The following is a 288358-nucleotide window of genomic DNA, read 5'->3' as shown; positions in this document are numbered from 1 at the left end:
TAATTCCCACACTTATAGTCCCTCCCAGTGCTTAGTACAATGCTCTGCACACAGTAAGTGCTTTATAAATACTACTACTAAGGATTCAGAATCAAAATTATAATTCTAAATATTATGCAGTTGAATTCTTAATCTTGGACCATGCCCACTGTGTCATCATGTACAGGTTGGCATTTAATGATTTTTCAAAATATTCATCATAAAGCTCCTGGATATCTGAGATTAGCATCATAACCTTTACTTCCTTTATGGGTAAATGTAAATTTATTTTCTTGGCAGGGTTAATGCTGTTACATTATTTAGTTTTCACTGAGTTCTTTTAGCTTCTTAATTGGCCTTTAACACACTTCCTGAAAGGGGCCATAGCAATATTTGACCTAAGTTCTTGGGAAGTGATTATGTATAAGCTGAATGTTCCCACCTCTCCCTTAGAAATAATAGCTCCCGCTGTTAGAGACCTCTCAAAATATATCCTTAGGCTAAGAGTTTCTAAAAGCCAATAGCTAAATTTGATTTTTCATTTTGTTTGTGGTTAAAGAGAACCAGGTAAGAGGAAGCAATTCTAGTGCTGGGGAGGTAAATAGTGAAATGTATATTTTTTGTGGGACACTCGAGTCAGAATGCAAATACTCTACTCCAAATTAAATTAAATATCTAAGAACAGTGAAAACAGTTTAAAGATATCTTCAAGCCTAATTTTAGAAAAATGCACTATAAGTACAATTTCTTGGGAGTTTCTTAACCTAGAATCACTCCTCGGAGAAGAGTCCCGGAAAACCAAGAGTCCAGTTTTTGAAGACTTATGCCATCAGGTAGAGGAAAGGTAGAGAAATAATGAACTGAAAACCTTGAACAGCTCTGGCCCACAAAAATGCCCCATCCAAGTTGCCCCTCCTCGGATTCCTGTGGGAGTTATATCAAGAATTCCAAACATCCAGGGGTGCTGGTGGCAGTGATGACCGTGGCTACTCCCAAGATCATTTCATTAGCCTTCTGCTGCTGCCACACAGCTCTGCGCCAAGGACGTCTGTGTTAGTAAGTGTCTCACTGTGTGTGTGTCTGTGGTGTACTTGTATGAGTTTGGAGGTACATGGGTGTGTGACTGCATTCATTCATTCATTCAATCATATTTATTGAGCACTTACTGTGTGCAGAGCACTGTACTAAGCACTTGGGAAGTACAAGTTGGCAACATATAGAGACGGTCCCTACCCAACAACGGGCTCACAGTCTAGAAGGGGGAGACAGACAACAAAACAAAATATATAAACAAAATAAAATAAATAGAACAGTAAATATGTACAAGTAAAATAGAGTAATAAATATGTACAAACAATATGTACAATATGTACAAAAAATATGTACAAACAAACTGCATCTGGGACAGCATCCTGATGGATGAGTGTGAGCCCACTGTTGGGTAGGGACTGTCTCTATATGTTGCCAACTTGTACTTCCCAAGCGCTTAGTACAGTGCTCTGCACACAGTAAGAGCTCAATAAATGCGATTGAGTGATTGATTGATTGAGTGTGAAGAGCAGAGCCGATGTTGTATCTCATCTCCAGTTTAGCCCATCGCCCATCCTAAGGGAGTCAGAACTCTAGGCAGCCTGTAGGTAGGAGGGACAGGGAAGGTGGGTAATTGACTCCCCTTCAACACTACTTTCATTCATTCATTCAATCGTATTTATTGAGCACTTACTGTGTGCAGAGCACTGTACTAAGCGCTTGGGAAGTACAAGTTGGCCATCCACCTCCGCATCAAACAAAAACTCCTCACCATTGGCTTCAAAGCTGTCCATCCCTTTGCCCCTTCCCACCTCACTTCCCTCCTCTCCTTCTACATCTCATCCCGCACACTCCGCTCCTCTGGAGCCAAACTTCTCCCTGGGCCTCCGTCTCTCCTGTCCCAACGTCGACCCCTGGCCCAAGTCCTCCCTCCCTCCTCAAATCCACCAAACAATCACTCTTCCCCCCTTATCAATCGTATTTATTGAGCGCTTACTGTGTGCAGAGCACTGTACTAAGCACTTGGGAAGTACAAGTTGGCAACATATAGAGACGGTCCCTACCCAACAGCGGGCTCACAGTCTCACTAATTCCACTGCAGCCCTTCATTCAATCATAATTATTTAAACGCTTACTGTGTGCACAGCACTGTACAAAGTGCTTGGGAGAGTACAATAGAACAATAAACAGACACATTTTCTGCCCATTTGAGCCATCTCTTCTGGGAGGCAGGACTGAGGCAGTGTAGTAACATAGAGGTGTGAAGGCCATGTGCTCCAGTCCCATTCTGCTCTCCCTGCCCTCCCTGCCGTCTTTGTCCTCCCAAACTGGATCACCTCTGAGCCCATCAGAAAGCTCGGAAGCCCGGGCTATCATCATCATCATCATCAATCGTATTTCTTAAGCGCTTACTATGTGTAGAGCACTGTACTAAGCGCTTGGGAAGTACAAATTGGCAACATATAGAGACAGTCCCTACCCAACATTGGGCTCACCCTCTAAAAGGGGGAGACAGAGAACAAAACCAAACATGCTAACAAAATAAAATAAATAGAATAGATATGTACAAGTAAAATAAATAAATAGATAGAGTAATAAATATGTACAAACACATATACATATATACAGGTGCTGTGGGGAAGGGAAGGAGGTAAGATGGGGGGATGGAGAGGGGTACGAGGGGGAGAGGAAGGAAGGGGGGCTCAGTCTGGGCTATCGTAAGTTGCGATCTTCTTCATATAACCCCATTGCCTAGTCCTGTGCTATGCACAGTATATGTGATGTCCATGCAGATTAATGATGTGTATATAGGTATAATTCTATTTATTCTGATGGTGTCGACACCTGTCTAATTGTTTGGTTTTGTTGTCTGTCTCCCCCTTCTTCTAGACTGTGAGCCCATTGTTGGGTGGGGACCGTCTCTATATGATGCCGACTTGTACTCCCCAAGCACTTAGTACAGTGCTCTGCACACAGTAAGTGCTCAATAAATTCGATTGAATGAATGAATCAATGAATGACTGAATCATAGCAAATACCATGGAGCAGGGGGGAAAAGAGGGAGGACAAGAGACATATCCTCAGAAAGAATGAGGCCAAAGTGCTATCGGATAATAATAATAATAATAATAATAATAATGGCATTTATTAAGCACTTACGGATGGAGTTCATATCTGTTTTGCTTAAGGTGATATATGTTATCATCAGCAGCTAAATTAGCACTTGTTCCCAGGTGTGTCGTACTGAACTAGGAGCTTTACAATACTTAAAGCAAAGGTGGTACCCTCAAGGGGAGTGTATTTACTTCTAACACTGAAAAAAGAAAGAAACCAGGATAAATATAAACCTCTCATTGTGGTACCAAAAGCCTGTGACATTTCATGTCTCAGCACAGAGTTGCATCAAGACAGGATGCACGATTATCACAACTGTCACAATAATTATCACAATTATTCAGTGCAACAAATATCGCCCTTGCTCACCAGGCAGGATATAACTTTGTGGTTCTCTCCATCTCGTCTACTGGCTAATTGTGCCTGCAAAAATTGATGTACACTGCTCTTTAATGACAGTGGATTCCTCTGCTCCAACAAAACAGTAATCTATAGTAGTCGAATGTAAAGAGCCCATTGTAATGTTCACAGCACAAGTCTCCTAAAAATGGCGCAAATATTTCCCATTTTACAGGCATTTCCTCCTGCCTCCCGGACATCTCTACTGGGAGGTCCCATTGATACCCCAAGCTCAGTATGTCCAAAACTGAAGTTCTCATCTTCCCTCCCTAGGTCACGGAGACTAAATTCTGGGAATTTTTCTGTTTTTGACCTCCATTGTCAAATAGAATGTCTGGGGATTGCTCTCTCACGGAAAAACCTAGCACTGGGTCCACACATTGCCTCCAATACTGCCTCAGAGCCTGCCCCAAGAAGCCTGACTTCAGAACATCTATCTGAAAAACAGACATTGGAGTGTAAGCTTCTTGTGGGCAGAGACTGTGCTTGGGCTTTGTTGCACTTCCCAAGTGCTTGTAGAGTGCATTGCCCTGAGCAACTGTTCAATAAATGTCAGTATGCCATTACTTCTCTCATGCAGGCAGGTATTTAATTCCTATTTTATAATTGAGAAACTAGCCCAAAGCCACACAGCAGGCAATTGACAGGACCGGGTTTAGAACCCAGGTCTTTTGATGCCCAGTTCAGTGCTCACTAGAGATGAGATCTACTTATTTCCATCCCGCAGAGGTTTACGATATCTGAAGAAAGTGATAGTGATGGTGATTTTAAGGTCCAAGTTTTTTCATGTAAAATCACGGTAGACACTGAATAACTTAATTTGATTGATTCAATTGCTTTTTTGAAAATATTATTTTTGAAACACATTAGCGCATCCTTGAACTCTCATAAGAATCCCCTAAAATTTCCCAAGACTTTTGAGACCCAGTGAAAACACACTGAATGGTTGTTAGAACTGATGTTATTTCATTTAAATCAGTTGAAATGGGAGACTTTAAAAATTGCTGAAGTCTCGTTAAAGGGATTAAAATGCCCAATGACTCTCCATCCCATTTCCGTCACCTGTGTCAGGCTGTGTCCTGTGGGAAAGACCATATGTTGCCAACTTGTACTTCCCAAGCGCTTAGTACAGTGCTCTGCACATAGTAAGCGCTCAATAAATGCGATTGAATGAATGAATGAATGACCACTCCTCAGCTATGCTGTAAATTAATCAATTGATTAATGTATTGAGTGCCTCCAGTGACAACACATCACAACCTGGACCTTAATATGGCCTCCGCCATCATCATCATCATCAACTATTTACTGTACATCTGTTGTGTGCAGCTCACTGAGCGTGGGGAGTCTATCAACTCTCTTGTATTCTACTCTCCCAAGTGCTTAGTACAGTGCTCTGTCCACAGTAAACAATAATGATGAAGCACTGCACTTGGGTGACATTTGTTCAGCAGTACAGAACAGTCCCTACCCTCAAGGAGCTTGCAATCTAATAGAAAATGTAAATTAATGAAAAGTTGAAAGGGTGGAAGTAAGTAAATGAGGATAGGTGGATGAAACAATAACAAATAGGGGAGAAACGGGAGAAGAGAGAGAGCGATAGCGAGAGAGTGAGGTGTCCTAAGGGTCCAAAGAAGATGCCACTGAAATTGAGATTTTTACTGGTTTGTGCCCGTGTATCTGGTAAGGCCGATGTGTGACTGGCTGAATAGGCAGACTCTCTCTCTCTCTACTGCTCTGCCACATCATTTGTCGTTTTCCTTCCCTGTATGTTAGTACAGTGCTCCGCACAGATTATCATCATCATCATCATCAATCGTATTTATTGAGCGCTTACTATGTGCAGAGCACTGTACTAAGCGCTTGGGAAGTACAAATTGGCAACATATAGAGACAGTCCCTACCCAGCAGTGGGCTCACAGTCTAAAAGGGGGAGACAGAGAACAAAACCAAACATACCAACAAAACAAAATAAATAGAATAGATATGTACAAGTAGAACAAATAAATAGAGTAATAAATATGTACAAACATATATACATATATACAGGTGGTATCTACTAAGCTCTTACTATGTGCCAAGCACTCTTCTAAGCGCTGGGGTGGGGGGGGACACAAGGTAATCAGGTGGTTCCACAGTCTGAACAGTGCTTCGCACATAGTAAGAGTTTAATAAATGCCATTATTATTATTATTATTCATCCCCATTTTACAGATGAGAGGTAACTGAGGCACAGAGAAGTTAAGTCACCCAGGCCAAGGTCACACAGCAGACGGGTGGAGGAGCCGGGATCAGAACCCAGGACCTTCCGGCTCCCATTGATCGACCGATCTCTTGTGGGCCCAAGTTTGGCCCAAGTTCCCTCTGGTGTGAGGGGGCAGCTAGCCCAGTTGGCCGGGCTCTCTCCGGCCTTCTTTCCTTGCGGACTAAGGAAGCCCGTGCATTAATCCCGTCAAGTCCTTCCCAGAAATTAGGCACTCAATAAATGCCACTGATTGTCTGATACTTAGGGGCTGGCCCTGGGACAGCCCTAGAACCAGAGGGTGAGAAATGACCAGCTTAGCGGCCGATTGCTTCTCTCTTCCTGTGACGCAACCCACCTCTGTCTGCCACAGGTTTCCCTGTCAGATTTCCTACTTTCTCAATCTTAAATTTGCAATAACAACACATGGCTGTGAATATATGAGAGAAATATCCTCTGTTGTAATTGGGTTTTTTTTTTTTGAATTTCCTAAAACATTTAGGATAGTTGCCTCTCCAGAACGGTTGAAAGCGAGCAAGTTTAAAAGTAAAATTTTCAGTGTTCCCATTTCTGGGAATTGCATTAAAGAGCAATATAATAACGGTTAGTGTGTCGTGCACTGGAAGATCGGTTTTAAATGTCTGAAATGTGTTGTTAGCCCAACCCCTGCTCTACTGTTGCAAAACTGTACAAAAAGGGGAGCAATTATGCGAGTTACTGAAGAAGAATATATTGGTAATTGCAACTTGTAATGATCCCAGCCTCCTTTCAATTGTATAACCTTTCAATTGTATGTTACCAACTTGGACTTCCCAAGCGCGTAGTACAGTGCTCTGCACACAGTAAGCGCTCAGTAAATATGATTGAATGAATGAATGAATAACCACATGAAGCAGTTCACCCTCAGGAAGTAGTTTACTGACCTATCTACTTGAAGGCATGGTAAACTTTGCTGAAAGCTGCTTCAAAATAATAAGATGAATTGTTAAGCACTTATTATCTTCCAGGCACTGTACAAAAGTGCTGGGGTGGTAGGAGTAATAGTATTTATGAAATGCTTACTATGTGCAGAGCACTGTACTAAGCTCTGGGAGAGAATATATAGGTGGGCAGTAGACATGGTCCCTGTCCCTGGGGGGGCTCCCAATCTAAATATTCATTCATTCAATTGTATTTATTGTATAAATACAATTGAATGAATGAATAAATAAATAGATTCCGGAATATGACATGGTAGGGCTAGGAAAGAATTCTCCTGTAACGTTGCAGGAAACGAGTTAGATTTCTAGAACTGTGCCCAGTTCAGGGCACCAGATTTTAAGAACAGCATGGAAAAACTGAAGAGGATTCAGAGAATGACCAAAAATGATTAAAGGAATGGAAAATAGTTCCTATTTTCATAACCCAGTTTGGAGGAGGATGAATAACTGTGATATTTGCTAAGCCCTTAGTATGTGCCAAGCACTCTATTAAACACAAGATGATCAAATTAGACACTGTCCCTCTCTGACACAGAGCTCACAGTCGAAGGGAGAGAGAGAACAGGCAGGTAAATATTATTTTACAGATGAGGAAACTGAGGCACGGAGCGGTTAAGCACCATTTGTCAGCTGGGTGACTTTGGGCAAGTCACTTAACTTCTCTGTGCCTCAGTTCCCTCATCTGTGCAATGGGGATGAAGACTTTGAGCCCCCTGTGGGACAACCTGATTGCCTTGTAACCTCCCCAGCGCTTAGAACAGTGCTTTGCACATAGTAAGCGCTTAATAAATGCCATTATTATTATTATTATTATTATTGCACAAGGTCACACAGCAGGCAAGCAGCAGAACTGAGATTAGAACAGAAGAACATAGAAGCGCTTAGTACAGTGCTCTGCACAAAGTAAGCGCTCAATAAATACGATTGAATGATTGAATGAATGAACATAGGTCCCCTGACACCCAGGCCTGTACTCTTTCCACTGGGCCAGGCTGCTGTTCCCAGGTTAAATACTGTAGACATTCCAGTCAAAGAAAACTGTGGCCCAGGATTTTGCCAGTCACCTGAGAAAGTGAACAAGGTGGGACTTATTTCCTGACCATGTTATGTTATGTTGCCAACTTGTACTTCCCAAGCGCTTAGTACAGTGCTCTGCACACAGTAAGCACTCAATAAATACGATTGATTGATTGATTGATTGACCAGACAATAAATTCCTTGAGGGCAGTCAACCAACCTTATCATACTGGTCCCTCCGGAGTGCTAAATCTGACACTCTGAACACACTAAGTGCTCAGTAAATACAATTAATTGATTAACACACAGTTAAGTTGCTTGCTGGTGTGCGGAGCACTGTACTAAAGGCTTGGGAGAGTACAATATAATAAACACATTCCCTACCCAAAACAGCTTACAGTCTAGAGGGAGGCATTTTCTTTTACCTTATTTCTTCCCTCACACTCATCCATAATGTCTAACGGTATTTTCCCCCACAAAAGGCGATTGAGTTTGAAAAGTGAACTGAGTGGCGGAGTCAGAGGAGGGAAGAGAAAAGGGAAGAAGAGGAAAAGGGAAGTAAGGCAGGAAGGGAGTGGCCAGCATCGGGACAGGGGCATCAGGGATAATACGGTGGAGCAGCGTGGCTCAGTGGAGAAGAGCACGGGCTTTGGAGTCAGACGTCATGGGTTCGAATCCCAGCTCCGCCACAAGTCTGCTGTGTGACCTTGGGCAAGTCACTTAACTTCTCTGAGCCTCAGTTCCCTCATCTGTAAAAATGGGGATTAAGACTGTGAGCCCCACGTGGGACAACTTGATCACATTGTATCCCCCCCAGCGCTTAGAACAGTGCTTTGCACGTAGTAAGCGCTTAACAAATGCCATCATTATATTATTTGTTAAGCACTTACTATGTGCCAAGAACATTGCTTTGCACATAGTAAGAGCTTAATAAATGCCATCATTATTCTTACTAAGTGTTGGGTTAGATACAAGATAATCAGGCTGGACACAGTCCCTGTCATTCATTCAATCATTCAGTCGTATTTATTGAGTTCTTACAGTGTGCAGGAGACTGTACTAAGCGCTTGGAAAGTACAATTCAGCAATAAAGAGACAATCCCTGCCTACAAGGGGCTTACAGACTAGAAGGGAGGAGACAAACATCAAAACAAATAAACAGACGTCAATATAAATAGAATTATAGATATATGCATATATACAAAAGTGCTGTGGGGCGGGGAGAGGGGGGTAGAGCAAAGGGAGCGAGTTGGGGCGATGGGGATGGGAGGGGAGCTAAGGAAAAGGGGGGCTTAAGCTGGGAAGGCCTCCTGGAGGGGGTGAGTGGTTCCGTAGTGTTTCCGTAGTGTAGTGGTTATCACATTTGCTTCACACGCGAAAGGTCCCCAGTTCGTAACCGGACGGAAACACTCGATTGCAGGCCTTCCCAGACTGAGCCCCTTCCTTCCTCTCCCCCTCATCCCCCTCTCCATCCCCCCCATCTTACCTCCTTCCCTTCCCCACAGCACCTGTATATATGTATATATGTTTGTTATTACTCTATTTATTTTACTTGTACATATCTATTCTATTTATTTTATTTTGTTAGTATGTTTGGTTTTGTTCTCCGTCTCCCCCTTTTAGACTGTGAGCCCACTGTTGGGTAGGGACTGCCTCTCTATGTTGCCAACTTGTACTTCCCAAGCGCTTAGTACAGTGCTCTGCACAAAGTAAGCGCTCAATAAATACGATTGATTGATAAGGGGGGAAGAGTGGTTGTTTGGTGGATTTGAGGAGGGAGGGAGGACTTGGGCCAGGGGTCGACGTTGGGACAGGAGAGACGGAGGCCCAGGGAGAAGGTTGGCTGCAGAGGAGCGGAGTGTGCGGGATGAGATGTAGAAGGAGAGGAGGGAAGTGAGGTGGGAAGGGGCAAAGGGATGAACAGCTTTGAAGCCAATGGTGAGGAGTTTTTGTTCGATGTGGAGGTGGATGGCCAACTTGTACTTCCCAAGCGCTTAGTACAGTGCTCTGCACACAGTAAGTGCTCAATAAATACGATTGATTGATTGATTGGAGGTTTTTTGATGAAGTATGGACTGAAGTGGGGCGAGACAGGAGGATGGGAGATCAGAGAGGAGGCTGATGCAGTCATCCAGTTAGGATAGGATGAGGGATGGTACTAACGTGGTAGCGTCACCCCACTTTTGGACCAGAAGTAGCTGTGCAAGAAGCAGATCTCTTTTCATCATCAAGTATTATTATGATTATGCGTGTTTACTTGCTTTGATGCCTGTCTCCCCCTTAGACTGGAAGCCCGACGTGAGCCGGGATTGTGTCTCTTTCTTGCCGTATTGTACTTTCCAAGCGCTTAGTACAGTTCTCTGCACACAGTAAGCGCTCAATAAATACGATTGAATGAATGAATGAACAAATACCATCATCATCATTTATTATTATTATTATTATTATTATGTGTGTTCACTTGCTTTGATGCCTGTCTCCCCTCCTTAGACTGTAAGTCCGTCTTGGGCAGGGATTGTCTCTCTTTATTGCCATATTGTACTTTCCAAGCGCTTAGTACAGTGCCCTACACACAGTAAGCGCTCAATATTCATTCATTTAATTCATTCAATCGTACTTATTGAGCGCTTACTGTATGCTGAGCACTGTACTAAGCATTTGGGAAGTACAAGTTGGCAACATATAGAGACAGTCCCTACCCAACAATGGGCTCACAGCCGAGAAATACAATAAAGAAATAAATACGATTAATATGATTGAATGAATGAACAAATACCATCATCATCAAGTATTATTATTATTATGCGTGTTTACTCGCTTTGATGCCTGTCTCCCCCTCTTAGACTGTAAGCCCGACGTGGGCAGGGATTGTGTCTCTTTCTTGCCGTATTGTACTTTCCAAGCGCTTAGTACAGTTCTCTGCACACAGTAAGTGCTCAGTAAATGCGACTGAATGAATGAACAAATACCATCATCATCATTTATTATTATTATTATTATGCGTGTTTACTTGCTTTGATGCCTGTCTCCCCTCCTTAGACTGTAAGCCCGTCTTGGGCAGGGATTGTCTCTCTTTATTGCCGTATTGTACTTTCCAAGCGCTTAGTACAGTTCTCTGCACACAGTAAGCGCTCAATAAATACGACTGAATGAATGAATGTACAAATACCATCATCATCATTTATTATTATTATTATTATTATGCGTGTTTACTTGCTTTGATTCCTGTCTCCCCTCCTTAGACTGTAAGCCCGTCTTGGGCAGGGATTGTCTCTCTTTATTGCCGTATTGTACTTTCCAAGCGCTTAGTACAGTGCTCTGCAGACAGTGAGCGCTCAATAAATACGACTGAATGAATGAATGAACAAATACCATCATCATCATTTATTATTATTATTATGCGTGTTTACTTGCTTTGATGCCTGTCTCCCCTCCTTAGACTGTAAGCCCATCTTGGGCAGGGATTGTCTCTCTTTATTGCCGTATTGTACTTTCCAAGCGCTTAGTACAGTGCTCTGCAGACAGTGAGCGCTCAATAAATACGACTGAATGAATGAATGAAAGATGAACCTCCCGTCCCCCCCCCCCCCCCCCCCCCCCCCCGGGTGGAGTGGTCGCGTCCCAGCTCCGAAACCTCCCCTCCCCTCCGGGGAATGGTCCTGCCCGAGGCCCTCACAACCTGCGTGGGCGATTAAACCATAGTATTTATTTATTGAGCGCTTACTGGGCGCTGACCACTGTGGTAAGCGTTTGGGAGAGAAAGATCAATCAATCAATCGTATTTATTGAGCGCTTACTGTGTGCACAGCACTGTACTAAGCGCTTGGGAAGTACAAGTTGGCAACCTAGAGAGACAGTCCCTACCCAACAGTGGGCTCACAGTCGAAAAGGGGAAGATAGAGAACAAAACCAAACATACTAACAAAATACAATAAATAGAATAGATATGTACAAGTAAAATAAATAAATAATAAATAGAGTAATAAATATGTACAAACATATATACAGGTGCTGTGGGGAAGGGAAGGAGGTAAGATGGGGGGGATGGAGAGGGGGAAGAGGGGGAGAAAAGAGAGTTAGGAGAGACGGTCCCTAAGGAGAAACCAGCGTGGTTCAGTGGAAAGAGCCCGGGTTTGGGCGGCAGTCATGGGCCCTAATTCCTACTCAGCCACTTAATAATAATTTTGGTATTTGTTAAGGGCTTACTTATTATTATATTGGTAATTTTGGTAATAATAATAATGATGGCATTTATTAAGCGCTTACTATTTGCAAAGCACTGTTCTAAGCGCTGGGGAGGTGACAAGGTGATCAGGTTGATCCCCCGGGGGGCAGCTGTGTGACTTTGGGCAAGTCATTTCACTTCTCTGGGCCTCAGTTCCCTCATCTGGAAAATGGGGATTAAGACTGTGAGCCCCCCGTGGGACAACTTGATCACCTTGTCACCTCCCTAGCGCTTAGTCCAGTGCTTTGCACATAGAAAGCGCTTAATAAATACCATCATTATTATTATTATTAATAGGAAGCAGCGTGGCTCAGTGGAAAGAGCCCGGGCTTTGGAGTCAGAGGCCGTGGGTTCATATCCCGGCTCCGCCACTTGTCAGCTGGGTGACTTTGGGCAAGTCGCTTCACTTCTCTGGGCCTCAGTTCCCTCATCTGGAAAATAGGGATGAAGACTGTGAGCCCCTCGTGGGACAACCTGATTACCTTGTATCTACCCCAGCGCTTATAACAGTGCTTGGCACATAGTAAGCGCTTAACAAATACTATTATTATTATTATTATTATTATTATAATGCTTAAATCTGTATATATGTATATATGGTTGTACATATTTATTACTCTATTTATTTATTTATTTATTTATTTTACTTGTACATTTCTATCCTACTTATTTTATTTTGTTGGTATGTTTGGTTCTGTTCTCTGTCTCCCCCTTTTAGACTGTGAGCCCACTGTTGGGTAGGGACTGTCTCTATGTGATGCCAATTTGTACTTCCCAAGCGCTTAGTACAGTGCTCTGCACATAGTAAGCGCTCAATAAATACGATTGATTGATTGATTGATAAATCAACCCTAGCCAGTTTGCACCTGCCAGAGGTTCTGCCGCCACCTAGTGTCGAATGAGGCTAATGTCTCCTTTTTTTTCCGGAACAAAATCCAGGTTGGTTTGTAACGTGATTATTATGACCCTTTATAGGGGAATCTAACCCCAAGCTTGAAACTTAATCCACTCATCCCTTATAATCCTGGAGTCAGGAATCATCTTATTTCAGAGAAGTCACTGATGGAGCCTACTGGGCTCTGATCAGTCAGTGGCATTTGTTGAGCTCTACCTGTGTGCAGAGCATCTTAAGGCCTCTGAAGGACAGGAACTGTGTCTGATTCCCACTTGTGCATTCTTTAATTAATTAATTAATGATGGCATTTATTAAGCGCTTACTTTGTGCAAAGCACTGTTCTAAGCGCCGGGGAGGTTACAAGGCGATCAGGTTGTCCTACATCATCATCATCATCATCAGTCGTATTTATTGAGCGCTTACTGTGTGCAGGGCACTGTACTAAGCGCTTGGGAAGTACAAGTTGGTAACATATAGAGACAGTCCCTACCCAGCAGTGGGCTCACAGTCTAAAAGGGGGAGACAGAGAACAAAACCAAACATACTAACAAAATAAAATAAATAGAATAGATATGTACAAGTAAAATAAATAAATAAATGGAGTAATAAATATGTACAAACATATATACAGGTGCTGTGGGGAAGGGAAGGAGGTAAGATGGGGGGATGGAGAGAGGGACGAGGGGGAGAGGAAGGAAGGGGCTCAGTCTGGGAAGGCCTCCTGGAGGAGGTGAGCTCTCAGTAGGGCCTTGAAGGGAAACATGAGGCTAACAGTCTTCATCCCCATTTTACAGATGAGGCCCAGAGAAGTGAAGTGACTTGCCCAAAGTCACACAGCTGACAATTGGCGGAGCCGGGATTTGAACCCCTGACCTTTTACTCCAAAGCCCGTGCTCTTTCCACTGAGCCACGCTGCTTCTCTGCTTCTCTGCTTCTTCTTTCCCAGTGCTTAGTACGGTGCTCTGCACACATTAAGTGTTTAATAAATAGTATTACTACCATTGTGTGCTTTTTTATGCTATTTGTTGTCATGTAATAAGCCAGGCAATGTATCAGTGCTTAGAACAGTGCTTTGCGCATAGTAAGTGCTTAATAAATGCCATCATTATTAAGTACTGGGGTAGATGCAAGCTATTTAGGTTGGACACAGTCTCTGTCCCACATGGGGCTCATAGTATTAATCCCTATTTTACAGATGAGGAAACAGACACAGAGAAGCTATGTTACTTGCCCAAGGTCACACAGCATACAAGTTGGGGCTCTGCCAATTGCCTGCTGGGAGACTTTGGGCAAGTCACTTAACTTCTCTGTGCCTCAGTTTCATCATCTGTCAAGTGGGGATTCAGTACCTGTCCTCCCTCCTACTTAGACTATGAGTCCCATGTGGGACGGGGATTGATTGCTCCGAGCTCAGTAGGTTCTATCAGTAACTTTTCTGTAATAGGGTGATTTCTGACTCAGTGCTCATAAGGGTGCTGTGAGGATGAATGGATTATTTAAGCTTCAAGCTTGAGGTTAGATTCCCGTATAAAGAAGAGTGCTTGACCCATAATAAGTACTTAACAGGAATATCATCATTAGTAAAGGCCTTCTGGCAGTTGTGGGGTCCTGGAAGGATCTCGGGGTTGTATTCTTCACAGAGTGGGTGTCAGCAGCTGTGGCTGTTGGAGAGAGGATGAACCATCCAGAGGTCAAGGCCCAGGATGTTTTCATTTTTCAGCCATCCCTGGCGACTGTGCGAACCAGTTCCCAGGGAGACCATAGCTTACTCTTCACTAATGTCAAGATTTGAAGAGAAAAGCAGGAAACTTCCGCCACTAACAACACTAAAGTCACTGTCATCATGTGGCCAGTGGTTGCTATTGGTGTCACCATCTCCCCTCCCTTCCCCCCGCCCCCAGTTGGCCCTATCAGTTGATCTCCTTCTCCTCCTTACCTCCTTCCCTTCCCCACATCACCTGTATATATGTATATATGTTTGTACAAATTTATTACTCTATTCATTTATTTATTTATTTTACTTGTACATATCTATTCTATTTATTTTATTTTGTTAGTATGTTTGGTTTTGTTCTCTGTCTCCCCCTTTTAGGCTGTGAACCCACTGTTGGGTAGGGACTGTCTCTATATGTTGCCAATTTGTACTTCCCAAGTGCTTAGTACATCGCTCTGCACATAGTAAGCGCTCAATAAATACGATTGATAATGATGATGATCTCACCTGGCCTTCACTGAATTCTGATTTGGAAAAATACGTTTGGCCAACAGGCCCAACTCTGGTCCTCGGTGGCCTAATCTTGGCACTGGCGGCTACAATCCCAAGGGCACTTTTATTTAAAAAAAAAAAAAAAGAGGGGCTCAAAGAGGATTTGGGAATAGAGTGATTGCCAAAATACCATAGGCACTGTCTCCTTTTTTGCTCTGTGAATATTTTGAGTCTGATTCAGGCCTCTTTACCTGTGACAGCTGCTAGCAATGAGCGTGTGTGTGCGTGACGCTCACATGCCTGGCAGTGGGAGGGGGGCGGCTCACATTCAGTCCCCTGGAGTGGGCTTGTGTTTTAATTGACAAAATTGCAGAAACTAGGTCTCACCCTCCCTTTCCCAGGTCAGGGTGTGTGACTGGCAGACCTGATCAGGGATTTATCTTTTTTTTTTTTTCTTTTAATTTTCACAGCCTCCTCTTCTGGCTTTAGCAGTCCACCATGGCTTCAAGTCAGCTGAGCAACTTTGCTGCCTCTGGGAAGCACAGTGTAAACTGCCCTGTGACTGCCAGCTGTCCCCCAGGTAAGGGCTTTTAAAACTCTTTACTTGCCCAGTCCCCCATCCTCCTTTAGACTTCTGTCCCCATGGCTCCCCTGCACCTTCTCCCTCACACCCTGCTCCAGGCTGATTCTGCAACCTGTTTATAAGGGAACCGCGAATGTGGGAAATGACAAAGAGGTGGGTGTCCGGTGCAGGGTGGGGGAAATACAGTGGAGTTACAAGGGTGGAAGTTTGAAAGAGGGTTATCTTCTGCCTCTTGAATCTACAAGTCTCCTCTCTTCTTCTTGTGGCAAGAATGGGGCACCCCTCATCTGTTGGAAAGGTCTGCCTTGGAGGTGCAAGGCGGCAGCATCACATAGAACTTTCCTGGTTTGCGTGAACAAGCCCTTGAAGGGTCACCCAGATATTTGGGGTTTGGAGATTTGTAAAGAAAGTTGCACCAGAATGACTCTTCTCTGTTAGAGAGAGAGAGTGTGTGTTTAAAAAATGAAGGTTGGAGAGCAGTATTTATTAACAATAGGGGCTACTGTCTGTAGAGCTCTTCCCTGAGCACTTGGTAGAATCCAGTAGAATGACGAATGACAGTCTTTCCCCTCAAGGAATTTGCAATCTAGTGAGGAAGATAGGAAAGTAATTTACAGGTAGGAGAAAGAGGGGAAAATTGGATAGGCAGGTGATTGACTGCTTAAGTAGGTAGGTAAGTTGACTTAGTCTATTACTCTATTTTACTTGTACATATCTATTCTATTTATTTTATTTTGTTAGTATGTTTGGTTTTGTTCTCTGTCTCCCCCTTATAGACTGTGAGCCCACTGTTGGGTAGGGACTGTCTCTATACATTGCCAACTTGTACTTCCCAAGCGCTTAGTACACTGCTCTGCACACAGTAAGTGCTCGATAAATACGATTGATGATGATGATGATGATAAAGTAATTTACAGGTAGGAGAAAGAGGGGAAAATTGGATAGGCAGGTGATTGACTGCTTAAGTAGGTAGGTATGTTGACTTACTCTATTACTCTATTTATTTTACTTGTACATATCTATTCTATTTATTTTATTTTGTTAATATGTTTTGTTTTGTTGTCTGTCTCCCCCTTCTAGACTGTGAGCCCACTGTTGGGTAGGGACCGTCTCTCTATGTTGCCAACTTGTACTTCCCAAGTGCTTAGTACAGTGCTCTGCACACGGTAAGCACTCAATAAATACGATTGATTGATTGATTGACTTATGCAGAAGCTCTAAAGGTGAATGGGAGTACCTGATTATGTTGTCTACCCCAGCACTTCATTCAGTGCTTTGTACATAGTAAGCCCTTAACAAGTAAAATAATAATAATATAATTATTACTATTATTACACAAATGTGAAGTTGGCATAGAAGTGCTGAGTTGGCGGTCGAGGGATGTAACCCGAAGAGAAGAAAAATCAACTGGGGAAGATCTTCTGCAGATGTGATTACAGAAGAGCAAATAATAATAATAATGATGGCATTTATTAAGCGCTTACTATGTGCAAAGCACTGTTCTAAGCACTGGGGAGGTTACAAGGTGATCAGGTTGTCCCACGTGGGGCTCACAGTCTTAATCCCCATTTTACAGATGAGGTAACTGAGGCACAGAGAAGTTAAGTGACTTGCCCAAAGTCACACAGCTGACAATTGGCGGAGCCAGGGTTTGAACCCATGACCTCTGACTCCAAAGCCCGTGCTCTTTTCCACTGAGCCACGCTGCTTCTCACGAGGAGTCATCTTTAGTAAAGGGGTTAGATTGTAGGTTCCTCATTCATTCATTCATTCAATCATATTTATTGAGCACTTACTGTGAGCAGAGCACTGTATAAGCGCTTGGGAAGTACAAGTTGGCAGCATATAGAGACGGTCCCTATCCTACATTGGGCTCACAGCCTAGAAGACAGACTTTGATCCCTCAAAGACAGGGATCACATTTTTACTTCTGTCTGTTCCCAACACACACAGTACAGTGCTTTACTTACACAGTAAGTGATCAATCAGTGCTCTCGATGAGGATAATCAATCAATCAATCGTATTTATTGAGTGCTTACTGTATGCAGAGCACTGGACCAAGCGCTTGGGAAGTACAAGTTGGCAACATATAGAGACAGTCCCTACCCAACAGTGGGTGTTGGATAAATGGATAAAGGCCCTGGGTGCCTTATAAAAAATGTGTTAACCTGCAAAGTGTAGTAGTAGTAGTAATATAATAGTATTTGAGTGCCCTCTGGTTGCAGTGCACTGTATTTGGAAAATGCAAAACAAAGAAGTGACTCATTCCCTGCACACACACAGGGTTTACTTTGTAATGGAGACAATAGTAATATATTTATAGAGTAAAATACATGATGGAGTGGACAATTGAGTAAATGTAAATACAGGCATCATTCAGGTTACAACCCCATCTTGCCCACAATGATGCCTTTAACCCTTAGCGACTGCTTGGAGACTTCGGGAGGGAGTTAAAAGTTTATAAGAGTTGATGGGGTGTTGTGGGCGTGGGATTTGATGGAGGAGGAATAGAAGACTTGTCGAGTGGGAGGGAGCTGAGTTATAACAGGAAACAAACAAATTGGCAGCAGGAAAAGTCAGCTCAGTGTCTGGATAGTCGCTTCATCACCTCCCCTGCTAGTCTGTAATCTCCTTGAGGACAGAGATCTTCTCTACTAACTCTGTTGTACTCTTCCAGAGGTTTATAGCAGTGCTCTGCACAGAGTAACCACTCAGTAAATATTGACTGATTTCTTCCAGCTGCATTAAATTGCTCAGGGGAAAGTGGGCTGGGGGTTGGCAGTCCAGGAGTGACAAAGGGAGGGGGCCGGTGGAGGCGGCAGTTGAGGGAATGGGTGTTTGCATCAAGGAAGGGAGGATGGGCAGAGAGACGAGGCGGGGTATGTGATAGTCATTCATCCATTCATTCAATTGTATTTATTGAGCGCTTACTGTGGGCAGAGCACTGGGAAGTACAAGTTGGCAACATATAGAGACGGTCCCTACCCACCAACGGGCTCACGGTCTAGAAGGGGGAGACAGACAACATAACAAAACGTGTGGACAGGTGTCAAGTCCTCAGAATAAATAGAAATAAAGCTAGATGCACATCATTAACAAAATAAATAGAATAGTAAATATGTACAAGTAAAATAGAGTAATAAATCTGTACAGACATATATATAGGGCTGTGGGGAGGGGAAGGAGGTAGGGCGGGGGGATGGGGAGGAGGAGAGGAAAAAGGGGGCTCAGTCTGGGCAGGCCTCCTGGAGGAGGTGAGCTCTCAGTAGGGCTTGGAAGGGAGGAAGAGAGCTAGCTTGATGGATGTGCGGAGGGAGGGCATTCCGGGCCAGGGGGAGGACATGGGCCGGGGTCGTCTGGGTTAGGAGGAGTGGGACTGGAATATGGAAGTGGTGGGAGGCAGTGAGGTCTGAGTCTTTGCGGGCGTGAGAGAGAAGGCTGTGGTCAGACAGTGTTGTCACAATTGACGAGGTTAGAGCCCACACGGTATTTTGAGATGACTTGATCTCTAGTATGTGTGTCCTCTCTGCTGCATGGCCGAGGTGGGTTGAAGCAGGTGGTCAGCAGGATTGTGAAGCGAAAGGAAATGGGGGTCAGAGGGAACACCCACATGGAGGTTGCAAATGCCAAGGATCAGAGCAGGAGAAGGGGACGAGAGTTGGAAGGTGAGGAAGGCATCAGAATCAGACAGATACAGAGATGGGATTAGCGGGCAGTAGATTACAGCGACTAGTAGTCTTAGTGGGTGGTGAAGGTGGGTAATCTGGGATTCAGAGGCGGGGCAGAGATGGACCAAAAATAACATGGAAGGGCGAGGAGGAGGTCGAATGGGGAGAGTGGGAGAAGGTGAGGGCTGAGAAGGAGAAGAAGGAGCATCAGACACGGCCTAAGTGTCGGCGACCATGAGGAAACTGGCCAGAAACAGGTCACAGCCCCAGATGACAGTGGAATGGATCTCTCAGAGAACACAAAGTGCCCACTTCACTGAGAGAAAATATTTCCTGTGCGAAATTCCATGTTGTTAACCCATGGGGTGGTTTTGTTCCCTCTGGTCATTTCTGGTGGGTTCTAAGAGGAAAACCTTGTCCCAGAATCCAGCAGCTCAGTGCGGTCACGGGGCCAGCTGGCATCTTTCAGGTGGGTCGGGGGCTCCGGCAGGGGTGGGGTCGAGGAGACAGTCACACATCGAGTTCCTGGATTCTGCGGGGAAAAATATTTTTCCACCTCATCATCTCGTCGGTTTCATAATGAATGTTTAAGATCTAAAATGATCCTGATGTGGGTGTCAAATCACACTTGAAATGTCGTGGGTGGGAGGCGGTGGTATAAAACTAAGCCTGACTCACAGGATCGGCCTCTGACCTCTTTAACCCTCCACCCTGTGGGAGGACCAGCACAGCGATGCGGGAAGGCAGTTTATAGGTGGTTCTCGCTCTGGGGATAGGGGAAGAGAGGGGAACTAGGGAAGCAAAAAGATTGGAGTCAGAAACAATCAGGACAGCCCAGGGCCCTGAGTTTCATCTGGCTTCCAGTGGCGGGGGGAGCAGAAGCAGAGGCTGAGAGCGTCAGGGATCAGGGACTACGGTAGGGGCAGGAGCCCTGACACAAACCCTTGTGTGGTGGTGGTGTAGTTGTGGGGGTGATGGAGACTCAGGAACCACCTGTGAATTTATTCCCCTTAAGGCCCGCTTCCTCTTTCAATTAAAGAAACGTCTTTAAAAACTTCTCCATCTAAATTACCTACTTCCCACTGATTAAAGGACTCCAGTCTTAGTTCATTTTTTCCATTTTTGTTATGACGGAAATTCATTTTAGTGTCACGAAGGGGTCTAGGTCACATGTGAGCCCGTTGCTGGGTAGGGACCATCTCTATAAGTTGCCGACTTGTACTTCCCAAGCGCTTAGTACACAGTAAGCACTCAATAAATACGATTGAATGAATGAACAAATACCATCATCATCATCATTTATTATTATTACTATTATTATTATGCGTGTTTACTCGCTGTGATGCCTGTCTCCCCCCCACCCCTTAGACTGTAAGCCTGTCGTGGGCAGGGATTGTCTCTCCTTATTGCCGTATTGTACTTATTGAAAATATACTTGGGGAAGTTCAATACAAAGATAGAAAAATTATCCAGATGTTCAGAAATCTTGTTGCTTTCCATTCCTGCCCCTGGCCTTGTTGACCATGTCTCTCCTGCCAGAATAAAACAGATGACTGAGGGAATTATTTAGAGGGAAAAAGTCACTTTTGCCTGAAACTCCAGATAACTTCACTGAAGAGTCCTCAGTGGGGTGGTGGTTCGAGAGAAACTGTGGTTAGTTTGTTGATGGAGTCTCCCGTTGGGAAATTCAGATGGGCTTGAGAGTTCAGGACTGTGAATCTGGGAGGTTGGATTGATGATGTGTTAGAGAGGTTTGGCACACCCGGCCATCCTTGCCAGTTGTTCCTGCTCAGTCAGGGAGTACATTGAGTAAGTAGGCAAGCCTATTGTCTCACAGCCTCGTTCTTGTCTCTCCTGCTGCCGACTTCTTGTTCTCACCCTCCTTCTGCCTGAAACTCCCTCCCAGTCAACATCAAGTATCCCACAGCTAATAAATAATGATTAATCACTGGTATTTTTCATGCACCGTATTAAGCATTGAGGCAGATTCAAGATAATCAAGGTGGACCCAGTCTCTGAACCACATTGGGCTCCCAGGCAAAGCAGGAGGGAGAACAGGAATCAAGTCCCCATTTTACAGATGAGGAAACGGAGGCACTGAGAAGTACAGTGACTTACTTGCCCTAGGTCATACAGCAGGCAAGTGATGGAGCTGGATTCGAACACAGATCTTGACTCCCAAGCCCCTGTGCTTTCCACTAGACCGCACTGCTTCTCTGATCTCTTCATTTTAAAATCCCTCCTAAAGCTCCCTGGAGCTTCTGCCCAGCTCACGACAATGATGGTGCCTGGTCCTGGGTTGTGGTGCCTAGGGTCAGGCTGCATTGGCTTTCCCAGGAATGGCGCCAGCACCTTCACAGCTGGATTAGCCTGGACTGGCTCCAGGGTGGTATTTGTACTTCCCAAGCGCTTAGTACAGTGCTCTGCTCATAGTAAGCGCTCAATAAATACGATTGATGATGATGATGACTCCTCAACTGGCCGCATATCCCTATGGGCCCGGCTAGGCAGGTGGTTCCTAGCTGGGACAGCACTTCATTTAGTTCCCCTTCACCGAGCCACTGAGAGCCACAGGGTGGAAGAAAAGAAACTTCCTCTCTTTAAACCCCCCACCTGTCTTTAAGTATCTTTCCAGCTGACCCCAAGGGGCCCCCAGCTCCTGCCCACTGGGACCTTAATTCCAGCCCCAGGAAGCCCCCCAGGTTTGGCTGCCTCTGTGAGGCCGGTCCTGGGCTGCTGCAGCCAAAAACTGAACTTGAGGCCGGGAGCTACTTCCCTGCTCCAACTGGAAGGCGGTTGGGGAAGCGAGCCTTAACCCGGAGGAAAGAGGAACCGAGTCCCGAGGGGCCCGTGGGACATTTGTGAAAAGCATCCCCCGTTGCCGAGATTCCGCTCCTCCTGCAACAAAACTTATCTTAAAAAGTGTCATCACTACTGTGGCCAACAGGACCCTTTCCCCATCCCCGCCATCGACCCCCGGCCCACGTCATCCCCCGGGCCTGGAATGCCCTCCCTCTGCCCACCCGCCAAGCTCGCTCTCTTCCTCCCTTCAAGGCTCTACTGAGAGCTCACCTCCTCCAGGAGGCCTTCCCAGACTGAGCCCCTTCCTTCCTCTCCCCCTCATCCCCCTCTCCATCCCCCCCATCTTACCTCCTTCCCTTCCCCACAGCACCTGTATATATGTATTTATGTTTGTACATATTTATTACTCTATTTATTTTACTTGTACATATCTATTCTATTTATTTTATTTTGTTAGTATGTTTGGTTTTGTTCTCTGTCTCCCCCTTTTAGACTGTGAGCCCACTGTTGGGTAGGGACTGTCTCTATATGTTGCCAATTTGTACTTCCCAAGCGCTTAGTACAGTGCTCTGCACATAGTAAGCGCTCAATAAATACGATTGATGATGATGATGATGATTTTCTGGCCGGCAGGAAAAGCCACAATTTCAGAAAAAGCCATTTGCAGAATCAAGCACTGTCTTTGACTTTCTTTAAATAATGACAAGGATTCAAGTCAGTTTCACATCTCAAGATTTTTATCCGTTCACTTGAGGCTTAAAACACATGTTCCGGAACACTTAACTGTATTGCATAAATAGAGAAACTGGAAAGTGAAAACATTCCATCTTAGGTATCACAATCATTTTTTTTAAAAAACAAAACCCTGTAGCAGCTAAAAATGTTTAACAGCATTTGTATCTTCGGGACTGTTTAAAAAAAAAAAAACAAACTGCTCTCGTAAGCCACGCAAGGATTGAGCATCCTTTAAAAAAAAAATAAGTATGTACAATAAACCTCACCCCCGCCACCCAACTCGCAACACACAATGTCTAAAACAACATCGGCTGTGCTGGGGCACCAAGAGGGCGGCAGGGTCTTTCTCATTCATTGTCGGTGGGCTCACACCTCCTCAGGTGGCGAACTTGTCTTCCGTGCCATGATCCTCTGACACCTGGGGCAGGCTCCAGCCTGGAAGCACTGTCTGTGAAAGCAAGCTCTGCAAGCTGCCCAGGAGACAGAAAGCCAGTCACCAGGGAATAATAATAATAATAATAATAATAATAATAATAATAATAATAGCATTTATTGAGCGCTTACTATGTGCAAAGCACTGTTCTAAGCGCTGGGGAGGTTACAAGCTGATCCCCCCTTCTTACCTCCTTCCCTTCCCCACAGCACCTGTATATATGTATATATGTTTATACAGATTTATTACTCTATTTATTTTACTTGTACATAGCTATTCTATTTATTTTATTTTGTTGGTATGTTCGGTTTTGTTCTCTGTCTCCCCCCTTTTAGACTGTGAGCCCACTGCTGGGTAGGGACTGTCTCTATGTGTTGCCAATTTGTACTTCCCAAGCGCTTAGTACAGTGTTCTGCACACAGTAAGCGCTCTATAAATACAAGTGGTGATGATGATGATGATCCCCCCCTTCTTACCTCCTTCCCTTCCCCACAGCACCTGTATATATGTATATATGTTTGTACAGATTTATTACTCTATTCATTTTACTTGTACATAGCTATTCTATTTATTTTATTTTGTTAATACGTTTGGTTTTGTTCTCTGTCTCCCCCTTTTAGACTGTGAGCCCACTGTTGGGTAGGGACTGTCTCTACATGTTGCCAATTTGTACTTCCCAAGCGCTTAGTACAGTGCTCTGCACATAGTAAGCGCTCAATAAATACGATTGATGATGATGATGATGATGATGATGAGGGAAGGTCCGACTCCCCAGCAGGGTTGGGTTAAGGTTAGTCACAGCATCCATGCATGGCACAGTAGCCCAGTGCCAGTCCCGGCCCACAGATGCCTGACCAGGGGCCCAGCTTTCTCGTTGTCTGCACTGGGATGCCCAGTAGTTGGGGAGAAGACTTCCCACGGACCTAGAAGCAGCTGGGACAGGATTTTGGGAGAATCCAGCAGCCGGGATTACCCCAGGACAGATGAAGTCACGTGGACACATGCCTTCCTACCTTGGGGACTTTAGGATGGACAGCAGGTGATGGACAGGGGCCGTGCATCGGGTCTGGAGGGGCCTCAAAGGCAGCCAGCGAGACCCCAGAGGAGCCCAGGTAGAAAGCAGCCGTAACCCCTTCCCCCTACTCCCCTTTCCTTGGCAGCACAGTTGGGCAGCTTATGGCTGGGGTCTCCCATTTCTTGCAGTGTCTTGGTGCTGAGCTCAGAGGGGCCAAGACCCCGGCCTCCGCCCTGACTCATAAGAGCATCCAATCCCGGAAGCCCTATTGCTACTCATTGAACCTTCCCCTTGTAAGTTTGGGTTCCCCCTCCTGAAGCAACCACTGTGTACCCCCCACCCCCACCCACAATTTTGCTTTCAGTTATAAGAAATAGCCGCAAGCTCAGATACCTGAGCATCTTTTACATGCCGCAGTCTGGAATGGGAAGATGACCACCGGGTTCCGGCAGAACTCGCAAATAAATCCCTTTCCTTGACACAGCTGGGGAGAGAAGAAGAATTCGGTGAGTTATCCTCTGGACCACTTTTAGGATCCTTCTCGTGCTCCAGCATCTCTGCCATCACTTGTAACCAATCTCTTGAGCAGCAGGAGAATTTTCAATGACCCTGGAGGGAAGTCAGTTTTCCAATCCTTCCAGGCTAGTCGGGGAGCAAGTAAGGAAGACTCGGGGGGCTGTGTGTTCAGCTCTCCCAAAAGCTATGGAGAGGTGGAGGCAGCAAGCCCTGTTAGTACCCTCCTCTCCAGAAAGGAGCAGCACTGTTCCCCTCTTTACTTGACCACCAGATCTGCTCCCCAATCAATCAATCAATCGTATTTATTGAGCGCTTACTGTGTGCAGAGCACTCTACTAAGCACTTGGGAGGTACACATTGGCAACATATAGAGACAGTCCCTACCCAACAGTGGGCTCACATATTCATTCATTCATTCACCCAAACCACCCTTCCCTCAGCACCTCTTCCTCCCTTGATCTCAATCTGTCAGCAAACAAAAGATGCAAAGCTCACTCTTTTTTCAGCAGCCTATAAAACTACCCCATTTTGGGGACTGATGATGTTGCTTTTTATTTATTAAGCACCAGGCTAAGTGCTGGGATAAAGCAGATAGGACACAGGCCCTTGCCCCACATGAGGCTCACAGTCTGAGGGGATGGGAGAAGAGATAGTGAATCCCCATTTTACTGATGAGGAAACCGGGACACAGAAGAGTTAGGGGAATGGCCAAGATCATTCTATATGTTGCTAACTTGTACTTCCCAAGCGCTTAGTACAGTGCTCTGCACACAGTAAGCGCTCAATAAATACGATTGAATGAATGAATTCGGCAGACGAGAGGTGGAGCTTGGATTAGAACCCAGGTCTCCTCACTCCTAGTCACGTCTGATGGGCACCACGAATCAAAGGAGACTTTACAGGAACATTTTATAACTCCTCAGAACAGAAATTAGCCCTCAATTTGCCCATCCAAAGGAAATGCCATATAAACCTGGCTCAGGTTCTTACCCAGGCACGTTAGTTTATGGCATTCAGTCAAGATTAACTTTTTGTCTTTACGTAATTTCAGTCTTTTCTGTTCATCCCCCCACAGAGATATCTCCTATAGCCACATTTATGACGCTCCTGGCATTTTGGGTATTCACTTAGTGTAAAGTTCCATGAGAAGCCGGGCTCCGAGTTGCCTCAGTCTCCCTTACCTCACAGCTGTCCACGTGTGCGAGGCTGGCCCTCAGAATACCTCTGAGGACGGGTGCCAGGAGCCCCCGCTTGGTCTTGACGAGGTCGTCCAGAGAGAATAGGTGGAGTGCATTGGTCAAGTGCTCAGGCACCTTCTCAAACTCTTTTAAAACACTGCAGAGGTGGGGTCAAAAGTTAGAACATAGTCTAGTTCATTCAACTTGTTGCCGTAGCAGAAGTAAGGACATGTTTAAACCAGGGGGAACCAGCTGTCCATTTTGAGTGTCAGGGTGGAGAAGTTAGGAAAATTGAGAGACACACACACTCTCTCTCTCTCTCTCTCTCTCTCTCTCTCTCTCAGACTTGGGTTCTAATCTCAGATCTGCCATTTGTATGCTGTGTGACCTTAGGTGAGTCATTTCACTTCTCTGGGCCTCACTTTCCTCATCTGTAAAACGGGGATAAAATTTCTGTTCTCCCTGTCTCCCCCTTTTAGACTGTGAGCCCACTGTTGGGTAGGGACTGTCTCTATGTGTTGCCAACTTGTACTTCCCAAGCGCTTAGTACAGTGCTCTGTACACAGTAAGCGCTCAATAAATATGATTGATGATGATGATGATGATGATGATGAGGTCCATGTGGGATAGGGACAATGTCCGACCTGATTATCTTGAATCTACCCCAATGCTCAGTACAGTGCTTGGCACATTAAGTGGGTTGTCTGACCTGATTATCTTGACTCTACCCCAATGCTTAGTATAGTTCTTGGCACATTAGGTGGTGCTTAACAAATATCACAATTATTGTTTCCATTAGGAAAGGGGGTCTCTTTAAGAAAATCAACACTGATTCTTAGGGCCCTGAAGTAGCTCTTTCACTCCATGGAGACTGGCTTATCCAGTTATTTATTAATAGCGCCGCCAGAAGCAAACGAAGTATGCAGAACCAAAGTAATCTGGGTTTTTTAGAGAAGCATCATTGGTTTTAGTAGAATGCAGATTTGCATGATTTCTCCAGTAAAGGCCTAGAAGAGGTTTGAGTTTCTTGAGATCCTCTTTATGAAAGAGAGATTCTGCCAGCCTGCCTCACAGTGAGGAGAAGGAAGGGATCTTCCTGGGATCTCAGCCGCATTACACCATCTGGGGCAGAGGAGATTTGGGTAGGAAGGGACAGACAAAAAAGGTTTAAGGTGTCAAGTCTCCTCCACCCTCTCCCCAGACAAGCACACTGCATTCGGTACCTTTCAGCAAATCGGCAGGTCAGCAACAATTTCTTGATATGAATAAGCTGCTCTTGAAGTTCCTGGTGGTCAAAACCATAAACGGTGGGTGTTATTCCCAGTTACAATGTAAGAGTCATCCTTAACTCTCCCCTCCCCACCTAATTACGTCTTCCAACTCCAAAAAGACAGTAGAGCTGTGGCTCTCACGAGCAACTCAAGCTCACAATCCTCCCTCGTTTCAAAAGACAGAATATTATTGGCTCCAGGCGTTTCCTTTCTCTTATTCAGGGGGATACAATGCTTACTCTGACTCTGTCCAGTTCTTTGGCCTTGCTGTAGAGGTTGTTGCTGATGTCCGACAGATTGAACACTGGATGCTGCCATATGCTGTCCAGGAGGTGTTTGGAGAAGTTGCTGACGTAGTACTTTTTGAAGTCCCACTTCATTAAAATCCGGGCAGGGATGCAGGATTCGGAGTAGCAGTGGCAAGAGTTACAGAAATACTTGCCCAAGTAATCGCAGTAGCGCAATCTCTTCACGTACTCTGTGGAGAGCAGAGGAGAAGGCAGTTAAAACATGAAGAAGCTCTCCCGTCTCCACTGTAACATGAAAAGATTCACATTTCAGAGAGTTTGACTTCTTCTCCGCTTCCTAAAAGGACACCCAGCCATGGGCTGTCATTTGGGGTTAATGTGAGGCACCCATTGTTTTTTAGGTAATCAGGGACTCAAAAATCAGAGCCCTGGCTCTGGGGCCCAGATGTGGACAGGGAAGCAGAGGTTGGGGACAATCCTGGACTTTGGTTTGCTTCTTACCAAATCCTCCAGTGGGAGCCCCCAAAAAACCCCCTATTTTGGACAGTGGGTACTCCAAAAGTAGGAATCAGTAAATAGAGGCCAAGAGAAAACTAGTGCCTGACAGGATGGTGGGCAGAAGGCAAAGAAGCTTTTTCCCCAATAATACTGATTCATTTAGCACCCATACATTTTAGTCTGGGTTTAAGGCCCTGGAGAGACCATGCAACATCAATTCTCTTTTGTATCAAGAAGCACAGCCCAGATCAGATACTCTAAAAAGGCAGGTTAAGAAGAACCAACTGACTGACTATATTAAAGCCCATGGAAGACTTGGAAGACTTTACTGTATTTATCAGTGTCCAGAAGTGGGCAACTCTCTCTCTGTCCCTGAGCTTAAGATTCCCAGTAATCCCATTGATTGGAACACACAAACCACTCTCGATGTGGCAGAATTTTACTGCACGACTGAAAAGACACATCCTCTGTGCGTGGTTTACTAAGCTCCACAGGTTCACCTCTTTCAGAGTACTGTAATAATGATGGTATTTATTAAGCACTTATTCTCCTTCCTCTCACTCACCATACTCTCCCCAGTGCTTAGTACGGTGCTTTGCACACAGTAAATGCTCAGTAAATACGATTGAAAGTCTTGTGAGAAGCAGCATGGCCTAGTAGAAAGATCATGGACTTGGGATTCAAAGAACCTGGGTTCTGATCCTGGCTCTGCCACATATCTGTTGTGGGACCTTGGGCAAGTCACTTGACTTCTCTGTGCCTCAGTTATCTCATCTGCAAATTGGGGATTAAGACTGTGATCCCCATGTGAGAGATGGACTGTGTCCAACCTGATTAGCTTGTATCTCCCCAGTGTGTAGTTCAGTGCTTAACAAATACCAAAAAAGCGGTCTCCCGTTTGGCCTCCTCTGCCTCTGTTGCGCTGTTGTGAACCTCATGGGCAATTTGGATGAGTTTGTTCGGTTAAAAGCAAACTACAGTAAATCCAATCAAAAATGTAGAAGGGGAAGAACCAGTACAATAAGCACTTAAATACTATAAAAAAAAAACAGTCTCCAGTTTGGCCTCCTCTGCCTTTGTGCTGTGACAGACCTCATAAGCAGTTTGGATGGGTTTGTCCGGTTAAAAGCAAACTACTATAAATGCAGTCGAAAAAGTAGAATGGGAAGACCTGGTATAATTGAATGACCTCTGGAGTCCAAACCCTTCCGGGCAGTTTTCAGTTCCAGTCTGAAAACCAGAGGGGTCTGGGTCTGTGCTTATGGGCAGAGCCCATAAGCAACGTGTTCAGTGCTGGGAAAGAGGGTGGGAAGAGCAGCAGGGGGCTACGGAGGCAAATGGAGCCTTTTGTTAGAGTCCCACCCCACTGGGGTGGCCTGGCTAAATCCAGTGGGATTCGGATAGGTTTCCACCGCTAAACTAGGTCCCTGGCCCTAGCAGGTCTCCCCATCACCGTAATCGGGGGACTTTGGGCCTCAATTATGGTATTTAAGGCCTTACTATGTGCCAAGCACTATGCTAAGGGCTAGAGCAGACACAGGATAATCCAATTGGACACAGTCCCTGCTCCATTGAGCTCACAGTCTAGGGGGAGGGAGAACAGATATTTCATCCCCACTTTTTACAGACAAGGAAACGGACACAGAGAAGTTACCTGACTTGCCTAAGGTCATACAGAAGGCAGGTGGTGATAGGTCTCCCAGTCCTGTACACTTCCCACCTAAACCACGCTGCTTCTGTAAAGCTTACCATTCGGTATGAAAATTTGACAGATGGTTCTTCCTTCTCTCCAACTAACCTAGCGACTAGGATAGAACATATCCTAAACCCTAATCACCCCGATTCTTACAACATTTCAAGTTTTATCACCATTATGATGAATAATGTCTTTACAACTATTCTTTCCCACTCGGGATCCCACCAGTACTTACTGGGTTCAATTGGTGTTCCACAGCCTGCACAGAAGAAGTTTTGGGCCGCTATAATGCAATTCCGCCTACAAAAGGGAAACAGAAAGTTCCATTTTTGAAAAAGGGTTAGCAGTGTATTTTCTCCAAATGGGGAAGGACACATATAATGGCTATTATCTAAAAGTTTTGTTATTCTTCTTGGGGCAAGAGAGGAAGTAAAGGGAAGAGGACTAACATCAGTAGTGGAAGTTTTTGTGTTTGCTTCTTTTTTAGGGTGCTTGCTAAGCAAATACATATTACGTGTCAGACACTGTACTAAGCGCAGGGGTAGATACAAGGTGGTCAGGTTGGACACCGTCCCTGCCCCACATGGAGCTCACAGTCTTCAGTCCCATTTTACATATGAGGGAACTGAGGCACAGAGGAGTGAAGTGACTTGCCCAAGGTCACACAGGAGGCAAATGGCGGAGACAGGATTAGAACCTAGGTCCTTCTGACCCCTAGATCCGTGCTCTATCCATTAGGTCCCGCTGCTTCTCTATTATTACAACTACCAAGTCCTTCCCAACCCACTGGCAGAAGTCAGAGTAACTGGATGTGATTCGACTACAGTTTTATTTGAAGAAATTTCAGAGTGATGACAGTCTGGTGGGATGCGGATTCTGGGAGAGAAAGAAAAAAAGCTGCCAAAGATTCCTCCAGGGCATTTGAAAGATCATTCTTTTATTTTCTATCAGATTTCACCACCACCAGTTCACACTGAATGCACTCTATGGCTCTTGTGAGCCCGCTGTTGGGTAGGGACTGTCTCTATGTGTTGCTGACTTGTACTTCCCAAGCGCTTAGTACAGTGCTGTGCACACAGTAAGCACTCAATAAATACGAATGATTGATTGATTGATTTCACAGTTTTCCTAGAATCCCACAAAGTAGGGTGCCCAGCTAGTGGGGAAAGTTATCAAATCTTAAGGCTAATGGGACAAATGCTGGATTGCTCAAGACTGCCACCGTGACGTGCCCCATGATTTATTTTCAGCCTATTACTTCCACTATTTGACCAAAGAAGGAGTTGTTTCTATTCCTAGGGTGACAGCAGAGCCTTAGATATACCAGTGGTTTTAGTTTTTCAGAGTCTTGGGCTCTCCTCCTCATCCCCTTCTTCCCATCCCACTACCCAGACTCCAAAAAATGGGAGAGAGGAGCGGGATGTTGGAGGCTGGCTGACCTTCCTGGTGTATGTCCTGCTGGTTTGTCTTGCTGTCCTATCATCATCATCATCAATCGTATTTATTGAGCGCTTACTGTGTGCAAAGCACTGTACTAAGTGCTTGGGAAGTACAAATTGGCAACATATAGAACTATTAGAACTACACCCTTCAGGTCGCAGGCTGTGCTCAATATCTAGCACACAGCGGGCAGAGTGCTGCCAACTCTGTCTTTTTATCTTACACCATTAAGGCAATCCATCACCTTCTCCTCATTCCCTCCAGTTTGAATATTCTTCCAAGGGCACCCAGAACTCTTCTCTTATCATTCTAAGTGCGGATCAGGAATCAGGAAGGAAAGACCATTATCTTCTTATTCAAAAGCAAATCATCTTGGTTTCAAAAAGATCCCACGGGGACAGGATAGCAAAAGACTTTTTCCAGCAGGGTGACCGGTGCCACTAGTTTTCCACCAGCGGACCGGAGAGGGTCAGTCAGCCCACACCCCACCCTGTCCTCAGCCAGTAAAGGGGGGCCCCACTGCTTAAAATAGCAACTGCATCACATCCACGCCTACTCTCAAGCAGCTTCCCTTCTGCTCCTGTTCTCCCATGCCTTGCGGTTCTTCCCTGACTGTGACTGCTAAAATAAGATCCCAGAATGCAGCCAGGGGTGAAGGGGGCAGAAGCTCCATGGGTTGGTAAAACTGGATAACTTTTCAGCACACCGGGCCACCCTACCAAAACTGGAGTTGTCCAAGCAAAACCAAAATATCTAGTCACCCTCCTTCTAACTCTTCCTAGAGTCCTGTTCACAGTACTATGTCTGTAGCTATCCTATGTTCTCCAAGAAGCCAACAAAATAAGGCCAGCGTCAAGGATAACAACATCAACTTACTTGCGTGGAGGGTGAAGATTAACTAGGACTTGAAATCGAGGTGGGGCCCAGTCTTCAGTTCCTCTAAGTTGGCACTTGAACTTTATTTCTTCTACTACATCCAAACTGGATTCAAAGTCTTTTCTAAGCTTATCTTCGTTCACAATCTACAGGACACAGATTTCGGCGTTAATTTCATGTTCCCCTCCCAGTGCCATGGATTTTTAGAAGCTCGGAAATACACTGCATAAGTTACATGGAGAAATTTCTGCCTTCCTTGCTGAAGGCAAAGGGTTCCGGTTTTACGCCAAAGACACAGTCTCGGCTGTTCCCACAACCACCCCCAGAGATACAGGTAAAGGTGAGATCCCTCCTTTCTTGGATACTTTTAGGTATACGTTTTGAGAGATCTACGGCCTGGATCATTTTTCTAAAACTTATTTCTGCACATGACTTTCTTCATAAAACTCCAGTGGTTGCCCATTCCTCTCCACATCAGAGACTCCTGACTACTGGCGTTAAAGTGCTCCATCAGCTCTCCCTCCCCTTGCTTATCGTATCTCCTCTCCCACGTTAGCTCAAACTCTTCTTTCCCCTGAAGCCAACCTATTCACTGTTCCTCATTCTCGCTTCTGACGCTGAAATCTTGCTCACTCCTTCCCGCCTGCCGGGAACTTCCTCCGCTTTCATATCTGGGAAACGACAGCTCTCTCCATCTACAGAACTCTTTGAAATCACATCTCCTCCTGGAACACTTTCCTGATTCATCTCTCATCTTCTCACCCTACATCTCTCCAACCAATTACTGTGTCTGTGATTTGTGTGACACCTGAGCACGTGGGTACTCACTCCTCACCCACCCTCCAACCATACTGCACACACACACACACACACACACACACACACAACAAAGCACTTGCATGTGTATCTTTATACTCTTCTGCTTCCTATTTATTTTAGTATTTGTCTGCCTGGCTAAATAGTAAGCTCCTTGAGGGTAGGAATCAGTTTGACTAATTCTAACGTACTCTCCCAAGGGCATAGCAGTAAGCTGTACATCAACATGACATTATATATACAGACTATTGATTGATTGTGACAGAACAATGTAGTTAGATGTTTAAAAAAGGGCTGCAATTTCTGTGGGGTCTTATCCATTTCGGTAGGTGATGGTAAGGATTTTAGGAGAAGCAGCGTGGCTTAATGGAAAGAGCACGGGCTTGGGAGTCAGAGGCCGTGGGTTCTAATCCTGACTCTGCCACTTGGCAGCTGTGTGACCTTGGGCAAGTCACTTCACTTCTCTGTGCCTCAGTTACCACATCTGTAAAATGGGGATGAAGCCTGTGAGCCCCATGTGGGACAACCTGATTATCTTGTATCTACCCTAGTGCTTAGAACAGTGCTTGGCACGCAGTAAGCGCTTAACAAATACCAACATTATTATTATTATTAGGAGCACAAACTGGCCCTCCGGTTATTTTGATAATTTTACAGATTCCTCAAAATTCTTAGATGGTGTCTACTTTGGGCCCCTAAAGATTAAAAAATTATGGGTGTAAATGGGTGAGGATGCTCCCTTTGCTTCCCTTACCCTGTCCAGTGCACTTTCTTAGGGCTTCTCCTCCCACTGCCCAGCCCAGAACTACTCTGGAGCTTTTCCACAGCTTCCAGAGTCCCGTGTGACCCCTTCTTTCTGCAAGCATGTAGATGAGTGGATGTAGGGTTATGGATCTGGGGGAGGCAAATCTGAATAGGAAAAAAACACTAAAGCCGGAGGTAGCCTTCATTCAGGTTTTTGGCACAGGACGCAATCGATGCCACCCCAAATACTTACTATTGGCCCAGCAGCGTTCAGGGAGCCGGCAAGCTGAAAGTCAACTTCAATCAGCCTCCAGCGGCTCCTGAAAGATCTGTAGAGCTCCTTGGCTGTTAACTCAGCAGAACTGTAGTCAGGCTCAAGCGATCTGGAAATTACACAAATCAAAAGGGGGCAGCTCTGTGTGACTTTGGGCAAGCCACTTCACTGCTCTGTGCCTCAGTTACGTCATCTGTAAAATGGGGATTAAGACTGTGAGCCCCCCATGGGACAACCTGATCACCTTGTAACCTCCCCAGCACTTAGAACAGTGCTTTACTCATAATAAGCGCTTAATAAATGCCATAATTATTATTATTATTATTATTATCATTATGGCCAAGGTGTACCAGGTCTACCGTCCTCTTGCTCCCTTCCCCATCAAGAAAACAAAGTCAGAACTCTCACCCTGCTAAACAACCAGCAGAGATCCCAGGGAAGCTGGCTAGCACCCTGCCTCCCCCAACCAAGGTCAAGTCGGGTGTCTTAGCCATTGGTTTTTTATGATAGCATTTATTAAGCGCTTACTATGTGCAAAGCACTGTTCTAAGCGCTGGGGAGGTTACAAGGTGATCAGGTTGGCCCACGGGGGGCTCACAGTCTTTACCCCCATTTTACAGATGAGGGAACTGAGGCACAGAGAAGTTAAGTGACTTGCCCAAGGTCACACAGCTGGCAATTGGCAGAGCCGGGATTTGAACCCACGACCTCTGACTCCAAAGCCCGGGCTCTTTCCACTGAGCCACGCTGATTCTTCTACCTACGTTTGGCGAGTTCACCCAATGGTCCATCTCTAGGGTCTTTACCTTTTGCTGGAGACCTGGAAACATCTATAAGTGTCGGCGACGGTGTCAAACTGCCCAGGTTCTGCGGGAAAGGAAAACAAGTCAGAACAAGAATCTCATCTTCAGTTTGTCACTCATTTCTGGGCATTCTGAAGAAGCGGCAGCAACGTGGCTTGTGATATTCATTCATTTATTCATTCAATCGTATTTATTGAGCGCTTACTGTGTGCAGAGCACTGTACTAAGCGCTTGGGAAGTCCAAGTTGGCAACATATAGAGACGGTCCCTACCCGACAGCGGGCTCACAGTCTAGAAGGGGGAGACAGGGAACAAAACAAAACATATTATAAAGTCTCATCTCTAATCCCAAATCTTAGATTCTCCCCATTTTACCCCCAGTTCTTCCATAAAAGCACTGCCCTACCTCCCAAACTTTTGTGGGGGGGATCCAAGGAAATAATTTTTCTAAAAGATATGCTATCACCAGAAACAAAAAGGAAATATTACTGGAGACAGGAAGATGTCAGCCCCTTAACCATCATTACTACAAGCATCTGCTTTCCCCTTCTATTAATGCCGAATACCTCTGGGCAGAAGCTGTCATGCATTAAACCTAGGAAAAACTAGTCTTATATCCTTTAAGCACTTGATATTCACCCCACCCTCAGCCCCGCAGCACTTTTGTACATATCCGTAATTTATTTTCATGTTGTCTCCTCTCTCAACTGTAACCTCCAGGTGGGCAGGGAATGTGTCTACCAATTCTGTTTTACTAAACTCTTCCAAGTGCTTGGTACAGCGCTCGGCACACATTAAGTGCTCAATAAATACCTATTGGTTGGTGATTGTCCTTTCCATTCTGAAATCAGATGAAGCACTGTGAAGACAATTATATACGGACCTATTTCATTCCCAGTGTGGGAGGTTTATTTAATAAGCAGCCTGCATAGATGCCCAAATCTTACCCAAAATGACAAACTCCTCCATGTCACCGTCTTCTTTCACCCTGACAGGAGAAGATCTTTCTATTTGGGCGCTGGCAGAGCCTAGAAACAAAAGAGATTTTAGGGTGATTGTTGGCTCTCCGCATGCTTAAAAACAGCAAGTAAGTCACCAATTTACAGGTCATCAGTTCGGTATCCAGCCCATCGCCACAATAGCAGGTCTTCATCGAGGCCTGGAGTCCAGGGTAGTTCTTGGAGTGGCCAAAGACTTCAGGTTTAGGAATTTTAATTGCTCTTTGTCCCCTCTGCCAAATCAACAGGCTGCTGAAATGTTCTTTATGCTGGTTTTCTCCATGAGGGTATTTTTATGGGCAACTGTTAAAGTCTGAATTTAGGGCAGGAAACATACACATATGCACCCACCTCTGACCCTTTTGCTCAGGGTATTCCTCCAGCCGGGAACTCCCTTCCTCACCAAATCCTCAGCACCTCAGCTCTCCCCTCCTTCCAAGCCTTCCAAAAATTCCACTAACTCCTGTTTCCTGATTAATTCATACACCTAATATGGTTTTCTAACACCACTAGCCACCTCCAGCCCTTACGTATTTATTTATATCCACTCTCTCGGCACTTGTAGATACATCTGTTTTCACCCGCACATCCGTTTATTTGTTCGGCTTCTACTATTTGTAAATATTTTTTATATCTGGTTCCCTGATTAGATTTACAAGTGCCCTGTGGGCAGGGCGTGTGTCTTGTGCTTCTGTTGTATTTTCCCCAAGAATTTAGTACAGTGCAGTGCACTTAGAGAAGGTTCAATAATCAATTGCGTTTATTGAGTGCTTTCTGTGTGCAGAACTCTGTATTAAGTGCTTGGGAGACCACAGTATAACAGAGTTGGTAGACATGTTCCCTACTCAATATAAGCTACCAGTCTAATCAATACTGGACCGTCTCTATATGTTGCCAACTTGTACTTCCCAAGCACTTAGTACAGTGCTCTGCACACAGTAAGCGCCCAATAAATATGATTGAATGAATGAATGAATACTGGGCAGGGAATGTGTCTGCTAATTCTGTTGTATTGTACTTTCCCAAGTGCTTAGTACAGTGCTCTGCACATAGTAAGGGTTCAATAAATACCACTGATTGATTTCTATATAATTCCAGTTTTCACAGTGCCCTGTCCTGAGAAGCCAAGACCAGTGAACTAGCTTACCATATTATTCTGGACAAGTCATTACCTATTCCTCTTCCTCTGATAAACTAAGAAGATGGAATAGTTCCTATAGGAACAAAAATACCTGAATACAGCAGTGCTGAATGTTTATAAATTCTTAGGGAGGCCTGTCCTTTTAATCAAAATCCAAAAGCAAATAAGACTCAGATGCTATTTTTAAAAACAAGCACGGAACGACTAAGACTGGAGGACAGTCTTAGTGAATTAAGGAGGAAGATTTGGTCGAAAAACTCAACCTGGAAATAATTTCTCTTGCCTAACATGTAATACGTAATAAATCCAGAAATCTCTCTCCACTTGCCTTCATAGCCACTGTCTGAAGACGTGGATGATGTGACCACTTGCTTGAGTGCAGTATGGGAGGATATCTGAGAGTCAACTTGATAGCTTTCTCCTTCGCTCCACATCTCTGCTTGGTGCTCATTTAGGATATTGTACTTCATTCTTTCCATAGCAGATATAATCATATCGGCCACGTAAAAGTGGACATTCTCCTGCCAAAGACAGTTCAAAAATACCCACAACCTCAGTATATTAATCACTGAATTAGAAACCAGGATCATTGGCACTCTGCAAGTACCAAGAGTTTCACCCATATGATGTAAGCAGGACAGCGACAGAAAGAGCATGGGGTTGGGAGTCAGGGGTCGTGGGTTCTAATCCTGGCTCCACCACCTGTCAGCTGGGTGACCTTGGGCAAGTCACTTAATTTCTCTGTGCCTTAATTACCTCATCCGTAAAATGGGGATTAAGACTGTGAGCCCCACGTGGGACAACCTGCTTACCTTGTATCTACCCCAGCACTTGGAACAGTGCTTGGCACATAGTCAGTGCTTAACACATAGTAAGTGCTTAACAAGTACCATCATTATTATCATTGTTCCCCACCCCAGATTCGGAGGCTGCAGTAGCCACTCCTCTCTGCTCCCCTCCGCTCTCAGGACTGGAGACTCCACCACACTGTAGGTGGCTGTGAGGAGGTTTTGTTTCAAATGGGAAAGTCTAAGAGAAATGGCATGGCCTAGGGGAAAGAGTGTGGGCCTGGGACTCAGGAGACCCCCCCGTCTTACCTCCTTCCCTTCCCCACAGCACCTGTATATATGTATATATGTTTGTACATATTTATTACTCTATTTATTTATTTATTTTGTACATATCTATTCTATTTATTTTATTTTGTTAGTATGTTCGGTTTTGTTCTCTGTCTCCCTCTTTTAGACTGTGAGCCCACTGTTGGGTAGGGACTGTCTCTATATGTTGCAAACTTGTACTTCCCAAGCGCTTAGTACAGTGCTCTGCACACAGTAAGCGCTCAATAAATACGATTGGTGATGATGATGATGATGAAACCTGGATTCTAATGCTGGCTCAACTACTTGTTTGCTGTGTGACCTTGGTAAGTCACTTAACTTCTCTGGGCCTCAGTTTCCTCATCTGCAAAATGAGGATTAAATATATGTTCTCCCTCTCCCCTTTAGACTGGGGACCGTATGTGGGACAGGGACTGTATCTGCCCTGATTATCTTGGCACATAGTAAGAGCAACAGTATTTACTGCTTAGAACAGTGCTCGGCACATAGTCAGCGCTTAACAAATACCATCATTATTATTAGCAAATACCACTAGGATTACTGTTATTAACATGCTTCTCCTTTAAATCAGGGTATTTGCCATCATCAGTCATACTGATCATACTGATCATCTTTTAGACTGTGAGCCCAATGTTGGGTAGGGACTGTCTCTATATGTTGCCAACTTGTACTTCCCAAGCGCTTAGTACAGTGCTCTGCACATAGTAAGCGCTCAATAAATACGATTGATGATGATGATACTGTTACAAGGTCTCTGAGTATTTCATTAGGTTGAAAATTAGTATATTTCAGTGGCGACATGACAAACTAAGGGCCTTACTTCTCGGGATTACGCGCCACTTGTCTTGTGTGACCTCAGATGAGTCACTTAACTTCTCTGTGCCTCAGTTCCCTCATCTGTGAAAAGGGGATTAAGACCGTGAGCCCTGTGTGGGACAGGGACTGTGTTCAATCTTGTTTCTACCCCAGCGCTTAGAACAGTGCCTGGCACATTATAAGCACTTCAATACCATAATTCTTCTTCTTATTATTTATCAAGTACACATCGCAGCCTAGTGAACATGATCCAAACCCCCTCAGTAGCCTTCCGGGATTCCCAAAAGTTACGGCTGTAACGCGTTGCGCTTACCTTCTCTACGTCTACAGGAAGCATTGACTTCTCTTGTGAGGAGCAACTCAGGGAAATGGCTCTTCTGCTCACGGGAATGGCACCTGCCAAGGGAAGTTATTATTATTATTATTATTATTATTGTTATTATTGTTATATAATTATAATTATATATAATTATAATAATAATATTATTATTATTAGACGGGAAGGCCCGATTCAGTATCTTTCCCGGAACGATTTGAAAGGAGAGAAAAACCGAGTGTCAGAAGGGAAGTGAGTGTTTCAAATGGTCCCCTCAAGGAGCTTACGTGGAATGTGAGAATTTCAGAGAGGGTGAGGTGACAGAGCTAAAGATGCAGAAACAAAAAAGGGAGTCTTGTGAAGGAGGCACCCAACAGAGCCTGCAGGCTTCACTCTCAGGGAGGCCTCCAAGTCGACAGCATGCTCAAACCGACTAGTATTTCTACCCCGCGTGCCCTTCAGAAAGTACTTGAGCGGTCACATGCCGTGCAGGTGTCCTGAAGACTGGATCCCAATGAGTCCAGGCACCCTGACATTCACACTAGGTAAGCCACTGTGTTACAGCCGTAACTTTTGGGAATCCCCAAAGGCTACTGAGGGGGTTTGGATCATGTTCACTAGGCTGCAATGTGTACTTGATAAATAATAATTAATAATAAGAATTATGGTATTTAAGTGCTTATAATGTGCCAGGCACATTGTAGCTCCCTGTCGTATGCTGCTTCTCAAAGCTCCCTAGTTCCTCCCCCAGAGCTCCGTCAGGTGTTAATGCTGGGCTTTTCTGGGTCATTCTGTTGGATTTAAGAGTCTTCATCTAGGAAGGGTAAAACTCAGTGGTCATTGTTGTTATTTTGGTATTTGATAAGTACTTATTTTGTGTCAATCAATCAGTCGTATTTATTGAGCGCTTACTGTGTGCAGAGAACTGTACTAAATAATAATGGCATTTGTTAAGTGCTTACTATGTGCGGAGCACTGTTCTAAGCACTGGGGGGGATACAAGATGATCAAGTTGTCCCGTGGGGCTCACAGTTTTAATCCCCAATTTACAGACGAGGTAACTGAGGCTCAGAGAAGTTAAGTGACTTGCCCAAGGTCACACAGCAGACGTGGCAGAGTTGGGATACGAACCCATGACCTCTGACTCCAAAGCCCGGGCTCTTTCCACTGAGCCACGTAAATGCTTGGGAAGTACAAGTTGGCAACATATAGAGACAGTCCCTACCCAACAGTGGGCTCACAGTCTAAACGGGGGAGACAGAGAACAAAACCAAACATACTAACAAAATAAAATAAACAGAATAGATAAGCACAAGTAAAATAAATAAATAAATAAGTAGAGTAATAAATATGTACAAACATATATACATATATACAGGTGCTGTGGGGAAGGGAAGGAGGTAAGATGGGGGGATGGAGAGGGGACGAGGGGGAGAGGAAGGAAGGGGCTCAGTCTGGGAAGACCTCCTGGAGGAGGTAGATACATGATCTCCTGGACATAACAACAGTCTACTTATCCTAAACACACATGAACCTGTGCACGCGAGCGTACACACACACACACACCTTTCCCCCGCCCCCCCCCCACCTCTACCTTTCCCTACACCCTTCCTCATCTTAGATAAAGCTACTAATGAGAAAAATCCCATCCCTGCTTGAGGGAAGGACTGAAATGACCGTCTCCTCACCGTACCTCGTTCTCACCTGTCCCGCCATCGACCCCCGGCCCACATCATCCCCCGGGCCTGGAATGCCCTCCCTCTGCCCCTCCGCCAAGCTAGCTCTCTTCCTCCCTTCAAGGCCCTACTGAGAGCTCACCTCCTCCAGGAGGCCTTCCCAAACTGAGCCCCTTCCTTCCTCTCCCCCTCGTCCCCCTCTCCACCCCCGCATCTTACCTCCTTCCCTTCCCCACAGCACCTGTATATATGTATAAATGTTTGTACATATTTATTACTCTATTTATTTATTTATTTATTTTACTTGTACATATCTATTCTATTTATTTTATTTTGTTAGTATGTTTGGTTTTGTCTCCCCCTTTTAGACTGTGAGCCCACTGTTGGGTAGGGACTGTCTCCATATGTTGCCAATTTGTACTTCCCAAGCGCTTAGTACAGTGCTCTGCACACAGTAAGCTCTCAATAAATACAATTGATGATGATGATGATGACCTATGAGTGACAAAGTGATCGCGGTTTACCATTTGCGGGGACTGTTTTCTAATCTTCTGGATCAGGAAGTCTCCGCTCCCGACTGCTGCCCACTAAGCTGCTTGCTCAGCCACTGTTGTCTACCACTAGTTTGCTCCTCTAGCCTGGTTGTTTATGACTAAATTTCCCCACAATACACATCCTATTTCAGTTACTCATGCAGCAACTGCTCGACTGACATTTTAAAAGCTTTCACTTGACAAAACGTCTTTCCCTGGGTAACTCTGCTCTGATACACATCCCCAGTGACTGCCTCACAAATAGGAACTTTTCTAATTAATAGTCATAGTAGCGATACTTGATAGGCACTGTACGAAGCACTGGAGTAGAAGCAGTACAATCGGATCGGTTACAGTCCCTGTCTGACATGGGATTCCCAGTCTAAGGGGGAGGGAAAACAGGGATTGAAACCCCATTTTCCAAGTAAGGAAAACTGAGGCACAGAGAAGGGAAGTGACTTGCACAAAGTTACACAATAGGCAAGGACTCTCGGAGTCAAGGAGAGATGTTAAAATACCGTTTTAACGGTAAGGTAACGCTTTAAGGGAGTACCATTTCTGTTGTACTGTACTCTCCCATGCACTTAGTTACAGTGCTCTGCCCACAGCAAACACACAATAAATACCACTGATCATTGCTTGACAAAATCTTCCCGAACGAGGAAGAGCCAGCCGTGCCTTTCCAAGTCGTCGGGTATCCAGAAAGGCATTCAGAGGCCAATCTACCCAGGGTTTCCTGGGGAAACCAAGGAGTCACGTGCGGATCTTGACACAGATCTGCAGCCGACCTTTCCCTGATGCCATTTCCAGCAGCACAACTGAAAACGGGTTCTGACGGACGGAGTTCCCGCGTCCTGCCAAACTCAGGCAGGGAGCAGTGGTGGGGACATTTACACTTAGAAATACAGGAGAGAGGAGGAGGAGGACTTTGATTTTTTTTTTTTCCGGCTGGCCATTTGTGACCTTCTGGGAGTAAAATAAACCACAGTGCTGAACAACAGGCTCTATTTGCTCAAGACCCGGCGGGCATCCAATGCCGGCAGATATAGGCACTGGGAGAAGCCAGGATGGACAGTCTGGAGACTGTGAGCCCACTGTTGGGTAGGGACTGTCTCTATATGTTGCCAACTTGTACTTCCCAAGCGCTTAGTACAGTGCTCTGCACACAGTAAGCGCCCAATAAATACGATTGATTGATTGATTGATTGCCTAGAGTAAGCCAGTCAGGCGCCAAACAACAATCAGTAGTATTTATTAGGTGCTTACTAGGTCCTGAGCACTGTACTAAGTCCTTGGGAGAGTAGGATACGACAGAATTAGCAGACACTGCCCATATGGCAACAAAGGAGACTAAAAACAGATCAGCTGTATTTATGCAGTGCTTACTGTGTGCAGAGCTCTTGGGAGAGTATAATACAGCAGAATTGATGAACACAATCCTGCCCATAACGGACAAATCAGCTGCTAAAGGTACCTTTGTCAGTGGCTGTCCCCAGATGGGAAGTCTGCTGGAGATCCTTGCTGTGCACAGGTTGTGGGGTGGAACCTGGAATCGCAGAGCTGCTGAAAACAACTAACTCCGTGGATGACCCCAGTGAGCTTCTTGGGAACACGTCAGCGCGCGCCGCCGGGGTCAGAAGAAAGTCTCCATGCTCTTTTTCTGAGCTCTTAGGGAGGGGACTGGCCACCGAAGCGGCAGTACTGCCCCGTGGGACTGCATCCATCAGGAGGGATGGGGAGGTTCGGATTGGCAGCACGCGGTCCATCGCGGAGGGCACCTTGCCACTTTCCAGCGGTGGTGTCGGACTCTGCTCTTCTGTGGCACCCTGTGGAGTAAGCCACGCTGCCCTGTGTCTCGTGAGCCTAACGTCCGGCTGGCTAGGAGGACGAGCACTCTGGGGCTGTTGGGGGGGGCAGCTGGTGTTCCCATCAGAGTCACCCAGGTCTCCACCGCTGCTCCCATCCCAGCGATCGGCAGGGGATTCCTGCTGACCCGTGGCTGGAAGCACCATCTCCCCGGACGCCAAAGACGGTTTCCACCCCGACAGGTTCAGGACAGACAGGACCATCTGTCTGGTGGCTACTGATGAACCTTTGGGGAGGAATCTGGAGCGCCCTGCAGGCCTGGAGAACTCGCCTGTTTAAAGAGAGAAAGCAGGAGGTGAAATCTTTAGAAAGGTATTCCGATCAATGTCTGAGCCCTTTAAAATGGTCACGCAAGAGCGAAAGGCCAAGCTCCTGATTCTGGCAAGCAGCGAACAACTCTCCACTTGCCAAGGTTTCTCCCTGACTTCTCTCTCCCTCCCATTTAGACTGCAAGCCCCGTATGGGACTGTGTCTCTCTTGAAGATCTTGTAGCCACCCTAGTATTTTGTACAGTGCTTGGCACGTAAGTCATAACGGACAGGGAAACGTGACTGCTTATTCTCTTGTATTGTAATAATAATGATGGTGTTTGTTAAGTGCTTACTATGTTCTAAGCGCTGGGGAGGTTACAAGGTGATCAGGTTATCCCACGTGGGGCTCACAGTTTTACAGATGAGGTAACTGAGGCACAGAGAAGTTAAGTGACTTGCCCAAAGTCACACAGCTGACAGTTGGCGGAGCCAGGATTTGAACCCATGACTTCTGACTCCAAAGCCCGCGCTCTTTCCACTGAGCTACACTGTTTCTCTTACTCTCCCAGGGGCTTAGAACAGTGCTCTGCACATAGTAAGCACTCAATAAATACCCTAATTGATTTTTTAATGGCATTTATTAAGCGCTTACTATGTGCAGAGCACTGTTCTAAGCGCTGGGAGGTTACAGGGTGATCAGGTTGTCCCATGGGGGGCTCACAGTCTTCATCCCCATTTTCCAGATGAGGTAACTGAGGCAGAGAAGTTAAGTGATTTGCCCAAAGTCACACAGCTGACAATTGGCAGAGCTGGGATTTGAACGAGGATTTGAACCCCTGACCTCTGATTCCAAAGCCTGTGCTCTTTCCACTGAGCCACGCTGCTTCTCTAATTGATTGATAGTAAGTGTTTAAAAACACCCCACCATTAGTAACTAAGAGAAGCTCTGCTGACTGAACTTGGTGCTGACTGATTTCGTAAGCACAAAAAACCATCCTCTAGTTCAGGTTCTGGTTTCTAATCCAGTTTAGCTACAAATTAATTTCAGACCCAAGTAAATCACTGCCCAACCATCTTCAAACCTGCCAATCTCCTGCTCCTCCCTCCTTTCTACTCAGGCCACTCCCACCAGCCTTCTTCTGCACCAATTCATTCATTCAATCGTATTTATTGAGTGCTTACTGTGTGCAGAGCATTGTACTAAGCGCTTGGGAAGTACAAGTCGGCAACATATAAGAGACGGTCCCTACTCAACAACGGGCTCACAGTCTAGAAGGGGGAGACAGACAACAAAACGAAAGATGTGGACAGGTGTCAAGTCGTCAGAACAAACAGAATTAAAGCTAAATCATCATCATCATCATCATCAATCGTATTTATTGAGCGCTTACTATGTGCAGAGCACTGTACTAAGCGCTTGGGAAGTACAAATTAAAGCTAAATGCACATCATTAACAAAATAAATAGAATAGTAAGTATGCACAAGTAAAATAAATAGAGTAATAAATATGTACAAACATATATACGGGTGCTGTGGGGAGGGGAAGTAGGTAGGGCTGGAGGGATGGGGAGGAGGAGAGGAAAAAGGGGGCTCAGTCTGGGAAGGCCTCTTGGAGGAGGTGAGCTCTCAGTAGGGCTTTGAAGGTAGGAAGAGAGCTAGCTTGTATTTATCTGTTCATTTACTTGCTCTTTTCTATTCACTGACATTTACAGCTACTTTATTGCTCTTGTCTCTATAATAATGATGGTGTTTGTTAAGCGCTTATTCATTCATTCATTCAATCGTATTTATTGAGTGCTTACTGTGTGCAGAGCACTGTACTAAGCACTTGGGAAGTACAAGTTGGCAAGATATAGAGACGGTCCCTACCCAACAACGGGCTCACAGTCTAGAGGGGGGAGACAGACAACAAAACAAAACATGTGGACGGGTGTCAAGCCTGTGACACCACTTTTCTAAGTGCTGGGGGGGATACCAGGTGATCAGGTGGTCCCACATGGGGCTCACAGTCTTAATCTCAATTTTACAGATGAGGTAACTGAGGCACAGAGAAGTGAAGTGACTTGCCCGAAGTCATACAGCTGACAAGTGGCGGAGACGGGATTAGAACCCACGACCTCTGACTCCCAAGCCCGTGCTCTTTTCACTGAGCCACGCTGCTTCTCTGTTATCACTATCAGAGTAAAAACTCCTAAAAATCAGGGAGCACATCTTTGTTACTTCTCCTGTTTGATTGTCAAGTACTTAGTAGAGTAGAAGCAGCGTGGCTCAATGGAACGAGCGCGGGCTTTGGAGTCAGAGGTCATGGGTTCAAATCCTGCCTCCGCCAATTGTCAGCTGTGGGACTTTGGGCAAGTCACTTCACTTCTCATCACTTCACATCTGGAAAATGGGGATTAAGACTGTGAGCCCCCTGTGGGACAAGCTGATCACTCTGTAACCTCCCCAGCGCTTAGAACAGTGCTTTGCACATAGTAAGCGCTTAATAAATGCCATTATTATTATTATTATTATTATTACAGTGCTCTGCACAAATCAGTTCCTCAAGAATGTTAGCACTGGTGTGAAGTTGACTTACGCTTGCATTTCCAGCTGTTTGCCCGATCTCCAACCATTGGGGCTGATGGTGGGGTACGCTCTCCTTTTGGCTCTCTAGCTCCCAGGGCACTAGCTCCCTTGATACTCGTTACTTTTGTGAGCACAAATTGATTGACTCTCACCAGGACAAATGCCATCAATCTGGTTCTCCTCCCCACCCCCCTTAATTGACTCTACAAGTTAAGGAGAAGCATGAACTAGCCATTTATGTGCACAGCATCCTAGACCCCATCCAGCAGGAATGGCTGGAGATAAAGAGATTGCTGGTAAAAAAATCTAAAAGTGAAATTTTACAAAACCCACCACAGATTCATACATTTTTGGAAGCTAGAGACACTCGGGAGGTTCTCAACTGCCTTGATAAGATTTTGCTCTAAGGGTTTTCCTTTTCTTTGACTGTTGTCCACCCAGGAAACCACCTCAGTCAGGCACAACTGCTCCTTGGGAAATGGGCATCCCCAAGCCCCACTAGTGATAATTTCTCAATAACGTTCGTAACCATTGTTTTTTTGCTAAGATCCTCAATCCTGTGTCTTAACAGTAAAAGTACATACGTTGTAATGCTCCGTTTAGACTTATCAGCTGCTTGTGGGCAGGGAACATTTCTACCAACTCTTGTATATATGTATATATGTTTGTACGTATTTATTACTCTATTTATTTTACTTGTACGTATCTATTCTATTTATTTTATTTTGTTAATATGTTTTGTTTTGTTCTCTGTCTCCCCCTTCTAGACTGTGAGCCCACTGTTGGGTAGGGACCGTCTCTATATGTTGCCAACTTGTACTTCCCAAGCACTTAGTACAGTGCTCTGCACACAGTAAGCGCTCAATAAATACAATTGATTGATTGTACTGTTCCCAGTGCTTAGTTCGGTGCTCTGCACGCACTAAGTGCTCAATAAATACCATTGACTGATTGACTGCTTTGGGAACAGGCTGAAACCCTGCTCCTCCAGGCTTGGTTTTACTATTTAATCCTGACATATTCCTAGCATCATCAGTTAATACTTCTAGTAATGCTTGGCACAAAGCATGTACCTTTGGGGGCTTGGACAGCTGCCCGATTCCACCAGTTTGGGTGGGGATCTAGTTGTTTTGGGATACTTTGGTTTCCACCCCGTTCCCATGCAGAGGTGGCAGGAGAGAAACCAAAGTATCCAAAAAACAACTAGATCCCCACCCAAACTGGTGGAATCGAGCAGCTGTACAAGCCCCAAAAGGCACATACTTTGTGCCAAGCATTGTACTAAGTGCTAGGTGTGATACAAGATAAGCACTGCCTATCAACCCATCAGCCACCCTTCAAATGAATATGTACATTCAATTGTAAAAACACTCTGAAGTCTTTTCCCTGGCATATTTGATCTTTGTTCTTCCTCTTTATTTTGTCTATCTGCCTACCTATTCAAATATAAAATCCTTGTGGACAGTGGTCGGGTATTTTGTTTCTGTTGTTCTTTCCCAAGTGTTTTGTATTCAGTGGGTGCTCAATAAATACCACTGGTGGACTAACAGCCAAGGAAACTGGCTACACATAGGAAAGGGCAGCCTGTCCAGCAGGGCAGACTCTGGAGCAGAGCTTAAGTTTCATGCCTCTAGACACGTCTATCAAATCAATGATATTTTTTGAGCACTTACTGTATGCAGAGCACTACCATGGGAGAATGCAATAGGGTTGGTAGGCACACTCCCTGCCTTCAAGAAGCTTACAGACATTAAAATAAATTATAACTAGGATTTGGACATAAGTGCTGTGGGGATGGGGTGTGTATCAAAGTGCTTAAGGGGTACACAGCCAAGTGCGTAGGCAACACTCAAGGGGGTGGGGTGAATAGGGTGGGGAAATGAGAGATTTGTACAGGAAGGTTCTTGGAAACTTGACTTTAGATGGGCTTTGAGTATGGGGAGGGTGATGGTCTGACGGATATGACGGGGGAGGGAGTTTCAGGCCAGAGGGAAGATTTGAGCAAGGGGTCTGTGGAGAGAGAGAGAGATGAGATCAAGGTACAGTGAGTAGTTTGGCATTAGAGGAGCAAAGCTCGTGGGCTGGGCGATAATAGGAGATTAGCAGGGTTAGGTAGGAGTGGGGAAAGCTGATTGAATGTCTTAAAGCTGGTGGTAAAGAGTTCAATGCAAGAGTCGTTTTCCACCAGAAAAAAAAATCTACAAAAAAGCTAGCAAAGCCCATTTGCCCCATGCAGATGTAGTCACGAAGATATGATATCCTCGAAACAGTCCGGAAAGGCAGAGGAGGCAAAGCTGCTGAAAATAAAGGTGCCCCCAAAACACAAATCCTATGCCTGTCCTAGTAAAGAAAGAGCTAATTAATGCAGCCTCATTGTCCTGCTTTCAGGAGAACTGAAAGGAATGAAAAAATAAAGCTAAATGGGACACTGCTTGGGTAGGGAGGGGTGGGGGGTCAGTCTGCCATTAGGGAAGGGCCTGGATTTCTCCCTCAGGTTCCCGGGCCGGAGGTCACATCCTGCCAGCGAAGGGCGAACAGTGGACCTTGGCTCGTCCCCCAGTCCCTGTCATTTCCAGCTCCCGGCTTCTGGTGATCAGAATTCAGCAGGAGCTGGGGTAGGGATGCCCTGTGCTACGACCCCTCCCTCTGAAGGGCCCCACAAGGGTGTGGGTACAAGCCCTCACAGGCCAAAAGGGCCTGCTGTCATAGCAGCAAAAAAAAATAAAAAAATGTTCATACCTGAACAGCCTTTTCCAAACTTTTTATTTTACTGGAGCTGAGTTCCTGTCTATTCTGGCTTACTTCTAGCACTACTTAAGGAGAATGAGAGACAGACAGAGAGACAAAGATGGACTAGTGGATAGAGCATTGGCCCGGGAGTCAGGAGGTCATGGGTTCTAATCCTGGCTCCACCACTTGTCTGCTGCGTGACCTTGGGCAAGTCACTTCACTTCTCTGGGCCTCAATTTCCTGTAAAATGGAGATTAAGACTGTGAGCTCTATGTGGGACAGGGACTGTGTCCAACCCGATTATCTTTAATCTATCTCAGCGCTTAGTAATAATAATAATAATAATTTTGGCATTTGTTAAGCGCTTACTATGTGCCAAGCACTGTCCTAAGCGCTGGGGTAGATACAAGGTCATCAGGTTGTCCTGCCCTTTGTCCCTGAGGAGGGCATCTCTAGCTGTGTACTTCAGCTTGTATAGACGTAGTTCTTATGATGGTGAAGCTGAGGATGGTGCAGAGAAAATGCAATGATGAACAGAAGGCAAGGGAGCTCTTTTCTAGCTACTATTTCACCAGTCTCTGTTAATATGTCCCCCGGGGACTCCCTACGTGGTGTAAAAGGGAGCTGAGAGGTTGGAGTAGGAAAAAATTAGGAGTTTGTGGCAAAATGTGTAGATTTTGCACACACACAAAAATGGATCCCAAAGGGATTTTCCTAATCCAAATATGGAAATTTAAGATCTGAGGGCAGATACCCTAAGTGCCTGGGAAGTCGTCGTCTCGTTCACACTTTTGGCTCAACAGGAACCAACTTGTTCAAGTTTTACTTCTAACGAGGTTTATGCTGGCATAACAAGCTTTTCCAGCAGAGTTCTGAGCAGTGAAACACCAGGCAGCTTGTGTGGGTGCCCAGTAAATTCTTGATAGGTGAGAATGAAGAATCAGAGTTCCTGGCTTCCACTATTCAATTTTTTTTTTAAAGCCCAGCAATTTCAAGTCACATTTCTAATTGTGAAATCAGTGAGCTTTTTGATCTGTCATCTTCCATTCCTTTTCAGTAGACACAGTCTCACTTATCCCCTTCACCTCTTGGAGGTAAGTAGATAGGAGGAGTAGTATTTATTAAGAACTTACTCTATGTAGAGCACTGGGAAAGAATACACAAGTGAGAATTAGGCATATTCCCCGCCCCTCAGGAGGCTCCTAATCTGAAAGAACATGCTTTCCCCACTTTCAGAGGGGAAACAAACTCGTGACCCCACCAGACAAACAGCTGGGGGTCTCTGAACACTCTAGAACCGGGTTTGTTTGTCCTTTCAAACAAACCTGGCTTTCGGGATGGCTGAAACCACTGGCAATTCTAGGATCCAGTTAAATACAGACGCCTGGAGGCATTTGATGAATATTACCTGATGGTGGTTTCCTACCCCATGTTGTCATTTCATTGCACTGAAGTGGCTGTTTTGAGGGTCTCATTGCTTCGCGACTGAGTCTGCATGGGGCATGAGGAGAAGATCTCCCAGCTCCCTTAGTAGCTCTGATGCTCTTCCCACATTTGGGGCTGCCAGACTACGAGCTGGCTAACTAGAAAGGGCAGCACTAGTCCAACCTGAGCTGTCCAAATGTGGCACGGACATAGGCACGCTTAACAAAATCAGATGTCCTGGGCCTGGAATGCCCTCCCTCTGCCCATCCGCCAAGCTAGCTCTCTTCCTCCCTTCAAGGCCCTGCTGAGAGCTCACCTCCTCCAGGAGGCCTTCCCAGACTGAGCCCCTTCCTTCCTCTCCCCCTCGTCCCCCTCTCCATCCCCCCATCTTACCTCCTTTCCTTCCCCACAGCACCTGTATATATGTATATGTTTGTACATATTTTTTACTCTATTTATTTATTTATTTATTTTATTTGTACATATCTATTCTATTTATTTTATTTTGTTAGTATGTTTGGTTTTGTTCTCTGTCTCCCCCTTTTAGACTGTGAGCCCACTGTCGGGTAGGGACTGTCTCTATTTGTTGCCAATTAGTACTTCCCAAGCGCTTAGTACAGTGCTGTGCGCATAGTAAGCGCTCAATAAATACGATTGATGATGATGTCCTGCAGATTAAGTTTTACTTTACTTTATTTTACTTGTACATATCTATTCTATTTATTTTATTTTGTTAGTATGTTTGGTTTTGTTCTCAGTCTCCCCCTTTTAGACTGTGAGCCCACTGTTGGGTAGGGACTGTCTCTATATGTTGCCAACTTGGACTTCCCAATCGCTTAGTACAGTGCCCTGCACACAGTAAGCGCTCAATAAATACGATTGATGATGATGATGATGATGACGTTTTTGAGGGAACAGCATGTGCATCGAGCAAGGAGTCGAGATGCTCCATGGGACCTTTTGCGTTCCCGAAAACGTTCCGTACACATTTTGAATCACAGCTGCGAGACCTGAGGCTTGTAGACCGTAAACTCATTGTGGGCAGGGAACGTGTCTACCAACCCTGTTATAGTGTACTCTCCCAAGCACTTTAGTGCAATGCTCTGCACACAGTAAACTCTCAGTAAGTTTGATTGATAGATTGAGATGAGCATGGAATAAAAACACGTCATACCTGCCTGGGCTGAGATTTGAGCTGTTTGAGCAAGGCAGCTAATCCTTGGTGAGGAATGAAAAGCAGCTCTCGATGAAGGCATTGACTCTCCCAGAGCTTGTTTCTTGCTTCCGCTGCTGGCCAGCTGGAGAGAAAGAAAGACAACCCCAGCCGTGGACCCAGTTACTGGCTTGCTGGAGGACATTAGTAGAACAAAATACAGAGACTATGGAGAACTGCACAAAGCCCTCGGTTCTGCAATAAAATACCACCAAGCTACTTTTCTTAGTCCACAGCTGGTGAACCAAACCTGAACTCAGCCTCTTCCTTCATTCCTTCACTCACTCCTTCAATGTACATATTTATCACCCTATTTATTTGATTAATGATGTATGTATAGCTATAATTCTATTATGGTACTGACACCTGTCTACGTGTTTTGTTGCCTGTCTCCCCCCATTCTAGACTGTGGACCCGGTTGTTGGGTAGGGACTGTCTCTATCTGTGCCCATTTGTACTTCCCAAGCGCTTAGTCCAGTGCTCTGCACACAGTAAGCGCTCAATAAATACAATTGAATGAATGAATGAAAGGTTTCAAAACCCAGGTCCTAATTCAACTGACACTTTGCTGCCTCAGTAAATTGGGCTTGGTCCACATCAGCATTTTGGGGTGAATATGCAAGATTGCATTGACTCATTCGGTGGGTTGAAAATAACATATTTTTCCACAAGTAAAACTCACATGGAGGGATGGGGTAAAAGGGAGGTGGAGAATAGATACCGATAGACTTTCTTAAATACATGAAGGAGGAAAAGATATTATTTTAAACTCTTTGGCGTTAAACATGGCATTACTTAGGTTCAGCTAATACAGATGACATTCAGTATGCAGTTGAGATTTTGGATCACAGTGGCTGTCCGTCTCCTAAGCGTGAGTGGTTGTTGAAACTTTATTATTTAATTTCCATTGTTTTAGATAAAGAAGTTACGGTTCTCTTTTTATACCGTCTCTAAATACGTACAACGTACATTAAAGAGACTTGGTCCCTGGCCTCCGGGAATTTACAATTTAATGGGGGCCGACAGGCAGCCACCAATTGGAGGAAGAACCGTCATGTAAAAAGTATAGCTACCTATATAATTATCTAACAGTAAAAATAAGCAAAGAAATAATTTAGGACTTTTTCCAACAGCAGTTACCAAGAAAGAGAGCAATCAAACCTCAGCTAATGAACCTTTTTAAAAATAATGTTCCTCAAATGATTATATCGTAGAAAAGCCTCAAAACTTTGAAAATATCAATTCCCCAATATCGTCAAGGCAACCCCATCTATTTAACTCCCTTTTCCTCCTCTGGTTCGTAATGCCAGGGGCCAACTACTACAACATTTTCAACAGAGAAAACTTCACGGAGAGAAAAAAGAGAAAGCTTGTGGTCAGTTCTAATCGAAGTTATAGACATCCTAAAACTGAATTTACTATATGAGAAAACATTATGTAGAAATGCTTGAGGATTTTACTCTAGTATTTTTTTTCCGACTGCCTTTTCGCCTTTAGAACTGACAAAACCTAAGAACTTAGCTGATTAATACAGCACACAGAAGGTGCTCAATAAATACCTTGATTGATGTTTCGCTAGGAATAGGATCAAGGGTCTCAGTAACAAGTTCTTAGACACCCACGACCAACCCTTATTTCTTCAACATGAGCAAAGTGGAGGGGGGAAAAAAAGACTTTGAGCACATTTAAGCACTTGGCACACTGCATTGCCCTCGCTAGGTACTCCATAAATGCTATTACTACTACTACTAAGGAGCAGGTGTCAGGAGACCTGGGTTCTAATTGTACTTGTCTGCTGCGTGACCTTGGGCAAGTCACAACTTCTCTGTTTCAATTTCCTCATCCATTCTGATTTTGTTGCATCCAGCTGAGCTCTTAGCACATAATACGTACTCAACACCACACATTAGCAGTTACGTAAACCAATTATTACTAACTGAAACCAATACTTGAAAGTCAAGTTAACCAAAATCATAACAGTCCTTAAACATCAAACATGGAGCAGTAGTTCATATAGACTGACACCTGGGCTATGCATTTTCCTGAAATTATATGAACTTAAAAAAAAAAATCAAATTTCAGCTTCCCCAGCCATCAGTCAGATTCAAAAGACATGTGAGTGTCTGGTCTGGCTGCCAGCGGCAGAAACTCTTAGAGAACTTGTAGTTCAAGTGTTTGTGGCCGGGGAATGTGTCTGTTTATTGTTATATTTTACTCCCCCCAGTGCTTATTACAGTGTTCTGTACACAGTAAGCGCTCAATCAATACAGTTGAATGATTTCCTGAAGGAGGAAGAGAATGCCTTCCATACCTGTTGGGATCTTGGTTGCTTTCTCCCTCTGCGGCAGCTTTTTAACGATAGTGATTGGAGAGAAGACAAGTTAGGAAAAACCTTCATATTTCTGAAAACCTAAGAGAATTCAAAGGCAAGGGGTTAGCGACGGAATAATTTTCTTGACATTATTTTGAAAGTTTCATTTCTGGCTGCTTTTAGGAAGATTAGAATAAGGATCACATAGCAGGTACGCAGCCACAAAGTTTAGACCCATGGCCATCTGGTGGGTTCTTCGGAACCCACCTTGATCAGGTTGATAAGTGGATAGGATCCCCCACCACCACCTATAATACTATTATTATTTCCATTGATTAGGATGAAACCATACCATTAAAGAGAGTTCATCCTAACTCCTGTAGATTGACCAATTTTCCTTCACTAGGAAATTTATCCCCGAAACAAGCTTCCTTTTCACAATTTGAGGTGGTTCTGAATTGACACCAGGCATAAGATTTATAAATCAGCCCTTATATATTGATTTAAATGCACTACTTGTTTTTTCATCCATGTCTCTATTCACCATTCCAAACTCTTCCTCCCTGTCTCTTTTATTAGATTGCAAACTCCTGGAGGGGAGGGATGATGTCTCCTGCTTTTATTGTACAGGCATACCCCATGATACAGCCATAATGTGGTCCTTGAAAGTACAGCTGTATTGTGGGCTGAGTTTTCGTCTAGGCTTAGGATATAGATTGGGACCTATACCAAAACCTCTGCAAAAATATGAAATTACTATATACTGTTACATTAAGCATCACTAACTGATTAATCTTTGTTAAAGAGTAACATCACATTAGCTCAATGAGGAACTGTGGTACAATTAGGAGTCTTTTCAAGTAGAGGCTTGTTTTAGGGACTGTGGTAGTGGTTTTTCAACTTTGTGAAGAAATTGTCCAGCTTAGCTTGAATAAAAAGCTTTCTTTTCATCTTGAAGAAATTGTCCAGCTTAGCTTGAATAAAAAGCTTTCTTTTCATCTTGAAGAAATTGTCCAGCTTAGCTTGAATGAAAGCTTTCTTTTCATCTTCATTAAGTGCCCTGTAGCAGGCCAACTTCTTTTGAACACCTCTTTATGCCTTTGAACTCTTCTCTCCGTCAGGATCTTCAATCATTTTTGTAAATGTCATTGGCCTTCTTTAAAATTGATACAAGACTTCTTGGGAAACCAAAAATTCTTCCCTCCAGAAATTCTTGGGCAAGTCACATAACTTCTCTGTGCCTCGGTTTCCTCATCTACAAAATGGGGATTTAGTGCCTGTTCTCCCTCCTACTTAGACTGTGAGCCCATGTGGTGCAGAGACTGTGCTGACCTGATTAACTTGACACATGGTAAGTGCTTAAATTGCATAATTCGTTTTTTGAGTTTTAATTTTTTTAATCATAAACGGTGATAATCCAGGGTTACCCATCAAATAACTGCCTAATCATTGGGTTGTACATATCCGGGGTGGCTGTAACTTGGGGGTATGTCTGGTCTTTCTCCAGCGCTCAGTCCAGCGGCCTGCACTCAAATACTACTGATGAAGCAAATGCCATGTTCTCTGGAGAACAAGTTAGAGGCAGTTAGCTTATTCAGTTAATAAAAGGTATTTGAGGAACATTAACTCGGTAGAACATCACAAATTTTTGGACATTTTTGATGTAATGCAGCATGGATCCAAGAAATCTGAAACTTTTAAGAGGTCAAGGACCAATAGTTTAAAGAAGAGGAATCGCTGCCCTAGTGGGTAGGTCAGTGCCCCCCACCCCATCCAGGAGGGAAGGCTGAGAAAATAATGTTGATAAAATCCTTTGAGATCCTTGGCTGGAAAGCCAGCAGATCCCCCAATATCATAGGAAACTGTACTTTAACCCTTCCAAAAATGTGAAAAAAATACAATTATATTTTGATAAATAGGGGTTGTTTGGGAAGGAGATGACGCGGGATCCGAGAGCGGGCACAAACATCACACGTGACGAAACTAACTGACCTTTCCTCCTTTGGAACTAAAAAAACCCCAAAACCCGCCACCACTCCCCAGCAGGCTATTTTTAATTTGTATGAGCCCACTCAAGTTTTTCACCGTCGGTTTTACGGAGCATAAAGCCTTCAGCTTGGTGGGAAAACGTGATTTCATCACTCTGAATTTCTTTTCTTTTTTTAAAGATTTCTCAACTTTTCTTTCTTGTAAGGGGTATCTGCCCGAAACCTTTGTTCCGGGAGGGTGTAATTTCCCCCTCCTCAAGCATCTGTAGGCGGAGCCCAAACCGTTTACGTTTGTGTGTGTGTGTGTGTGTGTGTGTGTGTGTGTGTGTGTGTGTGTGTGTTTTTAATAATAATGACAACAATGATGGCCTTTGTTAATAATAATAATAATAATAATAATAATAATGATGGCATTTGTTAAGCAATTGCTATGTGCAATGTTCTAAGCACTGGGGAGGATACAAGGTGATCAGATTGATCATGATCAATCATGATTGATACAATCAATACAACATGATCACCTTGTAACCTCCCCAGCGCTTAGTACAGTGCTCTGCACACAGTAAGCGCTCAATAAATACGATTGAATGAATGAATTGTCCCACGTGGGGCTCACATCCCCATTTTCCAGATGAGGGAACTGAGGCCCAGAGAAGTGAAGTGGCTTGCCCAAAGTCCCACAGCCGACAGTTGGTGGAGCCGGGATTTGAACCCATGACCTCTGACTCCAAAGCCCGGGCTCTTTCCATTGAGCCACGCTGCTTTGTTAAGCGCTTACTATGTGCAAAGCACTGTTCTAAGCGCTGGGGAGGTAACAAGGTGATCATGTTGTCCCACGGGGGGCTCACAGTCTTAAATCCCCATTTTCCAGATGAGGGAACCGAGGCCCAGAGAAGTGAAGTGGCTTGCCCGAAGTCCCACAGCCGACAGTTGGCGGAGGCGGGATTTGAACCCATGGCCTCTGACTCCAAAGCCCGGGCTCTTTCCACTGAACCACACTGCTTTGTTAAGCGCTTACTATGTGCATAACACTGTTCTAAGCGCTGGGGAGGTTACAAGGTGATCAGGTTGCCCCGCGGGGGGCTCACAGTCTTAAATCCCCATTTTCCAGATGAGGGAACCGAGGCCCAGAGTAGTGAAGTGGCTTGCCCGAAGTCCCACAGCCGACAGTTGATGGAGCCGGGATTTGAACCCATGGCCTCCGACTCCAAAGCCCGGGCTCTTTCCACTGAACCACACTGCTTTGTTAAGCGCTTGCTATGTGCAAAGCACTGTTCTAAGCGCTGGGGAGGTTACAAGGTGATCAGGTTGCCCCGCGGGGGGCTCACAGTCTTAAATCCCCATTTTCCAGATGAGGGAACCGAGGCCCAGAGTAGTGAAGTGGCTTGCCCGAAGTCCCACAGCTGACAGTTGGCGGAACCGGGATTTGAACCCGCCATCGACCCCCGGCCCACGTCCTCCCCCGGGCCTGGAATGCCCTCCCTCTGCCCATCCGCCGCGCTAGCTCTCTTCCTCCCTTCAAGGCCCTGCTGAGAGCTCACCTCCTCCAGGAGGCCTTCCCAGACTGAGCCCCTTCTTTCCTCTCCCTCTCGTCCCCCTCTCCATCCCCCCGTCTTACCTCCTTCCCTTCCCCACAGCACCTGTATATATGTATATATGGTTGTACATATTTATTACTCTATTTATCTATTTATTTATTTATTTTACTTGTCCATTTCTATCCTACTTATTTTATTTTGTTGGTATGTTTGGTTCTGTTCTCTGTCTCCCCCTTTTAGACTGTGAGCCCACTGTTGGGTAGGGACTGTCTCTATGTGATGCCAATTTGTACTTCCCAAGCGCTTAGTACAGTGCTCTGCACATAGTAAGCGCTCAATAAATACGATTGATTGATTGATTGATTGATTGATGACCTCCGACTCCAAAGCCCGGGCTCTTGCCACTGAGCCCCGCGGCTTCTCTTTTTTTTTGTTCGTTTGTGTGTGTGTGTGTGTGTGTGTGTGTGTGTGTGTGTGTGTGTGTGTGTGTGTGTGTGTGTGTGTGTGTGTGTGTGTGTTGCGGGCTTTGGTCGGGGGCCGCTCCTTCCCTCCCCAGCGGTTCGGGCAAGGTGACAACCCGGCCGGGCCGGCGGGGCGGAGGAGGGCTGTGTCCCCCGGCGACAAACCCCCGTGCCCCCCGCGCCGCTCCGCACCGCTCCGCCTGCCCCCGTGCCCACCGCACTGCGGAACACTGCTCCGCGCCCCCCGCACTGCCCCGTGCCCCCCGCGCCGCTCCGCACTGTTCCGCACTGCTCCGTGCCCACCGCGCCGCTCCGCGCCGCTCCGCGTGCCCCCGTGCCCACCGCACTGCGGAACACTGCTCCGCGCCCCCCGCACTGCCCCGTGCCCACCATGCCGCTCCGCTTGCCCACCACACTGCTCCGCGCCCCCCGCACTGCCCCGTGCCCACCGCGCCGCTCCGCACTGCTCCGCGTGCCCCCCGCGCCGCTCCGCACTGCCCCGTGCCCACCGCGCCGTTCCGCGTGCCCACCACACTGCTCCGCGCCCCCCCGCACTGCCCCGTGCCCCCCGCGCCGCTCCGCACCGCTCCGCGTGCCCCCGTGCCCACCGCACTGCCCCGTGCCCACCGCGCCGCTCCGCTTGCCCACCACACTGCTCCGCGCCCCCCCGCACTGCCCCGTGCCCCCCCGCGCCGCTCCGCACTGCCCAGTGCCCCCCCGCGCCGCTCCGCACCGCTCCGCGTGCCCCCGTGCCCACCGCACTGCCCCGTGCCCACCCAGCCGCTCCGCGTGCCCACCACACTGCTCCGCGCCCCCCGCACTGCCCCGCGCCCCCCCGCGCCGCTCCGCACTGCCCCTCCTGCCCACCGCACTGCCCTGTGCCCACCGCGCTGCTCCGCGTGCCCCCCGCACGGCTCCGTGCCCACCGCGCCGCTCCGCACTGCCCCGTGCCCACCGCGCCGCTCCGCGTGCCCACCGCACTGCCCCGAGCCGCCCCGCGCTACTCCGCGTATTCCCCCCACAGCCCCGTGCCCACCGCGCCATTCCGCACTGCTCCGCGTGCCCACCGCGCCTCTCCGCACTGCCCCGTGCCCACCGCGCCGCTCCGCACTGCCCCGTGCCCACCGCACTGCTCCGCACCGCTCCGCGTGCCCACCAAACTGCTCCGTGCCCACCGCGCCGCTCCGCACTGCTCCGCGCCCACAGCACTGCCCCCCGCACTGGCCCGTGCCCCTCCGCACTTCCCCGTGCCCACCGCGCTACTCCGCGACACCCCCCGCACTGCCCTCTGCCCACCGCGCCGCCCCGCCCCGCACTGCCCCGCGCAGCGCTCCGCGCCCATCCGCACTGCCCCGTCCCTCGGGTCACCTGTGCGGAGGAGGGGAGCTCGGTCCGCGGGCGCGGCCGGAGCCCCACGGGGGAAGCCAAGCTGGCCCCACCGGCCCGGAGGAGGAGGAGGAGGAGGAGGAGGAGGAGCGCGGAGCGGCGGCGGCGGCGGCCCACCCACAGCCCTCTCCCCCCTCAACGCTCTGACCTCCCGCCCCCGGGCATCGGCCCTCCGCGGGAAACTGAGGCCGGGCTGTCCGGGGGCCGGGCCTTCCGAGGGCCGAGCCCGGGGTGGGAAAGATGAGGCTGCTGACAGACCCTCGGCCTGGAGGGGACCCAATCAATCAATCAGTCAATCAATCGGATTTACTGCGCGCTTATTGGGTGCAGAGCACTGTACTAAGCGCTCGGGAAGTCCAAGTTGGCAACATGTAGAGACGATCCCTACCCAACGGTGGGCTCACAGTCGAAAAGACCCAAAACTTCCTTCTTCCCCCCCGGCCAGGAGCCCCAAATGTCCATCATCCGACACAGCTCGAGGCCCCCGCTGCCTGCTTCTCAGGCTATTCATAATGGCGTTTATTAAGCACTTACTACGTGCAAAGCACTGTTCTAAGTGCTGGAAAGGTTACAAGGTGATCAGGTTGTCCCACGGGGGGCTCACAGACTTAATCCCCATTTTACAGATGAGGTAACTGAGGCCCAGAGAAGTGAAGTGACTTTGCCCAAAGTCCCACAGCAGACAGTTGGCAGAGCTGGGATTTGAACCCATGATATCTGACTCCAAAGCCCATGCTCTTTCCACTGAGCCACGCTCTTCTCTATTTTATAACAGACCTCAAAACGCTCCCTCCCTCTCACTTAAAAAAGCCTTCCGGGGCTCAGTGAAAAGAGCGGGCTTGGGAGTCAGAGGTCGTGGGTTCTAATCCCCCCCCTCTCTGCCACTTATCAGCTGGGCGACTTTGGGCAAATCACGTAACTTCCCTGTGCCTCAGTTACCTCATCTGGAAAATGGGGATTAAGGCTGTGAGCCCCCCCCCCCCCGTGGGACAACCTGATCACCTTGTAACCTCACAGCCTTAATCCCCATTTTCCAGATGAGGTAACTGAGGCACAGGGAAGTTATGTGATTTGCCCAAAGTCGCCCAGCTGATCACAACGTGATCACGCTTAGAACAGTGCTTTGCACATAGTAAGCGCTTAACAAATACCAACATTATTATTATTATTTCCTCTTCTCCCACTCCTTTACGCGTAGCCCTGGCGCCTGGATTCGTACCCTTTAGTCACCTCTCCCTCCGCACTTTTATCCGTCATTTATATTCACATCGTAACCTCCCCAGCACTTAGAATGGTGCTTTGCACATAGTAGGCGCTTAATAAATGCTATTATTATTATTCTCTGTGCCCCGGTTACCTCATCTGCAAAATGGGGATTAAAACTGTGAGCCCCCCGACTGTGTAACCTCCCCAGCGCTTAGAACGGTGCTTTGCACATAGTAGGCGCTTAATAAATGCTATTATTGTTATTCTCTGTGCCCCGGTTACCTCATCTGCAAAATGGGGATTAAAACTGTGAGCCCCCCGACTGTGTAACCTCCCCAGCGCTTAGAACGGTGCTTTGCACATAGTAGGCGCTTAATAAATGCTATTATTATTATTCTCTGTGCCCCGGTTACCTCATCTGCAAAATGGGGATTAAAACTGTGAGCCCCCCGACTGTGTAACCTCCCCAGCGCTTAGAACGGTGCTTTGCACATAGTAGGCGCTTGATAAATGCTATTATTATTATTCTCTGTGCCCCGCTTACCTCATCTGCAAAATGGGGATTAAAACTGTGAGCCCCCCGACTGTGTAACCTCCCCGGCGCTTAGAACGGTGCTTTGCACATAGTAAGCGCTTAATAAATGCTATTATTATTATCGTCCGTCTCCCCCTCGAGTCTTTGGGTAGGTGGGTAGGGAACATGTTCATTCATTCATTCAATTGTATTTATTGAGCACTTACTATGTGCACTGTACTAAGCGCTTGGGAAGTACAAGTCGGCAGCATACAGAGACAGTCCCTACTCTGTTATATCATACTCTCTCAAGCGCTTAGTGCAGTGCCCTGCACGCCGTAAGTGCTCAATACGTACTTTTCAGTAAATCGACAAGAGAACTGGATCTTGGGGATTCCTCCCTGGAATCGGAACTATTTATTGAGTATTTATGGGGTGCAGGGTGCTTAAGCACTTAACAGTAGGGTTAATAAACTCCATCCCCTGACCTCAAGGAGCTTCAGATCTAGTGGGGGAAACAGACATTAAATAGACTGAGGGAGAAGGAAGTGGTCAACAGGGTTCAAAGGTGACCAAGAGGTCAGGTACGATTAGGATAGAGTAATAATAATAATAATAATAATAATAATGGCATTTATTAAGCGCTTACTATGTGCAAAGCAGGTCTCCTGACTCCCAGCCTTGGACTGTTGGTGACTTGGAGTAAAGAAAGAGAAAACCTGATTAAAGTACTCCAAAAGAGAGCTGGTGAAGAGAAAGAAAAAGCAGCAGGAGTTTGGACAAGAATGGGAGGAGGCTGCTGGGGCATGCAGAGAAGGCTTTTTAGTCGGGCAGGGTACGTGTCTACCGAGTCTATTGTATTGTACTTTCCCAAGCGCTTTGTACACTGCCCTGCACCCAGTAAGTGTTCAATAAATACCACTGATTGATTTTTTGGCAGAGGGGAAGGAGCCCTCTGAGACTGAGAGGTCGAAAACAGCAGTGAGGAAATTGGGAGCAAATGTTCATCATCAATCGTATTTATTGAGCGCAGAGCACTGTACTAAGTGCTTGGGAAGTACAAATTGGCAACATATAGAGACAGTCCCTACCCGACAGTGGGCTCACAGTCTAAATTAAATTTTATCTCAGCACTCTTAGGTGATCTATTCTAGACCCTCCTATGTATTTACAATCTTTTTTTAAACTCTCATACCAGAGAGGGGATTAGAACCCAGGCCTCCGGCCTTTCAAGGCTGTTTTACTTTCCCTCTGAGCCACCACAGGCCTCACAATGTTCCTAAGCAATGAAAGGGGACAAGAGAACAGGTGGAAGCTCTCCCCCCTGGGACCCATCTGTGAAGGAGGAAAAAGCAGCAGTATGGCCTAATGGCAAGAGCTTGGGCTTGGGAGTCAGAAGAGTGGGCTCTAATACGGACTCCGCCACTTGTCTGCTGTGTGACCTGGGGCAAATCGCTTAACTTCTCTGTGCCTCAGTGACCTCATCTGTAAAGTGGGGATTCAGACTGTGAGCCCCACAAAGCACAGGGACTGGGTCCAACCTGATTACCTTGTATCTACCGCAGCACTCAGTGCTTGGCACATCATCATCATCATCATCATCATCATCATCATCATCAATCGTATTTATTGAGCGCTTATTGAGCGCACATAGTAAGCACATAGTAAGCACTTAACAGATACCATTATTATTAGTTATTATTAATAAAAAGGAGGGGTGGGAGTGGAGCCGTGAGAAGAGTGGAGGGACCTGGTGAAAGTTGATCTCTGATGCTTTTTACTTTGCCAACAAAGTAGTTGGTGAAGTCAGTAAGGGTTAGGGAGGGAAGCAGTTGTGGGGCTGGGGGTTACCGAATATCAATCAATCAATCGTATTTATTGAGCGCTTACTGTGTGCAGAGCACTGTACTAAGCGCTTGGGAAGTACAAGCTGGCAACATATAGAGACAGTCCCTACCCAACAGTGGGCTCACAGTCTAGAACGGGGAGACAGAGAACAAAACCAAACATACTAACAAAATAAAATAAATAGAATAGATAGGTACACGTAAAATAAATAAATAAATAAATAGAGTAATAAATATGTACAAACATATATACAGGTGCTGTGGGGAAGGGAAGGAGGTAAGATGGGGGGATGGAGAGGGGGACGAGGGGGAGAGGAAGGAAGGGGCTCAGTCTGGGAAGGCCTCCTGGAGGAGATGAGCTCTCAGTAGGGCCTTGAAGGGAGGAAGAGAGCTTGCTTGGCGGATGGGCAGAGGGATTGGGGGCATTCCAGGCCCGGGGGAAAAGAGTTAAGAGTCCGGAATGGTTGGTGGGAGTGAATGAGGGATGAATAGAAGAGTTGTGGAACAGAAGAGGGCTGAATTACAGTGGGGCCAGAGTAAAATTGAAGAGGCAGAAGTTAGCTCAGTCCTTGGATTTTCTCCAGGACCCAAGTGCAGGAGTGGAGAAAGAAGACGGTGGGACCTACTTGATTTCCCCCTTCTCTTTGGCGTTCTCTTCCTCCCGACCTGATCCCCTCTCTTCCCCCTAGCAGTCAGCTGAAGCCTATGGATTGGGGGTCCTCCTGACCTTTCAGTGATCATGAATCAGAGGTAGCCCTTTGAAGAGTCTTCCGATTTACCCAGTGTCACTCCCTCTTCCCCACCCCATTGGAGAGGAGTTGTCTGACCAGCTGAGCTTATAAATTGCACCGCTCAGCTCTAGGGAATCACATCTCCAAAGGGGCCTAGCCCAAATAACAGTGAAGCAGAGACAGACAAGCCCTCCCTTCCTAAAAAATGGGGTCTGGTCTCCTCCCTGAGGAGGAAATAGCACCTGCTTACGTGGATCAGTGGGGCAGGCAAGCAGGGAAACGTCCCTCGGGGGGCTCTGTGGCTTGTAGGGCAGGGAGTGGTCCTAGAAACGGTTCTGAGTCTTGAGTCCTGCCTCACTTGCCCCTGAAACCAGTTCTGTGCCCTGGGTGGCCCCCGGGAAAGGTGGATGAAACTCAGCCCTCAGGTTTGTCACAAAGCCAAGCAAGCTTCCTGGGGATTGGCTCCAAACTGGATACCCCAGGGTTGGGCTGACCTAGGGGTGGGAGAGGGTGGGCAGGATAGTTTGATCCAGGGCATTCAATCTGGGCAGGATCGCGGGCAGCGAATAGCTGCCCTTGGGGTGGACAGAGCCCAGGATTCGGGAGTAAAACCCCAGGCAGTGGAGTCTTTGGGAGGAGTAGAAAGAGAGAATGGTATCTGGGCAGTGGCAGGGGGAGAAAGAAGCAGAAGTGCGGAAAAAGCCTCTGCTTTGAGGTCGGAACGGATTAAAGACTAAGGAAAATAAAGTAGAAGAAAGATGATCATTTCCAAAGGATTTAGTGTCAAGTCCCAGCCTCTCCTCCGCTCGTAAGAGGCAGTACTGCATCTCCCATCATCATCAATCGTATTTATTGAGCGCTTACTGTATGCAGAGCACTGTACAGTGGTTAAAAGTCTGTGATGTGGGTGCCGTTACCTCTTACCACCCAGTACCCTACCCAGAGAGAGCCGTCTAACTTCTTTCCCTCAGTTTGCCAGTCATCATCATCAATCGTATTTATTGAGCGCTTACTATGTGTAGAGCACTGTACTAAGCGCTTAGTTAAGTGGGGATAAAAGACCCCCGCCCCACACACCAAGTTTGTCGAAAGGCCAGAGTAATGGAGACCCCTCCAGTCTGTTGAGCCCCTGAGACGACAGCAACGGAGGAATAATAGTTTTTATCAAACCACTCACCACTTTAGTTCTGCCCGGCTGGAATCCAGACCCTTATTAACACACAGGGACTCATTGTTGGAAGAATCAAACCAAGGCAGCCACCAGCTGAGAGCCCCAACCAGACTTCCCTTGGGGGAATCTGGAGGGTGAGAATGACTAAACTGCAAGCAAAGCTGTGACCCTACTTTCAAACTCAACCGACAGTGTCAGCAGAGTGGAAATGAATGTACACACAGGAAGGAAGTGACTACCGAAGCAAGGAGGCTCAAGAGGACAACTCTGGGGTTAGAAATCAACAAAATAGCCCAGATGGCAGAGGGAGGGCAGAAGGGTAGAAATGCCAACACTGATGGAAAGAGACAAAGCAGTCTTCGGCTCTCTGGCCCCTCACTACCTGCCCGAAGACCCCACCAACACCTTCGGCTCTGGGAGTGGACAGAGCTTCCAAGAATAGGTTGTGTTTTGACAGATTCATTCATTCATTCAATCGTATTTATTGAGCGCTTACTGTGTGCAGAGCACTGTACTAAGTGCTTGGGAAGTACAAGTTGGCAACGTATAGAGACGGTTCCTACCAAATAACGGGCTCACAGTCTAAAAGAGGCTCACAGATCCACTTGATATTTAAGATTTAATCTTCGCTATCCATCTTAAGCATACACCTCACCCTCAGTATTTCTGGATACATCTGTAGTTTATTTTAATGCCTGTCCCCGCCTCTAGACTTTAAGGTCCTGGTGGCCAGGGAATGTGTCTACCAACTCTGTTATATTGTACTTTCCCAGATGTTTGGTACAGTGCTCTGCACACGCTAAGCATTCAAATTCCATTGGTGGCCTGATTGATCTAGCCTCAAGCCCACCGCTGACCTGCCGAACTCTCCAAAGCCGTGGATCCTTCTGGTAGGGCAGCATCAGAGCCTGGTTACCAACGAGGGTCCGGTCACTTCAAAGACTCTGGAAAAGCCACTCAGAGAACACGTTCTGCAAAGCCGAAGGCTGCTTTTTCTCTTTCCATCAATGCTGGCATTTCTACCCTCCTGCCCTCCCTCTGCCATCGGGGCTATTTTGTTGATTTCTAACCCCGAGGTCGTCCTGTTGAGCCTCCTTGCTTTGGTAGTCACTTCCTTCCTGTGTGTACATAAAAACCACTGAGGTTTTTATTTGCTACCTGCTTTCCAGAGGACCTGGCGTGGCCGGCTCAGAGGGAAACCCAGGCATGAACACCTGAGGGGAGATTTGAGGGGTGGGAGCTTCTCGATTTCCATCCATTCTTCTCCCTGCTGGCTCCACGTGATTCCCTGCTAACTCTGAGCTCCGACCGGTCAGGATCTTCCCAGAGGTGCGCCCAACCCCACTGGAACACTGGCCCAGTGGGGTTTCCCCAGGCTCACAGTGGGCCGGTTAAAGCCCAGAGACCCGGTGACAGCTGCTTAATTCAGTCTTACCTGGTCATGTGCGAAAATCCTCGTAGGCCTAACATTTTGCTGCTTCTTGCTTGGAATATCCTCCGGCGTCTCACTTTAGTTCACGATCTTGCGTCCGTTGGGCACGTCCGGCCGTGGGCCGGGCACCAATTCCTTGAGTGGAAGAAATGAGGAAGGAGAAGAGACTGCAGAGGCAGGGGAAAGTGGTCCTGGCATCACACCAGCCGAAGACCTTAGGAATCCCAGTACTGCACCTTTGTCACAGTGTGTAGGCCCATTGCCTGCCTGCCTCCAGAGTCAACCCGCTCAGTGCAGAAAGAAGATGGGATGCAGGAACATGTGCTATTTGTCCGGCAGATAAGAAAAAGTAAACCTTGATCTTTAGTCTTCCTCTTTGCTGTTTACACTAATCAGTCACCGTCTTTTCCGGGTCTCCGGTGAACCTGCTGAAAACGGCACGTGGTGTTCTTTCATTCAGTCGTATTTACTGAGCTCTTACTTCGTGCAGAGCACTTTAATAAGTGCTCATAACTAAAAGCATCCTCAGCAGCCACACTGGTGTGATAAAGCTGTTATCACCCTACTGAGGTCAAGATATTTCATGTTCAGGTAGTCTGCAGGATTTCAGAATTTCAGAGTTTGATTTTCTAAGATGGGAAAGCTTTCCTCTTACCTTTGTGTCTCTAGGAACCCCTGGATAGAGAGAATCTATAGGACTGTGAAGATTCAATACTTTTTCTTCTTCCTATTTAAGACTGTAAGCCCCATGCGCGACAAGGACTGGGTTCTGTCTGCATATACTGCATCTACAGTGCTTGACACATGGTAAGCAGTAACAAATACTGCTACTAAAGGAAAGTAAGAGGAAACACAGCCATCAGTTTGTTCAAGCAGGGCAGGGAACGAGTCTACCAACTCCATTTTATTGTACCCTTCCAAGTTCTTAGTACATTCTCCGCACATAGTAAGCATTCAGCAAATATCAGTGATTTAAGAGCAGAGGACTGTGAGGGGGCATGAGCTTGCAAATCAGAACTGCATGCATCCATGTCACCTTAATCAAATCACTTTCCTTGGACACAGCGAAGACTACTGAATTATTTTCTATTAAGGACACAAGTACCTCACTCAGTTATGTACCCAGAGTGTAATCAATAACTACTTACTAACTGACTCAATTGCTCAGATAAAAAATTCCAATACATTTGCTTATAATAGTCATGTCAAAAAGAACCTAAAATGATAGAATTCATCTCCCAGTAAGCACACACCTTGAATTAAATGAGATTTTTAGATGCATAGCTATAGAAAGACAAGAGTTTTGTTTGCACAGTTGCCGAGAATTGGAGCAGAGAACACAGCTGGAAGGTTGTGGGAGACGAGGGCGGTTAGGATAAAGGGAACGGACAGGTATTTTCATTTGTGTCCAGGGACAATCAGGAGTCATTGTGGACTCCTGAGAAGGAGAGAAAATTTAAATGTAAAAGTTTTAGAGAGAAAATTCCCTCACAATTAGGAGTCATTGTGGACTTCTGAGAAGGAGAGAAAATGTAAATTTAAGAGTTTTAGAGGGAAAATTCCCTCTTAAATATTTTCCTTCCCTATTCCTTGCCACTGACATTGCAATCACAAGAGTCCAAAGGGGCCTACTGATAATAATAATAATAATGGATTTTGTTAAGTACTTAGTCTATGCCAAGCACTGCACTGAGCCCTGAGGTAAATACAATACAATCATATTGGACACAATAATAATAATAATAATAATGGATTTTGTTAAGTACTTAGTCTATACCAAGCACTGCACTGAGCCCTGAGGTAAATACAATACAATCAGATTGGACACAATCCCTGTCCCTCACAGGGTTCGCGGACTAAGAGGAAGGAAGAACAGGTATTGGGGTATTGACAGATCTTTTTACGGAGGAGGAAACTGAGGCTCAGAGAAGTTGACCTGCCCAAGGTGACCCAGCAGACAAGTGGTGGAACCGGGATTTGAACCCAGGTCCTCCTGTCTCCACATACTGAAGTCTTGCTTTTGCCACTCCCTTCTCAAACAAGCCCCGGCAAGACAGCAAAGAGCCCCACGCCTGAGCCCTTGGGTGCTTAGTACAGTGCTCTGCACATAGTAAGCGCTCAACAAGTACGATTGATGATGATGATGCCCCTGACTCTGGTGGCAGCTTGAGGAAGCAGCGTGGCTCAGTGGAAAGAGCCCAGGCTTTGGAGTCAGAGGTCAGGGGTTCAAATCCCCAGCTCCGCCAATTGTCAGCTGTGTGACTTTGGCCAAGTCACTTCACTTCTCTGGGCCTCAGTTACCTCATCTGGAAAATGGGGATTAAGACTGTGAACCCCCCGTGGGACAACCTGATCACCTTGTAACCTCCCCAGCGCTTAGAACAGTGCTTTGCACATAGTAAGCACTCAATAAATGCCATCGTTATTGTGATCATTATTTCCGGGCACTAGTTTCCTTCCACCTTCTTCCAGCTGGGACCTCAGCCAACCCTGAGCCTTGCTCCTTTGGAGATCAATCAATCAATCATATTTATTGAGCGCTTACTGTGTGCAGAGCACTGTACTAAGCGCTTGGGAAGTACAAGTTGGCAACATATAGGGACAGTCCCTACCCAACAGTGGGTTCACAGTCTGGAGCACTGTAGACTGTGCTCACTGTGCTCACAGACTGGAGCACTGTACTTCCCAAGCGCTTAGTACAGCGCTCTGCACACAGTAAGTGCTCAATAAATACGATTGATTGATTGATTGATTGGAGATGTGGCCCCCCCACCCCCTCCCCACGCCTGCTGGACCCTGGAACCTCCTGCAAGATGGGACAGTGCGGGGAGAAGGGAACAGAGACTGCCAGAGACAGGCACACTTCTCTCACCCCCTGCCCTTCCCCTATTTGCTACAACCCTGCCTTAGCGTAAGATCCTTGAGGACAGGGAGCATACCTACAAACTATTCATTTTTTATAAGTAGAACTTTTCATGGAAATGAACAACCTCAAAAACCCCAATATGAGTTCTTCAATTAGAAGTCAAGCACCCTTTTCTTATTGTCCTGTTGTTCTCCCCCTCTAGAATGTAAGCTTATTGTGGGAAGGGAAGTGTCTTCTGACTCAGTTGTATTCTTCCAAGTGCTTAGCACAGTCCTCCGCACACGGTAAGCAGTAAATAAATACAATTGATTAATTACTCTCCCAAGCTCTGCGCACAGAAGGTGCTCAGTAAGTACTATTGATTGACAGGTGTGGAATACAGTCCTCCGTACACGGTAAGCAGTAAATAAATACAATTGATTAATTACTCTCCCAAGCTCTGCGCACAGAAGGTGCTCAGTAAGTACTATTGATTGACAGGTGTGGAATACAGTCCTCCGTACACGGTAAGCAGTAAATAAATGCAATTGATTAATTACTCTCCCAAGCTCTGTGCACAGAAGGTGCTCAGTAAGTACTATTGATTGACAGGTGTGGAGTACAGTCCTCCGTACACGGTAAGCAGTAAATAAATGCAATTGATTAATTACTCTCCCAAGCTCTGCGCACAGAAGGTGCTCAGTAAGTACTATTGATTGACAGGTGTGGAGTACAGTCCTCCGTACACGGTCAGCAGTAAATAAATGCAACTGATTAATTACTCTCCCAAGCTCTGTGCACAGAAGGTGCTCAGTAAGTACTATTGATTGACAGGTGTGGAGTACAGTCCTCCGTACACGGTAAGCAGTAAATAAATGCAATTGATTAATTACTCTCCCAAGCTCTGCGCACAGAAGGTGCTCAGTAAGTACTATTGATTGACAGGTGTGGAGTACAGTCCTCCGTACACGGTCAGCAGTAAATAAATGCAACTGATTAATTACTCTCCCAAGCTCTGTGCACAGAAGGTGCTCAGTAAGTACTACTGATTGATAGGTGTGGAGTACAGTCCTCCGTACACGGTAAGCAGTTAGTAAATGCAATTGATTAATTACTCTCCCAAGCTCTGTGCACAGAAGGTGCTCAGTAAGTACTACATACACGGTAAGCAGTTAATAAATGCAATTGATTAATTACTCTCCCAAGCTCTGCACACAGAAGGTGCTCAGTAAGTACTGTTGATTGACAGGTGCGGAGTGCAGTCCTCCATACACGGTAAGCAGTAAATAAATATAATTGATTAATTACTCTCCCAAGCTGTGCGCACAGAAGGTGCTCAGTAAGTACTATTGATTGACAGGTGTGGAGTACAGTCCTCCGTACACGGTCAGCAGTAAATAAATGCAACTGATTAATTACTCTCCCAAGCTCTGTGCACAGAAGGTGCTCAGTAAGTACTACTGATTGATAGGTGTGGAGTACAGTCCTCCGTACACGGTAAGCAGTTAGTAAATGCAATTGATTAATTACTCTCCCAAGCTCTGTGCACAGAAGGTGCTCAGTAAGTACTACATACACGGTAAGCAGTTAATAAATGCAATTGATTAATTACTCTCCCAAGCTCTGCACACAGAAGGTGCTCAGTAAGTACTGTTGATTGACAGGTGCGGAGTGCAGTCCTCCATACACGGTAAGCAGTAAATAAATATAATTGATTAATTACTCTCCCAAGCTGTGCGCACAGAAGGTGCTCAGTAAGTACTACTGATTGATAGGTGTGGAGTACAGTCCTCCGTACACGGTAAGCAGTTAGTAAATGCAATTGATTAATTACTCTCCCAAGCTCTGTGCACAGAAGGTGCTCAGTAAGTACTACATACACGGTAAGCAGTTAATAAATGCAATTGATTAATTACTCTCCCAAGCTCTGCACACAGAAGGTGCTCAGTAAGTACTGTTGATTGACAGGTGCAGAGTGCAGTCCTCCATACACGGTAAGCAGTAAATAAATATAATTGATTAATTACTCTCCCAAGCTCTGCGCACAGAAGGTGCTCAGTAAGTACTATTGATTGACAGGTGTGGAGTACAGTCCTCCATACATGGTAAGCAGTAAATAAATGCAATTGATTAATTACTCTCCCAAGCTCTGCGCACAGAAGGTGCTCAGTAAGTACTATTGATTGACAGGTGTGGAGTGCAGTCTTCCATACATGGTAAGCAGTAAATAAATGCAATTGATTAATTACTCTCCCAAGCTCTGCGCACAGAAGGTGCTCAGTAAGTACTATTGATTGACAGGTGTGGAGTACCCAGGCTCTACATCATTTGTTCAGTTGGCTCTACCCTAAATGCCTCAGAGAGAATGTTTAAGTGGCCACGTTGGAGCAGTCAGTAAAAGTCGGTCTGATTGACAGAAAGGAATCCTGAGAGGTTTATATTAAATCTCCCTTCAGAAATCGGGAGATTTCAGCAAGCACCAGAAAGGACATGGCAATTGAGAAAGTGAAGAAGCAGCAGTTTACCATTTACCTCTGCCTCCTAGCATCCTTGCCAATTTTCCATGATTCACTTCTCTCCCTTTGTTCTTTCATCACTTTTGAGATCAGCCCAAGCTGAACCCCTGGGAGCTTGGGAGCCTGGAGGTTTTCCAAGGAATGTGCCCCTTTCCCACAGCTCTTCTCCTCCCTGGGAACTTCGGTTCCTAGAAGAGTCCAAGATGGATGGTAGTTAAACCTTGTGAGCAAACATATTTTCTTTGCAAACTATCTTTGCTTTAAGAAGATTATCAGTTTGCTGATCAGCTCTAGAAATTCAACTGCTTATCTGAAAAACTATCCATTTTTTATAATTAGAACCTTTCATGGAAATGAACAACCTCAAAAACCCCAATATGAGCTCTTAAATTAAAAGACAAGCGCCCTTTTCTTATCTCCGAACCACAGAACTGCAAGGTACTGATGATATCTGAACATCAGGAAAAAACAAACAGGACCTTGTAAGGCAACAAGAAAGGGGAATCTGGTTCATACTGTCAAATTAGAGTTTAGGGAAGAGAAAATTTTTATTTTGAGAAGATTTTGAATCCTCAAGAGCATGTTAATGAAGGCTTTATGGAAGAATGACAACATAGTTATTTAATTCAAACAACTGTGACTAGGGTCAGGTCACAAAAGTCCCATAATACAAGGCCAACCGAATTTAAAAAATGAGGCACCATGCAATAAGATACCTAAGTATTTTATTATGATGTTCCTCTACTCTACTGACTTGCTTTGGGCCCAGACAGTGCAAGTGCATCATCTAATCTCATCCTGCCTCTGCCACTTACCTGCTGTGTGACCTTGGGCAAGTCGTTTAACTTCTCTGTACCTCAGTGACCCTCATATGAAAAGTGGGGAGAAAATACTTATTCCTCCTTCCCTCTTAGACTGAGTCCCATGTGGAACATGGGCTGTGGTGGTGGTGATGGTGATAAGTATTTATTGAGCGCTTACTGTGTGCAGAGCACTGTACTAAGCGCTTGGGAAGTCCAAGTTGGCAACATATAGAGACAGTCCCTACCCAACAGCGGGCTCACAGTCTAGAAGGGGGAGACAGACGACAAAACACAGTAACAAAATAAAATAAATAGAATAAATATGTACAAGTAAAATAAATAGAGTAATAAATACATCCAAACATACATACATATATACAGGTGCTGTGGGGATGGGAAGGAGGTAAGGCGGGGGGATGGACAGGGGGAGGAGGGGGAGAGGAAGGATTATATGTTTGTACATATTTATTACTCTATTTATTTATTTATTTTACTTGTACATATTCTATTTATTTTATTTTGTTAATATGTTTGGTTCTGTTCGATCCGGCTGTGTTCGATCTGCTATGTGACCTTGGGGAGGTCACTTCACTTCTCTGTGCCCCAGCTTCTTCATTTGTAAAATGGGTTAGAGCAGTGCTTTGCACATAGTAAGCGCTTAATAAATGCCATTATTATTTTTAAGTGTGGGAGCCCCACGTGGGGCAGGGACTGTGTCCAACTTGATTAACTTGTATCACATGGGGCTTACAGTGAGGTAACTGAGGCCCAGACAAAGGAAGTGACTTGCCCAAGACACATGGCAGAGTCAGGATTAGAGCCCAGGTCCTTCCGGCTCCCTGGCACGTGCTTTATCCACTAAGCCATGCTGCTTTCAACAAGGAGTTAAAGCAGGGCACTAATAATAATAATGATGGTATTTCTTAAGGGCTTACTCTGTGCGAAGCACTATTCATTCATTCGTTCATTCGATCGTATTTATTGAGCGCTTACTGTGTGCAGAGCACTGTACCAAGCGCTTGGGAAGTACAAGTTGGCAACATATAGAGGCGGTCCCTACCCAACAACGGGCTCACAGTCTAGAAGGGGAAGACAGACAACAAAACAAGTAGACAGGTGTCAAAATCATCAGAACAAATAGAATTAAAGCTATATGTACAACAGTAACAAAATAAATAGAATAGTAAACATATTTGTAAATGACTTTGTGCCTGTTTTTCCCTCTAGATTGGAAGCTCCTTGTTGACCTATAACACGTGTTCTGCTTCCGCTGTACTTTCCAAAGTGCTTAGTATGTAATGCTTCACTCTTAGCAAATTTCACTATTATTATTATTATTATCGTCACCATCATTCACACTCAAGTAGGCACTCAGTAAGTACTATTGATTGAAAGTCCACAATCGTGGATGTCTAATAGGAGGGGTAGTAGTAGTTGTAGTGTTTATTAAGTGACTGCTATGTGCAAAACTCTTCTAAGGACTGGGAAAAAATACACGGGTGAGATTGAGAATTCTATTCTATTTATTTTGTTAATGATGTGCATCTAGCTTTACTTCTATTTTTTCTGATGACTTGACGCTTGTCCACATGTTTTGTTTTGTTGTCTGTCTCCCCCCCTCTAGACTGTGAGCCCGTTGTTGGGTAGGGACCGTCTCTATATGTTGCCAACTTGTACTTCCCAAGCGCTTAGTCCAGTGCTCTGCACACAGTAAGCGCTCAATAAATACGATCGAATGAATGAATGAATGAATGAATGAGGACTGTCAGAGCTGTGGGTCTGGTTGGGGGGGATTCACAGGCCTCACCTGCCTTTGGATTTAGTTCAGTGGCCAGTCTTGCAGTACCTGGTTGGATAGGGGAACATTTCATCTCCATTTCTTTTTCTTTGGACCACTTAGGGCCATGGTGGGCAGAGAGAGGAGACTCGATCCATCACCCCGTCAGTAGTGAACCTCCTCACTGTGCCTCATTCTCGCCCGTCCCGCCGTCGACCCCCGGCCCACATCCACCCCCTGGCCCGGAATGCCCTCCCTCCGCACATCCGCCAAGCTAGCTCTCTTCCTCCCTTCAGAGCCCTACTGAGAGCTCACCTCCTCCAAGAGGCCTTCCCAGACTGAGCCCCCCATTCCTCTCCCCCTCCCCATCCCCCCCGCCCTACCTCCTTCCCCTCCCCACAGCACCTGTGTATATGTTTGCACATATTTATTACTCTATTTTACTTGTACATATTTACTATTCTATTCATTTTGTTAATGATGTGCATCTAGCCTTACTTCTATTTATTCTGATGACTTGACACCTGTCCACATGTTTTCATCATCATCATCAATCGTATTTATTGAGCGCTTACTATGTGCAGAGCACTGTACTAAGTGCTTGGAAAGTACAAATTGGCAACATATAGAGACAGTCCCTACCCAACAGTGGGCTCACAGTCTAAAACGGGGAGACAGAGAACAAAACCAAACATACTAACAAATTAAAATAGAATAGAATAGACATGTACAAGTAAAATAAATAAATAAATAAATAGAGTAATAAATATGTATCATCATCATCATCAATCGTATTTATTGAGCGCTTACTATGTGCAGAGCACTGTACTAAGCGCTTGGGAAGTACAAATTGGCAACATATAGAGACAGTCCCTACCCAACAGTGGGCTCACAGTCGAAAACGGGGAGACAGAGAACAAAACCAAACATACTAACAAATTAAAATAGAATAGAATAGACATGTACAAGTAAAATAAATAAATAAATAAATAGAGTAATAAATATGTATCATCATCATCATCAATCGTATTTATTGAGCGCTTACTATGTGCAGAGCACTGTACTAAGCGCTTGGGAAGTACAAATTGGCAACATATAGAGACAGTCCCTACCCAACAGTGGGCTCACAGTCTAAAAGGGGGAGAAACATATATACATATATACAGGTTTTGTTGTCTGTCTCCCCCTTCTAGACTGTGAGCCCGTTGTTGGGTTGGGACCGTCTCTGTATGTTGCCCACTTGTACTTCCCAAGCGCTTAGTACAGTGTTCTGCACACAGTAAGCGCTCAATAAATACGATTGAATGCATAGTGGGAGAGAAGGGACGTGTGGCAGTGTGGGCAAGAGAGAGGGACTGAAAATGTGGTCAGGGGAAGTGTGAAGCCCTCAGGGAAGAGAATTTGTCCATAAAGCATTGTGGGGGGACAATAGGAAAAGGAAACAAAGCTCTCTAAGGAAGCAGCATGGCTCAATGGAAAGAGCCTGGGCTTTGGAGTCAGAGGTCATGGGTTCAAATCCCGGCTCTGCCAACTGTCTGCTGTGTGACTTTGGGCAAGTCACTTCACTTCTCCGGGCCTCAGTTACCTCATCTGGAAAATGGGGATTAAAACTGTGAGCCCCCCATGGGACAACCTGATCACCTTGTAACCTCCCCAGCGCTTAGAACAGTGTTTTGCACATAGTAAGTGCTTAATAAATGCCATTATTATTATTAGAGGTGAGTAGTTTTTCAAATATAAAAGCACCTTGCCTCCTGCTCAAAGCTTAATGTGTGCTGTAATTCCCTGGCTCAACAGGTGATTATTTACAGGAGCTTTCGCTGTAGAGCCTCAGAGTGACAGAATGTTTTGTTTTGAAAGCAGAAGAAAACAACGCATTTTGCAACATTTCCTTTATCAAAGGGGAAGAAGGCACACCAGGACAGCAACTGTCAATCAGGAGAAGCAGCCTGGCCTAGTGGAAAGAGCCCAGGCCTGAGAGTCAGGAGATCTGGGTTCTAACCCCACTTGCCTGCTGTGTGACCTCAGGCAATCACATAATTTCTCTGTGCCTTAATTTCCTCAACTGAAACAGGGATAAAAATACCCGTTCTTGCTCCCACTTAGGCGGTGAGCTCCGTCATCATCATCAATCGTATTTATTGAGCGCTTACTGTGTGCAGAGCACTGGACTAGGCGCTTGGGAAGTACAAGTTGGCAACATATAGAGACAGTCCCTACCCAACGGTGGGCTCACAGTCTAAAAGCTCCACATGGATTGGAACTGTGTTCTGTCTAATTGTATTGAATCAACCAATGTTCAGTACATAGTAAACACTTAACAAATATCACAATTAAAATAATAATAACAGTACTTGTTAAATGCTTACTGTGTGTCACGCACTATACTAGGGTACAGTGCTAGGTTAGATACAAGGTAATCAGGTTGGACGCAGTCCCTGAGCCACATGGGGTTCATAATAATAATAATAATAATGGCATTTATTAAGTACTTACTATGTGCAAAGCACTGTTCTATGTGCTGGGGGGATACAAGGTGATCAGGTTGTCCCACGGGGGGCTCACAGGCTTTATCCCCATTTTACAGATGAGGGAACTGAGGCCCGGAGAAGTGAAGTGACTTGCCCAAAGTCACACAGCTGACAACTGGCGGAGCTGGGATTTGAACCCATGACCTCTGAATCCAAAGCCCGGGCTCTTTCCACTGAGCCATGCTGCTTCTCCTGCTTCATAGTCTAAATTAGCTGGAGGAGGATTTAATCCCCATTTTCCATACAGGGAAACTGAGGCATTATTACTACTGTTACTGGTATTATTATGATAGCATGATAACATTATTATGTTATTATGATAACATGATAACATTATGATACATTATAACAAATGTCGTCATTATTATTATTATTATTATTATTATTATTGGCAGGCAGATTCTAACTTTGGCAAATGTTCAGGGGCTGCTGTTACTGCATCACTAAAGCAACCAGGGGGGCCATCGGCTTGGTTTTGTTCCATCATCATCATCATCAATCGTATTTATTGAGCGCTTACTATGTGCAGAGCTCTGTACTAAGCGCTTGGGAAGTACAAATTGGCAACATATAGAGACAGTCCCTACAGTCAGATTTTTCCTTGTGGGCAGGGATCATGTCCACCAAGGTTTAGTACTCTGCTAAGCACCTAGTACAGCGCTCTGCACACAGCAAACACTCAGAAAATACCATGTTGATGTTGCTGGTCTGCTCTCTGTCCAATACAGCAGTGACACGAGATGACTTTTTTTCCGGGATTTCGATTTTCAGCCTCAGCCTCCCCCTGCCTCAGTTTCCGCAACCAAGTCCCAAGAATTGGAAGTGGTACCTTGGTTCCCGGGAGCCTGGGAGGGGAATGCAGTGGCTTTGAAGCGAGGGAAAGGATCGGGGGGGTGTACATATCTATTCCCTATATGTTGCCAACTTGTACTTCCCAAGCGCTTAGTACAGTGCTCTGCACGCAGTAAACACTCAATAAATATGATTGATTGATTTTATTTTTTTAGTACGTTTGGTTTTGTTCTCTGTCTCCCCCTTCCCTGTCTCCCCACAGCACCTGTATATATGGATATATGTTTGTACATATTTATTACTCTATTTATTTATTTTACTTGTACATATCTATTCTCTATATGTTGCCAACTTGTACTTCCCAAGCACTTAGTACAGTGCTCTGCACGCAGTAAGCGCTCAATAAATAAATACGATTGATTGATTTAATTTTGTTAGTACGTTTGGTTTTGTTCTCTGTCTCCCCCTTCCCTGTCTCCCCACAGCACCTGTCTATATGGATATATGTTTGTACATATTTATTACTCTATTTATTTATTTTACTTGTACATATCTGTTCTCTATATGTTGCCAACTTGTACTTCCCAAGCGCTTAGTACAGTGCTCTGCACGCAGTAAGTGCTCCATAAATACAATTGATTGATTGATTTGATTTTGTTAGTACGTTTGGTTTTGTTCTCTGTCTCCCCCTTCCCTGTCTCCCCACAGCACCTGTCTATATGGATATGTGTTTGTACGTATTTATTACTCTATTTATTTATTTATTTATTTATTTATTTTACTTGTACATATCTATTCTCTAGATGTTGCCAACTTGTACTTCCCAAGCGCTTAGTACAGTGCTCTGCACGCAGTAAGCGCTTCATAAATACGATTGATTGATTGATTGATTGATTGATTGATTTCCCGAGAATGGTGTTCAGCAGTCACAGAGGCTGTGGGTCTTTATGTTGCCCTTACATTTTGGTGTACGACGAGTTGCTTGCATAAGGACATGGGCTGGCAAAGGATGCTGCAATCAGTGGCCCCTGAAAACTGATAATCAATCAATCAATCAATCAATCGTATTTATTTATTGAACATTTACCGAGTGCAGAGTGCTATGCTAAGCACATGGGAGAGTTCAACAACCAATCATTGGCATTTCTTCAGCACCCACTGTGTGAAGAGCACTATTCCTTCATTCAATCATATTTATTTAGTGCTTGGGAGAGAAGCAGCGTGGCTCAGCGGAAAGAGCCCGGGCTTTGGAGTCAGAGGTCATGGGTTCAAATCCCAGCTCCGCCAATTGTCAGCTGGGTGACTTTGGGCAAGTCGCTTCACTTCTCTGGGCCTCCGTTACCTCATCTGGAAAATGGGCATGAAGACTGCGAGCCCCCCGAGGGACAACCTGAGCACCTTGTAACCTCCCCAGCGCTTAGAACAGTGCTTTGCACATAGTAAGCGCTTAATAAATGCTATTATTATTATTATTCCCCCCAAAAAAGAACCGCCCCCCAAAAACCACCCCAAAAACCCCCTTCAGTTACATGAGAAAGAAACACTCACAAGAGGGAGCCAGACTCCATTCATAGCATGATTAAGAATGGGGATTAAGGCTGTGAGTCCCCCGTGGGACAACCTGATCACCTTGTAATCTCCCCAGCGCTTAGAACAGTGCTTTGCACATAGTAAGCGCTTAATAAATGCCATTATCATTGTTATCATTATTATTATTATTATTATTATAAATGTCACCCAACTATGGGATCATCATAGAGAAGCAGCGCGGCTCAGTGGTAAAGAGCCCGGGCTTTGGAGTCAGAGGTCATGGGTTCAAATCCCGGCTCTGCCAACTGCCAGCTGTGTGACTTTGGGCAAGTCACTTCACTTCTCTGGGCCTCAGTTACCTCATCTGTAAAATGGGGATTAAGGCTGTGAGCCCCACGTGGGACAAGCTGATCACCTTGTAACCTCCCCAGCACTTAGAACAGTGCTTTGCACATAGGAAGTGCTTAATAAATGCCATCCTCCTTATCATCAATCGTATTTATTGAGCGCTTACTGTGTGCAGAGCACTGTACTAAGCGCTTGGGAAGTACAAGTTTGCAACATACTCATCATTCAAGAGTGGGGCTGGGGGAGGGATTTTTAAATTTTTTTTCTGCTTTTCCACTGTTCGCATCGCGGCCCTCGCTCCGCGCCGTCCCTCAAACCCCTCAGGGCACATTTTGAACCCTACTTTCCAAATCCACAGCCCGTGCAGGTCAGACCTCTAAAATGGGGGCAAGGATCCGGGCATGCTGGGGTAGCAGGGTGTCCAACATCTAAGATTTCCTGACTCCAAAAATTGGATAGGAACTTCCCCTCCTCAAGGTGGAGGCTCTTGGTACCTGATGGTGGTGTTGTAGTAATAGTAGCGTGGCTACTACTAGCGTGAGAAGCAGCGTGGCTCAGAGGAAAGAGCCCGGGCTTGGGAGTCAGAGGTCATGGGTTCGAATTCCGGCTCTGCCACTTGTCTGCTGTGGGAACTTGGGCAAGTCATTTCACCTCTCTGAGTCTCAGTTACCTCATCTGTAAAATGGGGATTAAGACTGTAAGCCCCACGTGGGACAACCTGATCACCTTGTAACCCCCCCAGTGCTTAGAAGTAAAGGGCCCGGGGTACACCCAGACACCTAGACCCCCCATCCCACCACCACCGCCTTCTTCCTCCCCAGCCCCTTTTCACACCCCACTCTCCTCTCCCCCAGCCCCTTTTCACACCCCTATTCCCCTCTCCCCCAGCCCCTTTTCACACCCCTAGTCCCCTCCTTCCCCAACCCGTTTTCACCCCCCCCAGTCCCTTTTCACTCTGCAGGCCCCTTTTCACCCCCCCAGTCCCCTCTTTCCCCAGCCCCTTTTCACCCCCCCAGTCCCCTCTTTCCCCAGCCCCTTTTCACACCCCCAGTCCCCTCTTTCCCCAGCCCCTTTTCACACCCCCATTCCTCTCTCCCCAGCTCCCTTCCACACCCGTATTCCCCTCTCCTCAGCCCCTTTTCACACCCCCATTCCCCTCTCCCCCAGCTCCTTTTCGCACCCCCAGTCCCCTCTTTCCCCAGCCCCTTTTCACCCCCCCAGTCCCCTCTTTCCCCAGCCCCTTTTCACCCCCCCGGTCCCCTCTTTCCCCAGCCCCTTTTCACCCTCCCGGTCCCCTCTTTCCCCAGCCCCTTTTCACCCCCCCGGTCCCCTCTTTCCCCAGCCCCTTTTCACCCCCCCAGTCCCCTCTTTCCCCAGCCCCTTTTCACACCCCCAGTCCCCTCTTTCCCCAGCCCCTTTTCACACCCCAAGTCCCCTCTTTCCCCAGCCCCTTTTCACCCCCCCAGTCCCCTCTTTCCCCAGCCCCTTTTCACACCCCTGTTCCCCAGCCCCTTTTCACACCCCCGTTCCCCAGCCCCTTTTCACACCCCCATTCCTCTCTCCCCAGCTCCTTTCCACACCCGTATTCCCCTCTCCTCAGCCCCTTTTCACACCCCCATTCCCCTCTCCCCCAGCTCCTTTTCACACCCTCTTCTGCTCAGTTTTTTTACACCCCATTATTCTTTCACACATCCCTTTCTCCTCTGAGACCTTCTTTACCACCTTCCTCCCGCCCCCATTCTCCTCCCCTCATCCCTCTAGACTGTGAGCCCGTTGTTGGTTAGGGACCGTCTCTATATGTCGTCAACTTGTAGTTCCCAAGCGCTTAGTACAGTGCTCTGCACACAGTAAGCGCTCAATAAATACGATTGAATGAATGAATGCTTTGCACATAGTAAGTGCTTAACAAAATGCCATCATTTATTTTTTATTTTAGTAGTAGTAGTAGTAATAGTGGAAGTAGAAGTAGACTGTAAGCTCTTTGTCAGAAGCCGGTGTGTCTATCAACTCTGTTGTACTCTCCCAAACATTTAGTACCATAATCTGCACACAGTAAGGGCTCAGTAAATAGCACTGATTGATAGGAGTAGTTTTTTTAAATGGTATCTGTTAAATGCTTACTATATGCCAGACACTGTACTAAGTGCTGGGGCAAATACAAGCGAATCCATTTGACTGTGAGCCCCATGTGAAACGGGGATTGTGTCCGACCTGACCGTCGTGTATCTACTCCAGCACTCGGTACAATGCCTGATGCCTAATAAGCACTGAACAAATTCCACAATTATGAATGTCGTTGTTAAGAATAACTTATACTTCTGTGCGTCCCCACACAGAGTATAGATTGTTCAACCAATCTATAATACTTTTTGAACTCTGAAGTTCACAACAATAATAATAATAATTATTATTATTGTTATTATTATTATTATTATTATGAAGACTGTGTTTTCGAAGGGGAAAGGAAGAAGCCTTGGTGACCCAGAGGAGCTGACTGCACTGTAAGCCACAGTCTTTTTTGGCAAATGGTAGCCCTGAACTTGCCGCATCTGCAGACCTGGGCCACACCTCTGTTGGGGGACTGTGACCATGTCCATGCCTTTATATACTGGGGACATTGACTTTCCCACCCCTTTCCTGACTCTTCTGTTTGGCCCCTGCCAGAACATAAACACAAATAGAAACAATAACAACTCCCTGGGCCACAGTGAGTGTGTTGCACAACCTGTCAGGTTCTTAAGGATTTTGAGCAAATAGTTATTTTTTTCCCCCCATCATATCCTGAGGGGCTTTCCAAGTTTCACTTTCTAAGGAGTCCTGGTGTCATTAAGGAAATATAAGTCTCAAGTGGGGGTAGAGTCGACCTCCGCAAAAAGGAAGGGGCTCCCCTTTCCCCAGGTGCCCTGAAAACCTAATGAAGGGAAATAGCCTGGGAGAAAACTTAAGGAATTTTTTAGTGTCTATTTCAAGTTCCCTCCCTTAGGCAGTGAAACTGTTGATGCTTCATTGAGCTTGCTTTCCAGGACAAAGGACTGGATTGACCGTTTGGCTCCAGAAACTCTATGTGAGCCCAATCGTGGACTTAGACCACTAAAGCTATCCCATGGCCTTTTTCCTTCCCAGTTCTGGAGCCACCCAGTAGTTTCTTTAGATTTTAGAGAAAACAGGCCTTAATTTTTCTTCCATGCAAGGAACTCATCTGAAGTTCCCTCCCTTAGGCAGTGAAACTGTTGATGCTTCATTGAGCTTGCTTTCCAGGACAAAGGACTGGATTGACTTTTTGGCTCCAGAAACTCTATGTGAGCCCAGTCGTAGACTTAGACCACTGAAGCTATCCCATGGCCTTTTTCCTTCCCAGTTCTGGAGCCACCCAGTAGTTTCTTTAGATTTTGGAGAAAACAGGCTTCAATTTTTCTTCCACGCAAGGAACTCATCTGAAATGCAATTAGGGTTTGGGTGATTTCTTCCTGAGAGGAGCGGGGCACAATTCCTTCTGCTGCATGGAAACACTGAAATGCCCTGAGAGAGATAAACTGGGAAGTGCATTTTCAAAAGCAGGAAAATGGCAGAGGTTGTTGCCCAGACTAAAGTGGGAGTAATTAATAGAAAAGGTCATAAATCCTTGTGGGCAGGGAATGTGTCTTCCAGCTCTGTTGTATTGTACTCCCCCCAAGCGCTTAGTACAGTGCTCCGTACGCAATAAATGCTCAATAAGTTCCATTGATTGACTTACAGATATGTTCAAGGCAAATAAATGCTCAAGACAAATCCCCAAAGAGATCATTCTTCTTCTCTCATTCCGCTCTGTATCTCCCTTTATCACTTTATTCCCACCTCTGTCGTCTTTAACTTTCCGATGATCTCTTTTCATTAATCAGTCGATGCTACTAGGCTCTTGGATGAGAACAAAACAACAGAATTGGTAGACATGTTTCCTACCCACAACGAGTGTTCCTTCTCCCTCTGCCTCTGTCTTTCTCTGTCTCTTTTTCTCTGTGTCTGAAAGAGAAACTAGATCTTTTTCACGTCTGCTCACTCAGTTTTTGCCATCAACACTGCCTCTGACTGGGGGGTAGTTAGAAGACAGATCCATCCAACAAGAGTTACTATGGGCAAAGCTGCATTTCTTCCTCCGCTCTCAAAAAAGGTGTGGAAATGAAAAGAGCCATTTCCTTGTTTGCCAAGTTGAAAACATCAATAGCTCCCTGGGCACAAAAGAGCTTTATCTCTTCGGCTTGGAACTGGAATTAAAATTAGGGCTAATGGGATACTTACAGGGTAAACCGCCGTTTTGTGTTTCAGTCTGGGTCTCACCAACATAATTCATCAGCCCCTTATCGTGTTTTGGGGCAGACTGAACAAGAGTCAGGGATAATAAGATTCAGAGGCTTAAAAGGCCGGGACATTGTCAACCTAGTTTGCATTTGCTTGTTTTGGGCTTCCTTACCCAACTGGCTGGGTGCAGTGCCAGCCAAGCAATTGGCCCTTGGGAGGACAGCTCTCCCTATTTACACATATATAGTTGGAAAGACAGCTGTACCCATTTACACTTACACATTTGCAGACAATCTTTACCCAAGTCGTAGCTCTTGCAAAGTCCACGGTTCCCTCTCTCTCATTTTGGATTCGGTTCTTGGTCACTGCACACAGACGTGTATTTTTCCTTCAGAAAGTACATTTCAGTCCTCCCTGGAGAACTCTCCAAGAGATCAATGAGCCTCTGGTTTCTTCAGCTTCCCTGCAGCCCCCACTCATTCTCCGTCCTTCGCTTTGGCCCAAGGTATTGAGGGCGTCTTTACTTCATCTCCCAGAATCCTGTCCCTCAACAGTACAGTGCTCTGCACATAGTAAGCGCTCAATAAATACGATTGATGATGAACTACCCCAGCATGCTGTCCAATGTCAAAAAGTTCTTTCCAGGTCTCTTGCCAATCAGATAGTGTGAAAAAAAACCCCACATTGGTTCGATTCTGTTATCAGCAAAACATATGCATTAGACTAACTTTAGCAGAGGTCACAGTTTTCCTGTTGGTTTCCTGGGGAAAGAGACCGTCTTGATTTTCCTTCTGGTCTTATAAACCTTAACGTTCATGTAAAAAGCTGTTTTTCAGTCTTCCGTTCAAAATCTTCAATTTGCTACCCTGTCTGACTTTTTAATGTTTTCAGATTCTGATCGTGTAAATGGTTTGCTGTCTGTGTATTTACATAGATAGATCAATCAATCAATTGTATTTATTGAGCGCTTACTGTGTGCAGAGCACTGTACTAAGCGCTTGGGAAGTCCAAGTTGGCAACATATAGAGACAGTCCCTACCCAACAGTGGGCTCACAGTCTAAATGGGGGAGGCAGAGAACAAAACCAAACGTACTAACAAAATAAAATAAGTAGAATAGATATGTACAAGTAGAATAAATAAATAAATAAAGAGTAATAAATATGTACAAACAATTAGGTTAATAACGGTAGGCTTGTTGTGGGCAGGAAATGTGTCTACCAACTCTGTTGTAGTATACTCTCCCAAGCACTTAGTACAGGACTCTGTACACAGTAAGTGCTCAATAAATACCAACTTGTACTTCCCAAGCGCTTAGTACAGTGCTCTGCACATAGTAAGCGCTCAATAAATACGATTGATGATGATGATTACCGTTAGGACTCTGAGAAGGCTGTTACTGTAGGACTTCAGTCAGCCCCATGGATCAGTGAGAAGCCTAGAAGGTGTTCCTTTAGCACTGTTCTACTGCTGCTTTGTTTTTGGTGCTGTTTTTTTATTTTTTGTCCTCAAAAGCATTTATCAGGCTCTGTAAAAAAACTGAAAATAGGAAGTAGAACTAGTCCTGCTATTTCCGCTGAAGGAAGACACAGCTGATGGCATTATGTGCCGTGGACTGAAAACAGATCCCCCTTGTTTAATTCCCTTTGGCTTTAAGGGGACCTCTTTGAGCCCACTGCCCTGTATGGGTTTGATTAGGTAAAACTTGGCACTGTTCTCCCAGGAGCGGTCAGGCGGTCAGGCCAACCCCACTTACATATCTATCCTATTTATTTTATTTTGTTAGTATGTTTGGTTTTGTTCTCTGTCTCCCCCTTTTAGACTGTGAGCCCACTGTTGGGTAGGGACTTCTCTATATGTTGCCAATTTGTACTTCCCAAGCGCTTAGTACAGTGCTCTGCACATAGTAAGCGCTCAATAAATATGATTGATGATGATGATGATGATGATGAAGCTAACCTACAAAATGAGCTGATTGTTTGGCACCAGCAGAAACGCTCTTCCCTGTTCACAACTGAGCCTGCTTACAACTGAGAACGGGTTTAGTTTCGCTGACTGAGAAAATACGATTTTGGACTTGGCCAGAGTGAGAGTGTGAGGTTGTAAAATTTTTCTGGGCGCCTGATTAATTGCAGCTGGAAGGCTCCACAGTTATCAGAGCTTGAATCTTCTCCTCTGTCTTTCAGTTTTCATTTTGTACTTGTCTTCAGCCTTGCGGAAACCGTGTGAGCTCAGGGACAAGAGATTATTCAGCTGGGTGGGGACGGTGAGGGGTTAATCATCATCAATCGTATTTATTGAGCGCTTACTGTGTGCAGAGCACTGTACTAAGCGCTTGGGAAGTACAAGTTGGCAACATATAGAGACAGTCCCTACCCAACAGTGGGCTCACAGTCTAAAAATTAATGCACAAGTATGGTTAAAATCCCCCCAAGCTTTATTATTATTTTCATCTTTAATTGATGTTTACATGGCACTTTGTATGTACAAAAGCTTTACCACCGTGTTTACTAGTTTTTCTTCCCAACAGTTCTGTTTTATAGGCAAGTTTTCAGATGAGAGAAAACAGGGTCAAAGTTCTGCTTAGGATCAAAAAGAAGCTGTGCCTCCACAAAGTGGAGAATTGAGCAATTACTCAGGACTTCAACCAATGTCAATAAGTCAGTGGCATTTATTGAGTGCAGTGTGCAGAACGCTGTACTAAGCTTTTGGGAGAGTACAGTAGAGTAAATAAACATGATTCCTGTTCTCAAAGAGTTACAACCTAACCAGTCTTCTTATTCTGGACAAATTCCCTTATTTCCCTCAATTGAAGTTTTTCCCCCCACCCCCAGAATTATTACTGGTATTTATTAAGTGTTTACTGTGTGCTAGTGAGATAGGACACAGTCACAGAACTCCCATTTGGAAAATTAGCTAAAGGATTATATCAGCTCTCCACTCTACTTTGGCCCCAATACCATACTGGATAGGCTACTGATCTCAAGAAATGACTTGGCGAATGTTTTTTTTGTGTAACACCTCTATCAAAGTATGTTTGGTTTTGTTCTCTGTCTCCCCCTTTTAGACTGTGAGCCCACTGTTGGGTAGGGACTGTCTCTACATGTTGCCAATTTGTACTTCCCAAGCGCTTAGTACAGTGCTCTGCACATAGTAAGTGCTCAATAAATACGATTGATGATGATGATGATGATGATCAAAGGTGGGGCTATTTGCCCCAATTTTGTCAGACCGGGTCCAGGGTAAACCCATAACAAAGGTTGAATCAGCAATAGGGTCCATTCAAATCTCTTGCTTCCACTAATCATTAAAGACACTGAAAAATTTCTGCTATAAATTTTAAGAACCATATCCATTCATTCAATCGTGTTTATTGAGCGCTTACTGTGTGCAGAGCACTGTGCTAAGCGCTTGGGAAGTACAAGCTGGTACCGGGCCCTGTGTCCTACCGTAACAATTAATTCTTCCAGGAGGTGATATAGTTCTTTTCAGATTCCTCAAATATTTACACCCAATCCCGGTTTGGTTTCTTCCCCAGATGAGCTGCATCTGGTTTCCATCTAACCTGTGCTGACATCCATATTAGATAAGCTGTTGTTCACTTCTATCACTCCATCAATGGGATTTTCGTTTATGGTGGCCATCCAATCATTTCTTTAAGCTCTGTGAAGGATAAAGCAATTAGACAACATAATTCCATCACTTGGATGGTATGATTACATGGCTTTTCATCAGGCTGAAATTAAAATGGTACAGGGCAAATGTAATCCAGACTGAAAACTGGCATAAAAAGCTCCCTCTTTGGACACGGTATACTATCCCCCGCTTCCCCACATCTCCTCCACCCTAAGCAAAAAAAATTTTCTTAAAAAAGATACTTGTCCTTTCAAGGCAGTGGCGTATCAGACTTAGTATGTGTGTCCAGACACCCATTTTAAAGAGGAAAATCAAGTCTCAAGGAATAAATGTCATAGTTCAGCTCTCCCAGGGACTTGTAATCGTGTAAAACTGAAACCCACGGTACTTATTAGGAGACTCTGATACCAGTAATCCGTAGCTAGCAAAACGGGAATTTTCTCTTTCGATTTCTGTGCTTTTGTCTTCTCTCGCAGCACTTGCTAGCATCACAGACTGGTATATCCCACCGTCTTTGTGACTTCAATCAATCAATCAATCAATCGTATTTATTGAGCGCTTACTGTGTGCAGAGCACTGTACTAAGCGCTTGGGAAGTACAAGTTGGCAACATCTAGAGGCAGTCCCTACCCAACAGTGGGCTCACAGTCTAAAAGGGGGAGACAGAGAACAAAACCAGACATACTAACAAAATAAAATAAATAGAATAGATATGTACAAGTAAAACAAATAAATAAATAGAGTAATAAATATGTACAAACATATATACATGTATACAGAGAAGCAGCGTAGCTCAGTGGAAAAAGCCCGGGCTTTGGAGTCAGAGGTCATGGGTTCGAATTCCCACTCCACCACATGTCTGCTGTGTGACCTTGGGCAAGTCACTTAACTTCTCTGAGCCTCAGTTACCTCATCTGTAAAATGGGGATGAAGACTGTAAGCCCCACGTGGGACAACCTGATCACCTTGTATCCCCCCAGCGCTTAGAACAGTGCTTTGCACATAGTAAGTGCTTAACAAATGCCATTATTATTATTATTTTATATACAGGTGCTGTGGGGAAGGGAAGGAGGTAAGATGAGGGGGGATGGAGAACTGCATGAAGTCCAAAAGTATCTCGCCCATTTTAAATGTCCCTTTGCTCAGACCGTACAATTTTCAAACGTCGTATTTGAAAAAGATGAGTCTACAGCTATGCCTTTGAAATTTTGAAACTCTGCTGGGCACACAGCATTTACCAAATTTACCAAATGCCTCACTTCTTAGGATGGCAAATTTAGGTGGGGTTGGGACTGCAGGCATACCTCCCCACCATTAGCTCCTCCTCCACTCTTTTTGGAGAAGCAGCGTGGCTCAGTGGAAAGAGCCCGGGCTTTGGAGTCAGAGGTTATGGGTTCGAATTCCGGCTCCGCCACTTCTGCTGTGTGACCTTGGGCAAGCCACTTAACTTCTCTGAGCCTCATCTGTAAAATGGGGATTGACTGTGAGCCCCACGTGGGACAACCTGATCATCTTGTATCCCCTCCAGCGCATAGAACAGTGCTTTGCACATAGTAAGCGCTTAACAAATGCCATCATTATTATTATTATTATTTTGGGGAAGGCAGGTCAGTACCCCCCCCCCCCCCCCCCAACTCCTTGCAAAAAGAAACGTGGGTCCGGAACAGGCAGCCACGACAGGACTCTGGGCCTCAGCTCTCCAGCCTACAGCCTCGAAGGGTGAACAGGATCTCTGGGAAGCAGGGGTTCGAATCATCGCTATGACAGTGATGAAGAACCAGCAGTAGTGGCATCAGAAGAAGATTAGGACTGTCTCCCTAAACTAGAGAGTCCCAGCATGTCCATGTTTCAGCCAAACACACACTACTTCAAGCGGCTCAAGAATCACAGTGTCAGAGCAATGGGTTAACACCTCTCCCCCCTCTCAGTCGGGAATTTCAGTCACGGGGGCCCAGATGTCCCATCAATGGCTGGTCTGGGACTGGCAACTCAATCCAACAAGGGTATTTATTGATCACTTAAAGTGTGCAGAACGCTATACTAAATGCTTGGGAGAGTTCAATATAACAGAGTTGATAGACATGTTCCTTGCCTATGAGGCCGCCCCTGTCACAAGCTATCCACAAGCTGTCCCTAAAGGCTATTTGATGCCTGTTGTGGGCAGGGATTGTCTCTCTGTATTGCTGAATTATACTTTCCAAGTGCTTAGTACAGTGCTTTGCCCACAGTAGGTGCTCAATACTGCCCAAGTTCTGACTACTATCCCTTAGCTCTGGGTATACATCCACGTTGTTCCCATCTCCCATGATATGTGTGTGTGTGTGAATCCTTCATGTTTTCCCCAGCTCTGTCCCCTTTGCCCCCATAAAAGCTGGCATCACTGAGCAGATGGCAACTCCCTGAGTTGTTCCCTCCCTTTCTTTCTCTCTTTTCAATCAATCAAGCAATGGTATTTTTTGAGTGCTCACTGGTTGCTCGTCTCTCCTTCTTCTCCTGCCTCTCCCACTCTTTCTGTTCTCTTCTTTACCCCATTTCCCAGTAATAATAATAATAATAGTGGTTTTTGTTAAGTACTTACTATGTACTAAGCACTGGGGTAGGTACGAGCTCAGCAGGAACTACATGAATCTCACAGGTGAAGTAGGAGGGAGAATAGGTATTGAGTCCCCATTTTGCAGATTAGGGAACTGAGGCACAGAGATGTTAAATGACTTGCCCTACATCACACAGCAGACGAGTGGGGAAGCAGTGTGGCTCAGTGGAAAGAGCCCGGGCTTTGAAGTCAGAGGCCAGGGGTTCCAATCCTGGCTCCACCAATTGTCAGCTGTGTGACTTTGGGCAAGTCACTTCACTTCTCTGGGCCTCGGTTACCTCAACTGTCAAATAGGGATTAAGACTGTGAGCCCCTCGGGGGACAACCTGATCACCTTGTAACCTTCCCAGCGCTTAGAACAGTGCTTTGCACATAGTAAGCGCTTAATAAATGCCATTATTATTATTATTATTAAGTGGCAGAGCTGGGTTTAGAATCCAGGTCCTCTGATTCCCAAGCCCATGCTCCCAGCCTCCCTGCTCCCACCTTTATTTCAGCTTTCCACATCAGAGACTTCCCCCATCCCAATTTTACTTTGGGAACCTGAAAATCTTGTCACCTAAACTGGCTGCTCTGTGTCATTGTTGCTGACCCAAGTCCACAAATATGTCCAAATCCCAGAACATCAGCAGCTCTAATGGGACCCAAATGACTGCCTTTTATTTTTGTTTTCAAGTTTAGGAAATACCCTCCTAATGAAACCAAAAGCCTGACCCTGAAGCTGTGGTGGGAGATTATGTAAATGGCTGCTTTAGCTTAGAAACCAAGTACTCTAAACAGATATGAAGTGTCTCTCAAGCTGTTCAGCCGTTAAAACCTGCCTGGCAGAAGCAGTAGAACAAATCACTTCCGGAAATGCAACCCAGATTTTGTTTAAAACCATAATCCCATTGTACCGGAGCTCTCTTCCTTTGTGGGCCGGAGCCAGGGCGCTGAAGGTTGTAGTTCACCTTGTCCCTGTGGGCCTCAACAGCGACAGTAGAAAGGAAGTGAGGCTTAACATGCAGGGGATTCAGGAAGTTCATTCATTCATTCATTCAATTGTATTTATTGAGCGCTTACTGTGTGCAGAGCACTGTACTAAGCACTTGGAAAGTCCAATTCGGCCACATAGAGAGAAGTTCTCCAGTTAATGGAGCTGGGACCCCTTTTTTGACCAGGACCAGAACAAAAGGCAAGCAGGAAGGGGAACTTCCTCTTCCCCTCTCGAGTTGTCTACACGTGCTGCCTCCAATTCCTCAACAACAACACTCTCCTCGACCCCCTCCAGTCTGGCTTCCGTCCCCTACATTCCACGGAAACTGCCCTCTCAAAGGTCACCAATGACCTCCTGCTTGCCAAATCCAACGGCTCCTACTCTGTCCTAATCCTCCTCAACCTCTCAGCTGCCTTCGACACTGTGGACCACCCCCTTCTCCTCAACACGCTATCTGACCTTGGCTTCACAGACTCCATCCTCTCCTGGTTCTCCTCTTATTTCTCCGGTCGTTCATTCTCAGTCTCTTTTGCAGGCTCCTCCTCCCCCTCCCATCCCCTAACTGGGGGGGTTCCCCAAGGTTCAGTGCTTGGTCCCCTTCTGTTCTCGATCTACACGCACTCCCTTGGTGACCTCATTCGCTCCCATGGCTTCAACTATCACCTCTACGCTGATGACAACCAGATCTCCATCTCTGCCCCTGCTCTCTCCCCCTCTCTCCAGGCTCGCATCTCCTCCTGCCTTCAGGACATCTCCATCTGGATGTCTGCCCGCCACCTCAAACTCAACATGTCCAAGACTGAACTCCTTGTCTTCCCTCCCAAACCCTGCCCTCTCCCTGACTTTCCCATCTCTGTTGTCGGCACTACCATCCTTCCCGTCTCACAAGCCCGCAACCTTGGTGTCATCCTGGACTCGGCTCTCTCATTCACCCTTCACATCCAAGCCATCACCAAAACCTGCCGGTCTCAGCTCCGCAACATTGCCAAGATCCGCCCTTTCCTCTCCATCCAAACCGCTACCCTGCTCGTTCAAGCTCTCATCCTATCCCGTCTGGACTACTGCATCAGCCTCCTCTCTGATCTCCCATCCTCGTGTCTCTCCCCACTTCAATCCATACTTCATGCTGCTGCCTGGATTGTCTTTGTCCAGAAACGCTCTGGGCATGTTACTCCCCTCCTCAAAAATCTCCAGTGGCTACCAATCAATCTGCGCATCAGGCAGAAACTCCTCACCCTGGGCTTCAAGGCTGTCCATCACCTTGCCCCCTTCTACCTCACCTCCCTTCTCTCCTTCTCCTGCCCAGCCCGCACCCTCCGCTCCTCTGCCTCCGCTAATCTCCTCACCGTACCTCGTTCTCGCCTGTCCCGCCGTCGACCCCCGGCCCACGTCCTCCCCCGGGCCTGGAATGCCCCCAATCCCTCTGCCCATCCGCCAAGCTCGCTCTCTTCCTCCCTTCAAGGCCCTGCTGAGAGCTCACCTCCTCCAGGAGGCCTTCCCAGACTGAGCCCCTTCCTTCCTCTCCCCCTCGTCCCCCTCTCCATCCCCCCATCTTACCTCCTTCCCTTCCCCACAGCACCTGTATATATGTATATATGGTTGTACATATTTATTACTCTATTTATTTATTTATTTATTTATCTTACTTGTACATTTCTATCCTATTTATTTTATTTTGTTGGTGTGTTTGGTTCTGTTCTCTGTCTCCCCCTTTTAGACTGTGAGCCCACTGTTGGGTAGGGACTGTCTCTATGTGTTGCCAATTTGTACTTCCCAAGCACTTAGTACAGTGCTCTGCACATAGTAAGCGCTCAATAAATACGATTGATTGATCGATTGATTGAGCCCCTTCCTTCCTCTCCCCCTTGTCCCCCTCTCCATCCCCCCATCTTACCTCCTTCCCTTCGCCACAGCACCTGTATATATGTATATATGTTTGTACATATTTATTACTCTATTTATTTATTTATATATTTTACCTGTACATATCTATTCTATTTATTTTATTAGTATGTTTGGTTTTGTTCTGTCTCCCCCTTTTAGACTGTGAGCCCACTGTTGGGTAGGGACTGTATCTATATGTTGCCAACTTGTACTTCCCAAACGCTTAGTACAGTGCTCTGCACACAGTAAGCGCTCAATAAATACGATTGATTGATTGATTGATTGAATGAATGAATGAGCGAGCGCGGCGGCGCATGCGTAGTGCTTCCCCGAGGACGGGCCGCGCGCCCGAAGCCCGTGTCAGATTGACAGGTCCCCGAGGGGGGCGGGGCCATGGGAGGCTGCGCATGCGCCGCCCTCCTTCTGGCAGCGAACAGGGAGCAGGAGCCTCGCGGCTTAACAAATACCACGATTATTATCATTATTATTAATTGAGCCTGATAATATACTGTGACCCCGCTGTTGGGTAAGGACCGTCTCTAGATGTTGCCAGCTTGTACTTCCCAAGCGCTTAGTACAGTGCTGTGCACACGGTAAGCGCTCCAGAAATACGATTGATTGAATGAATGAATGAACGAGCGAGCGCGGCGGCGCATGCGTAGTGGCCAACTTGTACTTCCCAAGCGCTCTGCGCACAGTAAGCAATCAATCAATCGTATTTATTGAGCGCTTACTGTGTGCAGAGCACTGTACTAAGCGCTTGGGAAGTACAAGTTGGCAACATATACAGACAGTCCCTACCCAATAGTGGGCTCACAGTCTGAAAGGGGGAAGCACGTCTAAAAGCACGCCAGAAATACGGTTGAATGAATGAATGAATGAATGAATGAACGAGCGAGGCGGCGCATGCGTAGTGGCCAACTTGTACTTCCCAAGCGCTCTGCACACAGGAAGCGCTCCAGAAATACGATTGAATGAATGAATGAATGAATGAATGAACGAGCGAGCGCGGCGGCACATGCGTAGTGGCCAACTTGTACTTCCCAAGCACTCTGCACACAGTAAGCGCTCCAGAAATACGATGGAATGAATGAATTCAATTCAAGCGCTTATTACGGTGCTCTGCACACAGTAAGCGCTCCAGAAATACGTTTGAATGAACGAGCGAGCGAGCGAGCGCGGCGGCGCCTGCGTAGTGGCCAACTTGTACTTCCCAAGCGCTCTGCACACAGTAAGCGCTCCAGAAATACGACTGACTGAATGAATAAATGAATGAACGAGCGAGCGCGGCGGCGCATGCGTAGTGGCCAACTTGTGCTTCCCAAGCGCTCTGCACACAGTAAGCGCTCCAGAAATACGATCGAATGAATGAATGAACAAGCGAGAGCGGCGGCGCATGCGTAGTGGCCAACTTATAGTTCCCAAGCGCTGTGCACACAGTAAGCGCGCCAGAAATACGATTGAATGAATGAGCGAGCGAGCGCGGCGGCGCATGCGTAGTGGCCAACCTGGGCTTCCCAAGCGCTCTGCACACACTAAGCGCTCCAGAAATACGACTGAGTGAATGAACGAGCGAGCGCGCGCGGCGGCGCATGCGTAGCGCCTCCCCGAGGACGCCCGGGCCGCGCTCCCGAAGCCCGTGGCGGATTGACAGGTCCCCGTGGGGGGGGGGGGGGCGGATTGACAGGTCCCCGTGGGGGGGGGGGCTGCGCATGCGTAGTGGCCAACTTGTACTTCCCAAGCGCTCTGCACACAGTAAGCGCTCCAGAAATACGATGGAATGAATGAATGAACAAGCGAGAGCGGCGGCACATACGTAGTGGCCAACTTGTACTTCCCAAGCGCTCTGCGCACACTAAGCGCTCCAGAAATACGATTGAATGAATGAACGAGCGAGCGAGGCGGCGCATGCGTAGTGGCCAACCTGTACTTTCCAAGCGCTCCGCACACAGTAAGCGCTCCAGAAATACGACTGAGTGAATGAACGAGCGAGCGAGGCGGCGCATGCGTAGTGGCCAACCTGTACTTCCCAAGCGCTCTGCACACACTAAGCGCGCCAGAAATACGATTGAATGAATGAATGAACAAGGGAGAGCGGCGGCGCATGCGTAGTGGCCAACTTGCGCTTCCCAAGCGCTCCGCGCACGCTAAGCGCTCCAGAAATACGACTGAGTGAATGAACGAGCGAGCGCGCGCGCGGCGGCGCATGCGTAGCGCCTCCCCGAGGACGCCCGGGCCGCGCGCCCGAAGCCCGTGGCGGATTGACAGGTCCCCGTGGGGGGGTGGGGGGGGGGGGGGGGGGGCCGAGGGCGGCTGCGCATGCGTAGTGGCCAACTTGTACTTCCCAAGGGCTCTGCACACAGTAAGCGCTCCAGAAATACGATGGAATGAATGAATGAACAAGCGAGAGCGGCGGCACATACGTAGTGGCCAACGTATGCTTCCCAAGCGCTCTGCACAGAGTAAGCGCGCCAGAAATACGATTGAATGAATGAATGAACAAGGGAGAGCGGCGGCGCATGCGTAGTGGCCAACCTGTGCTTCCCAAGCGCTCCGCACACACTAAGCGCCCCAGAAATACGACTGAGTGAACGAACGAGCGAGCGCGCGCGCGGCGGCGCATGCGTAGCGCCTCCCCGAGGACGCCCGGGCCGCGCGCCCGAAGCCCGTGGCGGATTGACAGGTCCCCGTGGGGAGGGGGGGCGGCTGCGCATGCGCCGCCCTCCCTCGGCCGGGCGGCGACGGGGAAGGCGGAGGCTCGCGGCTGAGGCGGGTCGTCGCGCGTGGCCTCGACGCCTTCCTCCTCCTCCTCCTCGTGGTGGTGGTGGTGGTGGTGGGGGGCTACCGGGGGGCTACCGAAGATGGCGGCGGCGGCGGCGGGCGAGCCCCAACCTCCGCCCCCCGGGCCCCCCGGGCCCGCCGGCGGGGGCCTGCAGCCGCCCCTCAGCCGGGGGCTGGAGCGGGCCCTGGACGAGGCCGCCGGCGCCGGGGGGCTCAACCTCAGCGCCAGGAAACTCAAGGACTTCCCCCGCCCCGCCGGGCACGACCTCTCGGACACCGTGCAGGCAGGTGAGCACCCCTAACCATCATCATCATCAGTTGTATTTATTGAGCGCTTACTATGTGCAGAGCATCATCATCATCACCGATCAATCTGCGCATCAGGCAGAAACTCCTCACCCTGGGCTTCAAGGCTGTCCATCCCCTCGCCCCCTCCTACCTCACCTCCCTTCTCTCCTTCTCCAGCCCAGGCCGCACCCTCCGCTCCTCTGCCGCTAATCTCCTCACCGTACCTCGTTCTCGCCTGTCCCACCATCGACCCCCGGCCCACGTCCTCCCCCGGGCCTGGAATGCCCTCCCTCTGCCCCTGCGCCAAGCTAGCTCTCTTCCTCCCTTCAAGGCCCTGCTGAGAGCTCACCTCCTCCAGGAGGCCTTCCCAGACTGAGCCCCTTCTTTCCTCTCCCCCTCGTCCCCCTCTCCATCCCCCCGTCTTACCTCCTTCCCTTCCCCACAGCACCTGTATATAGGGTTGTACATATTTATCACTCTATTTATTTATTTATTTATTTATTTTACTTGTACATTTCTATTCTACTTATTTTATTTTGTTGGTATGTTTGGTTCTGTTCTCTGTCTCCCCCTTTTAGACTGTGAGCCCACTGTTGGGTAGGGACCGTCTCTAGATGTTGCCAATTTGTACTTCCCAAGCGCTTAGTCCAGTGCTCTGCACATAGTAAGCGCTCAATAAATACGATTGATGATGATGATGATGATTACTCTATTTATTTATTTATTTATTTTACTTGTACATACCTATCCTATTTATTTTATTTTGTTAGTATGTTTGGTTTTGTTCTCTGTCTCCCCCTTTTAGACTGTGAGCCCACTGTTGGGTAGGGACTGTCTCTAGATGTTGCCAACTTGGACTTCCCAAGCGCTTAGTACAGTGCTCTGCACATAGTAAGCGCTCAATAAATACGATTGATTGATTGATTGATTGATCATCATCGGATTTACTGAGCTACGTGAAGCGACTTGCCCAACGTCCCGCAGCTGACGAGTGGCGGAGCCGGGATTAGAACCCACGACCTCGGGCTCCCAAGGCCCGGGCTCTTTCCACTGAGCCACGCCGCTTCTCCCCACTTCCATTCAATTCATTCGATCGAATTTATTGAGCGCTTACTGTGTGCAGAGCGCTGTACTGAGCGCTTGGGGAGCACAAGTCGGCAACGTACGGAGACGGTCCCTACCCAACAGTGGGCTCACAGTCTAGAAAGGGGAGACAGGCGACAAAACAAAACATGTGGACAGGTGCAAAAATCGTCAGAATAAATAGAATTACAGCTAGTTCCAAGGCTCTAAACATTCAATCCATATGGGATAAAGGAACTGCATCCAAACTGATCATCCCAGCACTTAGTACAACGAGAAGTACTTCTCATACTTAGTATGAGAAGCAGTGTGGCTCAGTGGCAAGAGCCCGGGCTTTGGAGTCAGAGGTCATGGGTTCCAATCCCGGCTCCGCCAATTGTCAGCTGGGTGACTTTGGGCAAGTCACTTAACTTCTCTGGGCCTCAGTTACCTCATCTGGAAAATAGGGATGAAGACTGTGAGCCTCCCGTGGGACAACCTGATCACCTTGTAACCTTCCCAGTGCTTAGAACAGTGCTTTGCACATAGTAAGCACTTAATAAATGCCATAATAATAATAATAATTGCAATGCGTGGCTCATAGTAAGAGCTTAACAAATCCCATAAAAAAAAAAGTTTCAAGTTTGGCTTCTGGGAGTCCATTGCTTGGGGAATTAGGCGGGGAATCAATCAATCACTTATTTATTGAGCTCCCACGTCCTCCGGGAACTCCCAAAGCCGGTCTCTTGCCACTAACTTGTACTTCCCAAGCGCTCAGTAGAGTGCTCTGCACACAGTAAGCGCTCAATAAATGCGATTGATTGATTGATTAACCCGTGCAACCCCCCCCCCCAGCCTCGTTCAAGGCCGCGGGGCAGGAGCCTGGGTGGGTGGGAGGAGGTGTTTAACCTGTTGGGCTGGTAGGTGGGGGGGGGGGCGCCGGGTTCACGGGCAGGGAGGGGAGCCCATCATTCAGTCAGTCGTATTTATTGAGCACAAATAAATACATAGTAAGCGCTTAAGAAATGCCGAAATTATTATAATAAATACGAATGAATGAATGACGTAACCGAGGCCCAGAGAAGTGACTTGCCCAAAGTCACACGGCTGACAATTGGCGGAGCTGGGATTTAAACCCATGACCTCTGACTCTGTTTATATGTTTGTATGTGTTTATTACTCTATTTATTTTACTTCTACATATCGATTCTACTTATTTTGTTAATGTGTTTGGTTTTGTTCCCCGTCTCCCCCTTCGAGGCTGTGAGTCCGCTGTTGGGTAGGGATCGTCTCTATATGTTGCCAACGTGTACTTCCCAAGCGCTTAGTATGGTGATGGCGTTTGTTAAGCGCTTCCTACGTGCTAAGCGCTGGGGGAGACACCAGGTAATGGGGCCGCCCCACGTGGGGCTCATAGCCTCCATTCATTCATTCATTCATTCATTCATTCATTCATTCATTCAGTCGTATTTATGGAGCGCTTCCTGTGTGCAGAACACTGGACTAAGCGCTTGGGAAGTACAAGTCGGCAACATATAGAGACGGTCCCTACCCAACAACAGGCTCACAGCCTAGATCACTAACCTATATATGTTTGTACCTATTTATTACTCTATTTATTTTGCTTGTACATATCTATTCTATTTATTTTATTTTGTTAGTATGTTTGGTTTTGTTCTCTGTCTCCCCCTTTTAGACTGTGAGCCCACTGTTGGGACTGTCTCTATATGTTGCCAACTTGGACTTCCCAAGCGCCTAGTACAGTGCTCTGCACACAGTAAGCGCTCAATAAATACGATTGATTGATAGATTGTACAGACCCATAGCAGGGAAGCGGCTGGCCCAAGGTAACACAGCTGACAAGTGGCCGAGCCGGGATTAAAGTAATGCTAATGATGGTATTTAAGTGCTTTACAATGTGCCAGGCACGTTTCTAAGCGCTGGGGGAGATACAAGGTGATCAGGTTGTCCCACGTGGGGCTCACAGTCTGAGTCCCCATTTTGCAGATGAGGGAACTGAGGCACGGAGACGTGAAGTGACTTGCCCAACGTCCCACAGCTGACAAGTGGTGGAGCCGGGATTAGAACCCACGACCTCGGACTCCCAAACCCGGGCTCTTTCCACTGAGCCACGCTGCTTCTCCCCACGTCCTCCGGGAACTCCCAAAGCCGATCTCTTGCCACTAACTTGTACTTCCCAAGCGCTTAGTACAGTGCTCTGCACACAGTAAGCGCTCAATAAATACGATTGATTGATTGATTAACCCGTGCAACCCCCCCAGCCTCGTTCAAGGCCGCGGGGCAGGAGCCTGGGTGGGTGGGAGGAGGTGTTTAACCTGTTGGGCTGGTAGGTGGGTGGGGGTGCCGGGTTCACGTGCAGGGAGGGGAGCCCATCATTCAGTCAGTCCTATTTATTGAGCGCTTACTGTGTGCAGAACACTGGACTAAACGCTTGGGAAAGTACTGTACAGTGTAGCTTAGTGGCAGGAGCACAGGCTTGGGAGTCAGAGGACGTGGATTCTAATCCCCTCTCCTCCACTGGGCTGCTGTGTGACCTTGGGCAGCTCACTTCATCATCATCAATCGTATTTATTGAGCGCTTACTGTGTGCAGAGCACTGTACTAAGCGCTTGGGAAGTACAAAGTGGCAACATATAGAGACAGTCCCTACCCAACAGTGGGCTCACTGTGCCGCAGTTACCTCCTCTGTAAAATGGGGATTAAAACTGTGCCCCCTCCGCGGGACAACCTGATTACCTAGTACCTACCCCAACTCTTAGAACAGTTCGTGGCACGTAGGAAGCGCTTAACAAATCCCATAATTATTAATAAAGAGAGACAGTCCCTGCCCACAACGAGGTTACAGTCCAGAGGGTGGGGAGACAGACATCAAAACAAATATCAGTGTAAATAGATAAAATTTCAGATATACACCCAAGTGCCCATCCCGCAAGTGGGTCCCGTCTCCCACTTGAACACCCTGCGGGTCTTGGGGAGCACGTGATAGGGAAGAGGGTGCAGGCCGCCCTGCAGCTGCATTTTCATAGATTGCAAGGGAAGGTGCATGCAGCATGGTGTAATGGTGTAATGGTATGATGTAATCAATCATATGTAATGTCTCACATAGGCCTGTGAGACAGAAGGTCATGGGTTCTAATTCCGTCGCTGCCACTTGTCTGCTGGGTGACCTGGGGCAAATCCCTTCACTTCTCTAGGCCTCAGTGACCTCATCTGTAAAATGGAGATTGAGACCGTGCCCCACGTGGGACAAGGAACCGTTTCCAACCCGATTTGCTTGTATCCACCCCAGCGCTTAAGTACAGTGCCTGGCACATAGTAAGCACTTAACAAAAATTTTGATTATTACTATTATTATCACGTCCATTACATACGGGGCGTGCCTTTCCCCTTTCGCTCCTTGGATCGGGAGGTTACACACTTGCTGACCGTCTAATGGGTCTAGATCAAACAAAAGCCCACGTTGGGGCTTATGTCATCTCCTGCCCCCGGGATGGCCCTCTTTTGGGGACTATACTCATTCCTCTCCTGGTTGTAGAGGAATATACAGGATTGCACCTTTGCAGTCTAGTAGGGTGGGCATTTTGAGTGATGTAGTGGGCCCAACTCATTGTGATGAAGCAACTTTTATTTGGATTTATGAATTGTAAGGTTTGGAGGAATGAGTCTTCCTTTTTTTTTTGTGGCATGGCAGGGAAGAAGCCACCAGGACGGTCTTAAGTTGGAGTAAACAGAGTCTATTATGCTCTGATTGGTTAACTCATTGCTATTTAACGTTCATTAAACGCCCACGTAGGTCTCTTCGGAGCACAGAGCCTCTACATATGTCTCCTGAATGTGATACCTTTATGGGGCCAAGGAAGTTGCGGTGTATTAAAAGAAAAGTAATTAAAGTTAGCCACGTCTTGTGTGATCCCAACAGGTTGCAACCCGTTCCTTTCAGCAGCTATCGTTGGCGAGTTATGTCATGTATTGACACATTACTGGTAACTCTGTTTTCTCTGTTAACAGAAGAAAAACAGATGCAGCCTGAGAAATGTCTGCTGTATACACAACCTGAAAAGTCTGTCTAGTGGAGGAGGGAAGTCAGACCCAGGCACTAAGATTTTGAGAGAACTATTTTTGAGCAGTGGCTTTTTGGGATCAGTCTGAGTACTTCATGGCAAATTCAAGTGCTTATTAGATCTTGGCACTCGCTCTTACTCCGTGTGTGTGCGCGCGCTTAACAGTCAGTTCCCTCTGTGTTCGGTGGTTAATTATCTTCTTTGGCCCCGGATGCGCCTTTCCACTGCTGACCTTCCCCAGCTCGGTCTGATCCCTTCTCTTTCCCGGCTGGCTCCTCCTTCCCAGAATATTGGAGTTTAGAGAGAGAGGGATTGAGAGCTAGGGCAGGAACAGGCCAATATTCGAGAGTCTGGAGTTAGAGGAAGGCAGCCTCTGTAGCCTTGGCAGAGAGAGACTTCAGACAGCGGCTTTTTAGTTTGGATTTAGAAGCCACCAGGAACAACGCAGCAGGCAGGGGGTTTCCAGAATTGAGCTGGTAGCAGCTGAGGAGCCTCTTCCCCAGAACATCACACTTCTCAGCTGCCTCCTCTCAAGTGGAAGTTATTCCCAGAATCGGCTGAATCATGCAGATGATGCTTATGGTTGGTTTTGCCTTCTTCAGAAGACTCTTGAAAGGCTCTAAGTTCTTAATCGTTATTTGAATAGTAATATAGGTATTTAAATAGTGCAAAAGCAGAGGCATCTAGGGAGTTCTTTCTAAAAGTCAGGGCTCTGATTTTCAGCAAGTTGTCATTTGTTTCCTCCAAGCTTTTCTTGAAAGGATCCCCATGATATGTTTATCTCCTATATTGCTTCATGGTTTATTTTTTTTAATGTAAGCATCCAAGAAGCAGGGATCATGTCTTGTTTAATTTTGTACATTGCCTTTATGTTTATGATTATCATTCAACAGAACCGGGTATCGGTTGCCTTTGATTCTGTTTCTAATTTTCCCTTTAGCTGTACTGAGCTCATTGTGCTGAAGCTGAATATGATTCTATGTTCCCTGTTCTCCCCCCCACCCCCATTCTACTGGGGCTCAATAAATTCTTATAATGCAATTCTAAAATCTTTTGTTGTACAGTTAAAATAGAATCTGCCAAAGGTTTCGAAGACTTTCTGAAGCCTAGGGCTACTAAAAAGAAACTGGGGTGGTGTGTTGTTTGCCTTGTCGTCTAATATGGGGTATGAACACATAAAATGTATTATCAGAAGCTTTCAGATGTTGAAAACAAATCCTTTTGTAATGTAAAACGTGTTTGTTTCAGTTCACTTGCAGTGGTGTAAACCCTGCATGTATTCTGCACCTTGTTTATTTGGCTACTTCTCCTTGTTTGAAAAAACAAGTAGAAGAAAGAAAGGGTTTAAATGCCTCTGATCTGCTTAGTGTTAGCGTTTCCTCTAACAGAGGCTAGACTTGGGGAAGCCCATGAGTTTATGGAAGTACACTGATTTCTTACTGATTCACCTGTAGTTTTGAAAGGGTGACTTCTTTAACAAACTGGATGGTATATGCAGGTCGATAAAGTCAAGGAGTGCAGAGGTGTAAATTTCTATCCTCTCTGTGCTCCAGTCCTGAAGAATCTTAGGAAGGAAGCAGAAATTATGAATATCGTGAAGTTTAGTATTGGCTGGTTGATTTCCAGCCTCACGCTACTACTGTTGTAGACATGACTCCAGATCAGCTTTGCTTGCTGTTCAATATAAGATGTGCTAATAACTGGGAGGCAAGATGCCACCCCATCGGGGCATTTGTTACTACACTGGGCCTAGAGGGTGGGGCCCTTGTTTTGTTCTTGACTCTGCTGGGTGATTTGTTACCTAACCTTCCTGTACCCTAGTCCAGTAAGAGGAATGCATGACATTAGTGAATGTTTGGAAAGGCTGTTGAGATCTTTTGTAGGTGTAGCCTCAGGATCCTTGGGAGTAACAAGCCTGAATTGAGTGTGACTTCTCAGGAATTGTTCCAGTGCTCTCTCTCTTATTTATTTATTTTTTTGTGGATGTGATATCCACCTGCCAGCCCTACCTTAATATGTCCGAAACAGAACCCTTTATTTTTCTTGCTAAGCCTCTCTCCCTCTTAACGTTTACCCATTGCAATTGACAGTCCCAGCAGCCTCTCCTGTTCCACAGGCTTGCAGCGCTGGTGTTTTCTTTGACCCACATTCAGACTGAGACCTGCTTATTACTCCTCCATAATGGTCCAAGGATCTGTCCCTTGTTGTCCCCACTCTGAAAATGACTGATTTACGCCTTCGTCACCTCACCTTAGAACTACTGGAATAAGCTCTTTACTGGTCTCCTTGCCTCTTCCCTCCTCTCTTTATTTTCTATACAGCTGCGTGTATCAGCTAAAACATTTATAATAATAATAATGATGGCATTTGTTAAGCGCCTACTATGTGCAAAGCACTGTTCTAAGCGCTGGGGAGGTTACAGGGTGATCAGGCTGTCCCACAGAGGGCTTACAGTCTTTATCCCCATTTTACAGATGAGGTAACTGAGGCACAGAGAAGTGAAGTGACTTGCCCAAAGTCACACAGCTGACAGTTGGCAGAGCCGGGATTTGAACCCACGACCTCTGACTCCAAAGCCCGTGCTCCTTCCACTGAGCCACACTGCTTCTCACCTCAAAATTTATCCCACTTCAAAAATCTCCAGGGGCTCCCCATCAGCTATTTCCCTCTTATCTATATGTTTTGTGTTCCTTCCAAGCTTCTAGCTGTCCTCACTCTTGACTCTGAGCAATGCTTGTGTTTTACCGCATGCCTCAGTTTCCCTAACCCATCCTTCCACCATCATTCTCCATCTTCAAAGGTCTTTCATGGGGCTGTTTTTAGATTAGCTCCATCTGGCATTTCCTGGTTATGGTCTTAAATATTTTTGTCCTTGGTTTTTGTTTATTCGTTTGTTGTCTACACCTCCTCATCCATTTGTGTAGCTTTTTTTCCCACTGAATGTTTCTCAGTTTATGCCTATCAGAGGCTTTTAGATCAGAAGCTTATCAAGGGCTAGGATCACTTCTTTTTGTACTCTGTGATCTCCAAGCACCTAGTAAGGTGTTCTGTCCACAGATTAGATCAATAGAAGGTGACCCAGGGTAATTATTAGAGATGAAAGGCAGTCAGTGGAGTACCTACTATCAGAGTGTAATATTGTAGGCAGAGGGAGTCAGAGGTAATTTATTTGGCTGGAGCAAAAGGAATGGGGAGAAGAATAGTGAGGAAAGGAAAGAGGAAATATGGGTTGGGATAGACAGGAGGAAGGCGATGGAGTCAAAGAATGCCAAAAGCCCCTGGGGAGTTTCAAAGATGAGAGAATGATTTGGATTCAGGAGGTTCTATTTTGAATGGACTGAGGTAGGGAGAATCAATCAATACTATTGATAGTGTGAGCAGAACACTGGGAGTTAGATGAGACAATCTTGGCCTTCAAGGACTTTACAATTCAGAGGGGAAGGTAAGTACTACAATAATTTACAGATAGGAGGGAGTAATAGAGTTTAAAGTTATAAAGGCAACAGGGGTGTGTGAGGACTCAGGTGCTTAGGGGTGTTGCTGAAGTGGTAACTATGGAAGATGTAGAGTTGGGGGATGAAATTGACTTAGGGAAGGTTTCCTGAAGGAGATGTGGTTTCCAAAGGGCCTTGAAACTAGGGAGAACTGTGGTCTGCTGGATGGGAAGGGGAAGAAAGTTCCTGGCAGAAAGGGTATGAACAAGAGGCTGGCTGGTGGCAGCTGAGCTGAGAGCGAGGCACAGTGAATAGGTTGGCTTGGAACCAGTGAGAAATATTTCGAATAACTGAGGCAGGGGATGAGTAAGGCCTAAATCAAGGATTTAAAAAAGTATTTATTGAGGGCCCACTGGGTGCAATCCTCTAAGCATTCGGGAAGTAGTTCTAGGGATGGCGAAGAGAAAGGACAAAATCTCAGTGATGAGGGAGAAGCAGCAGACAGGTTAGGGAGTAAGTGCAGGGAACGTGGCCATGAGGAATGGGGAGGAATTGAAGATAATTTGAGGTATTTGCCACTTTTTTTGCCACTTTCGCATGGTGTCCCATATGGTGAAATGGAATTGTTAGGGTTCTCAAGGATGCTGAGGTCCTACCACTGGTGTAACCGAAGGGCTTTGCCAAGATTTACTGTCAGATTAGTTTACCTTTAGATAGTAAACTCCTCAAGGGCAGGGACTGTCCTTTATTTTCATTTTAGTCTCCCAAGTTCCTAGTACAGTGCCAGACTTTGAATAGGCTCTCAGTGAAAACCACTGATTGAATTTACTAACCATTTTATTTGACTATTAGAAAGGTGAGGAAAAAATCCATCCTGAATATGCACTTAATGCAGATTTCATAAATAACAAAAACTGAGTAAATTTTATAAGTGGTGACATGTTTCATAAATAACTAAAACTGATTACATTTTATAAGTGGTGACATGTTTCATAACACCATTCGCTGTCCTTGTCAGTAAACAGTGCATGGGGAAAATTTGAACTGCTGTATTGTGAGAAACATACCAGTATAATTTTAAAGCCACCTGAATGTTATTGTTAGTTCGGGTCTTAATGGGAAAACTTCGTGGTAATGTAGCTTGTCTGATTAATGGTTGGAAGGAATCTTGGGTAATGAATGAATAAGGCTAAAGGAAAGGCCTAGAGCCCTGAGGGAAAGGTGAGGTAAGAGGGAGGGAAGGGCCAGGATCCTTTTGTCTAAAAGGGTCCCTGGTGGGCAGGGTGGCTTAGTTGAACCCGTAATTCTAAGGACCAGAGGCTCAGAGGGACAGTGACTGCTTTTCTGGATTAAGTTGTGTAGGGATTGGCCACCTGAACCTCATTTCTTATTATCCACACAGTATGTACAGAATTATTTCTTAGGGCCCTAGGGGCCTCCAACATCCAGATTTGGTTGGAACGTAATCAGTCGGTCAGTGGTATTTATTGACTGCTTATTGTGTGTAGAGCACTGAACTAAAAGCTTGACAATCTAGTGTTGAATATCACTACACCATAATTTGAATTGAAATGGTTTTATTAACCCAGATTTTACGAGCTCCCTGGAAATCAAATGCGTTTTGAATTGACTTTCACTTCTGCCCCGGTGAACCTTCTGCAAATCGATTTTTGCTGTTTATTATTTCAGTATTAGTGATCCATTCACATATGAACATTCCATTCACTTATTTGTCCTTTCCATCATCTCTCCTTAGATTGTTGCAGTTACCGTAATCCAGTTTTTCATAACCTGTGAGAGAAAGAGCTTCAGTGATTAAGGCCTTTATAATAGAAACTATTGGTACTACATAGTGTTCTGAATTCTGGTCAGATATTTTATACAGCAGTATCATGGTATGGCCAACACCATTTCCAAAATCATAAATGCTATATTTATTCCTATTACAGGCTTTTGTTTTTTTTGCAAAAAGCAGTTGCACCACTAATCACACTTTAAGAATAATAGCAGACAACTGTATGCCACTCAACCCCGGGGGAATTTAGGAGCATGTTCGTTTGCAAAAGAAAAATCTGGTGCCTCAGCTTCTTCATTTAAACTGCCTTTAGTGGTCTGCCTGTCATTATAACATCTTTTGGATCGTCGTTACATTTTTATTGGTTTTACATTTTATATTGCTGAAATTTGGCATACTTGAACCAATTTATTTTTCCTTATGCACACAATGCTTGAACTCAATTATTGAGTGTGAATATGGTTTATTTTGGGAGTTACCTCTTCCAGTACTTAACTTTAAATGATCAGATTTCCCTTTTGGGTGTGTTTTCTCTTATGTTCAGCCGTCATTTTAAATTGATGCGGATCCCACCATCTGTTCTCACCCCAGTCAATTTCCTATTGTTCTCATAGTTAACCTTTGTTTTTGCTTAGTCTTTTCTACCTATTCAGGGTTTGCCTATTGCTTCCTAGTCAGTAAAGCAGTTCTCGTCCCCTTCATGCATTTTTCTAGCCATTCACCTGAAGTGCTTGGGTTTTCTGGGCTTGACAGCATTTAGTTTCCTCATAATCATCTCCTTCCAGATCCTTTGTTGAGTTTGCCTTTCCGGACGTGGGAGTAATTATAGTTGCAGAGGTGCCACTACCTCCACGTAGGTTGGTCAATAGTTCATAAACTAGATGAAGCATCTTGAGTTTTTGCTAAAGCCATAGCTCTACCTGTTTGTGCAGGTACTTTCCAAACCCTACCCAGCCCTAAGGAAAGCCAGATCTCTGCCTTCAAGGATATCGGTTTGTGTGATAATTCCCCAATATTGAATATGTACTATTTTCAACGAATGTCAGCTGGGAGAGTTAAACTAATTTGGTCATAATTGCAGTGATTACAACAAATTACAGTCCATCAGAAGATAATGTTTAAAAGATGTAAAACCAAAAAAAAGAAACCCAGCAGAATAGCATATGTAATGTTTGAAAAAGAAAAACCCAATAACACACACACCATGGTAGTCTTGTTAAACTGTAGGAATTGAGGAGGTTTTCTTTAATGTTATTCCCCTGGGCCTCAGCCCTTTTAGATTTGAACTGTATTCCACAGATCCAAATTTTCAGCTTTTTCTTAAAGCACTTTAAGCATATTTGAACTCATCATGTGAATAACTAGCTTTGCTTGAACTGAAGAACTTATTCCATGATAAAAACCGTTGCTTCGAGTTGACTCCAATTTGAATTTGACATGAAAGACTCCCCCCCCACATCCCATTTAACTACTAGAACTGATGTGCCTGCATATAGTAAGCAGTAGTACATTTGGAGAGCATCTGTTCCCACAGAGTGATTAAAAAATGAAATGGGGTTGTTTACATGAACAAAACGTGTTGGGTTGATGAACTGTGAGAATTTGGTTTCTTTTGCTCACCATAAGAGCGCAACCGATGAAAAAAGCTTTTTCTAATCAGAATTCCATACTTCCTCTTAAATGTTCTTTATCCTGGATTGCAGAGTACTTTTGATCTAGCAAAATAAGATTCTTTTTGGACAAAGTAGAATTTTTGTTTTGTGAAAACAGATTGAGAGAAATCATGCTTCTAAATCTCCCCAGAATAAGAGCCCAGTTTCTTGAACAGTGTTGATGACATGACAATTTGGTAGGAAACCAGCTAGAAAAAAATCCTACCTGCTTTGTACTGCCCTTTAGGAATGTGATAATAAGAAGCCAATCCGATTAGTCAACTCTTATTATTCAGAGCTGATTATCTAATTTGTAGGTTATTCATACTTTGTTTTTTCTCCCCCTCCCTCCTGCTGTCTGCCTTTTGGCCATTTTATTACATTATTGCCAACTTCAACAGTCAGTGAAAGAGGAAAAAAGAGAAGAAACTTAAATTAGTCCAATATTTTGTCTGCCACTCCGGTAAAACTAAGTGAGAAAGCAGGTTGAAATTAATGGCCAAAATGAGACTTTGGGATTTATCTGTGCATTTCATTTTTGAATCAATAGTATTTATTGAGTTCTGTGTTGGCAGAGTGCAAATTAATTGACATGATCCCTACCCTCAAGGAGTTAGCAATCTAGCAGGAGTGATGGGCTCTAAAGTAAATTACAGAGTGGAGAAAATAATCGGAGTATGTAAAATATATACATGTTTTGGGGGGGTTGTGAGTCAGTCAATTGTATTAAGTGATTACTGTTTGCAGAGCACTGTACTAAGCACTTGGGAGAGTCCAATATAACAGACATATAATTTCCTAGACAGACATAGAACATATAATTCCCTGCCCACAATGAGTTTACAGTCTAGAGGGGGAGACGGACATTAATATAAATAAGTGAAAGTACAGATATCTACATGAGTGCTATGGGGCTGGGAGGGGGACACCATGGTATATACGGTATGTATGAAGGGAGGGAGTGGAAGAAAAGGGCTTGGATCATGTGTGTTAATTCATCTGTTTGCTAGCCGAGTCACTTTTCCTGCATGATTCCTCCCCGCAGGTGAGTCTGGCTGCTGCTGCTGTCCCTGCCTTCTCTCAGCCAGCACTATGCTGTCTCAGATTTGTGCTTCAGTGTCTCCAAACTGTTCCTTCTGTTGTCTTTGCTGACGGTTCCTCATCCCAGCACACCCAGCTACAGGTGCCTTGGTGTCCCATCTTAATCCATTCTCTTTACATTCTCCTATTCAGGAAAAAGGGCGATTGAGACCGACATCGCTTCACTAATCCGAAGGTACTGTTGAAAATTTTTAACTACAACTTCAAATGAGCACATCATTATTCGTGTACAGAGCACAGAGATGTAATTTTCACAGGTGATTCATTTTATTTTTACTGCATGATGAGATTTTCATATTAAGGTAACTGCACGTATCTACAGTATACATTACTGAAACATCACAAGTTCCTGTGAGGCCTAGATTAATGGGGTTCAAGTAGTAGAAGAAAAATGTATATGCATTTAGAAGGTGCAGCACTCCTGAAAGAGGCTTCTGAGCAGTAAGCACATTTGGGTTCACTTTTCATTTGTTTCTCTCCGGAGAAGCCAGGAGTCTTACAAAAATGCTACCTTAAAATGACTCCACCAACATGCAAATATTAAGCGTAAAAGAAGAGCATAAGCCAGGACCATTTCGGCTCCCAGGTGTTGAAGTGGCAGTTGAATATAAAGTGGGGGGATTAGAAATGAATCAGGAAAGACTTCCTTGAGGAGGTGAGATTTTAGAAGGCCTTTGAAAATGGAAAAACTGCCCTCTTTCAAAGGGGGAAGGGTGTGAGCCAGAGGTCCATGGCATGAGAGAGATGTGAATGAAGAGTGCAAGCTGGGTTTTAGTGGGAGAAAAGCATTGATGGGAAGGAGGGGGAGAGAGATGATTTAGTGCTTTAAAGTCAATAGTTTTTGCTTGTTGAGATTAGAGTAGATTGTTCCTCGAGACCCAGTTATATTAAGCTGTAATAATGGTGAAGATTCAGATAAATATCGTCATACTCCTGGAGTCTTCTCATGTGTGGTTGTGTAACTCTGACTCTGATATCAGAGCCACAGGAAAATGCCCTCGGAGGCTGGGACTGATAATAATAATAATTTGCATTTGTATTTGTTAAGCGATTACTATGTGCTAAGCACTGGAGAGGTTACAAGGTGATCAGGTTGTCCCACGGGGGGGGGGGGGCTCACAGTTTTAATCCCCATTTTATTAGATGAGGTAACTGAGGCACAGAGAAGTGAAGTGACTTGCCCAGAGTCACACAGCTGACAGTTGGCTGAGCTGGCATTTGAACCCATGACCTCTGACACCAAAGCCCGGGCTCTTTCCACAGAGCCACACTGCTTCTCTAAAGGTGCTGTTCTTTTCCCCATGGCGAATGGAACAGATTTTTCATGCCTTGTACGGCAGTTATGAGATAATAATCATTAGTAATAATTATGGTATTTGTTAAGCGCTTACTGTGTGCCAAGTCCTGTTCTAAACAGAGTTAGATACAAGGTAATCAGGGTGTCCCACATGGGGATCACAGTCTTAATCCCCATTTTACAGATGAGGTTAACTGAAGCACAGAGAAGTTTGTGACATGCCCGAAGTCCCACAGCTGACAAGTGGCGGAGTTAGGATTAGAACTCACGACCTCTGATTCCCAAACCCGGGCTTTTTCCACTACGCTCCACTACAAAGGCCAAACAGCCTTTGAATCGTCAGTATGTTAATAAAGACTTAATATTCCAGGCTGAAACACGCACACTAAGAGTTTTGCAGTAATTGCCTTTTAAGGCTTATCTTTTACCACGGTGAAGGCCTAGTGAAGAAAGCTTTACTTTAAGGGCTTTCCAAACTGGACAAGCCTTCTTAGCCTTAGGCTATTGTTATATAAAGCCTGTTGGTTTTAGGATTCATCTCTCTCCTGGGAAAGTTAGTTGTTTAAATAATAGATGGACTTGGAGCCGATCAGGCCTCCTCGTGTGTAGAACTGGGTGAATTTGGAATAAGCCCGGTAGGCGAGTCCCGGGGCCTTGGGAGGGAAACTTGTTGTATCACGTCCTTTGCTAGGGAAATTCTGGATTTGGATACTTTTGCTTCCTTTAATGTCGGTATCACCGTCATTGGGCTATAAAAAATATCAAACACTGTCCAGGCAGCAAATATTGTCTAGCCTTCGCCGGACGGTACTAAGTGCTCAGATGCACATGGTAATATTTACACTAAGGACCCGCCCACAGGTTGCTAATATCTTTTAAAAGGTGGACTGCTGTGCTGTCTCTGGAGTGAGAGCTGTCAGAACTCTGGTTCTAAACCATTTAATTGTTGCTCAATGAGGGTCTTCGTAGGTATGAATCACTGGATTTTTTTGTTTTGCTTTTTAATGCAAGTCACTGAGAACACATTCCCCCTCAAAAGGATTTAACACGGGGCTACAGTGACTCAGAGAAAGCCCATGGTGGGAGGGAAGAAAAGCAAAAGAAGTGTAGGGAGATGCAGTGAATATATTTTGAAAATATTGTGAGTGGCCAAGGGCCCCCGCAATCGACAAATTAAAAGAAATCATTAAAATAAAAAAATGCTAAGACTGTAGTGACAACATTAGAGGTTCTCTTTGGAGGGAGATTCAGCTCCTTCTTCCCAGTTTCTCACCCCTCTTTCCCGTCGACCCAACCAAGCCTTGGGGCTTGGACAGGATGGGGTGGATTGTGGGTTTAGGAGACTTCCTACACCAGGGAATGCTTCCCCCCACCCCCCATTGCATTAATGCCAGATCCCCAGTTCCTTTGCCAGTAGGGCAGCGGCTGGGGTGTTTCTGCCCAGCTGAGCTTATGCAGTGTGTCACAGACATGCAGGAGGCTTGGCAAGCCCCTGGGCCTGGGTTCCAGCAACCCACAAGGACAGCTGCTTGCCCAGTTAATTGCACCTGTGCAGTCCACCTCTGTCCCCTCTTTCCTCCCCATTGCTGGGGCTTGGGTTAGCCAAACCTCAGATTTCTGGTGGGTGCAAGCTCTACCTTGGGGAGCCACCGTGGGATGGCAAGAGCAGTCTGGGCAGTCAGCCGGGAGATTTTTGTGTATTCAGTGGGCAACCACAAGGACACCGCCTCAGGAAAAGCCTTCTCTTTGGCACCTGCTACATTATGCTTTTATATCCCTTGTTTCCCTACCTTCTTGCCTCAACCATCGAAAGAAAGCTTGGGTCTGTGGCCCGACCCCCCGCGTTATTTCGAAAATCAATGATCCTAGTATCTAAAAATGGAAAATACCCCTTTCTTCCCTGCCTCCAAAGATAATACAATACTCCCAAGCTGAAATTACCGAACTCAATTCTTAGTCAAAGGGAAGTGAAAAAGGAAGTGTCATTTTGTTCTCCTGGTTCTGCTGAACCAATCTCTTTCGATCCTTAGCCTCCCAGTCCCGGTGTCCCATTGTTACTGTGTCCTGTTATCTTTAATTGTTCTACTTCGAGTTTTGATCACTTACAGAGTTCATTTATTTTGCTCAGTTTCCATTTTGAAAACTTTCTCTGCTCTTCCCCTCTCCACAAACATAAACAGTCAGGTCTGTGCTCTTGAGTTTCAGATAAAGAATACAAAAAAAAAATTCATGTTAAGGGCCTAAAAGATCATAAAATGAAAATTAAAGTAATTTAAAAATAATTATGAAGCACCCATAGTGTAATTTGCATCAGTTTACTTTGCTCTTGTTTTCAGATAAAACATCCAAGCTGTACTTTTTTGGCAGCCGAGAGAGTAATGGTCTTAGTTTATTCTCTTCTTTTATGCTTAATGTTGGCATTTAGGTGCAGTCATCTTAAAGTAGCATTCTTGTAGGATTCTTGGCTGCTCAGGAGAGAAACAAATAAATAGTGAACCCGTTATGTGTTTATTGCTCAGAAGCCTCTTTCAGTTGTGCTGCACATTCTATATGCATACACATTCTTCCTTTCTATATTACTTGAACCCTATTAATCTAAATCTCACAGGACCTTGTGATTCAGAAACCACGGGTACGTGTAGTTACCTTAATGGGAAAATCCTCATCATGCAGTAAAAGTAAAATGAACCGACTGTTAAAATCTCATCTCTGGTTTCTGCACACTAAAAACGATGTGTTCATTTGAAGTTGTAATTTATAATTTTCAACATTGCATTTGGATTAGTGAAGCGATGTCTGTCACAGTCGCCCTTTTTCCAGGGTACAAGAATGTGAAGAAAATGGATGAAGACGGCACACAAAGGCACTTGCGATAGGGTGATCTGGGATGAGGGAATTGTCAGCAAAGATGACAGAAGGAACAGTTTAGAGACACTGAAGCACAATCTGTGACCGTATGGTGCTGAGCAAGAGAAGGTGGGGGTACGGACAACGGCAGCAGCAGCCAGATCGCTTGCAGGGGCGGCACACGGGTAAGGTAACTCTCGGACCACAGTGGGCTTCGAGAAGATCTAGATACGAGGCAGAATCACCAAAGCCCCCCGGAAACAAATTCAGGAACTCAATGAGGGTCAGTCTTTATATGCAGGCTGAGCAGAAGCGACTCTTGGACACTCACTGGTATCCCAGGCCACACTTGCACAACATAATTAAGAATCTCCCCATCTGTTTTTGTCTTTGAAGCCCAAGGACTGCTGTGTGTGAGAAAACAGTGGAGAAATTGTGACTTTGAGATCATTGCATTGGGGTTTTTGTTCTGACTTCCATTGAGGAATGGAAGGGTACTTCTTCATGAGCATTACTACAAGAGATCACCCTGAAAAGCACACACATGCCTCTGAACAACAGTGATCCTGACTGTCCTTCGGTTTCTTTGCTGGATTAAAGTTCTGTCAGGGTGAATTGCTCTTGCAGTTTAACCAATCAGCATTTTCAACTAGGTTCCCACGCATGGGCAGTCTATTCTAATAATAGCGTTCCCTCTATATGGCTCCTAAATAGCACGTACAGTACACGGTCTTTTTTTTTTTTATGTCAAGTAGGGGTGGGCCACATTTGGAAACCAGTTGCTTCACTTGGGGATTTTAACAATTTAAAGATTATTTTTAATTTCCACCCCCCATAGATGCTATGAAAATGACATTTAGTATGATGTTTGATCTCTTCCTTATTAGATGACAGAAATCAGTCTCTGCATGTTGGTGTGAATGAAAGGTGTGACCACCAGGCCTCCCCACAGTATGCATGTTTCGAGTCCTTTGGCTTGTCGCTGCAGCCACAGTTTATACATTCAAGTGCTTTTTGCTGGTGGCTGTATTTAGATACTCAGCCTTCTGAGCACGTTAATTCAAAAGGAGCTACTCTTTTCCTGGCTGCTGTCTGCCAGGCTGGCCTTGCTGGTCACTGGTGTTTCTCAGCCATTCACAGCTAAAAATATTACTACTGCTACTAATAATAGTGGTATTACATACCAAGCACTGTGCAGAATGATGGGTAGACATAGGATCATTAGATTGGATACCATCCCTATCCCTTGTGGGGCTCACAGTCCTAGAGGGAGAGAGAACAAATATTTTATCCCCATTATAAATATAAGGAAACTGAGGCACAGAGAGGTTCTGGGACTTGCCCAAGGCTACACAGCAAGAAAGTGGTGCCACTTTGTCCCAAGCCGGACTTGAGAAGGTTTTTCAAAACATTACGTCTTCCCTGCTTGCAGTTACCCTTCTCCAGCTGAGCCACTTGGGAATCCTTCTGTCCCCTTATTCTCTGACTTGTCCAGACTGGTGAAATTATGTGGGGGTGAGCATCGTGTCAGGTTCAGGCCTGAAGGCCAGCAGAACAGTGGAAACTGTCAGAACTCCAGCTTGGTTTGCGACCAGTACTAAGTTCCACCAATTACCTTTCTAAAGGTAAAGTCTGCATTTTGCAACTTAGCCTAGTCCTTTCCCCATTAGAACACCAGTGGACAATGTATTTTGAGGTGCAGGACTTCCCTGGCGGAAGCTGGCCACACACCCCAGTCATCTTTAGACTTCCTCATTAGCCAGAGTTCATTCAGTCGTTCATTCAGTTGTATTTATTGAGCTCTTACTGTGTGCAGAGCACTGTACTAAGCGCTTGGGAGAGTACAATATAACAATAGGCACATTCCGTGCCCACAACTTTGCAGTCTCACTCTACGGAGTGCTGCATGCTAATGAACAGTACTGAGCTATGATCCCCATTAGAGCTTTGGTCACTGAACTTTGAAATGTAAATATTGCTTATTCAGATGTAAGCTAGACGTAGTGCAGGACCTCTGTTTTGTCCTGTTTCAGTGGCAAGAGGACTGGCATTTACAGTACCTTTCAGTGTGGTTTCTGTTGTAAAATCTTGGGCAGCAAGATACAAATCTGCTTTGCTCCACCTTCACCTAAGGCCTAGGTACTGTGGTGCTAAATTCCTTTCTTCTAATTTATATTATTTTATATTTTCTCTTTTGTTTGTCACCAGCCTCCTCCCACTCCTCCCTCTTAATCCCCCCGCCCCTCCCTCCTTATTTTTAGATTGTGAGTCCCTAGGGGACCAGGGGCCTGGTCTGTTTCTCTTCCATGGTTTTTTCTCCCCCAGGGTTTAATACAGTGCTCTGCACAGAGTGGGTGCTTAATACATCCTATTGCTACTAGTACTTGCACTTCAGGGAGAAAAGCAGTTTGTAACTTTTCCCAAGGAAGCATATTTTAGTAGATTGTACGTGGGAAAACTATGAATTATAAGGAGATGAAAAGCAAAATTTTGCAGCTGTTCTCCAAGCAAGACTGAGATTTCGGTAAGGAAAATGGCTTCTGGGGAAGTGGTGAGGAGAATGATGAGACCTGGTAGTTGGCAAAGCCTTCCCTCAACGTCAGGACGAGAAACGGAACTTCAAGTTCTGCTAACTGTGGAGCTTCCCCGCTGCTTGGAAAGCCTCTAGCCCATTAAGCTCCTTGAGAGCAAGGACCGGGTATACCTACTCTGTTGAATGGTACTCTCCCAAGCACTTAGTACAGTGCTCGGCACCTGGTAAGTGTTCAGTAAATATCACCGGCTGATTGCTTTGAAGGGTAGCACCTCCTGTTGGTCCCAAGTCCTGGAAAAATTTGCCGTTCCTCTATGTGCCCGGTTTACAGGATAGTGTCCCTAGAATTAGAATTTCCTTGGAAACAGAGGCCTGTAATACACGGTCCCTACTCAGTCTGGCACCAGGGAAGACATCGAGCATTTCTCCTGACGTGGGCGGCGTCCAGTTTTCCCACTCGGGAACCTTAGACAGCTTAGGCAAGGGCTCCTTTCATTGGGACCTTCAATCTCTATTTTCACCCCTCCCCAACAGTGGAGGTGGGGGTGGAGGGGTGTCATTGCCTTCTTCCGTGGGGTTAGACCCTTCTCATGAGGGGGGGACAGGCAGGACCCTGCCTTCCCAGCACAACTTTGGGAAACTTATGTCTTTGGGGCCGGAGGCATCTGACCCTCATGTGGTAGAGCCAGAGAACGGTCCCTTTCAGCAGTGCTATCCCACAGCTTTCCTTCGCGTCCTTGTGTTATTGTCTGTGCTGTGTTTAGCAGTCACTTCTTCCCTGGGCTGTCATCAGTTCTCCTTTCAGAATGGAAACCCCCGAGGGCCAGGGCCTGGTTCTCCAATAACCTTGCTCTTTTCCCCAGGGCTTAACGTCCTGCACCAGACCAGGTGAGTTGAGTGTCACAGCGCTAATTTTCCATAATGTGGAGTTTTACAAGAACACAACTCCCACACTGTAGGAAAAGTGGGTGATTATCAAAACCACACTTCTTTTAGGGAAGAGGGGGAACGTAACTGTTGGGCCTTCTGGCTATAGAGTTGATTGTAAAAATCACAATTGTACTGTAGTCGTAGATGTCCAGTTTAGAAAAGTAAAAAGGGTTTTCATTGCACCCACAAGATAACACTTTCCATTCTAAGGTTTCATGTGCAGATACACAATGGCTCTGTTTTGATTCAAGAGTGTTTCAGGGCATAGGTGCCACCTTGTGTAAACATTGTTGCTTTTAGTATTTTGCAGAGACAAAGGGATGACACATTAGTGGCAGCTGGAATGTTTCATTAAAATCCAGGGGAAACATATGACGGCAGGGCTCAGCAATGTGTCGCCCATGAAAGGGTCTTTGTATAGAGTGGGTAGCAAGCAGATAACTCTTCAAATGAGGCCTGGAACTTAGAGGAATCGGTGCTTCTGCCTAAAGTTTTAATTCACCATTTCTGCCCAAAGTGCCACATCTTTTTATCTCAAAATTTCCTCCTCTTCTCTTTCCCTTTTTCAAATGTCACATTGCTGCGCCTGACTTCCTTGAGAACTTGAAAGGGTTATTGTTGGCCCAGTGCCCCCAAACTCAGAGCAGCTTCTGGAGACTTGCACTCCAGCTCGCCTGCTGTTCACGGCCCTGGGCGGGAACGAAATAACTGCAGCCACTAACACGAAGATGGAAACGCTAGAGTTATAGAACCAGATGGTAAAATTATGGGATCCGGGCACAGAGGTTGGTCACTTTTTCAAAGCTTACTGCAGGTGAGCAGTCGGTGGCACACGGAACTTGCCCCCTCCCCTTCATTTGTCAGTGATTAACACCCAGATTGCGATGCCCCATTTTAAAGAGGCACATTTTTCGAGAACCAACTCTCCCCAGGCCTCCAGTAGGGAAGTGTCGAGCGGGGCCGGGAGAAGCGTGTGTCCAGGCCTTATTCTCAGAAGCTAATATACAGAAATTGGGTTTGGTCTTGGTCTTTTTCTCTTGTAACTCCGCGACCCCAGTTCCTGGGATCTTAGCTCTTTGGCCTCGGAGGCATCGTTCATCTTCATGGCCAAGACTGGATTGACAACACCAAGTATATTGGGTTCTGGGATGTTTGGCATCTGGGACTTTTGTTCATTGTCTGTGGCTCTTGATATTTTTGTGAGCATGACTTGTCACCAGACTGACAGGAAACTCAACACCCGTTAACATCAAAGTTACCTTTGAGATTGACAGCCCCCCAAAAGTCTTAATTTCAGTAGTAATAATAATAACGATTTAATTAAAATAACGTGCTACAATGGAGAATGAAACCCCAAAACAATGGTGACAAACAGCTGAAAACAAATTAGAAAATGTTTTAAGGCCCATAGCTATGAAAGGAGGTAAACCAATGAATATTGCCAGGAAACATTTAATAATTATGGTATTCATTTAGTTCTTATTATTTGCAAAGCAGTGTTCCAGTTGCTAGGTTGACACAAGATAATCAGATCAGACACAATCCCTTCTCTACCCAGGGCTCCCAGTCTCAGAGTAGGGGAGAACTGGTATCTTAACTCTGTTTCAGAGGAAGGTGGGACACAAGAGATTTTAAGTAATTTACTTCAAATCCCCTAGTTGGTCAGTGACAGTGCTAGGATTAGAACCTGGGTCTTGTGACTCTCTTGTCTTTTCCACTATGTCCTGCTGCCTCCCTATTTTACAGAAGACAAGTAGACCCCTAAGCATTTCCAACAGAATAGAAAACGAAACTAGAGAATAGAATTAAACCCTGTGTAGGGGGTCGCTACAATGAATCCTGTCTGGGGTTACGGGAATGGAGTTATATGATTTATAGTTTGTGCTTAAGGCTGAAAGGAAAGGGAATTTGAATTTCTTCATAACCTTGGTTCAGGTTACAGTTTAAATAGGTGGCACAGTCATTTTCTTAATCTGACAAAATGGTCATTAATCATTAGTGAGAACACACCAAAGGGACACAATTAACTTAATAGAGTTTGGGGCTTAAAATTCCACATGTTTGATGGGTGATCATGTGATCTTAGGTAGGGGTTTTTCTGTTGTTTGTTTTAAATCTGAGACTCTTCAAATGCCTGATGTGGAGAAAATGGAATGGAGGTTAATTCTAAATTAGGTGAATTCATATGTAAGGGAGGAAGAGGACTGGGCAATCACTAGCCACTAATACTGGGTTGGATGTAAACCGTAAGGGGGAAGTTGTCAGCAACACAGTATTATCAGTTGACAGAAATCTTCTTGAATCACTGGTTGTATTGATCTTGAGCTTGTCAGGATCCTGTTTGAGAATTCTTCTGACAGTCATTTGGGGTTGCTAGCACAAAATTTTCTTGATATCAGTCAAAACTGCAAACGTATTCAAAGTCATCATCCAAATAGCCGCCTAACTCAGAAATAAGAGATTCCGAATCATTGTCTGAGTTGTTCATCATCTGGAAATTTAAAATGTCGAACCAGAAAGGGTTGCAATCTTTGCCTGTCACAGTGAAAATATTGCTCACTTTGAGATTGATTTGAAAAGCATTTCTAAATGTCTTCTTGAAATGTTGAGCTTAGGAATGATTGGAAAAATGTGGGCAGGGATCATGTCTACCAACTGTATTGTTCATACCCTCCCAAGTGCCTAGTACACAGTAGAGGACAAGGTGAGCACTCAAATACCATAGGTTGATCAATTTGATTGGGTCTAGAACAAGCATGTGCTAGTGAAGCTGTAGGAGGAATTCGGTTTTAGCAATTGTTTTGAGTTTCCAGGTGAAACTTTTTATTTCATTCCCACTTACGTGCTCACTCCCTTAGCCTCAAAATATTTAGTCTAGGTTCTATAAACTGTACCTTGGTTGTATCTGTAAAGTAACTCAAAAGTCTTTGGGCAGCAACCAGTAATGGAGCAGGAGATTTAAATTTCTTGCTACTTTTCAGGTCAAGTAGACCAACTTTATGGTTCCAGGGTAGACCATAGCCTTAAAAATATTCAATTGCTTTTTGGTATTTTCCTTCTTTCCTACTAAAATCACATATCCCTATGAAAAAGTGCCATGTTGTGATTACTCATTTCTCTCCCCCCCCCCACCAAATAAACACAAATGTCCATGAAAATGGGTTCTTGAAGGCAATGAGTATTGCTCTCCAAGTGTTGTTATGCTGAAGCACCTGTATATATGTATATATTTTTGTACATATTTATTACTCTATTTATTTTTTTATTTATTTTACTTGTACATATCTATTCTATTTATTTTATTTTGTTAGTACGTTTGGTTTTGTTCTTTGTCTCCCCCTTTTAGACTGTGAGCCCACTGTTGGGTAGGGACTGTCTCTATATGTTGCCAATTTGTACTTCCCAAGCGCTTAGTACAGTGCTCTGCACATAGTAAGCGCTCAATAAATACGATTGATGATGAAGCAGCAATTAGATTGATAATTTGGTTAGGGCTTTCCTTTCTTCATTGGATTTGCATTGGGTTTCAGTTTTCCCTTTTCTCAATCTGGAAAAAAAAAAAGCTCTTCCTTCCTAGCATTCCAAGCCTAACAAAACTGTATTTGCTTAATGTTTGAATAGTACAACGGTATGCCATTGTTAAATGATTTAACTAACATGGAAAAGGGGTACAGGCTGCATTGGTTGAAGCAGAAACTACCTAACCTGGGTCGGGCCTGGCTCTACTGTTTAATGAGGAAAGCCAAATAGTACGGAGCCCCTCTCTTGGTTCAAAAGCCATATGTGGGATTGCTCTCCGAGGTACATCTGTGGAGGATCACTCAAGTACTTCGATCAGTCCTTTAACCCCCAGTGTCACCACGGGGGTCGTATACATTCCTATTATTCTAGCTGTCCGTGTTCAGAGACAACGCTGAGGAGGGTGAGATTTCTTCTGGGTGCGTGTGAGTGTATTTGGAAGACAATCTCTTCCACTCTGCCAAAGAAAACATAGTAGGGCACTTGTAGTGCTTCTCGCCTTTCAGTGCAAGCCCAGCAGCCTTCTTGTAGGGCATCTTGGACACTGAGGATGCGAGCAAATGGTGCTGTTGTCAGTAAGAGACCAGATGGGGCTACCTGTATTCCATAAGGTTTTACTACAGGGTTGTGGGGAAGGGAACTCTGTAGCTCCTCTCCAGCAGGACATTCCCTTGACTTGTTTTTATGGTAGTGGTGTCGGATTGGGATGATCCATCTGCTTTCGTGGGCCCACCCCCATGGGCTCCCTCTTCTTCCTCCATCCCCTCCTGACCTGCAGCCCACACTGTGAAATGGCTGGCCAGGGGTAACAGGGGCAGCCTTGGGCCATGGCACAGAATATCTCAGGGAAAGTTTATCAGTGGCAAGTACTGCCCCGACCAGAACCATTTCTTAAGTCATCGCTAAGTATGACCCATAGGTTAACTTTCATAAGAGCAGAGGTTTTATTTCCGTGTTTTTACGGAAACCATTAGAAAAGCAAAAACCAGAACCAAAACGGAAACGAAAGACAGATCCAGTGCACATGCAACTTTAGCATGCAAACAAGATCAGCATAGAACAGAGTTAAAATTGTTAATCATTGTCTTAATTTGGTAAGGGATGATTAAGCGAAATAAACTGCCTTGAATTCTATTGATGCCGTGTTCTTTTTTCATTTAATTAATTTGGCCTTTGAGTATGTCTTTATCATAAAAAAATAAATGTACATTTTAACAAGCCTTTTTAAGGGTAAGCAGGTAGATTGCAATAGACAAGAGGAGTTAGAATTCACTTTTGTGGCCCTGGAAATTAGGTGCTAATTGGAGAAACATATTAAAATTAAACTTCAGCCTGTGTAAAGACATAAAGGTCTAAGGGAATAGAGTTCTCTGTGTTTATGAAATGAAAATTGGCCTAGGGAGACTTCACGGCAGAAAATTTACTACCCAGGAGTACTGTTTATAGAAACAGGATGTTTTGGTTTTGAGACATGTGAGTTTCTCAGGAATACACTTTTGGGAAACATAATGTTTGCCAGTCTCCGCCCATGGTAGAATGCAACTGGCATCAATTTTCTTCATTCATTTCTGGCAAGTTTGTGAAGAATCTTAGTGAAAGGGGTGATACCCATAATTAAGAAGGTTAGTGAGGAGAAAAAAGAAAGTGTTCTATGGAGGATTATCAAGCATCCAACTCTCTGATATTGACTGGGGGCTGTAGAGTCCTTAATTAAGTATACTTTTCAAGAACTCAGTATACATATTCATTCTTCTTGGAAAAAACTCGGCCACACTGAGACTTTAGAAACAGCTCAGTGTGAGTCCTATCCATCTGTAGTCTTTGAAAAATAATAATGATGATGGCATTTGTTAAGCACTTACTATGTGCGAAGCACTGTTCTAAGCGCTGGGAGTCTGTTGTATAATTTTAGTAACAAATTGAGGGGAAGAGTGTTCTCTTCCTTTAGTGGCAGTGATAAAGGGCCATTGTGACTTCATGGTTTCACCCGCTAATTTGTGGTGGGCCCAAGTCAGCAAAAGACCCTGCTTCATTTCATGAGGTGAAGTGGATACGGGGCTGGCTACGTTCAGTTCGCTCTTGAGCGGTACATTTTAAACATGATTTTAAAGTGTTTGAACTATATCAGCAAAGAAAAGAGTGGGTGAGCGATTGAAAGGGGAGAGCTGGGCTGGTGGATGATTCATTGGGGAGAAGAAGAGCCATGTCAGAAGAGCCATGTCGTGGTCTTTCCCTTCAGCCATTGCATGCCAGCAATGTGTTATGTCTGTTTCCCTTTTCCTACTGCCTTACTCAGTGTCTGGAGCTTCCCCTCTTTTTCCTCCTTTCTTATGACTCCCTTCACTGGCTTTCTCCTATTTCCCTGCCTTGTGTACATTTATCCTTCGTGCTTGCTCTCTTCTCCCCCCCCCTTTGAATCTGGACTACCTTGGCCAACTGCTGAGCTGGCTTTTTTGCAGGAAATGTGGAATGCGACTTCCTTAGCACAGTGGGCTGTTAGTGGGCCCTGGGGCACAATTGCAGCAAGGAAAGGGGAGAGGCCAGAGGCAGGGAGGTCAGTGAGGAGGCTGACGCAGAGTCAGGCCAGGATGTGACAAGTTGCCTGGATTGGGGTGATGGCAGTGTGGATGGAGAAGAAGGGATGGGTTGTGAAAGTGATGTGGAATAAGAACCTGTGGGGAAAGTGTTGGGTTTGAGAGGGAGGCAATTGTGACCTATTACATAAGTGGCTGCCTCAGGAAGTGCTTCCTTTTACAATTTTTGCATGGTCAGCAGTCCTAAGTTACAAAAGGTAGTCCGTTATTAAGCTCTGTCTGTTTTGAATTGTTTTAAAGAAGGCTTGCTTCTTCCAACTAACATTTTATAATAGACTCTATCGAATGGGTCAAGTTGTTTCTCTTCGTTTCCATTGTGGAATTAAACTGGCAGAGAAATTGAATTATGTTTCCTTCTTAGTTCAGCTTGTCAAATGCTGCATCTCAGGGTTATCGTGGATTTAAATCAATAATATAATATAATTGACTAATATAGATTTTTGGATTGCGAGCCCCCCCGAGAGACAGGGACCGTTGTCTAATTCCCAGCCGTGTTTTCTCTCCCAGCTTTTAGCACAGTGCTCTGCACACAATGAGCATTTAATAAATACTATTACTATTGGCGGGATTATGGACATAGCTTCCAGTATCCTATACTGGGTGGCAGCGTCCCTCCTCCGTAGCACATGTGAGCAGTATGTGTGTGGTGGGGGGTAGGGGAGCTGTGTGTGAGGAGCGATGAATAATATGTGGCTTGGTAGTGGGGTTCACCGTGGGGAGCCAGGGATTTAAGGCAGAAAAGGAAGGACTCATAGATGGGCTAATGGCGAAAGCGAGAAAGTTCTCCAAAATCCATTCATTTTTCCTTGATTACAACTAGTCATCTGTAATCTGTGAAACAGAAATGAAAAATATTTAATATAAAATGTTCTAAAGTTTGGCATTCTCCTTGCTTCCATTTTCATTTGGGGAATAATTTCATTAAAGTAGATTTCTGAAAAAAAAATTGATCTCCGATAGCACTCTATTGCCATGGTTGTTTTGTTCTTCATAAATTTGAGTCATCCCCCAATTCCATAAGGCCATGCACACTTCAGGCTTTAGGGCACTTGACAGTTTCCTTTCTTCAGAGTATTTCTCTAATAGATTAATAAAGGCTAAGTCCTTTCATTTTTTTCCCCGACTGAATTTACATCATGTTATTGGGTCCGTAATTGGTAGCTTTTAATTTACAGTGTTGTCCCAAGCCATAAAAGATATTTTTGAGTGTGTGCATGATAAATACTGGATAAACATATTAGGGGTTTAAAAACCCACTTATATACTTGTTCCAAGTAAGCAGGTGTCAGAGATGAATAGCTAAACCAATATGGGAGTTCTGTATTCTATTCTGTTCTTATCTCTAAATCCATAGGAATATATAAGACTTTTTGTTCACTGATGATTTGGTAATCAGTCAATCAGTGGTTTTTACTGGGTACCGGAGTACTGTACTAGGCACTTAGGAATGTACAATGCAACAGAGTTGGAAGACATGATCCCTGCCCACAAGGAGCTTACAGGCTAAATTGGGAGGCAGACATTTAAAATAAATTCTGGTTATGTACAAAAGTGCTGTGGGACTAAAGGAGGGGGGGAATATTAGTGCTTAAAGGGTCTCCAAGTGCATAGGTGACAAGGGAGAGGGAGTAGGGGAAATGAGGTGTGATTTTAGAAAGGCTTTGAAGGTCAGGGAACTGGGAGGTCAATCAGTGGTATTTTGAACACTTACTGTGTGCAGAACACTGTACTTAGGAGAGTACATCAGAGTTGGTAGACCCGTTTCCTGCCCACAAGAAACTTCCAGCTTAGAGGGGGAGGAGGGAGTTTTAGGCCAGAGGGAGGATGAAGGTAAGAGATTGGCTGTGAGGTAGATGAGATTGAGTTAGAATGAGCAGGTTGGTGTTTGAGGAGCAAAGTGTGCGGGCTGGGTTGTAGGAGAGCAGGGAGGTAAGGCAGGAGGAGGTCAGCTACTTTAAAGCCAATGACAAGGTGTTTCTGTTTGATGCAGAGGTGGATGGGTAACCACTGGAGGTGCTTGAGGACTGCTTCTCTTGTGTGTATCAGGATTATTTCATCTCCTGGTTTTTGCATATAAGAGGGCAGGATCAGGAGGCATGTGGGATTGGCTTCCTGAAATCTCTGACCTCTCCCTGCCGCCATTTAGTTTGCAGAGGAAGGACCACTCTAGCGTGACCCAGCATTAATTGAGTTGCTAATGTATAAAAACTGAACTAGATTATGATTACAGAAACTTTAAACTAGTTCCCATACAAAGCCTTTCATTATTACTTGGCAGTTTCAAGACTTAGTTGTCACCATCTGCGGATTTTTGCTGCAGAACAAACTTGTGTTGCCCAGAGATTTTAGGGAAATATTCCAGCGGGGCCTCCTTAAGTGTCAGCTCTTGGGGAAACAGTTTTGCTTCATCTGCCTTTTAGCTGCCCGTGTTAATTAATCATTGAAGGTTTGCTACCCAGAATAGGTGGTGAATGGAATGGAAAGAAGTTTAATAGAATAAAGCAGTAATACTTATTGACATTGATATCAGAAGTGGCCCATTAGCCTCAGCTGAAAAGGCTCAGAGGGAATCTTGAAGAAATCCTTTGGTCTTGGAAGCACACAAGGATGACGTTCATTGTCTTTTTGGGGTGGAAATGGTAAATTAATTGCATTAGGAGCATCTAAGCAAAAATGCCAAAAACTGCTCCTTTTTTAATCCACTTCACATTTATCAACCCTTTTCAACACCCATCGAATGTTTTTATTATTGAGAGAAGATCCACTCTCTTTCACCTGTTTTTATCCTTTCATCGGATGTGATCTCGGAAAAACGAACCAAGGCAAGTCAGTGACACACCACTCTCTGCTAGCTCCAACATGTTCCTCATCCGTTTCGAACAGACAGCTTTTTCATCTGATGGCCCGGCATTTTCTCAGCCTTCCACGCAGACATTTTCTGCTCCTTGGAATTTGGTCAGTTGGGAGATTCATTCATTCATTCATTCAATTCATTCAGTCGTATTTATTGATCACTTACTGTGTGCAGAGCACTCTACTAAGTGCTTGGAAAGTACAATCCACCATTACCCCCCTCTAGTCTATAAGGAATAGGGAACGTGTCTTACCAACTCTGTTGTATTCTCTCAAGCACTTAGTACAGTGCTCTGAACACCACATTCAGTATATACCATTGATTGATTATTTGATTCCTGTCTTTGCAAGACTGATTGGGAAAGTCCCCATGTTTTCCCATCCTAATATATTCACTTGAATTGTTCCTCGTCCCCCAGATTTGCATCCCAGACATTACTGTTCTTCAGTTTTTCCCTGTTTTAATTCCCCAAGTCTTTGCTCTTGCTTCTCTCCTTTCTTTTTTCATTCTCACCTTACTTTACCCGCCTCATACTCATGACTTTCCTAATGTTGTCTGCATAATCTAAAGTACCCAGTTGTAATTAGACTTTCAGGTTAATTTGATTTGGGCAGGCAAAATGTTGGTCCCAGTAATGGAGCTAGACACAAACAAGAGATAAACAAAAACTGACTGTGGGTGGCAGTTAGTTACCCAGCGGAACTCCGGACTCTTTGTATAAGGGGGAAAAAAGGGAAATACTCCAGAAAAGAAAAAAAAAATCTTCAAAATGAGCTAACATTTTGCAGATAGCATGTTTCAGAAACGTGGAATGGCAGTGAAAATGTTGAGATACTTAACCAAAAATAAAATAAAATTTTTGGGAGCCCTTTTAAGGCTTGCCTCTATCTTTTTTTTTTAAGAGAGTTAGGTGACAAAATCGGGTCAAATGGGACAAAATCCTAAAACCTCATGCCCTAACTATAAAATGCTCTGATTGGGGGGCCCTGTATAAAATGGATGAATGATATGCAAGAAAAAAAAATCAAATCAAGAGGAATCAAAAGAAGGAAAAAAAAACCTCTTTCCTATCACAGTCCCCATACTTTGTTTTAATATTGCTGTTTCATTTCTTTTTTTTTTTTTTAAAAAAAAACCAACAGTACCATTCTTTTAGTTTTGAGGAAATGGTTTTGTGGGGGTGGTTTGGTGAGACAATGAGCTGAAGGAGTTAGAACTTCCGTAAAGGGCTTTAGAAGCGGGAAGTCCGGCAGAAGAGTTGGGAATTCAGGTTTCATAAAGCGTTGGTTAAGAAGACGTTTTGTCTGCTTCCAGGATCCCCTCTACAGTGTGTAGTTTCCTCAGGGGGTGTAAAATTAGGGTATGTGTGCACTGCCTGGCATCCAGGGGTCCCAGTTAGCATCTTGGACAGCCATTCCATTTAAGCAGTTAAAAATGTTGTCAGTACAGATCGAAGCAGGAAGGGTTGTTTCTTTGTATCTTTCCAAGTTTTTCCTGACTCCTAGAGGATGGAGGGTGTTTGTCCTTTTTTGGTAGCACTCCCAAGCTCCTAGTTCAGAGCCCCTCCTTTGGGAGCTCCTTTGTGCATCCTGGATGCACAATCATTGTTGGTCTTTGATTAACTGCTTTATTATTTCATTAGTGACCAAGATACTTGTGTTTCTAGTGCCGTGATTCCATTAGATGGAAGACAAGGATTCAGTCTCAACCACCTGGACTGATTCAATTTTAAGTAACAAAATTAGATGGCAGCAGTCTTCTGGAGAATGAAAAACATAGGGGGAACATTTCACCTTGTTTTAACTAGTAAATATTTTAGCCTTTTTACAAATATAAGCTTGTACCAACTACAGGTGTCCAAGAATCAACAAAATGTTTTTCTTATTCTAAAAGGCTTTTTCATTTATATATTCGAAAGAATCAGGTGGTTGTTTGTTTCTCCGTGACTAATTCCTTTTCTCCTGAGAGGCGTGGTGGTGTATTCGAGATTGGTCTGTAGGACATTTTGGGGGTTTTCACCTGGAGAGGTTCAGTCTGATGTTTGCATTGGGCCCTTTCTGCTTGACTAGCCTTTTAATGTACTGATAGACGTGTTTTTCTTTTATTTCTGAGGTTTGGCTCCACATTCTTGTCTTTGAAAAAGATATGTCTATTTTTGGGGGTGGTTGTGGTATATGGGGTGTGGGTGTGTGTGTGTACGCACATGTGCCCGAGTGCATTACAGGCACTTGCATTTTTAAATCTTTCAGGTGTTCTACAGTTGTTTTTCCAGTTTTTTTGTATTTGCTTAAAGCCAAGCCAAGAACAACAAATATATATGGGTAAAACTGAACCGCTATATGCTTATCACTTCAAAGGGCAGTATTTGTTTATGTTCATTTTGTTTTTCTTTTTTGGGGTCAAGCTCTCCTTTGGGCTTTTTTTTTTAAACTATTACCAAGGTAATCAAAAAAAGTTGTGCTGTGATTTGACTATTTCTTACCAAAATAGTGAGAGAAAGATGTCCTTTAATATTTGGAAATAATATTTGGAAATAATATCTGGTTTGGAGTTCTTGGAAGGTCTTTTATTGCAATACTGTTAACAAAATGTAAATAAAAACAGGGAGTGTAGTCCACACTCAGTTCTACCCCAGTGCTAAGGAGCCCTGTAACAGGGACCATGTCTGATTCCTACCTATGCATTCTCTCCTGGGGCTTAGTACAGTGCTCTGCACACAGTATGCGCTTAATAAATACTGTTACTACAGTGTTTCATATGTAGTAAGTGCATAACAAATACCACAATTAGTATTATTATTAATAATAATTTTTGCTGACTAGGTTGCTGTGTTCTGATCAGTGTTTTTGAGTAATTGAACTATCCTCAACTCTTCTTCACCCCACATCCATTTTTTTCAACAATTATGAGGACTGCTCTGGATGAATAGTAAGAGTACCCTTTCCAATTCCAACGCTCAATGGGAAAGACTAAGCCAAGAAAAATCGGAAGGTGGAGGAAGTGCTTAATCATGCACATATTTAAAACTCAGTGGCTGATTTTATTCTTTCCTGCCGAAGAAGCAGTAGCTCTAGCTAGTCGGCAGGGAATTAATTAACATTGTTCTCTTCCAAGTGCTTAGTACACTTGGAATTGTACTGTACACTTCCAGTACAGTACACTTAGTACACTTAGAGAAGCAGCGTGGCTCAGTGGAAAGAGCATGGTGAGGGTGGAGATTGTGCAGCGGTTAGAGATGATGAGATCTCATGGGTTCGAATCCCTGCTCTGCCAATTGTCAGCTGTGTGACTTTGGGCAAGTCACTTAACTTCTCTGTGCCTCAGTTCCCTCATCTGAAAAATGGGGATTAAGACTGTGAGCCCCCCATGGGACAACCTGATCTCCTTGTAACCTCCCTAGCGCTTAGAACAGTGCTTTGCACATAGTAAGTGTTTAATAAATGCCATTATTATTATTATTACAGTGCTCTGCACAATAAATAAAGCACTCAGTAAGCAAGATTGATAAATTAACTCTCTGCTGACTGGTTTTTGAGTATCCATCTCACTAGAACTACTGCTTCTGCATGAAAGAACACAGCCATTGAATTTTTAAACTTCGTGCATTTAAGCACTACCCTACCCCACCCTAATAAATCTTGGTTACGGATAACTCCCATGAACTTAGACTTGTATTGGGGGAGAAAGGGAAATTATTTGGTCGTCTGTGATCCCTAGAGGTTTATTTTCGTCCTTCACAATAATCAAAAGCTCTTTTTCTAGGCTGGTAGAAAATTCACATCAGGAAAACTTGCAAAAGTACCCCCTAGTTAGTTTAAAGCTTTTAATGGAGGAAATTCAGGTGTTCAGCTGGAAAAATTATTATTTCATGTTAATGTCTGTCTTCCACTCTGTAAACTCGTTACGAGCAGGGAACATGCCTGCTAATTGAAGGCTACCCCCTCTATTCGAGCCCAGTTTGTCCCATCCTCACTGGAACTGGTGATAGAAGAGGAATCCCAGCATCGCTTCTCGCTGGCCTGGTGGAAATGGAAAAATGAAGGGTCAGGGCCGGAGCTTGCTAGGCCTTCAGGTCACAGGGGTTTGTCCCACGAAGGAAGGAACGCGAAATGTCCCCTTGGTCTGCTTCTCTTGCCGTGTAGCCCCGGTTCTGTCTCAGCATCCACCCCAACCCTTGTGGCTGCTCTGCACATACTAAGCGCTCAGTAAATACCATTGATTGGTTGGGAAATCAGCTGGGGAGGTGCTTGATTAAACCTGAGCCAGGGTAGGGCTACCTCCCCAGAGCTGGTTGTGAAAACCTTGACAATACAAAGTCATGAGGGTGGGGCACGCTCATCACCCACTCACAAGCAACGCACTTCTGGGCTGTCATCTCATTCCCAGCCCTGTCCTCATCCCACGCTCCCACTGCCGGGAAATGCGCCAGCAGAACCCGCGGAGGCCACCAGCTATGGGCTTCGCAGAGTGGGTTTGTGGGGAAAGGGGAAGAGATCAGGCTACTAAGGTTGGGGCCAAGAGAAGTCGGGGTCATGTTAGTAACGCCTGTGCCTGTGGCAACATTTTCCAAATGGGAATGTCCAGGATGTCGTGGAATTAAGGCTGAACAGTCAGTTAATTGCATTTATTCAGAGCTTACCATGTGTAGAGCACTTACTGAGCTCTTGGGAGAGTACAGTAGAACAATAAGGGGACACATTCCCTGCCCACAACGAGCTTACAGTCTAGAGGGTCACCCTGCCCTACTTCTCCGGGCTGGCAAATGACCACTTCCATCCTGCAGATTGATTCCCTCAGGCCCCCACTATGTCCAGCAAATCTGCAGGCTACCATCACACCTGAAAACGCCCTGATCAAGTATAGTAGCCCATCTATGAATGTGTTAAATTTGTGAGGAAGTGACCTGATAATTCAATAAGTGTGAGTGCGGTTTGGTAAACACCAAATATTTTATGCATATGACCCACAACAGTTTCCCCAAAACTTGTCAAGTAGCCCTCCAGTCCAAATGATTTTCTACCACTGGCTTAAACCAGAGTGATCTGGGATTGCTTGGGGAATCTCATATCCCCAAGAAGGGGGGCCCAGGAACAGGGCATAGAGTTTGGAGACCCCATTGGCAAAAATGGATAAGAGTATATTCTCTGGGTTTGCATGACACGTTTTAAGCACGGAAGACAAGAAACCCACATTTTGTAGCCATAAGCATGTGTTCTGTTGGTTGTCATGTGTCTATAAATATTTTGGTTAGGCGTTCTCAACTGGAATCTCTAAACATCCTGAAAAGTGGGAAGAGGTTTTTTTTTTTTAAAAAAAAACGCTCCTCTTAAGTGAATTAGAAAGGACTTTTGATTTTTTCTGTTCTCTACTTGAATTTTTAAGCTTACAGACGTTCTGTGTCTTGAGGCCAAATGCTGTTCAAATTGTCACGAATTCAAACATAGGTCTGATTCTGTAGTTACTAGATTACATTGTGAAGAGACAGGGAACGGAATCTAGGAGTTCACTTTGCGTGCTTACTGTGTGCAAAGCACTGTGCTGAGTAGTTGAAGTGGGCTGGTGAGGAACCACTTTCTAGGGCTTCTGGAAGTGTTTGAGGTGCTGCAACGTGCGATGTTGGACATGATGTTCAACCTCTTGTGTTGGAGTGGTGATTTCTGGTGTTTGCCAGTGAAGCAAAACCTCAGATTTTGAGGCTTAGCTGTGGTGAGTTGGAAGAAAGCAACAGATGAAAAAGACGTGAGCACGTAAGGGTTGAGGGAGGTGTCCCAAATCATACAGTAGGTGCTCAACAACTTCAGCTGTTGGTGATGTAAAGGAACTGGAGTAGGGGTGGTAGAAGCAAAGATATTTATGAGTGCCGAGCACTCATTTGCATTGGGCAGGTTCCATGCTTGCGAAGTATAATAGAAGCCAGCCAGCATAGATTTTTCTCATCTGATTTAATAACGTCTGAACAAAATACTTCAAATTAACCACTTGATTAAGCCTTACAGATTTCACATTACGACAGTGCATAGTTCTCACATTGGAAATGGATTTAGGAGAGGTCCGATCTCCTCTCCTCTTGAAATAGTAAGCTGACATTACAAAAGGCAGCTGCACAAATGCTGTGTAAAGTGAAATCCGGAGAGATTTCATGACTGGAGTATGGTATGTGCGTTAACAAATAGGCTGTGACGTAAATCTTACGGCTTATGTCTTTGAAGTGTTCTTTCCCATCTCTCATAGATCAGGGCCCGTGATATTGGGTATCTGTGTTTATTTATGGAAGTTGAGGAGAAGGTTTTAAGTCCTGATGGCCAGGTGGTGGTTGGCCAGGAGAGCTGGCGTAGGGCGTTTTACACCACCCCTCTTACCCCCCTGGGCCACAAGCACACTCACACTTTACTGTGCAAAGCAACCTCCCATCCAGAATCTCCTTCTCCTCGCCATCTCTCCCCAGCCTCATCCTCCTCTGAGTTTCAGTCCCTGCCCTCATCACGTTCCCACACCTGCACACCCAAAGAGATGTGCAATGGGAGTTTTGGCAGAATGAGGAATGGGTGTCAAGATGACCTTTCCCACAGACAATTTCATTCCACTCCTCGATGGTGAAGGAATGCGGTGTTTGCCTGTGTTGGTTTTGGATCCTGTGTTAGTTTTGGATCAGTGCTAGTGTAGTGCATTGCCCATGATTGAGGCCTTCTTTGGTCCGGTCCTGCCAGACTCTTTAAATAGAGTGAGAGCGAATGTGCGTAAATATTGTTTCTCATGGCTGTGACTGCAGCGAGCAGGAAGGCCAGTGATTTGTGAAGGGTTCTTTACTGCTGTGTTTCAACTGCTGCCAGGGCCTCAACCCTTCAGAGGCATTTTTTTTTCTCTTAAAAGAAAGAAATAGAAACTTTTTCATGTTGGTCATAGGGCACTGAAGAAACAAAAACACATTTTGAAGCATCCCTGCCACTAATAACAGCTCGTTGCAGTTGAAGAAGAAGGAAGATGGCCTCGGTGTGGCAAGAACTGGGCTTAAAGGGTTGTTTTGTTCATCCTGTGAAAGTAATAAGATCTCATAGGTTGTGATGTCTATTGTGGGTCATTTCTGCCACAGGCAAAGCCTCAAGCCATCTGGATCTGCCCGGATTTGGCCTGCTTTCCACTCGACAGAAACGACTTTGTTCATTTATGTAATTAAGTTCCTCCTGTGTGCAGAGCACTGAGCCACACTTAAGAAGAGTAACCGACATGGTCCAGGCCCTCAGGAAGCTTATTATCGAATGGGGAAGGCACCGAGGCCGACAGCCGGAGTTGTCCCTGTGGTGACAGCGCTCTGCGTCTCGTAGTCACTCGATTTATCTTGATGAGGAGGAGTTTTAATATGACAGTTTGTATAAATAGAAGTCCTTGATTGGAATGCAATGCTGAGGTTCAAATACATCACCCAGTAGTGCCCTGGCTCCCCACCTCCCCCCTAAATCCTTGGTGAGGCTGGGCTGGGTCACGTCAAGTGGAGGATCCACATCTGCTTTGGCCTGCTGGGTCTTCCCTGGAAGAAGCTGTCCTTTGACACAAGGTGCACCATAGGACGGTCTGGTTTGGGGAAATCCTAGTGGTAGCTCCCAGTTCATCATCATCATCATCATCAATCGTATTTATTGAGCGCTTACTGTGTGCAGAGCACTGTACTAAGTGCTTGGGAAGTACAAGTTGGCAACATATAAAGACAGTCCCTACCCAACAGTGGGCTCACAGTCTAAAAGGGGGAGACAGAGAACAAAACCAAACGTACTAACAAAATAAAATAAGTAGACTAGATATGTACAAGTAAAATATAAGCCAAAGCTCTTCAAGCGTTTAACTCCTCAGGGCCCTTGTTTAAAGAAAGACTCACTCATGTGGAATGTCAAAAAAAGCGTGGTCAGCTGTTGTTGTCTCTAATGAAGCTTCTTGTTTCTTTTCAACAATTAACATGGACGTGCCCATTTGGAGGGCGAAACTTGATTAGCAGAAAGATGTTTTTATGGTGCTCTGACATTTCATTTTATATGCATTTGGACATGCTTTCTAGTAAAACTGATACTGATGTAAATTAACTAAATAGTGCTCTGTAATTTAAGATTATAAGCCTAGATGGTATGATCGCCATGATTTCCAGTGCTCAAAGATTGGATTAGTCATTTATGTTACTCATAACCAGGAGATTGTTAAAGTCATTTGCTTTTTCTTCAGAGGGAGACAGGGACAAGTGAGCATTACCTTGAAATAATTATGCCTCATTAACCCAGGCAGTTAAAATTGGAACCTCTGTGTTTGCACCTTGCCATTTTACTCCTTCTGAAAGTGAAGAGGGTGGTTATTTCGGTAAGTGGGTGGGAGGGAGAGGCAGGAGAGGGATAAAGACCAAGAGGAAGGCAGTTAATAATGCAGCAAGTGAGAAATGAGAAGTAGCATAGCTTAGTGGATAGAGCACAAGCCTGGAAGTCAGAAGGACCTGAGTTCTAGTCCTGCCTCCGCCACTGGTCCGCCGGGTGACCTTGTGTGCTGTGTGAAGTCACTTAGCTTCTCTGTGCCCGTTATCTCACCGGTACAGTGGGGGTTAATACTGTGAGCCCCATATGGGACATGGACTGTGTCCAACCTGATTCACTTGTGTCTACCCCAGCGCTTAGTACAGTGCCTGGCACGTGGTAAGCAGTTAACAAACACCACAAATGAGCCCACTGTTGGGTAGGGACTGTCTCTATATGTTGCCAATTTGTACTTCCCAAGCGCTTAGTACAGTGCTCTGCACATAGTAAGCGCTCAATAAATACGATTGATGATGATAGAATTAAAAAAAGAGTATTTCTTACACTATTTATGCATGTCCTTTAGGACATTTCGGCAGACACTAAGGAAACAAAATTCTGTGTTTAGAGGGTAATTTAAAGATACTACCTGTTTGTCTCCCAGAAACTAGTAGAGAGCCAAATTTAGTGTGTTCTCTGTAGTATTCACAGAGCCATACCTAGGTGATGATGATGATAATAATAATGGCATTTATTAAGCACTTACTATGTGCAAAGCGCTGTTTTAAGCGCTGGGGAGGTTACAAGGTGATCAGGTTGTCCCAAGGGGGCCTCACAGTCTTCATTTCCATTTTACAGATGAGGGAACTGAGGCACAGAGAAGTGAAGTGACTTGCCCAAAGTCACACAGCTGACAATTGGCGGAGCAGGGATTTGAACCTATGACTCTGACTCCGAAACCTGGGCTCTCTCCACTGAGCCACGCTAGATGTATATTCAAGAGGCAAGCATGGATTTTATAGATGATTTTTCATTAGGCAAGTCTGCCTGGGACTAGTCTAGTGCTAAGCATCAGTCTAGTGTCAGCGGGCATTGGGTCAGTCGGAGAAGAGCCGTGTTTTTGTATCCTCAATTTTGGCTCAGATGGAAGCGTAGGTGCTGAATTGACAATATTTCAGAACCCTAAACCCAGTCCTTCCACCCCAGTGCCATCCTGAGGTCCTCAATTCCCTGAGGGCAGGCTGGCGGGCAGTGGGGTGGCTGTAAGGAGCAAGCCACCCCCGCCAGGCAGCAGTTGCCAGCGAGATAGACTCCAGAGACAGTCAGGCAGGTGCTCACCAGAATGTAATCTGACAAAAGTGCCCTGTCTGTGTGGTCTGACGATCAACCTTTCAGCTCCGGCAGACTGAATTGCAACAGAAAGTCATAGTGGCAGTTGCCTCTATTACTTGCTGGCCAGCGATGGTTGCTATGAATGCTGTTTGTCCCAGCTGGAGGTGATGAAATAGTTTCAGCCTACCTTTTGTCCACCCCATACTTGCCTAGCCGCCACCATGAGGGATATGGAGAGCCTCCCCTCCCCTCCGGTGTAGGTGTGTTTAGTGGAAATCTGATGGGGAAGAGGTTAGGAAAACACTTAGGTTGTGTACCCAGGAGTGGTGATTTCTTAGGATGGAAGTTAGTTTGACTAGGTTTGTGGATACTTTAACTTCCCCAGTTTTGCACCAGTCTTTCCCAGTTTCCTGTTTTCTAAAAGATGTTTGATGACACAGAACATTAGACACGTGACAAAGTGCAGTCATGTAGAGTCCTGGGCTTTTCAGACCCTGCCTTTCAGGGACCGTCATCACACACACACACATTTTGGGTATGCTCAGAGAGCCGCTTTTCTGGCCATCCTTCGTAACTGAAATAAGGAAGCATGTCTTAGTCCAGCTCTTTCTCTGGCTGTAGTTCTTTTCTTTTTTGCGGGCAGGGGAGTCAGGGATGGCTCTCTTCCGAGCGAGAACCTGGCTGAGGAAGGGCCAATCTGTACATAGTGCAAGGCTTAGCACAGGACAGTATCTGACTCAACTTTAGTCCCCATTCTCCAAACACTTATGTAACAGTGCGCACAACATTTTAAGACATTTAGTGGGAAATATTGGGGGCTGGGTTGAAGTTAATATATTCATTTTACTGTTTGTTATTACCATCTTAGGGATAGTGGCAGAGGTCCTTGAGGGTGAGCAAGAGAGGATGGAGGAGGGTGCGGAGAGGGACCAAAAGGGAAGATGTGAGCTAATGAAAATGATGGGTGAAGCCAGGAGAAGCCAAGGATGTGAGCACAGGATGTGGTGAAGTGAGAATGTACTGTCCCAGTGTGGAGTATCTTCCTCTTTTTGCGTGTGTGTGTGTGTGTGTGTGTGTGTGTGTGTGTGTGTGTGAGAGAGAGAGAGAGAGAGAGAGAGAGAGAGAGAGAGAGAGAGAGAGAGAGAGACTCCTGCAAAGACCAAATTGAGTCCAACAGCCCCTCCCACATTTTCTCCAATCCCTTAGGATTTAGAGGAGGTCTAGGAAGTTTGTTGCCAGCAACTCCAGGGACAACTACACGTAGGCAGTAGCACCCTTGGAACGAGTCATGATCAATGTTTGATTTGGCCTACTTTCAGTTCAAACCCTGTAGAAACTTAATATTTAACCTTAAGTGAATGGTGCTTTTCTTTTGATGTTTCCTTTTAGATAATTCTGCAGAAACCTTGATTCACATTGCTAACCAACACTGGAATCATAGCTACCGGAATCCTAATTTTTTCTAATGCTATTTTAGTGGAAGATCTAAAAGGAACTTTTAGATCACCTATTCATTTAGGACTTAGTACAGTGCTCTGCACACAGTAAGCACTCAGTAAATACCATTGATTGATTCATATGTATTAGTCGTATTGAGTGCTTATTGTGTGCAGAGCACTGTACTAAGTGCTCGGAAGAGTACAATGTAACAGTTTGTAGCAGGTTCCCTGCCCACAAGGAGCTTGCAGTCCCCCTTTTAGACTGTGAGCCCACTGTTGGGTAGGGACTGTCTCTGTATGTTGCCAACTTGTACTTCCCAAGCGCTTAGTACAGTTCTCTGCACACAGTAAGCTCTCAATAAATACGATTGATGGTGATAGAAGGAGCTTACACATACACTGATTTATGTACTCAAATCATTGTTTTACTCAGCTCCTGCCTTCCCAGGTGCTGCATAGGCATTACATTTTTTTTTAAATGGTATTTGTTTTAAGCGCTAGGTAGATACAAGCTTATCAGGATGGACACAGCCTCTCTTAATCCCCATTTTACAGATGAGGTAACTGAGGCATAAAAAAGTGAAGTGACTTGACCAAGGTCACACAGCAGACAAATGGCGGAGCAGAGACTAGAACCCAGGGCCCTACTCCCAGGCCCATGCTCTATCTACAAAGTCACACTGCATTTTCTACCTTTCCATCACTCTCTCTAAGTGTCATGTGTGTAGCCTGTGGTGCTTGCACTAGATAATGCTGTATGGTATAGTGCTTTGGCTATATTTCAGCCCATCCAACTTCACATCTCCAAAATTCTCCTGATGTTTTCCCAAGTGCTGTTGTATTTTTTCTTTCTTTACCATTGGCAGATAATTACCACTTGGCCCACAAATACTTTTCGTTGCTTGCTATTGCTAGGCTCGTTGGATGTAATTCTCTGACTGTTTTTTCATTAATTATGCCTTTTGAGACAGTGTGGTCGGTGGTTTCAGCTGGAAGTCAGCCAGATGAGTGTGTTTTTGACTGGTTCCAGGGAGGCAAAGTTTATAAGAAAAGGTTATAGGAAATAATTTTTAAAGAGAATATTAAGGTGACAGTTACAGAAAATCTTACAAGTGGTGGTGTAAAAATTTTTTTCCAAGAAATGAGATAAAGCAGAAGTAGAACTCATTAAGTTTCTATAAAAGAAAAAATGTATGACCAAGAGAAAAACCTGAAATTTGAAGAGCTTTAAGTGCAGTCCATTTTGAAGTGTGAAGAAAAGCTATTATCCAAACAAATCCAGAAACTGAGCTATTATGTTTGGATTATTGTATTTTTCCCTTTAAAGTCATTTCAAACTATTATTAATAGGTTTTTCTCTAGGAAGTCAATACCATCAGGTTACTGAATGGGCTTTACTTTAGGCCTAGGTCCCAAACAGTTTAAAGCCTCTGCTGTCTGGAGCTAGTGACACGGGATGTTTTAGTGGCTAGGTAGGTAGGTGGTTTCTCTCCTCAACCTCTTTAGGTATTTGGGGAACAAAAAGATATATAACCCTCTGAGGTTGAGGTAATTACTCTGTTTTTGTTTAATAAACACACACCAATTGGCCCAGGAAACTTACCAGGATCCTGAGAAATTCGTGTTGGATTTGTAAGCGAAGAGATTTCACAATTACAGTGTATAGCCACAGTTCCCCCAAAAATTAATATGGGAAGGAAAGGAGGAGGTGACACCATCATTTCTATATAGCTTATCCCAGAACAGCTGTATGAAACTGAATTTATTTGAGAAGCAGCACGGTCTACTGGATAGAGCCAAGGGCCTTGGAGTCAGGAGGACTTGGGTTCTAATTGTGCCTCTGCCACTTGTCTGCTGTGTGACCTTGAGCAAGTCGCTTAACTTCTCTGTGCCTCAGTTACCTCATCTGCAACATGGAGATTGAGACTGTGAGACATGGGCTGTGTCCAACTTGATTAGGTTGTAGTTACCTCAGCACTTGGTACGGTTCCTGGCATATAGTAAGTGCTCAACAAATACCATTAAAAAAAGAGAATTGTCTCTATAGCACATCACTACTAACGATCTATTTCTCAGATTTTCGAAAACAAACCCAAAAAAGGAAAAGCTTTTCTCAAAAGAGAGAAAAGTGGGCATTTAAGCATTTTATCTTAATTTTAATACCTAGACTACTTTCTTCCTAGTCTTTTGTTTAGGCAGAAGGAGCTAGAGGCCTGAAGACAAATTATTCTACTGTCAGGTTAATTTTTTCCCTTTCTTCAAGTGTTCATTTTTTCCCAGTTGTTTCTCATAATTTAAAAATGTATCCACAGATTCAGCTCAGGCTTTTGCTAAGTCATTTGTTATTAATGGTCTGACCCAGAATTTTCCCAGTGAGCTCCGTGCTTTGAATGTCAATCAAGGGAGTAATCTTTAGATAGTTTAAGTTCCTTTTCCCTTCCCTCTCTCGTGGAGTATGGCACCCTAAACCCCTGTATGGTAACCTATTTGAAAACATTGTAAGGAAGCAAATTAATTATGGCACCTAAGTAAATCAGAGCTTTAGGGAGTGCAATTCTTAAGTAAGCTAACAAGTATTTTTTTGGCAGGGAGGAAAGGCCAATATATGAGAATGAGAGTTGGGAAGTTGGGGGAGGAAGGAAGGAGAGGAAAGAGAAGAGGGAGAGGAGAGGCCGTCGACCCCCGGCCCACGTCCTCCCCCTGGCCTGGAATGCCCTCCCACCGCTCATCTGCCAAGCTAGCTCTCTTCCTCCCTTCAAAGCCCTACTGAGAACTCACCTCCTCCAGGAGGCCTTCCCAGACTGAGCCCCCTCCTTCCTCTTCCCCTCCTCCCCCTCCCCATCCCCCGTCCTACCTCCTTCCCCTCCCCACAGCACCTGTATATATGTTTGTACATATTTATTACTCTATTTTACTTGTACATATTTACTCTTCTATTTATTTTATTTTGTTAAAATGTTTTGTTTTCTTGTCTGTCTCCCCCGTCTAGACTGTGAGCCCGCTGTTGGGTAGGGACCGTCTCTATACGTTGCCAACTTGTGCTTCCCAAGGGCTTAGTACAGTGCTCTGCACACAGGAAGCGCTCAATAAATACGATTGAATGAAAGGAAAAATCCTGTAATAGTTTTCACTTTTTAGGTAAGCAAAGTGAACTCACCCAGCAAATCGGAACAGTCCAGAACCATTTGCCCTGATATAAGTACTGACTGTCCTCCAATGAGTCTGCCTGGGTCCAGTCCAGATTCTAAGATAAAACATGAAAATAAGCAAAAAACAGCCACAGTCCAATAAAATGTCTTCCTATGCTACAGCACTATAAAAATAATTTATTTGCTATCAAAATAAGCTTAAAACATGATAAACAACATCTCTTCTGGCCTCAGTGAAAATATTCTCTCTGCCCCAAGACTTTTGGCCTCTAAAAGCATGATTTTCAGTTAGAAGTGCGTGGTGAGGCCAAAAAAGAACTGTAATTATGCAAATTATTTAATATTAATCAATCAATTATATGTTAGTATGTGCAGAGCACTGTTCCCAGCACTTGTGGGAGTACAGTATAACAGAATTGGTAGACTCGTTCCCCCACCACAAGGAACCTATAGTCTTGAAGAATTTTAAATTCTCCTATGGGGATTTTTAAAGAACAAAGATAATTTATCACTTGAGAGCAGAGGCTATGGTTAAGCAGTCTTCAAATGTGAAGGCTGCTGACCTGGAAATATATTTTTTTCTAGACATTTCACTGATGACGTAAAATATTATTCAGGTAGACCTTGCTGTTCACAAGGATTGCATGTTAAAGACCATGACTTGAACTAAAAACCACAAGTAAAAGCCTTGCACACAGGACCAGATGGAAACTTCTCTGGAAAGACTTTTGGATTTTCACTGATATTAGGTATAGATTTGGAAACAGATGGCTGTAGAAAATCTAATTGGTCAGCCAGATTGAATTTGAGTACTTGCTGTGCACTTGAAAGAGTACCACTAGGGTTAAAGACACAGTCCCTGCCATCTTAAAATCTGAAGGGGGAGACACACAAAATAATTTACAGTTAGGAAAAAGTTTGGAAAGATGGTTATTTGCCTAAGTAAGGGCTTGAATATTAGACTATGTAAATAGATATCAGCAAAAGGGTCAAATGGTCTGTGAGTTCATAAGTGCCACAGTGATGGGAGGGCGACTGGATCCGGAAGAAGAAAATTGGGTTGAGCCTTCTGGAGGAGTTGGGAGTTTTAAGAGGGCTTTTAAGACAGGGAGAACTGTGGAGTGGCAGATTAGAAGGGGGAGAGGAGTTCTCAGAAAGGAGAAGGGCATGAGGAAAAGGTCAGAGGCAGAGGAGTTGCGAAGACACAGTGCAAATGTTAGCTTCCCACTTGGGAATGAAGAGAGTGAGTTGGGATGTGGAGAAAGAAAAGAGTTGATAAAAGGGTGAGAGGATTAATGGATAGCCTTTAATCAGTGGTCAGGAGTTTCAGGTTGATGCAGTGAGGAATTGGTTGGTAAACATTAGAGGCTGAGGCTTCCACAAAACCTTAGGAAGACTGGTGACTCGGGTGTGCCCAAAATTCCGCTCCTTTAGACTCGATGGCTCTGAGTTCCCGACTGATTTGGCATTTAGTTTCTGTATTTGTTCGCATTGTGTTTTTCGCTTTAATGTTTCATTATTTCTGTTGTCTGTCTCCAGTCCCTTCTCCCCACTTATACTCTTAGACTGTGAGGCCTTCCCTGACCACAGAGGCCCCCCCCCCACTCCGCCAAAGACCATGTCTAATTTCACCTGTGTATTTTCTCTTGTACATACAACAGTGCTCTTAATAAATAGTATTACTACTATGACTTCTGCTACTATTAGGAGAGAGAAAATTGTGCAGAATGACATTTTAGAAAAATGATCTGGGTAGTAGAATCAAGTAGAGCTTATAGAAGAGTCAGTCAGTTGTATTTGAGTGCTTACTGTGTGCCGAGCAGTGTACTAAGTGCTTGGGACAGTACAAAAGAGTAGACACATTCCCTGCTGTGAAAGATGGACTTAGGGTCTGTCCGCTAGCTAGGTACCTCATTGACCAAATTGATGTCCCAGAGGTCTGACAAACTCCCTAGCTTTAATTAACACCGTCGTCCCGAGAATGTACTCTCCTACCAGTTTTCATTGACACCGACCACATCACCCTCTCTAAATGACCAAAACCCTGCTGTGGCTGGACAATACTCTGGGAAGAGAGCAGCAGCAGTCAGATCAACCAGGCAGCTAAGACTTCAGGAAGGTTAAGGTAGCAGAAAATTCCCATCTTTGGGGTTCACCATTTCTTTAAGTAGTATTAGTAATAATGTTAAGCGCCCTTTTAAGAAATTGTGATTTGTCCAAGGTCACACAGCAGGAAGCTGGCAGAACTGGGATTAGATCCCAGATGCTCTGACTCCCATGCCCTATTAGGCTACAGCTGCTTGCCAGCGCTTCCCTTTAGGAAAGACTTGCTTGCTTCAATAGTTTCAGAAGATCAAGTGCCTAGTGGTGCAGCATAAATGTTTGAAGCATTTTTGGAAGTAACGGCTTTGGGGGTAAGACCTGTGGTAGCGGAGCAGGATTGGCCTGACTCCCAGAGTCAGCAGAGTTGGAAGCTTTTCATGCAGTTAAAGAATGATGGTCTGTCATTTGTCCCAACTATAATTGGGCAAAAGGTTTAAGGCAGAGTTTTATATTATGTCTCCATGGAGAGCAACTGGTGAAATAGGGCAGTCTGTCCCTTAGGAGCCCAGGAGGGTTGATCATCTGATGTGTGCAGTGCATTCCTGATCCTTCTTGTGAGAGATGTGTGGGATCTGATAACACACAGGCATGGTTAAAGGAAACGTGTTTGTGAGAATGTGGTGACGGTACATGGACTTTTTCAGCAAGGTAGGCTTTGTTTAAGGAGGGCTGGGTGTAGGGTGTGTTGGTGGTGGGCTTCAAACTAATGCAAAACCTTGATTCACCTGTAATCCCATTTCCCTCCCACCATCCATCCATGCACAGCTCTTCTGGTGGCATCAAAACTCACCGCTCACTGGCTATATCCATTTCACTGAAACAAAGTGAATTTTCTTTTCCCTTCACATGGGAGCATTTATTTAATAATAATAATCATTATGGTATTTGTTAAGCGCTTACTATGTGTCAAGCACTGTTCTAAGTGCTGGGGTAGGTACAAGGTAATCAGGTCGTCCCACGTGGGGCACACAGTCTTAATCCTCATTTTCAGATGAGGCACAGAGAAGTTAAGTGGCTTGCCCAAGGCCATAAAGCAGACAAGTGGTGGAGCCGGGATTAGAACCCAAGTCATCTGACTCCCAAGTCTGTGCTCTTTCCACTAAGCCATGCTGCTTTACTTGTGTGGATCCCACTGAGGTTTTGCTTGGGTTTGGAGACTAAAGCGGGGACATATGTAGGGAGCATGATGAACCTGTCGGAATTCCCTTCATCTGGAGCAAAATGATATGGATTTGCAGCTACCCACAACTCCTCCATTCTTGCCAAAGAAGGCCTGGGTCACAGTGACCTTTAAGCTTCCTCCACTTCTAATAGAATGTTGTCGTGTATTTGCAGCCCATTTCCTTTCCTATCTGTTCACCACAAAATGGTCTAGCTGTTTCCTCAAGCTGGAGGTATTGAACTGTCCAGGGAATGGAGTGCTGCTTTGTGTAATAGTGGAAAACAGCGGGCCACAGTGAATTTGAAAGACTGTACAGAAGAGACACCTTCAAGCAAAGTTGGAACTCTTCGGTCTCCCTCATTGAGGGTGGAACTTAAATCTGTTTAAAGTAGGAGGAAAAGCATTTCCTGGTGTGACATGCCCACAGGTGAAGCAATATCAATGTCATAAATTTAATTTGAGCATCCTAGTTAGAAGATTTTTTCAGAGTGCTTGCCACATACCCCTTGAACAATACTATTTGCATTTCCTTATTTTCAGCTACATCATCTTCAGATATGAAGGGCAGCTATGACAATAATGATTATGATATTTATTAGAGTGCTTACTAGGTGCCAAAGTACTTTGCCAAGTACTCTGACAGATTGAAGCAGCGTGGCTCAGTGGAAAGAGCACGGGCTTTGGAGTCAGAGGTCATGGGTTCGAATTCCGACTCTGCCACATGTCTGCTGTGTGACCTTGGGCAAGTCATTTAACTTCTCTGAGCCTCAGTGACCTCATCTGTAAAATGGGGATTAAGACTGTGAGCCCCACGTGGGGCAACCTGAACACCTTGTATCCCCCCAGCGCTTAGAACAGTGCTTTAAACATAGTAAGTGCTTAACAAATGCCATTATTATTATTATTATTATTATTATTATTATTATTATTATTCTAGATCATCAGATTGGACACAGGCGCTGTCCCAAACATTTTACACTCTTAGAGGTAGGGAAAGGCAGGTATCTTATCCTCATTTTGCTCCTGAGGAAACTGAGGTAGAGAGGTGTTCAATTACTTACCCCAAGTCATTCAGCCAGTAGTACAGCTGTATTGGAAAAGCTTCAAACTGTGAGATTTGGAGGGGGCAGAAGTAAATTTGAACTAAACTACCTTTATAGCACAGAAATATCCAGAAACCATCATGGAAAATGGCTGAAAGTATGGTGCTATTTCCTCAGCGAAATGGAAGGCATGTCCGTCTTCTCAAGGAGATAATTCAGTTGTCTCTTTAGCTCAGTGGCTCAAAGAACAGTGTCATCTAGTGTAAAGAAAGAAGGGTTGAGGGGTCAGGAGGCTCAGGTTGTATTTTCAGCTCTGCCAGTGACTTGTTGGAAAACCTTAAGTCACTTATTTTCTCTGGACCTCAATTACTTTATCTGTAAAATGGGAATAATAATATTTGCCTCTCCTTACTTCACAGGGATGTTGTGAGCTTAAAACTGTATTTTTACTTCTGTCTTTCCTCCAAAGTTTAAGGCACTGTCAGTAGCCTTTGCCTTAGACTGTGATGGTGAGATCTTTGTGAGGTGCTGGTTTAAATGAAGTGGTATTTAAATTGCGTTTGACTGGGCAGTTTACTTTCCAAGAGCTAAGCACATTCCCCAATATTCAGAGAGCACACATCCAGTTCTCCTATCATCAGAGGTTGTGTCCTTGCACAACTCTGCATTTAAGAAAACCTGTACAATAGTATTCATGGGGCCTGAAGTCACAGCATACCATATACACAGTGAGCCCAAACATTTCTTCTGGCACCATGTCGGGCTCTAACAAAATAGGGTCGCCTTATCAGAAGAACTGTCCCTAACGATACTCTGCACAGAGTAAGTGCTCGGTGATAATATTGATTGATTGAATGGTTGGTTGGGAATCCTCATCCTGTAGCTGGGCTCTGCACTGCCTTTTAGCACTTTGCCTTCACTAGACCCATGCCATACATGTGAAACAGGCCTCTGTAGTACCAAGGGAAGTCTGCCGTACACCACACTCCAGGTGTTTTCTTCTTGTGGTCTCAAATTTGGGCTGTCGTGTTCTCCCCTTAATGACTCTCAGACCTCTCCCTTCGACTTCCTGTGGTTCTAGTGACAAACGGTCAAAAAAGGCTCATTTCCATGGGGAGGAAACACTGTTGTTTTGGTTTCTCATCATTCATTTAGGTGGAAAGTTATCCGGCTTCTCCCAGAAGCTGTTTGGAGAGGCTCCTCAACTAATGAGTTCTGCACAGTGGGATTAGGACACTCATGATGTTCCCTGTCATTGTCGACAGGGATTTTGCTCTGCGTTTGAGTACCAGATGCCTGCAGCTGGCCTTTTAAGGCTCTTGCAGGGGGATGATTGGGGCAAAACCGATTTTTACTTTGTAAAACCCCTTGGGGACCAGGGACTGTATAATTCTTCTCTGCATGTTCTTTCCCAGTGCTTTGCACACAGTAAGTTCTTAGTAAATACCAATATTACCACTACTAAGTCCTCATTCCCAACATGTGCCCCTCACCCCCAACCTTTTTGCGTCACTTATGTACTTGGGTCCGTAAACCATATGTACTTTAGTTTTCACCCCGCCTCCACCACATATATCCATCTGTAATTTATTTTAGGGTGTTTCTTCCCCACTAGTCTGTAAGCTCTTTGTGGACAGGTCTCAGGTTTACCTACACTTTTGTATCGTACTCTCCCAAGCACACAGTTTAGTGCTCAATAAATTCTATTGATTGATTACTCCTGAAACAAGATACTTCATGGGAAGGTACTTTAAAGAATAATAATAATAATGGCATTTGTTAAGCGCTTACTATGTGCAAAGCACTGTTCTAAGCACTGGGGGGATACAAGGTGATCAGGTTGTCCCATGTGGGACTCACAGTCTTAATCCCCATTTTATAGATGAGGTAACTGAGGCACGTAGAAGTTAAGTGACTTGCCCAGTGTCACACAGCTGACAAGCGGAGGAGCCGGGATTAGAACCCATGACCTCTGACTCCCAAGCCCGTGCTCTTTCCACTGAGCCACGCTGCTTCTCAATTACACTATTAAAATAGCTTTTATTAGTTGAAATCTAGCAGTGAAGCAGTGAAAGTTTCACTTTCACTTAGAAGTGTTCTCTCACATAGGAGTAACTTCTTATTTTTCTCATCAACCCTGGGAAGTTAATGGTGTTAACCCTAAAGTTGCTGTTGAGAAAATGGCAAATGTGAGAGGAAAACACACTCAATGTGAAAGACGTACCTTGAATTTGGAAGGCAGTGGGAGAGTTCATTGAGCTATTTTCTGTCTTCTCAGATGTAGATGAGCCTGTCAGTGATGGCACAACTGATGATGGCTCCTACCCCTGTGCGAGTGTGGCCGAAAAGACAAATGTGTGAGCGGCACTCCCTTTCAAATGGTTTGCGAGCAAAGATAGATCCTTGCTGCTCTAATGGAGTGTCCCCTATATCAATCAATAGCATTTGGAGTGCCTACTTGGGATAGAGCCCTGGAATAAGTACTTGGGAGAGTGCAGTAGAATTAGTTGACCTAATTCCTACCATCTGGGATCCTACAGAGGAGCTTAGGCAGGTCTCTCACCCTCATCCTGCCTCTAACCTGGAACGCCCTCCCTCCTCATACCCGACAGACAGTTACTCTCCCCGCTGCCCCCCCCCCCCAAAGCCTTATCGAAAGCACATCTCCTCCAAGAGGCCTCCCCTTTCATTCATTCATGCATTCAATCGTATTTATTGAGCGCTTACTGTGTGCAGAGCACTGTACTAAGCGCTTGGGAAGTGCAAGTTGGCAACATATAGAGACGGTCCCTGCCCAACAGCGGGCTCACAGTCTAGAAGGGGGAGACAGACAACAAAGCAAAACATGTGGACAGGTGTCAAGTCATCAGAATAAATAGAAATAAAGCTGGGTGCACATCATTAAGAAAAATACAATCGTAAATATGTACAAGTAAAATAGAGTAATAAATCTGTACAAACATATACAGATGCTGTGGGGAGGGCCCCTGACTGAACTCTCCTTTCCTCTTCTCCTCACTAAGTGCTCGGGAGAGTACAACGCAATAGAGTTGATAGGCACATTTGTAGAAGCCTTTCAGTCGAATTCTTCTCTAGAGACCTGCCTGGGCGCTGTAGGAATGTTCTCAGAGTGGCCTTGGTCGGTGACTAGGCTGACCGTTTCATTTTTCTTCACAATTTTGGGGGAGAATATGCCAGCCCCAAGTGCTCGGGTCCAAAACTGGAAAGCTTGGTGTGCAGAGAGCAATGAGAAGCAGAGTGGCCTAGTGGAAAGAACACAGGGCTGGGAGTCAGAGGACCTGCCACTTGCCTGCCGTGTGATCTTGGCCAAGTCACTTCACAGCTCTGTGCCTCAGTTTCCTCCTCAATAAAATGGGGAGTCAGTCCCTCTTCTCCCTCCTACTTAGACTGTGAGTCCCAAATGGGTCAGGGATCAGGACCAACCCAATTCATTTTTATCTACCCTGGCACTACGAATAGTGGTTTCATTCATTCAGTCGTATTTATTGAGCGATTACTGTGTGCGGAGCACTGTACTAAGCACTTGGGAAGTACAAGTTGGCAACATATAAGCGCTTAACAAATACAGTAATAATAGATAACTTTTCCATAAATGTCGTTCTGACACTTTAGTCTCAGTGGCTGTTGTATAACTGAAACTTTAGAAAAGACTCCTTCTGGCAGGTTGTTAATTCAAAATTGTTTAGAGAAACATTTTGTGATGTAAAAATAAAAGCTATTGTTCATTCATTCAATCGTATTTATTGAGCGCTCACTGTGTGCAGAGCACTGTATCTTCATCATCATAGCTTTGGAAGTTTCGTCTCAAAACTGAGGTTTAGAAGGGTTATAGAGCTTTTAGTTTAACATCTAAACGCTTACCCCTTGAAGCTTTAGTTAAAAAATTTGTTTTCATTTGGAAATGTAAACAGCTGTTATTTGTTATTTCATGATCGTTAACAGATATTCATATAAATTTCCAAATGGCAAGGTCACATTAAAGGGGGGAAAACTGAGCATATGAAGAAATATTGTTTGTTTAAAAAACTCCCACAGGAAACTATCTGTTAGTGGAGTAATGAATCAAAATCTGGTAACTTTCCCCCCTCATGCATTCAATTTATGCCATTCTTGTGTTTTATTTCCCGGCAAAGAAGCTGAAATGGGAAATAATCAGAGTTATAAAAATCATCGGAAAATGATATATTTATAGACTTAAACTCCCTTGTTCCCACACTGGAACTGTCTGTATTTAATCACCATCACAAAGTCGTCTGTCTTATCAATTCTTTGGTAGCTAAATACAAACTTCAAGAAATGGAATGCGAGGCAATTTGTAGACAGTTTGTCCTTTGTTCTGAATCTGTTTGGCCAAGGGAAAAGAATGCTCAAGGAAATATTTCCAGAAGAAAGTCTTGCTCTATAATTCTGGTACAGCTCTTTCATAGGTCCCAGTGTTTAGAATGGTGCTTGGCACATAGTAAGCGTTTAATAAATGCCATTATTATTATTACTGAATTTAAAATATTTTTGCCTTTTGGGAATTAATAGTGACTCTATAAGTAATTCCCAAATCATGGGCGTCTGGGGGATTTTGAAATTAGCTGCTATTATGGAAATTAAGTATTCTTGCTCACTTGGATATATTGATCTGTATCCTTAACTGCTGGTAGTGATGATAAATTTATTGCTTCCAGTGTGCATATTCATTTGTAATTCACTGCTTCTTAAGAAATAAGTGGGTCCATATGCCAAACTCAGTTCGAGGTGACACGTCACAGGGCAGTGGCAAGAAATACTCGTTTTTTGGCAAGTCAAGCCAATTAATCAATCAGACTTAGTGCTCACTGAATGCGGAGCACTGTACCAAGCGCTTGGGAGAGTACTGAGTTGGTAATGGAGTTGGTAGGCAGATTCCCTGCCCACAAGAGCTTATAGTGTAAAGAGGGAGACAGATATTAATATGAATAAGTCAATAACGGAGAAGTACATGAGTGCTGTAGGTCTGAGTGTGTGGGATGAATAAAAATAATCCCCATTCCCGGTTAAGAATCAGGGCCCCAGGAAGTTGAACCCTTGCCTGAGGTAACGCAGTGAGCTGCAACCACTCCTGTAGACTTTCCTCTTAGAAGAAACAAAGTTGCTAGAGTTGTGGATTGTTTACCATAGCAAAAAAGTTTCCCCTTGTTTTGCTCCAGTAGAAACAAAGAAAAATGCCTAATAAAATGTGCCCATTTTCAAAAGTAATTATTGATAGCTATAGGTAATAAAATAATCGTTGTGAATTACTTTATAACAGGCTTAACTAAATGTTAATCTTTAATAATGAATACTTAATAATTTTTAATAATATTGGTAATAATAATATAATCATAAAAATCTTTAATAATAAAATATTGCAGCCATGTGAAACCAAAATATATTATTTACAATTAATGATGCTTTACATGTATTTAAACTTGCTAAAAGAGGTTCAAACCACTTCCCATTTATCCATTCTAGCAATGATTTATTTTGAAAATGGACAAATCTCATTTTTATTTTGTTCTAATGGGTGTGAACGTTAGCTTAGTATATGAATTTTCTGATTCATAGCTACATGAAACATCCATCACCACTAATGTTTTTGTAGCTTTTTTAAAAATTTGACTAGTGTATGGCCCAGCTTCCTTACTTAACTCTCTTGATATTTCTCTGCAGTGTGTGAACTGGCAGACTAACTTCAGAAACACTGCCTTGATTAAGATTAATCAAGTGCTGTTTTAACAAATACCATGTGTTCTCAACATTTTAGTCCAACTAAGCAAACCATTTTTGGTTCAAAGCACTGGCCACTTTTCCTCCCACTATATTATGCCAAGTAGTACTGGTGAAAATGCTAAGGTCCCTGGTATATTTGTCTTAAATCCCTAAAACAAAAATAAATAGCCTAAAAAGGCTCTAGTAGTAAAACTGAGTTCTTTTAGAGTTTGATGTTGACAAAATAATTTGACAAGAGTCTTGTGTCAGTTCTTGATCTTAATTGGGAAATAAAAATATCATTCTAGAAAACATTTGGTTCCCCTAAATTATCTTCCCTTTCAAAAGTAAATTTCTCTCCTCAGGCTTCGAAGTTTAAGAAAGCCATAATGGAATGATTCACAGGCAGCTGAAGGAGGAGTTGCTTCTTGTTACCACTTTTGAGAATACAACTTGAAAATTGTTAGAATGTATTACTGATCCACTGGGGTCCTCTGCCAACTCAACAAGCTACGGGTACCTGATCACCTTGTATCCTCCCCAGCGATTAGAACAGTGCTTTGCACATAGTAAGCGCTTAACAAATACCAAAATTGTTGTTAGTAGTAATAGTATACATTAAGCACCTACTGTTTTGACGGGCGCTGGAAATAAGTGCTGGGAAAAAATTCACAGGTGAGAGAGCCGGTTCCTAGTGGTCCAGTAATCCAGTGGCTCCCCATCTGAAAAGAAGGTAAAGAAGGGTTGGGTGACACGCACAGTAGGAAAGATGAAGTACTATAGAAACAAAACAACATAAGGCATACATACAAATATCAGCAGTCTTGTACAGTCTTTTCACGCTGCCTCTAGACCAAAAAAGTACTCATTAGGCGCCATGCTGCTTCCCCAGTTCTAATTAGATTGTGATCCTTACGTAGGGCAGATCCTACAGGATCATGCTCTTTCCACTAGGCTAAGCTGCTCAAAAGTTGCAGAGAGACAATGCTGTGGGCCGACCTAAAGAAAACCAAGTTGAGTACCTGTCAGAACCGGGGAAATCCTACTCTCAGTACAGATTTTCAAAGGCAGCACAAGTCATGCAGAGGACTTTTGTACCTCACCCCCATGGAGAGGCCCTTAATGTCGTCATTTTCAAATATAGAGGAGAGAGAAGGCTTACATTTACTGTTTGGAAAGATATCCCAGGAAGGACAAAGGCTTGGGTTCCATTTGATTCCATGTGGCAAAATGGTAACGGAATGTACCTTCTCCTGAACAACAGGAACAAATCTCTCCTCTTTCCAGTTGGCCTCTTTTTGTAATTCAGCATGCACAGGCTGAAAAGGGAGAAGAAGGGGTGATCAGAAAGGATGGGCTGGGCATGCGACAATCATTTTGTGTGTGCCTGAGATTTGGGCTGGGTGGAGTTGTCCAGGGCTGCTAATGCCCTCTTACCCACCACCACCAGCTTTACATGACCTCTGGGATGGCCCTGAACCGAATTCCTCTGACAAGCACTGTTAGTCCCTGCTTCAGTTCTCAAAAGAGAGTGGTGGCCGAGGAATTTAGTACTCCCTCGTCCTCTTTGCTCAGCTAAGGCCAGAATGGACAGTATACTGAATCAGTCAATCAATCCATCAATCATATTTATTGAGCGCTTACTGTGTGCAGAGCACTGTACTAAGCGCTTGGGAGGTACAAATTGGCAACATATTGAGACAGTCCCTACCCAACAGTGGGCTCACAGTCTAAAAGACCTGGTGGTTACCAATCTAGATGGGAAAGTGTTCTGAAAGGACAAAAAAGATAAACCAAAGCAGAGTCTGCCAGTTAATTCACATTTTCCTCATTTTATTTTAATTGTGAGAGTGTTTCAATATTAAGAGGTTTCTGTTTTTGTTTCACAAAAGATTTGTTTATTGACATTTGAATAACATCCCTTTAGCAAATAAATGGGGAAGCAGTGTGACCTAGTGGCTTGGGCAAGTGACTTAACTTCTCTGTGCCTCTGTTTCCTCATCTGTAAAATAGGGAATGAGACTGTGAGCCCTGTGTGGGACAGGGACTGTGTCCAACCTAATTAGCTTGTATCTATTCCAGCGGTTAGTACAGCGCCTGTCACATAGTAAGTACTTAAATCCATTAAAAAATCCATTCTCTTATGCAAGCACCCTGACTTGACTGCGTGGGATTTCTCAAATTCAGAGCAGGCGATGCACATGCCCTTCAGTGTAGACTGTGCAGAACTTGATTCATCATGGCTTTGATGATAGCCTACCCCTTTATCCTGCTGCCCACCTATTTGGCTATTGCTTGCACTTCCCTGAGGGTCCAGACAAGGGCAGGTTATAATTTGTTACCACTCTGTTAATATTTTGAGGTGGGAGAGTGAAATCAGGAGATGACCGAAACTGAAGTTAAGATGAGGGATTTTTTTTTCTATTATGGATTTTAGTTTTACAGATTTTATAGATTTTAGTTGCTTACCCATTTCCATGGATAATAGAAAGTTAGCAGTATGATAGGCTGCAGGAGTGAAATAACTTAGTGTTAAAACAGTTTACAAGCACCAACAAATTATTGGGACCTTAAGAATCATTCCAGCATTTTAAAAAGTCCGGGATTACAAAGTAGAAGCTCTGTTGAAACCATAGACTGAAAATGTTTATTACTAGGTTTTGTTTTTTCTGGGTTCCTTGGGTTGGCCAGACCCAGAGTCTGATTTGTGCGATTCTTTGCAATATTGGCAAAAAAAAAACACCCAGTGACCCCAAAGCACACAAAAAACCCAAAAAATAAACTTTGTGTTAGGTAGAGTGTTGGTAGTAGAGTATAGGAGAGAGATAAATGATCTCATGTATTTTCTGTAGGGATTTCTTTTTCCTTGTTTTGTCACCTGAACTAAGGTAATAAGGGGACTTTACGTTATGGAACATGAGTAATAAGTATTGTTAGTAATGTATGCTTATGACTAAGCACTCAAACTTTTCAGTCACTGAAATGCTGGTTATTGGTACTACGTTGCTGAATCGCTCAGCAACCAGTAATAGCATAAATAAAATTCGGGCAATGACTTGCAGTGCTCAGAGCCCAAACCCTTTAATTAGATTTTCTGTAACTGAGGTTTATTTGGTTTTGCAGGACCAGCCTTTTTCATTTCATTTTTGGAGAATATTCTTTTGAGGGTAAAGTTTAAGGATTTCTTAGTAGTTTTAGCCCATTTTTAGGGTTTATGTCGGCCATAACTCAGGATGTTGTGTGTAAAACAGGGCCCTTGTCCAAACCTTTCCGGAGCACTACTTTCCTTTTTCTTACAAAAACAAAATCTCCCCCTACAGATTGTGCTGACTGAACACCCAGATGCCATTGACTGTTTTTCTAGCTCAACTTGCTTATTTTTATTCATTTCATTGCTTTATTTTGGGGAGCTACATGGTTTGTTTTGGCAGTGAAAGGACGTATTGTTTTATTTCTGGCTTCATGCATTTCATATGGCTGATGACAATTGAAGTGTATGCATCCACTAAAAGACGGATGCTCGAAAAATGTGCTTTGTTCCAACTGTTGTCTGTGTTCTTGGGCAGAGTTGCTTTGTGAACTGACCTGCTACCCATATTGCTGTGGTTTTCAGCCAGAGAAGGGTCAGGTCAGAATATGTAGCTTGTAAGACTGCCTGAGAAGTGTAATTTAAGGAAGCACATGTCCTGGGTTGAAGTTTCTGCTCCCAGCCATCGTTCTTAGATCTCTCTGGAGCCTCTGATTTAACCAGTCAATCAAGGGTATTTATTGAGCACTTCCTGTGGGCAGAGCACTGTAATACGCTCTTAGAGAAGCCGCGTGGTTCAGTGGAAAGAGCCTGGGCTTTGGAGTCAGAGGTCATGGGTTCAAATCCTGGCCCAGCCAATTGTCAGCTGTGTGACTTCGGGCGAGTCACTTCACTCCTTCTAGACTGTGAGCCCACTGTTGGGTAGGGACTGTCTCTATATGTTGCCAACTTGGACTTCCCAAGCGCTTAGTACAGTGCTCTGCACACAGTAAGCGCTCAATAAATACGATTGATTGACTGACTCTCTGTGCCTCAGTGACCTCATCTGTAAAATGGGAATTAAGACTGTGAGCCCCCCGTGGGACAACCTGATCACTTTGTAACCTCTCCAGCGCTTAGAACAGTGCTTTGTGCATAGTAAGTGCTTAATAAATGCCATTATTATTATTATTATTATTGTTACAGTACAGTCAAGAGGGCAGAGATGATCCTTGCCCACAAGGAGTTTACAGACTAGAGCGGCGAGGCAGACATTAAAATAAATTGCCAATGGATGTGGGGCTGGGGTTAGGGTAACTATCAAAGTGCTTCAGTGGTACAGACCCAAGCGCGCACGTGACACAGAGGGAGGACGGATGGGAAAGTGAGGGCTTACGGAGGGCCTCTTGGAGGAGATACGATTTTAGTAGGGCTTCTAAGATGGGGAGAGTGGTGGTCCGTCAGATATGGCGGGCCTTCTCGGCCCCTCATCACCCTGGAGCTAAATGAAACATCTGGGGCTTGCCGTCTGACCTCCTTGTGCCACCCTGTGCCCTCCTCACCACAGCCAGGCCAACCGCGTGTCTTCCCCGCCACGCAGTAGCGGCCCAGCTCCCCTCTGCACTGTCGAGGAGACCCCAAAGCTGTCCCGCTTTCCCCTGTCCCGGCCAGAGTGAGAAGAGCACCTGCAGCCTGAAGCCTTGTAGAACCGCAGGAAACCTAGTGCCTGCGTTGCCACCTTTGTGGGCCTTGACTCTCAAGAAGTTCGGCTCCTACTTAGCTCTCTACCCAGGCTCCGGTTTTTATTCAGTGCATTGCAAGTCTGTTCTTGCCCCTTATGCTGTCTAAATGTTTTAGGTTTCATTGCAGTGAATCTGTCTGCAGGCCTCCTTGCTTTCCCCCAACCACCCGTATTGGTAGATGGTGAGCCCCTTGAGGAAGAGCATCCACGTCTAATTCCTATGCGTTTGCTCTTCTCCCGGTGCTTAGTACAGTGCACGGAGTAAGTGCTTAATAAATACTGTTAATACTTCTGTTACTTGAAAGGGGAGGGAGTTTTAGGTCAGGGAGAGGATGTGGGCAAGGAGTTGGCGGCGAAACACATGAACTTGAGGCACAGTGAGTAGATTGGTGTTAGAGGCTGGGTTGCAGTAGGAGCTCAGTGAGGTTAGGAACCAGGGGAAGAGCTGACTGGGTGCCTTAAAGTTGATGGCAAGGGGGTTTCTTTTTGATGAGGAGGTCGGTGGGCAACCACTGGAGGTTTTTGAGGGGTGGGGAGGAGATTTTAGAAAATTGATCTGGGCAGCAGAGTCAAGTATGGGCTGGAGTGGGGAGAGACAGGAGGCAGGGAGGTCAGGAGGAGGCTGATGCAGTAGTCAAGGCGGTGAACTAAATATTAAATAGGTCAGGGGAATAGGATCCTTTGATGGATGAAATTTTAGAATTAAATAAGAAACATCGGCACATCAATGTAGTATATTCCTGAAATAAACTAATCAGCTGACTTGTTCCTAACCTCTTTATATTTGTTCATTGTGCTTGACTTAGTTCTTTCTTTGACTCTGGCTTTGTGTAAAGTTTATTTTGGTTGAATTTCGAATATCATAATATTGAAAAAAATGCAACGAGTGTTTAATTACTTTATCCTTTAATTCTGATAAAAGTAGAAAAAATATTTTACTTCCTGAGTTGCTTCCCTGGTTAAACATGAACCTGATAAACTTGAACAAATTCAGGAGCAAAATATTTGCTTTTACAGTGGTCAACTATGTTTCTGTAAGTGCTTTTTTAGGCATTTTTACACATCTAGCAGCAAGTATTTTTTTGGTAAAGAAAAAGACTTACTCTGAAGCATGGTCAACACGTTTTAACATGTCACTGGAAAAATACTACATGGAGGCAAACAAACATTTTAAAGGAATTTTGTAATTTTTTTTGTCCTGTTAAACAGTTGTATCTAATCTCTTGTGAAGTGTGCATACCCTCTTAAAGGGTAGGTTATAGCAGTAAGGACCAAGTGGTTCAAACACATTCTTAGCTAGTTTACTGGGACTGTTATATACATGCATGTGCTTTTTGGAAAATATTAACTTAGATTTACTTAAAATATCATCAAATTCCATTGGCTTTTAATTGGTAAGCACAATGTCTTCAAATACAGCTGTTGACAAAGAGTAGTGGATGATGTGTAGGACATTGACATTTAAAGAAAGCACGTTTTCTTAAAACAATTGCAAATAGTTTCTTGTGCGTCAGTATAATATATGTTTAATAGCTACCCATAATCTCATGGTGAAATGTGATTCACCATCATGTGAAGTAAAGATTGGGATGCAAGTTAGTTTTAGTGGAGTTAAATGTAGTTAAAGATTTCCAGAAAAACCCCAAGTTATATTTGATGGCACTTTGTAAGGAAATGTGAAAAGTGTCCATTATTTTGCGGTAGAATATTTAGTTTCTCAAGGTTATGTGCGAAGGATGTTGCAACATTGTATTTTCTCTCTTTCTGTTAGATCTGTCGAAGAATAAATTGACGGAAGTTCCAATGGAATTATGCCATTTTGTATCACTGGAAACACTAAATCTTTATCATAACTGCATCAAAGTTATACCAGAAGCCATCATCAACTTGCAGATGCTGACTTACTTAAATTTAAGGTAGGTAAACTTTATAGATTTTTTTTTCCCTTCTTTGCTGTTTCTATTGCTGAAACAACTGATGGGTATTTAATAATTCCTTCCACATTCTGTACCTGCAGAGTGTTTTCTTGTGCTTGTATTCAGTGTTGATTATTTGTATTCAAAATTAACTGTACTGCTAGTATTGTTTTCTCTGCTTACCTTAAAGGGGCTTAAGAGATGGTGACTAGTGTCATCTGTCCAACTCCCACTCTGCCTTTAGCCCTGCAGCTTTTTACTATGGGTAGTCATTTACTTAAACTTATTCTTAGACAGGCCTGTGAGGAAGAGGAAAAAACAATTTACTTTTGCTTGCTCTGTCCCACTCCTTTTCTTTCTGCACCCCTCCTCTCTGTTTCCTCACCCTGTTCCTTTGTTCCTTTTTGTTCTGACATTCTCTACTGTTTCTTAGTGTTTTAGTGTTTAAGCGATGTTTACGTAGCAGTGCCTGAGCCCTTGGGGGGACTTCTGCTATGACGAGCCATCCTTCGATGTGGAGACGATGTTGCTGATGAGATTGTGTCCCTCAGTATGAGTGTTGTTGTGAGAAAACCTCTTGTACACTAGGCCCAGGAAAATTCATGGCTCCACACCATTAGGTGTGAACATTAAGACACCAGAGGGTTGAGGGAGAAGATATCCTACTGCCAGCACTTTGGATATTTGAGTTGTTTTTGCAGTAGTGGTGAGGGTTTTTGTTGAGGGAGCGCCCCACTGCCACCCTGGTTCCCCTGTGTCCAGTGGCACGCAGTACAAAATAGCTGACGGGGATAGACGGATCCTGGTAGAGTATATTTCTGAGATTCATCCATTTTGAAAGCCATTGTGAAGTAGGACACATCGTTAGGATTGAGTGGGTCTTTTCCACTTCATGAAAGTCAGGGAAAAAGAAAAAATAAAGAATGAGAAAAAGAGTGAGCTACAGCTGTCGCACAGCTAAGCAGAAAGGAGCTGGGCAACAATCCGTAAACAGTTTATTGAGTACTTATTGTGTGTAGAGCACTTGGGAGAGTACAATACGACAGTTAGCAGACAGGTTCCCTGCCCACAGCGAGCTGACAGCGGGAAGATCAGGTCTCAGATGTCTGCAGCCCAGGGCAGCGGCTTCAGAGGGCAGCCAGCGCAGCTTCACCAGAAAGGCGTTCTTCCCTCTGGGCCCAGCCATGAGCCCAGCCGTCGTCTTACCGCCAAACTTCCTCCTCCCAGCTGCCACCCCGAGGAGGAAGGCCTCTCCAAAACAAGGTGTATCCAGCACCTGTCTCGGTGAGGCCGTCCTTCACTGGGCCATACAGCTCTGCTCCATACCATGATAGCCACTCTGCTCATGGCCAACTAATCCACTTTCTGCAGTTGCCGCCCTCCTCTCTGGGCCAGAGCCGGGCTTATCATTGTGGAGTTCCCCGATCAGATGTGGTAAAGTAAGGACGTGACACTCATAGAGAGTGATGAAAAAGGCAGGCATTGTTACAGGTTAAATGCCCACACTCCCCCAGGTAGCACTTGAGTATGGAAAGTAGTATGTATTTTAGCTCCCTCGATTTGTAAGCTCCTTTTGGGCAGGGAACATATCTACCAACTCTGTTATGTAGTATTTGGGAGAGTACTAAAACAGTGCTTAGTACAGTGCCTGGCACATCGTAAGTGCTTAACAAATACTATTATTATTATTATTACTGTAATCAATCAGAGTTGGCAGACCAATTCCCTGCCCACAACAAGCATAGAGTCTAGCATTAGTAAGATTGCTGCTGGTAAAGAGTATGTGCTCATACAATTAAATTTTTGGGCCTCAGTGTGAGAAAAACAAGTCTCGTTGGTAAACCAAGCTTGGAAATTGTCATCCTCCAATTTAGGAATGACGTGGGCGGGAATGTCTATGCTGTCCTGACCAAAGGGTTTCACTTTTAGTGGGGGATACATAATCGTCCACATCAAAGCATTTCTTGACAAGTACAATGCACATAGTACTCTGCTAGACATTTGGGGATATAAAAAGAAAACTGAAATTCAAGACAGTCTCTAGTCACAAGGCACTCATAATCTAAGGGGAAAGGGAGGAAGGAAGTCGAACCCAACTCATCCTTAAAGAGAGCATGACACATTTTCAACTAGTGCTCTCCATAAGATTACCCAGAGCAGCTCAGTAGTCCATGTCTTTTGCCTCCTGCTCCCCTCATTCCATTCAATGGAACGATTCCCTCAGCCGTCTGAAGTTTGTCAGGGTCTTCTTCTTGACCCTCCCCTCCTTTGTGGCAGGCAGGACCCTGAGCTTTGGTGGTCCGCAGAGAGGGAGTTGTGATAAAGGGCCTGAGGCCTCAGGACACGTGAGCGGCCCGGCCCCGGAAGCCGAAACCCCTGCCCACTCTCCTCTGTCACCTGCTCACCATGAAAGCCATGTAGAAGCAGCGTAACTCAGTGGAAAGAGCACGGGCTTTGGAGTCAGAGGTCATGGATTCAAATCCCGGCTCCGCCACTTGTCAGCTGTGTGACTTTGGGCAAGTCACTTCACTTCTCTGGGCCTCAGTTCCCTCATCTGGAAAATGGGGATTAAGACTATGAGCCCCACGTGGGACAACCTGATCACCTTGTATCCCCCCAGCGCTTAGAACAGTGCTTTGCACATAGTAAGCGCTTAACAAGTACCATCATTATTATTATTATTATTATTATGTAGTAACTGTTTTCCGAAGTGGAATTATTTCTAGGAGTAATAGCAATCCCTGGCTGTTGACAGTGGAAACCATCCCTTTATTAGTACCTGCCGTTAAGGCTTCTGCTCACCAGCAAACAGTCTGCGTGATGTGATGTCAGGACAGTGAAGACTCGTTACGTGTGGCTAATAAAATGAGCTAACCTAATTTTTTGTTAGGAATGGGAAAGTTCTCTGAAGCCCCGCCCCAGCTTTTGTGGCATCTGGATTTGGGGCTGTTTGTTTTTTAATGAGAAACAAGAAAAGTCACAAGCTGTAGGTTTCTGCAGGTTGTCAACTTGCTCAATTATCCAGGGAATTTGAGGGTGGTTTTTTTGTTTTACTGTAACAAGCATAAATGTCATCTGGCGTCAGAGACAAGTAAGCCGTAGCCTGGATTCAATTGTAGAATCAAAGCAAACCTGTTTCTTCTCTGTGTAAAATCATTTTATGGTGCAATAAATTACATAACAATAATTATGGTACTCGTTAAGCCCATACTGTGTGCCATGGACTGTTTTAAGCATTGAGGTAGCTACAAGTTAAGCAGGTTGGACGCAGTCCATGTCCCACATGGGGCTCACACTCTTAATCCCCATTTTACAGATTAGATGACTGAGGCCCAGAGAATTGAAATGACTTCCCCAGGGTCACGCAGCAGACAAGTGGCAGAGCCGGGATTAGAACCCAGGTCCTTCTGACTCCCAAGCCCATGTTCTATCCACTAGGCCACACTGCTTTGTTTGATAATGTAACTGCAACTTTTCCTTGGAAAGTAGCATATTTCATTTCCCCTTGGAACCTATTGCCTGAGTTCTACATTATCCAGAAGTCCTTAGGATCGGAGTTGTATATCTCCTAACCAAATTATTATGAAGAAGGTATCTAGGAGGCAGATACCTTTATATGCCACAAGCCCCCATTGATCAGTACTTGGAGCTGAGAGTATCTAATTAGCCTGAGGAGATGTTAGAACTGTGAACCCAATCCCGTTGCGAAAAGTTTTGTGCATTTACTGCTAACGATGTTAAGCCCAACAAAGGCCCTGTACACAAGGATGGATGGCGCACTTTTAGAGTGTAGTGGTTTTAGCCACTCGACATTTACAGTGTCGAGATTATGCTGATTTAGTGTATTGTCAGTGTGCTTTTTCCTGTCATAAAGAGTCCTGCTCTAAGAATCGAGGCCAAGAATAATAAAAAATAATGAACCAGTACCACCATATGGAGTGAGCCACCTGGGTCTTTTTGGCATACAGGAAAGCCCCTTTTGTTTAATTCGTATCATAAATTCATTCAAAAAGGGGCAGGGAGCTTGTCCATCCACTCTGCATAGTGTACTCTCCCAAGTGCTTAGTACAGTGCTCTTCACGCAATAAATATGATTGAATAAAAAACAAGAGACCGCTTTTCAATCGCGGTGAAGAACCAGGGTATCTACTTGCCTGTAAGTGCCGATCTCTTCATAGAAGTGTCAGACGAACGCAAGGACAGTAGTTGATGATGTGTTGGGCCCCGAGCCCCAAAGAAACTCACACTTGCAGAAAAAGAACTTTTGGCCTTGGGCATTTTTAGGCTGTTTAGGTTTCTGATGCTGTCTGTGGGGCTGACCCACGAAATGACTTGCCCAGAATAACGATCCTTTGGGTTGAGACCTCCTAAGCAAATGGAAAGCGCTTAGTACAGAGCTGTACACACAGTAAGCACTCAATAAATACGATTGAATGAATGAAAGTCTCTGGTAGAGCCGTGCCCAGGGTGGCATTGCCACACCTGACCCAGTCCTGCCTTCTGTCCTGGCCCACTTTCAATCTTGGATCTCTAGGTGCTGAGTCCAGCTCGGTAGTAGTATTTATGCAGTGCTTACTGTGGGCAGAGCACTGTTCTAAACACTGGGAAAGAGAAAACAGGTGGGAATTAGACAGTGCCCCTGTCCCTCGAGGGACTCACTCTCAGGTTCACGTGTACCAGAAGATGTGAAGGGGCATTCTTTTAACGAGGTGGCATAGCCCTTGTGTGGAGAATTCAGGCTTGTGCAGTGCCCTTGCAGAGACTTTTGAGACCAAAGGCGTATGCACAAACCTAGTACTGGATACAAGTGAGAGGGTACCTCAGGAAACTGGAAGCTTTGGGTTGAAACAGCCCCCGAAGTTCCCAAATCTGGCTCTTTGGAGGGCATAAGAGCTGCTTAACCCCTCTTCAAAGTGTAGATTCTGGGGTAACCGTTTTGGCCTGGTGATTATAAGCAACCGGAGTTGTCTCACTGGGCTGCTTTCTGGGACACGGTATACTTTCAAGGCCGCTGGTGCCAGGCTAGGAAAGTATAACTTCCCTCTTGTGGTTTAACCGGCATTCCTGCATTCCTTCAGGGGTGGGTCTGGGAACTAATTGGATGCACTCTGAGGTGCGCAGACTTTCCTCTGCAAGACACTGTGAGCTATGGTTGGCACCAGTACTTGGGATCTCCCCAGGAGGCCTTAGATTCTTGTTCTTTTAGGTCAACCTCTATTTTAATCTAAAATTTTAATTGCCATTGGCTCTCTGGGAGTTTCATACCATCCTGAGCACATGCAACCTCTCCCCAGAGCACTGTACTAAGCACTTGGGAGAGTACACTATGCAGAGTGGATGGACAAGCTCCATGCCCATTTTTGAATGAATTTATGATACGAATTAAACAAAAGGGGTTTTCCTGTATCCTCCTTTTGCATTGAGGTCTTGAATAATAATAATAATAATAATAATGGCATTTGCTAAACGCTTACTATGTGCAAAGCACTGTTCTAAGCGCTGGGGAGGCTATATGGTGATCAGATTGTCCCACGGGGGGCTCACAGTCTTCATCCCCATTTTACAGATGAGGGAACTGAGGCGCAGAGAAGTTAAGTGACTTGCCCAAAGTCACACAGCTGACAAGTGGCAGAGCCGGGATTTGAACCCGTGACCTCTGACTCCCAAGCCTGTGCTCTTTCCACTGAGCCATGCTGCTTGAAGTGATTCCTTACAAAAGTATTCTGCTCTGTTCGCTGCCGTATTCCCCCAGAAATGCAGAAGGAATTTGAGTTTCCCTGGGCAAACTAGAAAGCAAATGGAATTCCTCCTCATTTTTACTCAGGAAGGTAAAAGTCATTCCCCTTCAACAGTCCCTTCTGCTTTCTGCTGGCTTTCTCATCTTGTTATTTGGGATGTTGTCTCACCACCCTTCAGAAACCTCCAGTGGCTACCCATATCCCTCCACAGCAGAGTCCTAAACTTTGGACTTAAGGCTCTCCAACTCCCTCTTGCCTGCCTCTGACACCTAATTTGTGCCCATCCCTCCCGCCCCCCGTCTGGATCTCCCTCCGTTTTCAGATCTCCCCAGTCTGCAGCTCTCCCCGTCTTCAAAGCCCCACCTCAAACCCCATTCCATACTGGAAATATGCTTTGATTAGATTACACCATCCCACCTGGAGTCATCCTTAAATCCAGCCACAGCTGGGTACTTAAAACCATCCTTTAGTATTTATGGTCTTATGTGATCACACTGCTTGTTTGCTCACATATTTATTCGGTGAATTCAGTCAATCAGTGATATTTATTGAGTACCGTATAACGCACTTGGGAAAGTACAGTGCCGTAGTGTGGGCAGACTTGATCCCTGCCTTTAAGGACCTTAGTAGCTACAGGGGGAGTCAGACAGTAAAAGAAATGATAGGTAAGGAAAATCGAATATAAAGAAGAATATTGACATAAGTGTTTGGGGCTGGGGTGAGTACCAAAGTCCAGCTAATGCAGAGTAGTCACAGAGGAGAGGGTGGCTAGGCCAGATGAGAGCTTAATCAGGAGGCCAAGTGATTGTAGGAGGGTTTTGAAGGTGGGGAAGAGTGGTGGTCTGTTGGATATGAAGGAGGAGGGAGTTCCAGGCCCAGGAGAGGTGGTCAGGGGCCAGAAAGACGAGATCAAGATCCAGATCCTGGATAAGTTGCACTGAACTTAAAACTTATCAAATGTTGTTATTCTGGGCTTGTGCCCATGAGCTATGGCCCAAGCATCTTATTAAGCACAAGAGTAAATAATTGCTATTTCTTATCACATTCCATTCGGGTTGGTTCAGCCTATACTTATTCCGGCTTGGCGGAAAGGATTTTTCCCCTGTAGGTATCACCTGATCACAGAGGTTGATTGAATCTTTCAGATCACCGTTTGTGCCGAAGATGGCCAGCGAGAACACAAAGGAGGCTTTGTGGTCTGGCGGACTGGCGGATAAAGCATTAATTTAGCCTCCGAGATGCCTTAGTTCTGTTCTCGGCTCTTCCATCGACTTTAGGAAAATCTTTTGCGCCCTTTGGACCTCAGTTTCAATGTCTGTGATATGGGGCCCCTCATCTACCTGCCAAGTCTCTTGTAAGAGATATTTGATTTAAAAGCCTTTCCCCACTCATACGAACCTCTGTAGAGTTTTAAGGGTGTTGGAGGTGGCAATAGGCATTGTAAATCCCGGGTGCTGTGTGATGGTGATAATGAGCTGTGCACACTCCCTGGTTTTTGATACTGCTGGTGTTCAGTTGCTTTTGTGAATTTACCCCTTTATTTTCTTCCCTGTATGAGTTGTCAGTTTCTCTCCCCGTAAAATTGAGAGCCAGGGAGGGTCTTAACTGGTGTCTTTGTACCTTATCCAGTGCATAATACAGTACTTTTTAGAACTGTGTAATAAATGTCAAATAATCAGCATCCCCAGTTAACAATAATTTGCTAGCCCTGTATTTTGATATTTCATGATAGACTATAATGAGGTTGCAGGGGGGAAAGAGAAAGTATTGGCAAACATGTAAATTGAGTGTTTTTTGTTTGTTTTTTGTTTTTTTTTTTTAAAAGGAACTGATTTGATCTCTAAAATAGGCCAGTCAGCTAATGAACCCCCAGTTTTACAATGGTTTCTCCTGCCCAATTAGGTCAGTGTAGACTTGAGGAAAAAAAATGTCCTGGGTATGGTTTCTGTTAGCCCCAGAATGGAAATAAGGTTAAAGTCCTTTAAATGGTTGGTGGTAAATTAATGTGTAATCGCCACGGATTGTACTGTTCATTCGGGATCATTAGTGCAGTTCTCTATGTCATCATCAGTCTAAACTGCAAATGACTGCTGACACGGCATATTAACCCTCACAAATGTTGTTGATGCCGAACTGGAATGAATAAATTCCGTTCTCTTCAGTTTTGTTTTGTTTTCCCCTACGACTCCATTCTTCGCACTCAGGTGCTCAGTAAGTCCCACCGACTCTCGCAGAATCCTGCAAAATGATTTTTGAAAAGTGCAGGCTTCCCAAACTCCAGCAGGCCACAGTCCGGAACAACAGCGCTTTGGTTCTTCGTCGTCGGCCAGCCGGTCTCCAGTAAGTGAATCTGGGCTCTTCCAGCGTCCCCCTTCCCACCTACTCAGGTGCCACTTAGTTGGACAACAGTCGGGTCGGTGGTGAGAGAGACAGCCTAGGCGCCTGCGCAGAGCGGGCTTGGGTCCTATAGGGTGGCAACTCCAGGAGAGGGAGGGGACTATGTGACCAGTGGATTGGGAACATCCGCCAGTGTTCATTCTGTGGGCGTGTGTATGTGTGATTAGTAATTACAGTAGTGGGGCAAGTGGTAAACATTTTCTGAATTGTTTGGTGTCCCAGGGGATGAGGCATAAAGGCCTCGCTCTTGAACAAAAACATTAATTCATTGTTGGAGAAACAAAGCAAAACCCAGACTCCATACTTGTTTGCGCTGCAGTGGCTGGAAAATTGCGGAGTGTGATGTTAAAAATATCATTCTGCCTTTGAAAGAATGTTTTTACTTTTAAGAGCCCAGGGAGAGGAAGTCATGATAAAGTATGGGAGCCAAGAATTTTTTTCACCGTGTATGAAAACCTAAACAGTGTTTTCTTCCCAAAGGTGTGTCCAGAACAAAATGTATATTTTGTTGCCCTTGGTCTAGAAGAGATGAAAGGGATTGGGGTGTTTTACGGAGGAAAAAGGGGCAATTTTGGTGAGGGAAGATCATGCAGAGGGTTGCTTTTTCTTCTGATTATATGCTGCGCTGTGTGGGCTCCAGTGCCCAGAAATTCTGCTGAGACGCTTGTTGGAAAGGTGCCATTTGTCACTGGGCTTCTGTAACCCCTGGCTGTTCCACTTTAGCTACCCGGGAGTGGACACTGTCTTGAGATGACTGAGAAAGTGTTGGTCATTTTGTCAAAGTAAGAGATTCCGCTGTTCTTGAGAACTCAACCCGCCAGATTCTCCATGTTCAATTGATGAAATGGATTTCAAAGACGTTCGTCAGAGAAATGCCCAGGATCTGACCCAACCGTTGTAAGCAAGACACCATTGCCACCCTTCCTATTTATTCCAGGGCAGTTGAGAATGCAGCCAAAATACCACCAGGGGCAAGAGGGGTTTGGATGTAGTTGTGGAAAAGAGGTCTAAGGATGAAAGTTATGGATCTAGAGGGAAGAGTCGGGGATGGCTGACGGTACATCTCAAATGAACGTCAAAAAGGCCGAGCCGTCGTCTGATTTTTCCGAGTATCCTGTTGCCTCAGTGAGAGCAGAATATGGGACTGGATGGACCATTGGCTTGGCCAGGAAGTGACATTTCTTTTGCTATAAAATGATGCGGATGTGAGAGAGAGAGGGAGAACACACATACTCAGACCAGACAGAGCTTTCTGCTAGTCAGTGTGACCAGTGGACTGAAGAGGGATTTGAAGTGCCCTTCATATCCTCCTTAAACACTGGCCCCCAGATTCCATTTCAGGACAGAATGTTCCCTGCTGCTTCAGAAGCTCTAAGGTGTATTACCCTGGGGTGGAAGTAGAAAAGAAAATGACGAAACGATATAGCAGTTATAAATCCAAACAGGTCTTGAGAAGTACAAAGCAAGCAAGTGACCCGTTCCCTGCCTATAAGAAGCTTTCACTCCTTTGGGGGATGCAGACATAAGTATTTTTACAGAGTAATCAAAATGAATAATTGAATGCACATTTGAATAAACATTTTACGTTGTGCCGAGGATGGGTGAAAGTAAAGACAAAAATGCTAGGAAGCTTCCTTCAAAGCCCTTGTTGAAGCAGCCTGTTGGTAATAGTTAAAAGAATGATAAAAACATAAATTCATGTTAAAAGAAATTAGAAAGATCCAAGTGGTTTGCAAGGTGCATATGAGTGCCCCTCCCAACAACGGCATAGAATAATAATAATAATAATAATGATGGCATTTATTAACGGCTCACTATGTGCAAGCATGGTTCTAAGCGCTGGGGAGGTTACAAGGTGATCAGGTTGTCCCATGGGGGGCTCACAGTCAATCCCCATTTTACAGATGAGGTAACTGAGGCACAAAGAAGTTAAGTTACTTGACCAAAGTTACACAGCTGACAATTGGCAGAGCCGGGATTTGAACCCATGACCACTGACTCCAAAGCCCGGGCTCTTTTCGCTGAGCCACGCTGCTTCTCTACAAAGTAGGCAAAGGCAGCTTGCTGTTGCCTAGCTTGCTCAGATAGGCCGGTCAGCCATCTCGTAGTGCCTGCCACGCGTCACTGGGGGTTTGTGAGAGGGAGTGCAGATAGCTATACAAACAATCCACCTGTGTGGGAAAAACAACTCAAGTGCGTGTCCTAACAACAACAGTGGGTCACTCTCTAGACTCTAAGCTCGTTGTGGGCAGGGTATGTGTATGACAACTTTGTTGTACTCTTTCAAGCGCTTAGTACAGTGCTCTGCACCAGTACCAATGATTGATTTGACTGACCCTTCCTCAGAGTCTCCTGCAAGTAGGTGGCTCCGGATATTGGTAGATACTGTCACTGATGAAGCAGCAGTGGATGTCCGAGCAGCAATATTTAGGATTGAATTGCTCAGCCCTTAATGATGGTTGGAAATAGTGCCTGCTTCACCAAACTTAATAATGGCCTCCCAGAGGAGCTGGCCTGGTGAGCTTAATATCATAAAGAAAACTAATATAGAGATCTATCTCGTCTGATAAACAGGTCAGGGGGTGAGTTGCACATTGGCCTGTTTGGCCGCCCTCTTAGATGTGGCTAGGACGACCTCACCAACAGCAGTAGCATCTTCAATTATGGAGGGCAACTAAGACAGGTACCTCACTCCTTGACTTGAAGCCCTTATATGCCTGACAACCTAAATATAACGCTATTGGAAATGGTTGTTTTATCATGGGAAGCACTTAGTACATCATTATTATTATCGTCGTCATCACCAGTAGTAATATGCCACATGACATATAGACGTGGTATTTTCAAAAGAAACATCTGAAAAAAGTTCCCTGAGGAAAAACCCATAAAAATCTTTTTTTCACAGTGTTATCATTCTATTGTATATAGATTTTTAGGAAAAAAAATTACCCTGCAGTCATAAAATCTTCCCCTGGATAACAGAAATTTCTGTGAAATTGCTGCTTAAAATAACCCCCACTATTAATAAGTCTTGTGCTAATTCTGTGGTTTTTGAAGAGCAGTCTTCAATAGTAACCTCTTAGCTCTGGCCTTTATTAGAGAAGGGACTCGGGAACATAGCACGGTGTTAAGGATTGCAGGGCCATTTTACAGGAAATTCAATGCCGTGTTGTTGGGAGGAAAAAATAGCCTCTCCTCCCAGAGTTGGAGAAGACGGAAAGGGAGGAAACGAAATTTGCTACGAGTCAAACTCTCTGTAACAGTAATGCCATGGTGATGTTGGGTTTTGTGGTCTGAAATGTAAAAACAAATATTTGAAAGCGGTCTAAAGGGATTTGGGTGTTAAACAAATTTGAATATTTTAGGCAGCGGTTTATGTTCTGGGAGGATTTATGAACTGGCATTATGGGAAAATAGTTCTGCTGCAACAGTCCAAATATGGTGCAGGTATGCACTGGGGAAATACTCATCCTGTTCCACCAGTAAGCTTGGGCAGCTCATTGCTATGGATACTATCTTTTTCCTTGGGCCTCTGTGCTGCATTTGCTGCCTTCCTCCTTCAGCTTGTTGTTTGTAACGAATGTTGTTGCCGTGGTGTAAAGTTTGTATTGCTGAACTGGGTGGCTCCCACCGAGGTGACTCCTTTTGGGGGTCAATTGAAGCCGTGTTTCTGGGTGGAAAATTTTTAAACTGGGGTTACTCAAAAGATGGGTCTTCTGTAGGCATACTTGGTTTTTATCTGGTTACAGTTATTTCCATGGAAATCACTAGATGTCATAAGCTTAGAGTTCAGGATTTTAGGGTTTTCCTCTTAGTTTCAGATGACTCCAATGTGAAATAGGTTATGGTTTCAGCTACAGGGCCACCGGAAGTTTATTATTGTTCTTTTGCTAGGAACAGCTTTGAGGATATGCTAAGTGCTGCCGGGTGAACCCAAATTAAGATTGAGTGAGAAATCAAGCCAGGGTTGGATTTTAGGGTAGTTTGTCTGGGGGTTGGAGGAGGAGATAGAGAAAGGTAAGAAGGGGAGGTGACTTTTGGGGGAAAACTCAAGTGAAAGATTTCATCACATCGAAATTTCCAGAATGGAGCAAGCAGGAAAAAGGAAATTGTTGTTTAAAGTCCTGGGTGTACATGATACTTTTCAAGTGTCAGAATGGAGATAAAATTAAAATACCCTCCTTGAGGGACTTAAGGCAAAACAGTGAACACTTAAGGCACTGTGTGCAAACACTCAATCAATCAATCAATCGTATTTATTGAGCGCTTACTATGTGCAGAGCACTGTACTAAGCGCTTGGGAAGTACAAATTGGCAACACATAGAGACAGTCCCTACCCAACAGTGGGCTCACAGTCTAAAAGTACTCAAAGGTAGTGCAGAGTAGGTGATTATTGCAAGTGGAATTGTTCACAGAACTAGCATAAAGAGAGCTCAGTAACATCCCCCAAGTTGAGGAATCCCCGAATTTACCCTAGAGATGGGCTTCCAGAAGCATTTCCTTGCTGTTTTTTGAATTTTCGAATGGTGGTTGGCTTTACATCATCACTTCGGAGGCAAAGCCATATTTCTCAGCTTTTCTGGGAGAAGGGAGTGGAACAGTCATGAGAGGGGAGGGGATAGAGAGAGCAGTTCATTTGGTAATTCTTGTAGGCTCTGACTGGAGATGGTAGTTTTTTGGTCTACACTCACTCCCTTGGTGACCTCATTCGCTCCCACGGCTTCAACTATCATCTCTACGCTGATGACACCCAGATCTACATCTGTGCCCCTGCTCTCTCCCCCTCCCTCCAGGCTCGCATCTCCTCCTGCCTTCAGGGCATCTCCATCTGGATGTCCGCCCGCCACCTAAAGCTCAACATGTCGAAGACTGAGCTCCTTGTCTTCCCTCCCAAACCTTGTCCTCTCCCTGACTTTCCCATCTCTGTGGACAGCACTACCATCCTTCCCGTCTCACAAGCCCGCAACCTTGGTGTCATCCTCGACTCCGCTCTCTCATTCACCCCTCACATCCAAGCCGTCACCAAAACCTGCCGGTCTCAGCTCCGCAACATTGCCAAGATCCGCCCTTTCCTCTCCATCCAAACCGCTACCCTGCTAATTCAAGCTCTCATCCTATCCCGTCTGGACTACTGCACTAGCCTTCTCTCTGATCTCCCATCCTCGTGTCTCTCTCCACTTCAATCCATACTTCATGCTGCTGCCCGGATTATCTTTGTCCAGAAACGCTCTGGACATATTACTCCCCTCCTCAAAAACCTCCAATGGCTACCGATCAATCTGCGCATCAAGCAGAAACTCCTCACCCTGGGCTTCAAGGCTGTCCATCACCTCGCCCCCTCCTACCTCACCTCCCTTCTCTCCTTCTACTGCCCAGCCCGCACCCTCCGCTCCTCCACCACTAATCTCCTCACTGTACCTCGCTCTCGCCTGTCCTGCCATCGACCCCCGGCCCACGTCATCCCCCGGGCCTGGAATGCCCTCCCTCTGCCCATCCGCCAAGCTAGCTCTCTTCCTCCCTTCAAGGCCCTGCTGAGAGCTCACCTCCTCCAGGAGGCCTTCCCAGACTGAGTCCCTTCTTTCCTCTCCCCCTCGTCCCCCTCTCCATCCCCCCGTCTTACCTCCTTCCCTTCCCCACAGCACCTGTATATATGTATATATGGTTGTACATATTTATTACTCTATTTATTTATTTATTTATTTATTTTACTTGTACATTTCTATCCTACTTATTTTATTTTGTTGGTATGTTTGGTTCAGTTCTCTGTCTCCCCCTTTTAGACTGTGAGCCCACTGTTGGGTAGGGACTGTCTCTATGTGATGCCAATTTGTACTTCCCAAGCGCTTAGTACAGTGCTCTGCACATAGTAAGCGCTCAATAAATGCGATTGATTGATTGATTGATTGATTTGGTGGTTCTTTTCTGGCTCCCCTAGACATCTGGAGTACTAGGTGCATTTCTAAACAGGACTTAGCAGCCCCCTACTGCAGTGTGCTCCTGAATTATGCTTCCACCTCATCAGCATCCGAGTGACCAGAGTCCCGGGCTCCTACTTATCCAGTACTTGAGCTTATCTCACTAGCAGGACATTCTCTTGAATTGTATTGCCAGCAGTTGTGATGGGTTGTGCTGAGCTGTCAGCATCCTCTTGCCCAGCCCCATTTGGCCAACAGCATTTGCTGTGAGGCAACTTCCCCGGTTTAGGGGTGCCATTTGTGGTCCAGGAACAAAATACCCGAGAAGCAGTGTGGTGGCCTAGTGGATAGAGCACAGAGCTGAGAGTCAGAGGAGCTGAGTGAGTTCCAATCCCAGCTCCCCCACTGGCCTGCGAGGTGACTTTGGGCAACTCACTTAACTTGCTGGAGTCTCGGTATCTTCATTGGTAAAGTAGGGATTAAATACCCGTTGTCCCTTCCTCTTAGATTGCGAGCCCCATGTGGGAAAGGGACTGTGTCAGGCCTGATTATGTGGTGTTTTTCCTAGCGCTTGGTACGGAGGCCTGGCACGCAGTAAGCAACTAACAAATACCACAATTATTATTATTTATAGGTCCATCTTAGTGACAATCCTTGCTAAACTCGTAGTCTTTGCTAGTTGCATGCTTAGTTTAATATTGCTTACGATCTAACGTAAGAGTGTTGTGCAGAGGAGTGTGACGTGGGTGAAAAGTGAGAACTGAAGAATTGTTAGGAAGAAAGAAAAACAAAAGAGAGATTGTTAGATCTGCTAGATTGTAAGTTTCTTGAGGCAGGGATCATGTCTGCTGTTGTATTTTCCCACATTGCTCTGTGCTGTATAAATGCTCAATCGATTGACTGATCATGAGGAAAGATTTGTCAGTACACTTTGTAGATGCATAAAACTATACCCTGTGGTGTATATGTCTCTCTCCCCCTCATTGTTAAAGGTATGCAGTCCCACAGCCTGGTATGGACAGCAGGTTGGAGGGTTGTTCCTCTGTTCTGACTTCCCATCTTCTCCCTATCTCCCAGCCTGTTCTCCCCACTCCACCCCCAAAAAGAAGCTGGTAGTTTGGCTGCAGTGTAGAGGGAGACCACCGGAGTTGAAGCAAGCAAACCTTGCCTTAGGACACTCTGCCAGGCCAGGCATGAAAAATGAATCGGCAACAGCAGCCAATTGGCAAACAGTTGCAGGGTGATTAGTAGGAATTGTCAAGAGGACAGAAGACCAAAGCAAGACCTCAGACAACGGACAGCTGGTAGGTACCGGCAGAGGACAGACTAGCGTGGTACGTGATTATTAAAAAGAGAGTGACTTTCAGAGCAGAGATTTCAAGAAGATTGTGACACCAGAAGGCAGAGTGAAAATGGGGTCACACACAGCTGGGCAAATGTTAAAGAGGAGCATGGGATAATTCCTATGTGCACAGTGAGGGAAAGAGCATTTGCCAGATAGCATTCTTTTCAACCACAGACATACCCAGGTCACACAATAGGCAAGTGGCAGAGCCGAGAGTAGAAGCAAGGCCTCCCGACTCGCAGGCCTACGATCTTTCTCCTGGTCCCTGTGGTCCTGTCTCGCGGAGCTCTGCTGCTGCCCCTGAGGTGTGGGGCTTGGTGTAGTTAGTGACTTTATTCCACCACAACTTCTGGATGGCCCCTATGGGGACCACCTCACTCACGGCTGAGCCGGACTCCAGTACTTTGCCCCAGCAAGAGCCTTATGGCAAGACCTGCCTTGTGAGATGAATATGGAAGTGGAAATACACAAAATTGCTCTCTACAGAATCTTCCAGGCCCTGGAATATTTTATAAAAGGAGTTATTCTTATGGGAAGAAAAGGCTTTCAGTGCTAGTGTGTTCTTTAGATAATAATGGTTACAGAAAATTCTCTCTCCTACACAAGCTTTCTATTCAAACGGTGCCTACTGTGGTGAGCAACCCTGGGATTTTAAGGCTGGTACATACACCTAGCTGTCATTTACAATACAGCACAGCACCATTCTGGAGGTGGCCATTTCATTCCGTTCATTCCTTTTTTTCTCTGGTAGCACGGGCTGTGCTGTTTCCATTTTTTGTCTTTCAAAAAACAAGAAAGGAAAAGCACCCAAAAGCAGTAGCACATGTGTGAAATGGAACAGCAAAACAGGTTTTTTACAGCTTGCCCATTCACAACCTACCAATTAGGACCTGGAGGTTTTAATCGTCCAAAATCAATTTGAAAAGAGTTACATGTGTCAAAGCTAATAGCGAAGATCCCAGTTTGTTCTGCCCCTAGTCACTCTAGTCTGGGGGTGCAGCATACAACTGAGAGCAGAGAGATCAGTGGAAAAAGCATGGGCTTTGGAGTCAGAGGTCATGGGTTCAAATCCCGGCTCCGCCACTTGTCAGCTGTGTGACTTTGGGCAGGTCACTTCACTTCTCGGGGCCTCAGTTACCTCACCTGTAAAATGGGGATTAAGACTGTGAGCCCCAAGTGGGACAACCTCATCACCTTGTATCCTCCCCAGTGCTTAGAACAGTGCTTGGCACATAGTAAGTGCTTAATAAATGCCATCATTATTATTATTATCTAGGTAAGCAGACTGAAAAAGCATAGAACAAATTGCTCGACTATGTAAAACGGGGGCCAGGATTGGATTTCACATCCAGAGGGTTACTTTGATGCTTGTGGGGGGTGAAATTAAGATACTGTTCTTAATGAATCAAATGCAATTTAATAGAAAAGGTAGTGGCTGACCATGTGGAATCCCAAATTTTGCCCCGATGGCGAAATTACACCCAGTATGTATCTGTGACTGAAAAGACTGCTGTCTGACAAATACTCCTTTCCTCACTGTGCATATAGGAATTGTCCCATGCTCGCCTGTAACATTTGCCCAACTGTGCCTGACCCCATTTTTATTCTGCCAATTAGTATCACAATCTTCGTGAAGCCTCTCTGTGAGAGCCACCCTCGTTTTTAAAAATCGCGCACCATGCTAGTGTATCTTCAGCTGGTAACATGCCAGCTGTCCAGCGCTTGAGGTCTTGCCTTGGTCTTCTATCATCCTTGCTGACAGTTACTACTAATGGCGTTGCAACTGTTTGCCAATCGGCTGCTTGTTGTCCATTCACTTAACACTTCTAGCCTGGCAAAATGTCCTAAGGCAAGGATTGCTTGCTTCAATGCCGGTGGTCTCCGGGAAGTTGGATAACTGCTTGGTGTGTTTCCTTATCTGTAAAATGGGGATTAATCAATCAGTAAAATACCAACCTCATGTGTGATAGGGTTGGGGTCCATCGGATTATGTTGTATCTGACTCCACACGTAGCACAATGCTTGGACCCTGGTCAACCCTCAGTAAATGCCATCATTTTCTTTCTCCTAGCTGAGGCCCAGTGTGGATGCGAGGGTGGGGGCGGCAGGAGGGAGAAAGGGGAGGGGTGGAGAGGAATGGTTTAAGGTTGAAGCCACTGCTCAAGCAAGTACTTCCACTCCTTCAGCCTCCCCTCACACTCCTGGAACGGCATTCCCTAGTGGCCCTGTTGACCATAAAGCTGTTGGGGCCGGGGGTGGGATGGGGGGGTAGAGCCATGAACAGTATACAGCTTCGTTTCACCTTTGAAAGAAAACAGTAGTCACAGGTTTGTTAACTTTCCCCTAACTAAACACGCTGATCATCTCCCATCATGCCTTCCCAGACTGAGCCCCTTCCTTCCTCTCCCCCCATCCCCCTCTCCATCCCCCCATCTTACCTCCCTCCCTTCCCCACAGCACCTGTATATATGTATATATGTTTGTACATATTTTTTTACTCTATTTATTTATTTATTTAATTTATTTGTACATATCTATTCTGTTTATTTTATTTTGTTAGTATGTTTGGTTTTGTTCTCTGTCTCCCCCGTTTAGACTGTGAGCCCACTGTTGGGTAGGGACTGTCTCTATATGTTGCCAATTTGTACTTCCCAAGCGCTTAGTACAGTGCTCTGCACATAGTAAGCGCTCAATAAATACGATTGATGATGATGATGATGATCATATATATGAAATCAGTCGTGCCTCTCACCCGGTAGACACTCAAATATTGTTGAGGAAGAGGAGGACAATCAACTCACAGTGCCCTCTGACTAAGCCTGAGGCCTATTTTAATAAAGGAAAGAAGCAGAATACTTGCAGTGGAGCGTTATAGTGGAGAATTAATCGTCCAATTTTGATTATTCTGGGACCAATTTATCCCACTCCTTTCCTTCTTCCCTACCTCCCGCTGGCTGCCCTCTGGCCATTTTCTTGTTGATGAGCCAATCTACCTCAGGAAGGAAGGAAGGAAGGAAGGCAAGGAAACTCAAGCTGGTCAATTTTGGGAACCATTTGGGAATGATTTGGTTGGGGGAAAAGATTGAAGCCATTAGTTAAAATGAGGTTTTTGGATAATCTGTTCATTTCATTTATCCATAGTTGTTCATGCCTTTATCTCTGCCTTCACATCTCAGTTCCCTGAGCTTTGGCTATAGAATGTTTGCACTAGGAGGTGAACTTTATCTTATACACTAAAGGCAAAGCTTTATGAGAAGCAGCGTGGCTCAGTGGAAAGAGCACAGGCTTGGGAGTCAGAGGTCATGGGTTCTAATCCCGGCTCCGCCACTTGTCAGCTGTTTGACCTTGGGCAAGTCACTTAACTTCTCTGGGCCTCGGTTCCCTCATCTTTAAAATGGGGATTAAGACTGTGAGCCCCATGTGGGACAACCTGATTACCTTGTATCTCCCCCAGCACTTAGAACAGTGCTTGGCACATAGTAAGCGCTTAACAAAAGCCATTATTATTATTACCATTATTATTTATGGAAGCCCTTGGAAGGGAGTGGCAGCAAAAGAGGGGAGACTCATAGACTATTTATCCCTTTTTATGTCATCCCCTTACTCTCAGTGTGGATATGGGATGGTTTCAGAATCATTTTGTTGTTGTTGTTGCCCTAGTTCTAACTGAAGAAGCCTGTGAGTCCTCCTCATCTGAGAATGGGCCCCACCTTTAATGGATTAGAATGGAGGCCTCATCCCCACCCTTATGAAAGTAGAGAAAATGATGCTGGTCAGCCTCTTGCTTAATTGCATTTCCTGTATCCATTGTCTGGGGAAAACTGCTGGCCCTGTCTTCCTGTGGCCATTTGTCCCTTGGATGCCGAAATGGGGATTCCAACTTGATTAAAAGAGACCATTTCCTAACTGTAGGGATGTTCTTTGCTCCTTATATGGGAAGAGTGGGTTTCCTCCCTATAATCTGCTTATCCTTGATGCAGAAATAAAACTGTTTTTCGTTTCCTGGGCTTTGTTTTCTTTACTCTTCGTGCTGTCCGCACACTTGTGACTTGAGTTTTCACAACAGCCTGATAACTGGAATTGAATGACTTTACATTTTGTAACGTTGCAGCTGTGTCCTCTCATGCCCTTCTGTCCCCTCCAAGTGATGATTTTTATAAACATTGAGGGCAAGGAGGTGTGCATTTTCTTTTTCATTTGTTTGGTTCTGTATTCTCTTGCAGTCGAAATCAGCTGTCATCCATGCCAGCCTCCCTGTGTGGTCTCCCTCTCAAAGTCTTAATTGCCAGTAACAACAAGCTGGGATCTCTTCCAGAAGAGATAGGGCAACTCAAACAGTTAATGGAACTGGTACGTGATTGGTTTGAATGTTTGCATTACTTCATGTCATTTTGACTGCTAATTACAGCTGGTTAGATTAAGCACAAGGTTTTGCTGCAGTTGCTATTGGGTCACCCTTGAGTGGATTAGTCTGGATGGAGTGAAAGGTAGGCCAGTAAGTGGGATGTTAAAGTAGGTTAGGGTACTTAGTGAGGGGATTTGAGGAATCGAGGATAAATCTTTGCAATGTTATCTGTACTGAAAGCTGAAACAGTAAGAACTAGGTTGTCGTGCGCAATGCAGGAATGTAGCTTTGACTAAAAAATTAATTATCCTAAGACCCTTTTGAAGTATTGTTACAGTTCACTTCACAGCCTTTGCTTTGGAAAATATGTCCAATTATAAGAGGTCAGTCAGTAGACAGGGTAAACTCGGTCAAGGTCACCGTAGTACCAAACTTCTTAAAAAGAAAGCCCAAGTACATTCTAGGTGATTCCCTATAACAAAGAGTTCATTATATTCCTATTGCTTTTGATACAGGATGTCAGCTGCAATGAAATCACAGCTTTACCACAGCAGATAGGACAACTGAAATCTCTAAGGGAATTGAATGTCAGAAGAAATTACCTCAAGGCTTTACCTCAAGGTAATAAAGAAACGAGACATCAATCGTATTTATCATCAATTGTATTTATTGAGCGCTTACTGTGTGCAGAGCACTGGATTTTAAGGGGTTTTTCTGGCAATTAAGTATATGAGTCCAGTCTATAAATGAGAAGGCTGAGTTCCATTTGTATGTGCAAATTTCATTTAAAATAGAAGCAGCAGCAAACGTTTCAAGAAATGGAGACAGTTAAGTTGTAGTTTTTCCTTTTGAAAAAAATATTTAGTTTTTAATAATTGTGTGCTACAAGTTTGGAAGTAGTCACAAAATAAGGGCATTCTTCTAAATGCCCTTGCTTTGTACCTGTCACTTGATCCTGTTCTTAAGCAGGGCCAGATCAGTCCTTCCGTAGGCCTTGGGGCTAATAGATTTTTGCAGGGCCCCCAAGAGAGGCGTGATGTCAGTACTTCACGCATAGGAAGGCATAGGAGTTGTCTCTCCGGCTCCTGCCCTGGTCCTGAAGTCCCTCCCTTCAGGTGGTCTGCTGGGTGAGGCTGCTGCAGGCCAGTGCTACTTTTCCTGGCTTTGCCCCACATTTCTCCTTACTCCAAGAACGTGGGAGGTAGAATGGCCAAGATGGGACCGGCAAACGTCCTGGGGCTACCACCACCCTGCCTGGTCCAGTCCTCCTTCCCTATCTGAAACCCTGCAGCCTTGGAGCGCTCACACAGTCCCTGCAATCCGCAATGAGGCTGTGCATGTGCTCAATTGTTCACAGTTGTTAAAGAAATGAAAGGTACCTGCAGCGCTTGCACAGCATCATTGTGGGTCGCATGGAGTTTGTGCGCAGCCCCTTTTACCCCTTCCTGCCGCCCTCCCCCCAAGTTGCACATGAGCAGCCCCATTATAGTAATTTATCGCACGTTCTCCATCTGAGCTATCTTGGTAGAGTCAGGAGGTACACGATGACCTTGGAAGCAGCCACTTGAGTTGCGTGGCTCTGGGACATAGCTGGCCTCCCATTGCCACCCCCACTTAGCCAGGGCTTCGGGGCTGCAGAAGCTAAATCCCCTGCATTAATCTGGTTCCAGGGAAAGGTTCTTTTCAACTTCTGTTCCAAGAGAATATGTAAGAACCTTTTGAATGTTAAATGTGTGACTTGCAAGTTGGAATGCAGAAGAATTTAATTAAGTTTTAAAAATAGTCAAAGTGAAGAGAGATCTATTTCAGGGTCAGAAGGATGGGCGGGGGAAAGACTCCATACAGAAAAGGACAGTGGGGGATATCCAAAATAGCAACCAAGTTAAGTGATCTTAAAATCCATTTATTATGTATTAATCCCTGCACAGAACATCCTCTACTCAGGAAACTGAAATGTTGCTCTGTATAGTTTCTGTTCTAATGCAGACAGCAGTACGCCAGGTACTGTCTTCCCATCTGCCTGACTTCCTATCTTCATCTCTCCAGCAGTGGCAGACTTGGTCTTCGAGCTCAGAAAAAAAGTGAATCAATTTCACTTCTGAACATTCCCTCACCCTTTAAATGAATTGTTACAGTGATTTGCTGCCATTTCCGTTCTGCTTCTGTGCCGTCCTATTTTTGAAGGTGTGAAATCATATTTTCTAAGTTGAGCCAAGATTTAGGCAAACAGGGAAGCAGTTAAAAAAAACAACCCACCAGTTTTTCTGACCTTTCAAATTAAGATTGATTGGAGCTTAAAACCTAAAATCTTTGGTGGGCAGAGGTCCTGGAGACTCCAGGGAAGTGCTAGGTCTCTCAGGATGGGTGAGGATTTGGGCAGATATGGCAGACTTGACCTTGAACAGTGGGAATATCTTTTTTTTTTTTTTTTTTTTTTAGTGGTATTTGTTAAGCACTTACTGTGCTGGGGTAATTGCAGGGTAATCAGGTTGGACACAGTCCCTGTCCCACATGAGGCTCACAGTCTTACTCCCCATTTTACAGATGAGGGAACTGAGGCCCAGAAAAGTTAAGTGGCTTCCCCAAGGTGACACAGCAGACAAATGGCCGAGCGGGATTAGAAACCAGGTCCCCTCTGCTTCCCAAGGCCGTGCTCTATCCACTAGGCCTTGGCGCTTCTCTTAGGAATTGCTGCCTAAACTCAGTTCTGACTTTCCTGCCTCATAAATCTGCAACAAATTTCCTTTTAATAATTTTGAAGTCATTAGAGGGAAATTATGCCTGAAAAGTGGAGACAATCTCTTCCTTCCTCACAAGTCCCTTCTTTAGTGATTTTTCCCTCCTCCGTGGGTTAGTTTACCAATTGTTAGAGTTTATATTTGCACACTTTCTTAGTTATACTTTAAATATGCCCAGGATTGAAAATGTTCCAGAAACAGGGGAGCCTTGTTGTGGTTCCTGAAAAACAAATTTCTTTTACTTATTCCCTAAGAAAACCTTGAACATAATTTTCTTAAACTGGACTCGGTTCTCCAGAAGCTTAGGCTCTTGATTCTCGGTCCCTTGAAATCGGGCATCTGCTGAGCTGAGTTTGTGCGAGTACCTGGTGGAGTTTAGTCCTATCTCCTGGGCGCGGGGCTCCAGAATCGACAGTGCAGCCCTGGCACCCTTAGGGTGCCCTTAGGGGCACGTGAGTTGCACTGTGAAGCTCCCAAATAGGCTAGGAGGAACATTGGCTGTGGAACCAAGAACCTCTTCTGGCTGGGCATGAGCTCTTCAAACTCTTCTCGCTGCCAACCTCCACTGCTTCAGCATCCAAGGTGGGAGAACATTCGTTCCCCCGAAGAGCCTGGGAGGGAGTGCTGTTATTTAGTTCCCGGGCACCTCTCCCAGTACGAATTAAGCACCGAGTGCTGTTTTTCACTAATTTAATACAAGATGACCTCCTGCCCAAAATTACCCCGTTCCTTAAAACCATCATTTAGAGAGGAGATTCCTAACAGGGTGTTAATTAGGAGCAGGAAAGTGCCCTCGTTCCCTTAATGAAAACCTGCTGGAGCTCTTGTGCGGGGCAGTGGCTTTCAGTCCTGGAAATGTGGGTCAGAAGAGTGATCATTTTGTGGAGGGGGACAAACTTGCTTTCAAAGCTACTTACGTTGCTCAAACTCCCAGGATTCCTGACATTGTTCAGCCTTCCTCTGCTGAATGGAACGTATTTGATTTTGCTTCCAGCAGCTGCCAACATTAGAGTCCAGTTGGCCCGGATACTTGGAATTTCTGAGAGTCTGCCGTACCCCTGAAGGATATTCTAAACTAAATATAATCAACTTTTGCTTATGGGGAGGCAGAGGGGTTTCAAGGAAATAGTAAAGGGATGTAATCGTAAATATTCAAATAATAAAATCATCCTGGGCACACACTGTGTGGTGTTTCACCCTAGAAGGCATTTGGGGCAGGAAGGTTTCCTTCCCTCCCAACTCATCAGATTCTTAAACTATTCCCAGAAGCCCTAGAGGCTCCTCCTCCTGGAACACCACTCCCTAGGACTCCTTCCCTTTTCTCCACCCGTCCCCACCCCACGTTTCCCTTCTGCACGACTCGCCTTCCCTGCACTTCCTCAATCCTCAAATGTCCTCATTCATTGGTGCTCCCCGCCCCAACCCCAATCTCCCTTTCCTACAGCAGCCCGTCCCTCTGTCTCTCCCCCCATCCCCATCCTTCTAATTGCAGAACTCCCCACCCCTAAGCACTCCCTCTTCTGGATCTTCTCACTGCCAAGTGCCACTCCCTCTGAAATCCCTTTGACGTAGCCCCTGAGATTTCCCTCTCCTGGACCCCCCTTGGCCCACGTGGGTTCATGCACACGTGAGCATGTGTGCCCACCACGAGCAGAAAGGATATTCAGGCTTTGCGGGAGTCAGCAGACCTCGAGGAACTTTCTTCCAAATTAGAGGCAGAGGACGAGCCAGAGAAGTCTGCGGGGACAAATGTTGGTCCAAACAACTCAAATACCACTTTGTAAAAGACACCGAAGGAAGAGGAATGGGATCCTGAATATACCCCAAAGACCAAGAAATACTTCTTGCCCAGCCTGTACACTCTGCTCCTCTGCCTCTAACCTCCTCACTGTGCCTCGTTCTTGCCTGTCCTGTCATTAACCCCTGGCCCACGTCCTTTCACTGGCCTGGAATGCCCTCCTTCTGCAAATCTGCCAAACTAGCTCTCTTCCTCCCTTCAAAGCCCTACTGAGAGCTCACCTCCTCCAGGAGGCCTTCCCAGACGGAGCCCCCCCTTTTCCTCTCCTCCTCCCCTCCCCATCGCCCCCCCAACCTTACCTCCTTCCCCTCCCTATAGCACTTGTATATATTTGTACATATTTATTACTATATTTTATTTGTACATATTTACTATATTTATTTTACTAATGATGTGTATATAGCTATAATTCCATTTATTCTGATGGTATTGACACCTATCTACTTGTTTTGTTTTGTTGTCCGTCTCCCCCTTGTAGACTGTGAGCCTGTTGTTGGGTAGGGACCGTCTCTATATGTTGCCGATTTGTACTTTCCAAGCACTTAGTACAGTGCTCTGCACACAGTAAGTGCTCAATAAATACGATTGAATGAATGAATGATTGAGCATCACCTCTATGTATGACTGCAGGTGAACATGTCAAAGAATAGACATATTTTCAGCTAACCATATATATTTTTTTCCCTGTAGAATTAGTAGATCTCCCTTTGGTGAAGTTTGACTTTTCCTGCAATAAAGTCCTCGCAATCCCAATTTGTTTTAGAGGGATGAAACAGCTGCAAGTATTGCTGCTTGAGAATAATCCCCTACAGTCTCCTCCTGCACAGGTGAGAGATGCCTTAGTGTTGCCCTTTTACTCTAATAGTAGGTAAGTTGGTATATAAGTGAACAAACACAGTTTGGGTCATTTTTTAATAGGTTTAACGTATTGAATTATTGAAATGGTTCCAGTTGACTTGCTCTCAGCCATCATTAGCCTGTATTTTGAAATGAGGGAACACGGTTTCACAACTGCCTATATTGAATTGACCTGCCGGTGGAAATAGTGCCTATCGTCTTGGTCACCTAAATGATTTTCTAAAGCAAAACACTTGGGCACTGATTGAGAGGTTGTCTCCTGCCATGCCTGAGTTGACTGCTGTCATTTTGTGTTCTCAACTGTACAGGCCCCAGACCACTAGAATATAGTGGGATGGCTTAGTTTTCCAGCCGTTGACCAGCAATCTGCTCGTCGTGTGTTTGTATGTATTTAGTACGGCTTGAATGAAAGGATCTGTATGACTTGCCCAACATTTTAAAGGGTGGACAAAGCTGAGTTGAGATTAGTAACCAATTAAAAGATAATAATAATTGAAGTTTTTGTTGAGTGCTTACTGCGTGACAAGCCCAGTACTAAGTCCTGGGGTAGACATTCAGTTCAGGTACAGTCCCTGTACTTGTTAAGCACTTACTATGTTCCAGGCACTAGACTAATCTCTGGTGAAGATACAAGATAGGTCAGACACAGTTCCTGTCCCACATGGGGCTCTAGCCTAGAGCATGTAAGCTCGTCATTGGCAGGGAACATGTCTCCCCACTCTGTTGTACAGTGCCCTGCACATGGTAAGCACTCAGTAAACACCACTGTTTGGTTGATGGGGCTCACAGTCTAAGTAAGAGGGAGAATAGGGATTTAATCCCCACCTCTTCAATTTCTGTCCCTCCAACTTTGTCACCAGAGCCCACCATCCTACCCATCTCTGAATCCCACTTCCATGGCATTATCCTTGACTTCTGCCTCTCTGTAAGCCCCCACATTCAGTCTGTCACCAGATGAATGTTTCCTCCACAACATTTCCAGGATCCACCCCGTCCTCTCCATCCAAACGTCATTACGATGGTCCAGGTGCTTGCCATACATACCACCGCTGGCATTCATCTTTCCTCTCAAGCTGACCTCTCCATTGTTCCTCAATTTTTGTCTCTCCCACTGCCGACCCCGGGGCTTCCTCCCTTCCCGCCTCCGTTAGGCTAAGGTCCCCCACTGATGCCCCTAATGTACTATGCAAAGAGCTAGAATGCTTTAAGAAGCATTTATGAACAATTGTTATTTTCTCAATAGATCTGTATAAAAGGAAAAGTGCACATATTCAAATACCTGAGCATACAGGCTTGTCAGATGAAAACCACCGACTCGCTTTAGGCTAAGGTCCCCCACTGATGCCCCTAATGTACTATGCAAAGAGCTTGAATGCTTTAAGAACCATTTACGAACAATTGTTATTTTCTCAATAGATCTGTATAAAAGGAAAAGTGCACATATTCAAATACCTGAGCATACAGGCCTGTCAGATGAAAACCACCGACTCGCTTTATCTTCACACTATAGAACGACCACATTTGCAGCACCACGTGGAGGAAAGGTGAGTTTAAAAAACCTTTCCTTTTTGATCATGTGCATGTTTACAGTTCCTGAGAACTGAGGTTTATTGGAATGCCACAAAAATGCCAGCTTTAGTAATTTCAGTTCAAGTTCATTGGAGTGTCTGAATGCGTAATTGTGGGGACAGATATGATGGTTATCAAATCACCCCTAGTTGCCTGTCCTTCCCACGGTTATTTCACATTTGCTTACCTGTGCATTTTTGTTGTGACAAAACCTGAATTGAGTGTATAATTCATATTCAAAATAAACCCGTGATATCAAATTTACACAAGCATTTATTTAACTCAAGGTGTCAGGTTGGAGCTTTCCTCAGAATAGATTTTAGCCTTTTCATTCATATGCCAGGAATGTTTTTCTCTGCACTGCGGTAGCATTGTCAATAATGTTTACTCGTCCTTTGAAGGTGACCTAAAATTACACACGCCTCATTGTTCTTAAAATATAAATCATGGATTTTCATAAATGATGAACGGGTGGTTTTAGAATGTCCTAGTCATTTTTTGACTACAAATAGGAAAATAGGACATTAAAACCCCAAAGGGACCCAATATCCGTGCCCGTTCATCAGAAAATATATTTATACAGAAATTAGATCAGCTTGGTTAAAGAATAGTTTAACTTGAAAACCTTTTTAAGTGTTATTAAAGTGAAAGCATCTGCTGTTTAAATGACAGTGGACTACTCCCGTAGCCTAGCAACAGCTGTCCAAAACAAATGCACAAAAATTCTATTTAACTCCAGATTTTTTATGGACCCTATGCTGAGAGAGGCCAGACCACGTCTGTCCAGGGGGCCATGCAGTCCAGTAGTCTGTTTTTGACAGAGGCACAAAAAGGATGATTAGAGGACAAGACCGATGGTTGCTGTCCTCAAACGGCCATCCTCATAGTTATGGATATATCACCTAACACTGTGAATTTTTCCCTCTTGCAACCTGAAAGGAGCTATATTGTACACCCAGTTCTCCATTAACTCGGGAGTTGCATTCGTGGAAAACTCTACAGGAAGGAATACTCATGCTGTAGAAGTGAGCTGTCCCACTGCTGTATGTATGCCCACAAGCCATTTCTTTCACTACCGCAGCCGCCGTAACTAAACAGGCTTGCAGTGTGGCACAACAGTTCTCTAATTCCCTGACAACATTCTAACCAAAATGTGGAGTGAAAGCACACACATCATTGTAAAATTGAGTGAGGATGAATCTAAATCATTTTGGAGCTTTTAACCTTTTGGAAGTGTCCTTGACCTTCTAACGCATATCTCAAGTAACCCATGGTATGTACACCTTTCACCCATGAACTCACCCTGGCCCTTTTTGTATTTGTCAGGGGTGGGCTCTGAACTTTGTCATGACACAGGAAAGGAATGGGGTAGCTCATTGTCGACCATTCCTTCCAAACGTCAGCCTGCCGTGTGGCAAATATTGGCTATTACCGTGAAAAGCATGGAAAACAATCCAAAAGGCATTTAGAAGGCATAGATTTTTCACCACGTGGAATATAGTTTTGGTCGCTGTATTTTCAGAATGATTTAATATAGCTGGAGAAGGCGCAGCCGACCATGAGAATTAAGGGAGTGAGCAGTTTCTTATAAGAATAAATTGAAGAGATTAGGGCTCTTCAGTCTCTAAAGAGGCAGGCTGAGGGAAATGACTGAAATATATAAAATCACGAAGGGCACAGAACAGGGGAGAGAATAGGAATGGAATTTTGCTCATCAGATCCCACAGCCTCAAGATGAGGTGTCCATTGAAGTGTGTTTTATCCATTCATTTTTCAGGACTTTTTTTAAATGGTATTTTTTAAGCACTTACTATGTACCAGGCACTTGTACTAAGCGCTGGGGTAGGTATGAAGTTGGACACAAGCCACGATCCACATGGGGCTCACGGTCTTAATCCCCATTTTACAGGTGAGGTATTGAATCCCCATTTTGCAGATTAGGGAACTGAGCCACAGAGAACTCAAGCGACTTGCCCAAGGCCACACAGCAGCCAAGTGGCAGAACTGGGTTTAGAATGCAGGTCCCCTGACTCCAAAGCCCGTGCTCTTTCCGCTAGGCCTTGGTGCTTCCCATACTTGTTGAATGCTTAGCATGTGCAGGGAACTGTGGTAGGCCTTAGAACCATATAGTAAAGGTAGATGACATGGCTCTTGTATATGATGAGCGTAGAATGTAATGGGAGAGATAGGTAGACACAAGTATACAGACAGTGGGAACAAGAGTAGAATCATAGATGCAACAGAAAAGAACAAAAATGGACAATAAATTGATATATGCAGGAATGTTAAGGGTGACTGCTAGGGTGACCAAGAATATGGGGATTATTTGGGGAATGCCTTTAAAACAGCAAAAGGAAACACTTTACACAGTGGATGGTAAACAAAAATTTTTTGTTATCCCCCCTTCCCCCCCCGGAAATTGCCTAGGCTAAAAATACCAGTACTTTTGAAAGGGCTTGGAATACATTTATTAAGGAAAAATCCATTATAGGTTACAGGAGAGAAAAGTTAGGGATGTTAACTGGCCTAGTCAGACCATCACACTGCATCTTGTTTACCCCTGTTAGAGAGCGAAATGACATTTTTTATGCTTTTCCGAATGCCTCGTTGCCATGTTCAGACTCAATACCAGGATAGACGGACTGATTGACAGTGCCACCCTAGCTTAGCTATGTTCTTAGAAGTAGAAAAGCTTCCAGGTTGGGCATATGATCGTGGGGAGGAGTCAGGAAATTCTCAGGTGAGAGCAAGGCCACAGGAGTTCCTGGGAGGCAGCGCTGCTGGAGGAAAGGCCCAAAGAGAAAGTGTTGTGAGAAGAGCAGGAGGCAGAGAACTCCTACAAACACACATCCACAAAACAGTTACATCCACATGCATGTGCAGGTACACTTGCATTCTCCCGAGGAGCTCCTTTTGGGGGATGAGGGGTAGCGAGGTGACCGGCTGATAGGAGGCCTTCCTCCGCTGCTCACCAGTGTTCCCCAAAAGTCAGAGCTCTCCACCATCATTGGAGAAGAACAGATTTCCTCAGTTCAGCCCCTCCTGCCCCTACCCCTCTCAGACATGCTGTTTTAGGTGAAGTAATCAGGAAGGGGTAACCTAGGTGGTGAGAGGTCTTCCCTTCCCTTCTTTCTATTAAGCCTCCTTCGTAAAAGCCAGCTATTTTTCTGGTTTTTGTTCAGGCCCCGAAAGGAGAAAGCTGAACAACTTTCAATTGCCTGTGAAATTTTAATAGCATCGTACCTTCATGAAGTGGTCTGCTCACAGCAAGCACTCAGATACCACTGATATAGTACAGTCACACGCAAATAAAGTTCATGGGAACAGAGCTACGGTATATTATGTTTGAGGCATACATCTTTTTTTCTTTGTTTTCCTCAGAGGCTTGGGTATGTGCTTATTTTCGTAACTTAGTACAGTGCTTTGCCCATAGGAAGCACTTAACAAATACCATCATTATTATTATAACTGATTTACAAAAAGTGAGATTTTTTACTAGAATTAACCAGAATTTTTTTCTTTGTTTTATAAATTCAGTATTGATGACATTTATCCCAGCAAAAAGGACTCTGATTCAGGTGTTGGAAGTGATAATGGAGATAAACGTCTATCAGCGACAGAGGTAAATTGGCTGAACTTTGCGTTTTTGATTATCCTTTCATTTGAATAACAGATACCTGAAAGGATTTTTTTTTTATAATGGCATTTATTAAGCGCTTACTATGTGCGAAGCACTGTTCTAAGTGCTGAAGCACTGTTGCGGTAGCCTACTCCCTAAATTAAAGAACTGCCTGAAGAGATGCTTCTGATGAGGGTGAAGTGAAAGGGAACTAAAAAATCCAAACTCTAGGGAATATCTAGGCAGGTATTTAAAATTTTTTGCTAGATTTAGTAGCATTCTGTTGAATTGTGTGAATGTGTACATTTCCTCATTGTACTCATACTTGAGGAGATTGCCAAACCCCTAACTTCCTGGGAGAAGGTGCTTGTTTTCTTTGAGGAAAAGAAGGTGGGGTGGAACAAAACCAGTGCGAATTTCGATGTTAGGTTTCTAGCAGTTAAGAGGGCAGGCCTGCCTGTAGACAGTTTATTATTCCTAGTTGTTTTCCTGGTATTCTAAACATTTGTCAGAAGGACTTTCCTCAATTCCCTCATATTACTGTAATCATAATGGACTTTTGCTGCACATTTTGGCTGGAACGATGCTAGGAAACTAGGATGCAAGCTTTCACTGTACATCGTGATGTAATAAGTGAGAGCCTTGTGCCATTGTTATCCACACACGTGTCCCACAACAACAAATTATGAAGAGAAAAATGAAAGTTGGTCCAGAGATTGGCCTTGAATCACGGGAAAGCCAATAACGGACAAGCTGGTTGGTCGTAAGAGATTTCAGCGCTTGTATTGTGCTAAAATGTGGAAAAAATTCATCACAGGATGTGGGATTTGTAAACTAAATAGACGGCAGTATACAGAGTGAGGGTGCCAGATATTTGCTTATGATCACCAACATGATTTCGTTAGGCAAATCAAAGCAAGATGTCCTGGATATGCCCTTGATCTAAACAGTCCATTTTGTCAATCACAGTGTGACAGGGGAATCTGAAAAGAACCACTGATCGGCCTTGTCAGTCAAGGAGCTAAGTGCTGTGCTGACCAATACTTGATGATAAATTCCAAACACCTCTATCAAGATTAATGTCTTCTCTGATTAGACCCCAGTTCCTACTGTCCAGTGGACCCTAGTTGTCTTCTTCTTGACCCCTCCAATAATTCTTTTCCTGTCCTTAGCCGCTGCCTAAATAATAATTATGGTATTTGTTAATCACTTACTGTATGTTAAGCACAGCTCTAAGTGCTGGGGTAGATAAAAATTAATCAGGTCGGACACAGTCCCTGTCCTACAAGGGGCTCACAGTCTGTGTCCTTTTTCTGTGGAACAATCTATTTGCCATAAATTCCAACTTAAGGCTAACTTCCTTAAAATCTCTATTTCCCCCAACACACACTCTCATTCTTTTCTCTTGTTCTTCCTGTTACTGGGCTCTGTGTTTCTGTGTGTTTTTGAACGTATAGCTGCACTTTACCATTTCTTCCCATTCAGCTGGATACCTCGAGGGTGGTTCTCGATATAGTTCTGCTTTCTGCTCGCCTCTGTCTCAACTTATATGATCTACACAGTTTACAGGCTTCTTGCTATGATCACTGTCTGAGTTCAGAGAATGCAGCCTGTGAACAGCACTGATTTAACCTGGTTTAGCCAAGACAGGACAGGCCAGGCCACTGCACAGAGAGCCATCTTCAAGATGTCCAGTGAAACTTGATGGAATATTGACCAGAGCTGCTGCTAAGGGAACAAATAAAAAATCTTACGAGGCATGTTAGGAAATATGAAGCTCTTACCGTTATTACTGACCGCGGAAAGCTACGTAGCAGTTGCTGCTTAGGGATTCCCAGTTACGTGTATATGTGCTAATTTTGGGTGAATGTTGGCTGTTAGAGTGTAAGCATCTTATGGTCAGAAATTCTGTTTTATTAAGTGCCCCTAGCCCCTGTGGATTCAGCAAGTATTTGTTGAAGTGAGCCTCTGAAAGAATTGTTTAATGTGTTATGTCCTGTAGAGTCCTTACCACTTCCATTTCCATCCGTATTATTATTAGATCTAATATCTTGCTCTTATTTCCTTTTCCTTTCTGTGTTTAAATCTTTTTTTCACTTTGCTCAGCCTTTCATTCGGTTTAAGCTTTCTGATTTTTTGGTATGCTTTATTATTTTCCTATACAAGCTGTAATTGACTGTTTTTCCTCCAGTTCCCTTTCCCTCATTCCAAGTTTGAGTGGTGGTTGTATATTTTTGTTGGCTTGTTCTTAATTTCAGGCTTTGAGAATCCCCTCATGAAACCCCTTTAATTTTTGTCTGTATATTTCAAAGAACTGTAGGCTTCAGTCATTATCCCTCTAACCCTCATTAAAATTAGCCCGGTCCTTGACTGTATTAGAAGCCTACCTTTGTTATATACATGTAGATATGGAAACAATGTCATTTATGAAGTGCTAAGCCCTGCATAATAATAATAAGCAAGATAATTAGATCGGATGCAGTCTCTGTCACAGTTTAAGGGAGAGCAGATATTTGCTCCCCATTTTACAAATGAGGAAACTGAGGCACAGAGAAGTTAAGTGACTTTCCCTTAATCATCACTGGGCCTGTGGAAAAGCTGGGACTTGCTCCTGGATCTCCTGATTCCCAGTCTCATGCTCTTTCCACTAAGTCACGATGACTAAACGCATCTGGCACACACTTTTATACAGTATCAGTCAAACAAATGACACACTGTACTTGGTATGGTTAGTCTTGAAGGATTATATTATATTTCAATTATAAAATTGTTTTTAAAGGGCTGCTGTCATTTGCTTCTGCTAGTTCAGAGTATATGTTGGTATTTTTAAAAGAAAATCTCTGTTATTCAAAGCAAGCAATTCTTTACCTTTAGTTTTCAACGCACAACTTGGGAATTTTATGTAGCAGTGTAAGACCAAGGCAAATAGAAGGTGGAGAGGTTTTGTCCCGCAAGTAGATCATGCCCATCCTCCTTCCCTTCTGCCGATCAGCACAGTCATGATTGGAATAACCTGGCAACACTTCTGAGAATACATTTTCATGCAGAAGAAATTTTTTACTTCTTTCTGTGTTCAGTCTTATAAATGATTCTGTCTTTACCTCATTCTTTTCTGGCTAGTCTTCTACTGCAGTTGCAGGTAAATTTCCCCCTCTACTCTTGTAGGATAAAGAACATCAAACATAGTTTGTTTCTTTGAAGCAAGAAAAGGGAAACTAGATTCTTGGATGCGTAGGATATCAGGATTACAGGACAAGCTGTATCTGTGGTTCTCAGCAGGAGACTCCATCGTGTCTTAAGACGTTTCTCAAACCATTTGCTGCAAGTGGAGCATCAAGCTAAAGTTTGACAAAGTTCTAGAAATGTCCAGCAGTTTGCCACAGAAAGGCACACCCACTTTCTTGAGTCATAAGTATGAACTGTATTGTTGATTTGATGTGACTTGTAGGGTTTGGGAATTAATTGGAGAAGCCTTTTTGGAGGAGGTGGAATGTTAGAGCTTTGCTTGCAGATGGGTAGGACTGTGGTCTGATGAATCTGGTGGTGGTGGTGGTGCTGGTGGTGGAGAGAGAACTCATTAAATTCAGGTTTCCTGATTTTTGATTCAAATCAAATTCTTCCTGCTCAGTAATTGATGTATTGGTAATTTATTCCTGAAGCACTTGGATTTTCTAAATTGCCTTTTGTTTCCGCATCGCTTAAGTACTGTCATTTCTTTTGAAGTGATGTATTAAGCATAGGATAAAGATACTAGTATAGTTAGAATTATCTCTGAATTCTAATACACATTATTCAATCTCCATATCTTTTCCTCCCATCTGATTCCTGGTTTTATGAGTTTGAGGAGACAGATTGGTCACAATTTCCAGAAACACTTCCAGAAAATCATTTTAAGGTTTAATTCTGCCTTCAAGCACTTAGCACAGTTCTCTGCCTAAAGTAAGCACTCAGTAGATGCAATTAATTTCTACAGCTAGGAGTTTCAGTTTTGTTAAAGAAAACCATTGCGCTTTTTCTTTTCAGCCTTCTGATGAAGATACTGTCAGCCTCAATGTGCCAATGTCTAACATTGTGGAAGAAGAACAGATAATCAAAGACGACTCATGTCCTCGCCTTAGTCCAGGTAAAGGTCTGATCCTCCAAACTAAGTATACTATTACTGAGTCAGATATGACAGGATCTGAATTCCTTCTCCAACAATGGCAGCAGGATTCTTGGCAAAGTAGGGTGCTGAGTGCCCTCTTGACATTTACCTGAATGATTTTAAAGAATAAAGAGGAAGGGAAGGATTATTTTTTTAAAACTTGTTCTAATATTTTCATTTTTTCAAATGATCATGGAAGCAGTAACAGGTCTGTTTGTCCAGTGAGATGCTCAGGGTGAGCTCAAGATGCTCACTGATTGATTTATTGAGAAGCAGCGTGGAAAGAGCCTGGGCTGGAAGTCAGAGGATCTGCGTTCTAATCCCAGCTCCACCACATATCTGCTCTGTGACCTTGGGCAAGTCACTTCACTTCTCTGTGCCTCAGTTTCCTCACCTGCAAAATGGGAATTCAGTACCTGTTCTCCCTCCTGTTTAGGCTGTGAGCCCCATGTAGGACCTGATTATCTTGTATCTACCCCAGTGCTTAATACAGTGCTAGGCACATAGGAACACATACCAAAATTATTGTTATACAAGCCTCATTGAGAAGAATATTGATGCCATTTTACTTCCAGTGGCTGGAGGAAATTAAACACCCATATGATATGGTATTTTTTAGATTTTGTGTATAAGCCTGTTGTAAAATATCCATGTGGATTGAGCAAGAAAATGGCTGATCTTAAGACTGCTTCAGTGAAAGGGTAGGGATTTGTATGGGATCATTTATCAAGTATAGAGAGTCAGAATCACTGTTATCTATGTACTAGAGCAGGATTACAGGGCCTAGGACCATGTAGGAGATGGAGCAAATAGGGCACCTACTATAGCTATAGGTCTATGTCAAGTGGGGCCTTGTCCAGGCTGACTGACAGTCTTGCTCTGAGCCCACTGATACCTTGGGCCTGCAGTTGAGGGCAAAAGACAGGGCCTTCCCTGGCTCCTCATTAGTAACATAAACCACTCCAAGCAACACTACCCCAAACAAGGCTTGGTGTGGATTGGGTTGTTTGTTTGATTTAGTCAAAATGAGGTTTTTGCTTTCTGTGGATTTCAGTTATTCACGCTCGCTCCATCAGTCAGTCAATTGATTGTATCTATTGAGTGCTCACTGAGTGCAGAGCATTGTACTAAGGGCTTGGGAAAATACAGTATAGCATGGCAGTATAATACAGTATAACACAGACATGTTCCTTGGCCACAATGAGCTTAGAGTCTGGGGGTGGGGGGGAGGCAAACATTAAATAAATAAATTACAGAGATGCACATAAGTTCCGTGGGGCTGAGGAAGGGGTGAATAAAGGGTGCAAATCCAAATGCTAGGGTGACACAGAAGGGAGTGGGAGAAGAGGAAGTGAGGGATTAATCAAGGAAGGCCTTTTGGAGAAGATAAGCCTTCAATAAGACTTTGAAGGTGGGGAGAGTGGTTGTCGGGTATGAAGAGGGTGGGCGTTTTGGGCCAGGGGCAGGATGTGCGTTGAGAGGTTGGCAGCGAAATAGACAAGATCAAGGTACAATGAGTACGTTAGCATTAGTGGAGCAAAGCGCACTGGTCAGGTTGTAGTAGCTGAACAGTGTTATTAAATCTGAAATCATTCTTATACCTTTTTCTGTTTTATCCTTCATGATCTCATTAGTGGAATTTCACCAGGAGCCTCCTTCCCATTTGACTAACAGTGATAATAGTGGAGAAGGAAGAAACCAAATCACTGCTGGGACAGATGCACTCACTACCGAATTTATGAGCTACATCAAGGCAAGTTTTTAAGGACCATTTGTAAAAATAAGCTCATGTCTACTCTGAAGAGTTGAGCAAGCGGTTGGGACAGATTGGTTGGCACTGTTCTCTGTAAAAATGTGGGCAGTTGAAATGACACTGCAGTTGAGCGTGGTAGTCAACGAGGACACAGATGCATCGTGGCTGCCATTTTGTAGGAAGACAGTTCCAGTAGCACAGCTGCAGGTAACTGAGAAAAGGTGTCTCGGGTTTTATTCAGGATCGATTGGTCTTGATCTTACACCCACTTTTCAGATGCAGGGGCTAGCTGGCTATGCCCAAACTATGAGATTCCCTTCTTCCTCCGGACCCCTGGCCCACCTACTTTGCCCCTGCCAACACACAGTATTTGGGATAAATTTCTAATTTTGTGTTCAGCTGGTCAAGGAGAGATAGTCACACAACCGTCCTGTGATGCTAGAGGAGATTTTCAGTTAACTAGAGATCCGTTTTAGAACTTCCATGGACTAAGTAAGGTTAGCATCACAGTACCTTCCCCCAGAACTATCTTCCACAACAGAATATTATTTAAAATGGCATCAAAGTCTTAGGTTGACAATTGATCTTTCTAAGACGATAATTAGGCGAGGAGATGGAAACTACAGCGGGCTTAAGGAGGGCCTTTGCATCTGTACTTTCAGATAGAACCAAATGATGGATATGACTGCCTCATTGCTCTCAGTAAGAGCTGGTGCTGAGTGCCAAAGTCATCAAAGTTAGGTCAGAGCAGGGCTTAATTTGTGTCCGGTTCACCTCTGGTGCCTCTAGACTTGGCACTTCGTGGACTTGCTATTTTAGTTATGCTAGTAAAAATGAAATCTACATTTTTAGATTGTAGTCAGCTGTCCTAAACTTCTACCTTTCTTACACTGTATAGCAGTAGCATTCTCCTTCAAGTGTACTTTCTATGATTGTATATGTGGTAGCATTGTTGTCATTGGCAGTGATAGCAGTAATGCTACCACACATTCAAAGCCATTGCAGATTCCAAAAGTGAGATTACAGAATCACTGGAGCCCTGGAACTTCTTTCTTTGCAAATTAAGGTCTGCGTCTAAGCCCCGTGAGCCGTTATTTGCCTGAGGTGTTAAAAGATCATTGCCACCCTGGGGCTTGGGTTCTTTGCCGTAGTTCTCCTTTACTAGCCTGCAGCTCATGCTTCTCCCTGGAAAGGCCTTCCTGTGAGGAGGCTCCTGTAGAAATCAATCAATCAGTCAATCAATCGTATTTATTGAGCGCTTACTATGTGCAGAGCACTGTACTAAGCGCTTGGGAAGTACAAATTGGCAACATATAGAGACAGTCCCTACCCAACAGTGGGCTCACAGTCTAAAAGGGGGAGACAGAGAACAAAACCAAACATACTAACAAAATAAAATAAATAGAATAGATATGTACAAGTAAAATAAATAAATAAATAAATAGAGTAATAAATATGTACAAACATATATACATATATATATGTGAGAAAGGCTCTGTTGGCTGTAACCAAAAAGTTGTGTAGCAAAAACAGAGTTGAGAAGCCTCCGTTTTTTGAACGGACCCCATAGAACCAGTGGAAGTATGTCCCCTTGTTCCTGAAATGTTCAGAAAGGGAGGGATTTCTTAATTGACGTGGGGATGCTCCAGTTGCTGCTCCCCACTCACAGGATCACCCATTTCCATCCTACTCGCACAGGACCTGATGGCCTCCAACCTCCCCCATACTGACCTCTGGCATGCGTCATATTCGACTCAAACTAGAACTTGTGAACTAAACATCCACTGAAAAAGCAAGAGCATAGTAAGCTAGGATGATAAGGTGATCAGAGCTGTTTCCACATTGTCTCACCCAGGGCCACAGTGTGGCAGATGGGACTTTTATTCCAAATTACAAGAGGGGAAAGTGAGACGATGAGATGCTTGACTAATTGAAGATCACAGTGAAATGAGTGATCGAGCAAAAGCCAATGCCTGGTATTCCTGCTCCTCTGCCAAATGCTCTGTTGGTTGTCTCAACCCAAGTTTTCAATTTTAGCACTTCTGGTTGTGTTTGTTTTCCTGAAGTGTTTAAAACCTGCTCTAGGGTGAAAAGGTCACCACTCAGCTGTTGGCCCTGGTTTACATTACACATTTAGTGAACAAGAATAAAACAGTTTGCGATACAATGATTAGCAGCTATCAGCGTTGCCGGATCTCAGTTCCACTGAGTTAAGCATGTTTGTTATAGAATATAATCACAGTTGCCCCCTGTCTTCCTGTGGAATTATAGGAAGTCACGAACATTGGTGCCAACATTTTATGTGACTCCAGGCATGAATTGGGGCAGCGTTTCAAGAGTGGGTGTGTTTTCCAGGAGGTGGGACCAAAGGGAAATCCAGGGGCCAGACAGGAGGGAAAGGCAGGGGCTGGAAGAGGATGAAGATGAAGAGGAGGTGGGGGTAGTGGGTGGTGGGTGACCAGGGTGGACTGGCAGGTAGTCTGGAGAGGATTCCTGTAGCTCCCACCCCTGGAGTCAGATTGGGGACGGGGAGGTGTTTTAGCCACTGATTGCAGGAGGGTCAAATGCAGAAAGTGGCAGCTCCACTTCCATCTGCAGGGTCTCCTCCTGAAACCCAGCTCCAAGGAGCAATGCCGGTAGCCACTCATATCCAGCGCTTAGAACAGTCCTCGGCACATAGTAAGCACTTAACAAATACCATCGTTATTATTCCCGCCGTCATTTCCCAAGTTGAGGAGTGAGGCAGGGTAGTGTACAGCTAGTTGCCTTTCTCATTTCCATAGAGTCGGCTTCCCTGGACTTGTACCGTAGCAATTACTGCGGCATAACTTTACAGAAAGCCACCCAAGCTCACATTATGTTCTGAAAGAATAAATTGGGTGTTTGACTCCGACGGCCGTCATGTTTCAAATGCAGATGAGAGGGTAAACGTTTGTAGCTGCTGTAATTTAAAAGCAGAGATAAAAGCCAGATGTTTCTGTAGGTGGTTTCTGACAGGCAAGGGTATATTCCCGAGGAAATTGAAAGTACACAAGAACTTGCGCCTTTTGAAAAACAGTGTGCATTGGCATGAACAGAGGAGGGATCCAGTGACGTCTACTGCATCCTGCACATGGTTAAAGGTCAGCAGATAAAGGAAAGGGCTGTGTTTTCTCAACCAAAGACTGACCTTGGGCTGCTGGCCACCTACCCAGGGAAAAGCCTGCACACTCCTCAGTGGCACATCTGGCCAGGATTGGCTAGTATTCCCCTGCCTATTTAATGGGGTGCCAGAAGCCCTGACATGGGCAGTCCTTTCATCTTCCAGGAAAATGGACGCCCATTCCAGGCTGGCTTTCAATTTAGCCTTTGGGTGTATTGCTGCAGATGTTCCTGCCAGGCGGAGATTTTGGAAGGTGGAAACCCATGGAACGACAAAGGGAAGAAGTCACTTAAAAACTCACAGAGGAAAGGGAGCTCTCCTCTATGGACTAGCTCAGCTGTTGAGTGCATTTGGAAAAAAAAACCCAAAACATTTAAATTTGAGGAATTTATTAGCCAATTTTCTGTGAGTACGTGGCCTTGCGCTCTCTCCCTCTCTCTCTCTCTCTCTCTCTCTCTCTCTCTCTCTCTCTCTCTCTCTCTCTGATTACAAGGGCCTAATAATAATAATAATAACAATAATAATAGTATGAAGTGCTTAATGTGTGCCAGACACAAAACTAAACCCTGTAGTAGATACAGGATAAATCAAATCACATACAGTCCCTGTCCTATATGTGACTCATAGTATTAGGGAAGAAAAAAAAGGATATTTCATCCCCACTTTACAGATGAGGAAACTGAGGCCCAGAGAATCAAAGAGTCTTGGCCAAGATCACACAGCAGCCAAATGGCAGAGCTGGGACTAAAACCTAGGTCTCCTGACTCCAGGTGCTTACTCCTTCCGTTAGGCAACACTGCCTAATCAGGTTCGAAACTGATGAAGGATACTGAGAAAGAGAAATGCATAGCTTTTTAATCTGCTTTGATTACCCTCTCTCCAGTTTGTATATGAGGCAGGCCAAGCACTGATTCTGGTTGTTACAGAGCGCCTTTCTCAGGTCCTTTGTGATCTCTGTCCACAGGGCAGAACAGATGGCTGTGAGGAATTGTTACGAATAGAAGAGGATGCCCACTGGCAAACAGAAAGAATGTGAGTACTGATTTATGCGAGTTTGAAAGCAGTTATTGGCCGGATCATTTTGGTCCTGATCATTCCTGGTCGGGAATCCTTACTCATTTTACTTCCAGGTGGAGAGTATGTCGGAGAAGAATTTTTGAAGATTTTCTATAAGGTAGTATTCTCCAGGTTTATAGTTGAAAAGAGAGGCACACATAATTTTTCTGAATATGGGGTCGCTGTCATCTCTGGGACTGTGTCTAATCATACGTAGGTATTCTCTTCCCATCACTCCCAATGCTTAGTACATTGTTCTATACACAGTAAGCGCTTAACAAATGTTAGTACTACTAGTACTGTGAACTCTATTGAATCATATTATCTCACAGTAAGCCTTCAGTAAATATCATTGATTGATGGATTACAGAGGAATTGATTAAAGTGCCGGGGGCGGTTCTCACATTCTCTTGTCCCTGTCTGTTCTGTTCCTGCTAGAGCACAGGGTAAAATGAGCTAATGGGTAGGGCTTTCAGCACATTGGCAGTGCCTGTGTGGTCTCTGTCACTCAGTCATATTTATTGAGTGTTTACTGTGTGCCGAGCACTGTGCTAAATGCTCGGGAGAGTCCACTAGAACAATAAACAGACACATTCCCTGCCCACAACGAGCTTACAGTCAAGAGGGGGAGACAGACATTAATATAAATAAATAAATTACAGATACGTGCATATCTCTGTCCACATTATTTTGGATGTGGGAATGACCGAGGGGCAAGGGTCAAAAATGATTCCAAGAGTCCAAGTGTGTGAATCAGTAAGGGTTGTGGGAGTGTGAACATCAGCATCATGGCACTTGAACAGTTCTCTCCCTCACACTTATCCCCTCCTCTCCTACTGCCCCCGCCCCAGCTTGCATGCTTTGTTCCTCTCAACCTAATCTACTCACTGTCACTGCCTCATTCTTGTCTCTCCCACCTGTCTGGAGCTCCCTCCCTCCTGAAATTCGATCGACTACAACTCTCTTCATCTTTAAAGCCTTTTTAAAATCACACCTCCCCTGGGAGGCCTTCCTGAATAATTTCTGTTCTTCCCAGGATATGTCCCCACAACTCTCACCTCAGCACTTCTACACCAACCCACACCCACGGTTAGCATTTCTGTACATATCTTACCTTCCCATAAGCAGTAGGTTACATGCTTTTCCATTTATCCTCTGTCCTCCGATTGGTAATTTACTTTTAGTGTCTGTTCTCCCCCCTCCAATTCCTCTGCCACACCTTGAGGGCAGAGAATCATGTCTACTAATTTTGTTGAACTCTCCCAAGTGCTTAGTACACTGCTCTGTGTGCAGTAGGCACTGAATGATAATGGTTGATTAATCCGTCAATAATATTTGAGAGCTTACTGTGTACAGAGCCCTGGACTAAGCTTTTGGTAAATGTAGCAGAGTTGGTACATGTGATCCCTGCCCACAAGGAACTTGCAGTCTAAAGGGGGGAAACAGAATTAAGATGAGTTACAGTTTTGGGAGTTATTTCAGAGGAAGATAAGACAGTTGGATTCTGATTGTTGAAGTGAGAGACCTGGCCCGGGCATCCTGAATGCCCTCAGAGGGTGGGGAGAGGAAGAGGAGGTGGCAAAGGAAACAGAAAAGGAATGTGGATGAAAGTGAAACAAGAATTAGGACATCTCATTTTTTTTCCAAGAGAAGGCGTTTCAGCCCCTTCCAGGAAAGGCTTCCATTAAGCAAAATTGTCAAGACCTAAAATGTCTGAGGGAAGATGTCAGCAGCATGCTAACTGGGGGATTACCTGTGGTTGGAATGGCTAGAATTCCTCTTACCTGACTCTCATGTTTCTTATCTCTGCACCAGATTCAAGTTAGAGCTAAGGAGATTTTCCTGATTGTTGGCAGGGCATGCTTTTCTCTGTAGGGAGCCAGCTTGGGTCAGAAACAGCTGGAAGGAGGCCCAGAGTCGTTTTTGTTCCTGGAATGTCTACTTGAAAGCTTTCATCTTAAGTAATTGGTCGTTGCTCATAGTAACTTCTTTGTTTTCCATGCCCGGTTTTATGGTGCAGAACAAGTTCATCAGATAAAAAGGACATGGACATAGCAATGATAGATCAACTAAGAGAAGCTGTCGATTTGTTACAAGATCCCAACAGGTACGTTTATGTTCCTTTGATCCTCGATCCCTCTGAAAGCCGTGATTAAAATGTGTGTATTATTGGGATTCTTGAATTTTAAAAGAAACATGCCCCACTTTCCTTATTTAGTTTTCTCAGTTTTAAAAATGCAAGCAACTCACAAGCTTTTTTCTTTTTGCTTTTCAAAAGGTGAGTAAACCTGTGCTTTCCTATTTGAGACCATAATTCACAATAACTTTTATGATGGGAGGTGTTTGCCCACCTATTTACTTGCAGATTGCCAACAGTTATTCTTTTTATGCTGGTTCTTAAACTTTTGTTAATTTTTGTAGATTCAATTCTTTTATCAAGCTGATTTCAGATATATGTCTGGAGAATATTTTGTTTGCCCAAGTGGTCAGTGCACCCGGTTCTTTCCTAATGTGTTTGTTCTGTGTTTTTGATCAAGCACTGTTAGGAAATTAGGGCATGTTTGTCTGACAACTTCTGTTGGTCTGGATAGAATATGATCCCATGTTGGAAGGAATGACTGGGTTCTTACCAGTCAAGGTGTTGGGATGATCAGTCGATCAATCATTCACTAGTATTTGAGTGCTTACTGTGTGCAGAACACTGTACTAAGTGCTTAGATAAGTTCCCTTTCCGTAACATGGGATTCATCACGGGATAGAACTGCATATTTAGGGTTTCACAATGTAATATCTTGAAAACAGCGAAGAATGGCGAATTCGGTAGTATCTGAAAGTTTGCATTTAAAAATGAGAAATCCCAGTTGCCTAAATGAATTGCAGAAGCATTGAGAATGTGTCCTGAAAGGCAATATGTTTTTGCTACCACCCAGGAACATTCCCAGGGACCCTCTGGGCACTCAGTGGCTGGTAATTCAATCAGCATTACACTCAGAAGGTCCTGGGGTGGGGAGCCATTTTCACCGACCAGACTATTTTTCAGCAGGTTGGTGCAGTTTGTAAGCTTCTCGAGGGCAGAGATCAGGTCTACTTTTAATGTACCCTCCCAAGCGCTTAGGGTAGTGTTCTCCACACAGTCTTTTTTGAGTGCTTACCGTGTGCAGGCACTTGGGAGAGTACCATACAACAGAGTTGGTAGACATGTTCCCTGCCCACTAAGATTAATTGATTGCTGCCCCTAAGACTGAACACCATATTGTTCAGGAAATGGATTGAATATAGGGCATTCCAGGCTACAGTCTAGAGGGAAGCTTGAAGGGGTAGGTTTTAGGCCCAGAGAGTTGAGTGGCACCTCAGATAGCCTTGGGCAAGCCATTTAACTTCTCTGTGCCTGTTACCTCGTCTGTAAAATTTGAGCCCCAGGTGGGACAACCTGATTAATCTTCTATCTACTCCAGCGCTTAGAACAGTGCTTGGCACGTAGTAAGCACCTAACAAATACCATTATTATTATTATTTAGTACCTCAGGGAGTTGTGAAGGCCAGTGAGAGATCCAAGACTCGAGGTTTGCGGATCCACTTGTGGAAGGGTTCAAAGTGGTTCTTTAGAGAGCAAAGTTAAAGCTGAGAGTGCTCTCAGGAAGAATAATGGATGGATAATTGACTAGGCTGGTTAATTAAAGGGAGGGAGTTAGGGATGTTAACACATTGTTAACTAGAAGGATAGATGTCAAAAGGCAATTATCTTCTTACACCAAGGATCCTTTTATGCTGCTCTGGAGACATAGAATAGGTTAACTGTTGGACTGACTCAGCCAGGCTTTTTTTTTTATGTTCTGTGTAAATATCCTTACACTCTACTATTTCTCCTATCCCTCATTTTTTGAATGTTTGTCTCCTGTAGACGAACCTTGGACAAGGATCGTGTCTACCAACTGTTCTGTTGTTCCTTCCTAAGCTTTTAATACAGGACATAGAAAGCACTCAATACCATTGATTGATTATTCACTTGGATTCCAGGAAGTGAACTGTACTGGCTACCTTAGTTTCATATGTTCCATTATTTGAACTTATTGTATAGACCATTTAGCACTGTTGATATTTAACAAAATGATGATAAGTATGGCCTAAAGATTTTTGGTTTGTTAAAATTGAAAGCTTCATTACCTAAAAAGCCTCATTTTTCCTCTACTTCACATTTTTCAGATTAAGCACAGACATTACGGAGAGAAGTACTGTGAATCTCTATCCCATGGAATCTGCAACTCCCTTAGAGTTACAAGACACCACAGTGAAGTGTGTTTCCCATTTTTCACATAGAAACTGAAATTTTTTGGTTCCACTTTCTGTGCTTTACATTTAAATGTTCTGTTTCTCCCTCCCACCCTTTGTTCTACTACAGTGGTCAAATTCAGCTGGAGACCTCTCCCACGTGTCAGGTACGACCCCAAAATTCTGATTAAGGAATATCCGTCAGCGAAAGAAAAAAAAAATTGCCCAGTTGGAAGCCCTCTTTTCTGCTTTTTTCGGAGAATTGATTTTACTGCGGTGACTTAACACAGTGCTGAAGGCCTTAAAAAAAAAAAAATCCATTGAATCTCATTTGCCTGGCCCAGTAGGAAGCAGTGTTGCAGACAATTAACACTGCAGATAATCCACTCCAAATCTGGTTCTGGACCATTTCTCCCTTCCTCCTTTCCCTTCTCCCAACCCCTCCATTCTTGGAACCGGCCCCAATAGCAAACACTCGAAAGCACAGAATGCTTTAATTTAGGCTTGAAACTTAAAATCCAGGTGCCCACCTGAAGACTGCCCCATTCTTAGCAGCTGCTTTGTTTTTATTTAATTTTTTAAAAAATGATCTGGTTCGGGTGAGGCTTCCAGGTAAAATGACTAGGGCCACTTTACCTCCTGCAACAGAGGACTAACAGCCTTCCCCAAAAACTGAGGAACTTTAAAAAGAGGCTGTGTGATGACCTGTGTGCTGCCAGCATCCTTATTCCTCCCTGCAGCCCAGGGGCATCAGGGTAACGGGACAAAGGCAGATCAGGGTATGTAGGCTATATAGCCAAGGACAGATATTTCTCTTGGATGGCTAAACAGCTGCTATGTGCAGATGTAGACACTGTATCCTTGGAATGCTTACTGTCAGTTCAGCGTAGGAGACAATGCATTCTAGAAAATTATCCATTCACATGTTTTGGTGATTGTTCTAAAGGCAAAAGGGGTGGTAGAAGAAGGGGGAAGAGTGAGAAATGGATGATTGAAGAGAGCAGTGCGTTTAACTCTACAGAGTTCAAGCCTGCCTTTTATGATTTGGACTGTGAAGCCACTAGTTTCTGCTTGGTATTCTTTTCCACTGTGGATCCGGACTAGGTCCCGCTGTATTTTGCGTAGCGTGTTTTCACAAAGTTGCGGGCTGTTTTCATTAATGAAGCAAACGAATTTCAGGATGAAAATGCAGAAGAAGAATTAGAAATTCTGACGAGAAGAGAATTGCTCCTAGAGAAAACCAAGTCTGAAACCACAAGTACATGTGAACAGTGTGAAAATCAGCCCTTCAGTCAGGTAGGGGTGCCTGTTTCTCCCCCACCCCCCCACCCCCCAACCCTTTGAAATGATAGTTTGGGTGATGTTCAAAAACAGTTTTGCAGGGAATTTAGAACAGGCTCTTTGTGGCATTTCTATTCATTCGTTCATTCAATCATATTTGTTGAGTATCTTTGTGGCATTGCTATTCATTTGTTCATTCAATCGTATTTATTGAGTGCTTACTGCGTGCAGAGCACTGTACCAAGCGTTTGGGTTCCTCTTGAACCGCATCTGGAACATTGATGAGGTGTGAAGAGGAATGAGGACAAAGAAGGTGGAGAGAAAAACAGGGTGACTGTCGCTCAATTCCAGTTTAGATCTTTATGAACTCAAACTGTCTCCATTCCGTCACATATGTGGCAGCTTCCCATAGCCAACTACTCCTCACCTTTCTGGGCTGTTGGAATGCCCTCACGAAGAGGAGACCCAGTGTCAGCTACGAGGGGGTAGATGTTTGAATGTGTAATGGAGCCAGATCTGAAATTGGGGAGTTGCTGCCTTGGTTGTGAGCCATGGCTCTCACTGGGACCGTTTATCTGCAAAGAAGTGGGCTAACTGGGGACAAGCTTCAAATGTTGTATAGGGGCAGATGAACCCTTCTCGAATAACCATAATTAGGTTATTTCCTGATTCTTAAAATTCCAGGGAGGTTTTAGCTGTGGCTTGCCTTTTTTTTTTTGTTGTTTTGATTTACTGAGGAGAAATGTGCACAGCTTGTGAAGCTTTTAAATTCTAAGGGCACAAAATTCCCACTTCCTGTCTCGAGTTAGTTTTGTAGGTTATTATTGAACAAAGCTGTACCGTTATAAGAAATGATTGGCTAAAAGGTAAATGATTTTTTGGTTTGTTTTTAGGGTAGGAAAATTATGTTTTAGAGCTTTAAAATTTTTAGTCCATTGGATGAAACTGAAAATTTAGGATTTAGAAACATATCATCTAAAGGATGATGAAAGAGGAAAAGTTTCATTTCTAAGGGACTACGGTAAATTCAAAAATAGTTGAAGAATCAGAACTTTTGTGTGAAGAAAAAAGTCCTGGATCCCTCTCTTCCTTTTCCGCTGAGCACAGATTTCCCAACCTTTTCTCCCACCCCTTCCCACAGAACTTCCCCAGTGGGAGATAGGAAGGGATCCTGAAGAATTTCAGGCATTCAGGTTGGGGTTCTACCTGAATTCCCCACTCTGCCTGCTTCTATCCTCATCTTCAGCAAAGGTCAATGCTGCCAGAAAGGAAAATCTCCAGTGTTCTGAATTAGAAGTATGTGAAAGTGTTCAACTTGAGGAGCACATTGGAAAACAGTGTGGCATTGGGAACTGAAGAGAAAGGGCCCGGAAAGATATTGAGCTACTCGCTAACTCAGTCACGAACGTGGCTGTCAAGTCCCTCGGACTGACTCAAACTTGAGAGTGTGCAACTTTCCTAAATTGAAGGGGAAAAACAAAGCACTACTATAAGTTAACTTTAATGTATGAGTTTCATTAAATACAGTGATAATGGTGCTTCTTAGTAGTGAATTCCAAAGCCTCAAACCGTGCAGACTAAAGCCCTCAGGTCCTAGACCATTTTGAAGATCTGGTACTGTGGTCAGCTTGTGTGAGAGGTGGGTGAGCCCCGGTGAGTGTGGTGGGCTTAGTACCCTTAAAGACAGTGTTTTCAACCGCATGACTCCCATTGTCCCCAAAGGAAAATGTTGGCTGTGTCTGTGGCGCAGCGATGCCCAGGGACTGAATGGAGCTGACCTACTCTCTGGTTTCTCTGTGTGGAACCGGTGCTGTTTGCATTTACCCTCAATTCAAAAGAATTCTCGGCATTATCAACCCAGACTGCCATTCTCCTGAGAAAGTCCTGTGAAGAAATTCGCTCCTATAGGGAAAGTTCCCTCAATTTAATTTTCGTTTTGAGAAAAAACCTCCCTCTTCCTCTCTGCTCCTTAAGAGTTTGCTGGTGTCCGGGGCAGTGGCGTGTAAGTCACTGTTTCCCGGGTGACAGTCTGCCGTGGGCGGTCCTATTGGACGTGCCACTGGCCTGAAACAAACTTGTATCAGACTGTAGAAAAAGCCTTAATGACTGCTTTCCTCAGGGGTATTTTTCTTGGGTCTGGGGGTCAGATGGTTCTGTGGTTTTGCAGCGTTGATGATGATGATGATGAATGATACTGCATAAATGAGTTCCAGACCCTGCTAGCCCTGCCACCTGCTGTTGATCTTGTTGGACAAAACTCGTTGCTAATGCGCTGGTCTATTGCAGGGACAGAGGAGAAGGAAAGGAGAATAAATAGTTCAGTAGTATCATGGCTGTGTGACAGTGGGGGGTGCCCAGCAGAAGCGCAGCCAAGTTTTTGCCCATTTTTCTTTCTCCGTTTATTGAAAAGAAAAGGATTTTCTGGCAAAAGACTCTGCATTTTGTTTAGCCGCAACAACCCCGGTCTCCCTCCGTGTGCCGTAGTTTTTCTTTTATTCATCCTCTGCCGAGGGCTGGAGTGCAGTCATCCCATCCATTTGTGTGAATGTGTGAACGGGCCACCCAACGGCGTGGTCTTTGTTCTTGGAAACATTGGCCACACAGAGGGCCCAGAATACTTAATGCAGCCTATGATTTTCACGTTAAGGTGCAGCCCGATCTGACATCAAGGACCCAGTGTACTCAGACCGAGGTGAGTTGCCTGCGAGAGAAGATTGGTGTTCTTTTGAAAAAAAAGATCCTTTTAAACTTTCTGTGGTTGCCGAGTTCTTGAGCTGACTGACTGTTACAAGCTTTCAGGGGAAACCTCTCTCGATCGGATGTGCTACTGCATGCCTCATCTGGTCCTATTCCTCACTAATGTTCGATTTGTCAGAATCCATAATCTTGAAAGAAACTCAAGGGCGTTTTTGTAAAGAAGTGTAATTCGTATCATTTGTCACCATATGGCCAGGCAGAGAAGAAAAGCAGCACAAGGGACACAGTGTTTGTAAGAGGCTTTCTGGAAAAGTGTTTTATGAAACTGTCCGTTGGGGTTTTCTGTGGTCACGAATGCTGTGTGAGACGGGGGTTCTCCTTTTACTGTTTCCTCACTAAGCGGAGGTTCTGCTTTTTATTTTAAATTCCTGTAGTTGAGATTTTCATGATGGATAAAGCAAGCCACTTAAAAGAATTGATCTGTAGGAAAGTAAAATCATTATTTTCAAAGCACTTTAAAATCCTGCTTGATGAGTAAGCTTTTCTTGATGGTATTGGTTAAGCACTTACTATGTGGCTGTCACTGTACTAAGCGTGGGGGTAGATACAACCTAAATTGGTTGGACACAGTCCCTGACCCATATGGGGCTCACAAAGCTTAATCCCCATTTTCCAGATGAGGTTACAGGCACAGAGAAGTGAAGTGACTTGGCCAAGACTAATGCAGTTAGAACCCAGGCCCTTCCAACTCCCAAACTCGTTGCTGTATCCACTAGGCCATGCTGCTTCTCTTCTTCTTTTTTCCTGATTCTTCTTTTTTCCATTATCTCAGTGTGTCCTAGTTCAGTGGCAGTGCCCATGAAAGCTAGGATAGCAGTGATGTGTGTTTGTATTTCCATGACCTAGCCGTGTTCTGCCATCATTGATTCGTACTCTTTGTCTTCCTTGTGACCCCCCCAGAATAAAGAGAGACTACCTGCGGGCTCACCTACTGCCAACAACACAACTCCTTTTGGCCTGAAGCCCCGATCGGGTAAGTTTAAAACGGTGGTGAGATTTGCGCTCCCTGCAGAACGGGACCTCTGTTCATCCTGACCCCTACTCGCGGGTTGATGTACCTGTCAGACAGGTATCTTGAGATTTAAACAGCATTATTGGGATTTCAGTGTGCTTCTTACTCGTCAAATCATGTCATCTGAAATCATCTCCCTTTGAACCAGTGCAGTCCATGGTGGCAGGATTCTGTGGGGAAGAAAGTCCCTTCAAATTTCCCCTTAGAGGGATTAGATCTCCCTGTGGTATAGTGATTGAGAGACCACTCGCCAGATTTTGAGTTTGCCTGTTTAGCATTTTCAGACTGAACCTCTCATCTCCGAACTCCCAGATAGCTCCTGGGATCTGCTCCGGTTTGAGTATCTCCCATTCAGTTAATGCCACGGCGGAGAATTCAGTAGGTAGCATTTGTTGAGCACAGACCACTGGAACCCGGTGTTGGGAGAGGGTGGAGGGGCCCAGGATAAGGGAATCATCAAATACAATTGTGGGCCAGTGCTTTTGTCTAGTTAGAGATCATTTGGAGGATTTGGGGCTAACTAACTATCCCACCCTCCAACTGAAGGCTCCAACCCCCAGAACAACCAACCCAACAGGAGCCCGCTCAGAATGAAAGCCCCAGCGTGAGTTCCCAGTCCACCTTGGGCAGCCCTGGGGGTTATGTTTCCAGGATTGTGGCCCCCAAAACCAGCCCACCGCCCCGATAGAAACAGTGCCAAAATGTAGGCTTGCAGGTCTAGTTCCTCTACCTATTTCTTCTCCTTGCTAGTGTGTGCACTGAGCTGCAGAATGAATTATAATAGGGAAGAGAATACCTGAGTTGCTGTCGATTGTAGCCACTTGGCCGTTTCCTTATTTCGCAGCTTCATTTCCTTTGGTTGGTGTCAAACAGTTATTCTTTCACTGTGGAGTAAAATGAGGTTTGTGAGGATAGTTCTTATCCACTGCAGAGAACTCCTCGCTGAGTCCATGGCCCTTAAATATAATTAGCAGTATTAGTGGTATTGATTAAGGGCTTACTGTTTACAGAGCACTGTAATAATAATAATAATGATGGCATTTATTAAGCGCTTACTATGTGCAAAGCACTGTACTAAGCACTGGGGGAGAATATACAGGTGGGAATCCCAATCTAAGACATGTGTTAGACAAGGATCAGCTATTCCTAGAATTCTTGTTAGAAGGGATATTGTGAGGCTGTTAAGCTTGGCCCCACAGCCTCTAGCATGGGCACCAGGAATTACCAGATTCCCACAGTTCTGTGTGTCTTGAAGTCCCGGTGTTGCCGTTCCATTGGGAGCTCCCACCGCCATCCTGGGCTCTGGCGCAGCTGTCGGGTACCTTAGGGAGGCCTTGGGATTTGGGGAACAGTGGGGAACGACGGTCCCACATGGGACAAGAAGCTCTGGGAAACCAGGAGCTGTGAGAGAAGTAGCTCTCCATCTCACTCAGTTCCCAAATCTCCTCCCCTTCACCCTGCTCCCCTGTAGAAATAGCCTAGACCAGAAATTCACAGCGGCCCTTGTAGTGATAATAATTAATAGCAGTAATAATGGTATTTGTTAAGCGCTTACTATGTGTCAAGCACTGTTCTAAGCGCTGGGGTAGATGCAAGCTAGTCAGGTCGGACACAGCCCCTATCCCACAGGGGGCTCACAGTTTTAATCCCCATTTTACAGATGAGGGAACTGAGGCCCAGAGAAGCAAAGTGATTTGTCCAAGGTCACACAGCAGATTTTGTACTAACAGTATTACTAGGACAACACTGCCGCCGGAAACAAAATCGATCTTTAACCCCAGAACCTCCAACTCACTACATTCTAATCCCACTTAGAACCAGTACTGGGTTTCAGAAATAGTTTTCTGGAAAGGGAGGCCTTTTCTGTAAATTCCTTGTTGTGCCGGCAGCCACCCACTCACAGATTTCCTGAATTTAGTTCCTCCAATGTGTCGGTGTCTTTGGACTCCAGTGCTGTCTCTCACTATTCATGCTTTGATCCTTTTGATTCCTATTTCTTCATAAAATGTTTCAACTCCTTTGTAGTTAAGAAAGAGTACCTATAGAAGAAAAGGTGGGGGGGGGGGGGGGGGGGTAATGGTTTTACATAAAATGATTTCACATCTTCACACACACAAGCCCCTTTGTCCCAGGGCCACTGTGTACATCAAGGGAGCAAGTGGCTAAGGGTCAGTTCCTCCCCAGAAATTTTGTGTGTGGTTTGAGGCCGAGTCATTTTCGGTGGTAAGACATGGTAAGATTTCCTTCAGTGTTTTATGCTGGAGAACCTCCTGCCCCTTGCCTTCAGAACCTTTTTTTGCCCAAACACATTTCTCTTGCCTTGTCTTTTTTGGGATAGATGTTTTGTTTCCCAGTTGGATAGTTCAAAGGGATTTCAGGGCCTTTTTCCCCATATGGATTTTGTAGTTTTTAATGTGCATCCACTGTTTCATATACTCCGTACTTGAGAGATGTATTTTAATAGATACTGACGCTCTGCTGAAGGACCTACCGCTTCAGTAGAAGAGCAAAATCAGCAATAATAATGGTATTTGTTAAGTACTTACTATGTGCCAAGCACTGTTCTAAGCGCTGAATCATTCTGTGGTATTTGAGTGCTTACTGTGGGCAGAGCACAGTACTAAGTACTAGGAGAGCACAAATACTAGCCCACTGTTGGGTAGGACTGTCTCTATATGTTGCCAAGCGCTTAGTACAGTGCTCTGCACACAGTAAGCGCTCAATAAATATGATTGATTGATTGATTGGTAGACACAATCCTTGCCCTCGAGGTGCTTACAATATACTGGAATTAACGTGTACTCCACCTGCCTTGTTGGAAGGCTAAACCAACCTGAAAGCACTGCATTCTTCAGTCACTGAAGATCGTGCAAAATTTGCCCCGAAAAATTCCAGGGAGCATGAAGAGACCTTACAAATGTAGGCATATTTAATGAAAAATATTCACTATATGGCTGTGACTTTAAATGGATAAATTGAGGACTTTTTCATGTTGTGGAAAGGGCTATCAACTCACCCAGAGAAAATAAGATGAAAACTTTATGCGTACATCACATTAAGCTGATTTTTTCCCCCAAAGTTCCCGAACCATTTTATTTCTTGTAGCATGTCACCTTTTTGTGATAATTCTGAAAAAAATTACAGAAGTAGAACTCGAGAGAGTAGTTCAGGGTGAACAGATTTGAATGGACACTTGTATTCTTAGTGTGGCCATTCTCTTTTTACATTGTATACGTGCTCTTAAAAATGACCTGCAGTTGTTTGTTTATTGCACTTATTGGGTACCCAGTGTGAAGGAAGATATTGAATTGGACACAGTCCCTGGCCCACTGGGAGCTAATGATATGAGAAGAGCGAAAGTTGGTGGCATACACTCAGTGAAGGAAATAGCGTGAGAAATTTAGGAAGAACCTAGTTTTTTTGTGTGGCTCTGGTGATGTGGCTAGGCTGACAGTGGAATAGGACTCTAGAAGTGGACATACTAACAGAGCAAGATTTCTCAGAATATCCTCTTATAATCAACTTCCAAATTCTTCTAATCCAGTGCACTGTGGATGCCCTAAAATAGAACAGATAGAAGGGTCTGTGGTCTGCTGATAGAAAAGAGAGAAAGAGGAAAGAGGAAGAAAGATTGAGTATTATGGGAAATGTGGAAGGCTTAGAGGAAGATAGTATAGCTACCCAAGATGCACACTGTAAAATATAATTCGTAGTCCTTAAAACAGCTTGTCTATGTTTCTTTCCGGAGAAATCCTCTAGTAGACTTTTTCTTTAAGTGAATGATTTGATATTTTACGATTGGAAACATCCCATCGTGTACATTTGCTAATCAGGAATATTCTGTGGGGTTCGTTTTCAATATCAGCATTAGTCACTCAGTACCTCCTGATCAGAAAATGGCCCAGGAACATTAGGAAGAATGTTTGCAGAGTGTGCAATCTCTAGCAGTAAATCCATTGGAGAGATTTCTGAAAAAATCCATCCCTGACTTAAGTCAGATCTGTGATCTATAGATACTCTTTCTTGCTATTGAACTGATAAACTTTTAGAAAACTCTGAGATTGAGGAAACTTTTGATTAACACAATTAACTGCTTACTTTTCGTAATTACTAACACACCTTTTTAATCACTGTTTATTCCATGCACCATCATTCTTCTCTTCCAATATTATACATTTTAATATATCCATGCAAATGAAATCGTCTTCATTTCCATGCAACCCTAATGCCGTGTATAAAATGCTGTGGCTCCTCTGGTTTTTCCTCATTCCATGCATGGGCTCACTCCTCTCCTACAGACCCATCCCTTTCTCTCCCTCCTATCTCCTTCAACAACCTTACACAGGCACAAACATGGGACAACTATAGCTACAATATTCCATCAGAAGGAGACAGTGATGATGGTAGGTGGTTTGACTATTTTTTTTTCCTAATTTGTACATTAACAGGCCAGTGAACAGTGTATGCCTTGCTGTGGATCTCAACAGCAAAAGATACAGTACATTCAGCCGCATCCTTGATTATAAGGAAACCAAACAATACTCGATATGAGAAAGAGAGAAAAAAAATGCATGTTAATTGCTTTCCACCATGTTTGCAGTCACCATTTATTTAACTGCAGACTGCTAATGTTCTGTGAACGTGACATGACTGTCAAAATGCTTGCACCATTTTTTTTTTTAAGCACAAAGATTTGGGCTCCTTGTTATGCTGAAATTTGCATTCATGTGCTTTGGTGCCTGACCTGAGCTAGGAATATGCTTGCTCTTTGATTACTATCTAATAGACTAGTAATAGTATTTACTAAGTGCTTCCTGTGTGCTGAGCACTTCACCAAATGTGAAGCACAGAATATGCTATTTGAATAAATCAGAATTGAATTTCAAAGTCCCTACCACGGCATATTGAAGGGGGCTTAGAGTACAGTAAAGGGGAGGGGTAAACTATTTTGGAGAAGAAAAATGAAGAAAACCCATCATAAATCACAGGACAAACATATGTTGGGAGTGGGGAGGACTCCTGCAGTTGCCCTCGTCCATGATCGTAGTGGGGATACGACCCTTCCGGGCAGTGGGGGTGGGCGGCGGCTGCGGGAATAGTAGCTTCCTTAGAGAATTTGTCATCTCAGGTGAGTGAGCTCATCTGTTCCCTGGCCTTCCATTAACATTTCTAAACTGTCTGTTAGCCCTGTCAGTCTTTCCTGAACTTTTACCTCTTGAGTTCTGCCCAATATGTTCTTGCATCTTGGGCCAGTAATTGCAGTAGTCTAACAGATACTTAGATCTTCCACCCACCTTTTGCATGAGACATATTATCCCCCACTTATCCCTCTAGTAACCCACTATGTACATCATGTCGATCAAGTTATTCAAATCTCTCTTGAACTTACTAATGTTTTCAGTCCGGACCATGTTTTGTGGTATGAATTACCACCCACTATGCATCTTTCGGTTGTTTTAAGCCTACCAGCCTCAGTTTCGGTTGGAACACCTGCAAATTCATTCATTCAAGCGTATTTATTGAGTGCTTACTGTGTGCAGAGCACTGAACTAAGCACTTGGGAAGTACAAGTCCGCAACACTTAGATGGTCCCTGCCCAACAACGGGCTATTGCCCTCTCTACTATGCTCCTTCGTGATTTTGTAGACCTTAATCACATCCCCGTGTATAAAAATCATTGGCCATGATGGATACGGTTGCAAGCGTGATCTTTTAGCAACCAGAGAAATAGATTCTGAATCCAGCATTGTCCGTTCAAAATCTGAAGCTCAATTTCAGACAATAATGTTTTGAAATCCCAGAAATGAAACCATTTGGGAAAAAAAAACAATCTTCTGGGCAGCTGGTACTGTTGTTTATGTATATACTGTCTATCCATTGGGTGGAGGAACTGGCTACTGCCTACAGGGCTTATCCGTTTGTACATCCATCTCCTTGATTTGGAGTTAGCGTGGGCTGATGAGCAAAGTTTTGTTTCTCCTTTGTACTGTTACACCTCTAAAGCTAAAGTGAATATTTTTACTTGCATTTTCAGTCTCCCTGTTTCACCTAAATTAATTTCTGAGTTCAAGTAAATAGAGAAAAAAATGTTTTTAAAAATGCTGAAGTTAAATGAAGTTAAAGCAAAAATGATTTGTAGCTGTAGAGCTTTATTCCCTACTTTGAATAGCTCAATGCACTTATTTAAATTGGGCTGTATAAAATTAAAACGAAGTAATGCTTGATGAGCTAGACTTCCCAAAGGCTTGACTCCCATTAACTCTAACTTTATTGTTCAGCTATAATGAGAGAAAGAGACTGAGAGTCGCTGATACCGAAACCCGTGTTACTGTTGTAATTATTGTCACAGAATGAAAACAGCCTAAGCAGACTGCATTGTAATCGTCTGAAGTCTTTTTACGCCAAACAGATTAAAAGCCAAGTGCAAATATTAACACTAATACCTGAAAACTGTTCTTTGGTTTCCAAAACCTACCCTGGTACAGTAATTAAATAATCTGGACACCTGGATTATTATTCTGGGTTGCAAGCGTCTCCCGGCCATTTTTAAGTTTTCATTTGATAAACTTCTAAGACTTTATAAAATAATCTCTATTGCGTAGCCCTCTTCTAGAAAAAAAAAAAGAGGCAGCCGTGGCCTAGTGCCTGAGCCCCCACTTCTTATGTTGACATGGGACAGGCATAGAAGAGGAAGTGATGCCTGGAAATCGAAGCCCAAAGCTCTTAAGCCCTGTTGTTTCTGAACAAAGTAGCAGTGTTAGGGGCTCGCATAGCAAGTTAGGCAGAAATTTGTTTTTAGTTTCTTTGCTGCAACTTGTTCCCTTCCTCCCCTCTCCCCCCACCCCCATTTTTTTTTTTAATTTCGGCCAAACTAACCCAAAATTGAAAAACCCGGCTCTCGAAAGTGTTGTGGAGGCTCTGGCTGCTGGTGCAAATAGGTAATGCCTATTCGGTGTTACTTAGTTCGTGTGCCATGCTAATTGTTTTTTATATGTTGATGTACGTGAACACTCGAGGTTTTTTTTTTTTAATTGCTTGGTTAAATAATGCACCTTAGGAGTGTCTTAAGGTGAGTAATATCGAATAAACTAATGCTAACTGATAACTATTCTGTGTGTAAAAGCAATTAGTCAATAGTATTTGAGTGCCTTCAGTGAACAGAGCAGTACTCAGCATTAGGGAGAGCGGAGCAGAAGAGTTTGAAGGCATCATTCATACCTAAAAGAGCTTACTTACATTCTGGAAAAGGAAGCAAACTCCAAAATAATTTGCAGAGAGGCGGAAAGGGGGCTATTTGCACGAGTTAAAGCTTAAAATAAAGTCAGTGTGAAAGATTTGTGCATAAGTCCTGTGGGGTGTTGGGTGTTCACAAGCGCTCAGGTGGCTGGAGGTGGGGAGTTGAAAAAGGGGGAACTCTGTGGTTTGTAAGATTTTGGTTTGCGGGGAGAAGAGGGGAGCGTTCCAGGCAGGGAGAGAGTGGTCATGAAGTGAGGGGCAGGAGGGTAAAGAACAAAGTACAGTGTGTAAATTGGCTTTAGAAGATATTGCCGTTTTGTGCTTCCCAAGCACTTAGTACAGTGCTCTGCACACGGTAAGTGCTCAGAAAATGTGATTGAATGAATGAATGAGTGAAGACTGCAAAGCTGGGGTGTAGTGGTAGAAGAAAATAGAAAAGCAGGAATGGCCACTTAGTTGGGAATGCAGCTTGTCATTAAAAGATTTTACTTCTGTATTTCCTGTCAGCAATAATGATCTCTATTATGTTTGAAATTAAATAATTAACTGAGATGAATGTCTTATTGCTTCCTAGCCAGAGCCCTTTAATAATAATAATAATAATAATAATAATAATGGCATTTATTAAGTGCTTACTATGTGCGAAGCACTGTTCTAAGCACTGGGGAGGTTACAAGGTGATCAGGTTGTCCCACGGAGGGCACACAGTCTTAATCCCCATTTTACAGATGAGGGAACTGAGGCACAGAGAAGTTAAGTGACTTGCCCAAAGTCACACAGCTGACAGCTGGCAGAGGTGAGATTTGAACCCACGACCTTTGACTCCAAAGCCTGGGCTCTTTCCAGTGAGCCACACTGCTTCTCATTAACATTTCAGTACCTTGACTCTAATGCATTGCCCTGTTTTCAGCAGAAAAAAAAATCTTTAAATGATTTAAAAATTTGAAATATCAAGATTCATTCCAAAGAAATACATATTTTACCTTTTTTGAAAAAATAGCTTTGAAAATGAATGCAACTTATGAGTCAAATACCAATGATGACACTGAACCTATGAAATCAAATTCCAAAGCAGTGAGTGGGTGAAATGAATGAAAGAAGTGATGCAAGGGTGGTTTCCGATGAATGATCAGAGCCTTTTCCTAAGTTTCAATTCATTATCAATTAAAACATAAAAAAATTAATATTTGTACAAAAACCAGTGTAAATGGTAGTAAATGCATTATAATTCTAGTTAAGATTTTGTGTTTATACAAGGAAAATATTTTATGAGTGGGAATTTACTATTGTTTTTGTGGCTTGATTTAAAAAAAAAAATCATTTGCCATAAAGTGCCTTGGTTTGAGATGTTGTCTGAATATCTTTTGTGGCAGCAAATAAACTGTGGTACATGAAGGATTTTTTTTTTTCCTGTCACATCTCAGTATTCCTAAGACCCCAGAGGAATTTGGAATCCATAGATCCTCAGTTTACAATTCGGAGAAAAATGGAACAAATGAGAGAAGAGAAAGAGCTTGTGGAGCAGCTTCGTGAGGTACATGAGCAGCGGTGGTGGATCTTACACTGTGTCATAGTGACTGATGGAACCCTCACCTTGAAAATGAATTTCTGGGGGCCTGAGGGATCCCAGACCAACTCCTCAATGAGCAGTTATTGGGGGGGCTTAAAAATGTGACAAGTATTGACACCCTCTCACTGTGCTCAGCACTGGTGACACCCCACTTCCCTTATTTATTTATTTATTTTACTTGTACCTATCTATTCTATTTATTTTATTTTGTTAGTATGTTTGGTTTTGTTCTCTGTCTCCCCCTCTTAGACTGTGAGCCCACTGTTGGGTAGGGACTGTCTCTAGATGTTGCCAACTTGGACTTCCCAAGCGCTTCGTCCAGTGCTCTGCACACAGTAAGCGCTCAATAAATACGATTGATTGATGGATTGATTCTGGGCCTTACAACCTGGAGCATCAGAAAAATGAGGGGAACTTGGGAGGTGTTTCCGGGTCGAAAGTTTTGCAGACGGAAGCAGTTGGAAAAGAGGTCAAGGGAATCAGAAGACGTGGGTGACAGAAGAGAAAGCAGAGTGTACTGAGAATAATTCCTAGGTTAGGAAGGAGTATTTTCATGCCCCAAGCATGCCCTGAATATGTTCCCCCATCTCTTCTTCCCAGCCCCAACCCGTTCTTTGGCCGCCGCAGCAGCCGGCTTTCTCCCCCGGGCAGGCAACCGGGATCGACTCACGGGTCTTTGGCTCTTTTCTCCCTACAGAGCATCGAGATGAGACTGAAGATCAGCTTGCATGAAGATCTAGGAGCCGCTCTCATGGATGGGGTCGTCCTCTGCCACCTCGTCAATCACATCCGCCCCCGATCTGTAGCGAGCATTCACGTCCCCTCACCAGCAGTTGTAAGTGCAAAAATCTAAAGAGAAAAAGTTGGCCCTGCCTTCTCCAGAGTCTACCCTAGGGAGCGGGTGGGTTTCATAGGTAGCGCTCGCTGCTAAATCTCACTGGGACCGGCTCCGGAGGCAGGAGCCCTGTGCGCGCTGTACTTCCCCAACTCGCAGCACTTCGTCTTGAAACAAAGCCGCGGTACCTCAGGGATGTGGTTCCTCTTTGACTAATGCCTTTTCCTGCATTTTCAGCCCAAACTTAGCATGGCCAAATGCAGAAGAAATGTGGAAAACTTTCTGGAAGCCTGCCGAAAACTGGGAGTCCCTGAGGTAACTTTAACTGAGGCTCAGATGGCTCTTTAAAAGTGACATTTTTAGAAGGCAGTCCACAGTTCAACATGGAAAGGCTGGGACTTACTACACAGACTGAAACCCTTATTGTTAAAACTTGTTGGAGCATTGCTGTTGAGGAGAAAGTGTCAAATATGTATGTGGTTTTCAGGAGTGAAGACTTTGCTTGTTACAAACAAAGACGGTGGAAAGTGATTTCTCGCAGTTTTCACTAAGCAGATTTGGCAAAGCACATCAGAATTCCGGAAAGAAAATGTGTTCTTTTCAGTGCGTTTTTCGGTGATTTGATTAGTATCTCTTCCTTTCATGACAGTCGTAAGGACTGGTCTGACCATATACATGGTTGGGACGGTTCAGTGGTTTGTTTAGATAACGCACAACTTAACTGAGAGAGTATTTCTCTCCTCATCTCAAGAGTGGGTGGAAATGGGGACTTGGTAGAGAAATTTCCTGTCCTGTCCTTAGAGGGAATCTTACCTTTTCCTAACCTAAAATTCTAAAGTCTTTATATTGGGACTGGATTCTTTTTTTCTTCTGAATGGCTGATAACCTGCAAACGATATTTAAATACATGGTAACTGCTTTTGTTATGTGTATATTATTGTAGAAGTATATACTGCTACAATAGGCATATTGTATATATACAATATGTATATATATTGTACAATATACATATTGTAGAAGTATATACTCCTACATCTGTTCAGAACTTTGAATATGAATATATACACATTTGCAGCGACTCTTATGGGCTACAGAGCTTTTCCATAAGAGACTCGGCACTCAGTCACCATGTTGGGGAAGGCTGCTTGACCTCTTTATACCTCCCTGTTGTTTAATGCTCTTCAATAGTTTTTCCAAGCCCAGAGGAGCCAACTGAAATGGAAATCCCCGAAAGCGGGGATGCATTTGTTGCAAGTGATGAGGAGTCGTTGAAATGAAAGAAATAGGAAATGAAATGCCAAACAAATATCCAGACAAATTGGCTGTGCTGTCCGAGTGATCGGGCTCTAATCAGAGACGCTTGAGATTCCCAAGTGTGCCGAGTCAAAATGACCCTGCCTGCAATACTCCTGCCTTGTTGGGCTAATAGGAACCACATTCTTTCCTTTTCATGCTTGGGGTGACATGTGGAATTGCATTACATTTTTTTCCTGGAGAAAATCCAAGAAAGTTTCAGAAAGCTGCACCTGACACAGTTTATTGATTAAGTAGCCTTGCCGAGGTGCCTTTTGAGCAACCATGTGACTGTTGAAATGGAAAATCAGAAACTGCTACTGATTGATCTAACACAGAAGTTAGCCTTTCTGAATTTTACAGGTCCAGGGAACGGGTATTATTCTTAAATTGGCAGTCCCGCAAAGATTAGGTGTTTTCAAGTGATCTCATTTTCCCCAAAGACTTCCGTCATCTCTACAGTGAAGGGAGACATTTTGAGAGCAGATGTGCCACACTGCAATTGAAGGACCGTCATTTTGAAGAGATTTCCTATCACCAAAGTCTTAGGGAAAACTTCTAAAGCAACTTAGGCCACATTTAGTAGGATCACTGAATTCAGCCCAGTAGGCATTTAGCAGATGGTGAGGGCCGGGACAGAAGTAAGGGGGATTTCATGCCGGTTCCAGCCAAGACCATTCACTAAGTAGAATTTTTATCTGGTGGTTTGGCTGGGAAATGGTCGTCGGCAAGTTTACCAAGGTGGCAAGGTACCAAGCGGGCCCATGGTAGAATGAGAGAAGGCCGAGCGGTGGGCTGTGTGTGTTGGCTGAGGGGACCCAGCCCTGCATCAGTCCTGTACCGTATGTTGTAAGTTCGCTGAATGACTGTTTCGAGGCAGACGTACTACTCTTTTCACTCAGAAGCTCACTGTGAAAAATCCAGGATAAAGGCTGGGCTTGCGCTATGGAGCGAGCCCCCTGGGCCTGGGTGGGATGCAGGGAAGGGCCTCATGGAGGAGACAGCAGGCAGCTCGCCTGCGGCTTCTGATGATAACTCTGCTGGGTTCGAAGTCCCTGATCCCTAGGGGGTCCCTGAACCAGGAAGAAACGAGAGCGAAAAGCAGCTGCGGGGGAAACCGGGAAAGATGCTGAGAAGCGAAAGGGGAGGGCGCTGACGGAGCAGTCGTGGTTCGAATTTTGAGTAGGGAGGCACCGACCTCATCGGGGCTCTTGAAAGTGTTTGACCCCTTTTGGGTGGTCACGTGTACTTTTTCCACACAGGGACCATTTTGTGTGTGACAGGGACCTAGATGGGCCATGAGTTCAGTCGGCTGAGTTGGAGCAGAGCGAAAGGGTGGCAGTGCAGCCAGGGCAGAATCACCTTGTCCCTTTTTTGGTCAGAACGGGGTCAGTGCGGGGAGCAAATGCCGGGCCCACAGCAAGACTAACCCTCTGTCCCTCCAGGGCCAAATAATAGATGTTTCTGTCGCCTTGGGTTTTTGAGCCGCCCGGTGCCAAGTGGTTGTACTTCCTACCCGTCCGCAGCCTTTGCCCAGCTGGGCTGGGATTCGCTCAACTTCGGGGCATCTGGCAGGGGCTGCGTGTTTTTGTTCCGTCCTGTCGGTGGGACCCCCTCATATCGAGAATCAGACCTGTTTCATTAAGGTCGTAGCGGAAATCGGAGGCTGTGGCGTAATGAGACCTTTCAGCTGGAGACTTTACTATCCCTGAAACTTGTTTTGTTTGGATTGCACTAAGCCCTCTAAGGATGGAAAAGGAGAAAAAGTCTTGTTCAGCCAGCTGCCTGGCCATCTCCCCAGCCCCTCACCAGCCCAGGGAGGAAATGAGGAAATGACTGGTAAGGATCCAGGCCCAACTTCTCCCTGTCCACAGTTGGTCCCAGAAGTTGAGGGACTGATTGCCAGGGTGCGGCAGTGGGTGGGTGGGTGAGGGAGAGGAGACGTCGGAAGCATCGGGGACGTGGCCGTGTCCACTGCAGCTTCCCGCAAGCACAGGAAAACCATCAAAAGCCCCAGATTTGTTGAGTGCCTACTGTGTGCAGCGCTCTGCATTTGGTACTTGTGGTAGGCACACAAGAAGCAGGTGGGTCAGTGCGGGGGAGAATCCTCGCCCTGTCCTAAGTGGCAGTCAAATGGAAGGAAACCTCGTAAATTTAGGATGACCGTTTTTCTCCTTTCTAAGGGATTTTCCTGTTTTGAAACTGTCACGGTGCTCTGACTGCTTTGGAGGACTTTATTTAATGGCATTCTTTAAGCACTTACTATATGTCAGGCACCGTACTAAGCATTGGGGTAGGTGCAGGTCAATCCGGTTGGTAACGGTCCCTGTTCCACATGGGGCTTCCAGTCTTAATCCCCATTTTACAGATGAGGAAATTGAGGCAGAGAAATGTATTGTGCTCTCCCATGTGCTTAGTACAATGCTCCGCACATGGTAAGTGCTCAGTAAATACCATTGATTGATTGATTGAAAAGACTTGCCTAAGGCTCCACGGCGGACTAGGCTTAGAACCCAGGTCCTTCTGACTCCGAGGCCCGGGCTCTGTCCACTCGGCCATGCAGTTAGCAGTCTTTTTTGTTTGTGACTTCTATTGTGCTCTCCCAAGCACGCAGTTCAGTGGTCTGCACACAGTAGGCACACAATCGATAGCAGCAGTTGATAATTGAAGTGAGGAAGGAGTAAAGAGTTTTGTGTGGGCTGAGCCCAGGGGGTTGGGGGCTGGGGCAACTTACCTCTTTTGGCTTTATCCCCCACCGTGAGGAGGCTGGAGCAAAGGAAGAATCTTGGAATCTGTCTTCCGGAGTGCTTCTGTTGGCCCCGGCCCTGTGGGAACCAGGGTCTTGGTAAGGCCGAGGGTGTAGTCGGAGCCAGCTGGCCAGCCAACCCTGGGGGTTAGCAAGACAGAGGGCTGCACGACCGAGTCTTTTTGTAGAAACCCAGGATTGTGGAGGGGCCTGCCAGGCTCGGACCAAGTTTAGGCCAGAGAGAGCTCGGGACAGGTCATTCGGCCTACCGTTCTGGCTGAACTCCCCACCGTAGGCACGCTGGAGGAAGGAATGCGTCATTAGAGCCGTTTTCTTTGAAACCCCTGACAGGACATCTCACACTGAGGAGCCGTGTTCTGAGCACTCAAGCCTCCTTTAGTGTGTGAGATCCCTTATGGGAGAAGCAGCTCCTGCCCGTCCGTGCGCTTGCGCTCTCTCTCTCTCTCTCTCTCTGGAAAGTTTGTCTGGGACATTTGAGGGGCGATCTCTCCTGTTTTCCTATTCTGATCATCTCTGAGCCTCTACAGATACCACTTTCCTAATGATGAGATGTCTCTCCTGTTTTCCTATTTTGATCATCCCTGGGCCTCTGCAAATACCCCTTTCCTAATGATGAGATGTATATGCTATGGATGAGTGGGTGTATGTTCCTGGAATACGTATACATTTTGTTTCACGAGGTGCTTTTGGCTGTCTGGATAAGGACTTACAGTCTGACCCCAGGAGAGGATAGGGTGACTTCTGGGGGCACTGAAAAAGGTTTCATTTATGTCTCAGTTTATCCTCCTGCATAATCAGACTGGACTGAGGCTTTTGAGGCTGTTGGGCGTGGATCGCTATTGGGAAGTGTATAGGCCTGAATCCTCAAGGTACCTGCTCCTCACAGCTCTCTTCTTCTTTTTACCAAACCCTTTTGGATCCTCCTTCCCTCCCTCCCTCCCTCCCAAGCCTCATGCCTGAAGCCTATCAGTTCTCCGACCGGGTAAGTGTCTTGCTTGGTTGGTCTGCATGAGCGGAATATGAACACGTAGTGCGACACGCACAGAGCCAGAACTTCTGGGGGTCAGATCTCAGGAGGGTTAAGGTTTCATCCGACAGCCACAGCGCCAGGCATGTAGAAGGTCCCGTCGGTGATTTGCCAGTGACCCAACAGCCTTGGTAGCTGTAGTGTGGAGCGGAGATTTTAGAGATAGCTTATTCAGCGGGTTTCTGATCACATTTCTGGTGAAACCAGCTCCAGGGTGTAGAATTCAGTACTACCCTGAGGGAAGGCAGGCCTTTTTTTCCACTTGTAACATTCTTGATAGGATCTGGACAGGTTTTTTTTTTTTTCCCCTATTAAATTTTAACTTTTGCCCCTTTCTCATGATTGGAGGTCTGTCCTATCTGAGTCCTTTAGAGGCCTTTAGTAGAAGACTCACTCTGCCTTGAACTTTTAAATCAAGGTGTCTAACCAGGCAATCCTTTCGAAGGATCACTAAAACACTGGAGTTCAGATGTGTCTCTTGGGTCCCAGGCTCTGCTTCCTTTCCTTTTGGTAGTACAACAGTGGGGTGGAGGTCAGGGGGGTCTGAGAACCTGAGATTGGGAATTGAGCAACTCTTAAATCGTAGGCCTAGCTTGTCAATTTAGAGATTGGTCTAAAATCAGTTGCTCAGCCTTTTGAAGTTTGGGTAGGGTCCCTACCCCATCCACTGTGTGCAGTTATCTTCCATCAGCCAAGGTTCTCCTCTTGTGCTGTTTTTTGTGGCAGTTTAATAAAAAGGGAGAAAACGTAACCTCTAAACTCACTGTTATGGCTGACATTTAGAAAATACAAAGGTCAAAAAACTCCCAAGTCCCCCCCAGCAGTCTCACCTCCGTCTTTCCCGTACCTATTAATTTTAATGGCTTGCTCACCTCTGACCTTGTAACAAGGTTCCTCGTCCGCTGGGGCCGCGGTCAGTCCAGGTTAAATAAAAAGCAAACAAAAAACTAACTAGGATCAGGGTTTCTGTGGGAGCCCAAATTCAGGTTTTTGGGTGGGATTAAACCCCCTGGATAGAAAACGGCTCAGCATTTTGAAGTTGCTCATAAGCCAGGGAGAACCAATCCACACTCATATCGGAGGCTCAGCTCTCCCTCTCTCCCTTCCCTCCCTTTCCCTTCCCTATTTTGTTGTCTCTATTAGGGAAGAGCACTGGTTGATTTTTCCGTGGGTCCTGTTGCTTCAGATAGATCATTGGGATGATAACAGAAAACCCACAGAGATTCTTCAAATTCAGTCCTCGGGCCTGGTCCCGGAAATGGAAAATATTCCAAAACATTCACTCCCACAACGATTGCTTGCTTTTAATGAGAAAATGCCACTGGTATCGCATTTCAGTTTATAAGTGTCACCGTTTCTCTTGGCTTTTTTCCTGGCTTGCTCGGATTTTATTGATTTCCTCACAGCTTCGCGGTAGGGATTTTTTTTTTTTTTTTTTGCATGCTTCGGCTTCGTTGCCTCAAACTGCTAATCCTCCATCAGCCCCGTCTCCCCCTCTCCCAGTTCTTCTCCTATGAAATTAGATCTCCAAACAGCTGCTTTCAGGCTTCAGAAACCTTTAAAGTAGCTGCTTCTCTAATTTCCTCCAGGAGTCTCGGTATCCACTGAGAAAAACCCTGCTCCCCAAGTGTGCGTCCTAGATCAGGAAACTGGGGTTTCCTGCCTGGACTTTTGTCGTGTTCGTGCATTTAAGAGTGCCCGGTAGGTATGGGGAAAAACAGTTTCTGTTCCCTTGGATAGTTTATGGCTCATTAAGATGCACTGCTAATAGGTTGCCTTGCACCTGTCTGCTTGGAGTCTTGGGGTTTGACACTGGCAAAAAAACAAAAAAAACCCAAAAAACCCAACCAAAAAAAGAAACCTTTGTAGGAAATATTTTGCTGGCATTTTAAGGCCTTTTACCTAGTTTAAAAAGTAAACTTGGTCATGCCTTAAAGAACTTCTCTTGTCTGGCTGAATTTATTTTCTGTGCATGGGCCTGCGCTTAGAGTTAACAGTGTAGGGCGTTTGAAAAGCCATTTACTTTTTGTAGAGAGAATAATGCTGCTGGAGATCACATTCATTTAGTATGCTTTTCCTGTACCTTTTGCTCTTTCAGAATTAAATGCCACTTGTTTGAACTTGGGTAAACATAACAGTTGCATAATGTACTTCCTTATAGTTAGTAATGGTAGCCTTTTTATAATGGTGGCCTGCCTCAGTATAAGAACATTTGGCTGGCCAAACAGCCCACCTAAAGAAACCCTCCAGATAATTGTCAAATAATATTCTTCGTGGGTAAGATTAGGACAGAAATATTCCTATGATTTGGCAGCAGGACTAGTCTCACTCTTGATGTATTGAAAAACTGTGTGAATCCTCTTACACCAGATAAGACTTCATGGTCTTGAAGTGTCGGTGTAAAAGGCTGAATTCAGGGAGTTTGGTGACTTTCTCCCCCTCCTCAACCTAAGTTCTAGGGAGAAGAACGAGCTTGAAATACTTCCAAAATCTTAGCCATCCATTGTCTTTTTGTCTTCATGTCATTGGGTAGCCTGGGGTACAGCCAACCAACAGGATTGTTTGTTCATCAGATTCCTAGTAGGAGGGAAGCAAACTGATGACAAAATTCATATTTTTTCTGGACTTTCCCAGGCAGAGAATAATAGGCTGTGGATGGCTGTCATGCAGTTTTAGTTTGGATAATATTTGGGCAGAGTAGACGGGCTGTGTTCTTCTGTCGTGTCAGCATTCATTTTTGCAGGGGAGAAAGGGTTTGTGGCTAACGAATGGAGAAAAAGTCAGCAACGGGAATATTATGCTACTCTCCCACTGATGCCTCTTTTGTATTTTTAATTCTGTGCACTGTCTTTTTCTGTTCTGCCTGCTGCCCTTCGGGATAGGCTGACCTCTGCTCTCCGTCTGACATCCTGCACTTGGATTTCCGTCCCATTCGAAAGACCGTTGGCACCCTCCTGGCCCACGGGGAGAAAACCCCATCAACTTCGGCTTGCGCCTGGGACCTAATAGGCTTTTGTCTTTTCCACCTACTTTCCATAGTTTTTATGTATGTAATCTACCACTGGAGTACTCTGTCTGCATAATCTATTCGCGTGCACATTCAAATGCTCCGCTTTAGCTGCCGTATCACAGGTATTTTCATTTCATCCTTCACCTTCCTTCGTCCCAACTCCTGTGACCTCTCTCTGTTAATCTCGCGGCAGTAGATCCCCAAGTAAGTTTGAGGGCGTTTTTTTGGTTTGGTTTTGTTTTTAAGGAGGACAAGAGTTAGATTAAAGGCTATTAAATATCCTGTTTTTCCATTTGACTAATTTCCTTCCACTTGTGTTCTCCCATCATCTGTGTGGTATCTGTAGGGTGACTGCTTTAGGGTTTTGGATCCCCAGGTCCCTCCCCATCTGGCCCCCGGCTCTGCTGGGCTCGGAGGACCCAGGATGTGGCAAGAAGGGGAGCGAGTGGTTTGGGGCCCGTGGACATCTCTTTCTTTTGGTCAGTTCTGAGCCAGACGCACAGCGCGGGTCTGGGAGATGTGGGCAGACCCTTGCCAGTCATTAAACACCGTCACCTTCACCCTCCCCACCGTCCTCGGGGGACCTGGCTTGGATTCTTCCGTGCACCCCGCTGCTTTAGGTGAACGTGTGCCGCTGCCGCCGGTTCCGGGCCTTTCACCCGTCCTGGGTGAGTACCGTTCTGCTGGTAATTGCTCCCTTAGGGAGACAAGCTTTGTGCAAGTGTGCCGTGCTGTTAAGAGCATTAATGGGTGGTGCCGGAATCCCCAAAGAAATTTACTTTCTGTCCTCCAGATCTTGATGACCGCTTACTTCAAAGCCTTTTGCAGGAGAAAGGAAAAAAACAAAAGGGTAAAGTCGATCTTCCAAAAAGTGGAATTGGCCTTTTAGCATTTCACTCAGGCTTGATATAAAACCATACGTGAGAGCCTGATTCAACTTGTACTTCCTGAAGTTGGCACTGAGATGTGCAGAAGTGGGATTCGTGGAAGGGCAACTAGAGCAATTCAGAGTGATAATATTTTCTTTTAAAGGTATCTCTTTGTTCAATTGTATTTATTGAGCATTTAATGCGTGCAGAGCACTGTATGTTAAGCACTTTTTATTTGCAGAGCACTGTACTGTTTGGGAGAGTACAATACAAAGAAATTAGCAGACATGTTCCCTGCCTATATCGAGCTTACATTAATAGACATTAAGTAATTAATTTATATTAATTATTAATACTAGGTATCAGGCACTGTTCTAAAGGGCTGAGCTGATCAGGTTGGACACAGTTCATGATGATGGCATTTATTAAGCACTTACTATGTGCCAAGCACTGTTGTAAGCACTGGGGTAGATGAAAGTGAACCTAGCTGGGTAGCTGGGCCCTCATTTTGCCTGTAAATTTTAGCAGATTACTCACATGCTTGACTTGAGTTAACCTTTCAAGGGGTGGTGGAGAGGCCAACTGTTCCGGGGGCTTCCCTCCACCTGAGGGACAGTTAGGCCAAGTGATGGATGGATTAGTCAATCATATTTGAGCGCTTACTCCGTGCAGAGTTAAGTGGGTGGAAGAGTATAACAGTAGACACGTTTCCTGCTCAAAATGAGCTGACAGGCTAGAAGCCTAGTGGAAAGTGCCCAGGGCTGGGCTGATTCATTCCGTCATATTTATTGAGTGTATACTGCGTACAGAGTAGCGTACTAAGTGCTTGGGACAATACAGTAGCTTCTAATCCTAGCTCTCCCAGTTGCCTGCTATGTGACTTTGGGCAAGTCACTTAATTCCCCTGTGCCTCTGTTTCCTCATCTGTAAAATGGGGATTCGACACCTGTCTTATCTCCTACCTGAAACTGAACCCCATGTGGGTCGAGGACGGTGTTCAACCTGATTAATTTGTCTGTCCCAGTGCTTAACACATAGCAGTTAAATACAATCGTAATAAGAAATTCAAAACTCTAATTTGCATTGGACTGGTAGCTATAATTGGGTTCTCTATTTCTCCAAAGAGGAAGATAATTGACCACTATAATACTAAATCTTACTCTTCCCAATACTCAGTGGTTTTCATGTAGAATCACTGGGAAGGAAGTGGGGGTTTTCTCCACATCCTTAAGATCACTTAGTTCACTGCTCTGCACAAAGTAAGCGCTTAGTAGGTATTATTGATAAGGGCCTGAGAAAAGTGAACACAGAGTCTAAGGGAATTACCAGTTTAATTGTAGGTAACCTTGATCAGAGTGCTTGGGTAGTTCGGTTTCTTTTAAACATGGCGATTTACTAAGTCACAACTGGCACCAGTTTTCTGCCCTACCCAGCTGTCTATTTGAGTGAGAAAATGGGCTCCTAAATTCTTTTCCGGGTGAAGGTAGGAATATAACTTGAGAAAGAGCAAGCTGCATTTTTTTAGTCCAATTCAGATTTATAGTAACACATCTGGAGCCTTCCGCCTAGAGTTGCTATTTTCAGCTTTGTGTGTCTGCCTTCTTTACACCCACAAGCGAACAGCTGCTGCCGCTGCCACCACCACCACCACCACCAGCTTGCTCTCCTACCCTGCCCCAAACATCACTGGCGACCAAGTTTCTTGAGGTTTAAGTCGTGTGTTCCTGGCACGTTTCTGTCTTCCCACCTTGCTTGCAGACGTGCCAGTCGCGCTCCCCAGCGCTGCCATCCCCGGGGGCCTGTGGCCAGGGGCCGAGACCAGCTGCTCTGTCAAGGTCTCTTCTGGCCTCCAGCTCCGGCTTCTGCTTCACTCGCGGCTAAAAGACATTTATGTGCGGCCTTCTCCTTGCCAGGGTAAACTTACCGTTCCGATTCAGAATAAGCGCTTTGCTCTCGTAAGGTCAGTTGCTAGCTCTCGATACGCTGGGGCTTGTCTCAACTTGGCTCTAACCGCGTAGTGTTTTAATGAGTGCTCTTCCACCCTGTTAATGACAAATGCCGAAATGTAACATAATTGCTGCCAATTTGCAAGTTATTTAGGGGACGGGGATCCACACGGTCCCTACATACTGATCCCTCGGATCATTTCATTCCATCCGGTTTTAATTTTAGTTCCCAGAGTGAAATGAGGCCAGATGAGTGTTGTCAGGGTTCATTGGTGACTTTGGGTAAAAATTCTGCTTAGAGCATTGTTTGATAATGTTCGCTTGAAATGTTTTTTTAGATGGTGGTGGGGTTTTTATTTGCCAAGCACAATGTTTAAGCGCTGGGATAGACAAAAGGTCATCTGATGAGCCCCGATCCCCACCCCTTAGGGGGCTCACAGCACAAGAGGAAGCAAAAAGTGGTATTTAATAATCGATTTCACGGAGGAGGAAACTGAGGCTCAGAGAGCATTGAAGTGGAGGAGCTGGGATGTAGAATGCAGGTCTCCTGACCCCGTCCTGGGCTCTTTCCACAGGCCATGCTGTTTTGTGGGATGCGCATCGTAATGTACAGCATCAGGCTTTGTGTCTTTAGGGCCAACATCCTCTCATTGTAGTTTGGGGTGTGATTATTTACTAAATTTTGTCATGTGCCGAATATAAACATAAGTGGAAGCTGTGTGCACAGTGGATAGAGCGAGGGCCTGGGAGCCAGAAGGACATGGGTTCTAATCCCAGCTCTGCCATTTGCCTGCTGTGTAACCTTGGGCAACTTACTTCATTTCTCTGTGCCGCAGTTCCCTCACCTGTAAAATGGGAACTCAGAATGTGAGCCCCACATGGGACAGGGACTGTGTCCAGCCTAATTACCTTGTATCTACCACAGCACTTAGAACAGGGCTTGGCCCGTAGTAAGTGCTTAACAAATACCATCATCATCATTATTATTATTATTATTACACAGGGCTCACTGAAGGTAATGCCTCAATCTCACTAGACTAACAAAGTGGTGAAATGGCTATCAGAATTTTTCTGGCTTCTGAATTCTAAACATTTCGCTTGAGCTAAGCAAAATGTTTCTGGCCAATCTTCCCCTCTAATATTTAAAATTATTTTTTTTCCAAATAGCTGCCCACAAAGAGGGGGAGCAATGTCCAGTTTCCCAGGAGAGCTGAGGTCTTGGAAAGGCAAATGAGATTCAGAAAGATCCCACTGTGTCTAAAAGGAACAAAAATCAGGGTCTGATGGGAGGTTATTAATAGTAATAATAATAGTAATAATGGTAATTAAGCACTTAAATAATGGTATATAAGTACTGTGCCAAGCACTGTACAAAAGATATAATCAGGTTGGACACAGTCCAAGTGTGTGGATTTCCTGTAAATGAAAAGCCCTAGTAATCGATCAATCAATCAATCGTATTTATTGAGCACTTACTGTGTGCAGAGCACTGTACTAAGCGCTTGGGAAGTACAAGTTGGCAACATCTAGAGATGGTCCCTACCCAACAGTGGGCTCACCGTCTAGAAGGGGGAGACAGAGAACAAAACCAAACATACTAACAAAATAGAATAGATATGTACAAGTAAAGTAGAGTAATAAATATGTACAAACATATATACAGTAATCAGAAGAATGAGAGCAAATGGTACCCAAGTAAAGTTTTTCCCTCTTAAGTGAAGGAACATAAATGGAGACGGGCATTTCTTAACTGTTCCCCCAATTGCTAGTTCCATCTGTGGGTTTGTTCCCATTATTGGTGCCGAATGATGGCCTGGCCTTTCAGTAGAGAGAGGCATAAGGTGAATGGCTAGCCCCAAAGGGCTACTTTATTTGCAATGCAGTGGTCTTATGAACTTAGGGAATAGAAACGCATAATGAAATGTCATCTCATTTTTTGGCTAGCAAGACAGCAAATGTGCTATTATTTGCAAATAATGATGTAGTTTAATTTGGCATAGTATGTCTTTCAAGGAAAGCGTCAGAAGCAGTTCCTTTAAAAGCTGGTCATGGCTTTAAGCTGAACTTTGCGGCTGAAACACAGCACGTCTGAACCAGTAAGTTGGACACATTAAGCCTTAGTAGGAAACTGCTTATGGCCCAGCCTTAGTTGAAGCGTCAGCTAGTGACTTTGACTAGAAGCAGCACCATGCCCAACACACTTGTATTTCTCAGGCAGCTCTTTTCCATCTATTTGTCTATCAGCACAGTAGAAAGAAGGCCAAATCTTAACCGTGTCTGGGTGAGTGGATGTTCCCAGCTTTCTTGCTTCTCAAGCCAACCAGCTCCTATTGCAGCCCCAGTAACTGGGCTTGTTTGGTCCTTTTGACCAGTGAATCGGAAAAATAACAGTCTCTCGTTCGTAGCTGCTGGCCAGGGCAGTGTTAAACAGAGAACCTTGCTGACTTTTAATTGATTCTTCTCCCTCCCCAGCTCTATATCTCGGTTGAATAGTCTGGCGGTCCAATTCAGAAATCTAGAGCTTCATGCTCCCCTCTTAAAGGAAGGACTCCTCAGGACAGGGGTAATAATAAAAATAATAATAATGATGGCATTTGTTAAGCGCTTACTATGTGTGAAGCACTGTTCTATGAGGTGATCAAGTTGTCCCACGTGGGGCTCACAGTCTTAATCCCCATTTTACAGATGAGGTCACTGAGGCCCAGAGAAGTTAAGTGACTTGCCTGAAGTCACACAGCTGACAAGTGGCAAGAGTCGGGATTAGAGCCCATGACCTTGGGCTCCCAAGTCCGGGCTCTTTCCACTGAGCCACGCTGCTTCTGCTGTCTGTTGGTCAAGCAGAGCTAGGCCCACTGAGGTTAGTATGGGTGGGGGGTGCCATGCAGAACCAGCTTCCTTAAGGTGGTAAACGCAGAAAGGAGTGGGCACGATTAACACACCAGCACAGTTGCATAGCGATGTCTGCTGAGGCTGCCTAAGAATTTCAGTGCTTGGCTACCATGCTGCTCTTTTCAATATTTGGAAGTTTACTGAAACTAAGTAAGGAACATGCCAGCGCTTTTACTGTGTGACTCCAAACAGATATTTAATATAATTCAGTGCTTACAAGTGATCTGATACGGTGAAGGACATCTACTGACCTTTTCATTGTTTCTCGGGTAGAGTAACTAATTGTACTGAATTCAGACCTAATCCTCTGATGATGATTTCAAAAGAGGCGTATGTCTAGCCTTGGAGAGTCTAGTTTATACCACCCAGGCCGGGGGCTGGAAGATGTTCTTGTGTGTCTGTCCCGAGGTGGGCAAAGGAGGCAAAAGCACCACATTGAGACAGTTAAGCTTTTGGGGGGGGGTCCATTCAGAGAGTCGCCTTACCTTTAAAAGTGCTTTCCCACCTGGCCCACGTGTTCCAGAGGTAAAGCTGACCGCAGGCTGAAGCACGGGCGCCGGTTCCTCCCGTTCCCAACGCCGCGAACGGTGTCTCATCTGTCGGCTGGCACTGCTCTCAGCTCAGCCCTGAAGGATGGGAAAGGGAGAGGTTGGCTTGGCCCACCAGGCCCACGGGTTGCTGCTGCGGGGAAGAGCAGGGCAAGTGGCAACGTTGTCCACTTGGTGACACGGGGTGGCTATTAATGTCAGGTTTGGGCCCTGCGGTTCCGGGGCCCCGAACTGACTCTCCCCTCCCACCCCCGCTGCTTCAGGGCCGTGCCAGCCTTGCAATCAGAGCCGCTAATCACTCGGGCTTTCTCTCTCTTCTTAGGAGAAACTCTGCCTCCCCCACCACATCTTAGAGGAGAAGGGGCTGGTGAAAGTGAGCAGCACCGTTCAAGCATTGCTGGACGTCACCGTAAGCAAAACCCTGTTCACGTGAAGTTGTCGCCGCTGCCACAGTATTCCTCCCGCGGAGGTCCAGAGCCCTGCCACCCTGCTCCTCCGTTGGACCCGCCCCTTCCCAAACCGCCGGCCAACGTACTTTCATTCCACTGCGTAATTCCTGTCTTTCAGGACTGAGACTTTTCTCCTCTAAGACCGGGCCCCGGGGCTTCTCCCCCCTCTTCTCCTTCCTGGTGCCGGCGTGAATCTTCTTCCCAAGCAGTATACCGGCCTGTCCCGCAATCAGCATCCTGGGGAGGAGGAGGAGGAGGAGAAGAAGAATCAGGTTTTTGCCACCAAATTTTTCCTGGCGAGTAACTTCAAACCATTGCCTTTTAAAAATATTTAGACATAAGAAAATATTTATATAAATATTATTTATTAGTGAGGTTTTATTCATCCTTTGGATGCAAAATGTAAATTAGGAAACTGTATTTTATTACTGCTTTTTTGTGGTTAAACACTTTATTTTCATATTATAAATATTCAGTTATTTTTTATCCTATTTGGTGTGCAGTAGTTAGACCTCAGTAATCATTTTTCTAGCTAACCCTGTACCGTGAAAGGGGGGGGGGGGGAATCCCAAAGCAACAAAAAAACAGGCCAGTTGCTCCAAGGTGCTCCAGAGGCCAGAACAGCTTGCCTGGGGCCCGTGCGTTGTTCACCTTGGGCTGATCTTTCCTATATTCCAAGTCCCCATCTGGGAAAACCAATTGGACACAAAAGAGCACCCACCTTTGTATCTGTAAATAGCTGTGATGAAAAAGGAAAGATGAAACTTGAAGACAATGTGAACAACTACTTTTGACACTTACTGTACTGTGCACCAGGCATTAAACTTAACACAGCTAGGTAAGCGATAGGAGTGAGCAGCGTGTGTCTTGAAATATAATTTTGCACTGTAACAAGGGTTATGGTCAGGGTCGAGGCAAGTAGTGAAAAGCAGCACAAGGGAAGTGGAAGACAGAAGTGGTTCCCACAAAGAAGGGGAAACGGAATGGAAGGCGAGGCCGGCCCCACCGGCCTGGATTCAGGAAAACAAGCCCCCTCCTCAACCGCCAGTTCTCAAAGAGAAGATGATTCCGAGGTGCAGAGGAGTTGATATTATTGCGTGGTAGTGGCTGGCCAGGCCGGGGCGAGGGGAATCCCATGGTTTCAAAGCAGTATCGTACGACAGAGTAAAGCCCCTTCCCGGAGAGCTGAAAAGTTAGGAGCAAGACAGCGGGCCGACAGCTGGGGAAGCTGCATGTAGCACAGAGGTGAGCGACAGTGATCGGTGCAGCAGGGGGAAGGGCGAAGCAAGAGCACAAAGCGGGGGAGAGGAGATAGATAGAGAAAGGCTAAGGGAAAAGATTGGGGCTTAGAAGAATCATTTAAGCTTACCATCACACTTGGACCTACTTGGGGCCATTTATAAGCATGTTCACACAACAGACACTGCCTTTGACTGCCACTATTCCAATAATTAATCTTCTTGAGTCTCAAACACGTGTGAATGTGGACTGCATTTCCAGCACAGCAGCAAGCCAACACTGATTTCTCAACAGCAGCAACCTTTGAGAAGGGTGAGAGCAAAGACAACATCATGGAGTCCCCAATATGCATCAAATATTCCTTAACTTCAACCAAAGCAAAAGCTTTCCTTCAAGAGATGAAGCGTTTATTTACTTAATTTGGAGCAGCAGCTAGCATATTGCTTCCTATCAAATGTACTGTGCACTTTAACACTAAATTAAAATGTATTTTACTATTTCCTAGGGCTGCACAAATACCTGATCTGTCAGATAGTTCAAAATCTGTATCTTTACTTTTTAGGCTAAGAGTATATACAGTTTAAAAAACATTCAAAGATTGAGTCTATAAATAGGAATATTGATTGCTGCGTCTTGAAGGGCGAAATGCAGGGTCCTGAAGTATTTTTTTACCTGTATATATGGCAACATGAAGCTTTAATCATTATTTTCAAATTCTAAACAGTTTCTTTTGATATTGTTTTTCGTATCTGCTTGAAGTTGGCTGTAGAATACAAATGGCTCAATATTTTTTAATACAGCTTTTTTATGCAGTCTTCTTGTACGGCTAAAATGCCTTCGAGAACCTTTGTACACTATTTATATGTGCAATATGTCGTGCATGGCCAACTGACAAACCTGAGTGGACCTATGTACATAGTGCAAATATCTTGCTTTTATTTAACTGCCATTAAAATTATTATTTGTACAAACCATCTTGCCTTTGTTGCACCATGCTGTTTGGGGGAGGCTGGGTTCCCCACTAACAAGCTGCTTCATGCTAGTGTCCTGCGCCTCAAATTTGGAGGGCTTGTACAGCCACCGCCAGTGGCAAGGAGGACCTCTGTCCACTCTGCGGAAGACTAATAATTGTGGAGGCCAGGCAAGGACCCTGCAGTTGATTGAGAAGAGGGACTGCAAAAGCTGGGCTCCATCTTACTGTGTTGATCAATCAGGTAACTGATAAATCACCAACCTTTCAACCTCTCTTCTGCTGTCTGGCTCCCGTCGGGACCGTTCCCTCCATGCTGTGTCGGACCGTAGCTCGTCTGCAGGTGCCAAGCACAGGCCGCGCTGGGACTGCAGCTTGGAGGGAATGCAGCCTTAGGGACAAACGCGTGCCCTGAGCCTCCCCTGGGACAGCCCCGAATGATGCTGATAATGGTGGTGACACTGGGAAAGCTACAATAAGCCCTTAAAATACCACAGCCTCCCAGAGGAAAAACAACAAGTCCCTGTCTGGCTGCTTTTACCCAGCCTGCTTTAAAGGTGAAGCCTACCCACTCTCTCTGCACCCATCGCTCCACTGCAGATGGAGGAAGAGCAGAGAAAACACAGTTTTAAGCTTTGCCAACATTCCCTCGGGTAGCCTTAGGGCGGCAGGAGTTACCTACAGCAAAGGAAACTTGGCCTGCAACCTAATACTTTTCTGTCTCCCACCTTGCACCTACTATTTGGGAAATTCTTACAATGTGCAAACCACCACGCCAACTAAGACACAATGCCCATCCCTCGAACGACTCAGAGTAAGCGGGCTAGAGACGTTAAACTCTAAAAATCTAATCCTCCTCTTCATAACTGGAAGATAAAATTCAATAAGAAGAGTAAAACATACCGCCGGCTGGACTCACATGCTGAAATTGTTTTTGTGGGAGCAGTGCAGGCTTGCGCTGAACCATCCATCCTCTCACCTGGAGACTGACAGCAGATGTTGCCAGATAGCAGGAAGTGAAGACACGTGCAGGCTGTAGTGAAAGAAGAGCCAAGACATCATTGTAAACTTTAAAGCTACTGAGGTTCAAAAACTTCAGGGCCAAATTGATGACCTGACCAATAGAATCAGGCAATCAATTGTATTTATTGAGCGCTTACTGTGTGCAGAGCACTGTACTAAGTGCTTGGAAAGTACAAGTTGGCAACATATAGACACGGTCCCTACCCAACAGTGGGCTCACAGTCTAGAAGGGGGAGACAGATAACAAAACAAAACTTATTAACAAAATAAAATAAATAAAATATGTACAAGTAAAATAGAGTAATAAATACGTACAAACATATACATCATCATCAATCGTATTTGAGCGCTTACTGTGTGCAGAGCACTGTACTAAGCGCTTGGGACGTACAAGTTGGCAACATACAGAGATGGTCCCTACCCAACAGTGGGCTCACAGTCTAGAAGGGGGAGACAGAGAACAAAACAAAACTTATTAACAAAATAAAATAAATAGAATAGATATGTACAAGTTAAATAGAGTAATAAATATGTACAAACATATACATCTATACAGGTGCTGTGGGGAAGGGAAGGAGGTAAGGCAGGGGGGTGGAGAGGGGGACGAGGGGGAGAGGAAGGAGGGGGGCCCAGTCTGCGAAGGCCTCCTGGAGGAGGTGAGCTCCCAGTAGGGCCTTGAAGGGAGGAAGAGAGCTATACCATGTAGAAGAGAGGCACCATGTAGTTATCTGAAATCTTGCTTGGGGTTTAGTCTAAGATGACTCCCCCTAGCTTCCCTGGTGAAGCTTAAGATGACAGAAAAACTGTCAAGGGAGCAGGCAGGCACAATGCAGGAAGTTCTAAACTGTCTGCATTTTCCTAGTCCTTACCTGAGGACACCACTGGAGCCTGTCTCCACCCAGAATGTTCCAAGAACACTGGAGGAAGTATAGGCAAAACCCGTCTCTTTGTCCCATGGGTCAAGTTGTTCAGTGCCTCTGCTTCCTTGCCCACAACCTCCTACCAGAACTGTTTGGAAAGGGCATTTAAGGCATGCGGCTCTGACCATGTGCTCTAGCAGAACCAATATCAGGATGCCTGGGCACTTTTAAAACTTGGACCTCCAATTCTGTCAGCTCTGTTACTGTGGCCCTGCTTCACTTTCATCGGGTCCCGACCCCCGGCCAGAAGGGGTAGGCTATGGGAATGGCATACAGAGAAAGTTACAAACCTGAACAAAGTGTGGGCACGTTCCGCAGCACTCCGCTCAGGAAGCCAACGGCACGGAAACTTCTCCCAGGAGCCTCTTCCTCTGGGTCGTCAGGTCAAGAAAAGACACATTAAATGAACAAACAATTGCCTCTTACCCTGTGGCTGCCCTCCTGCTGCCTGGCTCGAGTTTACACACTATTGAGGGAGACTCTCACCACCAATTCCCAGAGCACTGGCAATTAGAAGGGGTTCAGTTGTAGATATTACAATTTTGTTTCTTTTTCCCCCACAGTCTGAACTATGTGGAATCCACACCTAAACTACTGTCTTCTGCACGTTAACCAATCAATCATATTTATTGAGCACTTACTGTGTGCACAGCACTGTACTAAGCGCTTGGGAAGTACAAGTTGGCAACATATAGAGACAGTCCCTACCCAACAGTGGGCTCACAGTCTAAAAGAAACAAAACCAAACATACTAACAAAATAAAAAAATAAAAAACCAGAAAGCACAGGATAGGGAAACCACCCTTCCCCAAAGGACTCCACGCTTAGGCTAGGCCAGTAAAAGGAAGGACAAGAGGATTCAAGAAAAAACAAAGATAAAAAGAGGTGGCTAACCTGCATGCTGCCTTCCCGCTGCCGGGTTCTGGAATCTGGGATGTGACTGCACTCTACTACAATAATGAAAAACTTGGAAAAAAAAAATCAGACGAGACAATAACAGCACTGTGCTAAGTGCTGGGGTACTTACAGGATATGATTTATTTAGGCAATTCAACTACATACCACCACACGTCTTGGGCTAAAGACAGAAGAGCGTTTTCACAGGCAGAATTTTTAACACGACACTGTCTCTGCAATTTCGTTTATATTGCTTTGAGGGGATTTCATCAATTTGAAGTGCTCATGCATTCAGGTACTTGGCATGGTGTCTGATGTGGTCATTAACGAACGTGGCAATGAAGAAGTAGCTATGATCATATCCCTGAAAGAGAGCACCCACAGCTGGTCAGCATCATGAGATTTTAAATTTTTCCAAAGGTGTGCAATCCATTTTAAGGACATTTTCCAGATTTAGTCTCTGCTTGGAAAAATGAAAGCTTTATACTGTAAGAATCACTTGCTATGCTGTCCCTTAGAATTTATATTGTATGGCTATACCGCTACCCTTACATTCTATAAACATTTGCCAAATAATAGATAAGGGAAAGTATTAGCATTATGCACAGCTTAGGTTACCTAACCACTTTTACCGGTGAGCTGGGAGAGCGGGGGCAGGAGCACATTAGTGAAGCTTGAGGAAGATACTCTCTATAGAAAGGATGCCAGCAATGGCGAGGGCTGAAATCAACTAAACAGGAGGAGGCGAGAAAGAATACATTGAAATCCACCCCGGAAAAGCAGTTGACAAACCTGGCTAGTCAGTAATGCCCAGACTCTTAGAAAGCTGGTTCAAATGGCTGAGAGCCAGGCACACAACCTTAAATCGGACCAGAGACGCTCTTTGCCCTCAACAGGGAAAGTGATTCAGTCAGTTGTATTTACTGAGCGTTTACTGTGTGCATGGCACTCTACTAGGTGCTTGGGAGAACATAACATAAACAGATACATTCCTTGCCCAAAATGAGGTCAGAGTCTAGAGAATGAGCTTAAGGTCTAGAGGACTGTCAGACTGAAAGTTTCCAACATCATAATTCCCAAAAGCCATCGAGCTCCAGAAAGAACCACGACGCAGTCTGGAGGGGTGGACACCACATCACTGAGAGGTCAGGTCTTATTTGTCTATTTCCACATAAATGTTTTGTTACCTGCAGAACACTGGGCTATCATTCAAAGCTAAGGGGAGCCTTTAAGGGAAAAGAGCATGAGGCTGGGAATTAGGAGACCTGGTTTCTAATCCGTGCTCTGCTCCTGGCCTGCCACGCAACCTTAGCTAAGTTGCTTAACCTCTCAGGACACCAGTTTCCCTAACTCTTAAATGAGGCTAACAATGCCCACCTCTCCCTACCTTCACAGGGACGTTGAGGAAAAAAATGAGGTAATTGACGTGAATGTGTTTCGGAAGCAAAAAAGCGCTAAGCAAAAAAAAAAAAAACTGACCAAAAAAAAAAACCAGGCATTATTATATTTATGGGGTGAAAATGTGGGTGAACAGTAGCTGATCTGGGCATTTTGATAGCAGACTTTCCCCTGGAAACACTGCCCAAATTCAGGACATTTCCAGTTCACTGCATGCCACTCTGTCGGGCTGCCAGTCAATGGAAATGGCATTCAAGGAGTTAAATAGAGTGATTTCAATATTTTTATTATTTTACATTTGGCTCTCAAGGAGGTCTAGACAGACTGAGTACTCCAACTGCCAGGGCGGCAAATCTTCTAAGAAAAAATGTGATTTTAAAAGAATCCTATCATTGTTTCTATTTCCTGGATGTTTTCAGACACTCAAACTCCCAAATTTCCTGGTCTTCGTTTGAAGGCTGAAACTCTTTCAGCATGAGCATCAGAGCTTCCTGGCATTGGCTATGACAAGCAGAAGAGGGACCAAATGCCAAGGAGTTTAATCCACTTTCGAACACAAAATCTGCTACGGCACTTAGAGCAAACTATTTAAGGCATTCTTTGTCAGACTGGATTTTCATTGGAATAGATAACTAAGAGTTATAAAGCACCTTAAATATATTGATAAAACTTCTTCAATTATTATTAGGAAGAAAGTATAAAGAAATAAAAAGCTCACCTAAAATAACCCACTTATTCCAAAGGTGAATAATGAACAAGGTTCACTGGGGCTAAGCAATCATTTGAAGGGGTACAGCTTTCCTCTCAATGACTTTTTTTAAAACTATCTGTTAAGCACTTACTATGCGCCAGGACTTGTACTAAGCGCTTGGGGAGATACAAGCTAATCAGGTTGGACCAAATCCATGTCCCACATGGGGTTCACAGTTTTAACCTCCATTTTAGAGACGAGGTAACCAAGAATTAAAGCAACTTGCCCAAGGTCACGCAGCAGACCAGTGGAGGAGCAGGATTAGAACCCAGGTCCTTCTGACTCCTAGGCCCGTGTTCTAACCCCAGGCCATGCTGCTTCTCACTGATTTATTGAGTGCTAACTGTGTGCAGGGGACTGTATTAAGTGCTTGGGAGAGCACAGTACAAAAGAGTACATATAGATAATCCTTGCCCTCAAGGAGCTTAAAGACCAGAGGGGAAGCCTTGAACTCACAGAATTTGGCACTTGCATCTATAGGACAGTCTATTTTAACGTTTCCAATAAACTCTTCATGTTTATTTAAACTATCACAATGCAAACCTCAGGCCTTATTTTTTCAGTGGTCAGATTTTCATTTTCAAATAAAAAGGCCTTGCCTCTGGCACTCTCAAAACCTTGGAATTCCCTTCTCTAATGGAACCTTAGGAATAGTTACCTGATCCTAATCTTCCTCAAGCAGAAGAGGAAGTATTCTAACAGACAGCAAAAGGAAACGTGTTCTGTGTTCTAAATTCCCGTAATGACTGAGACCAAGCCTTTCGAGGCTTCTCTATGCTTAAGCTTTTAAATTTTTGCTTCCCCAGGAGAGAAGGAAGTGATTGCACAAGAGCACTCGACAACTAAAATGTAGAGAATTCACTTCCAACTCTTTAGTAATGGATTATTCCAAAAGCACCAAAGGCCAACAAACAGAGCGCACAATTCTCTGTCTCAACTACAGCTCAATTTATGCACAAATAAAAGACAAAGTGCAATATGCAAGTACTGGGTCTGTTCTCAGGCAAGATTTCTGTTGAAAAAATGTGGTTTCTCCACTGCAGGGGAAAAAGGGTCCATCCTGGAAACTGCCCCTAGACACCCCTGAGCAACAGGCAGGCTGATTTTTTTCCTCTGCTAAGGGGTCAAACAAATAGAGCATACCCACGTTATCCCTGTTTTCCAGTATATAAGTTCTAATAAGTACTCACATTACATATTTAAGGCTCCACAAACAAAAACACCCAGGAGCCCCTAATTCTACGTAGATATATATTGCCTAACACCCTCTGCAGCAAACAGAGAGTCTTTACCATTGGCTTTAAGGCAATCAAGCTTCCCTCTAGCTTACCTCGCTCATCTACTACAACACAACCTGCACATTTCACTCCTCTAGCATCAAACTTCTCTCTCCATCTCATCTGTCTTGCTGCTGATGCCTTGGCCACAGAAGCAGCATGGCTCAGTGGAAAGAGCCTGGGCTTAGGAGTCAGAGGTCGTGGGTTCAAATCCCAGCTTTGCCATTTGTCAGCTGTGTGACTTTGGGCAAGTCACAACTTCTCTATGCCTCGGTTCCCACATCTGTAAAATGGGGATTAAGACTGTGAGCCCCACGTGGGACAACCTGATCACCTTGTATCCTCCCCAGCGCTTAGAACAGCACCCACAGCACCCGCAGATATGTCTGTATGTATTTATTACTCTATTTATTTTATTTGTACATATTTATTCTATTTTGTTAATATGTTTTGTTTTGTTCTCTGTCTCCCCCTTCTAGACTGTGAGCCCACTGTTGGGTAGGGACCGTCTCTATATGTCGCCAACTTGTACTTCCCAAGCGCTTAGTACAATGCTCTGCACACAGTAAGTGGTCAATAAATATGACTGAGTGAACAGTGCTTTCCATATAGTAAGCGCTTAACAAATGCCATCATCATTATTATTATTATCTTCCCTCTGGCCTGGAGCTCCCTCCCCCCTTCATATTTGACAGACCTCCCATTTTCCAGCCATCCTAAAATCACATTTCCTTCAGGAGGCATTCCTTGACTAACACTTTACTTCACTTATGCCTCCTGGATCTGCAACCTTGGGCACTTTGATATTCTCAGCTCCTCCAGCCCCTCAGCACTTATGCACATATCTCTGTAATAAACTTGACTGTCTCCTCTTCTAGTATGTGTTCTCCTTGTGAGCAAGGAACATGCCTACCTAGTCTATTGTACTGTCCTCCCCCTAACACTTGGCTTGGTACTTTGTATACAATAAGCACTTGATAAGTACCACCAATAGATGGATATATTTGAAATCTAGTTAACTTCTATTTAAGGAGTAATAATTAATCGAGTTCTAAAGCTAGCAAGAGATTTATGCAGAAAGCTGTTTATGTCAAGCATACTTCCACCAATATTACATATTTATAATGCTTAAATATTAAACTCTACTCAAAGTTCTTTCTGCCACATTAAGCTGGCAACAAGAAGCAAAATTACTGTTGCTACATCTTTCAGGGCCTTTCGTTGTTGGACACTTTATTTGCTTCAGAAATTCCGGTTCTAGAATGTTCAAATTTCTGAATATCATAAATGAAACTAAAGGTCTAGGAGGAGGCAATCTAAATCATAAGCCTGAACAACTTTAATTGAATTGGACAAGTGCCACCCCATTTGGTTACTTGACTCTCAAATGCTCAGAATGAGCCTCCACCCTCTTTAGCTGATGTATCCTTGACTCTACTGTCAAAGGACAAAATTCCCACAGGGCTGAGTTTTGCAGTTATGTCACTGGAAACAGAAAAAGTGTTTCTTGGCACTTGCCTCTTGCAATCTAAAGACAACTGGGATTTTCCGTTCTGTGCAGGCGGCTATGAAGTTGTCAGGAAGTAGCTGTCCTGCTGAAAGGAACTGGTCATCTTTGCCTTGATCGATTAGAATGTCCAAATGAGAACCTGGGCAGGACTTCACAAGATGGGTTGCATCATAGGCCTGCAAAGAGAAAAAATTTTTAAGGCTTTTCTTTTTTTTAAAGTCCTTGTATATATGTCTAATTTTCAGAATGCACTAAAACCACCATGTTAGAACAGTGCCTGGCACATAGTAAGCGCTTAATACATTATTATTATTATTATTATTATAGCACAGCAGAAATAAACACGACCCAAGCAATGGGGCTGACTGGATTTGAAATCTGCTTTTAAAACTGAGCAGAAGTAATGCGGCTCAAATCAACTCAAAATTACTGCTTCTGTTTTGGTTTTAATTCAAAGACTCCACGGCTCAGATTGCTCAAAACGTGAAATAGTTTTGCCTTGCAGCACTGCGCCTTCACAGTGAACTGTTAGGAATACTAGGAATAGTAATAATAATAATCATTATTATTATTATTAATAATAATAGGAATAACAGAATGACCAAACCCTAGCTCAGAGATCATCACACCAGATTCCTTTTCTCGTCAGAACCCGGAAGATGAATCTCACTACTTTCTCTAATCATCTTTCCCAGTGGAAACGGGATCTCTTAATACCTACAGTCCTAAGCCAACTAATCATAATGCGTGCACTCACTTGAATGTGACACCCTTGACCTAGAAGTGGAGTTTGTATTTGAGTTAATCCTGCTAGCACACAGCAGTGCAGAGGAGACTGAATGATTTTGTGCCTGCTTTGGGGAAGCACGTTTTTGTGAGCTGTTTCAAATGCAACTGTCAGTTCTGTGCAATTTTTATTCAAACAGCAGTCAAGGAGATAGTCAACAAGGCCTATCTTATTATAAGAATTCCTAGAAATCCAAATCAGTGATCATGTTAGTTGAAAGAGAGGTGCCTTCAATAAATATCCAGGCCTGCTAGTTTTTAATAGTAAAATATTAGGAATAAGCTTTTCAAAGTGAATTAAAAAGAAGGCTCCCCCAAATAATAGGATAATTTAAGACTAAATGCAAATCATTCTTTCAATATGTTTATTACAGAAAGGCTCCTAAGGTATTCCCCTTACAGGCTCTTAAAGAGAATGAAAACTTTTTACTAAATGTTTTCTTTTGCTATTTATACTGAATTCTCTCATAAATCTTCTGGATGAATTTACAAATCTTACTATGAGGAGGCTCAAATATGTAAAATATACACAACTCAAATATGAAACATTTGACAAAAGTCTATGACCTACCTCCCATTTACCTTGATCGGATCCCAAATAACCACCAAAAGCTTTTTTCCCCCAAGGACAGAGCACTGGATTGCAGATTGGAGCAAATGCAGAGACAGACTTTGGAAACAAAAATAGTTTAAACTACTTTACTCTTTTGATAAGCAATTCTAGAATCAAAATTAGGAAACTGCTTAAAAAGTTTCTTTAAAAACCCTCACTGAAAATTTTAACTTGGTGATCCTCAAAGAATAATAATTCTTAGGTTACTCTAGACTTCTACAGCACAAACTACTGATGGCCAAAGAATGGACCAGGAATAATACACATTAAAACTTCTTTAATTTACTGAAATCATGTGTCCTTACCACTTACCAAACATCCTAATGCCAAATATGAATTCAATTGATTATAAAGCTCTGCACTGGATAATTCTACTCCAAACACTATATGTTAATAATGAATAAAATTTCAATCTTACTGGATCTAAAATTGCCACTTAAATAAATGCTAAGGTCTTCTACAGCTTGGCACTTTCTAATTAACCTTACTTTGTATTTTCCAGGGTTCTTCAGAGCACAAATCAGGGCTCCATGACCACCCATGGAGTGACCAAAAATAGACACTCTTTCTGGATCAGTTGGAAAATTGGCATTTATCAGTTGAGGCAGCTGAAGGGGTGATAAAAATATGAAAAGAAGTTTAGTCTCTTCAAAAGGTCACAACACTGTGCTGTCTTCAATATCAAACTTTTCCAAGTCAATTAGTGCCTATTCTTTCATAGCACACAAACAATTATAGTCCTAGAACCATGTGAACTACCAATGAATAACATCAGTAAGCAAATGCATGCATGCAAGGCTATACAATAATCGTGTGGCCCAGATACGGAATGAGACACTGTGTCACAGTGTCCAGTTTTAACCTCAAAACCATGCATTCGTTCAAAAAATTAAGAGAATCACACCTTTCTTGGGAACCAGTTTTCAACTAACTCTATTTTGTCAAAATTACTCATTAGGGTTTGTCTACCACAGCCATTTCCAATAAAGTACTATGGAGCAGGCTGCACTTCTTGGTGTGGAGGGGAGAGGGGAGAGAGGAGGTCTGCAGAAGTTGTTATTTTTAACCAAGGACTGCTTGCCTGGAACAAACAGGTAGGTTTGATCCTGGGCCCATTTGGATACCCTTTAAGAACTGACATACCAACCAACCTAGTCAAAGACTCTGAAATACCTGGTGCTAAATGCCCAGCTTCAGGGCAGCTCTTTTTTCAAACTGCTAGACTGCAACAGAAGAACCTGCCACATGTTCTTCCCACTCCCCAATCCCCTTCTGACTCCAATCCAGTCAAATGCCCTTATAAACCCAAGCACTTAGGACAGTGCTCTGTACACAATAAGTGCTCAACAAATACGATTGATTATAAATCACCGAACTGGACAGGCCTCTAGCTTCTGGTACCTCCCCCAAAACACAGGCATCTTCCCTTCTTTATACTGCAAAAATGCTTGATCTTTTATTCTTTTTTGTCTGATGCCCAAATCTTACCCCATGTGGGGGGAGAACCAAAACCAAAAAAGCTTGACATAGCATGTTTTCTTGGTTCGTGATGACATGACTCTAATCTGTACAGTTCACCCAAAGCTGTATAATCACTGGTCTTCCTAAACATATAACTGTATCGAAAATAAGGGGAATGTGACTAGTAAAAAAAGTTTGATTTTATGCTGTGCACTTAATTACATTAACCGCATTTGACAGTAATATAATCCTATTAAGAATGGGCATTTCAAAGATCAGTGCTAGCTTTCAATAATAATAATAATAATGGCATTTGTTAAGCACTTACTATGTGCAAAGCACTGTTCTAAGCACTGGGATAATAGCATTTATTAAGTGATTATGTGCAAAGCACTGCTCTAAGTGCTGGGGAGGTTACAAGGTGATCAGGTTGTCCCACGGGGGGCTCACAGTCTTCATCCCTATTTTACAGGTAAGCGTGGTAACTGAGGCCCAGAGAAGTGAAGTGACTTGCCCAAAGTCACACAGCAGACAATTGGCGGAGCCGGAATTTGAACCCATGACCTCTGACTCCAAAGCCCGGGCTCCTTCCACTGAGCCACGCTGCTGCTGATCAAAACCAAATATTGGGCAATGATAAACCAATTCAGAATATCAGAATTATTAAAACACATTTTTCACTGGCAAAATCACCTCATCTCTTATGTAGGAGTACATTCTGTAGTTGGTTTTCCATGGTTCTTCAGTGGCATCGACATAAAAGCCAGCTCCACTGCCAAAGTCCCAGCTCTCATCTTCTCCTTCAATATTGCAGCCACCTACCATGGGAAAAGGACTATACTGATGATTACTGAATCAACATGTCCAGTATTTTCAAAATCAAATTTCTCAAAATTTCTTTCAGAATCTACCACCACAGAGGTGTCCACGGTCTCATCAGTAGACCAATTGCAATACTAACAGGGGAGTCATCTGCTGCTTGTGCAATGACCAGACTCAAAGCTCATCACTGTTTTTGCACACACCCTAGCGCTCAGCTCAAAGCTCATCACTGTTTTTGCACAAACCCTAGGGCTCAGCTCAGGGAAGGCTTGAGGACTCATGGACCATGCTACCACAGGGCCACAGAATGGAGTTGGGGATGTGAAAAGATCATTTTTCACACAAGGAATGGTAGATTCTTTGCCTTTCTACCACTTCCAAGCCTCTGGTAACTTCTTAAAATTCACCTTCTGTTGCTCTGTCTACCAGAGTGATTAAGAACTGGATTCTAAAGGGATTAGCGTGAGTAAAAACATTTACAGGCTTAGATCGCTTAAAAAAATTATGCAATTACCAGTCTTTTGGAAGATTACTCAGAAGTTTAATACACCTCACAGCTAGAATGTTTTTCTGGATATTCACTTCTCGTTTATTTTCAAGTCAATGTAATCCATTAACTCTGTTTCTTCAACAGCTGCAAATTCAGCCTTATTTCAGGCCTTCACCCCACTCCCTCATCACTCCCAGATTCTTCCACTTTTGTGACTCCTTTCCTGTCACTTTTTTGTTTCCCTGGTACCACACATTTTATTTGAGTTTCTCTTTTGTCCTTTCACTTCAAATTACTCCCATTCCCTCTTTTTCTCCAGTCTCCTGTTTATTATTTAATGTCAAGGATGTCCCACCCTTCTCTCCACTTCCTTCTGAAAAAAGTAGGCTTCAAAAGTTACCAGATGGGCATGCTGAGCCATGATGTCAGGGTGCCCCCAAAGGGGTGGGCAAGTTGGGTCCAGGCCACCTTTCTTCAGAGAAGGCCAGGTCCCTCCCACCTCAGGAGAAGCCACAGTGGGTATTCCTTAATTTGTGGGTCTGGTCCAAGAGTGTTTTGAACTGAGCGTGGCCTGCTTCTCAGGTACCCTGTTCCTACATTCACCTTGGCCTAGCTCATCTACTTGGGACAAAGACTGCAGCAAGGCCTAGGGGATAGAGCATGGGCTCGGGAGTCAGAAGGACCTAGGTTCTAATCCCAGGTCCGCCACTTGTCTGCTGTTGTAATTTTGGGCAAATCACTTCACGCTTTTGTTACCTCATCGGCAAAATGTGGATTAAGACAGACAGCCCCAAGTGGCACAGGGACTGTGTCCAACCTGATTAGCTTTTATCTACCCCAGCGTTTTGTACAGAGGTTGGCATACAGTAAGTGCTTAAATACCATAAAAAGACAGGCTGAAGTACAGAAGGAAGAGTTGGTTGAGGAGCCTTCATTAGGCACTATGTCCAATGTCATTTATGCTGTCTCCGCCGCATTCACTTGGAGGGCACATCCAAGTTGGGGAACCTCCAAGGGAAGGCCCGGGCTACAAAAGATACAGTACGAGGCTTGTGTAAGTCAGTGTGACAGGGCCAAGGGTGACCAGGTGTTTCGACCAAGCCATGGGTACATGTGCAGCAGAAAAGTGGTGTCACTCCATGTAGCAATGCCTTCAGAAAAATTTGCCCCAATTGTCAGCTCTGGGAAGCAAAGAGTTGCTTAAAGTTGCAAACTAAGTAATTCCAAGTAATTCTAAACTAACCATGGAGGGCAGTGTTCTTAAAGATAACTGAAATTCCAAAGAATCACTGACCTCTTGGAGTTGAAATCCCTGCAGTTTTTCTTCAAGCTATGGATCTGTTACACTTGGACATTTGCAAAAACCAGCATGGATTTCTCCCAGCAGCCAAAATAAATTAATTTTCCCTGTCGGGTATTCCACAAGTTTCTAAGTGATTCTAAATGTAGCACAGGACCAGATCTAGATGTATTTTGCTTTTTTCCCCAAAGAGGTAAATCTGATCATGCGAGGATATGAATGAGGAACACTCGAACCAAGTATCAGAGGCTTCAATTAAGTGATGAAACATACCCAACTGACTAGATTACATTTTTAAGGTAAGCCCCATGTGGGAAAGGAAATGTATCTGATCTTATCCCCCATCTAGTCTGTTAGCTCTTTCTGGGAAGGGATCAAGTCTACCAACTCCACTGTGTTATACTCATACACTGCTCTCCCCACAACAAGCACTCAGTAAATACCGTTGATTGATGGATTGATTATTCTTCCTCTTTTCCCTGGCACACGCTGTTCCAATGGCTTGGAATTCCCTCCTTTCCCCAATCTGCTCTTTCCCATTTCAAAGTCCCGATAAAATCTCACTTCCTTCAGGAAGCCTTTCCTGATTAATGCCCCACTCCCCAATTCATACATACCAATCTGCCATCTCTAGCACTTAAGTTCTTATATGTTGCCGATTTGTACCTCCCGAGCGCTTAGTACAGTGCTCTGCACACGGTAAGCAAATACGATCGATTGAATGAATTATATTCATACCCAGCCTTTTGTTTTGCTCAGATATGTATTCAATAGGTACATTCAAATTTTTACTTTGACTACTTTCTTTGTAAATATTTTTAGGTCTACCTACCCCATTAGAGTTTAAGCTCCTTGTGAGCATGGAACATGTTGTATGGCACTTCCCAAGTGCTTAGTTTGGTACTTCCCAAGTAGCACTGCACCCAGGAGGTACTCAAGTAATATTACTACTTCTAAGCCTGCCTTTTATTCTGAGGCATTAGATTTTTAGATTAAAGGTGGGTCACCTTTAATTCAGAGCGATCTTGATTTCAGAATAATATAGTGGATACTTCCAGTTATCCACTCATGTTATGGCATACCTTAATAATAATAATAATAGGTGTGGTATTTGTTAAGCACTTCTATGTGCTGAGCACTTTACTAAGAGCCAAGGTAGACACAAGATAACCAGGTCGGGCACCAAACTCCATTGTAAAAATCAAACCTGACAGCAAATTATGTTCCTAAAAGGCATTATAAAAGGACACCAGCCCCTTGCTTTATTTTCCTCAGCTATAAAGAACAATATGGATTTCTACAACTACTCCTGCCATGAGAAATAATGAAGGCTAGGGGATGAAATATAAAAGTTTGTGAAAATATGAACTGCATAAACGCATTCTAGTTCATGAATAATCCTGCTACTAAAATTTGTAGCACTGTCCTTTCTCCTCTTACCAATATTTGCACAAAAGTTGTATCTGTCTCTCTCAAAGTATAAGATACCTGAAAGTACGGCTCATGTCATTTTCTCACATTTTGTTCTTCCCCACAAATGCTCTACACACTATAGGTGCTCAATAAATAGTATTAATTAGAACATCTTAAAAATATCATAAAAGCACTTACGTGGGCTGGTATCTGGAGCAACTACAATGAGCCCATGTTCGGCTGCAGCTTGGTGATAACCAGATTTGGTTATAAAATTTTGTTCAGTACAAGTTAAACCTAGAGATCAAACACATTGTTAGCACTCACAGTTTTCATATTCTGAACACAAATCAAAAATCCTTTACGCTATCTGAAGTTAATAAAATGAGCTCATGCAGTTCTATGTTCACATTTCCACCACTTAAAAAATCATTTGCTCATGATAAAAATTATAGTCAACTCACATTCAGCAGTTGTAGCCACTTTGTCTTGGGAGTAGATAGATGTCATAAATAACTCAAGGCTATTGTGTGCAATATTTTGTCATTTGGCTGTGAAATGATGATCAAGTTTTCACATACTTATCTTGTAAGACCTTCTGAAATCCCACCTTGCTCAGGAGGCCTTCCCCCAGTTAGTTTTTTCTCTCAAGATGCCATATCCTCTCATTTACCAACTCACCACACTTGAATACCGCCTCCGTACTTATGCTCTCAGTCACCCACAGTACTTCTCTACTTGTTTTTTAGGCACTTATACATCTCCATATCTATCTTTCCATTCTATTTTTCTTCTTCTAAAGGTAAACAAAAGAGGTTTGTAGCATGGGAGTGAAAACAGGCATACCCAGTTCTGCCAGAATGTGCTTTTATTGCACATTTTGGTTAGAATATCGATAGGGAATTAGAGAATGTTCATCCACAAACCTAAGTCTAGCTGAAACCATTGCACCACAGTGTCAGAAGACATGGCTTTTGCATATGTGCACCGCGGAACTACAGCATGTGTTTCCCTTAACACAGGGTTTTGCACAAATACCCTCAGCCCCATCTTAAGGAAACTGGGTGTATTTTAAAAGATTCCTCCCAGCTGAAGTGCCCTTCATTTTCCCGTAATGCACGGCCTGCATTCAAGGACCTTATGTTAAGGCAAACCCCCGAGTTGTGATATGTACACCTTGACTGACCCCATGCCCGTGACCACAACACTTTCTTCTAACCCCACATCATTTTCTATCCAGATGCATGTCGTCTGAAGAATGTTCTCTAATTCTTACCTTGCATTGACTCTATTCAAAATGCAGAGTGAGAACATAAATTCTGGAAGAACTGATTGGTTGATATTGATCTATAAAGCCTTGAGTTCAATCTGTTTTGGTTAATTGGAGAGCATCCCTTATCCCAAGGTGTCTGCATAGCCATTAAAAATCTGTTGTGTACTCCTTCATACTTCACATCTAACTTCCAGATTGTTAGTGACACAGTTCTCCCAAGAACGCTAGGACCCATATTTTTCTCCTCCTAGGGTTTGGCAGGTTTCAAGGCTCTTGCCCTTCATGGTAAAACTAAAGGCCATTACTAGCTCTGTTGGGACTATCTGTAGTCCAGTTATTAGTTATCTCTTTTTTTGCCCTTCTTTTGCACTGCTCATCAGTTAGAGCTACAGCTGGTGATATGGCAGTCTGCTTTCTCACCAATACTGTTTCATTTTTTGGGGGGAGACGCTGGGGAAGTAAAAGACGATTTGTGCTAATGAACTAGAATAATTCAGCTATCACAGTCCTGTTCACTAAACTCAAATTCCAATTTCTTGGAGCTATCACTCTCCTGAACCAAGAATGGGATGGATGAATGAAAGAGAGATGACGGACTCAATCCAGGCCCTTTGAAAATGACTTGTCTAGACAAAAAAAGCAAAAACAAAACACAGAAACTTAAGGGGAAAGTGTAGGGGTTGAATTCTGCCCTCTCTCTATGCTAGGTGGAGGGAGGAACTCTCTACTGCCATCAAATCCCAGGAAAATACAACAGAACAAGAAGAGTCAATTCAAGAAATGGAAAAAAAGTGTCAAAATGATGAGTATTTACTTTTCAAAAAGTAGAAGTCTCCAAAACTCACCAGAGAGCCAATACAGCACAGGACACTTTCCAGTTTCAGCTTTTGGGGGCAAGTAGATACCAAATTTCATCTTGCACTTCAGCTCGGCACTATTTAACAAAACAGTTAATTAGCACCTGGTTTAAACAAGTTCAGGGCAATTGGGAAAAGTGACAATGATGTCCCCAAGTGACAATGGTATTTCGTGTTTCCACTGTGCATTTTTATAGGAGGGGGTGGAGAGGGGAAAAAGTCCCCAAGTCTTCTTGGATAGAGTGAGGATCAGGGATACTGTCCTACAATTTGAAGGCAATGCTGCTGGTGAGAGTACCACCCATAGACATAGCATCATCCCTAGAATCCCTTGCCCACTTGTACAGATTTATTACTCTAATTATTTCGCTTGTACATACTTACTATTCTATTTATTTTATTTTGTTAATATGTTTTGTTTTGTTGTCTGTCTCCCCCTTCTAGACTGTGAGCCCGCTGTTGGGTAGGGACCGTCTCTATATGTTGCCGACTTGTACCTCCCAAGTGCTTAGTACAGTGCTCTGCACACAGTAAGTGCTCAATAAATACAATTGAATGAATGAAAAAGTTCATTTTTCCTTACCTGTCATGCTCAAAAACCTTCTGAAAACCCTTAAAGCACCTGTTGCTGGAAATCTGTTTCAGTGCCATGATTCTGCCTGTTAACCAAAAAAAGTTCAAGTTAATTTCTCTCCAAATAGATGGCCGGATAAAAATTGAGAACGAAAAACATTTCCTCAATACCGTGAAATATAAAAGCTGTATTCCTTGTATTTAGCTGTTAATCTTTGTATCTCGGTTTGGTGCCAAAACAGAGTGATAGAAGGAATATAATTTTGCAAAGAAATGTAAAAAATATTAGGTAACTACAAAATATTAATCACTTAAAAGTATTCAATTGTAGAAAGGTAATTTTTACCTGAATTGAATAAGCATAGTATATCTTTCTGAAGCTGAGATTTAGGCCATGAACCAGAAAATCTGAGGATATCAGTGTCCATATTCTGAAACATGTATTAATGCAGATATTTTCACTCATCACTTTTCCTTCGCTGCCCTCTGTTCTGCCACAAATTTCCTGACAATGAGTCAATTATTTTGGCTAATGGAACCCAGTAATAGGCTCAGACAATATGGTTTTTTGTTTATTGTGTGGGGTTTTTTTTTAAGAGCCAATTATATACAGATAAATTTGATAAAACCCATGCTAATATACAGCAGGTAAAATAAATGGGCTAAATATGAGACAGACATTATTAGCCTTGAGATGATACAGAGGCTGGAATGTGGCATAATGGTTCTACTCATTTGTATTCTTATTTTACTTTCTATTTATTTGGGGTTATATATCAGTCATACTGAAATATCAAAACCTAAGAAAACATTTTGCAATGACCCAGCAATTCTATTATCATGAGTTGAATTGTTCTAGACTCAAATCCCACGAAGAAAGTTTTAAACCTATTTAAAATTTGTTTCAGAACCCTGATATAGGACTTCACTACGCTTTTCTGCACTATGTGCTTTCACCACTTGCTCCGACTATAACAGCATTAAGGAATTGTGGAGTATACTCCCCAAGATGTAAGCGTCAATCTGTCAACCTACAGCTCTCCCCATCTTCTAAACTCTTGTATAAATCCAGCTTCCTATAGATTCTCCCACTTTTTTCTTCTTGATAAGTACACCGGGGGTGGTTCAGGTGAGGGAAGAATGGAGAGGGAAATGGGGTGGGTGGGGCCAAGCAGCTCTTGGGCCCTTGAGGAGAATTACTGTCATTGTCTGATGAGGGCCCAAGCCCTAGGGCCAAACCTGTCAAGGAATAATAACAATAATGGTATTTGTTAAGCACTTACTAAGTGCCAAGCACCGTTCTAAGTGCTGGGGGAGACACAAGGTTATCAGGTTGTCCCACGTGGGGCTCACGGTCTTCATCTCCATTTTACGGATGAGGGAACTGAGGCCCAGAGAAGTGATGAGACTTGCCCAAAGTCCCACAGCTGACAAGTGGCAGGGGTGGGATTAGGACCCACGACTTCTGACTCCCAAGCCCGGGCTCTTGCCACGGAGCCATGCTACTTTCCTGAGGCTTGGTGGCAAGAGCACAGGCTTGGAGGGCATCAGTGGTTGTAGGTTCGAATCCCGCCTCTGCCACTTGTCTGCTGTGTGACTTTGGGTGAGTCACTTCCCTTCCCTGCGCCTCGGTGGCCTCCTCTGTAAAACGGGCACTGGTGCTGTCAGCCCCACGTGGGACAGCCCACTCACCTGGATTCATTCATTCAATCGCATTTATTGAGCACTTGCTGTGTGCAGGGCACTGTACTAAGCACTTGGGAAGTACAAATCGGCAACATATAGAGACGGTCCCTACCCAAACAGCGGGCTTACAGTCTAGAAGGGGGGGGAGGAGGACGGACAACAAAAAAAACACACATTAACAAAATAAAATAAATAGAATAAATATGTACAAGTAAAATAGTGTAATAAATATGTAGGAACTGCACACCATTAACAAAATAAATGGAATAGTAAATACCTAAAAGTAAAATGACGTACTAAATCTGTACAAATATATACAGATTTCCTGACAAGGCTTGTATGTCCCCCAGCGCTGGGAACAGGGCAGGGCATGTAGGGAGTTAAATACCATTATTGTGATTATAATAATGTTGGCATTTGTTAAGCGCTTACTATGTGCCAAGCACCAGGGCTCTTTCATTCATTCATTCATTCAATCGTATTTATTGAGCGCTTACTGTGTGCAGAGCACTGTACTAAGCGCTTGGGAGGTACAAGTCGGCAACATATAGAGACGGTCCCTACCCAACAGCGGGCTCACAGTCTAGAAGGGGGAGACGGACAACAAAACACATTAACAAAGTAAAATAAATAGAATATGTACAAGTAAAATAGAGTAATAAATATGTACAAACTGCACACCATTAACAAAATTAATGGAATAGTCAATACGTACAAGTAAAATGGCATACTAAATCTGTACAAATATATATACACGTGCTGTGGGGAGGGGAAGGCTTCTATGTCCCCCAGCGCTGGGAACAGTGCCGGGCACATAGGGAGCGCTTAATAAATACCATTATTGTCATTATAATAATGTTGGCATTTGTTAAGCGCTTACTATGTGCCAAGCACTGTTCTAAGCGATGAGGGTGGGGGGGGATACAAGGTGATCGGGTCGTTCCACGGGGGGCTCCCGGTGTTCACCCCCATTGTACAGAGGAGGGAAGTGAGGCCCAGAGGAGCAAGGTGACTCGCCCAAAGTCCCACAGTCGACAAGTTGCTGGGGCGGGATTAGAACCCAAGCCCGGGCTCTTTCATTCATTCATTCATTCATATTTATTGAGTGCTTACTGTGTGCAGAGCACTGTACTAAGCGCTTGGGAAGTCCTAGTCGGCAACATATAGAGACGGTCCCTACCCAACAGCGGGCTCACAGTCTAGAAGGGGCAGATGGACAACAAAACACATTAACAAAATAAAATAAATAGAATAAACATGTACAAGTAAAATAAATGGAGTAGTAAATATGTACAAACTGCACACCATTAACAAAATAAATGGAATAGTAAATACGTACAAGTAAAATGGCGTACTAAATCTGTACAAATACATATACACGTGCTGTGGGGAGGGGAAGGCTTGTATGTCCCCCAGTGCTGGGAACAGGGCCGGGCACAGAGGGAGCGCTTAATAAATACCATTATTGTCATTATAATAATGTTGGCATTTGTTTATTCATTCAATCAATCGTATTTATTGAGCGCTTACTATGTGCAGGGCACTGTACTAAGCGCTTGGGAAGTCCAAATCAGCAACATATAGAGACGGTCCCTACCCAACAGTGGGCTCACAGTCTAGAAGGGGGAGACGGACAACAAAACACATTAACAAAGTAAAATAAATAGAATAAATATGTACAAGTAAAATAAATAGAGTAATAAATATGCACAAACTGCACACCATTAACAAAATAAATGGAACAGTCAATACGTACAAGTAAAATGGCGTACTAAATCTGTACAAATATATATTCACGTGCCGTGGGGAGGGGAAGGCTTCTATGTCCCCCAGCGCTGGGAACAGTGCCGGGCACATAGGGAGCGCTGCTTAATAAATACTATTATTGTGATTATAATAATGTTGGCATTTGTTAAGTGCTTACTATGTGCCAAGCACTGTTCTAAGCGCTGAGGGGGGGGGGGGGGGATACAAGGTGATCGGGTGGTTCCACGGGGGGCTCCCAGTCTTCATCCCCATTTTACAGAGGAGGGAAGTGAGGCCCAGAGAAACGAGGTGACTCGCCCAAAGTCCCACAGTTGACAAGTGGCGGTGGCGGGATTAGAACCCAAGCCCGAGCTCTTTCATTCATTCATTCAATCGTATTTATTGAGCGCTTACTGTGTGCAGAGCACTGTATTAAGCGCTTGGGAAGTCCAAATCAGCAACATATAGAGACGGTCCCTACCCAACAGCGGGCTCACAGTCTCGAAGGGGGAGACGGACAACAAAACACACTAACAAAATAAAATAAATAGAATATGTACAAGTAAAACAGGGTAATAAATATGTACAAACTGCACACCATTAACAAAATATATGGAATAGTAAATACCTACAAGTAAAATGGCGTACTCAATCTGTACAAATACATATACACGTGCTGCGGGGAGGGGAAGGCTTGTATGTCTCCCCAGCGCTGGGAACAGGGCCGGGCACATAGGGAGCCCTTACTAAATACCATTATTGTCATTATAATAATGTTGGCATTTGTTCATTCATTCAATCGTATTTATTGAGCGCTTACTGTGTGCAGAGCACTGTACTAAGCGCTTGGGAAGTACAAGTCGGCAACATATAGAGACGGTCCCTTACCCAACAGCGGGCTCACAGTCTAGAAGGGGGAGACGGACAACAAAACACATTAACAAAATAAAATAAATAGAATATGTACAAGTAAAACAGGGTAATAAATATGTACAAACTGCACACCATTAACAAAATAAATGGAATAGTAATACCTACAAGTAAAATGGCGTACTAAATCTGTACAAATACATATACACGTGCTGTGGGGAGGGGAAGGCTTGTATGTCTCCCCAGCGCTGGGAACATGGCCGGGGACATAGGGAGCCCTTAATAAATACCATTACTGTCATTACAATAATGTTGGCATTTGTTCATTCATTCAATCGTATTTATTGAGCGCTTACTGTGTGCAGAGCACTGGACTAAGCGCTTGGGAAGTACAAATCGGCAACATATAGAGACGGTCCCTACCCAACAGCGGGCTCACAGTCTAGAAGGGGGAGACGGACAACAAAACACATCAACAAAATAAAAAAGAATAAATATGTACAAGTAAAATAAATGGAGTAGTAAATATGTACAAACTGCACACCATTAACAAAATAAATGGAATAGTAAATACGTACAAGTAAAACGGAGTACTAAATCTGAACAAATATATATACACGTGCTGCGGGGAGGGGAAGGCTTGTATGTCCCCCAGTGCTGGGAACAGGGCCGGGCACATAGGGAGCGCTTAATAAATACCATTATTGTCATTATAATGATGTTGGCATTTGTTCATTCATTCAATCGTATTTATTGAGCGCTTACTGTGTGCAGAGCACTGTACTAAGCGCTTGGGAAGTACAAATTGGCAACATCTAGAGACGGTCCCTACCCAACAGCGGGCTCAGTCTAGAAGGGGCAGACGGACAACGAAACACATTAACAAAATAAAATAAATAGAATAAATATGTACAAGTAAAATAGAGTAATAAATATGTACAAACTGCACACCATTAACAAAATAAATGGAATAGTCAATACGTACAAGTAAAATGGCGTACTAAATCTGTACAAATATATATACACGTGCTGTGGGGAGGGGAAGGCTTGTATGTCTCCCCAGCGCTGGGAACAGGGCCGGGCATATTGGGAGCGCTTAATAAATACCATTATTGTCATTATAATAATGTTGGCATTCGTTCGGCGCTTATTATGTGCCAGGCACTGCTCTAAGCGCTGAGAAGAGGGGGATGCAAGGTGATCGGGTGGTTCCACGGGGGGCTCCCAGTCTTCACCCCCATTTTACAGAGGAGGGAAGTGAGGCCCAGAGGAGCGAGGTGACTCGCCCAAAGTCCCACAGTTGACAAGTGGCGGGATTAGAACCCAAGCCCGGGCTCTTTCATTCATTCAATCGTATTTATTGAGCGCTTACTGTGTGCAGGGCACTGTACTAAGCGCTTGGGAAGTCCAAGTCGGCAACATATAGAGACGGTCCCTACCCAACAACGGGCTCACAGTCTAGAATGGGGAGACGGACACCAAAACAAAACACATTAACAAAATAAAATAAATAGAATAAATATGTACAAGTAAAATAAATACGGTAACATGTACAAACTGCACACCATTAACAAAATAAATGGAATAGTCAATATATACAAGTAAAATGGCGTACTAAATCTGTACAAATATATATACACGTGCTGTGGGGAGGGGAAGGCTTCTATGTCCCCCAGCGCTGGGAACAGGGTCGGGCACTTAGGGAGCGCTTAATAAATACCATTATTGTCATTACAATAATGTTGGCATTTGTTAGGCGCTTACTATATGGCAGGCACTGTTCTAAGCGCTGAGAAGGGGGGGGATACGAGGTGATCGGGTGGTTCCACGGGGGGCTCCCAGTCTTCATCCCCATTTTACAGAGGAGGGAAGTGAGGCCCAGAGAAGTGGAGTGACTCGCCCAAAGTCCCACAGCTGACAAGTGGCGGGGGCGGGATTATTTTACTTGTACACATCTATTTTATTTTGTTAATATGTTTGGTTTTGTCCTCTGTCCCCCCCCTTCTAGACTGTGAGCGCTGTAGGGACCGTCTCTCCACGTTGGGCTTCCCAAGCGCTTAGTCCATCATCATCAATCGTATTTATTGAGCGCTTACTATGTGCAGAGCACTGTACTAAGCGCTTGGGAACTACAAGTTGGCAACATAGAGAGACGGTCCCTACCCAACAGTGAGCTCAGTGTCCAGTGCTCCGCACCCAGTAAGCGCTCACTAAATACGATGGATTGATTAGAACCCAAGCCCGGGCTCTTTCGGCTAAACCAGGCCGCCGGTTCTGGCTGGGAAGGAGGTTTTGTGTGAGGAGAGGGAGGGTCCCGGGCTGGAAGTGAGTCAGGGGCCGAGGGAGGAAGCGGCGCGGCCTTACCTCAGGAGGGCGGCGCCTCAACATGGCGGCCGCGGGCCCCGCCTCCCCTCCCGCCCGGCGCGCGCCCCGTCTCTTCCGGTTGCGCTCCGGCCCGTGCACGCCCCCTTCCGGTCCGGGCCCGTCGCTCTCCGGCGCCCCCTGGGGGCCAAGGGGAACGCTGCGCCCGCAGGCCCCGCCGCCCGGCCCTCTCCGGCGCCCCCTGGGGGCCAAGGGGAACGCTGCGCCCGCAGGCCCCGCGTCTGCCATTCATTCAATCGTATTGATTGAGCGCTCACTGTTCATTCATTCACTCAATCATTCAATCGTATTTATTGAGCGCTTACTGTGTGCAGAGCACTGGACTAAGCGCTTGGGAAGTACAAGTTGGCAACATATAGAGACGGTCCCTACCCAACAGTGGGCTCACATATTCATTCATTCATTCAATCGTATTTATTGAGCACTTACTGGGTGCAGAGCACTGGACTAAGCGCTTGGGAAGTACAAGCTGGCAACATAGAGAGACGGTCCCTACCCAACAGTGGGCTCACAGTCTCAATCGTATTTATTGAGCGCTTACTGTTCATTCATTCATTCATTCAATCAATCAATCAATCAATTGTATTTACTGAGCGCTTACTGTGTGCAGAGCACTGGACTAAGCGCTTGGGAAGTCCAAGTTGGCAACATATAGAGACGGTCCCTACCCAGCAGTGGGCTCACATATTCATTCATTCATTCAATCGTGTTTACTGAGCGCTTACTGTGTGCAGAGCACTGGACTAAGCGCTTGGGAAGTACAATCAATCAATTCAATCAATCAATCGTATTTATTGAGCCCTTACTGTGTGCAGAGCACTGGACTAAGCGCTTGGGAAGTACAAGGTGGCAACATATAGAGACAGTCCCTACCCAACAGTGGGCTCACATCTTCATTCATTCATTCATTCAATCGTATTTATTGAGCGCTTACTGTGTGCAGAGCACTGGACTAAGCGCTTGGGAAGTCCAAGTTGGCAACATATAGAGACAGTCCCTACCCAACAGTGGGCTCACATATTCATTCATTCATTCAATCGTATTTATTGAGCACTTACTGGGTGCAGAGCACTGGACTAAGCGCTTGGGAAGTACAAGCTGGCAACATATAGAGACGGTCCCTACCCAACAGTGGGCTCACAGTCTCAATCAATCGTATTTATTGAGTGCTTACTGTTCATTCATTCATTCAATCAATCAATCGTATTTATGGAGCACTTACTGTGTGCAGAGCACTGTACTAAGCGCTTGGGAAGTACAAGTTGGCAACATATAGAGACGGTCCCTACCCAACAGTGGGCTCACATATTCATTCATTCAATCGTATTTATTGAGTGCTTACTGTGTGCAGAGCACTGTACTAAGCACTTGGGAAGTACAATCAATCAATTAAATCAATCAATCGTATTTATTGAGCACTTACTGTGTGCAGAGCACTGGACTAAGTGCTTGGGAAGTACAAGTTGGCAACATATAGAGATGGTCCCTACCCAACAGTGGGCTCACATATTCATTCATTCATTCAATTGTATTTACTGAGCGCTTACTGTGTGCAGAGCACTGGACTAAGCGCTTGGGAAGTACAAGGTGGCAACATATAGAGACGGTCCCTACCCAACAGTGGGCTCACAGTCTAACAGGGGGAGACAGAGAACAAAACCAAACATACTAACAAAATAAAATAAATAGAATAGATATGTACAAGTAAAATAAATAAATAGAGTAATAAATATGTACAAACATATATGCATACATACAGGTGCTGTGGGGAAGGGAAGGAGGTAAGATGGGTAAGGTAAGATTCAATCGTATTGATTGAGCACTTACTGCTCATTCATTCATTTATTCATTCAATCAATCAATCAATCAATCAATCGTATTTATTGAGCGCTTACTGTGTGCAGAGCACTGGACTAAGCGCTTGGGAAGTACAAGTTGGCAACATATAGAGACGGTCCCTACCCAACAGTGGGCTCACATATTCATTCATTCAATCGTAGTGATTGAGCGCTTACTGTGTGCAGAGCACTGGACTAAACACTTGGGAAGTAAGCAAACAACAGTAGCATTTATCAAACACCTACAAAGAGCAAAGTACTGTTCTAATCTTTGAGGATGGTACAACAGAAGCAGAACATAGTTCCTTTCCTCTAGGAGTTTGCCACCTAACAGGGAAGCCAGACTAAAATGGTTTTTAAATAGAGAGAGGAGGAAAGACAAGGATACACCTGTTAAAGCGGTGTGTGGCGGCATTAAATAGATGCACTTAAGGCAGGTTTGTCCTCTACAACATTTCACAGATTCACCTGATCTTCTTCATCCAAACAGCTCTAGCCTTATTCAGACTCCTTTTGAAATCCAGCTTGACTATTTTATCAGCCACCTTCTGGGTCTCCCTGCCTCCAGTCTCTCCAGCTGGTATTTCATTCTAATAGGACCATTTTCCTAAAGTATCATTTCGCATACATTTTCCTTCTCCACAAAACCTTTCAGTAGCTATCCATTTCTCTGTACATTAAGCAGAAATGCTTGCATATTGGCTTCAAGGCACTCCATCAGTTCCCTCCTTCTGTTATCCACTCTTCTCTGCCACTACACCCCAGCTCACACTTCATTCCTCTCAAACTAACGAACCTGGGATCCCCTCCCCTGTCAAATCTGCCAGAACACAGCTTTCCCCATCTCCAGAAGGCTTTTCCAATTAATTTTCCTTCTCAAGTCATAATAAATGTGGTATTTGTCACAGCCTCTCAAGTTTCACCTCAGCACTTTAGCGTCACACCTCTGCATGTATGCATTCACAAAACACTTATCCATATATCCAGTCTCTTTTTCCTCCTATCTGTAATAATTTTGTGCCTGTTTCCTTCACTAGATTACTAGCTCCTGTATAATTCTGTGTATATATCTATATACATATAGATGGAAATTATATTTATTTATATTGATACCTGCTTACTTGCTTTGATGTCTGTCTCACCCCTTCTAGACTGTACACCCGGTGTGGGCAGGGATTGTCTCTATTGAATTGTACTTTCCAAGTGCTTAGTACAGTGCTCTGCACACAGTAAGCCCTCAATAAATACGATTGATTGATTGATTGATTGATGACTGAATGAATGAGGGCAGGGATCACCGCTAACTATTGTACTCTCGCTCATGCATAGTACACTGTTGTGCACACAGTAAATACTACTGAAGCCCTAGGATGCAGCTCTTAAAATCCTATCCTGCTCTCAAGTAATTCAAGTAAATATAGGAAATCTAGATCCTCATAACACCAGTTGACATATTGAACTACCAGATGTGATGTTTTTAACCAGCTTGACTTACCCCACCTCATAACCTTTATATAGAAATATTTTCCTAAAATTCACATGCCGAAATGAACTCGTTTTTATTATAATTTGAAGGAAGTTACTTTGCCAGATCTAGTAAATCTCTGGAATCTTGAGTTAAAAAATTTTTGTGTGATTTTTGAATGAAAGCCAAATTGAAGCATATTTGATTTTTAGTTTGAATGAGCAAGAAAACTGTGCTTAAGTCAATCCACTCTTTCGGCAATGGTGCGTAAATGGGCAGTAGCAAACATTAAAGTGGCACAGTTTAGATCTATGAAAGGAAAGAATAAATTGATTTTAGGGAAAAAAATAGATTCTTCTGCAGTAATTACAGAGTTTCTCCACTCGAGAGTACTGTAATAATAATAATGATAGCACTTATTAAGTGCTTACTATGTGCAAAGCACTGTTCTAAGCGCTGGGGAGGTTACAAGGTGATGAGGTTGTCCCACGGGGGGCTCACAGTTTTAACCCCCATTTTGCAGATGAGGGAACTGAGGCCCAGAGAAGTTAAGTGACTTGCCCAAAGTCACACAGCTGACAAGTGGCGGAGCCGGGATTCGAACCCCAGACCTCTGACTCCAGTAACACAGAGAAGTTTTAAGTCTCTAAAAGCTTGGCTCATGGAAAATAAAGTGTATCTTTGAAAAAGTGGCCAAATCAATCACTCGATGGTATTTAGCACCTGTGTGCAGAGCACTATACAATGGATTCAAGAATGGTACAAAATTATTAGACATGATTTCCTGTCCTCAAAGAGCCTACCAGCTCCTGGCTAAGGCATTTTCATTGTGTATGAATCAGATCAAATAAAGATAGAAAAAAATTAAATTAAAAAATACTGGAAGATGAAAAGAGGTTTTTAGTACATACCCAGGGATTATAAAATTCAGGTTTATTGGCCAAATGTTTAATAATTGTTCTGAGACAACTAATTGTCTCATTTGCAAAGAAAAGTCTTAGGTTTATCCAGACACTTTAATTAGAACTGTAATGCTGCAAAGACAATGTCCACCAGGCCACACTGTGATTAAAAGCCACTCTGGGAGCCCGGAGTCTTTAGTCAATGATATTCCCTTTGGCTGTGTGCTCCACGTGGGACAAGGACTGTGTCTGATCCGATTGCATTGTATTTCCCTCAGTGCTTAGCACATAAACCCTTAACAAATACCACAATTATACTACTATATTCTTCAGGCTTCTTCAGTACCAACTTGTACTTCCCAAGCGCTTAGTACAGTGCTCTGCACACAGTAAGCGCTCAATAAATACAATTGATTGATTGATTCAGGCTCTGGTCCAGGAATATGTTGACTAGAGAAATGAGATGTCTTGAGAATTGCAACACCTTGATCCTTTACCTTTTTTTAAGATATTTGTTAAGTGCTTACTATGTGTCAAGCACCATTTTAGGTGCTGGGGTAGATACAAGTTCAGAAGTGAAGCCCCTGTTCATCATGGGTTTTACTCCTCTGCAAGCTTCTGCCTTTTCATTAAAAAAAAAAATTGTAATAGGCAAGGGTCTGGAGCTGGTTCTGAAACACGATTCACGGGCGCTAAAGGAATCAGATCCCTTCAATCTCAATTTTACCTTCATCCAGGGAAGGCTGCTTAATCAAAAAACAGTTCATCACCCTTAACGTTTTGGGGCCTGAAGATTTTCTTCTGTCATGCCTTCCCCTCTAGACTGTAAGCTCATTGTAGGCAGGGAAAGTGTCTATTAACTCTGTTAATTGTACTCTCCCCACTACTTAGTATAGTGCTCTACACATAGTAAGCGCTCAATAAATACCTTTGATGATGTCATAAAAAAGGAAAATAAAATGAGGAGAGGCATATGAATTCACAATTCCACAAAAGCAAAGCTAATGTTTACTTCAGCCGGAGTGATACAGCTGTGACATCCTTATTACAAAAGATAACGGCTGAGAAACTTCAACTGGGAGATGGAGGGATTAATATGCATCATTGGAAAACCTTGCTGGTTGTTGAACCCTGAAACCAATGTGATTTCAACCGAGAGAGACTTGGTAAAGTGCAAGGTGGCTCCCCAATTGTCCTGCTGTTCAGATAGAACTAGGCATTTTACCCTTGGCCCATTATCTTTGATTGAAAGTAAACACTCTTTTCCAGGGCTTTCTTTTCATCCCTGAGAAGAAAGGAAACAAGATGCTCTCAAGACAGAAATTGAGGCTGCTAAGTGATAGAGAACACACATTTCTTTTTCTCTTGCTTGTTTTTGGCCATGTCTAGATAGGTCTGTTTCTCTTTCTCTCTTCCAAGAAATGTATTTCCAAACACTAAGTGAGCCAAAAAGATGTACATGAGATAAAGCATCTATCTTTCTTTACCCATGAAAGGTGAAAAATTATTCACTTTCCTTTTCTTCCTCCATTCTTTTTGAAGATGTTAAATGCACATTCACTGCTAAAACTTCAACCCATCATCTGAATTAGATAATACAACATTGCCATAGATGGGAGAGCATCCAAAAGAGAGAACTATAGTTCCTTTTGTCCATGAAGGAACTTTGTTATATACAACATGCCACATACAATGCACCAAGGACTGATAGATATGAGGGATTCACAGTATATGGGGGAGGGAGAATAGATTATTAATCCCCATTTTACACACGAGGAAACTGAGGTCCAGAGAAGTTAAGTGATTTGCCCAAGGTCACACAGCAGATAGGTGGAAATGAAACTAGACCTCCGATCTGCTGATTCCCAGGCCTGTACCCTTTCAGCTAGGCCACCCTGCTTCTCACTTCCCCTGGGTACGGGATGCCCATCTCCCTCCAGTCCAGAGGATAGCTACAGCCAGGCGTCAGTGCCACTGGTGGGCAGATATCATCACCCTCCCAACCCTGCTAAATCATCTTATCTCCCCCCAAATCCTGGCTCTGCCAGACTGGGGCTTGGGGAGGAGAGATGAGTGGGTGGGGAGATGGGGAATTTTTATTTTCGGGGGAATTCGAATATCAAAAGGTGACCCAAAACCTTGTGTTTTCCAGGGAGTCTCTGCACTGCAGAGTGTCAGACAGCTGGCAGTGACAGGGAGATTTCTGGGAACGAGGCCAGCAGCCAGACGGAGCGTTTCTCTGACACCAGTGCCAAGCCAAGCCTGGGTGGAAATAAGATGGTTCTCTGCCAGCACCTCCCTCCTGGTCTCACCCTGCCTGGCTCTGCCCCCAGCCAGGGCACAGAAAACCCTGATATTCTGCATTTGGTGAAGCAAGGGCGAACACTCCTCTCTACTCATGTAAGACAAAAATCTCCACCAGTGCAACTTCCCCGCTTTCACTCCAGCAAGGGTGAAATTTTAGAATGCCCTGTTTTTAATCTTTTCAAGAATTTTTACAGTGTCAGTTGAGAAGCAATGTCATCTAGTAGACAGAGCAGGGGCCTGGGAAGCAAGAAGGACAGTGCACATAAGCCATGTTATGGCACACAACAGCAGTATGCTATAGTCACTTCAACCTGGATCTTGCATGTGAAAAACTTTTGCCAATACTTCTCAGCACGCTGCGCTCCTGCCTGCCTTATTTGTTGCACTCCATGTCCCTGTGGGAACACAACTGCAGGGATGAGAATGCAAGTGACACTGGGCAAAACACCAGCACTGTGATTATTTGGGAAGCAGCATGATCTAGAGAAAAGAGCACAGGCCTTGAAGTCAAAGAACCTGGGTTCTAATCCCAATTGTGCCACTTGCCCGTGGCGTGACCAAGGGTGAGTCACTTGGCTTCTCTGTGTCTCAGTTTCTCATTTGTAAAACGCATACCTTCCAAGCTCCCCTCTGGAAAAACTAAAGAAGGGAAGCATTCACTGAGAAATGCAGCCAGCTTGGGAGATAAGGAAAAGGAATAATAATAATGGTATTTGTTATGCACTTTACTGTGTTCTAAGCACTGGGGCAGATACAAGATAATCAGGTAGGACACATTCCCCATCCCACATGGAGCTCACAGTCTAAAGGGGAATGAGAAAAGGTACTGAATCCCCATTTTACAATCGAGGAAACTGAGGTCCAGAGAAGTTAAGTGGCCAGACAGCAGGCAAGTGGCAGAGCCAGGATTAGACTCCTGACCCTCTCCATCCCCCCCATCTTACCTCCTTCCCTTCCCCACAGCACCTGTATATATGTATATATGTTTGTACATATTTCTTACTCTATTTTACTTATACACATCTATTCTATTTATTTTATTAGTATGTTTGGTTTTGTTCTCTGTCTCCCCCTTTTAGACTGTGAGCCCACTGTTGGCTAGGGACTGTCTCTATATGTTGCCAACTTGGACTTCCCAAGCGCTTAGTACAGGCTCTGCACACAGTAAGCGCTCAATAAATACGATTGATGATGATGATGACCCTCGACTCTCAGGCCTATGCCCTTCATAGTAGGCCATCCTGCTTCTCAAATATAGACTTCAGTGTGAAGAACGGTAATCTAAGGAAAGAGACCAGATCAGCATGTCGGTTTCAAATGGTATGTCTAATCCAGGAACTGTCTGATGCACAGAGTTTGGGCCCCACAATAAGGCTGATACAGCTCCTGCCTTTTCCTTTGTCAAGATGAGATACCGATTTTCTCCATTAAAAGGGAAAATAGGAAATGTCACATTCACACATGAAGAGCACAGCAGAAATAACTTCGAGTCAAGATCAAAAGACAGAAAAACTCTTTCAACGCAATCTTGGCATCCTGGTGAGTATGAGGAGAGCATTTGCACAATAATACTGTCCTTTCATCTGCCTCGTTAAGAGTGCTCTAGCAGTCAGGTCTAAACTGCCCTGGGTTAAAGAAGTTCTGAGTTTCCCCCTTATTGGTTTGATGCAATAATGATAATAATAATAAGTATGGTATTTGTTAAGCACTTACTATGTGCCAGGCACTGTACTAAGCGCTGGAGTGGATACAAGCAAATCGGGTTGGACACAGCCCCCTGTCCCACGTGGGGCTCAGAGTTTCGATCCTCATTTTATAGATGAGGTAATTGAGGCACAAAGAAGTTAAGCGACTTGCCCAAGGTCTCACAGCAGACAAGCAGCAGAGCCGGGCTGAGAAACCATAACCTTCTGATTCCCGGCGCCATGCTCTATCCACTAGGCCATGTTGCTTTCTTCTCTAAGCCCGTGCCAGCAGAGTGTCAAGGGTGGGGTAAGAGAGGCATGCAGACAGGTACTTTGCCAAGAGGGAACCTTCAGCTCAAGTCAATGAGGAGCCAAGGCCATATTTGTTTTGTGATCACCACTGGGGCAAAGGTATCTGACTGAGTCAGAGGGTGTGGCAAGAAAACATGGATGGGAGTCTTACCTGGGCCAATCCAGAAGGGCTGCCATGGTGGGCACTGCCATGGGAATGTGGCTGAGGGAATGCCCTCAACTACACACTCTGTTATCCTCAGCAGCTCAATGTGCTACAAAAGAGTTAAGGGGAAGGAGAAGAATCTTGGAATGGGCCAGATAGACAGATATATTCTCTATAGCCTTTTCCCACCAGATAGGACTGAATCACAGATGTCCACACTGGCACTCTTCCATGGTTTCAGGGGCAACGGCTGCTTCGGGCAAGCAGCATGGTCTAGTGGAAAAAGCAAGGGCCTGGATGTCAGAGGATCTGGGTTCTAATTCCAACTCTATCACTTGCTTGCTGTGTGACCTTGGCAAGTCACTTGACTTCTCTGGGCCTCAGTTTCCTCAACTGTTAAATGGTATTCAATACCTGTCTCTCTCCTACTTAGACTGTGTGTCTCATGTGGGACAGGGACTCGATCTGACCTGATTAACCCGTATCAACCCCCAGAAACTTAGAACAGTAAAACATAGTAAGTGCTTAGATTTATATATAAAACAAACCTAAAAAAAAATAATAAACCTCACGGGGTGACTGCAAAAAGACAACGGTTCTTAAGAAAACCAATCCCAAGACCCAGTCCATGACTTTAGGCTGAAGTTCATCAAGATACCTGATTTGAGTTGTCCACCACTTGGGATGAATGAGGTACAACGTTTTGGAAAGAAGCCTCCAAAAGCCAAGTGAAAAATTCAGCATCATTTTTGCAGAGTGATGCCCTTCCAGGCATCGCTTTGAACCACTAAATCACAAGAAGCGGCAGCAGCAGCTCCTAGCTGTCAAGAAAACTGTCCTGGAAGACTGCAATTCCAGACTCAATTCTGTTCCTCACACGACCAAAAGATGCCTCACATCTGATCACACTGTACCTCACCTTCCCCTCCTGCTCAACAGAGCCAACATCACCACCTAAACAGATATGTATTGTCTTCCAGGACATACAGGGGCCCTACACTTTGCAATGTGTCTCCTGAGTGAAGAGAACTGTTGCTCCAAAAACATTTTCAATATTAATGCCTGCTCTTATCTCTCAAGAATTTTGTGGAAATTAAAGACATGTCAAACTAGCTTCTCCAGCTTCAGAAGCTAAACCCCAGGATTCACTTAAACACTTTTGGAAGCTGCTTTAACTATTTCAGTCCATTAATTCATTAAATGGTTACAGGACTGATCTGGAAGGGTAAAGGCCATTTCCCAAAAGACCCAATCTACAATCTAGAAGTAGCTCACCAAAAGAATCTGCTTTAATAAGTGTGAGTTTAAATAGAGAGCACTTTGGAAGAACAGTGTTCTGGTCATTACAGTTATTAAAAGCCCCACATTTTCTAGCTTTGAACAAAAAAGAACTGCAATCAATGAACTGTCAATGGATTCTCTTCTCTCCTGTAGAGCCCAGATTGGGGCTTCCCACTAATCCCAAAAACACAATTTTGGATCAATCAGTAAGACCAAAGCGCTGTAAAATCTCAGCTACTCTTTCAACTTTTCTCATGATGCTAAAACACAGTACGGCCCACGCTTTCACAAAGTACTTGCAGAAATTACAATGAAACAAACACAATAAACCTAAAACCCAAATTCCCATGCTTTCTAAACTTGTAAATGCTTCTTTTTAATAAATCAATTGGGAAATCACTCTTACCTTTTAGCCCAGGTTAGAAGCATTCTCAGGATGAGGATTTGGTGAACGTTTATCATTCCTTCTGGTCCTCTGGAGAGTAAAAGATCTACTGCCTTAGGCAACTGAATGGCGGTGGTAACTCTACAAGTCAACCTAGAACTGACAGAAATCATTATCCCCAGCAGCTGCTGCTGAGTGAATGAACATTTGAAAGATGAGTATCACTTGTGGGGTCCAAAGACATCTGGTGCCAAATTAGAATTGCTTTGTACAGTAATTGTTCAATTACACCCTGATGTAAATGCATTTGTATTTAAAACCTGCTAGCAGCCAATATTATTCTTCTACTTTTCATTTACATTAAGGGATACTGAATTTGGACATGTCTGAGTAACAGCAGGCTGAATGAAGCATTAAAAACCTGATAGCCTGATTAGCAGGTAGGTAAAACAATCTACTAGTAAATATTGTATTTTCCCCGAGGGCATAATGCAGTGCTCTGCACACAGTAAGCACTCAATAAATACAACTGATTGATAGATAAGGAATGGAACTGGCAATTTAAATTACACACGCTAGGTAATAAAGTTAGCATTTTATTCCTTTCATTTACTTAAGAGCTATCTCTTGACTTCTACAAAATAAATATTTCATTTAAAAAGAAAGACCCTTAAATTGCACCTGAAAGTTAGTTAGCAGAGTAACTCTTAAACCCGGTATATCTGGTTCCTGTTAGATTCAGTGTTAAAAGAGAGGAGTTTTACAGCAGGGGGATATTGCTAAAGCAGGATGAAAGACTCTACATTAGGTTCTGGCAAAAGAACTGAGGGTGGCAATTTACCACACCTGATCCACAAAAGAAAACAATCCCAAAATGTGTTTGGTTAGGCAGACCTGCAAAAGGATCTAAGGGCAGGAGCACAGGAGAGAAAAGCATGAAGTTTGCTTATACAGACGTACCATTTTTTTTTGAGTACGTTGTAATCAAGAGCTATAGAGACAGAGATTTTTTAAAAGCTTTAGTTGTAATAGAGAAGCAACATGCCTCATTGGAAGGAGCATGGGCTTTGGAGTCAGAGTTAAAAATGATCACCAGAAGGCACTGTGATCAAGCAGATTTTTTTTGTTTTTGGGGGGGTTTTTTGGTATTTGTAAAGCTCTTACTATATGTCAAGCACTGGGTAAGATACAAGTTAATCAGTCCCTGTCCCACGTGGGGCTCACGGCCTAAGTAAGATGCTTTATGATCCAGTGTACTCTGAAATGGTAAGGGCACTTAGCCATGCCCTTATGTTGGAAGTATAAACATATTTCTCTAAACTTTAGAAAAGGTTCAATACCCCTTTACATAGTTGGTGGAAAGACATAGATAGCCATAGATATATTAGCCACCCCCCAAAATATGCATTTTTATTGAAAGTAAGATCATCAAAGGCTAACCAAGAGTATAAAATACTCCAAGATATTAGCTTGTTTGAGATCATTAAAGAAGATAGTTCTACTATTTTTTTCTTTGAACAATTTAGTTAGCACATACAGTTTATAAAGGAGCTGGTGCCATTGAAACGCTTTAATCTACTTTGACAGCAATGGGACTTACTAAAAACATTAGAATACAATTTCACATTTAAATTTACAAATTACAAACATGCCCATTTGTGAACATACAGTGTTTTTTCATGAATATCTCCGTCTCTTTCCCTCCTGATAGACAAATGAAGGTTTAAGATACTTCCAGTGGAAGTGTATATACATATATACATGCATATATGCAGTCATCTAAATATATGCATGCACATATATTTATACTTCTGGAGAGAGGGAGAAACCCATTTATATTACACGTATTCAAAAGAAGCCAGTAAATAATTACATACATTCAGTTCAAGTTATGAGGTAAAATTTGCAACTTTTTAAAATGTATATTAAGAGGTGTGCAAAACAGAGGTTTAGTACTATTTAAATCTCTTCAGAGACTATTGAATATAGGCTTGACTGGTACATTATTAAATACCAGCAGTTGAATTAAAGAACCAATTCATTAGCCAACAGTATATTTGTTAGGTCATAATTATTTACCACAAAATGTAAAATGTTCTTTCAAAAATATCCAAAAGTTGCAGAAGTGACAAAAGCAAACCAGAAAGTATTTTCTACCAATATTCATTACCATAATCTGTTTGACAGATCTCTTGGTGAAAACTACCTCTAAATACAGTTAGCACTAGAGGAACTTTCAGATTTGGAATCAATCATTTTTTGCCTGGGTAACCATCTCTCATTTGATTTGCTATTGTACTTTTTAAGCACTTATTATACATCAAGCATCGAGAGGTACTGTGGAAAGAGCCCTAGACGGAGTTAGGAGAGCCAAATTCTAGTCAAGGCTCTGCAACTGGCTTGCTGTGTGACCTTGGGTGAGTCATTTAAGTTCTCTGTGACTTAGATTCCTTAGCTGTAAAATGAGGATCAACAGCCAGTCCTCACTCCGTCCCTCTTGGATTATGAGCCTTAGGTAGACCAGGAATTGTGTCCCATCTGATTACCTTGTATTTAATACAGGGTCTGGCAGACTGTAATCACTCAGTAAATATTATTACTCTTATTAGTCAATTAGACACACCCTTTCCCACATGGGACTTAGTCACCGAGAAAAGAAAAACTGGACCAATCACGTTTCATAGTGATGCGAAGGGAATAAGGCGAAACACCGAACATATTGCTTGTTTCGTTTTATGGAGACTCTAACCAGTGATTACCTAAATGATCACCAACTGAAAATGATCAAGTTTCAAAGTAAGCCCGACTTGGGAGCAATGGGATTGTTATGCCTCAGAAAAGTGAACTCACTTCCTATTTGCATTTTAGGCAACTTCCCTTTAGTGTTTTGGCCTTGCTTGGTTCTTCTATTCCCTTTTCTCTAACCCTACCACTGGAACTATTTCTCTTCTCTGTAGTGTTCCACTGATTTTTTTTTTCCTTTGTGCTGCCACTTCCCCCGCTTTTTTGCCTTACTTCTCCCTCCCCAACTTTCCCCTCACATGTCTCTCTAAAGCATATGACACCTATGGGCTCTCGGCAACAAGAAAGAGAAAGAAAATGAGAATGAGAGCAAGAGACTGAAAGAAAATGTATAAAGAAAAGACAATGAAGTGGAGATTAAATACCTGTTCTCCCTCCTCCTTAGACTGTGAGCCCTGTGGGGGACAGGGACTGGGTCCAGCTGGATTATCTTGTAACTGTCTCAGTGCTTAGTACAGTGCTTGGCACATAATAAGTGGTTAACAAATATTAAATTATTATTATTATATGGAGAGAGAACACACAGACTAACCAGTGGCTACAAGGCTAGGCCCAATGCAACCAAGGCAGAGTCAGGACACTAGCCCCAAATCAAACAATCAATGGTATTTATTGAGCGCTTACTATGTGCACAGCACTGTAACAAGTACATACTTTTGGGCTTAAAAAGCATGTAAACATTTGGGAACATACTCCTCCGCCCTACTTCCTAGCTCTTATGTACACTACATAAGAGATAAATAGATAAAGATAAATAGATCTTTATAGTCTATTGGTCCTTCCTACCTGATATTTATTTGTGTCTATCCTTCCTGCTAATGACGAAGTTTAAGCTCCTCAAGGGTAGGGATTCTGTCTTCCAATTCTACTGTTATCTCCCAAGTGCTGAGTCCAGTGCTCTACAGAGAGTAGGTGCTCGATAAATACAATTAATTAAATGATAGATATACATGAAATGGGTATTGAGGCAGGCTGTTGTGGGACTAACAGTAAAGACTCCAAGGTCAGGTTTTGCCTTCCCAGGGCAAACTGCACAGATCCTCCTTTGGCAATAGGATATTTTCTCTGCCCTGTGCAATTCTAGTTCAAGGCGAATAATTTCCTTTGGAAAACCCTCTCAAAAGTTTTACTCACAGATACCCACTTTAGTAGCAATGAAATCCCTTTGTGAACAACAGCAATAACGTCAAAGGCCCAGTATCAAGATTTATACATACATTTGAATGATCATTTTTCATCTTTCAGAAAACACCCAAGTTTCTCAGTTCTTTCAGAACAGCCTAACATTCAAATGAAGAACATGTTTAATAAAGAGAGGATAGAAAATATCAGGCCAAAATTCTGCTTGGAGCTACATGCCTTACTTAGAGGAAAATGTTTGTTAATGTTTAACATCCTTTCAAAAGTATATCGAAAATCTCATCCCAAAACACGTGGGAAGGGTCTAATGAAGCACTGGAAGAAATTCTCATTAGCAGCAATTTTTATCAGTAGAGGGTAACAGAAAAACATCTAATTTATTTTTAAAGGCATTTAACTTCAAATTTGGTCTAAAGGAGTGGAGAAACTCTTCACATCTTAGAGCAGTGTTCATTAAGGAATATGAATGAAAAAATAACACAAAATAATTCCATTGTTCTAATCCACATTGGTTTCATTTAATTTTCCTTGGTGCTTTTTTCAAGGCATGTACATGTATATGTATACGTACACACAAACACATATACGAGTGTACTGATAAACTAACATTTCTTTCTGTCAAAATGGCCCTAAAAAGTGCTCGTTCACTGTGATTTCTATGAATACTTTTGTTGTTAAAAAGTACAGCATAAAGTAACCGGTTCAATCCCATGCTGCCAATAAACCACACAATAATATATTTTCCTTTGCAAAAGAAAAAATAGCAAAATTGATTTATTCGGGACCCTTATTAGTATAATACAATAAATGATATTTCGTTTTAAGAAATATATTATTTAGGTTATTAAAAAAATAAGTGTAATAAAGCCTATGCTTAAAACAGCTGAAGTACCTTATGAACATTTCAAAAAAAGTGCACATTTGTGGCATTTAACCCTGGTTTTCATTGGCAGAAGAACATGAGGCTTATGTTATGCTGACAGTTCTATTGGACCTGCCTGGCTTTCCCAAGTCACCCTAGTTTTTCGGTTGCTTATTGTGCCACATCACCGTTGCCATAGTAGCCATAAGTGGTCCAGCGCAGTCACACAGAGCTGACCTTGTCCCCCGCCAGACCGAGACTTGTCTTTGATGCATTAGTGCAATGATGTTTTCCTCTGCTAGCCCTAGAAGTGTCCTTCATATTGCCCTCTTTTTTGAAGCTTTTCATCTGCGCCAGCTGGAGCTGACTAGAGTTGTAGGCCAAGGCAGGGATAGTGTTCACCAAGATCAACTGCAAAGGCTTCTTCTCTTCTTTGTACTGGCACTGGATGTACCGGGCGAAAGCCGAGCGGTAGGTTTTATTGAAGAGTGTGTAGACCAGCGGATTGACGGCTGAAGAGAGGTAACCGATCCAGACGAATACATTCAGGAGCACGCCCATGGCATTTTCGTTACACGACTCTTTGCAGATGACGGCCAACACGTTGGTGATGAAGAAGGGGCACCACATGACCACGAACAGGAAGAAGACGATGCCAAGAACCTTGGACGCTTTCTGTTCGTTACTGATCGACTGCATAGTTCTCCGCCCGGACATTCCTAGGTCCCTGTGCAAGGACCGCTGAAAGAGTTTTTCTGAAGACAGGGAACTTTGAGGGAGAAAACTGAACGAGGCCAATTTGGTCTTTGAGCCAATATCATTCACACACAAAGTGGCTTCTCTCTGGAGTGACTTTATAGTTAAAAAATAGGTGATCACCATAATAGTTAGGGGAATGAAGAAAGACACGAAAGAGCCAATCAAAACAAACTTCTCATCCGCAAGGAAGCAGTTTCCTTCTTTAAGGACTTTGGAATCATCTTGCAGTCCAAATACTGGCACTGGCATTGAAATACCTTAGAAATGTTTGGAAAAAGAGAGGAGATTAATAAGGATGTTCAGATGGAAAGAAACAAGAGGCTGATAGAGTGCTTCATATGCTCTATCATTACTCAGAGGTGGAATGCATGAACTACAGAGTTAGAAAACATTAGCTATAATTTCCCCCAAAGGTAGGCTCAAAGAGCTTATTCCCACGATCACTTATTAGGTTTTTTTTTCAAAAAAACCCTCACAAATCTCTTTATTTTGACTAATATATTAGAGAATTGCACTGATTGGTTTTAAAGAACTCACTTTTTAATCATTTTTTTGAGAGAGGCACTTGAAAAAGTTGACAATCAGTTCCTTATTATTTCCTAAGTGCCACAGAAATGTATGACATGACCCTGTTTTATTTCCCTCCTTTCCCCTTCGTGAAGGTACAGACTGGTTCTCTGAAATATGGCTGGCAGAGCACATTTTTGCAGCAGTTGTTAATGTCAAAATGCCACAACAGTAATGGATTCCCCATCCAAGAAAACAGTTCCACAACCTGCCTGCTGGTGACCTTGGGCAAGTCATTTAACCTCTCTGTGCCTCAGTTTTCTCATCTACAAAATGGGGATTCAGTAGCTGCTCTCCCTCCCCTTTAGATTATAATCTGATTGTAATTTATATATCCCCAGCACTTGGCATAAAGTAAGCATTTAGCAAATTCCACCATTATTCTGTCTCTCCCTTCACATAACTGTCTCCATCTGCCTCTGTTTCTTTCTGTCTCTATGTCTGACAATGTCTCTGCCTCTAGGCCTCTGTTTACACCCACACAAAGCATGTGTCTTTTTGCTAGTGAGCAATGTAGACCTGAACAAAAAAATGCTTATAGGCTTTACTAAACGCAGTTGGGCTGTACACTCTTCTGAATGTATAAAGAAATCGACTGCCTTTCATGCTCTTTTTCTTTCTTCTTCCCACTCCCCCAACTCCTATCCACTTTTCTTAGCAACTCTTTTTCAGCCAGGACCCTGCTGGCTGGTGAGGAAGCACGGGAGCCGGGCAACACATTCAAATAAACTGTGAGGCTGCTCAGAGGAGGAAATCATGCATGCAACTTTGTTGAGGGCTGTCTTTAGTCCGTGGTACCATACAATGGCATGGTGAGAGATCTGCTTCTGGAACCAAAAACTACTAGTAGCCTTTGTCACATCTCTTCTTGTGACTGGGTGGGCTGTGTACAGGACGATTGATACCAAGCCTTTGGAAGCCTAGTTATGCTCCTTGAATTGTGGAGGGCAGGGTTTGAAACTCTCTTCTCTGGCTCAACAAAGATTAGGTGTAACCTTATGCTCCCCAAAGACATCCTGCCCCTCTGCCCAACTATGCGGAGAGGAGAGGACTGATTTACAATGAACGCACTTTTCTCCTTGAATAGGGTGGAGTGAGACAGCATAAACACTCGCTTGGGTGTACTACATTTTTTTTTTTGCCCAGGAATAGAGAGTCTTGCTCTTCCTCCTACGCATGGCTGAAAGCAATGGTGGAGGTGAGAACGGGAGGTAGACACTTCTCCCCCTGTCACTGGTGGTGTATTTAGTGTTACCTCGGCCATTAGCAGGAGAATCTAGTGGAATATATAAAATGACATAGGAGCATGTCAAGAATTTTAACACCACTAGGGAGGGAGAGAGTCATGCATGGTATCAGACATAAGAAGTCCATGGTTTGGGTTTCTTTTAGCCATAAGGTTGAAGAAAAAGAAAAAGGAAGGGAAAATCACTGCAAATAATTCAATGTTCAAGGCAGATTTCATCAAATTCATTCACACAAACTGGAAGATGGGCACTGGGGCATTTCCAGTGCCACAGCTACAACTCCTTAGAAATAGCTTGGGCAGTAACGATATATTAAGCGCTTACTATGTGCCGAGCACTGTTCTAAGTGCTGGGTTTGATACAAGGTAATCAAGGTTGTCCCACATGGGGCTCACAGTCTGAATCCCCATTTTACAGATGAGGGAACTGAGGCACAGAGAAGTGAAGTGACTTGCCCAAAGTCACACAGCTGACAAGTGGCTGAGCCGGGATTAGAACTCATGATCTCTGACTCCCAAGCCCATGCTCTTTCCACTGAGCCACACTGCTTCTCACTACTTCTCTATTTTGGTGCCTGATGAAAGCTGGAAAGGAAAAAGAGTACTGAAATGGGTTCCCAGGCGAGCCAGGGTATAGCCTTGCCTAAGGTCCTTAAAATCAGAATAAGCAAGTGGATTCTTTTCAGCCCCTTTTGGCCCATTCATGTTAAACATTTCCAAGCTGAAACCTGGATTCACAACATGAAAGGAGAAAGATGACTGAACCCGGTACTCTTAATCTAAGGTCCCAAACAGCAGATACAGTGCTCCACTTACAAAAGGCATTCCATGAATACTGATGATGATGGAGGATGGGGAGGAGAAAAAGGGAGGAGGGGAAGGATAAGAGGAAGTAGAGAAAGAGGAGAGAGGATAGAAAGGAGGATGGATAGAGGAAGGAGGAGGATGAAGGACAGAGAGAGGGGAGAGGAAGGTGGAGGGAGGAGGAAAGAGAGGAGAATGGAGACTGGAGGGAGAATAAAGAGGATGGAGGTAGAAGGGAGAAAGGTGGAGGGAGGAAGGTGGGAAGAGGAGGACAGAAGGAAGAGCACAAACAATGGAAGTGGAGAGTGGAAAATGGAGGGAGGAAGGTGGAGAGCGGAGGGTGAAGAGTGAAGAATGGAGGTGAAGGGTAGAGGAAGGAGGGAGGAAGGACTGTGGAGAGGGGAGAAAAGAGAAGCAGGGTGAAGGTGGTGGTGGTGGTGGTAAAGGATTAAGGGTGATGGTGGAGGTACCAAGTTGGGCAAATCTTCCAGGTACAGATACCCCACAGAGAAACTATGAGCAAGTAAGAATGCTACCTTCCTTGATGAAACTTATATGCTGGTAGAATCTTTTAACTGTCATCAACTCTAGCCAAATTGACTCTTTCCGGTACAGCACAAATTGGATTCTTTCTTGTTCAGTTAACAAGAGTCCCTGCTATAGACTTGCATTCTAATGAAAAAACTTAACTGAAGCTGGTTATTCTCCAGCTTGGAGTATTAGATGTGAAATCACAGCAAAATAACTTTTCAAACATGCTTCCTGCATAAGCTAATGCATTTTCTAATTGCCATTTAATATACAATTGGATTGGATTTAAATGAAAGTGCTTCTTTTAAAAGTGCATGTCATATCAATTTATATGAACTATTAAACATTTCTAGGAGTAATGAAATTGTTTTATAATTGTAAAGGGCAACACTGATTGGATTCATTTCAATGTACATGTGCCATTATACTGCTATTTTAGCATCCAGAAGATATCTGCAGGTACAAACACTATCTTTTAAATGTGCATGTCTTTATCTTTACTTTCTAACATCATTGGTATTTTCTACAACATTTGCTGTATGAAGTAATAACTCCTATTTTGCAGGACATTTTTGCTTAACTTGGACGTTTAGTTATGTAAGTGTACGATTAAGTTCTAGTCTGCAGGTGAACAGGAGGAAAATAAGATAAACTCATTTTGCTAAGAGCAAAGAAAACATACAAATCGAGCCAATATTAGCTGAAGAAAATGCCAAGAGATGAAAATTTGCTTTTGGCAGTATAAAGTCAAATACATTATAGATAAGAGTTCTGTTGGCAAAGAAGGTTTTACCAGAAGTTCATGAATTTCACTTAATGTATCATTTGTTTTCTGATTTTTACTTTCATTATATATTAATCAAATGTGAGAGAATATTTTATTACGAAAAAGGAATAGGCGAGTTGCCTGCAGCTAACTCAGGCATCTAAAAAGTTTCAGATGGTGGAAAGGGGAGACAGGAGGTACTTGGTCTTCTGTTTAACCCAAAAGTGGGGTTCCGAGAGACTTCTTGGACCCCACATCTGGATCAAAATCCCTGATCGAGTCACAGTACCAATTTAATAAAGTAAACAATTTAAAATGAAGAATACCAATGAAGGAAACATGGCAATGAATAGTTTTCCAAATTCACTTGAAAACAGCTGAGAAAATACAGTATTTAAAATAAAACAATACACCTTAAAAATTTTAAAAACTAAATTCAATTTTACCCCAAATTAAGATTTTTAAAACCCTGATAATTCCCCCTGAATCACGGTTTTGAAATTTAAAAAATTCATATCCCAAGTACAAAATATTCAAGACTCTGGGTAATGTTCTCAGATTGTTGAGTTGAAAGACTTTCTCAAGGATTGGAACTGACTTCCGACACTGGCTTCCTTGTGTATTCTGAGTACAATAAGGTGAGTGAAACTGTACTAAGTATACAACCCTAGAAGCGGTCTAGTGGTTTAACAGAAAGACCAAGGGCCCGGGAGTCGGGAATCCTGGCTCTGCCACTTGTCTGCTGTGTGACCTTGGAAAAGTCACTTAACTTCTCTGTGTCTCAGTTACCTCACCTGTAAATTGGGGATTAAGATTGAGACTCCCATGTGGGACATGAACTGTGTCCAACCTGATTAGCTTGTATCTACCCCAGAGTTTGGTTCAGTGCCTGGCACATAGTAAGAACTTAATAAATACCACTTAGCAGCAACAAAAAAATCCTGCTTTTCCTCAAAAGATGATGGGGCAATGATCGGACAGGACTCTTCTAAGGATGATATAGCCAACCCTGGCATCATGGATTCTGATCAATTTTCCAAGCTCCATCAGGATTCTTGTGGTGCCTTTCGAACAATATTTTCCAGAAGCCGGGCCAGAAGGAGTTTGGCTTAGAGCTTGTAGTCCATTGCGATACTACATTAGGTTCTGCAGTCAGATCTCTCACCCCTTTACTTGAAGGTGGAAAACTTGGAGTGTCTGAACTCCTGAGGCAAGTCCTCAGAGCTTTCTTTATGAGGACGGAAAGCCAGTGCTGACTTCTAAGCAGTAAGACCTCTTCTGGATTGAGATTTCCTCAAGATCTCAGAGTTTACTGCTCTTTATGGCTTTACTGTGACAATGACTTCTTATTAGGTCATATCATCTCCCCAGACCCCTTCTCCTTTACACTGTCGTGAAAAGAACTTTCTCCTCTAAGTCATAAACTATAAAGCTAAAAGTAGAGCAGTGACCCAATAAATCTTCTTTATTTCTCCTTTTCTAAAATCTCGGTATCATTGAAACATCAGCATTTTATGCTCAGTACAATAAAAAGCAATTTTATTCTCTATCTGTGTTAAAGGATTTGGGATGATGTTACTCTGCCTCTATCTTATAAACTTAAAGGCTCAGAGATGAGTTCAATCTTTCTGTAATTACTTTCTCTGTTTTCTAAATATACAACAATAACTAACTGATATGCCTTGTAAAAATATGTATAACCACTTTGTACTCACAAAACATTTTCTTGCTTGTGAAGGTCCAAAAGGGTGTACTTGGATTTACACCATTTAGTCACCCCCTCCCTCAGTCCTACAGCACTTATGTACACATCTATAATTTATTTGTTTATATCATCTGTCTCTCCCTCTAGACTGTAAACTCATCGTGGGCAGCAAACACCTCTACCAACTCTGTTGTATTGTACTCTCCCAAATGCATAGTACAGCGCTCTACGTACAGTAGGCTCAATAATTATGATTGACTGAAAGGTTCTACCCACTTTGCTTTGCCGATAAGGAAACAAGGCATATAGGTGAAATGATCTGTGTAAGATGGCACAGAGATCTAGAAATTGAGAGAGGTCAGAAACTACAGCTCCAGCTGAATCCCAATACTAGAAATGTCATTCCTCGCCAAGGCAAAGGTAAGGCCACAAGAACAAAAGTCATTGCTGAGTCACACGCATCCAGCCCAGTATTCACTTTCTGACAGGGGCAACATGAAAGTGTTTTAATTAATGACGTAGCTTCTCCAGAGTAAGTTCTTGCCATCTGAAATGTGTTATCGGTGCAGGAGCCGATGACGTTGCTGCGGGCGCGTCGAGCTCCTTCTCCTCACCTTCCCCTCCCCCAGGCAGGACACCATGAAGGTTCTCAAGGTTTTGGAGCCCGGAGCCCAACCCACAAAAGCTACATGGATCACAGCTGGAGAGTTTCCAGTGCTCTACCGGTCTCGACTACTGGAGGGAGAGTCAAGCAGAGGCAATATCCATTCCATTCCTAGCTTGGGCAGTGGCTAGCGAGTGGAAGGCAATCTGCTATAAGTCAAAACTCCCCTGTGCCGGGCAGTAACAGCACGGGAGAGAGTCGAGGGTGGAAACTCAAGTTGGCTGCACTTCCACTTCCATATTTTGACCAAGAAAACTCTCCAGATCTGCTACTAGAAAGATTGCAGATAGAAGCGGTGCGTTCTGGGAGAGATGTATCCGTGGCGTCGCTATAGGTCGGACATGACTCGATGGCGGCATACGACAATAACGACCTACCGTTCTAAAATCAGAATTTTTCCACCCTTGCATTCTTAAATTCAATTTATATGATCTTCACGGATGAGGGGACTATATTATTGGTTAGTTTGGCAAGCGAGAATGAGCGATGTGGGGAAGACTGTAGCGGGGATTGCTGGCATCTCGGCTCCGAGGGGAATATGCAGGAGCAGCAATCGGGGAGGTTCGATTCAGGGGGAAGTCTGAGTCTGATCTAGCCTGATCTGGGGTTTTTGGACCCCTTGAGCCTCAGTTTCCCCATCTGTGAAATGGGCTTGGCGCGATGATCCTTTCCTTCCTCCTGCTGGGACTGAATTAATTCAAGGGGCAGTCCAATTAATGATAATACTAATAATAATGATAATAACTGTGGTACTTGGATGAGAAGCAGTGTGGCTCAATGGAAAGAGCCCGGGCTTTGGAGTCAGAGGTCATGGGTTCAAATCCCGGCTCCGCCACTTGTCAGCTGTGCGACTTTGGGCGAGTCGCTTAGCTCCTCTGTGCCTCAGTTCCCTCACCTGTAAGATGGGGATGAAGACTGAGAGCCCCCCGTGGGACATCCTGATCACCTTGTAACCTCCCCAGTGCTTAGAACAGTGCTTTGCACATAGTAAGCGCTTAATAAATGCCATCATTATTATTATTATTATTATTATTATTTGTTTGCTAGGCACTTACCACGTGCCAGGCACCATTCTGAGAGCTGGGGTGGAAACCAGCAAATTGGGTTGGACCCTCTCCCTTTCCCACGTGGGGCTCACAGTCTCCACCCCCATTTTGCAGATGAGGGAACTGAGGCACAGAGGACTTGGGTGACTCGCTTAAGGTCATGCAGCAGACAAATGAGAAGCAGCGTGGCTCAGTGGAAAGAGCCCGGGCTTTGGAGTCAGAGGTCATGGGTTCAAATCCCGGCTTGGCCAATTGTCAGCTGGGTGACTTTGGGCAAGTCACTTCGCTTCTCTGGGCCTCAGTTCCCTCATCTGTAAAATGGGGATGAAGACTGTGAGCCTCCTGCGAGACAACCCGATTACCTTGAAACCTCCCCAGCGCTTAAAACAGTGTTTTGCACATAGTAAACGCTTAATAAATGTCATTATTATCATTACTATTATCATTAAATGGCAGCAAACCTTGCGACTCCCAGGCCCATGCCCTAACTCTATGCAGCAGACAAATGGCACGAAACCTTGTGACTCCTTTTGGACTGTGAGCCTACTGTTGGGTAGGGACTGTCTCTATGTGTTGCCAATTTGTACTTCCCAAGCGCTTAGTCCAGTGCTCTGCACACAGTAAGCGCTCAATAAACACAATTGATGATGATGATGATGACTCCCAGGCCCGTGCCCCAACCCCATGCAGCAGACAAATGGCAGCAAACCTTGTGACTCCCAGGCCCGTGCCCCAACCCCATGCAGCAGACAATTGGGTAGGGACTGTCATTATGTGTTGCCAACTTGTACTTCCCAAGCGCTTAGTACAGTGCTCTGCACACAGTAAGCGCTCAATAAATACGAATGATGATGACGATGATGACTCCCAGGCCCGTGCCCCAACCCCATGCAGCAGACAAATGGCAGCAAACCTTGTGACTCCTTTTAGACTGTGAGCCTACTGTTGGGTAGGGACTGTCTCTACGTGCTGCCAACGTGTACTTCCCAAGCGCTTAGTACAGTGCTCTGCACACAGTAAGCGCTTAATAAATACGATTGATGATGATGATGGTGACTCCCAGGCCCGTGCCCCAACCGCATGCAGCAGACAAATGGCAGCAAACCTCGTGACTCCCAGGCCCCTGCCCCAACCCCATGCAGCAGACAAATGGCAGCAAACCTTGTGACTCCTTTTAGACTGTGAGCCTACTGTTGGGTAGGGACTGTCTCTATGTGTTGCCAACTTGTACTTCCCAAGTGCTTAGTCCAGTGCTCTGCACACAGTAAGCGCTCAATAAATACAATTGATGATGATGATGATGACTCCCAGGCCCGTGCCCCAACCCCATGTAGCAGACAAATGGCAGCAAACCTCGTGACTCCCAGGCCCGTGCCCCAACCCCATGCAGCAGACAAATGGCAGCAAACCCTGTGACTCCTTTTAGACTGTGAGCCTACTGTTGGGTAGGGACTGTCTCTATGTGTTGCCAACTTGTACTTCCCAAGTGCTTAGTCCAGTGCTCTGCACACAGTAAGTGCTCAATAAATACAATTGATGATGATGATGATGACTCCCAGGCCCGTGCCCCAACCCCATGTAGCAGACAAATGGCAGCAAACCTCGTAACTCCCAGGCCCGTGCCCCAACCCCATGCAGTGGACAAATGGCGGCAAACCTTGTGACTCCTTTTAGACTGTGAGCCTACTGCTGGGTAGGGACTGTCTCTATATGTTGCCAACTTGTACTTCCCAAGCGCTTAGTCCAGTGCTCTGCACACAGTAAGCGCTCAATAAATACGAATGATGATGATGACTCCCAGGCCCGTGCCCCAACCCCATGCAGCAGACAAATGGCAGCAAACCTTGTGACTCCCAGGCCCGTGCCCCAACCCCATGCAGCAGACAATTGGGTAGGGACTGTCTTTATGTGTTGCCAACTTGTACTTCCCAAGCGCTTAGTACAGTGCTCTGCACACAGTAAGCGCTCAATAAATACGATTCATGATGATGATGATGACTCCCTGGCCCGCGCCCCAACCCCATGCAGCAGACAAATGGCAGCAAACCTTGTGACTCCTTTTAGATTATGAGCCTACTGTTGGGTAGGGACTGTCTCCATGTGTTGCCAACTTGTACTTCCCAAGCGCTTAGTACAGTGCTCCGCACACAGTAAGCGCTCAATAAATACGAATGATGATGATGATGATGACTCCCAGGCCCGTGCCCCAACCCCATGCAGCAGACAAATGGCGGCAAACCTTATGACTCCCAGACCCGTGCCCCAACCCCATGCAGCAGACAATTGGGTAGGGACTGTCTCTATGTGTTGCCAACATGTACTTCCCAAGAGCTTAGTACAGTGCCCTGCACACAGTAAGCGCTCAATAAATACGATTCATGATGATGATGATGACTCCCAGGCCCATGCCCCAACCCCACGCAGCAGACAAAAGGCAGCAAACCTTGTGACTCCTTTTAGACTGTGAGCCTACTGTTGGGTAGGGACTGTCTCTATGTGTTGCCAACTTGTACTTCCCAAGCGCTTAGTCCAGTGCTCTGCACACAGTAAGAGCTCAATAAATACAATTGATGATGATGATGATGACTCCCAGGCCCGTGCCCCAACCCCATGCAGCAGACAATTAGGTAGGGACTGTCCCTACGTGTTGCCAACTTGTACTTCCCAAGCGCTTAGTACAGTGCTCTGCACACAGTAAGCGCTCCATAAATACGAATGATGATGATGACTCCCAGGCCCGTGCCCCAACCCCATGCAGCAGACAAATGGCAGCAAACCCTGTGACTCCCAGGCCCGTGCCCCAACCCCATGCAGCAGACAGTTGGGTAGGGACTGTCTCTATGTGTTGCCAACTTGTAATTCCCAAGCACTTAGTACAGTGCTCTGCACACAGTAAGCGCTCAATAAACACGATTGATGATGATGATGATGACTCCCAGGCCCGTGCCCCAACCTCATGCAGCAGACAAATGGCAGCAAACCTCGTGACTCACAGGCCCGTGCCCCAATCCTATGCAGCAGACAAATGGCAGCAAACCTTGTGACTCCTTTTAGACTGAGCGCCTACTGTTGGGTAGGGACTGCCTCTATATGTTGCCAACTTGTACTTCCCAAGCGCTTAGTACAGTGCTCTGCACACAGTAACCGCTCAATAAATACGAATGATGATGATGATGGTGACTCCCAGGCCCGTGCCCCAACCCCATGCAGCAGACAAATGAAAGCAAACCTTATGACTCCCAGGCCCGTGCCCCAACCCCATGCAGCAGACAATTGGGTAGGGACTGTCTCTATGTGTTGCCAATTTGTACTTCCCAAGCGCTTAGTACAGTGCTCTGCACACAGTAAGCCCTCAATAAATACGATTGATGATGATGATGATGACTCCCAGGCCCGTGCCCCAACCCCATGCAGCAGACAAATGGCAGCAAACCTTGTGACTCCTTTTAGACTATGAGCCTACTGTTGGGTAGGGACTGTCTCTATATGTTGCCAACTTGTACTTCCCAAGCGCTTACTACAGTGGTCTGCACACAGTAAGCGCTCAATAAATACGAATGATGATGATGATGATGACTCCCACGCCCGTGCCCCAACCCCATGCAGCAGACAAATGGCAGCAAACCTTGACTCCCAGGCCCGTGCCCCAACCCCAAGCAGCAGACATTTGGGTAGGGACTGTCTCTATGTGTTGCCAACTTGTACTTCCCAAGCGCTTAGTACAGTGCTCTGCCCACAGTAAGCGCTCAATAAATACGATTGATGATGATGATGATGACTCCCAGGCCCGTGTCCCAACCCCATGCAGCAGACAAATGGCAGCAAACCTTGTGACTCCTTTTAGACTATGAGCCTACTGTTGGGTAGGGACTGTCTCTATATGTTGCCAACTTGTACTTCCCAAGCGCTTAGTCCAGTGCTCTGCACACAGTAAGAGCTCAATAAATACAATTGCTGATGATGATGATGACTCCCAGGCCCGTGCCCCAACCCCATGCAGCAGACAATTGGGTAGGGACTGTCCCTATGTGTTGCCAACTTGTACTTCCCAAGCGCTTAGTACAGTGCTCTGCACACAGTAAGCGCTCCATAAATACGAATAATGACGATGATGATGACTCCCAGGCCCGTGCCCCAACCCCATGCAGCAGACAATTGGGTAGGGACTGTCTCTATGTGTTGCCAACTTGTAATTCCCAAGCACTTAGTACAGTGCTCTGCACACAGTAAGCGCTCAATAAACACGATTGATGATGATGATGATGACTCCCAGGCCCGTGCCCCAACCCCATGCAGCAGACAAATGGTAGCAAACCTCGTGACTCCCAGGCCCGTGCCCCAATCCCATGCAGCAGACAAATGGCAGCAAATCTTGTGACTCCTTTTAGACTATGAGCCTACTGTTGGGTAGCGACTGTCTCTATATGTTGCCAACTTGTACTTCCCAAGCGCTTAGTACAGTGCTCTGCACACAGTAAGCGCTCAATAAATACGAATGATGATGATGATGATGACTCCCACGCCCGTGCCCCAACCCCATGCAGCAGACAAATGGCAGCAAACCTTGACTCCCAGGCCCGTGCCCCAACCCCAAGCAGCAGACAACTGGGTAGGGACTGTCTCTATGTGTTGCCAACTTGTACTTCCCAAGCGCTTAGTACAGTGCTCTGCACACAGTAAGCACTCAATAAATACGATTGATGATGATAATGATGACTCCCAGGCCCGCGCCCCAACCCCATGCAGCAGACAAACGGCAGCAAACCTTGACTCCCAGGCCCGTGTCCCAAACCCATGTAGCAGACAATTGGGTAGGGACTGCCTCTATGTGTTGCCAACTTATACTTCCCAAGCGCTTAGTACAGTGCTCTGCACACAGTAAGCGCTCAATAAATACGAATGATGAGGATGATGATGACTCCCAGGCCCGTGCCCCAACCCCATGCAGCAGACAAATGGCAGCAAACCCTGTGACTCCCAGGCCCGTGCCCCAACCCCATGCAGCAGACAATTGGGTAGGGACTGTCTGTATGTGTGGCCAACTTGTACTTCCCAAGCGCTTAGTACAGTGCTCTGCACACAGTAAGCGCTCAATAAATACGAATGATGATGATGATGATGACTCCCAGGCCCGTGCCCCAACCCCATGCAGCAGACAAATGGCAGCAACCCTTGTGACTCCTTTTAGACTGTGAGCCTACTGTTGGGTAGGGACTGTCTCTATGTGTTGCCAACTTGTACTTCCCAAGCGCTTAGTACAGTGCTCTGCACACAGTAAGCGCTTAATAAATACGATTGATGATGATGATGATGACTCCCAGGCCCGTGCCCCAACCGCATGCAGCAGACAAATGGCAGCAAACCTCGTGACTCCCAGGCCCCTGCCCCAACCCCATGCAGCAGACAAATGGCAGCAAACCCTGTGACTCCTTTTAGACTGTGAGCCTACTGTTGGGTAGGGACTGTCTCTATGTGTTGCCAACTTGTACTTCCCAAGTGCTTATTCCAGTGCTCTGCACACAGTAAGCGCTCAATAAATACAATTGATGATGATGATGATGACTCCCAGGCCCGTGCCCCAACCCCATGTAGCAGACAAATGGCAGCAAACCTTGTGACTCCCAGGCCCGTGCCCCAACCCCATGCAGCAGACAAATGGCAGCAAACCTTGTGACTCCTTTTAGACTGTGAGCATACTGTTGGGTAGGGACTGTCTCTATATGTTGCCAACTTGTACTTCCCAAGCGCTTAGTCCAGTGCTCTGCACACAGTAAGCGCTCAATAAATACGATTGATGATGATGATGATGACTCCCAGGCCCGTGCCCCAACCCCATGTAGCAGACAAATGGCAGCAAACCTCGTAACTCCCAGGCCCGTGCCCCAACCCCATGCAGCAGACAAGTGGCAGCGAACCTTGTGACTCCTTTTAGACTGTGAGCCTACTGTTGGGTAGGGACTGTCTCTATAGGTTGCCAACTTGTACTTCCCAAGCGCTTAGTACAGTGCTCCGCACACAGTACGTGCACAATAAATACGAATGATGATGATGACTCCCAGGCCCGTGCCCCAACCCCATGCAGCAGACAAATGGCAGCAAACCTTGTGACTCCCAGGCCCCTGCCCCAACCCCATGCAGCAGACAATTGGGTAGGGACTGTCTCTATGTGTTGCCAACTTGTACTTCCCAAGCGCTTCGTACAGTGCTCTGCACACAGTAAGCGCTCAATAAATACGATTCATGATGATGATGATGACGCCCAGGCCCGCGCCCCAACCCCATGCAGCAGACAAATGGCAGCAAACCTTGTGACTCCTTTTAGACTGTGAGCCTACTGTTGGGTAGGGACTGTCTCCATGTGTTGCCAACTTGTACTTCCCAAGCGCTTAGTACAGTGCTCCGCACACAGTAAGCGCTCAATAAATACGATTGATGATGATGATGATTAAGCACTTACTATGTGCAAAGCACTCTAAGACTGTGAGCCCACTGCTGGGTAGGGACTGTCTCTATATGTTGCCAACTTGTACTTCTCAAGCACTTAGTACAGTGCTCTGCACACAGTAAGCGCTCAATAAATACGAATGATGATGATGACTCCCAGGCCCGTGCCCCAACCCCATGCAGCAGACAAATGGCAGCAAACCTTGTGACTCCCAGGCCCCTGCCCCAACCCCATGCAGCAGACAATTGGGTAGGGACTGTCTCTATGTGTTGCCAACTTGTACTTCCCAAGCGCTTAGTAAAGTGCTCTGCACACAGTAAGCGCTCAATAAATACGATTCATGATGATGATGGTGACTCCCAGGCCCGTGCCCCAACCCCATGCAGCAAACAAATGGCGGCAAACCTTATGACTCCCAGACCCGTGCCCCAACCCCATGCAGCAGACAATTGGGTAGGGACTGTCTCTATGTGTTGCCAACATGTACTTCCCAAGAGCTTAGTACAGTGCCCTGCACACAGTAAGCGCTCAATAAATACGATTCATGATGATGATGATGACTTCCAGGCCCATGCCCCAACCCCACACAGCAGACAAATGGCAGCAAACCTTGTGACTCCTTTTAGACTGTGAGCCTACTGTTGGGTAGGGACTGTCTCTATGTGTTGCCAACTTGTACTTCCCAAGCGCTTACTCCAGTGCTCTGCACACAGTAAGAGCTCAATAAAAACAATTGATGATGATGATGATGACTCCCAGGCCCGTGCCCCAACCCCATGCAGCAGACAATTGGGTAGGGACTGTCTCTATGTGTTGCCAACTTGTACTTCCCAAGCGCTTAGTACAGTGCTCTGCACACAGTAAGCGCTCCATAAATACGAATGATGACGATGATGATGACTCCCAGGCCCGTGCCCCAACCCCATGCAGCAGACAAATGGCAGCAAACCTCGTGACTCCCAGGCCCGTGCCCCAATCCCATGCAGCAGACAAATGGCAGCAAACCTTGTGACTCCTTTTAGACTGAGCGCCTACTGTTGGGTAGGGACTGTCTCTATATGTTGCCAACTTGTACTTCCCAAGCGCTTAGTACAGTGCTCTGCACACAGTAACCGCTCAATAAATACGAATGATGATGATGATGGTGACTCCCAGGCCCGTGCCCCAACCCCATGCAGCAGACAAATGGCAGCAAACCTTGTGACTCCTTTTAGACTATGAGCCTACTGTTGGGTAGGGACTGTCTCTATATGTTGCCAACTTGTACTTCCCAAGCGCTTAGTACAGTGCTCTGCACACAGTAAGCGCTCAATAAATATAAATGATGATGATGATGATGACTCCCAGGCCCGTGCCCCAACCCCATGCAGCAGACAAATGGCAGCAAACCTTGTGACTCCCAGTCCCCTGCCTCAACCCCATGCAGCAGACAATTGGGTAGGGACGGTCTCTATGTGTTGCCAACTTGTACTTCCCAAGCGCTTAGTACAGTGCTCTGCACACAGTAAGCGCTCAATAAATACGATTGATGATGATGATGATGAATCCCAGGCCCGTGCCCCAACCCCATGCAGCAGACAAATGGCAGCAAGCCTTGTTACTCTTTTTAGACTGTGAGCCAACTGTTGGGTAGGGACTGTCTCTATATGTTGTCAACTTGTACTTCCCAAGTGCTTAGTACAGTGCTCCGCACACAGTAAGTGCTCAATAAATATGAACGATGATGATGATGATGACTCCCAGGCCCGTGCCCCAACCCCATGCAGCAGACAAATGGCAGCAAACCTTATGATTCCCAGGCCCGTGCCCCAACCCCATGCAGCAGACAATTGGGTAGGGACTGTCTCTATGTGTTGCCAACGTGTACTTCCCAAGCGCTTAGTACAGTGCTCTGCATACAGTAAGCGATCAATAAAAACGATTGATGATGATGATGATGACCCCAGGCCCGTGCCCCAACCCCATGCAGCAGACAAATGGCAGCAAACCTTGTGACTCCTTTTAGACTGTGAGCCTACTGTTGGGTAGGGACTGTCTCTATATGTTGCCAACTTGTACTTCCCAAGTGCTTAGTACAGTGCTCCGCACACAGTAAGCGCTCAATAAATACGAATGATGATGATGATGATGACTCCCAGGCCCGTGCCCCAACCCCATGCAGCAGACAAATGGCAG

The 288358-nt window shown here is 44.5% G+C and overlaps 4 protein-coding genes and 1 non-coding gene across 5 annotated transcripts in view; 2 read left to right on the top strand and 3 right to left on the bottom strand.

Annotated features, from left to right (window-relative positions):
• Positions 1-23188: 23188 nt before the first annotated feature.
• RUBCNL (rubicon like autophagy enhancer) lies at positions 23189-53734 on the bottom strand. The gene is made up of 15 exons (XM_038761549.1): positions 53648-53734; positions 51298-51421; positions 42757-43419; positions 39071-39153; positions 37152-37344; positions 35632-35712; positions 34688-34748; positions 33861-33990; positions 32048-32193; positions 29967-30031; positions 27529-27767; positions 27242-27303; positions 26022-26175; positions 24718-24808; positions 23189-23346 (listed from the first exon to the last, which is right to left on the bottom strand). The coding sequence occupies exons 1-15, from the start codon at positions 53732-53734 to the stop codon at positions 23243-23245; spliced, it is 2283 nt and encodes a 760-aa protein (XP_038617477.1). The 3' UTR covers positions 23189-23242.
• Positions 53735-95287: 41553 nt separating this feature from the next.
• Positions 95288-223863, top strand: LRCH1 (leucine rich repeats and calponin homology domain containing 1). The gene is made up of 21 exons (XM_038761643.1): positions 95288-95495; positions 155949-156093; positions 175713-175839; positions 176350-176455; positions 181061-181197; positions 182645-182772; positions 186335-186419; positions 190440-190539; positions 192195-192313; positions 196420-196487; positions 198532-198618; positions 200715-200804; positions 200911-200947; positions 201960-202076; positions 204709-204753; positions 205719-205791; positions 210129-210233; positions 214491-214600; positions 215334-215471; positions 215709-215786; positions 223441-223863. Exons 1-21 carry the CDS (start codon positions 95288-95290, stop codon positions 223639-223641), a joined length of 2304 nt encoding a protein of 767 aa, XP_038617571.1. The 3' UTR covers positions 223642-223863.
• Positions 223864-235437: 11574 nt separating this feature from the next.
• On the bottom strand, positions 235438-256563 carry ESD (esterase D). The gene is made up of 9 exons (XM_038761548.1): positions 256509-256563; positions 249853-249928; positions 249258-249346; positions 247338-247436; positions 243808-243932; positions 242142-242261; positions 241612-241710; positions 240263-240430; positions 235438-235682 (listed from the first exon to the last, which is right to left on the bottom strand). The coding sequence occupies exons 2-9, from the start codon at positions 249918-249920 to the stop codon at positions 235602-235604; spliced, it is 849 nt and encodes a 282-aa protein (XP_038617476.1). The 5' UTR covers positions 249921-249928; positions 256509-256563; the 3' UTR covers positions 235438-235601.
• Positions 256564-271284: 14721 nt separating this feature from the next.
• The window catches only part of HTR2A (5-hydroxytryptamine receptor 2A), a 37425-nt gene continuing 20351 nt past the window's right edge, over positions 271285-288358 (bottom strand). Inside the window, exon 4 of the mRNA XM_038761824.1 lies at positions 271285-272666. Coding sequence (XP_038617752.1) covers positions 271873-272666 — 794 coding nt within the window. The 3' untranslated portion in view covers positions 271285-271872. The remainder of the gene's footprint in view (positions 272667-288358) is intronic.
• Positions 278711-278849, top strand: LOC119941661. Its single transcript, XR_005455251.1, has one exon. It is a non-coding gene; the product is annotated as a small nucleolar RNA SNORA7 (small nucleolar RNA).

This window comes from Tachyglossus aculeatus, chromosome 20, assembly GCF_015852505.1.
Source record: "Tachyglossus aculeatus isolate mTacAcu1 chromosome 20, mTacAcu1.pri, whole genome shotgun sequence".
Classification (NCBI taxonomy): Eukaryota; Metazoa; Chordata; class Mammalia; order Monotremata; family Tachyglossidae; genus Tachyglossus; species Tachyglossus aculeatus.
Note: the sequence above shows the minus strand (reverse complement) of the source record. Positions and strands in the feature narration are given on the sequence as shown.

Excerpts from the sequence above, each read along its gene's own strand:
- ESD (XM_038761548.1), bottom strand. The coding sequence starts at position 249,920 with ATGGCACTGAAACAGATTTCCAGCAACAGGTGCTTTAAGGGTTTTCAG. Across the intron at positions 249,347-249,852 it reads AAGGTTTTTGAGCATGACAG|TGCCGAGCTGAAGTGCAAGA; the intron begins GTAAGGAAAAAT and ends TTTGTTAAATAG. Across the intron at positions 243,933-247,337 it reads TGCTCCAGATACCAGCCCAC|GTGGCTGCAATATTGAAGGA; the intron begins GTAAGTGCTTTT and ends TTCCCATGGTAG.
- LRCH1 (XM_038761643.1), top strand. The coding sequence starts at position 95,288 with ATGGCGGCGGCGGCGGCGGGCGAGCCCCAACCTCCGCCCCCCGGGCCC. Across the intron at positions 190,540-192,194 it reads ATGTCCTCGCCTTAGTCCAG|TGGAATTTCACCAGGAGCCT; the intron begins GTAAAGGTCTGA and ends TGATCTCATTAG. Across the intron at positions 215,472-215,708 it reads ACGTCCCCTCACCAGCAGTT|CCCAAACTTAGCATGGCCAA; the intron begins GTAAGTGCAAAA and ends CTGCATTTTCAG.
- RUBCNL (XM_038761549.1), bottom strand. The coding sequence starts at position 53,734 with ATGAAGGTTTTTCCTAACTTGTCTTCTCTCCAATCACTATCGTTAAAA. Across the intron at positions 34,749-35,631 it reads GGAGGAGTTTGTCATTTTGG|AACCTGGGCAGTTTGACACC; the intron begins GTAAGATTTGGG and ends CCTTTCCCGCAG. Across the intron at positions 23,347-24,717 it reads GGCATGTAAAAGATGCTCAG|CTTGCAGAGCTTGCTTTCAC; the intron begins GTATCTGAGCTT and ends TCTCCTGGGCAG.